The sequence below is a fragment of the Oncorhynchus masou genome, chromosome 21 (assembly GCF_036934945.1).
Source record: "Oncorhynchus masou masou isolate Uvic2021 chromosome 21, UVic_Omas_1.1, whole genome shotgun sequence".
In the NCBI taxonomy this organism is placed as follows: Eukaryota; Metazoa; Chordata; class Actinopteri; order Salmoniformes; family Salmonidae; genus Oncorhynchus; species Oncorhynchus masou.
The window spans coordinates 11897254-12185611 of NC_088232.1; positions in this window are offsets into that span (position 1 = coordinate 11897254).

Sequence of the window (288358 nt, forward strand, 5' to 3'; positions counted from 1 at the left end):
CAGAATTCAGGTGATCTATGTGTTTTAAGATTGTGAGCTGGAAAGTGGGCTGGAGAGTGAGTTGTGTTCAGGTGATCTATGTGTTTTGAGAGTGTGAGCTGGAAGCAGACGTTACATCCGTTTTGTGCATTCAATCAAGTCAGATCCCACTTTAGAACAATCCAAATAAATATATTTAGAAATTATATTCATGGATGTGACAAGATGTACAGTTGAAGTCAGAGGTTTCATACACCTAGGTTGGAGTCATTAAAACTTGTTTTTCAACCACTCCACAAACTATAGTTTTGGCAAATCTGTTATGTCATACACAAAGTAGATGCCCTAAGTCATTTTTTCTAACAATTGTTTTCAGATTATTTCACTTATAATTGACTGTATCACAATTCCAGTGGGTCAGACGTTTAAACAGCTTGGAAAATTCCAGAAAATGATGTCATGGCTTTAGAAGCTTCTGATCATTTGAGTAATTTGAGTCAATTGGAGGTGTACCTGTGGATGTATTTCAAGGCCTACCTTGAACATCTCAAGACATCAGTCAGGAAGTTAATAAAGCTTGGTCGCAAATGGGTCTTCCAAACGTACATTGAGCCCAAGCTTACTTCCATAGTTGTGGCAAAATGGCTTAAGGACAACAAAGTCAAAGTATTGGAGTGGCCATCACAAAGCCCTGACCTCAATCCTATAGAAAATTTGTGGGCTGAACTGAAAAAGTGTGTGCGAGCAAGGAAGCCTGTCTCAGTTACACCAGCTCTGTCAGGAGGAATGGGCCAAAATTCACCCAACTTATTGTGGGAAGCTTGTGGAAGGCTACCTGAAACGTTTGACCCAAGTTAAACAATTTAAAGGCAATGCTACCAAATACTAATTGAGTGTATGTAAACTTCTGACCTACTGGGAATGTGATGAAAGAAATAAAAGCTGAAATAAATTCATTAATTCTCTCTACTATTATTCTGATATTTCACATTCTTAAAATAAAGAGGTTATCCTAACTGACCTAAGACAGGGAATTTTGACTAGGATTAAACGTCAGGAATTCTGAAAAACTGAGTTGAAATGTACTTGGCTAAGGTGTATGTAAACTTCCGACTTCAACTATAAGTGAATGTCATAAAGCTAAACCTCCCAGTAGCGGCGCACAGATGTCATCTCATGTTTAATTGAATGTTTGTAAGCAAAACTCACCAAATAATGGATGGTTAGAGACGTAGCATCGAACGAGCTATTCTCTGATCTTGAAAAAGCTAACCCTTGTGTAGTCTTAACATTCTGGATACTCCCCTTATCCTAACTGTAAAACAATTACCCACCTTCACTAAACCCCTGAAATATAGCAGCTTAAATTCATTTTAAACCCCAAATCTATTTTGCATGAAGAATCAACCTGTCATTCATCAAACTTTGATTATCTGGGTTTTCCCCTCTTCATGATGCAGAAAGTCTGCATTTAATCAGTGGACACCACTCATTTTTATTACAACACACCTGTCATAATTGTTGACTAAAGTAGAGGTTTATTATTATTACTAAAGGTACTGCATAGGTGTAAACACTTTTTTGCAAGAGATAGCACTTGTATAGCCTAAAAGTAGTTAATCTTATTGAAGGGAAACAACAGTCTTGAACCTTTCTGGCAACATAGTGATTCTTATACTGTACAATGTAGAATTCAACTACAAAATGCTAGTCTTCTCCAAAAAAACAAACAGACATTGCCCCCACCCACAAGGTGTATAAACAATAAGAAAATAAGAGATACAAAACAAAAATGTGAGGAACATAATTCAATCAACTAATTAGCACATATAGGACAGTATGCAAGTGTGTGCATGGACTTTGCAGATGTATTTTTCACATGTGCAGCATATAGTATTTGTTTTAGTCCTTCTTTGGGGGTAGAATTGGCATCTCCTGTTGCCTGCCACAGCTGCAGCCTCAGGTGGACCAGGACAAGATTCAGCCCCTGAAAAGCTTTCACAAGTGATGCAGAGGCTGCTGTGTGAGGGAGGTGCTCCCTTCTTTGAAGGTGTGGGTTTTCAAGTGCCTTTCCCAGCTGCTCCAGGAACACCCTCCTCTTGTTCCGCTTATCATGCTTACAGGTAGGTTTGATCTTGTTCCATATCACGAAGACATTGTATGAGGACACATAAATGATGTTATGGAAGATGACCAGGGGCCAGTGGGCAGTCATCCGCCTGCAGCTGTAAGTTCCAATCACCTTGTCCAGGTTGTCCATGCCTCCTTTATTGTGGTTGTAGTCCAGGATGATGGCGGGCTTCCTTTTCCTCACGGTCACTGATATCAGCCATTTTGTGCAGTGTGCTCAGGAGGACCACATTCTTGTTCCTCTTTTTTGAGTCACGGTTATCAAATTGTAGCATTCTTGAGAAAGTGTGAAAGACTTTCAGTGGCATCGTGGCACTGTCAGCATCCCAGAGACAGCCTTGCCTTGGGACCTATACACACCAGCTAAGATTAGCAGTCCTATGTAGGCACGCAGGTCAATCTCATCCATCCTTTTCCAGTTGTCTCCATATCTACAGAAACCCTCAATTTGTCATCTCCAGGATGATTTTTTCGATGGCTGGTGTGATGAACATGTAGAATATTGAGGCAATGTCCTGTGCATGGGCAACTGTCTTGTGGGGCTGGGATCATCTGTCATGAACCGGTCCGAAGTCCGTAACAAAAAGGGAGACAATGTTGTCATGACGTTGCACTCTTTGGGTACAGCATGCCCCATCCCTCTCTCCCTGCCTCCCCCTTTCCTCCTTCAACTAGGCTGCTGTGGTCAGAGAGAGATCGTAAATTCATGAGGATCTCCTCATGGCCACACAGTATAGAGATAGAGTGAAGGTTCATAGAGAACAAAGGAATTTCTTCCACCTCACAGAACTCGAGGTCCGAACGAATTTCATGTTCCGGAGAAAGTATAAAAGATCGATGAAGAATCCAGCTAGGAACTGGTCCGTTTGTTACAACTTGGGGAAGCTCATGGTAGCCGGTGTGGCCACATTACCATAATACTGTTTGTATAATAGCCTCAGATATGAGGTTGACATCTAATCGTTGTATAAGATGAATGAGTGAGTATGATATGATGATAGTGGGTCATATGATTGAGTGAAGTCTGGCCCAGGGGTGTGAAGGTGAACGGAAAGGCACTGGAGTAACGAATCGCCCTTGCTGACTCTGCCTGGCCGGTTCCCCTCTTTCCACTGGGATTCTCTGCCTCTAACCCTATTACAGGGGCTGAGTCACTGGCTTACTGGTGCTCTTTCATGCCGTCCCTAGGAGGGGTGCATTACTTGAATGGGTTGAGTCACAGATGTGATCTTCCTGTCTGGGTTGGCGCCGCCCCCCTTGGGTTGTGCTGTGGTGGAGATCTTTGTGGGCTATACTCTGCCTTGTCTCAGGATAGTAAATTGGTGGTTGAAGATATCCTTCTAGTGGTGTGGGGGCTGTGCTTTGGCAAAGTGGGTGGGGTTATATCCTTCCTGTTTGACCTTGTCCGGGGGTATCATTGGATGGAGCCACAGTGTCTCCTGACCCCTCCTGTCTCAGCCTCCAGTATTTATGCTGCAGTAGTATATGTGTTGGGGGCTAGGGTCAGTTTGTTATATCTGGAGTACTTCTCCTTTCTCATCCGGTGTCCTTTGTGAATGTAAGTATGCTCTCTCTAATTCTCTCTTTCTTTCTCTCTCTCTTGGAGGACCCGAGCCCTAGGACTATGCCTCAGGACTACCTGGCATGATGACTCCTTGCTGTCCCCAGTCCACCTGGCCGTGCTGCTGCTCCAGTTTCAACTGTTCTGCCTGCGGCTATGGAATCCTGACCTGTTCACTGGACATGCTGGTCATTTATGAACATTTGAAAATCTTGGCCATGTTCTGTTATAATCTTCACCCGGCACAGCCAGAAGAGGACTGGCCACCCCTCATAGCCTGGTTCCTCTTTAGGTTTCTTCCTAGGTTTTGGCCTTTCTAGGGAGTTGTTCCTAGCCAACGTGCTTCAACACCTGCATTGCTTGCTGTTTGGGGCTTTCGGCTGGGTTTCTGTACAGCACTTTTGAGATATCAGCTGATGTACGAAGGGCTATGTAAATAAATTTGATTTGATACTGTTTACACAATTTTACAATGTGATTTTGGACTGTTTAATGAAGGAAAACTCAAAAGGGGAATTGCAATTAACTAAATCAGAGGACCGCCCCTGAGCCCAGTTAGGGTCAGGCATCCTGGAACAGCCCTTTTCTGCAATTCAGAATAAAACCCAACTTTGAGAAATTATCACCAGACCATGTTTCTCTCAATCACGGGAGTACAACGGTTGTAGACCATTGCTGAATCTTTTAACCATACCACATGGTTAAACTCGAAGACTATCGATACCGACAGAATAAGAACAAGTCTTTGATATTAATTACTAGTTTGCAGCTAGGAATTCGGTATCATTGATCGCGAAGAACGACAACCGCCGAAACAGCCATTCTATAACGAATGAAGGAATGTCACTCTCAACAAGCCACTCTAACTACAACCGAGAGAGAGAGAGAGAGAGACGGACAATTCTACAAAAGAAACAAACTTTTCACCAGCGATCAAGACGACACACTGAGCGTAAATATACAGTGGAGAGAACAAGTATTTGATACACTGCCGATTTTGCAGGTTTTCCTACTTACAAAGCATGTAGAGGTCTGTAATTTTTATCATAGGTACACTTCAACTGTGAGAGACGGAATGTAAAACAAATATCCAGAAAATCACATTGTATGATTTTTAAGTAATTAATTTGCATTTTATTGCATGACATAATTATTTGATACATCAGAAAAGCAGAACTTAATATTTGGTACAGAAACCTTTGTTTGCAATTACAGAGATCACACGTTTCCTGTAGTTCTTGACCAGGTTTACACACACTGCAGCAGGGATTTTGGCCCACTCCTCCATACAGACCTTCTGCAGATCCTTCAGGTTTCGGGGCTGTCGCTGGGCAATATGGAATTTCAGCTCCCTCCAAAGAATTTCTATTGGGTTCAGGTCTGGAGACTGGCTAGGCCACTTGAGGACCTTGAGATGCTTCTTGCAGAGCCACTCCTTAGTTGCCCTGGCTGTGTGTTTCGGGTCATTTTCATGCTGGAATACCCAGCCACGACCCATCTTCACAGCTCTTACTGAGGGAAGGAGGTTGTTGGCCAAGATCTCACGATACATGGCCCCATCCATCCTCCCCTCAATACAGTGCAGTCGTCCTGTCCCCTTTGCAGAAAAGCATCCCCAAAGAATGATGTTTCCACCTCCATGCTTCACGGATGGGATGGTGTTCTTAGGGTTGTACTCATCCTTCTTCCTCCATTCACGGCGAGTGGAGTATAGACCAAAAAGCTCTATTTTTGTCTCATCAGACTACATGACCTTCTCCCATTCCTCCTCTGGATCATCCAGATGGACATTGGCAAACTTCAGACGGGTCTGGACATGCGCTGGCTTGAGCAGGGGGACCTTGGGTGCGCTGCAGGAGTTTAATCCATGACGGCGTAGTGTGTTACTAATGGTTTTCTTTGAGACTGTGGTCCCAGCTCTCTTCAGGTCATTGACCAGGTCCTTGTAGTTCTGGGCTGATCCCTCACCTTCCTCGTCATCATTGATGCCTCACGAGGTGAGATATTGCATGGAACCCCAGACTGAGGGTGATTGACCGTCATCTTGAACTTCTTCCATTTTCGAATAATTGCGCCAACAGTTGTTGCCTTCTCACCAAGCTGCTTGCCTATTGTCCTGTAGCCCATCCCAGCCTTGTGCAGGTCTACAATTGTATCCCTGATGCCCCTACACAGCTCTCGGGTCTTCGCCATTTGTGGAGAGGTTGGAGTCTGTTTGATTGAGTGTTGTGGACAGGTGTCTTTTATACAAGTAATGAGTTCAAACAGGTGCAGTTAATACAGGTAATGAGTGGAGAACAGGAGGGCTTCTTACTGGTTGGTAGGTGATCAAATACTTATGTCATGCAATAAAATGTAAATTAATTACTTAAAAATCATACAATGTGATTTTTTTTGATTCCGTCTCTCACAGTTGAAGTGTACATATGAAAAAAATTACAGACCTCTACATGCTTTGTAAGTAGGAAAACCTGCAAAATCGGCAGTGTATCAAATACTTGTTCTCCCCACTGTATATATTGATTGCAATTGTTCCCGAATGAGTGAGCGTTCATGTGCAAAGGATTAGCATTTCAATTGTTATAATTATCACTCTGTAGTGACTTATTAGTCGACCCCCACTTCCCCTTTTGTCTAACAAGCCGCCATGCCGGTTTAGCCCACTAGGGCACATTCTATCATTTCTTTTAACCATATTTACTGTTTGTTTATGCATTTCTGTGAAATGCTTAATTAGTAATAAATAAATGATTTAAGACAATTGATCTATGGATGACTCATAGTGAAGACTGGGTTCGTGCAGTCCAATAATTTGGGATGTTTGGAATGAGACTAAAGTGAGGTAAAGTAAATAATTAATTAATCAGAAGACTATGTATCAGATAAGAAAATATCTGAAAGGTTATATTAGGAAATTATAACCTTGTAATCTGAATATTTTCCTTGGTACCCCAACTTCCTAGTTAATTACAGTTACATGATTAATCAATTTGATCACGTAATACTAATTACAGAGAATCTTTGATAAAAACTAAAAGTTTAATGATGGGAAGGGAATCTCCAGTGCACTCTTCCAATGGTTAGCACATGTGACTAATAAATAGAAACCTTCATTCAGGAGGAAAACTATTAGAATCATTAACAATGATCACACCACTTATGACTGGTTCAATACTTAGAGTACTTCCGTCGTGAGGTTAGCTCCTCCGTAGATAACATAGCTATGAAATAGACTTCATACCTATCACCACTACAATAATGGAAGACACAGTGACTTGAAGTAAAAACTACTACAGACTCCCTCGACGCCAATTCTGACTGACCTCCAGGCATTGACCTGAAAATTACCTGACTATGTCAGACTCATTCTGAACAAGTTGTAATCTGCCGGGATACTTGGTTTTCTTCCCTTGACATGCGCGCTTGTGTAAGCATAAACGCACATGCACAACGGAACATCCAACTAGGATTTATGCTAGGATCACTTAAGGGTCCAAGCAAAATACCAGCTTTAGTAAAGTTGAACATTTATTTCTAGGCCTTTGACTCTACAGCACTCACCAGTTTTCTTCCCAGAAGTCCATAGGTCATCCCTGTAGACTGCCCAAAACTAGTGCCTTACAGCTGTAAACTTATCATATAGTTATCAATTTAGGTTAGTGCCTAAGCAACACACCAAGTAGGAAAACCGTAGATATGGCATTAGAGACAATGCCATGATAGTCAGTTTGCCAGAACATTGGACGTATATAGAATACAGTCCAATTAGATTTTTTTTGTGTGAGAACAATATTTTGTATATCTTTTGTTCATGCTTTCATTCCTTTTCAGTTCAGTTCCTTTGACACTTAGGAAGTGATACAAACAAAGTCCCCATACAACTATCACTTAGTGCCAAAACGCCACTCATTGGGGAATGAATGTAATTATATATATATATATATATTAATATTTTTAACTAGGCAAGTCAGTTAAGAACAAATTCTTATTTTCAATGACAGCCTAGGATAACTACCTGTTCAGGGGTAGAACGACAGATTTTGTACCTTGTCAGCTCGGGGGTTTGAATATGCAACCTTCCGGTTACTAGTCCAAAGCTCTAACCACTAGGCTACCCTGCTGCCCCACACATGAGTGTGTGTGCTTTGTTAATACCTGCCTAAGTTACTGCCCAGATCGTCCAGTCTGGACGATGACCAGACTACGGGTCCGGAACGGCGACCCCAAATCCAGACACCCACAGCCCATCCTTGTGGCGGCATGCTCTGCTGTCAGAGAGCCTACCAAGGTAAACCACCGGGGGGGGGGGGGGGTGGTCCGCAATGGTGATCACCAACCAGGACATCCCCTGGCCCTCCCTGGGGTACTTTGCAGCTTCCAGGGAACTTACCAAGGTACATCACCAGAAGGGGCCACAACGGCGATCACCAACCGGACATCAACTGCCATCCTTGTGGTGGACTTTCAGAGAAGCCTACCAAGTGCAACCACCAGAGGGGACTGCAACGATGATCTACAAACAGGACGCCACGTGTTCATGATTTTATGTTGATTTGTAACTTGCACAACAAACAAGATCCAAACCTCCAGGGGGGGTGGTATGTCATGACGTTGCCCTCTTTGGGTACAGCAAGCCCCACCCCCCTCTCCCTGCCTCCCCCTTTCCTCCTTCAACTAGGCTGCTGTAGTCAGAGAGAGGTCGTAAATTCCTGAGGATCTCCTCATGGCCACACAGTATAGAGATAGAGTGAAGTTTCATAGAGAACAAAATAATTTCTTCCACCTCACAGAACTCGAGGTCCGAACAAATGTCATGTTCTGGAGAAAGTATAAAAGATCGGTGAAGAATCCAGCTACAAACTGGTCCGTTTGTTACAACTTGGGGAAGCTTGTGGGAGACGACGGTTTGGCCACATTACCATAAAGCTGTTTATATAATAGCCTCAGATATGAGGTTTACATCTAATTGTTGTATTAGATGAATGAGTGAGTATGATACCGTTTACACAATTTTACAATGTGATTTTGGACTGTTTAATGAAGGAAAACTCAAAAAGGGAATTGGAGTTAACTAAATCAGAGGACCGCCCCCGAGCCCAGTTTGGGTAAGGCATCCTGGGACAGCCCTGTTCTACAATTCAGAATAAAACCCAACATTGAGAAATTATCAACAGACCATGGTGATCACATGAGTACAAAGGTTGTAGACCCTTGCTGGTTGTAGGTTGTAGACCATCTTTTAACCAAACCACGTGGTTAAACTCTTATACTATCGATACCGACAGAATAGGAACAAGTCATTGATATTAATTACTAGTCTGCAGCTAGGGATTTGGTATCATTGAACGCGAAGAACGACAACCGCCGAAAAATCCATTCTATAACGAATGAAGGAATGTCACTCTGAACAATCCACTCTAACCACAACCGAGAGAGAGAGGGAGAGAGATGGACAATTCTACAAAAGAAACAAACTTTTCACCAGTGATCAAGATGACACACTGAGCGTAAATATATATATATATATATATATATATCACGCCATCCCTTCACATGGTTTAGGAATAAGTAAAGACACATTCACATATGAAGACAATGTTCCATTCCTGTCCTCTTCTCTTTCTGATATTCTGCATAGCACCAGGGACATGTGAAAGACAAGCCTGACTTCTCCCCTCTCTGGGCCCCAGGTGACTGAGCCCCAGCTGAGGGAAGAAGTGCAACTGCCAACACCAGAGTCGGAAGGGATGCATTCTAAAAACAATCATATCATATAAGCATATTATGCAGACAAGACGTCTTAATGATCTATGTTACCTGACTAATTCTGATTCTTCCTCCACAGAACTTTGCAATTGTTCCCGAATGAGTGAGCGTTCATGTGCAAAGGATTAACATTCCAATTGTTATAATTATCACTCTGTAGTGACTTCTTAGTCGACCCCCATTTCCCCTTCTGTCTAACAAGCCGCCATGCCGGTTTAGCCCACTAGGGCACATTCTCCTATAATGCCCCGACATCCGAGTTAATTACAGTTACATGATTAATCAATTTGATCGCATAATACTAATTACAGAGAATCTTTGATAAAAACTAAAAGTTTAATGATAGGAAGGGAATCTCCAGTGCACTCTTCCAATGGTTTAATGATAGTAAAGACACGACAATGTGGAGATATATTTATTTAACTGAAGTTGGTTTGGTTTGGTCAGGGTGTGATTTTGGGTGGGCATTCTATGTTCTTTATTTCTTTTTTTCTGGCACAGTGTGGTTCCCAATCAGAGGCAGCTGTCTATCGTTGTCTCTGATTAGGGATCATACTTAGGCAGCCCTTTCCCTCCTTCTGTGTGGAATCTTGTTCTTGGTTTGTGTGCAGGTAGTTTGCACAACGAAGCTGTTCGGTCGTTGTTTTCTTTATTGTTTTGTCTTCACTTCATTAATAAATTATGTGGAACTCAAAGAACGCTATGCATTGGTCTCATCCTTCCGACAACACCCGTTACAGTAAGTGAGTGGTTGCATGCATAGATGTGATAATGAGGGGTGTTTGAAAGGTGCCAAAGCAAACTGCCACAAAAATGCCACAACCAAAAATCCAACAGTGTGGAGAGAATCTCCTCAATGAATGTGGGAAAGGTGTATTTATTCCAGGACACCCAAAAACCCAGGTGTGTCCCATTTCGCAGACGACCCTCCCGGCTCCGCCCACCGACATCCTATTAAGGAAAACAAGAGCAAAGACAAATAATTCGGCAGACAGAGTGGGAGGATCGTTACACATCCTTACAACATGTTGTGCTGCCATCCTTCCCTGGTTGTCATATGGTGACAAGGACCATGTTATTTTGCTGTTCTTTGACAAAAATGTCTCTCTTTCAGCTTGGGGAATTTCTTCATCTGAAGATGATGCATTGTGCTCTGTGTTGTATTCTTCACCATCTTCTTCTTCAGATTCCTCGTCCTCTTCTAAATCATTGTTCTCTTGTTCCTCCTGGACATCTGAAACAAATCAGATCTACGACCTGTTGGGCACTGAAACGTGCACTCATGACTTCAGAAAAGAGAGAATTGTGGGTACTGTCATCTGCAGCACCTTTTATAGCATCAGACTGCATTCCCAATTAGTAAACAATGGTTTCAAGAAATGTTTATTTTGTCTGAAATAGTTTTTATTTTGTCTGTGTACTTGAGTCGTGTGGGGTCGTGGAGGGGAGATGCTGCACATGCACTAGAAAGTTTCAGTTTTGTCTGAGTTCAGTCAGTAGCACACAATCTCAATTTATCATTTGTGTGTGTGTGTGTGTGTGTTTGTGGTGTGTAAATCATTTAATATATTATTATAACTGCCGGGTCAAAAATGACCCTAAGACAATCTTTGTACCCTGGTGGTGAACAGCTTTCATGGAAATTCTGAACAAAGGCAACGTTTCACTTTCTCTAATGTTGGGGTCACTCTAGGAAAAGTCATACAATTTCAAAAAAATAATATATAATTTAGGGGGTTTTCTCTGCTGTTAAACATTGTGGCGGGTAATTTTTGACCCCTAAGACAACACGAGGGTTCAATTAGTGACTCCTGCCTAAAGGGGGTGTACAGTAGTACCTCCTTTAAGAGTTGCGAGCTTACACCGCGGGACTTAGAGGTACCCAGTGTCATGGCTTCATTGCTCCAGACCACCAAAAAGGGGAGTTAGAGCACTCTTTATGCATTTGGTTCCCAAGATTTTTATATGACCAATCATATCGAGTGGTTCCAATGACGAATTTGACACAAGCCGTCTCTGGTGACTTTTTTCAGCAAAGATGGCTAACAAAACATTATCGTGGAAGCAAATTTAATTATAACGTCATAACGAGTCAAGCAAAAAAAATTACAATTTAGTGGAATATAGTTAGTTAATGACAAACTGTCGTGCATAAATGTTTGTCGTAAAGTTAATTTACGAAAATCGCTATTTAGCAAGTTTTTCCCCAGTCATATCCAATACCAGGTGTATCAAAGTCCATTCTATTGAATGATGTATTACAATTACACACTTCAACAGTGTTTACGACTCCTGCTCCTGGGACATCAATGATTACACTTTGTAACTATGCAATAGACTAGAAACATGATTTCAGTAAAGGCTGATTTGTAATTCAAATATACAAAATAAAAAACAGTACATCCTGCCTGAACGCCCACAAGCGAGCCACTCAGCCGGAGAATGATGCATGAAAGAGAGTGAGGAACGAGATGGGAAAAACAATCCAGGCTATTTGCTCTGAGACCGGCATAATAATGTAATGAAAAAAGTAGGGAGCAGGTTTCAAACCCTCAACATTCTAGCCCGAAGTCCAGCACGCTATCGGCTGTGCCTAAATGTAATAATTGAGGTTGGGGCCAATTGTGGCTAAAAACACTTTATCAATTGAATCTTTAACAAGTGGAAAGGGGAAAAGTATTTTTAATAGTTTTCACAAACGTAGCAGGCTGTGACAACGTTTCTAGGATAGGCTATTAACCATTACTAAAGAATTGTCCAATTGCTGAGGGAGGTGTGAACCCCCCCAACTTGCAACAAATCATTTGTACCTATCTTTCCACATCTACCTACACACATATCTACCTACACACGGTTAATGTTCTGATAAATAGGAACTCAGGAAAAAAAAGACACAGCCCTTTTTTAGGATGCTTCCAGGATGCTAATTCTTAAAATCCAAATATCTTCACAGATCTTCATTGTAAAGGGTTTAAACACTGTTTCCCATGCTTGTTCAATGAACCATAAACAATTAATGAACATGCACCTGTGGACCGGTCGATAAGACACTAACAGCTTACAGATGGTAGGCAATTAAGGTCACAGTTATGAAAACTTAGGACACTAAAGAGGCCTTTCTACTGACTCTGAAAAATAACAAAATAAAGATGCCCAGGGTTCCTCGTCATCTATGTGAATGTATCTTAGGCCTACTGCAAGGGGGTATGAGGACAGCAGATGTGGCCAGGGCAATAAATTGCAATATCCGTACTGTGAGATGTCTAAGACAGGGCTACAGGGAGACAGGATGGACACCTGCAGTGGCAAGGATGATCAGCTGTAACAACACCTGCACAGGATCAGTGCATCCAAACATCACACCTGCAGGACAGGTACAGGATGGCAGCAACAACTTCCCGAATTACACCAGGAATGCACCATCCCTCCATCAGTGCTCAGACTGTCTGCAATAGGCTGAGAGAGGCTGGACTGAGGGCTTGTAGGCCTGTTGTAAGGCCGGTCCTCACCAGGCATCACCCGCAACAACGTTGCCTATTGGCCCAAACCCACCGTCGCTGCACCATACACGACTAGCAAAAAGTGCTCTTCACTGACGAGTCGTGGTTTTGTCTCACCAGGGGTAATCGTCAGATTCACATTTATCGCCCAAGGAATGGGCATTACACCGAGGCCTGTACTCTGGAGCGGGATAGATTTGGAGGTGGAGGGTCCGTCATGGTCTGGGGCGGTGTGTCACAGCATCATTGGACTGAGCTTGTTATCATTGCAGGAAATCTCAATGCTGTGCGTTACAGGGAAGACCTCGTCCTCCCTCATGTGGTACCCTGCCTGCAGGCTCATCCTGACATGACCCTCCAGCATGACAATGCCACCAGCCATACTGCTCGTTCTGTGTGTGATTTCATACAAGACAGGAATGTCAGTTTTCTGCCATGGCCAGCGAAGAGCCCGGATCTCAATCCCATTGAGCATGTCTGGGCCATGTTGGATCGGAGGGTGAGGGCTAGGGCCATTCCCACCAGAAATGTCTGGGAACTTGCAGGTGCCTTGGTGAAAGATTGGGGTAACATCTCACAGCAAAAATTGGCAAATCTGGTGCAGTCCATGAGGAGTAGATGCACTGCAGTACTTAATGCAGCTGGTGGCCACACCAGATACTGACTGTTACTTTTGATTTTGACCCCCCTTTGTTCAGGGACACATTATTCCATTTATGTTAGTCATATATGTGTGGAACTTGTCCAGTTTATGTCTCAGTTGTTGAATCTTGTTATGCTCATACAAATATTTGCACGTTAAGTTTATTTTTTGCTGAGTTTATATTGGTCATGGCTCCCGAGTGGTGCAGCGGTTTAAGGCACTGTATCTAAGTGCAAAAGGCTTTAATACAGTCCCTGGTTAGAATTCAGGCTGTTTCACATCTGACCGTGATTGTGAGTACCATAGGGCGGCGCACAATTGGCCCAGCATCATCTGGGTTTGTTCTTAACTGACTTGCCTAGTTAAATAAAGGTTCAATTTAAAAAACAACTGGCAGCAAACACAGCACAATCAATAGGAGGTGAACAGTGGCTGGTGCTAAAAATATAGCTGTCACGGATGTTGTCGGAAGGAGACCAAAGTGCAGCGTGGTGAGCGTACATTGTATTTTATTTTAAAATGTCACCAACACAACAACAAACGAAAGAAACACCCGGGAAGCTTACAGGGCTAAGTGCCACAAACTAAGTTTGTGGGTTTTTTCCAAGATGGCATAGCAGTTCAGACGTCTTTTGTCCTCGTCTTGTCGTGTCCCGTATATATATATATTTACAACTTTTTTCACATACCTTTTACATATTTTTTAATTTTCCATAAACTCATCTTCAAAACGCTCTCCTGCAACCTGCCCTACCAATTTATATTTCTAAAAAAAGTATTATTTACCTCAAATCTGTAATCCTCCAAGAAGCTAGCCAGAAGCTAGCCAGGAGCTAGCCAGAAGCTAGCCAGAAGCTAATCCAGAAGCTAATCAGAAGCTAGTTAGCTTCTTTACTGGCTAATCGTTAGTATTCAGCTAACCATGGTTTGTGGTCATCAGCTATCCTTTAGCTCGAAAATCTATCGCCAGTTCGGAACGGATCATACCGGACCAATTTTTCTCTCCATGTCCCTGGATTTCAACCGCTAACTCTGGACATTCATACCTGGATCTCACAGCTAGCTAACTGCTATCCGTGTGACTATCGGCTTTCGGCGATTCCGGAGCAAACATCAATTATTCCGGAGCTAGCCAGCTGAAGAGTTCCATCAATCACTCTTGGGCTACAATCACCTATCCGGACCCGTTTTACTGCCTACGCGGAGCCCCACCGGGCCTTCACAACTGGACTGCCGACGTTATCTACTCTAAGGAGTTATCCGGCTGGCTCCTCCGTCGCGACGTTACCTGAACGCCCATCTGCGGCCCGCTAACCGCTAGCTGTCTTATCGGCTGCTATCTGAATAGACAATCGGACAATTTATTTATTTATTTTGATTATTATTATTTTATTTTTTTGTTCTTGGGCCTCTATAACTATATCTACTGTTTTTTGTTGTTGTTGTGTGATTTGGATTAATCCCCTCTACCACACGTAACCCCACTAATCTACTGACGGAATGCAAGAGGTGGCTAATAACAGACCTCCATCCTATGCTAGCTTGCTACCGATGGCCTGGCTAGCTGTCTAAATCGCCGTGACCCCCCAACCAACCTCTCTACTCACTGGACCCTTTTGATCACTCGACAAAGCATGCCTCTCCTTAATGTCAATATGACTTGTCCATTGCTGTTCTGGTTAGTGTTTATTGGCTTATTTCACTGTAGAGCCTCTGGTCCTACTCACTATACCTTATCCAACCTATTAGTTCCACCACCCACACATGCAATGACATCTCCTGGTTTCAATGATGTTTCTAGAGACAATATCTCTATCTTCATCACTCAATACCTAGGTTTACCTCCACTATATTCACATCCTACCATACCTTGGTCTGTACATTATACCTTGATGCTATTTTATCACCCCCAGAAACCTCCTTTTACTCTCTGTTCCAGACGTTCTAGTCGAAAAATTCTTATTGCTTTTAGCCGTACCCTTATTCTACTCCTCCTCTGTTCCTCTGGGGATGTAGAGGTGAATCCAGGCCCTGCAGTGCCTAGCTCCACTCCTATTCCCCAGGGGCTCTCTTTTGACGACGTCTGTAACCGTAATAGCCTTGGTTTCATGCATATTAACATTAGAAGCATCCTCCCTAAGTTTGTTCTATTCACTGCTTTAGCACACTCTGCCAACCCGGATGTTCTAGCTGTGTCTGAATCCTGGCTTAGGAAGACCACCAAAAATTCTGAAATTTTAATCCCAAACTACATTTTCAGACAAGATAGACCTGCCAAAGGGGGCGGTGTTGCATTCTACTGCAAAGATAGCCTGCAGAGTTCTGTCCTACTATCCAGGTCTGTACCCAAACAATTTGAACTTCTACTTTTAAAAATCCGCCTCTCTAAAAACAAGTCTCTCACCGTTGCCGCCTGCTATAGACCACCCTCTGCCCCCAGCTGTGCTCTGGACACCATATGTGAACTGATTGCCCCCCATCTATCTTCAGAGCTCGTGCTGCTAGGCAACCTAAACTGGAACATGCTTAACACCCCAGCCATCCTACAATCTAAACTTGATGCCCTCAATCTCACACAAATTATCAATGAACCTACCAGGTACCTCCCCAAAGCCTTAAACACGGGCACCCTCATAGATATCATCCTAACGAACTTGCCCTCTAAATACACCTCTGCTGTCTTCAACCAAGATCTCAGCGATCACTGCCTCATTGCCTGCATCCGTAATGGGTCAGCGGTCAAACGACCTCCACTCATCACTGTCAAACGCTCCCTGAAACACTTCAGCGAGCAGGCCTTTCTAATCGACCTGGCCGGGGTATCCTGGAAGGATATTGATCTCATCCTATCAGTAGAGGATGCCTGGATATTTTTTTTAGATGCCTTCCTGACCATCTTAAATAAATATGCCCCATTCAAGAAATTTAGAACCAGGAACAGATATAGCCCTTGGTTCTCCCCAGACCTGACTGCCCTTAACCAACACAAAAACATCCTATCCTTCTGCATTAGCATCGAACAGCCCCCGTGATATGCAGCTGTTCAGGGAAGCTTGAAACCATTATACACAGGCAGTTAGAAAAGCTAAGGCTAGCTTTTTCAAGCAGAAATTTGCTTCCTGCAACACTAACTCAAAAAAGTTCTGGGATACTGTAAAGTGCGTGGAGAATAAGAACACCTCCTCCCAGCTGCCCACTGCACTGAAGATAGGAAACACTGTCACCACTGATAAATCCACCATAATTGAGAATTTCATAAGCATTTTTCTACGGCTGGCCATGCTTTCCACCTGGCTACTCCTACCCCGGTCAACAGCACTGCACCCCCCACAGCAACTCGCCCAAGCCTTCCCCATTTCTCCTTCTCCCAAATCCGTTCAGCTGATGTTCTGAAAGAGCTGCAAAATCTGGACCCCTACAAATCAGCCGGGCTAGACAATCTGGACCCTTTCTTTCTAAAATTATCTGCCCAAAATTGTTTCCACCCCTATTACTAGCTTGTTCAACCTCTCTTTCGTGTCGTCTGGGATTTCCAAAGATTAGAAAGCAGCTGCGGTCACCCCCCTCTTCAAAGGGGGACACACTCTTGACCCAAACTGCTACAGATCTATATCTATCAACAAACAGATTACAGACCATTTCGAATCTCAACATACCTTCTCTGCTATGCAATCTGGTTTCAGAGCTGGTCATGGGTGCACCTCAGCCACGCTCAAGGTCCTAAACGATATCTTAACCGCCATCGATAAGAAACATTACTGTGCAGCGGTATTCATTGATCTGGCCAAGGCTTTCGACTCTGTCAATCACCGCATCTTCATCGGCAGACTCGACAGCCTTGGTTTCTCAAATGATTGCCTCGCCTGGTTCACCAACTACTTCTCTGATAGAGTTCAGTGTGTCAAATCGGAGGGTCTGCTGTCCGGACCTCTGCCAGTCTCTATGGGGGTGCCACAGGGTTAAATTCTTGGACCGACTCTCTTCTCTGTATACATCAATGAGGACGCTCTTGCTGCTGGTGAGTCTCTGATTCACCTCTACGCAGACGACACCATTCTGTATACTTCTGGCCCTTCTTTGGACACTGTGTTAACAACCCTCCAGGCAAGCTTCAATGCCATACAACTCTCCTTCCGTGGCCTCCAATTGCTCTTAAATTAAAAAAAACTAAATGCATGCTCTTCAACCGATCGCTACCTGCACCTGCCCGCCTGTCCAACATCACTACTCTGGACGCCTCTGACTTAGAATACGTGGACAACTACAAATACTTAGGTGTCTGGTTAGACTGTAAACTCTCCTTCCAGACCCATATCAAACATCTCCAATCCAAAGTTAAATCTAGAATTGGCTTCCTATTTCGCAACAAAGCATCCTTCACTCATGCTGCCAAACATACCCTTGTAAAACTGACCATCCTACCAATCCTCGACTTTGGCGATGTCATTTACAAAATAGCCTCCAATACCCTACTCAACAAATTGGATGCAGTCTATCACAGTGCAATCCGTTTTGTCAGCAAAGCTCCATATACTACCCACCACTGCGACCTGTACACTCTCGTTGGCTGGGCCTCGCTTCATACTCGTCGCCAAACCCACTGGCTCCATGTCATCTACAAGTCCCTGCTAGGTAAAGTCCCCCCTTATCTCAGCTCGCTGGTCACCATAGCATCTCCCACCTGTAGCACACGCTCCAGCAGGTATATCTCTCTAGTCACCCCTAAAACCAATTATTTCCTTGGCCGCCTCTCCTTCCAGTTCTCTGCTGCCAATGACTGGAACGAACTACAAAAATCTCTGAAACTGGAAACACTTATCTCCCTCACTAGCTTTAAGCACCAACTGTCAGAGCAGCTCACAGATTATGGCACCTGTACATAGCCCACCCATAATTTAGCCCAAACAAGTACTTCTTTCCCTACTGTATTTTATTTATTTATTCATTTTGCTCTTTTGCACCCCATTATTTTTATTTCTACTTTGCACATTCTTCCATTGCAAATCTACCATTCCAGTGTTTTACTTGCTATTTTGTATTTACTTTGCCACCATGGCCTTTTTTTGCCTTTACCTCCCTTATCTCACCTCATTTGCTCACATCGTATATAGACTTGTTTATACTATATTTTTGACTGTATGTTTGTTTTACTCCATGTGTAACTCTGTGTCGTTGTATATGTCGAACTGCTTTGCTTTATCTTGGCCAGGTCGCAATTGTAAATGAGAACTTGTTCTCAACTTGCCTACCTGGTTAAATAAAGGTGAAATAAAATAAATAAACAAATAAATAAAAAGTTAACTACCCACACTGAAGGAGGGGAAAAAGGGCTACCTAAGTATGATTTCCAATCAGAGACAACGATAGACAGCTGTCCCTGATTGAGAACCATACCCGGCCAAAACATAGAAATAAAGAAACATAGAAAACAAAACAGAATGTCCACCCCACATCACACCCTGACCTAACCAATAAGAGAAATAAAACGGCTCTCTAATGTCAGGGCGTGACAATACCACTCCCCCCCCCCCAAGGTGCGGACCCCGGCCACAAAACCTGAACCTATAGGGGAGGGTCTGGATGGGCATCTATCCGCGGTGGCGACTCTGGTGCGGGATGTAGACCCCGCTCCACCTCTGGCTCACCCCACTTTGGTGGCGCCTCTGGTGTGGGGACCCTCGCCGCCGACCCCGGACCGGGGCACCCTCGTTGCGGGCCTGTGACCGGGCACCCTCATTGCAGGCCCCGGACCGGGAATCCTCGCTGCGGGCCCCGCACTGGAGGCCGTCGCTGGAGGCTCCGGACTGGAGGCCGTCGTTGGAGGATTCTTGCCATGGATCATCACTGGAGGCTTCTTGCCATGGATCATCGCTGGAGGCTTCTTGCCATGGATCATCCTTGGAGGCTTCGTGCCGTGTATCATCACTGGAGGCTTCTTGTCATGGATCATCACTGGACTGGAGAGACACACAGGAGGCCTGGCTCCGGGAGCGGGCACAGGATACACTGGGCCGTGGAGGCGCACTGGGGGTCTCGAGCATAGAGCCTGCACAACCTGTCCTGGCCGGATGGTGTCTTTGGCCCGGCACGTGCAGGGCGGAGGCACAGGACGCACTGGGCTGTGTAGACGCACCGGAGACACAGTGCGCAGAGCCGGCATAGGATATCCTGGGCCGTAGAGACGTACTGGCGGCCAGATGCGCTGAGCCGGCACCCTCCGACCTTGCTGGATGTCCACTCTAGCCCGGCCGATACGGGGAGCTGGAAGGTAGCGCACCAGGCTGTGAACGCGTACTGGAGACACCGTGCGCTCCACCACATAACACGGTGCCTGACCAGTACGACGCTCGCCACGGTAAGCACGGGGAGTTGGCTCAGGTCTCCAACCTGAGTCAGCCAAACTCCCCGTGTGCTCCCTCCCAAAATATTTTGGGGCTGCCTCTGGTGCCTGCTCCGTTGCCGTGACTCCCGGTAGCAAAGTCATGACTCCCTCGCTACTTCAGCCTGTTTCCTTTTCAGGGTCTTGTCCCCTGCCATAACCTCCTCCCATGTCCAAGATGTCTTCCATTCTCTCTTCTCCCGGGCCCAGGATCCCTGCTCCTCCTGGCCACGCTGCTTGGTCCTTTGGTGTTGGGTAGTTCTGTCACGGCCGTTGTCGGAAGGAATCCAAAGTGCAGCATGGTGAGCGTACATTTTCCTTTATTTTAAAATGTTGCAAACAAAACAACAAACGAAAGAAACACCCGTGAAGCTTACAGTGCTAAGTGCCACAAACAAAGTTATCTACCCACACTAAAAGGATGGAAAAAGGGCTACCTAAGTATGATTCCCAATCAGAGACAACGATAGACAGATGTCCCTGAATGAGTACCATACCCGGACAAAACATAGAAATAAAGCAACATAGAAAACAAAACATAGAATGCCCACCCCACATCACACCCTGACCTAACCAAATGGAGAAATAAAACGTCTCTCTAAGGTCAGGGCGTGACAATAGCTAACTTGCTATGCAAGTGTTGCATACCAACGGATGGAGAAAACCTACACCAGTCGAGCAATTCATTTTAACAATAATCCTCACTTTAATTTGACTTTACAAACAACAAGAGGGCTTAATTCGGGTCTATTTCGTCGGAGCCTAGACCTATATAAAATAGCCTACCTCAGCCAGTTAAGTTATGAGGCTTAACAGCCTATTAGAAATAGGATTTATTTTTAATAGGCCTTCTTACAATTGCAACTGGTCAAAAATGTAGCATCCTACATAAAACAATAATTTAAAGAAAAGAAGTCTGCACGTTCGAACTAAAACAAAGTAAATAATAATTAAAAGCTCACATTTGTAAATCCCAAATTACTAAAAGTAATTGGAAAGGTAGATACAAATGATGTGTGACATGGTGGTTATAATAAAGAATCCATCATGCAAATGTTTCCTATTAGCAGGGCAATAGACTTTTTATAGCCCAGCTACTGTTGTGAAAATCCCTCAACTTGCAATATATTCTATGCTTAAGTACTCTAAAGTGTTACATTATTAACTCAAAACAGCATTTCTTCATCTTTATGCTTTCATTGATCTTCTTCATTTTTTTTCTGTAGCAATTTTGAGCAAATTGAAACTACAGAACAGTACAAAAAAAGCAAACACACATAGCTAATGTTCTGAGTTAATTTTTTAAACTATATATATATATAAATAACATTTCTTATCGAGCCTTTCCATAAGTCCACACAAGTTTCTTTAACTGTCTTCTGAATGTGATTAGAGCGATGTTAATGTTGTGCCATGATGCTCGCAGATTACAGATGGCCTTTGCCAATCGCTCATCATCTTCATTCATCAGTGAGTCAAGGGCTTGAATAGTCATTGACTCACTCACGTGTTGAAAATGGTGAGGAACGAGATGGAGTCACAATCTATTCTATGTGAGCTCTGGAACTCCACCTCCGGCAGGCAGAGTCAACATACGTGGCGGGTTTGTCAGGTCGTCGGTTCACCCTGACCTTTCCATTCCTCTTCTGACAACAGAATTTGACCAACTGCTCACCAGGCACAGCAAGGGCAGCCCAGACCGTTCTGCTGTTCTGCTATTCCAAGGATGTGTAAACGAAGAGAGATACCACGAGTGGGCACAGAATACAAAGCCTTCCCGCCATGGATCTCTATTTCAGCCACGTTTCGCGCTGCTCCGAGACAAGCATGGAGAAATGAAAATGTTCAAATATTCCATGATATTCTTAAAGATACGTGTTGACTGAATATAAGCAAGTGATGTCTGCTAAATAATCAAGTTAGGTTTCTCCAGAAATAAACTGGCTTTATTTACAAATTAGTGAGAATGTCCCAACCCATGTTCAAGAATTGCCTTTTTCTCGCTCACTCTAGGTTAAATGTGTCAGGATTTGGCCAGGGTTGTTCCGGGTTTTGGTCAGTAGATGTCCCCATTGTGCTTTTTGTCCCTATGTTTTTCCCTTGATCCCCATTATTATTTGCACCTGTGTCTCATTTCCCCTGATTGTATTTAAACCCTTTGTTTCCCTCAGTTCTGTGCTCTGTGTTTGTATGTTAGCACCCTGCCCTAGTGTTCTGTGTGCTCTTGTTGATTCTGGGTGAAGTTCTTGTGGTATTCTGTTTTTTGTTTTTGTTTATTTTTGGTGAGTTTCTTTTGAGGTCTTTTTGTGTTTTTCCTACCACCTTTTGGATTTACAATTTTTTGTATTTTAGGATTTTTTCTTTATTAAATACACCGTCTTAAGTACTGCTGTGTCTGCCTCATCTTCTGGGTTCTGCCGTCTATTCGTGGCTCAGTTGGTTAAGTGACTGTTTCTCACTCCGGAGACCCAGGTTCGAAACCGGGTCCTGACAGAAACACAGAGCCAAAAATGAACCCAGAGGCAGCCAGTTCCCAGGACCTTTTGCCACGCTGTCCCACCACCAGGAGACTGTCCAACGCCACGAAGCCGCCCTGGTTCAGCAAGAGGCCTTAATGGCTAGACATTCTCATCTTCTGTCGGAGATGCTGACTTCCATTAAGCAAATATCTGATCGACTTACCCCGGCAACAGTTTCCGTCCCAGTACCTCAGGTTCACGTACCCATGGCAGTTAACCCCTGGCTGAACCTCGTCTTCCACCTCCCCAACGGTTCTCAGGTGATCCAAGTGCTTGTAAAGGCTTTCTCACTCAATGTTCTCTCTCCTTTGAGCTGCAACCCTCGTCGTTTCCCACCGACCGGTCTAAGATCGCATATATCATTACCCTGCTGTCGGAAAAAGCCCTGGCCTGGGCTACTGCTGTGTGGGATGCCCATAGTTCCTGCTGTGCCAGCTACTCTGCCTTTGCTGAGGAATTCAAACGAGTGTTTCAAGGCCCAAGCAGTGGTTCTGACTCAGCCAAACAGCTCCTGACTCTCCATCAAGGTTGGCGCAGCGTGACGGACTATGCCATCCAGTTCCGCACGGTGGCAGCAGCGAGTGGCTGGAACAACGAGGCGCTCACGGTGTGCTTTCTGAAAGGCCTTTCCGACACTATCCAAGATGAACTGGCCACTCGGGAACCACCGGACAATCTCGAGTCCCTGATCAAGTTGGCCTCACGCATTGACCAGCGTCTGAGAGAGAGAACTCAACCGTAGACCTCTAGCCCCTATCAGTCCCAGCTCCGAGTCCCCACCTTTATCATCGCTGGCTCCACCGGAACCCATGCAGATTGGACGCATCTCCCAGGCTGAGAGAGACCGCCGGATGAGGGAGCGACGCTGTCTATATTGCGGCAAACCGGGCCATTTCCGTTCCCACGTGTCCCGGGCTCCAGGGAAACGCTCTGTCCCGTACAGACCGGGGGAACTGTAACGGGAAACATAACCTCCTCCCATCCGTCCAACTCCCGTCTGCTCATTCCAGTCACCCTCTCCTGGGACAACCACAAGCTTCACCTTCAAGCCTTGGTAGACTCTGGAGCCGCAGGTAACTTCATGGATGGTGTCTGGGCGAAGGAGAATGGCGTTCCCTCTGAACCTCTAAGTGACCCCATGAGGGTTACTACATTGGATGGAAGCCCTTTGGGATCTGGACTTGTCACTCATGTCACTACCTCCTTGAGACTTTCAGTTTCACAACACCAGGAATTGATGAACTTTCATTTGATCTCCTGTTCCGAGTTCCCTCTCGTCCTTGGATACCCCTGGCTTCACAGCCATAACCCTCACATCGACTGGTCTGTGGGCACTATCAAGCAGTGGGGTCCTACGTGCCAAGCTACTTGTATTTTCCAGAATTCCCCGAGTTCTACTCCCGAGTCTTTAGAATCCATCGACCTGACCCGAGTTCCCGAGTGTTACCATGACCTCAAACTGGTGTTTAGCAAACAGAGGGCCACCATGCTACCACCCCATAGATCTTACGATTGCCCCATCGACCTGTTTCCGGGCACTTGCCCCCCAGGGGTCGGATCTTTTCCCTATCTCCACCCGAACGAGCTGCTATGGATACCTACATCAAGGACTCTCTGGAAGCAGGCCTCATGCGTCCATCAACCTCCCCGGCGGGAGCAGGGTTTTTCTTTGTGGCCAAGAAAGATGGTGGATTACGTCCTTGCATCGACTACCGGGGACTCAATGACATAACCGTCCGTAACCGTTACCCGCTACCCCTTATGGCCACAGCCTTCGAGCTGCTCCAGGAAGCAGTTGTTTTCACTAAGCTTGACCTGCGGAACGCATACCATCTTGTGCGGATCAGACCTGGTGACGAGTGGAAGACCGCTTTCAACACGCCTACTGGTCACTATGAATACTTGGTGATGCCCTTCGGCCTGACCAACGCCCCAGCGGTGTTCCAAGCGCTCATAAACGATGTGCTTAGGGATATGCTTAACATATTTGTGTTCGTTTACTTGGATGACATCCTCATCTTTTCGAGCTCCCTTCAAGAACACACTAAGCATGTCAGACAAGTACTCAAACGCCTCCTGGACAGCCATCTGTACGTTAAGCCGGAAAAATGTGAATTCCATTCATCCCGAGTACAATTCCTGGGATTTGTAGTGGAACCCGGTCGAGTCCAAATGGACCCTAGGAAGGTAGGGGCGGTAGCGGATTGGCCCACCCCCAAATCCGTTAAGGATGTTCAGCGTTTCCTGGGCTTCACAAACTTTTACCGCAAGTTCATCAAGAACTTCAGTTTGGTGGCAGCTCCTCTCTCAGCTTTAACCAAAGGTGGCAATGCAAGGTTTGTGTGGGGAAGAGAAGCTGAGACGGCCTTCCAAGGACTCAAGCAGCGCGTCCTCTCTGCTCCCATCCTGATACTACCGACTACGGATGAACCATTTGTGGTGGAGGTAGACGCATCAGAGGTTGGTGTTGGAGCTGTCCTGTCTCAGAGGGGTGAAGACAAGAAGCTTCATCCGTGCGCTTTCTTCTCACACCGGCTTACCCCGACTGAGAGGAACTACGATGTGGGGGATCGTGAACTCCTAGCGGTTAAGATGGCATTGAAGGAATGGAGACACTGGCTCGAGGGGGCTTCTCACCCGTTTCAAGTGCTTACGGACCACAAAAATCTGGAGTATATCCAGCAGGCGAAGCGATTGAACTCTAGACAAGCTAGATGGTCTCTTTTCTTCAATCGATTCCAGTTTATCCTCACCTATCGACCCGGGTCGAAGAATCTCAAACCGGATGCCCTGTCCCGAGTCTACGCTCCTGCCATTCGAGATGACACGGACATGCCTGTCCTTCCTGCTGCTAAGATTGTGGCTCCGATCTCGTGGCAAGTTGAGGATACCGTGAGACGTGCTCAAGCTAGCGAACCGGACCCTAAAGGAGGCCCTGCCAATCGGTTGTTTGTCCCCAAGGCAGTGAGGACTCAGGTCCTTCTGTGGGGGCACTCCTCTCGCCTCACCTGTCATCCGGGCGTAGGTCGCACCTTGGAGTTCATCCAGCGTAAGTTCTGGTGGCCTACCATAAGAGAAGACGTTGCCACTTTCGTCAATGCCTGCCCCATGTGCTGCCAGGGCAAATCTTCTCACCTCCGCCCTCAAGGACTCCTTCACCCTTTACCTGTTCCCCACAGACCCTGGTCCCATATCTCATTGGACTTTATTACTGGACTTCCTCCATCCCATGGCAATACTACTATCCTAGTCATAATCGACAGGTTTTCAAAGGCGGCCAGGTTCGTCCCTCTGACTAAGTTACCTTCTGCCAAGGAAACGGCTGAGTTGGTAATTAATCATGTGTTCCGAGTCTTCGGCATTCCTCAAGATGTGGTTTCTGACAGAGGTCCCCAGTTCGCCTCAAGGTTTTGGAAGGCCTTCTGCCAACTCATGGGGGCTTCTGCCAGTCTATCTTCAGGGTACCATCCGGAGTCCAACGGCCAAACAGAGAGGATGAATCAAGAGCTGGAAACCACCCTCCGATGTATGACTCGTGACAACCCGTCCACATGGTCATCCTTTATTGTTTGGGCCGAATACGCGCACAACACCTTGCGCTCCTCCTCCACTGGTATGTCCCCGCACGAGTGTCAGTTTGGCTATGCTCCTCCATTGTTCCCGGACCAGGAGGCAGAAGTCAGAGTGCCTTCAGCCTTGAGGTTCGTCAGACGCTGTCGGCTTATGTGGAGGAAGACCCGTCTTAATCTGATGCGTTCCTCACAGAGGTATCAACAACAAGCCAACAGACGTCGCCGTCCCGGGCCTACCCTGCGCCCCGGCCAGAGAGTCTGGCTTTCCACAAGAGACTTACCTCTACGGGTGGAGTCTCGCAAGCTGTCCCAAAAATACATCGGTCCCTTCAAGGTTGCCAGGAGAGTTAACCCAGTTTCTTATCGCCTACACTTACCCAGATCCCTTAAGATTAATCCCACATTTCATGTGTCATTGTTAAAACCTGTTGTTTTTTCTCCCCTTGTCCCGGCAGACAGACCTCCCCTCCGCCTCGTGTCATTGGAGGCCAGCCGGCTTATACCGTCCACCGGATACTGGATTCCCGCCGGGTGCAGCGGTCCTGGCAGTATCTGGTGGACTGGGAAGGCTACGGTCCTGAGGAGCGCTCCTGGGTTCCTGCCAAAGACATCCTGGACCCTGACCTCATTCGTCAGTTCAGGGTCCTCCACCCTGAGAGAGCTGGTAGGAACGTCAGGAGCCGTTCCTAGGGGGATTCTGTCAGGATTTGGCCAGGGTTGTTCCGGGTTTTGGTCAGTAGATGTCCCCATTGTGCTTTTTGTCCCTATGTTTTTCCCTTGATCCCCATTATTATTTGCACCTGTGTCTCATTTCCCCTGATTGTATTTAAACCCTTTGTTTCCCTCAGTTCTGTGCTCTGTGTTTGTATGTTAGCACCCTGCCCTAGTGTTCTGTGTGCTCTTGTCGATTCCGGGTGAAGTTCTTGTGGTATTCTGTTTTTTGTTTTTGTTTATTTTTGGTGAGTTTCTTTTGAGGTCTTTTTGTGTTTTTCCTACCACCTTTTGGATTTACCATTTTTTGTATTTTAGGATTTTTTCTTTATTAAATACACCGTCTTAAGTACTGCTGTGTCTGCCTCATCTTCTGGGTTCTGCCGTCTATTCGTGGCTCAGTTGGTTAAGTGACTGTTTCTCACTCCGGAGACCCAGGTTCGAAACCGGGTCCTGACAAAATGAAAACGAAATCTCCAAAATATTGTTACTTTTTAAACAAAGTGAGTATTATTATTTATTAATTTAGAATTATATGTGAGAATATCTGAAAATATCTCATGGGGAAATCCTCCAATCCTCTAAATTTAACTATTGGCAGAGAGTCACATTTGTATTTATTTTTTAGATATACTGTTAGAAATGGTGTAGGTCTTATTTATTTAAAGAGCATATTGAAGTTCGAAGAAAAAGTCTCAACTGTTTTAGCAACGTGTTGCACTGCTCTGAGACAAGCATGGGGACTGGTCTTGGTAAATCAATTAGATTTTTATTTTCACTTCATCTCCGTTTGGGTATTGGTTAGACAAGAATTAGAAACTTAGGGTGCAGAAATGTTATGCTCTTAGTGTAAGCTTTATTTACAAATTCTTATTTACTAGGACAGCCAACTCCTTCCTCCCGTTGTACAGCGCCATATTTTTCATTCCCATCCTAACGGAAACTCTAATGGTTTTGTTTTTTGTTTCTCTCTGAATAGAAACACTATAATTGTTATGTACTTGAGTGAAGACCCAAAAGCGGTTTTAACAGAAAACAGAGTTCTTTAATGAAAAACAGGAATGGCATAAATCCTCTTCCAACGTAGTCAATGGAACAAAAGAACGTAGAATAATGCAGGATGCACCTGCCAGGCAGACTCCGACAGGATAGGACAAGGTGGAAGCAAACGGGACGACAGCTTGCTTCTGGCATCAAAAACACAAACAAGAATCAGACACTGAAAGTAGCAGGAACAGAGAGAGAAATAGAGACCTAATCAGAGGGGGAAGAGAGAACAGGTGGGAAGGAGTGAATGAGCTAGTTAGGGGAGATGTAGAACAGCTGAAGAATGAGAGACAGAGAAGGTAACCTAAAAAGACCAGCAGAGAGAGACAGAGTGAAGAGAAAGGACAGGAACAGACATAACAAGACATGACAGTACCCCCCCACTCACCGAGCGCCTCCTGGCGCACTCGAGGAGGAACCCTGGCGGCAACGGAGGAAATCATCGATCAGCGAACGGTCCAGCACGTCCCGAGAGGGAACCCAACTCCTCTCCTCAGGACCGTACCCCTCCCAATCCACTAGGTACTGATGACCACGGCCCCGAGGGCGCATGTCCAAAATCTTACGAACCCTGTAGATGGGTGCGCCCTCGACAAGGATGGGGGGAGGGACGAGCGGGGGCGCGAAGAACGGGCTTAACACAGGAGACATGGAAGACCGGGTGAACGCGACGAAGATAGCGCGGGAAGAAGTCGCACTGCGACAGGATTAATGACCTGAGAAATACGGAACGGACCAATGAACCGCGGGGCCAACTTGCGAGAAGCTGTCTTAAGGGGAAGGTTCTGAGTGGAGAGCCATACTCTCTGACCGCAACAATATCTAGGACTCTTGGTCCTACGCTTATTAGCGGCCCTCACAGTCTGCGCCCTATTACGGCAAAGTGCCGACCTGACCCCCTTCCAGGTGCGCTCGCAACGCTGGACAAAAGCCTGAGCGGAGGGGACGCAGGACTCGGCGAGCTGAGATGAAAACAGCGGAGGCTGGTACCCGAGGCTACTCTGAAAAGGAGATAGACCGGTAGCAGACGAGGGAAGCGAGTTGTGGGCGTACTCTGCCCAGGGGAGCTGTTCTGACCAAGACGCAGGGTTACGAAAAGAAAGACTGCGTAAAATGCGACCAACAGTCTGATTGGCCCGTTCGGCTTGACCGTTAGACTGGGGATGAAAGCCGGACGAGAGACTGACGGAAGCCCCAATCAAACGGCAAAACTCCCTCCAAAATTGAGACGTGAACTGCGGGCCTCTGTCGGAAACGACGTCAGACGGAAGGCCATGAATTCGGAAAACATTCTCGATAATGATCTGAGCCGTCTCCTTAGCAGAAGGGAGCTTAGCGAGAGGAATGAAATGAGCCGCCTTAGAGAATCTATCGACAACCGTAAGAATAACTGTCTTCCCCGCTGATGAAGGCAGTCCGGTGATAAAATCTAAAGCGATGTGAGACCACGGTCGAGAGGGAATGGGAAGCGGTCTGAGACGGCCGGCAGGAGGAGAGTTCCCAGATTTAGTCTGCGCGCAGACCGAACAAAGCGGCGACAAATCGACGCGCGTCACGTTCCCGAGTGGGCCACCAGAAACGCTGGCGAATGGAAGCGAGCGTACCCCGAACGCCGGGGTGGCCGGCTAACTTGGCAGAGTGGGCCCACTGAAGAACGGCCGGACGAGTAGGAACGGGAACGAACAGAAGGTTCCTAGGACAAGCTCGCGGCGACGGAGTGCGAGCGAGTGCTTGCTTTACCTGCCTCTCAATTCCCCAGACAGTCAACCCGACAACACGCCCGTCAGGGAGAATCCCCTCGGGGTCGTTGGAGACCTCAGAAGAACTGAAGAGACGAGATAAAGCATCAGGCTTGGTGTTCTTTGAGCCCGGACGATAAGAAATAACAAACTCGAAACGAGCGAAAAACAGAGCCCAACGAGCCTGACGCGCATTAAGTCGTTTGGCTGAACGGATGTACTCAAGGTTCCTATGGTCAGTCCAAACGACAAAAGGAACGGTCGCCCCCTCCAACCACTGTCGCCATTCGCCTAGGGCTAAGCGGATGGCGAGCAGTTCGCGATTACCAACATCATAGTTACGTTCTGACGGCGATAAGCGATGAGAGAAAAATGCGCAAGGATGGACCTTGCCGTCAGAGAGAGCGCTGAGAAAGAATGGCTCCCACGCCCACCTCTGACGCGTCAACCTCAACAACAAACTGACTAGAGATGTCAGGTGTAACAAGAATAGGTGCGGATGTAAAACGATTCTTAAGAAGATCAAAAGCTCCCTGGGCGGAAACGGACCACTTAAAGCACGTCTTAACAGAAGTAAGGGATTTCACCCCGTAGTGGACAAAAATGAATGGCAAGTTATTGGCATAGGCCAAACCATGCACACATTGGCCAATACCACCCAAAGCGGCGTTGATTCATGCAAAGTTTACTGCTATTGCCATATGGGTATTGCCAGTTGTAACACTTCAAAAATCCAACAGGTGGCGATTGCACTCCACCATGGTTTTTCATATTGGTATTGGACTCCAAGTCAACATCCAAAAGCCAAATTTTGAAAAAACGAATTTTTTGAAAAAAACGTATCACCCCTTAAAAAAGTGCTTTCTGGACCGTTTTTCGAAATTCTTTCGCTTTTTTTGACAATTACACATGTATAAGAACTGTATGAAAATACTTTTGTCCAATTTTATTAACATAATTTTTTAAATTTTTTTACTTGCGCATATTGCATATGTTTTGTCCATTTGCAATATGATTTCATAGGAAGTCAGAAGTCAAAAGTCAAAAATTCTTAAATTTCATAAAAAACTTCACACACCCCTAAAAAGTGCTTTCTGGACCGTTTTTCGAAATTTTTTCGCATTTTGTGTCAGTTACACACGTATAAGAACTGTATCAACATACTTTAGTCATATTTTATTATCATAATTTTTTTTTTTTTTTTTTTTTTGCGCATATTGCATGTGTTTTGTCCATCTGCAATATGATTTCATAGGAAGTCAGAAGTCAAAAGTCAAAAATTATTAAATTTCATAAAAAACTTCACACACCCCTAAAAAAGTGCTTTCTGGACCGTTTTTCGAATTTTTTTTCGAATTTTGTGTCAGTTACACACGTATAAGAACTGTATCAACATACTTTAGTCATATTTTATTATTATAATGTTTTTTTTTTTTTTTGCTTGTGCATAAGGCATATGTTTTGTGGGGGCCAAATGTCATAAGAAATTTGACATGCTCAAAAATCCTTCAGAAATGCAAAATTGACTGGCCTGATGAACTCGGGATGGCCGGGCAGTGATTGTTGTTCCTTTCAATCACTCGTGGTGTTGATTTCATCATGTCCATTTGTTTATGTTTTCTCACTTTTGCAAAGTCACTGTGCATTTGCCATATGGTTAACTGGGCATTCACCATCACCAATTTGTCATGCCATAAAAATCATGCAGGAATGCCAAATTGACTGGCCCGATGAACTCGGGATGGCTGGGCAGTGATTCTGGTACCTCTCCATCGCTCGTTTGGGTTGATTTCAGAATGTCCATTTGGTGATTTTTCTCACTCTTTCAAAGTCACTGTGCATTTGCCATATGGTTAACTGGGCAGTCACCATCACCAATTTGTCATGCTATAAAAATCATGCAGGAATGCCAAATTGACTGGCCCGATGACATAGGGATGTCTGGGCAGTGATACTGGTACCTCTCCATCGCTCGTTTGGGTTGATTTCAGAATGTCGCTTTTGGTGATGGTACCTCACTGTTAAAACATATTGCAAATGTTCCTTACTTTTGCAAAGTCACTGAAAATTTTTGCAGGAATGCCAAATTGACTGGCCCGATGACCTCGGGATGGCTTGGCAGTGATTCTGGTACCTCTCCATCACTCGTTTGGGTTGATTTCAGAATGTCCATTTGGTCATGTTTTCTCACTTTTGCAAAGTCACTGTGCATTTGCCATATGGTTAACTGGGCAGTCACCATCACCAATTTGTCATGCCATAAAAATCATGCAGGAATGCCAAATTGACTGGCCCGATGACATAGGGATGTCTGGGCAGTGATACTGGTACCTCTCCATCACTCGTTTGGGTTGATTTCAGAATGTCGCTTTTGGTGATGGTACCTCACTGTTAAAACATATTGCAAATGTTCCTTACTTTTGCAAAGTCACTGAAAATTTTTGCAGGAATGCCAAATTGACTGGCCCGATGACCTCGGGATGGCTTGGCAGTGATTATGGTACCTCTCCATCACTCGTTTGGGTTGATTTCAGAATGTCCATTTGGTCATGTTTTCTCACTTTTGCAAAGTCACTGTGCATTTGCCATATGGTTAACTGGGCAGTCACCATCACCAATTTGTCATGCCATAAAAATCATGCAGGAATGCCAAATTGACTGGCCCGATGACCTCGGGATGGCTGGGCAGTGATACTGGTACCTCTCCATGGCTCGTTTGGGTTGATTTCAGAATGTCGCTTTTGGTGATGGTACCTCACTGTTAAAATATATTGCAAATGTTCCTTACTTTTGCAAAGTCACTGAAAATTTGTGCAGGAATGCCAAATTGACTGGCCCGATGAACTCGGGATGGCTTGGCAGTGATTCTGGTACCTCTCCATCACTCGTTAGGGTCGATTCCAGAATGTCCATTTGGTGATTTTTCTCACTCTTTCAAAGTCACTGTGCATTTGCCATATGGTTAACTGGGCAGTCACCATTACCAATTTGTCATGCTATAAAAATCACGCAGGAATGCCAAATTGACTGGCCCGATGACCTCGGGATGGCTGGGCAGTGATACTGGTACCTCTCCATGGCTCTTTTGGGTTGATTTCAGAATGTCGCTTTTGGTGATGGTACCTCACTGTTAAAACATATTGCAAATGTTCCTTACTTTTGCAAAGTCACTGAAAATTTGTGCAGGAATGCCAAATTGACTGGCCCGATGAACTCGGGATGGCTTGGCAGTGATTCTGGTACCTCTCCATCACTCGTTAGGGTTGATTTCAGAATGTCGCTTTTGGTGATGGTACCTCACCGCTTAAACATATTGCTAATGGACAAGAGTCACCTGCAAGTCACCGTCCATCAGTCAATTTGATATCATTCTGACACCAAACGGATACAAACTGACACCAAACCCACTTTTCCCAACTCATTTAGGAGCCAAGTATAACATACTTCAGAGCTGGCCCAAAATTCACAAGGCCTTCGGTACAAAACATTAAAAAACCATAAAACACATAGTTACTTTCTAGCTGCGGGGCCAGTTCGGACATTATGTGTAGTCCTATGTGAGGCGACCCCGAATCCCGAGTTTCGGCCCGATAGGACATTTGGTGTCCGAGTAAAAGCCTAATTGGTGCTGAAAATCCACTTTTTTCAATGCCTTGCTACGGGGTCCTTGAATGAGCTATCGGACCGAGATGTTGGGTTCTGTCTCTATGGGCCGAGACGGTCACAATGCACCTAGTCTTGTGTTTCTGGGACATTTCTAAATGTCGCCATTTTCGTAATGGTCAAAATGAATTGAAGTCATTGCAAATGTTCAACGCTGTTTCTCGGTCCGAGAACCTCCTAGAGCGCCGTAACTCACCACGCACTATCTACCTGAGGTCTAGAACAGGATTCTAAAGTTTCGGAACTCTAGGTCTGACGGTTCTTTTTTAGCTCGAACAAAGCTAACTATTGGAGACACTGTCAGTCTCTACACACCCCAATACGTCCCTCCATCCAAGTTGTGTATCTGTGTGATTTATTTTTCCTTTGAATTTTTATGGGAAAAATGACTGATTTACAGTTCATGGGGGTTGTCTAATCACACATATGAAGTTTTGGACAGATCTGATTTTTTTAACCCTTCCAAACAGCCCCTGAGACACCAATTATGGCACTTCCGGTTGGCACAGGAAGCTATAAATACACACATGTCTTGACTGACATAGAAACCTAGGGAATCCTGAGTTTTAAGTCTTTAAGTTGAGAATTGACTGATCTACACAGGGTTGAATAATGCAGAGGCCTCGGCACCTTTCGAGGTGATGTACATCCAAATACCTTTTGGGTCAATTTAACCACTTCCGGTTGCTCCAGGAAGCTTAGAATCGACACAGGTAGACCTCATAGTGGTCTGATGGAATGTCATAGAAGACAGGTTCATACAGCATTCATAACCCATAAAGACCCCAGGTTGTATTTAGGGGAGCAGGCAATGTATTCCTATGGGGAGAGAAGTCAATGCACACTGTTTTTTTGTAAACACCTTCTTTTAACTGTGAAAGGTTAATGCCACACAGTCAAGGTTAGGCTTGCACAGATCAGGAGGACCTTAGGAACAGTCCTGTGTTTGAATTGTCCTTCTAAACCTAACGGTTCCGCCGCTGTCACCCAAAATCCAATGACATTGTGGTGCAGGCATCATTGTGGGCCTATTTTTCTCATGGTCGCTGCGCTCAGACCGAGCGAGCTACGGTCAAGAGGGGCACCTCGTTGGACTCGGCACGGCCTTGGGATTATGTTTATGCCATTGCCTGCTCTCTGTGTCTTTAAACACCACGCTTTGTCACTCCATCCTTGCTGTGTGTGTGTGTGAGAGCTTTTCTTTGACATCTGTTGGGAAAAATGACTGATTTACAGTTCATGGGGGTTGTCTAATCACACATATGAAGTTTTGGACAGATCTGATTTTTTTAACCCTTCCAAACAGCCCCTGAGTCACCAATTATGGCACTTCCGGTTGGCACAGGAAGCTATAAATACACACATGTCTTGACTGACATAGAAACCTAGGGAATCCTGAGTTTTAAGTCTTTAAGTTGAGAATTGACTGATCTACACAGGGTTGAATAATGCAGAGGCCTCGGCACCTTTCGAGGTGATGTACATCCAAATACCTTTTGGGTCAATTTAACCACTTCCGGTTGCTCCAGGAAGCTTAGAATCGACACAGGTAGACCTCATAGTGGTCTGATGGAATGTCATAGAAGACAGGTTCATACAGCATTCATAACCCATAAAGACCCCAGGTTGTATTTAGGGGAGCAGGCAATGTATTCCTATGGGGAGAGAAGTCAATGCACACTGTTTTTTTGTAAACACCTTCTTTTAACTGTGAAAGGTTAATGCCACACAGTCAAGGTTAGGCTTGCACAGATCGGGAGGACCTTAGGAACAGTCCTGTGTTTGAATTGTCCTTCTAAACCTAACGGTTCCGCCGCTGTCACCCAAAATCAAATGACATTGTGGTGCAGGCTTCATTGTGGGCCTATTTTTCTCATGGTCGCTGCGCTCAGACCGAGTGAGCTACGGTCAAGCGGGGCACCTCGTTGGACTCGGCCCTGCCTTGGGATTATGTTTATGCCATTGCCTGCTCTCTGTGTCTTTAAACACCACGCTTTGTCACTCCATCCTTGCTGTGTGTGTGTGTGTGAGAGCTTTTCTTTGACATCTGTTGGGAAAAATGACTGATTTACAGTTCATGGGGGTTGTCTAATCACACATATGAAGTTTTGGACAGATCTGATTTTTTTAACCCTTCCAAACAGCCCCTGAGACACCAATTATGGCACTTCCGGTTGGCACAGGAAGCTATAAATAAACTCATATCCTCATTGGGGTATGCCTTTACAGAATCCTGAGTTTTAAGTCTTTACGTTAAGAACTGAGTTATTTACGGAGGGTTTAGTGAGTGTGTGTTATTTCAGAAAATCATAGAAAATCACAGAAATGTCGCAGAGCTCCGCAGCACATTTTAAAAATACTCGTATGAACACCCTGCAACTGGATCTGTAACCGTTGAAAAAAAAAAAACACCTATATCTGAACATCACGATCTGGTCAACGTACGATTTCTCGTAAATGACGATAGATAAATGGCCGATTTTTTTTTTATTGACACCGGAGGCTCCTTGACTTTGACGTGAAGTGAAAAAATCTTTTCTCTATTTTCATTTTGGACCTTTAATCCCAGAAATATGGCCATAACTCAAAAACCGTTGAGGCCTAGACGCCATCTTGTTCGGGGCCATCTTCCCATAATGCCAAACCTACGCTCACCAAGTTTCGGCTTCGAAATATTTTCGGTTTCCGAGATATGGCACGTCGTGATTCGTGATGTTTTGTCCAATAGCAATATGATTGCTTATGCCCTCTTGTGGGATATTTCGGCATTGCGCAAAAATGGGCTAAAATTTGTTTATTTTATTAAACGAAAACCGAATGTCCGACAAAGTTCATTTGATGACTTCCCGGTAGGTCTGGCCCTACCGCTCGGCCCGACGCCGTCCCCGAATTTCTAAAATGTTTTCGGACGTCTAGTAAGGGACCGTACAGTTCCAATAGGGACTTTCTCACTAACTATACGGTGATTGTCGAAATGTTCCCTTAAGGTATGTAAGGGCTGTGAGGGGAGCTGCCACCTGACCGAAATTACGGATGAAACGACGATAGAAATTAGCGAAGCCCAGAAAGCGCTGCAGCTCGACGCGTGACTTAGGAACGGGCCAATCAATGACAGCCTGGACCTTAGCGGGATCCATCTTAATGCCCTCAGCGGAAATAACGGAACCGAGAAAAGGGACAGAGGCGGCATGAAAAGTGCACTTCTCAGCCTTCACATAAAGACAGTTCTCCAAAAGGCGCTGGAGGACGCGTCGCACGTGCTGAACATGAATCGAGAGAGACGGTGAAAAAATCAGGATATCGTCCATGTAAACGAAAACAAAAATGTTCAGCATGTCTCTCAGGACGTCGTTAACTAGTGCCTGAAAGACAGCTGGAGCGTTAACGAGGCCGAAAGGAAGAACCCGGTATTCAAAGTGCCCTAACGGAGTGTTAAACGCCGTCTTCCACTCGTCCCCCTCCCTGATGCGCACGAGATGGTAGGCGTTACGAAGGTCCAATTTGGTGAAAAACCTGGCTCCCTGCAGGATCTCGAAGGCTGAAGACATAAGAGGAAGCGGATAACGATTCTTAACTGTTATGTCATTCAGCCCTCGATAATCCACGCATGGGCGCAGGGACCCGTCCTTCTTCTGAACAAAAAAAAACCCCGCTCCGGCGGGAGAGGAGGAGGAGACTATGGTACCGGCGTCGAGCGAAACCGACAAATAATCCTCGAGAGCCTTACGTTCGGGAGCCGACAGAGAGTATAATCTACCCCGGGGGAGTAGTTCCCGGAAGGAGATCAATACTACAGTCATACGACCGGTGTGGAGGGAGAGAAGTGGCCTTGGAACGACTGAACACCGTGCGCAGATCGTGATACTCCTCCGGCACCCCTGTCAAATCGCCAGGCTCCTCCTGTGAAGAAGAGACAGAGGAAACAGGAGGGATAGCAGACATTAAACAGGTCACATGACAAGAAACATTCCAGGATAGGATAGTATTACTAGACCAATTAATAGAAGGGTTATGGCGCACTAGCCAGGGATGACCCAAAACAACAGGTGTAAAAGGTGAACGAAAAATTAGAAAAGAAATGGTTTCGCTATGATTACCAGAGACAGTGAGGGTTAAAGGCAGCATCTCACGCTGAATCTTGGGGAGAGAACTACCATCTAAAGCGAACAAGGCCGTGGGCTCCCTAACTGTCTGAGAGGAATGTCATGTTCCCGAGCCCAGGTCTCGTCCATAAAACAGCCCTCCGCCCCAGAGTCTATCAAGGCACTGCAGGAAGCAGATGAACCGGGCCAGCGGAGATGGACCGGAAAGGTAGTGCGTGATCCAGAAGGAGAGGCCTGAGTAGTTGCGCTCACCAGTAGCCCTCCTCTTACTGATGAGCTCTGGCTTTTACTGGACATGAGGTGACAAAATGACCAGCGGAGCCGCAGTAGAGACAGAGGCGATTGGTGATTCTCCGTTCCTTCTCCTTGGCCGAGATGCGGATACCCCCCAGCTGCATAGGCTCAGCATCCGAGCCGGCGGAGGAGGGTGGCAGTGATGCGGCAGGTGGCAGTGATGTGGAGAGGGGAGCAACAGAGAATGCGAGCTCCTTTCCACGAGCTCGGCGACGAAGATCAAACCGTCGCTCTATGCGAATAGCGAGAGCTATTAAGGAGTCCAGACAGGAAGGAACCTCCCGGGAGAGGATCTCATCCTTAACCTCGACGAGGAGACCCTCCAGAAAACGAGCGAGCAAAGCCGGCTTGTTCCAGTCACTAGAGGCAGCGAGAGTGCGAAACTCAATAGAATAATCCGTTATGGATCGATTCCCCTGACATAGGGAAGACAGGGCCCTGGAAGCCTCCTCCCCAAAAACAGAACGGTCAAAAACCCGTATCATCTCCTCCTTAAAGTCCTGAAACTGGTTAATACACTCAGCCCTCGCCTCCCAGATTGCCGTGCCCCACTCACGCGCCCGTCCGGTAAGGAGAGAAATGACGTAGGCGATGCGGGCTGCGCTCCTGGAGTAAGTGTTGGGCTGGAGAGAGAACACCACATCACACTGAGTGAGGAATGAGCGGCACTCAGTGGGCTCCCCAGAGTAACACGGCGGGTTGTTGATCCTGGGCTCCGGAGACTCGGAAACCCTGGAAGTGGGCGGTGGATCGAGGTGGAGTTGGTGAACCTGTCTTGTGAGGTCGGAGACTTGGACGGCCAGGGTCTCAACGGCATGTCGAGCAGCAGACAATTCCTCCTCGTGTCTGCCTAGCATCGCTCCCTGGATCTCGACGGCGGAGTGAAAAGGGTCCGGAGCCGCTGGGTCCATTCTTGGTCTGATTCTTCTGTTATGTACTTGAGTGAAGACCCAAAAGCGGTTTTAACAGAAAACAGAGTTCTTTAATGAAAAACAGGAATGGCATAAATCCTCTTCCAACGTAGTCAATGGAACAAAAGAACGTAGAATAATGCAGGATGCACCTGCCAGGCAGACTCCGACAGGATAGGACAAGGTGGAAGCAAACGGGACGACAGCTTGCTTCTGGCATCAAAAACACAAACAAGAATCAGACACTGAAAGTAGCAGGAACAGAGAGAGAAATAGAGACCTAATCAGAGGGGGAAGAGAGAACAGGTGGGAAGGAGTGAATGAGCTAGTTAGGGGAGATGTAGAACAGCTGAAGAATGAGAGACAGAGAAGGTAACCTAAAAAGACCAGCAGAGAGAGACAGAGTGAAGAGAAAGGACAGGAACAGACATAACAAGACATGACAATAATATTAATCAAATTAATTAAGCCAAATTCCTTCAAATCAATCCCATATACTATGTTATTACATAAAAGGTTTTAAATTCTCTGGTAATGCCAATATGGAAGACTATCAAATGCTTCTAAAAGATGGCCTTTTGGTGGTCAAACTAGCTATAACTTGCATTAACAGAAAAATATTGCTGACAAATAGATAACGTTCCATAGAATGCCGCAGCAGCCCGCAAGGTATGCCACAGTATGACTCAACTTTTAAAGGAGGAACCACTGTAGCCTGTCTTTTATAGACTATGAAGAAAAACAACAGCTGAGTGATTGTTTTAACCTACCTTTACATGTTATGTTTCTAATGCAAATGAGCTTTTAATTAAGCAAATTACAGTATGTATGTTTGTAATTTATATGTGTAATTTATATTAAAACCTCAATTGATCATCGACTATGGGGCTGGGCCCTCTTGTTATTTTCTGTAACTGTACTGTAACTGTCGGAAATGGATGGAAAATGTTGCCTTAGTAAAAAATCAACTTTCCTTCCTGCATCATTTAGTTAAATTTAGCTAAATTCCTTTTCATGGTTTTTCATATAGGATTTAAGGAAGCAACATACTGATTACTTGTTATTGCTATGCAGGAACACATGCACTCACACAAACACACACACACACACACACACACACACACACACACACACACACACACACACACACACACACACACACACACACACACACACACACACACACACACACACACACAGGTAATAGGCCCATGCTTTAAATTTCTCTCTGTTCCTAACACTCGAAGGCAGCTGCGGAGGTCAATAATGGATGATGTTTTGGACATGTGGTAGTGCAACACATGAGCCTATCCTAGCGCTTAACTACCAGACTGTGTCTGTGTGCATTCGCATGTGTGGTTTTCCTCACTACAGAAGCACCTGGAGTCAATCGACCCCAGGTTTAAATGGACACATTAATTATCTAGACTAGTATCTAGGCTAGACACGGTACACGGTAATTCGCCCAAACCGCGTGTTTACAGGAGCTTGAAACAAATGTTTGGTTTTCCTGGGTCTTTAAACTCTCCTATTGTTTATAGGTAATGAAAAGTGGGTTATGTACCACATTGGACCCTTTCCACTACATAGTGCATACAGTGCCATACAGACATTTTATTTATTTAACTAGGCAAGTCAGTTATTAAGAATACATTCTTATTTACAATGGCAGCCTATCCCAGCCAAACCCTTTGCTAAACCGGACGATGCTGGGCCAATTGTGCGCCGCCTTATGGGACTCCCGATCACGGCCAGTTGTGATACATCCCGGGATCGAACCAGGGTCTGTCGTGATGCGTCTAGCACTGCAATGCAGTTCCCTAGACCGCTGCGCCACTCGACATTCTCGCTTTGATGTGGGAACAGTGGCCTTGTAATTATCTAGACCTAATATTCATGACTATTGATCTCTACCTGCAGCCTCTGACTGAATACAAAACACAGAAACAAAATCTGCTGCTTCTTTGCCCCTTGTCTGACCGAAGCCAAAATGGCCACTGGCTGAAAATTGGCTACACAATGGGATAATTATAGAATCTTGCATTTAAACGTTGATGATGTTGACCAATCAACATTCAATCACAGGAAAGATTGTCCCAAACAGTGAACAGTGTCTGAATACACTTAAGCCGTCACATTTAATTGGTAGTACCAAAGTCAATGATCAGTATCATTAAGCCTACTGTAGCATACGGTCTTTAACATTGAGGGTGCTGAGAAGACTGTTAATGGAGAGTAATAAAAGGCTGATAATCTCTGTCCCGCGCTTGCTTTCTCAACTCAGCCTGTACTCATTAACTTGCAAGACGTAGAAATGTATTTTTAATTTTTTTAAATTTCACCTTTATTTAACCAGGTAGGCTAGTTGAGAACCAGTTCTCATTTACAACTGCGACCTGGCCAAGATAAAGCATAGCAGTGTGAACAGACAACAACACAGACTTACACATGGAGTAAACATTAAACAAGTCAATAACACAGTAGAAAGAAAAATAGAGTCCATATACATTGTGTGCAAAAGGCGTGAGGAGGTAGGCAGATAATTACAATTTTGCAGATTAACACGGGAGTGGTAAATGATCAGATGGTCATGTGCAGGTAGAGATACTGGTGTGCAAAAGAGAAGAAAAGTAAATCAATATAAACAGTATGGGGATGAGGTAGGTACATTGGGTGGGCTATTTACAGATAGCAGATGTTTGAAGTTGGTGAGGGAGATAAAAGTCTCCAACTTCAGCGATTTTTGCAATTCGTTCCAGTCACAGGCAGCAGAGAACTGGAAGGAAAGGTGGCCAAATGAGGTGTTGGGTTTAGGGATGATCAGTGAGATACACCTGTTGGAGCGGGTGCTACGGGTGGGTGTTGCCTTCGTGACCAGTGAACTGAGATAAGGTGGAGCTTTACCTAGCATGGACTTGTAGATGACCTGGAGCCAGTGGGTCTGGCGACGAATATGTAGCGAGGGCCAGCCGACTAGAGCATACAGGTCGCAGTGGTGGGTGGTATAAGGTGCTTTAGTAACAAAACGGTTGGGACTGTGATAAACTGCATCCAGTTAGCTGAGTAGAGTATTGGAAGCTATTTTGTAGATGACATCGCCGAAGTCGAGGATCGGTAGGATAGTCAGTTTTACTAGGGTAAGTTTGGAGGCCTGAGTGAAGGAATAGAAAGCCGACTCTTGATTTCATTTTAGATTGGAGATGTTTGATATGAGTGGGTTGGCGCCCCCCCTTGGGTTATGCCGTGGCGGAGATCTTTGTGGGCTATACTCCAGTATTTATGCTGCAGTAGTTTATGTGTTGGGGGGCTAGGGTCAGTTTGTTATATCTGGAGTACTTCTCCTGTCCTATCCGGTGTCCTATGTGAATTTATGTATGCTCTCTCTAATTCTCTCTTTCTTTCTCTCTCTCAGAGGACCTGAGCCCTAGGACCATGCCTCGGGACTACCTGACATGATGACTCCTTGCTGTCCCCAGTCCACCTGGCCGTGCTGCTGCTCCAGTTTCAACTGTTCTGCCTGGGATTATTATTATTTGACCATGCTGGTCATTTATCGACATTTGAACATCTTGGCCATGTTCTGTTATAATCTCCACCCGGCACAGCCAGAAGAGGACTGGCCAACCCACATAGCCTGGTTCCTCTCTAGGTTTCTTCCTAGGTTTTGGCCTTTCTAGGGAGTTTTTCCTAGCCACCGTGCTTCTACACCTGCATTGCTTGCTGTTTGAGGTTTTAGGATGGGTTTCTGTACAGCACTTTGAGATATCAGCTGATTTACGAAGGGCTATATCAATACATTTGATTTGATTTGATTTTTGATTTGATGAGTCTGGAAGGAGAGTTTACAGTCTAGCCAGACACCTAGGTACTTATAGATGTCCACATATTCTAGGTTGGAACCATCCAGGGTGGTGATGCTAGTCGGGCGTGCAGGTGCAAGCAGCAAACGTTTAAAAAGCATGCATTTGGTTTTACTAGCGTTTAAGAGCAGTTGGCCACGGAAAGAGTGTTGTATGGTATTGAAGCTCGTTTGGAGGTTAGATAGCACAGTGTCCAAGGAAGGGCCAGAAGTATACAGAATGGTGTCATCTGCGTTGAGGTGGATCAGGGAATCGCCCGCAGCAAGAGCAACATCATTGATATATATACAGAGAAAAGAGTCAGCCCGAGAATTGAACCCTGTGGCACCCCCATAGAGACCGCCAGAGGACCAGACAACATGCCCTCCGATTTGACACACTGAACTCTGTCTGCAAAGTAGTTGGTGACCCTGGCAAGGCAGTCATTGGAAAACCCGAGGCTACTGAGTCTGCCGATAAGAATATGGTGATTGACAGAGTCGAAAGCCATGGCCAGGTCGATGAAGATGGCTGCACAGTACTGTCTTTTATCGATGCCGGTTATGATATCGTTTAGTACCTTGAGCGTGGCTGAGGTGCACCCGTGACCAGCTCGGAAACCAGATTGCACAGCGGAGAAGGTACAGTGGGATTCGAGATGGTCAGTGTTCTGTTTGTTGACTTGGCTTTCGAAGACCTTAGATAGGCAGGGCAGGATGGATATAGGTCTGTAACAGTTTGGGTCCAGGGTGTCTCCCCCTTTGAAAACGGGGATGACTGCGACAGCTTTCCAATCCTTGGGGATCTCAGACGATAAGAAAGAGAGGTTGAACAGGCTGGTAATAGGGGTTGCGACATTGGCAGCGGATAGTTTCAGAAATAGAGGGTCCAGATTGTCAAGCCCAGCTGATTTGTATGGGTCCAGGTTTTGCAGCTCTTTCAGAACATCTGCTACCTGGATTTGGGTAAAGGAGAAGCTGGGGAGGCTTGGGCGAATAGCTGCGGGGGGGGGCTGTTGGCCGAGGTTGGAGTAGCCAGGAGAAAGGCATGGTCAGCCGTAGAGAAATGGTTGTTGAAGTTTTCGATAATCATGGATTTATCGGTGGTGGCCGTGTTACCTAGCCTCAGTGCAGTGGGCAGCTGGGAGGAGGTGCTCTTGTTCTCCATGGACTTTACAGTGTCCCAGAACGTTTTGGAGCTAGAGCTACAGGATGCAAATTTCTGCTTGAAGAAGCTGGCCTTTGCTTACCTGACTGACTGCGTGTATTGGTTCCTGACTTCCCTGAACAGTTGCATATCGCGGGGACTATTCGATGCTATTGCAGTCCGCCACAGGATGTTTTTGTGCTGGTCGAGGGCAGTCAGGTCTGGAGTGAACCAAGGGCTATATCTGTTCTTAGTTCTGCATTTTTTGAACGGAGCATGCTCATCTAAGATGGTGAGGAAGTTACTTTTAAAGAATGACCAGGCATCCTCAACTGACGGGATGAGGTCAATATCCTTCCAGGATACCCGGGCCAGGTCGATTAGAAAGGCCTGCTCGCAGAAGTGTTTTAGGGAGCGTTTGACAGTGATGAGGAGTGGTTGTTTGACTGCGGATCCATAGCGGATACAGGCAATGAGGCAGTGATCGCTGAGATCCTGGTTGAAGACAGCGGAGGTGTATTTGGAGGGCCAGTTGGTCAGGATAACGTCTATGAGGGTGCCCTTATTTACAGATTTAGGGTTGTACCTGGTGGGTTCCTTAATGATTTGTGTGAGATTGAGGGCATCTAGCTTAGATTTTAGGACTGCAGGAGTGTTAAGCATATCCCAGTTTAGGTCACCTAACAGAACAAACTCTGAAGCTAGATGGGGGGCGATCAATTCACAAATGGTGTCCAGGGCACAGCTTGGAGCTGAGGGGGGTCGGTAGCAGGCGGCAACAGTGAGAGACTTATTTCTGGAGAGAGTAATTTTTAAAATTAGTAGTTTGAACTGTTTGGGTATGGACCTGGAAAGTATGACATTACTTTGCAGGCTATCTCTGCAGTAGACTGCAACTCCTCCCCCGTTGGCAGTTCTATCTTGATGGAAAATGTTATAGTTGGGTATGGAAATCTCAGAATTGTTGGTGGCCTTCCTTAGCCAGGATTCAGACACGGCAAGGACATCAGGGTTGGCAGAGTGTGCTAAAGCAGTGAGTAAAACAAACTTAGGGAGGAGGCTTCTGATGTTGACATGCATGAAACCAAGGCTTTTTCGATCACAGAAGTCAACAAATGAGGGTGCCTGGGGACATGTAGGGCCTGGGTTTACCTCCACATCACCCGCGGAACAGAGGAGGAGTAGTATGAGGGTGCGGCTAAAGGCTATCAAAACTGGTCGCCTTGAGCGTTGGGGACAAAGAATAAAAGGAGCAGATTTCTGGGCATGGTAGAATATATTCAGGGCATATTGCGCAGACAGGGGTATGGTGGGGTGTGGGTACAGCGGAGGTAAGCCCAGGCTTTGGGTGATGATAAGATAGGTTGTATCTCTGGACATGCTGGTTGTAATGTGTGAGGTCACCGCATGTGTGGGAAGTGGGACAAAGGAGGTATCAGAGGTATGAAGAGTGGAACTAGGGGCTCCATTGTAAACTAAAACAATGATAACTAATCTGAACAACAGTATACAAGGCATATTGACATTTAATAGAGACATACAGCGAGGCATACAGTAATTGCAGGTGTTGATTGGGAGAGCTAGCTAAAACAACAGGTGAGACAACAACAGCTAATCAGCTAGCACAACAACATCAGGTAAAATGGCGATGACTAGGCAGAGAGGGTCGGATTAACTACACACAGAGCCTGAGAGGGCAGCTGGGGCCAACAGATAAAACATAAACAAACAGAATGGAGTACCGTGATTAATGGACAGTCCAGCAGGTATCAGCTATGTAGCCAAGTGATCGCAGTGTCCAGCAGGCATCAGCTATGTAGCCAAGTGATCACAGCGTCCAGGGGGCAGCAGTAGATGGGACAGAGAAGCCGCCACTAAGCTAGCGACACAGCGTTCAAAGTTAGTAGCCCGGGGGTGGTAGGGGGGGTCTGCTCAGGGTTGGCAGGGAGATGTGCCTGCTAGCAGGGAGATGTGCCTGGCTCACGGCTAACTGGTGCTAGCTTCGTGGCAGTGGCATTAGCCAAGGTCCAGAGTTTACAGCAAGGATCCGGTGGAGTATTGGGCTCTAGCCGTGTATGAGTGGGGTTCCGGTGAACCGGGAGGTGGGCCTCAGGGATAGCTTCGGTACTGGGTGCAAGCTAGCTGTGAAGATCAGAAGTAGTTGTCCAGGGATTTACGGCAGGAATGGCGTTGTTGTGGAGAGACAGTTCGATACTGGTAGACTGGCGAGTATTATCAAGTTTAAAAAACAGGGCTGGTTGTGCAGAAGGTAAAAGCTGCTAGCAGTGGCTAACAATGACTAAATAGCTTGTAGCTAATTAGCTGGTTAGCTTCTGGAGGTTCTTGAATGTGTTCTAAAATTAAAAATAATAGCGATTCCGTATCACATTGGGTGAGGCAGGTTACCGGAAGGTATAATCGAAATTAAAAATCGAAAAGAGATTGAAAATAAATATGGGTCCAGTGAGTGGTTGGGCTGGCTGGGGACACGGCGATTCAGACAGTTAGCAGGCCTGTGCTAACAAGCTAACAGTTAGTAGGAAATACAGAGCAACAGAGTGAGAAACCTGCACAATGGAGTGTGTGTGTGTGTGTGTGTGTGTGTGTGTGTGTGTGTGTGTGTGTGTGTGTGTGTGTGTGTGTGTGTGTGTGTGTGTGTGTGTGTGTGTGTGTGTGTGTGTGTGTGTGTGTGTGTGTGTGTGTGTAATATCATTATTGATCTCCGAGAGAGAGAGGTCCTCGTGGTTAGCCCTGGTGGCCAAGTTTGACTCACATGAAAAGACGTGTGGCACTGATCTAGACATGTGCAACTGTTTAGAGAGAACTAGAAGCAGCTGATTGGCCGTCAGTCATATGCCTGTAATGATGGTGACCTTTGTCACAGTTGTTGTTGTTGTCCACTGGCTTTGAGTCCAAGTTAATTGACCTGGGTCTGCATGTGTCACGTCAACCTTTTGGATACGCAGACAAATGACACATTGAGTTTTTTCTTCCTATTTTGGAGTGTAGCTGACCAAATTCATAGTTGCGTGTTTGGGGGTTTGAGCTACATAACCATGCCAATATCCCCCAAAACTGGCAGTGTTTTGGATTGACCTAGATATCCGAATAGAATCCGATTCCATGGCATGCTTGTGTCCAATGGGGAAATAGACTGACAAATGAATAAAAGATTCTCTATGTTGGAGCACATGAGAGAATGAAAAATATGCTGTGAAGGCGGACCAGCACTCTAGAAAATATATTTGGGATGTTTTTTTTGGCAGTGAAAATCATCTCGTTTCGAACTCGCACGGGCAAGGCTTTTAGCATATCCATAGCTGCAACAGACAAGGGCTTTATATCATCCTGGAGATGAGTTCACCAGGGTAAATAGATGTGTGGCTCAGTTGGTAGGCGACTGAAAACATCAGTGTCATGGGTACGATTTCCTCTGGGGCCACCAATAAGAACATGTATGCACTTGTTGTAACTCGTTTTGGATAAAAAAGCATTTGCTAAATGACATGTATAATACTGTTGTTTTGTTTGCCTATTTGCCCACTGTCTCCCATACAAAGCGAAAGGATACAGTGTTTGGAGTGTTGACTGTTGTTCGTTTTGAGCAGTTCTCCCACTTAATTGGCCCATTAGTTAACAAGCTATTTATCCCACCACTGGAGTTCTCAATGTAACTGTGCAATAAATTCTGTGAAGACACAATTCCTTCATTTGGCTTTCTGTTGAAATCAGTCTTGATTGTGGAGTAATTTGGAGCATTTTAACTAGACTGCTTATTTCCCTCAGAGATTTTTGCTGCCACACAAGCAAAGACTGGATGAAAACATGGCCTCTACATCCATTACAGGTTTGGAGGGGGGTGGGGACATGTTTTATTTGTTGTTTTCCATGTACAATGTAAAACACTAAATAATGCATGCAGAGCAGAATTAGGATGATTCGCGCTAATTACCAACATCCAGAAAATAGCAATTAAACTCTACAACCACCTAAAAGGAAGTGATTTTCAAACCTTCCATAACAAAGCCCTCATCTACAGATAGATTAACCTAGAGAAGAGTCCCCTCAGCTAGCTGGTACTGGGACTCTGTTCAGAAACACAAACAGAGCCTCAGGACAACAACCCAACCAAATCATGACAAAACAAAAAAACTACGTGACACATTGGGAAGAATCAACAAAAAAACAGAGAACTGGAATGTCATTTGGCACTAGACAGAGAGTACACAGTGGCAGAATACCTGACCACTGTGACTGACCCAAAATTAAGAATAGCTTTGACAGAAGCTAAGAATAGCTATGTACAGACTCAGTGACCATGGCCTTGCTATTGAGACAGGCCGCCGTGGGCAGACCTGGCTCTCAAAAGAAGCAAGGCTACGTGCAGACTGCCCACAAAAGGAGGTGGAAACTCAGCTGCGCTTCCTTACCTCCTGCCAAATGTTTGACCATATTAGAGACACATATTTCCCTCCGATTACACAGACCCACAAAGAATTTGAAAACAAATCCAATCTTTACCACAAGAAAAGGGCAGCCAGTGAAGCATCAACACCATTGGAAATACAACCAATATTTATCTGTTTATTTATTTTTCCTTTCATGCTTCAACTAGTTTCACATTGTTACAACACTGTACATAGCCAATAATATAACATCTGAAACGTCTATATTATTTCCCCCCACCCTTTTGTTTATTGTCTATTTGACTTGCTTTTGCAATGTAAACATGTTTCCCATGTCAATAAATCCCTTCGAATTAAATTGAATTCAATTGAATTAAATTGAGAGAGAGAGAGAAACACGCATGTGAATTAACACTGATAAAGCCAGAGTTCGTAGGTCAATGGTAGATTAGATGAAGGGTCCAGCACTCGGCGGGGACGCTTGATAGTTTGCGACAGGAAGGTGAGTGGAAATTGGGGGAGTTGTTGTTGAGCAGGTGGCAGATTATTAACCCCTGACGCCACCACCTCCATCCCCTTCTGGTAAACCATACAGTTACACTCCTCCCTCGCTCCACGCCGCCACGCTAGCGTTCTTAATTGCCGTCTTCTGTCATCTTCTGGGAGAGTAATTGACTTGCAACACAGGGGTGGTCGTGGGTATAAAGCAACAATAACACTGGGCTGCCTCGCCGTCACCTTTGGTATCACAGGCTTGACATGCAGCGTAGCTGTATGCTCCCCGACGTTACGGCCGTGACAGCGGAATCATACAGCATATTTAACACAGAGAGTAGTTCATTCTACGGTACCGTAGCGCTGTCATGAGTGAAGCTTCAAAAGACTCTGGTTCTGCTGGTGGATATGTTTTAGCTGCTGTGTTTTTGTACTGTATCGCGAGAGGTGTATTATTGTCATAAGATAAAACTTAAGGTTACTTGTGTAACCCCGGTTCTCTGACGTCGTTCTCCGTAGTGATGTACCGCAACAAGTATTTGAAAGAGAACTAGGTGTGTTCATTGATGCTTCCTCTGGTTTCTGAGGTCAGGGTTAATGGAAGTGACCTTTCCTTGTGCTGTGCATGGAATATGTGAGTTACAAAAAAAATATATAGATATACTGAAACAGTGTTTGACTCATGAGATGGAGCATAGAGGTCGGCCTACAATATCATTTGAGCTCACGTGAGTTCCGCCTTGTTATGCAAGCACTTCGACCCTTTGGAAAAGCTCCATATAAATCAAAACAATTACTAAAATATAAATCCAATCAATTATTTTAGAGGAACATTATAGCAGACCCATATTTGTATATATTTTTTATTTCACCTTTATTTAACCAGGTAAGCTAGTTGAGAACAAGTGTTACACATGGAAGAAACAAGCGTACAGTCAATAACACAATAGAAAAAAAATAAAGTCTGTATACGGTGTGTGCAAATGGCATGAGGAGGTAAGGCAATAAATAGGCCAAAGTAGCGAAGTAATTACAATTTAGCAGATTAACACTGGAGTGATAGATGAGCAGATGGTGATGTGCAAGTAGAAATACTGGTGTGCAAAAGAGCAGAAAAGTAAATAAAAACAATATGGGGATGAGGTAGGTAGATTAAATAGCCCACCCAGATGGGCAATGTACAGCTGCAGCGATCAGTTAGCTGATGTTTAAAGTTAGTGAGGGAAATATAAGTCTCTGGCTTCAGCGATTTTTGCAATTCGTTTTGCAATTCGTTTTTGCATATGTGTACAACACTAAGGTCTGCATCCCAAATGGCACCCTATTCCCACCACAAGGCACTACTTTGGACCAGAGTCCTATAGCCCTGATCAAAAATCGTGCACTATAATAGGGAATGGGGTGCCCCATTTGGGACACAACATAGTGTACCAGTATGTGAGTTATTGGGTTATTGCGGTACAGGGAGTAGCATTCGTCTTCTGCACCACAGGATCTTCAGACCCCGCCTATTGTGACCACTGTTCGCTCTCAGTCTACATTAGGATGCAAAGAACAGCATATTGAGGATAAAAGTGTATATTAACCTCATACCTCACATGCAGGGATGAGATGAAGACGCAATGCCCTGTATGACAACACTTGTGGATCCTATCTGATGTTTGCGGTAATGGCCCACATGAGCAGTGGTGCATGGCAATGAGTAGGATATGCTTGTAGGACAGGGAAAGGGAAAAACAAATATGAATTGAATTGTTTATATGGAGTGAAACTTTCGAGAGAAAAAAAGCTATTTGAAAAAGACAATTACCACTCGAATCTCAAAGCAATCAAGAGACCCTTTTATCATTTTCCAAAGATTCAATTTCTCCGCATGACAGAAAATAAATAAACACATTATGCATGCAATCGTATCAAAAAGATTTTTGGAAATATTGAATGCATGTGTGTGCATGGTTCTGTGATCTTTTTTTCCAAACGAGAGGAGGCCTCTTCGCCGTTGTGAATGAACCACACGATCCACATAAGGTGGAGCATTGCACACAAAAGAATCCATTCAACAAACAGAGTCAATAAAGAGACAATTAAGACTTCATTACTAAACTGGTAATGTGGGCAGGTTGATACAAAACACCATTGTAATATGACGCAAACCACCAAATCAGTATAGTGTGTGTTGTATTTCAGGTGGTTGATTCAAACCACGATTTCAGTAATCCATAATCAATTTATTTCCGGCAGTTGATTCAAACCACCATTTTAAGTATATACTGTATGTATTTATTAAAGGCTGCCGATTCAGATCACCATTTCAGTATAGTGTATGTGAATTCATTTCAGACCACCATTTCAGTATAGTGCATGTGAATTCATTTCAGACCACCATTTCAGTATAGTGTATGTGAATTAATTTCAGACCACCATTTCAGTATAGTGTATGCGAATTCATTTCAGACCACCATTTCAGTATAGTGTATGTGAATTAATTTCAGACCACCATTTCAGTATAGTGTATGTGAATTCATTTCAGACCACCATTTCAGTATAGTGTATGTGAATTCATTTCAGACCACCATTTCAGTATAGTGTATGTGAATTCATTTCAGACCACCATTTCAGTATAGTGTATGTGAATTCATTTCAGACCACCATTTCAGTATAGTGTATGTGAATTAATTTCAGACCACCATTTCAGTATAGTGCATGTGAATTCATTTCAGACCACCATTTCAGTATAGTGTATGTGAATTCATTTCAGACCACCATTTCAGTATAGTGTATGTGAATTCATTTCAGACCACCATTTCAGTATAGTGTATGTGAAGTCATTTCAGACCACCATTCAGTATAGTGTATGTGAAGTCATTTCAGACCACCATTTCAGTACTGGATTATGTATTTACTTCATCCTTTATTCATCTGTGTTTTCAGGTTTAGGCCTGGACAATTCAGCAGACCATGATATTTCCTTAACTAAATGTCAGAGAGCCATTCAGGCATGAAATGTCCAACTAATTCAGGACATGGGGAAGGTGAGTGGTAAGAAAACAAAAAACAGGACCCAGCCATACATTGTTTTCAGTGTGGTGCAATTCATCAAACGGAAAAGGTGGCGAACAAATTGTGAGGGAAAAACAAATGGACGGCGCTCAGAGAGAGAGAGAGCTCCAATTGATTTTGCAACAAAAGTGTATTTAAAATCTTTCTCCACCTGAATGAGAAATCGTAGGGCGATCATTCCCGAGAACAAAAATCCATACTATACATCGTGTTGCTATGGGGGTGTGAGAAAATGATTGTCTAGCTGCCACAATGCTGGGGAAAACACGATCCTTTAAATATATAATGACAACTATTTGGACACACATAACTTGTCATTGCACTAGAAAAGCGTAAAATTGTCAAATGTTACTTTTTCAATCTGTATTTAGGTAATAGTAAGTCTGTCTAATTCACGAAGATCTCTCACATTAATGCTTTAAAAGATTTTTCAGACAAAGGTTAATCTGTCTTTAAAAGACGGCGGAACAAATGGGAATTACCGTTCATTGTCTGTCTTCTTAATAAAAAAAACAAATCACTTTTAATCGAACACACTTATTAAGAAGTTTCACTTCTGGAGACGGTTGCATAGCAGTGCAGTGGTGCCTAAGTAAGTCTGAATATGCATGCACAAATTAACGCCAACATTCATTTGAACTCAACCTGGGTTTAGATTTTCATAAAACTACTTGGAATTTATTTGCAAATAAAAGTAATATGTAGGAAATAATTAGGCTTTTTATCTACAACAATACTCAGAATCCACTCTTGGTGATGAGCTACTGACACAGAGTTAATCATTTGAAATAGTTTTGTTGAAATCTGTCAAATCTAGCCATGATTACCACCTTTTTTTTCTTATCACCTGCATCACTAATATCACCTGTGGTTCTATTGACCAGAAGCTTGATGTGATGTCACAGTCAAGAAAGGCGTTGACAAAAAGATGGAAAGAAACGAGGAACTAGGGGTAGAAAAGATGTGTTACGATGGCAACTGTTGACGAATGACAGTTTTATAGCATCAAGTCAATAAACACAAATCCTTTAACGTTAAGCGTTGTGCTATTCATAATAGTAAATGTAATGTAGTTATGATAGGAGTCAATCTAAGAAGTAAAACGAATACTGAAAGTGAAATACATGAGATTTAAAAGACGGGAAGACAGCGGGACTCAACGGATGGCAGGAGAATGTGTGTGCGCATGTGCGTACGTGCTTGAGTGTTAGTGTGCAGCAGTAATCACTCTGATCTTGTGTGGGCAGAGTGATATTTATTTGTCTTCTATTCCTCAATGATGAATAGTTTTCTGATCTCAAATCAAATCAAACTTGATTTGTCACATGCGCCGAATACAAGTGTAGACCTTACCGTGAAATGCTTACTTACAAGCCCTTAACCAAATAAACACAACAACATAACAATAACGAGGCTATTTACAGGGGGTACCGGTAACGAGTCAGTGTACGGGGGTACAGGTTAGTTGAGGTAATTTGTACTTGTAAGTAGAGGTGAAGTGACTATACATAGATAATAAACAGCGCGTAGCAGCAGTGTAAAAACAAATGGGGGGTCAATGTAATAATCTGGTGGCCATTTGATTAATTGTTCAGCGGTCACATGGCTTGGGGGTAAAGTCTATTGGTCCTAGACTTGGTGCTCCGGTACCGTTTGACCTGCGGTAGCAGAGAAAACAGTCTATGACTTGGGTGACTGGAGTCTCTGACAATTTTATTGGCTTTCCTCTCACACCGCCTATAGGTCCTGGATGGCAGGACACCAGCTCTGATGCTCGTCGGATGTGGCAGGGCTTGCAAACTCTTCGAGGCAAGCAACACTGAAACATACATGAGAGCATCAGCTGTTCCGGATGACGGTATGATCACGCTCACTGCAGCCAATGCGAGAAAGAGCTTTAAACAGTTCAACATTCACAAGGCTGATGGGCCAGACGGATTACCAGGACATGTGCTCAGAGCATGCGCTGACCAACTGGCAAGTGTCTTCACTGACATTGTCAACCTGTCCCTGACTGAGTCTATCAAACCAACATGTTTCAAGCAGACCACCATAGTCCCTGTGCCCAAGAACACTAAGGTAATCTGTCTAAATGACTACCGACCCTTAGCACTCACATCTGTAGCCATGAAATGCTTTGAAAGGCTAGTCATGGCTCATATTGACACCATTATCCCAGAAAGCCTAGACCCACTCCAATTTGCATACCGCCCAACAGATCCACAGATGATGCCATCTCAATTGTACTCCACACTGACCTTTCCCATCTGGACAAAAGGAACACCTATGTGAGAATGTTATTTATTGACTACAGCTCAGAGTTCAACACCATAGTGCCCTCAAAGCTCATCACTAAGCTAAGGACCCTGGGACTAAATACCTCCCTCTGCAACTGGATCCTGGACTTCCTGACGGGCCACCTCCAGGTTGTAAGGGTAGGTAACAACACATATGCCATGCTGATCCTCAACACGGGGGCCCCTCAGGGGTGTGTGCTCCGTCCTGTACTCCCTGTTCAATCATGACTGCATGGCCAGGCACGACTCCAACACCATTAAGTTTGTCGATGACACCACAGTGGTAGGCCTGATCATCGACAACGATGAGACATCCTATAGGGAGGAGGTCAGAGACCTGGCCATGTGGTGCCAGGATAACAACCTCTCCCTCAATGTGATCAAGACAAATGAGATGACTGTGGACTACGGGAAAAGGAGGACCGAGCACACCCCCATCCTCATCGACGGGCTGTAGTGGAGCAGGTTGAGAGCTTCAACTTCCTTGGTGTCATCACCAACAAACTATCATGGTCCAAACACACCAAGACAGTCGTGAAGAGGGCCTATTCCCCCTCAGGAGACTGAAAAGATTTGGCATTGGTCCTCAGATCCTTAAAAAGTATTACAGCTGCACCATCGGGAGCATCCAGACTGGTTGCATCACAGCCTCCGACCGCAAGTCACTACAGAGGTAGTGAACAGTTAATCAAATGGCTACCCAGACTATTTGCATTGACCCCCCCCCCCCGCCCCGCACATTTACGCTGCTGCTACTCTGTTTGTTATGTATGCATAGTCACTTTAACTATACCTACATGTACATATTATCTCGACTAACCGGTACCCCTGTATATAGCCTCGCTACTGTTATTTTACTGCTGCTCTTTAATTATTAAAAAAAATGTATTACTTAAGTTTTATTTTTCTTAACTGCATTGCTGGTTAAGGGCTTGTAAGTAGGCATTTCACTGTTGTATTCGGACATACAATTTGATTTTGTTTTGTTAGCAACCAATGGCTAGAAATGTCTTACTGGGGATGATTTACTTCAAGTTTTTTTGTCATTACTGTATCATTTAATGTAACAAATCAAACATTAAACCTCAAACAATTCATGGTAATTCATGCTAACCTCGTAAACAATTCATTTAGGCTGAGTCCTGGGTCTGTAGTGATGCCTCTAGCACTGAACTGCAGTGCCTTAGACCACTGCGCCACTCGGGAGCCCTGTATAGCACTTTGTGACATCTCCTGACAGGTGTTGCATATCAAGAAGCTGGTTAAAGTGCATGATCATAACACAGGTGCACCTTAGCTGGGGATAATAAAAGTCCACTCTAAAATGTGCAGTTTTTGTCACACAACACAATGCTACAGATGTCTCAAGTTCTGAGGGAGCATACAATTGGCATGGTGACTGCAGATTTGTCCACCAGAGCTGTTGCCAGAGAATTGAATGTTAATTTATCTACCATAATCCGCCTCCAATGTAATTTTAGAGAATTTAGAAGTACGTCCAACTGGCCTCACAACTGCAGGCCGTGTGTATGGGGTCGTGTGGGCGAGCGGTTTGCCGATGTCAATGTTGTGAACAGAGTGCCCCCCTGGTGGCGGTGGGGTTATGGTATGGGCAGGCATAACTATTTCAGCGATGGACAACGAACACAATTGCATTTTATCGATGGCAATTAGAATGCACAGAGATTCCGTGATGAGATCCTGAGGCCCATTGTGAGGCCTATTTTGTATATATATTTTTTAAAGGTGTCTGTGACCAACAGATGCGTATCTGTATTCCCAGTCATGTGAAATCCATAGATTTAGGGCCAAATTAATTCCTTTCAATTGACTGATTTCCTCATATGAACTGTAATGGTAAAAATTATTGAAACTGTTGCGTTTTATATTTTTGTTCAGTGTAGTATTTGAACCCTGGTCTAATACTATTATTCGTCACTGAGTATTCTGTAGACTTCATCCAGAACGAATAGCAAGTAGCGATGGATGGCTTAGCTAACAGACGGTGTGTAAGAATGATCCGAGTTTGATTAACTCTGCAAATATTCCATTAGGGACAGGGCAGTTCGTAATGGTGTGTACTTGAATATCAGACAAGTGCACGCATGCACACACACACTCACGACTGCCAGAGGGATGGATGAAGTTAGTATTGTTCCCATTAATTCTGTCACTATTAAATTGAAAATTAACTTTGTTCAAAGGATGTGAGTAAATCGGGTCGCGATTCTGTGCTTACCCTGATATACGACAGTGAGAGGATTGAACCGTTGTGTTCTTCTGTCACCCCAAGGCTTTTACTGGGCACTTTAAAGTTCACACCGTGCATGTCTATGCAAAATCAACATTTCCATCCCAATGACCTTGCAAAAAGACTTCTGTGGATTACAGAGACTGGTGTCTGGTGGAACAAGGGACACTCATCATACCCACATGAAAAACAGTAATACTATTACTATTATACTATAATATTGAAACTGAGGCTGTGTCCCAAAAGACATCCTATTCCCTACATAGTGCATTACTTTTGACCTGGGGCCACAGTAAAAATAAGTGTTCTACACTTAGGGTGCCATTTGGGACATGTTTAATCCTCCTAATTAGACTGAGTGGATAGGCTGACATTGAACATGAGAATCAAATCTCCGTCACACTTTGCATTACAGTGCCCGTGTTACTGGTATATGAATATCCACAATTTAATAAGAGCACTGTAATTCAAAGTCTTACCCAAATATCAAACTGTTAAGCCAAAAATGTCTCAACAAAGGTCAAAAGTACAAAATGAAAACTGGAAAGTTTGCAAAAATAAGAGTCAACCTAGAAGATTTGCTTGAATACAAAAACATAAACACACACATACACACACATAAACACCGCTGAGCCAAATTCACAAATCTTTCACTTGCCAACACTACAGAATGTCTGTGTATAATTTGAAAGCTAAATCATTTACGATTACATTAAACAATTGAAAACTGTAATAAGAAAAAAGTTCCCTCCATCCTTGAAACAAAAATGGTAAGAAAATAACCTGCCACCCATAATTTAAGGCACATCTCTTTCTCTGCAATTTCACGTTCAAGGTTTTTAAAAATCTTTAATTCTACTCATGGCACATTAAAGGGACTCAGATAACTGAAAGCACTGCTCTTTGTTATTGCATGTAGTGGATGTGTTGTGGTGGAGGCTTGGGTGCCATTCAGCTCTTAAAACAAAGGTCAACAATGCTAGATGTGTATGATTTTCCCACAGGGGAATGCGAAGGCTATCATATCGGGCCTCCATTTCCTTTCCAGTCTGTGTTTTGGTTCAATTTGATTAAGTACAAAGAGGTGGATTTAACTAAGCTATGGATTTGTTACTCTCCTTTAGGAAGTCTAGACCTAACAAACTGTCCTACTTCTGATACAAATGTCACCCCATACAGAGCGGTATTACGAGGACACGCACAGCCGGCTGAATTAATTTTGCCATATTTGCTGACCTTATTGGGTGAAGACAAGAAACACTTATTGAAGACAAGCAGTTCCTACTTGTGGCAGAGACCGAGAGCGATAGAGAGAAACAGAGGAGGGAGATCCAGAGAGAGAGAGAGAGAGAGGTACAGAGAGAAAGAGAGGGAGGGAGACAAAGATTGAGGCCACAGCAGCTGCTGTGAGACTGCTTATTAGGACTGACCCTCTAAATCTAATACGGAGGAGTCCACGTAGCTCGTTACATTGTCGTTTTAATAAACCTGTCAATTCCCGGAATTGTATGGGTGACCCTTTATTTATGCATGTCTGTTCAAATGGCATCCCGGGAGACTTGCTTATTTCTTTCTGCTTGCGGTATCAAACGGGTCAGAGCACTTAATCAGTCGCCTGTATCATAACCCACCATCTACACTTAATTATTGAACAGTGTAAACAAATTACAGTGTTCAATCTGAGATTGTCGAAATGCACTGGGGAGAGTTACTTGGTAACCAGAAGTCCATTTTCGACAGGGGCTTATTTAGGGGGAAAAACTGGCAGGTACATAGAGGTACTGCATTATTCTTGACACAAAAACAATTCTTGATGTATTTAATGAACTGTCTTTTCCTAAGCGTAAAGGCACTGTTATCTAACAAGGGCTTTACATAACATTTAGAAAAATGAAATGGCCAAACAATATTGGAAAATCTTGTGACACAAATCAAGGAGGAGGCTATTGATTGTACATTTTAAAGTGTTGTTGAAATAATTATTATTTATTTACCTTTATTTTACTAGGCAAGTCAGTTAAGAACAAATTCTTATTTTCAATGACGGCCTAGGAACAGTGGGTTAACTGCCTGTTCAGGGGCAGAACGACAGATTTGTACCTTGTCAGCTCGGGGATTTGAACTTGCAACCTTTCGGTTACTCGTCCAACGCTCTAACCACTAGGCTACCCTGCCGCCCCAGGGTGGCATAATACAATGTACAAGACATTAACACAATGTACAAGACATTAACACCTTCCTACGATTGAGTTCCACAGGGATGCTGGCCCATGTTGACTCCAATGCTCCCCACTGTTGTTTCAAGTTGCCTTGGATGTCCTTTTGGGTGGGGATCCTGCTTTGTTTTGGTTTCTACTGCTGATTGCCTCTTTAACTCGTCTCCTCCCCTTCATCACTGAGTTGAAGTGGATTTAACAAGTGACATCAATAAGGGATCAGAGCTTTCACCTGGATTCACCTGGTCAGTCTATGTCATGGAAAGAGCAGGTGTTCATTTACATTTATATTTACATTTAAGTCATTTAGCAGACGCTCTTATCCAGAGCGACTTACAAATTGGTGAATTCACCTTCTGACATCAGTGGAACAGCCACTTTACAATAGTGCATCTAAATCATTTAAGGGGGGGGGGGGTGAGAAGGATTGTTGTACACCCAGTGTATGTCTAATAGTAGCGTCTAGGTTTGAAACTGTGATGGTGAGGACTTTGGTGAGCAAGAACTCGAATCTAAAGAGAAAGAGATACATTTCACCTTGTCTCACCTCTGATGCTTCGTGATTACAGACTCTGGAATGATGCAGGTTGACGTTTATTGTCGTGAGTTTTGTCCTGGAGGTATAACTGAACCATTTCCCCTTAGATAGGACGGCTGCAACATATTATATTGTAGAAATTCATGCATTTTTTGGGGGCTTTTTGGTCTTAAGGTTAGATAGGCATTAGGGTTAGCAGTGTGGTTAAGGTTAGCATTAGGTTTCAAATCAGATTGTATTGCTTTGTGGCCGGGCCAGCTAGTACTCTGCAACGCTGCCTCCAGAACAAAATTCATGACGAAAAACGCTAATCTGTCGAAAGGATTGGAACTGAGAACCTTACTGACAACAACAGTGAGAGTACGGGAGTCATTATACAGAATGGGACATTCATACTGGACAATTCACTCCTCAAATAGCTCATTTTTTAAAATCATGTTTTCAATGAACCATGGCTTTTTTAAAGACCTTGCCAGCTCTATTCAGAACTCACAATTGTCTGATCAAGAGTAATGGGTGAATTTGAAGGCTGTTGCCAATCTTGGCCATCTCTACATTTGACAAAATATCTTAGCCAAGGGAAAACAATTGAGCTCTTTGTTCACAGGTCTTCAAATGGGAGCTTGTGATTTAGTTCCAAGAACACCATCTATGATGGGCACCTTAAATTCTACAAAAGAAATCTGGTTGAAATACATGCTCTCTGAGACTGCTGTCAATGTTCCTTGTAAATCTAAATAAGTGGTCCAAAGAAATCAAACACCCAATGTGAGGAGGTATGCTTGTCATACAATTGCAAATGAATGCTATAATTCAAGAACAATCGGGGTACGGGAAACGAGGCATATTGCAAATGAATGCTATAATTCGAGAACAATCGGGGTACGGGAAACGAGGCATATTGCAAATGGCAAATAATACGGGGCATGTTCCACTGTAATAACCTTGAGGCCTGAGTGATGAGCGACATGTGATGTTAATGACGTGGTAATTGCCATTCTGTATGCACAGAAGGCTTTCTGCGGGCAAAGCAACGTTGTAATGCAGAGAGCAAGCAACGAGGGCAAAACAAAACGCCTTTTTTTAAAGAGCAAATCGCAATGGATTACCAAAGAAGGTGTATAGAACCCTTTTTATCTATTAGTGTCTCTGTTTTCCGTTCAAGTCAAAACCTGCCAAAACACAAACTAGAAATTGGACCTTTTCCTGCAGTTTCAAGAAGTAAGACCAATTATGTAACAGATCAATTGACACCATTTTCCAACTTACTCAACAAGTATGTCAAGTAGTTCAACGATTAGCACCTCCCACAGAGAAATCGAGACAAGGGACTGAAGAACGTTATCAGCGATTGCATTACCAGCAAACAAGCCAGGGGGTGCTACAGTACAGTACTGACCCTTGTCGCCCTACCATGAGTCAAGTGGCCAACATATCCATCATTTAGTAGATGCATTGTCCTCCACAACTCGTGACATTCCGCGAGACGACGTGAACTAATTTGCTAAATTGAAAAATGATCCTCATCCATGGTACTGAAATGAATCTGATCTTTATTAATCACACGTGCTGTACCAGCGTGCCACCGATAAGACAAATGGCTATAACCCACGCCAAAAGAGTGACTATCAGGACATAGAAAGGGAGATGGTTGTTGCATATTTTTTCTTGTGTACAGTACGGTCAATTAATACCCAACTTGGCACCGATTCATCACAGTTCTGTTGAGACGAGTGTGCAGGTGTTAACTAATGTTGATGAATATTCGTCCACTTCTCTTCCCAGGGTATTGAGATCATGCTACCAACTCTGCAACGGAAGCTTCTTTTTGAATGACATTGCTATTAATTCAACTTGACTTTTGCGTGCCTCTTTATCGATCGCAATTCAATGTCCACACCACCGTGAATGGAGTCATTTGTTTTGTGTATGTGACTCATATTTCATATTTTATTAAGGGGTATCCCATTCCTAGATATCAAACATATGTAGACATATGTTTCCAATGTCAATAAATCCCCTTGAATTGAGTGAGTGAGTGAGTGAGTGAGTGAGTGAGTGAGTGAGTGAGTGAGTGAGTGAGGGAGGGAGGGATGTGGGAGAGACAGACAGACAGACAGACAGACAGACAGACAGACAGACAGACAGACAGCCTGACAGACAGACAGACAGGCAACGACGGGGGAGAGAAACAGACGAATAAGGGGGAGAGAAACAGATGAATAGGGGGGAGAAACACAGACAGACAGACAGATAGGGGAGTGAAACAAATGAAGACGGGGGGAGAGATAAACAGACAGACAAATGAAGAAGGGGGAGAGATAAACAGACAGACAGACGAAGAAGGGGGGAGAGATAAACAGACAGACAGACGAAGAAAGGGGGAGAGATAAACAGACAGACAGATGAAGACCGGGGGGAGATAAACAGACAGACAAATGAAGACGGGGGGAGAGATAAACAGACAGACAGACGAAGAAAGGGGGAGAGATAGACAGATGAAGACCGGGGGAGATAAACAGACAGACAGATGAAGAAGGGGAGAGAGATAAACAGACAGACAGACGAAGAAGGGGAGAGATAGACAGATGAAGACCGGGGGGAGATAAACAGACAGACAGATGAAGAAGGGGGGAGATAAACAGACAGACAGATGAAGATTGGGAAGGGGGCGATAGGCAGACACAGACAGACAGACAGACAGACAGACAGACAGACAGACAGACAGACAGACAGACAGACAGACAAAGACGAGGAGAGAGATAAACAGACAGCAGGGAAATAATAAAATAATGATGATGATGATGACATTATGCCTGGAAGGCATGGGAAACATATGTTTACATTGCCAAAGCTATAGCAGTAAAATAACAATAGAAAGTGAACAGTGAATACAGACCTGCCGTGCGGGGAGGCAGATGTTATTTCACTTTTGTTTATCCAAAGCTCCTTGAATTGAGTGAGTGAGGTGAGGGAGAGACAGACAGACGGACGGACGGACGGACGGACGGACGTACAGACAGACAGACAGACAGACAGACAGACAGACAGACAGACAGACAGACAGACAGACAGACAGACAGATAAAGACGGGAGAGAGACCAACAGACGGACAAATACGGGGAAAGATAAACAAACAGACAGACAGACAGACAAAGACTAGTAAGAGACAGACATACATACATACAGACAAAGGTAGACAGACAAAGATGGGGAGAGACAGACAGACAGACAGACAGACAGACAGACAGACAGACAGACAGACAGACAGACAGACAGACAGACAGACAGACAATGACGGGGGAGAGAAACAGACAGACAGACAAAGCCTGGGGTGAGACAGAGACAGACAGACAAGGACGGGGGAAGAGAGACAAAGACGGGGGAGAGACAGACAGACTGACAGACAGACAGACAGACAGACAGACAAAGAAGGGGGGACAGACAGACAGACAGACAGACAGACAGACAGACAGACAAAGAAGGGGGAGATAGACAGACAGACAAAGACGAGGGAGAGAGAGACAGACAGACATACAAAGACGGAGGGAGAGACAGACAGACAAAGACGGGGGAGAGACAGACATACAGACAAAGACGGGGGAGAGACAGACAGACCGACAGACAAAGAAGGGGGAGATAGACAGACAGACAAAGACGAGGGAGAGAGAGACAGACAGACATACAAAGACGGAGGGAGAGACAGACGGACAAAGACGGGGGAGAGACAGACATACAGACAAAGACGGGGGAGAGACAGACAGACCGACAGACCGACAGACAGACAGACAGACAGACAGACAGACAGACAAAGAAGGGGGAGATAGACAGACAGACAAAGACGAGGGAGAGAGAGACAGACAGACATACAAAGACGGAGGGAGAGACAGACAGACAGACAAAGACTGGGGAGAGACAGACAGACATACAAAGACGGAGGGAGAGACAGACAAAGACTGGGGAGAGACATACAGACAAAGACGGGGGAGAGACAGACAGACAGACAGACAAAGACTGGGGAGGGACAGACAGACATACTGACAAAGACGGGGGATAGACAGACAGACAGACAAACAGACAATGACGGGGGAGAGACAGACAGACAAACAGACAATGACAGGGGAGAGAAACAGACAGACATACAAAGACGGGGTGAGACAGAGACTGACAGACAAGGACGGGGGAAGAGAGACAAAGATGGAGGGAGAGACAGACAGAGAGACAAAGACGGGGGGAGAGACAGACAGAGAGACAAAGACGGGGGGACAGACAGAAAGGCAAAGACGGGGAGAGATAGACAGACAACGATGGGGGGAGAGATAGACAGACAGACAGACAAAGATGGGGGAGAGATAGACAGACAACGATGGGGGGAGAGATAGACAGACAGACAGACAAAGATGGGGGAGAGATAGACAAATAGACAGATAAAGACGGGGTTGAGGCAGACAGACAGTAAAAGACGGGGGCGAGACATACAGACAAAGACGAGTAAGAGACAGACAGACAGACAGACAGACAGACAGACAGACAGACAGACAGACAGACAGACAGACAGACAGACAGACAGACAGACAGACAGACAATGACGGGGGAGAGACAGAGACAGACAGACAAGGACGGGGGAGCGATAGGCAGACAGACAGACAGACAGACAGACAGACAAAGACGAGGAGAGAGATAAACAGACAGCAGGGAAATAATAAAATAATGATGATAATGATGACATTATGCCTGGAAGGCATGGGAAACATATGTTTACATTGCCAAAGCTATAACAGTAAAATAACAATAGAAAGTGAACAGTGAATACAGACCTGCCGTGCGGGGAGGCAGATGTTATTTCACTTTTGTTTATCCAAAGCTCCTTGAATTGAGTGAGTGAGGTGAGGGAGAGACAGACAGATGGACGGACGGACGGACGGACGGACGGACGGACGGACGGACGGACGGACGGACAGACAGACAGACAGACAGATAAAGACGGGAGAGAGACCAACAGACGGACAAATACGGGGAAAGATAAACAAACAGACAGACAGACAGACAAAGACTAGTAAGAGACAGACATACATACATACAGACAAAGGTAGACAGACAAAGATGGGGAGAGACAGACAGACAGACAGACAGACAGACAGACAGACAGACAATGACGGGGGAGAGAAACAGACAGACAGACAAAGCCTGGGGTGAGACAGAGACAGACAGACAAGGACGGGGGAAGAGAGACAAAGACGGGGGAGAGACAGACAGACTGACAGACAGACAGACAGACAGACAGACAGACAAAGAAGGGGGACAGACAGACAGACAGACAGACAGACAGACAGACAGACAGACAGACAGACAGACAAAGAAGGGGGAGATAGACAGACAGACAAAGACGAGGGAGAGAGAGACAGACAGACATACAAAGACGGAGGGAGAGACAGACAGACAAAGACGGGGGAGAGACAGACATACAGACAAAGACGGGGGAGAGACAGACAGACCGACAGACAAAGAAGGGGGAGATAGACAGACAGACAAAGACAAGGGAGAGAGAGACAGACAGACATACAAAGACGGAGGGAGAGACAGACGGACAAAGACGGGGGAGAGACAGACATACAGACAAAGACGGGGGAGAGACAGACAGACCGACAGACAGACAGACAGACAGACAGACAGACAGACAGACAAAGAAGGGGGAGATAGACAGACAGACAAAGAAGGGGGAGATAGACAGACAGACAAAGACGAGGGAGAGAGAGACAGACAGACATACAAAGACGGAGGGAGAGACAGACAGACAGACAAAGACTGGGGAGAGACAGACAGACATACAAAGACGGAGGGAGAGACAGACAAAGACTGGGGAGAGACATACAGACAAAGACAGGGGAGAGACAGACAGACAGACAGACAGACAGACAGACAGACAAAGACTGGGGAGAGACAGAAAGACAAAGACTGGGGAGGGACAGACAGACATACTGACAAAGACGGGGGATAGACAGACAGACAAACAGACAATGACGGGGGAGAGACAGACAGACAAACAAACAGACAATGACAGGGGAGAGAAACAGACAGACATACAAAGACGGGGTGAGACAGAGACTGACAGACAAGGACGGGGGAAGAGAGACAAAGATGGAGGGAGAGACAGACAGAGAGACAAAGACGGGGGGAGAGACAGACAGAGAGACAAAGACGGGGGGACAGACAGAAAGGCAAAGACGGGGAGAGATAGACAGACAACGATGGGGGGAGAGATAGACAGACAACGATGGGGGGAGAGATAGACAGACAGACAGACAAAGATGGGGGAGAGATAGACAAATAGACAGATAAAGACGGGGTTGAGACAGACAGACAAAGACGAGTAAGAGACAGACAGACAGACAGACAGACAGACAGACAGACAGACAGACAATGACGGGGGAGAGACAGAGACAGACAGACAAGGACGGGGGAGCGATAGGCAGACAGACAGACAGACAGACAGACAGACAGACAGACAAAGACGAGGAGAGAGATAAACAGACAGCAGGGAAATAATAAAATAATGATGATAATGATGACATTATGCCTGGAAGGCATGGGAAACATATGTTTACATTGCCAAAGCTATAACAGTAAAATAACAATAGAAAGTGAACAGTGAATACAGACCTGCCGTGCGGGGAGGCAGATGTTATTTCACTTTTGTTTATCCAAAGCTCCTTGAATTGAGTGAGTGAGGTGAGGGAGAGACAGACAGACAGACAGACAGACAGACAGACAGACAGACAGACAGACAGACAGACAGACAGACAGACAGATAAAGACGGGGGAGAGACAAACAGACGGACAAATACGGGGAAAGATAAACAAACAGACAGACAGACAGACAGACAGACAGACAGACAGACAGACAGACAGACAGACAGACAGACAGACAGACAGACAGACAGACAGACAGACAGATAAAGACGGGGGAGAGACAAACAGACGGACAAATACGGGGAAAGATAAACAAACAGACAGACAGACAGACAGACAGACAGACCTACAAAGACGAGTAAGAGACAGACATACATACAGACAAAGGTAGACAGACAAAGATGGGGAGAGACAGACAGACATACTGACAAAGACGGGGGAGAGACAGACAGAGACAGACAGACAGACAGACAGAAAGACAGACAGACAGACAGACAGACAAAGACTGGTGAGAGACAGAAAGACAAAGACTGGGGAGAGACAGAAAGACAAAGACGGGGGAGGGACAGACAGACAAATAGACAGACAAAGACGAGGAGAGAGATAAACAGACAGCAGGGAAATAATAAAATAATGATGATAATGAGGGGAGAGATAAACAGACAGATAGACAGACAAGGATGGGGGAGAGACAGACAGACAGATGGACAAATACGGGGGAAAGATAAACAGACAGACAGACAGAAAAAAACGGGGAGAGACAGACAGACAAGGATGAGTAAGAGACAGACAGACAGACAAAGAAGGGGGAGAGACAGAGACAGACAGACAAGGACGGGGGAAGAGAGACAAAGATGGGGGGAGAGACAGACAGACAGACAATGCTGTAGACAACAACAATCAGTGAGTCTGCTGAAAGATTAGTCTGTCTCAGCTCAGACAGAGCAGCACACTCCCACCTCCAACACTGGCAGGCTCCCCGGGGGCCCAGTGAGGGCATGGCTCAGCTAAACCTAGCCACATTCAGCTCGTTGAGAGGAGAGGCTAATAGGGAGCTCTGGGTAGAAATCCAGAGCCCCGGTTCACAGGGGCTGACTCTGCCAACTTACAGACAGTACTGCAGACCACACTCCTATCAGATTTCTTGTTCTCGAGTTGCTCCCCCACTTGTCCAATCAGTAATTGAGTGGCCATTGCACTCATCAATCACTTATCCCTTCAGTTGTTGATTTTATGAAAGGTTTACCAGAAAGTGCCCATTGTTGCCAATTAAATAATTATTACCACCTAATTGTCTGGTAAGTAGTAATGGAAACAGCACCGTAAAATAAAGTCAAGATATTGCTCTTGTGTTAGTGCATGTCTACTCAAAAGCTCAAAGCTGTGTGTTAACAGTGTATAATAAAGACGAGCACCAAGACAGAGGGCCATGACTTCCCTTCCCCTTTCCGCCTTAGCAGGATAATATAAAGAGGTCAATTATTCATTGGCACGCTGTGTGAAATCGTACATTTAGAAGCTATTAAAAATGCTATTTACATGAACTGCCCTTCAAAAAATTGTAACAGCCTGTATGAGAGGATTGATTCGATTCTGAGTCAGATGTAGCCCTGGTTCGTTGGTCGATACGTGAATATGCTTTCTGGGGAGTGCGTATGAAGCCGTTTTGGGCTAGCGAATGTGACCGTCATGATTGTATCTTTATGCATGTGGATGGTAAAATGCCATGTGCCGCTTGTCTCCCACCTGTTTTGAATTTGGCCCGTTCGAGTTTAAGCTCGCTCAATCATGCACTTTGGTTTGCGGGATAATGCCGGGTTGGATTAGTACGGGGGGGGGCGTATGATAATAATCTAACATAGACTTCTTCATTCGGTCACTTAGAGCACTGCTCTGTGGTTCTGTGGTGCAGTGAGCTAAGCTCAAATAACATCCGTGTGCTCGTTGCTGGTGTGGTTGCGGATAAGTGTTTTTAAGATGTGTCGAGCGACAATACTTGGCACCGCTGAGCCACATGTACCCTCTGGAGTCTGGAGAGCAGTTTTATTTTGTCCCTTCGGGAGGTATCAGGTGGAAACCTAATGGAGGAATCCAAAAATGAATCTCTCTTCTGACAGTGACTATGCAGTACAAGATTTGCGTGATGACTAATACAGCTTGTCCTATTTTGCTGACATAGGACCATATAAGGAGTTTAGGGATACAGTGCATTTTCTGGGCAACTGTTAACTTCAGTTTAGTTATTAGTATGGAACTTAGACCTGACGACGACCTTAATGTCAAAACATTTCACAATTGAAAAGTATTTCTTTAATCAACTTCAGTTTAGTTCCCACTAACACTTTCACTCACATTTTATTGTTCTCATCTCTCTATAGAAAAGTAGTCAGACAATCAAAGCTTCCGACATCTTCACAGGCACCTAAACACCTCCGCCTTTCCCCCCCTTTTCTTTACAGAGCCTATCACGTCTCTTAATCCAATGCTGTCCAGTTTTTGCTGAGTCGGCCATTTATAAAACCTCTGACAGTGTGAAACGTTATACACCTGTTTACCTCCCTATCACTTCACTGGGGTGAGCCTGGGATCTGCTGTCCCTCTGGGTTTTTCTGAAAGCAAAGCAAGTCTTTCCGAGGTGTGCTCATTTGTTTTGTTTACCCCGGCCAGACTGGCCTGGCGGTCGCTGAAGGCGGCAAAGCCCATTTTAATGTATTTCTCTGCTCAAGATTGACGAGTCAGCACCCGACGGAGGCTGTGGAGTTATATCTGGAGCGTGCCAAGTGCCAACTACAATCATCGGTGTAATCCATGATCGCCCTTTTACTTTCATGCCTGGACGATACATCGCTGTGTGTCGCGCAGTGTGTCGGGGATTCTCAGGACGTTGTGAAATTCCTTAGCTCTGCTGTTCTGGTAGACATGACTGAGACTTTGAGACCTATTCTGTAGTTAGCGCACTACTTTTGAAAAGGGCCCACTGCTCTGTGGTTCTGTGGTGCAGGTGAGCTGAGCTCAGATCACATCAGTGTGCTCGTTGCTGGTGTGGTTGCGGATAAGTTTAAAGACGTGTCTCGCGACAATACTTGTCACCGCTGAACCAGATGTAGAACTGGAGAACAGTATATTTTTGCTCTTGGGAAGGTATCAAGGGAAGTGTGAATGAAGGAATCCAAACAATAATCTCTCTTCCGACTTTGACGATGCAGTACAAGATTGGCGCGACGACTAATGCTTACACAGCGTGTACTGTCAATCAAAACAACTGACATCAGTTCTGATGGACATGAGTTGGGAGTTAATCAAGTCACTGTAACAAATGCCAATTACTTCTAGAGATAGACTATCAAGATCTTACTAAAGCAAAGGGCAACGATGACCAAAAGCGATTATTCAGAAGGACTGTAGATCATAGATTAAGACCATTTCTCTGGAACTTCTGGAGGAAGGACGCGTTAATAAGAGATGGAAATGACAACACAGAGAACCAGCATCTCACTCTCCCTGTACGAAGAAAGGAATTCAAAAATAACTCTGTCTACTTTAGGAGAGACAAATCAGGGAGGGGGGAAACACAGTTTTGTACCTCAAAGAGCAATCCCATCATTTGTGAAAGCTTGATTAGGCAATTAGGATGCTTCCATGGGCATTAATCTGAACCAGCGTTGCCGCCGTGACTAACTGCCCCAGCTAAGAGAGTTGGGGGGGGGATTTCGCAATGGCTCACTCTGCTCTGGGGTTTATTGTAGCAAAAATAATTAAGCAGATAATTGAATATTTCCATTCTACTGCCAGCAGCGCTAAGGCAATGTTGTCTTTAACTGATTGAATCTCTTTAAAATTGCTACCTCGATTGAAAACAATGCGCACTGCACCAGACACTAGTACAACAGATTTAGGAAGCAGATGGGCGAGGCCTTGCTCCTGGCGAGGGGAGGCCCCCTCCTTTTCCCCAGGAGCAATGTCCTCATCAAGCGCTCAATCTATCGGTCCACCTCTTAATCACTGTTTCAGTGCCTTTAGTGGCTTTAGGCCTATGGTGCTTCCCTTACAGCTCGGGTTGACTTTAGCTCAAGGCTTTGTTGACCTTTGCTGGTGTTGTTAGTAGTCCTCAAGACCATAGGGTTTGGATGTACTATTCCAACTGCATTCATTCATCTGCAGTACCAGGCAGTATTTGGTTGACATTATCTAAATGTGTGAGCGCTACACATGCGATGGAAGACCGGCAAAGAGCCAGAATCACACCACTGGAAGGCAGTGTGACACAACAACAGCTTTTGCTGAATGACAAAGGGAGGATGTGAAATGAACTGGTTGTCATTCGATGAAGAGATGAATCATTCCAAAACACGGCAGAGGCTTTTTTATGGAACTCCCGGCAACTGTGTGATGTTTGATTTGTGTCACACAGGCAGAGCAGAACACTTAGCTACAATACATTGAGGCGGGCGTAAGCTAAACAAGTTTCTGTACGCTGCTCACAGTTTGCCAAATGCATAACAAGTGGCCCCAAAATTATTATTAATCGTTAGAAGCTCAAGATTTGTTTCTCATTATAAACAATCTGTTCAGCTGCTGGCAATTGACTTGGGGGAGCAGAGATGGAGGGAGGGGGAGGGTAATTAGAAAAAGTGATCAATCCGAGCGTTGTCCTCTTTGCGGAAGGAGAGAGAGAGAAGGAGGGAGAGCGAAAGAAAGCTCAGAAGAGCATTGATTCAGCTACAATCATGCCTGAAATCACGACTGTGAGGACAGAAATGTTCTCATTATGGTGGATTAGAATGGGCTGTGTGCCAGCCGGAGTCCGTTTAATGGCCAGCGTTCTACAGTTGGCATTAGACACCCATCCGATATATGCACAACGAAAACATTTGCAAGGCAGATTATTCTCTAATAAAGATACATTTGCGCAGATGGGGTGTATTGCATTATTTTCTTTCTCTCTTCCTAATAACCTATTTGGATCCTCGGAACAAACATTTGACACACACGAGCAATCTGGGGAATCTATCCAACCCGCGGCTGCAGAACGAGGGTTATGTGGTTAGCATCAGTGGCGGCAAGCAGTAGCAACAGTGTTGAATTGTAATTGTTTCGAAGGGTATGGGATTGAACGGTTGTCATGGCAATGTGCATCAGTCCAAGAGAGAGCGGGGAGAGAGAAGAGAGAGAGAGCCCAGGCGAGAATTGATTCAGCTACAATCATGCCTGAAATCACAACTGTGAGGACAGAAAATGTCTCATTATGGTGGATTAGAATGGGCTGTGTGCCAGCCAGAGTCCGTTTAATGGCCAGCGTTCTACAGTTGGCACAAGACAGCGATCCGATATATGCACAACGAAAACATTTGCAAGGCAGATTATTCTCGAATAAAGATACATTTGCACAGATGGGGTTTATGGCATTATGTTTCTGTCTCTCTTCCTAAAAACCTATTTGGATCCTCGGGAAGACCATGTGACACGCGAGCAATTTGGGAAATCTATCCAACCCGCGGCTGCAGAACGAGGGTTATGTGGTTATCGGCGGCGGCGAACAGTAGCAACAGTGTTGAATTCTAATTGTTTTGAAGGGTATGGGATTGAATGGTTGTCATGGCAATGTGCATAAATCCAAGAGAGGGAGGGAGAGGGAAAAAGAGAGAGAGAGATGTCTCCCTCTGTTGCCTGCTTGCTGTGATCTGAATGTTGAGTTCTCAATCTGTGTTCAGGATGTGCTATCATTGATGTTTGAGCAAATGCTTTAAACCAAGGCCACAACAATAATAATACTAGAGCATACAAAGCATATTTGCTCCTGCATATAGTAAAGGTATCTAAGGATTAAGGAAAGGATCTGAACAGTTATTGCTATATTTAAACATGACAAGAGCGTCTGCTAAATGGCGTGAATGTATTGCTGAGCATTGCTTACCACAACGTGTCTTATGAAAATCAATATGGTTGAAAATAAAGCTCGTCGTGGTCACATTATGAAATCACACATACATACAGGTAACTGTCAATATAAAGGAAACGCCAACATAATGTCTCCAAGAGACATTTCATAATTTGGTGTTTTGTTGATGGTGTTGGAAAACACTTATCTCAGGCACCACACCAGAATATCCCATAAGTGTTCAATGGATTTAGTGAATCGCACGCACGCACACACACACACTTTAAACAGCCTATGCTCCTTTAAGACCCCACTATCAAAGTCACTGAGATCTCTTCTTCTTGCCATGTTAGTCAAAGTAATGGACAACTGGGGATTTCTATACATGGCCCCTAAGCATGATGGGAAGTTTTAAATGCTTCATTAATTCAGGGACCACACTTGTTTTCGAAGCACCTACTTTAAATATACTTTGTATCCCTCATTTACCCGTGCTGCCATTATTTTACCTGTATGTTCTATCAATGTTCAATCATCGGGAACATTGTTCTGATAAAGACCATTGATGGAGTCCGCAACAAGTATTGGTATGTATGTGTACATATACTCTGATGACTTGGACCAGGCATAGCCTATGCTGCTGCGTTGATTTGTCCACCATGTGGCAGTGGCCGTGCATCAGCATTGTAAAGCTCTACAGGGTCAAATGGTACTCAATTCCCCATGTAGTGCACTACTTTTGACCAGGGGCTCTGGTCAAAAGCAGTGCACTATATAGGGAATAGGGTGCCATTTGGGAGACAAGCTGAAAGTATGGAGGAAAAGTCCCTCAGCACAATCCCAGTCTAAAATTGCAGACCTGATTATCTATCGATTTTCACCGCCACTTCCCCATTATAGGTATATCTGTGACAAATGTGCCGTGTTCGTTTTTCCAGTTTATGGCAGTTTACTAAGTCGCCTGTCCACCTCGCTTATTCCAAAGCTCCATGCTCGCCAGGATAGTATACAAACACTAAGTCGGTGCTGTAGCGATGTGTCGTTTGAATGTCATATGTTGAAGATTGTTGAATTGAGCTTAACCAACTTTAGGTTTTCTCCCTAAAATACTTTCTATGCCTCCAAGACAATGGGTCATAAAAGTGTCTCCTCACAGCATGTGGCTTCGCAAGACTAGAAAAAGCACATTACCCCTCTCCTAAACCTCTCTTACCCTTGTCCTCTCTGCCACGCTCTGGACCCTTCTCAAGGAGGGTGTCACGCCCTGGTCGAAGTATATTGTGTTTGTCTGCATTAATTTGGTCAGGCCAGGGTGTGACATGGGTTTTTTGTGGTGTGTTTTGTCTTGGGGGTGTCTAGCATAGTCTATGGCTGCCTTAGGCGGTTCTCAATCAGAGTCAGGTGATTATCGTTGTCTCTGATTGGGAACCATGTTTAGGCAGCCATATTCTTTGAGTATTTCGTGGGTGATTGTTCCTGTCTCTGTGTTTGTTTGCACCAGATAGGCTCGGTCACTTTGGATTTTCTTTTTTTCCTTGTTTTGGAAGAGAAGAGAACGAGCGCCATTCTCCTTGCGGAGATGGTGCAAAATACATCAACATGGTCAGTCCCTGGGATTGGGCTGGCCAACACGATTCGGTTTTCTTGGAAGGAAAAGGAGTTGGAGCCTTTAGGACGAGAATCTTTTGGAAGGATAATATTGATGGGGATTCTAAAGCTGACGGTGAAGGACGTGTTTTGTTTCCAAGGCAACTCGTTGGAGGGAGCATACGACGTCGCGCTATATACAGAAGAAAAACACAATGATATCCTGAGAAGGGCAAGAGCAGTGGGAGGTGAGAGGCCGATGTGCCACTACGAAATATCAAGCCTGGTGAAGAATAACTTTCGGGTTGTAACTGTCAACATTTACAACCCTTACGTTAAGGACGATGAGGTGAGGGCTTTTCTGGGGAGATACATGGATAACGTTTCCTCAGCTAGGCACCTCAAAGACTCCCTTGGGTTTTGGAATGGGAGAAGAGGCTTCCAGGCCCTCCTCATGGAGGACCCAAAGGGACATGGTGGCTACCTTCATCCTCCTGCTATGTTCTCCCTTGGGGCTGACAGGGGGACGTTGTTTTATGCACGTCAGCCCCCATTTTGCAGGCACTGTATGGCCTACGGACACATTTTTGCCTCGTGCAGCATGAGAAAATGCAGATTTTGTGGATCTGAGGACCACGAGGCGAGGGATTGTGACAAGCCTAAGACATGCCATGGGTGTGGCTCGTCAGCACACCTGTGGCGGGGGTGCCCGGCCCGTCAGAGGTCATATGTGTCTGCGGCTGGGGGGGGGAGCAGGAGCGGGGATGGGGGAAGAAGAGGAGGGGAAGGAAGCACGCCTCATGACAAGAGTACAAGTCCAGAGGGGAAGGCCACAAAGAAGGAAGAGGAGCAAGAAGCGGTGGATGGAAGAGAGAAGGAAACAGAAGGCACTGGAGTAGGAGAACCAGGAAAAGCGGCGGAAGAAGGCAACCGAGTGGAGGAGCATGAGAGAGAAGAAAGCGAGGGAGGAGTGGTGGAGAAGGAGACGGTGGAAGAGCAAGTGGACTGGGGGGAAAGTGACATGGTGGAAGAGATGAGGTGTATGGTGGAGGAGCTGGCGGGGGGGAGGGTGGTATCTCTCCACTGCCGCCATCACCAAAGAAGAGAATGAAGAGGAGGGTGCGATTGGCCGACAGTGAGGGGGAGGGGATGGCCAAGAGAGTGATGGGGGTGGGAGAAACCTCTGGGTTGCTGCTGGTTTCCCCAGGCTCTCAACTTCATTTGGGTGGGGACACACCTAACAAGACTCAGGACTGGGTACAGGAGGAGGTGGGGAGTTTTTTGTTTGGCGACTCAGCCTCCCCAATTTTTTTCCAAACCAGCTTGAACACTGCGGAGGGGGAGGATTGTGGGGGTAGACCCAGGGTGCAGGGCACCCCGGAGCCAAACACTATTCCTGCTTCCTGGGATGGTGTGATGGAGGAAGAGGGGGGGGGATGTCGGGATTACGGATGGTGTTCTCACCGGTAGATATGGAGCATGGGAGCATCGGGTGAGTCTCCTGTTTTTTTTTTCTGTCTGTGTTTAGAATTTGAGTGTATTACATGTTTTATTTTTTCATGGAGTCTAATTTTACTTTTGTTAGTTTAAATGTAAGGGGTTTAAGAGATATTGTTAAGAGGAGGGCGGTTTTTAGTTATTTGGAGGGTGTGGGGTTTGATTTTTGTTTTTTACAGGAGGTTCACCTGAGGGAGGGGATGTTAGTAGATTTAAGAGGGAGTGGGACAAGGGGGAGTCGGTTTGGGGTGTAGGGGGGGTGCACTCATCGGGGGTAGGGATTTTGTGTGGGCACAGGGAGGTAAAAGTGGAGGATTCTTTTGTGGTAATGCAGGGGAGGGTTATAGGGGTGGATGTCACGATAAGGGATTGTAAATTTAGATTAGTGGTGGTGTATGGGCCACAGGTGGTGGCAGACAGGAGGGAGATGGTGGACTGTCTGACGCCCCTGTGTGTCACAAATAGGAAATTAGTGATAGGGGGGATTTTAATACAGATTTAGGAAGAGGGGGGGATAGCAGTGCAGGCGCCATCGCCAGGCTAATGGCTTGCCATGGTCTGGTAGATGGTGGTATGCACACTACTCCGAAAATGGACGGTCCTACATGGCGTAACTCCAGGGGGGTTGAGCGGAGGCTCGATTATATTTTTGTACCCAGGTCTTTGGGTAAGTTGTCTGGGTGGCTGTTGCCTGTTTTCTTTTCGGATCACGACGGGGTGCTCCTGCAGGTGGGGTCCCCAGTCTGCCTCTTTGGTAAGGGGTACTGGAAGCTAGATCGGGATGTGCTGGAGGAGCAGGCTTTTGTTGACGGGTTTTATGGTTTCTTTAGGAGGCTTGAGGGCCTCCGGTCCATGTGCGAGGGGGTGTTAGAGTGGTGGGAATTAGTTAAGGTGAGGATTAGGGCTTTTATAATAGGGTATTGCAAGAGGAAAAAAAGGGAGGAGAGGAGGGAGGTGGATCATATCCAAAGGTTAATTGAACTCGAATACGAGGCAGGCAACCTCGGCGGGTCGTTTGACTGGGAGAGATCCGCAACCCTAAAGGCGCAGCTCGGGGAGTTGCAGGAGCGGAAGGCTCGAGCTTTCCTGGAGCGTGCGCATAGTGGCTTTCTAGAACATAATGAGACTTGTTCTGCTATGTTCTTTAAGTTGGTTAGGGCAAGACAGAGTAGGAAGGTAATGCATGGTGTTAGGGAAGAAAATGGCAGTATAGTTAGAGAACCAGAGGATATGGTCAGGGTGACAACTGATCAATAGATGTAGAGCAGGGAAATGTGTTTTTAGAACACTTGTCCAGGCGGTTGCCGGAGGACATTAGAGAAGAGATGGAGGCCCAGATCTCACTAGAAGAGGTTGAGAGCGCTCTTAGGAGGATGGGAAAAGGGAAGGTGCCTGGGATGGATGGGCTGCCGGCTGAGTTTTATCTCAAGTTTTGGGGTATACTTGGACCAGTGGTCCTCAAAGTCTTGAAGGCCATCCTTGAGACGGGGGTCCCGGGGGGATCAATGGCTGTTGGTGTGCTGTCACTTTTATATAAGAAGGGGGAAGTAACAGACCTTGGCAACTGGCGGCCGTTGACCATGCTGTGTGTAGATTACAAGCTACTTGCAAAGGTTTTAGCAGACCGGTTGCGCACAGCCCTTCCCTACGTCGTTCATGAGGATCAGACGTGCGGGGTAGAAGGCCGCTCTATTAGATGGAACCTACAGTTAATCAGGGACTCCATCGCTTGGGTTGAAGATAGAGGACTGCCTTTTATGGTAGCAGCGCTAGATCAGGCGAAAGCCTTCGATCGCGTGAATAGATCCTTTTTATTCAGAGTGTTAGGTCGATTAGGATTTGGGGAGAAGTTTATAGGATGGATTCGTACATTATATGTCGGAGCGGGGTGCCGAGTTAGTGTAAATAGTCACTTGGGTGACGTTTTTGACCTCTCGTCTGGGGTCAGGCAGAGGTGCCCACTCTCGGCTCTCCTCTTCGTTCTGTACATGGAGCCTCTGGGGGCTGCCATTAGGGCAGACACAGGGGTGGAAGGTTTGTTGATCCCTGGAAGTGGTGGGCTGCGTGTTAAGATGACGCAGTACGCCGACGACACTTCCTTGCTGCTGTGCAAGGACTCGTGCCTGACAAGGTCCCTTGCCATCTTTGGGGCTTTCACCCGAGCGTCGGGAGCAGTTCTGAACCATGCAAAGTCTTCCGTCAAGTTTTTTGGAAGATGGCGCGGTAGAACGGATGTGCCTGGGGGGTTATCTCTCTGTGAGGGGGCCCTGAGGAATCTCGGGGTCCATTTTGAGACCTCCGGCTCAGCGACGCTAACCTGGAACATGCGTATCGCAGTGTTACAGAAGAAGCTAGCAATGTGGAAGGCTAGGTATTTGTTTTTTGTGGGCAAAGTCCTGGTCCTAAAGGTGGATGTGTTGCCGTCCCTTTTGTATTTGGTGTACATCTACCCATTGCCGGCTTGTCTGAGGAGGCCTCTAGTGAGGCTTGTGTTTCAGTTCATGTGGAGTGGCAGGTGCGAGTGGGTCGCCAGGGCACGCATGATCTGTCCCATCGGGGAGGGAGGTAGGGGGGTACCACATTTCCCCCTCAAGCTGGACACAATTTTTGTCTCTTTCTTGTTAACGGAGCTTGCTCATCCAGTGATACACCCGTCCGGTTACCTCCTGCGGGTGTTCTTCTCGTATCAGGCGAGAAGCGTAATGGTGTGGTCTAACACGGGTCCTCGGGCGGAACAGCTGCCGTGGCACTTTGGTCATGCGGCCAAGTGGCTGCGTGCGCACCCTGAGGTTGAAGTTGCCCGAGTAGGTTTAGATCACAGGCATCTATACGAGGAGGTCAGAAAGGCAGGGAGTCCGGCGCCTGTAGTGGGCATCTCGGAAGTGGTCTGGGAGGGAGTGCAGGCGCGGGGTCTGGACAACAGGCTCAAGGACCTGAATTGGCTGAGCCTCCATAAGTGCTTGCCGGTACGTTCCATCATGTACCGGTATAGTTTGGTGCAATCCCCCACCTGTCCAAGATCCTCTTGTGGCAGGGAGGAGACTGTGCACCATGTCTTTTGGGACTGTGCCTTTGCCGGAGTAGTATGGGCTAGGGCACGGGTGTTGTTAGGTTTGGTAAGGGGGGATTTTGTATTGACGTGGGCCAGGTTAGAGAGAGGTGTAGGGAGAGTGAGAGGGACGGATAGGGACAGGTTTCTGCTCTGGCTTCTCATGAGTCTCTTTAAACGGGGGCTGTGGGAAGCCAGGCAGAACATGGTGAAGACAGGGAGAGATTGGGGGGTGGAAGGGATAGTGAGGAGGGTGGAAGGAGATTTGAGGGGGAGGATGAAGTGGGAGGAGATGAAGTGGGGGCAGCATGCTGCTCGGGAGAGGTGGAAGGGGGGTTTAGGGCTGGGTGTCATTTAGATTTGTAAGGGGATAGATTAGGGATGGGGAGATAGGGAAAGGTATTTTGTAGGGGGACTGGGAGGGAAGATGCTCCCCTGAGGTTTTGTTTGGGGTTTATGTTTAGTTAAATTAAAATACCATTATTGGAGTATGTATGAAAATTATGAGTTGTAAAGAATGAATGGTATTGAAGGTAATAAATTATTTTTTATAAAAATAAAAAAATAGGCTGTATAGGTTTTCACGTTCCGTTTGTTGTTTTTGTATTGTTCGTGTTTTTTTCATCGTCATTAAACATGTCTCAAAAATACCACGCTGCATTTTGGTCCGCTTCTCCTTCACCAGACGAGAACCGTTACAGAGGGAGAGGAATCTCCATCTTCAGCAGGCCGAGCACAGGGACCTTCGCTTTCATGTCTAGAACAAATGTAAACTGGTAAGTTAAGGAAATTAGTGCCTTTTAGGGAATCAGTACCTGCTTCAGTACCTACAAGTATGTCAGCAGAGGCTGGTGGGAGGAGCTATAGGAGGACGGGCTAATTGTAATGGTTAGAATGGAATTAATGGAATGGTACCAAACAGATGAAAACAACAACATGTTTGGCTCCATTTCAATGATTCCATTCCAGGCACTACAATGAGTTCATCCTTCTATACCTCCTCCCACCAACCTCCTCTGATGTACACTAACATTCAAAAGTTTTGGGTCACTTAGAAATGTCCTTGTTTTTGAAAAAAGCTAATTTTTTGTTCATTAAAATAACATCAAATTGATCAGAAATACAGTGTAGACATTGTTAATGTTGTAAATGACTATTGTAGCTGGAAACGACTGATTTTTTAAAATGGAATATCTACATAGGCGTACAGAGGCCTATTATAAGCAACCATCACTTCTGTGTTCCAATGTGTTAGCTAATCCAAGTGTATAATTTTAAAAGGCTAATTGGTCATTAGAAAACTCTTTCGCAATTATGTTAGCACAGCTGAAAACTGTTGTGTGATTAAAGAAGCAATAAAACTTGCCTTTTTAGACTAGTTAAGTATCTGGAGTATCAGCATTTGTAGGTTCGATTACAGGCTCAAAATGGCCAGAAATAAAAGCCTTTCTTCTGAAACTCGTCAGTCTATTCTTGTTTGGCTATGGCTTTAAGAAAGGGCGATACTTGAAACAAAGTTACATTTTCAATTAGTCGAAAATGAGAAGTTGTAATCTGTATACATTTTTGAACAAAGGATGTGTCTTTCTTAATAATCTACCACCTGGGTTCTGTTTCAGTAGTAATGAAATCAGACCTTCTTGTTGAGTACCTGAACGTCTACAATTTTTATAGAAGTAATTAAAACATGCTGGTAATGGATCTTTCAGAATATCAAAAAAGGATAAACCTCTACTGGTATTGGTGGCATGTGGATTATTGCATTGGTTTTGCTCTGTTCGCTCGCTGTGGCACTGGTTTTCTGGGTTGTATTCAATAGGGCTTACTATAGCAGCAGAAAACAAAAGTTTCTTATTGGACAAGTTCCGGTAGTCCCTCCCTGTTTGTCCTTTTTCTTCTGCTTGGTGCTTGTGAATACGACCCCCGGTGTTTTAATGTTTTCAGAGCAGGCTGATCGGAGGGGAGGAACACAACCTGACATGACCGGGGCTCAATGATATACAGTGCAGGCCTCATGTTATGACAACAGTGGCCTGTGGATTACTGTATTTGTAGTGTTGGGTTGTCCATCTACGGGGTGAGAACGAAGCAGATTCTCCGTCCCATGTGAGTCTTTGGCGAGACATGGTGAGCTCCCAGATATCTCTCTGTGACATTCGTCACCTGTGGATCACCACCGCTCTGGGAATGCCTTGCTCGATGGTATCTCCACCCCGGTCCGACACATGATCTCGACAACTAATCTTGCCCTCGCTATCATCGAAAAAGGAGGGAGGGGAGCACTGAGAGAAGGAGGAGAGCGAGAGGGGGCATTTGGGAGACAGGGAGAGAGAGATATGGACGTCGGGAGCTTTTTTTACTTCTCCCATGATTGAAAGCTAATGTGGGAAGGTGGAGGATGGATAATGGAGGGGGAAGATATTGTACACTGGGGGTGGGCTCCCCAGGGGACGAGGATCTTAATGATGTCAGCAGGGCCGCAATATCTCTGTTGGGGATGCAGTGACTTACGGCAGGGTAGCCTAGTGGTTAGAGCATTGGACTAGTAACCGGAAGGTTGCAAGTTCAAACCCCCGAGCTGACAAGGTACAAATCTGTCATTCTTCCCCTGAACAGGCAGTTAACCCACTGTTCCTAGGCTGTCACTGAAAATAAGAATTTGTTCTTAACTGACTTGCCTGGTTAAATAAAGGTAAAATAAATAATTGCGCCCTAAACGGCACCATATTACCATTGTAGTGCACTACTTTTGACCAGGGCCAATAGGGCTCTGCCAAAAGTAGTGCAGTATACAGAAAGTAGGGTGCCATTTGGGACACAGCCTGTGTTACGACATTATGTTTTACTATACATCGGTGGATGTGTGTCCATGTTTTGCTGGACTACTGCTACTGTCCTTATTGCATGTCCTCTACCTTATGAAACTCCCCATCCCGGATCCGGGATCGTGACTAAAGCCTCAGGCTCATTAGCATAACGCAACGTTAACGATTTCTGAAAATCGCAAATAAAATTAAAATAATGCGTTTGCTCTCAAGCTTAGCCTTTTCTTAACAACACTGTCATCTCAGATTTTCAAAATATGCTTTTGAACCATAGAAATTGACTAATTTGTGTAAGAGTATGCAAAGCTAGCATAGCATTTTGTGGAGCATGTAGCACGCAACATTTTCACAAAAACCAGATAACCAAATAAATAAAATCATTTACCTTTGAAGAGCTTCTGATGTTTTCAATGAGGAGAGTCTCAGTCACATACCAAATGCGCAGTGTTTCCTGAAAGCGTCTGTGTGTAGGAGAAATCGTTCCGTTTTCTACATTGCGTCTGGCTACCGAAACGAACCGAAAATGCAGTCACCTACAACGTGAAACTTTTTCCGGATTAACAACATAATATCGACCGAAACATGGCAAACGTTGTTTGGAATCAATCCTCAAGGTGTTTTTTCACATATCTCTTCATTGACATGCAGTTCGTGGAAGCTTGCTTTCCTCTCTGTATCCCATGGAAAAATACTGGCAGGTGACTTTTGCGCACCAATTTCGGCGCAGGACACCGGGCGGACACGTGGTAAATGTGGTCTGTTATGGTCAATCTTCCAATGATCTGCCTACAAATACGTCACAATGCTGCAGACACCTTGGGGAAACGACAGAAAGGGTAGACTTACTCCTCTCGCGTTCACAGCCATATAAGGAGACCATGGAATACAGAGCCTCAAAAATCCTTGTCATTTCCTGGATGCCATCTCATCTTGGTTTTGCCTGAAGCTCACGTTTTAGGGCACGCACAGAGAAGATCTTTGTATTTCTGGACACGTCAGAGTGTTTTCTTTCGAACGGTAGCAATTATATGCATAGTCGAGCATCTTTTTGTGACAAAATATCTTGTTTAAAACGGGAACGTTTTTCATCCAAAAATGAAATTGCGCCCCCAGAGCATCAACAGGTTTTAACGTTCAATGAGTGCTAAAATATATATTTTTGAAATGTATCATGCACTGTGAGTTATTTACTTGTCTATCAGACATCTACTATAATCCATTATCATGCAGTATCATAGACTGTGAAGATATTTTGAAGGTTGAATCCAGATTAAGAACATTATGACACGCCCGCTGCACAGTGCTTTCGGAAAGTATTCAGATCCCTTCAGTTTTTCCACATTTTGTTACGTCACAATATTATTCTAAAATTGATTAAATAAAAGTGTGTCCTGATCAATCTGCACAGAATAAGCCCTAATGACAAAGCAAAAACAGGTTTTTAGAAAGTTTTGCAAATGCATAAAAAAATAAAAATAAAAACAGATACCTCACAACCAGGATTTTGTCTTATGTAGCAGAATTGGAAATTGCTATTTTTTTTATTTTTACATTGGATAAAAGCAGAGACTCAGAGCTACAAAATGGTACATCATACACAGCATTTTTGAGGAACAATGGGGACACTAATTCTGCTTTGAAGGTTGATACACTTGTAAACGCCGAGAGGTATTGACATGTTGAATGCACCGAGCTGTCTGTCGAAACTACTGGTGCACAGCTTGGACACCCGTGCATACTGTCGTGGGAATTTCCTGTATTACTAAGTGAAAGGAGAGTATACAAACCACACACAAGTTAGAGTTATACTTAAAATTTATATTTTAATAATATGAGCTTCACCATAGCCCTTGACTCTCAGATCAATTCAGTGTCTATAAATGAATTTTGAGAGTACTTACAAAAGAATACTTCATCTTTTTTAGCCAAGATACACCCCTCTTAACACAATGACGAACCACAGATCTTAGAAACTTCACAAAGGGCCTTTTACTTGAAAGAGGAGTATCCCATAGCCAGATAGTATTAGCTATAAATTACCGTTCAGTTTGCTCTCTAAGACAAGGTTCTACCTCTCGTTCTTGGTACTTCCTATTACCAAAACATTACCTTATCCAATGGCATATATCAATTGTCAATTCTAGATACTCCCATCTCAAATACAACCCACCCCTGGACAAGCTCATATACTATATATATATATACTATGAAAGATAAGTTTCAACATCAGAGGGGACATACAATGGTTCCAGACACTGCCGTACTCCTCCCCCCAATGGGAAAGGAGGGAGTGACTGGAGTACAGACATTGTGGAGCCCTACACAAGGTTTAACAGATATTCACATATGAAGACAATTCTGACCTCTCCCCTCGCTGGGCCCCAAGTGACTTTCCCACATACGTAACCATATTATGAAAATAAATAAAACATCTTATTTATCAATGTTACCTAACTAATTCTGATTCAGCTACGTCAATACCCCACAAGACATGCCACAAGAGGTCTCTTCACAGTCCCCAAGTTCAGAACAGACTACAGGAGGCACACAGTACTACATAGAGCTATGACGACTTGGAACTCTATTCTACATCAAGTATCTGACGCAAGTAGTAAAATTAGATTTAAAAAATAGATAAAAACACACCTTATGGAACAGTGGGGACTGTGAAGCAACACAAACATTGGCACAGACACATACACACACATGATAACATACGTACTATACATACACATGGATTTAGTACTGTAGATATGTGGTGGTGGTGGAGTAGGGGCCTGAGGGCACACAGTGTGTTGTGAAATCTGTGATGTATTGTAATGTTTTAAAATGGTATAAACCAACTTAATTTTGCTGGACACCAGGGAGAGAAGCTGCCAAAGCAGCTAATGGGGATCCATAATAAACACAACATACAAATACAAACTCACTTTTGTGAAAAAGGCCTTTGAATGTTTTGGTACCTAGTGGAGAGCTTTCCTTTGTCTACACCCATTCAGTATTGTTGACACCTGCTGAAGCTAGGCCCACCCATCTCTTTAAGGATTCACATGTGAGTTCATGTGCTAAACAGTGAGTAGTGTAGTGAAGATTAAGACTAAAAGTGGTAGTAGCCTACAATAAGGAAAAATTCCAGGTCAAGTCCAGGTAAACAGATCAAAATATTGAATAAATATTAGTTAACGCTTACCCAGACACTTGTCTAAATTGATGGGTCATGTAAAAGAAAAGCTATAACCCACAGCCACATCCAGTGGTGGAAAATTACTAAATTGTCATACTTGAATAAAAGTATAAATCCTTTCAAATTCCTTATATTAAACCATACGGCACAATTTCTTTCTCTTTTTATTTTAATTGATGGTTATCCAGGGGCACACTCCAACGCTCAGACATAATTTACAAACAAAGCATTTGTGTTTACTGAGTCTGCCAGATCAGATGCAGTAGGGATGTTCCCTTGATAAGTGTGCGTATTTGTCAATTTTCCTGCCAAAATGTAACGAGTACTTTTGGGTGTCAGGGAAAATGTATGGAGTAAAAAGTACATTATTTATTTCGGAATTCAGTGAAGTAAAAGTAAAAGTTGCCAAAAATATAAATAGTAAAGTAATGTACCGTTACCCCCCAAAAAAATGTAAGTAGTACTTTTGACCATTGCCCAAATGCCTTCACAGCAGTAAATTAGCATACTTTATATACTGTTACACACACACTTATCACATAGTATTCCATGCATAATTTAAGGCCATGCAACATAAGTTGAAACCTGAGTGAGGTGCACATGTACAGTACATAAATAGATGCATGTGCCATATATGTATGTGGTGGACACTTGATACGGTGACATGATATTGTTGTTGTATGTCACAAAATCATGTTACGACTACACATATCAATATTCACCGATCATGTCGAATCCCACCGTACCTTCTCCGCTATGCAATCTGGTTTCTGAGCTGGTCACGGGTGTACCTCAGCCACGCTCAAGGTCATAAACGATATCATAACCGCCTTCAATAAGAGGCAATACTGTGCAGCTATATTCCTCAACCTGGCCAAGGCTTTCGACTCTGTCAATCACCATATTCTTATCGGCAGACTCAACCGCCTTGGTTTCTAAATTACTGCCTCGCCTGGTTTACCAGAGTTCAGTGTGTCAAATCAGAGGGACTGTTGTCCGGACCTCTGGCAGTCTCTATGGGGGTGCCACAGGCCAACTCTTTTCTCTGTATACATCAATGATGTCGCCCTTGCTGCTGGTGATTCACTGATCCATCTCTAACGTAGATGACAGCACTCTGTATACTCCTGGCCCTTCATTGGACACTGTGTTAACTAACCTCCAGACGAGCGTCAATGCCATACAACTCTCCTTCCGTGGCCTCCAACTGCTCTTAAATGCAAGTAAAACTAAATGCTCTTCAACCGATCGCTGCCCACACCTGCCCGCCCATCCAGCATCACTACACTGAATGGTTCTGACTTAGAATATGTGGACAACTAAAATACCTAGATGTCTGCCTAGACTGTAAACTCTCCTTCCAGACTCACATTAAATATCTCCAATCCAAAATTAAATCTAGAATTGGCTTCCTATTCCGCAACAAAGCCTCCTTCACTCATGCTGCCAAACATACCCTCGTAAAATTGACCATTATACCGATCCTTGACTTCGGCGATGTCATTTACAAAATAGCCTCCAACACTCCACTCAGCAAACTGGATGTAGTCTATCACAGTGCCATCCATTTTGTCACCAAAGCCCCATATGCTACCCACCACTGTGACCGGTATGCTCTCGTTGGCTGGCTCTCGCTACATATTTGTCGCCAAACCCACTGAGTCCATTTCACTGGTCACCCCCAAAGCCAACACTTCCTTTGGCCGCCTTTCCTTCCAGTTCTCTGCTGCCAATGACTGGAACAATCTGCAAAAATCTCCCTCTCTAACTTTAAGCACCAGCTGTCAGAGCAGCTCACAGATCACTGCACCTGTACATAGCCCATCTGTAAATAGCCCATCCAACTGCCTCATCCCCATACTGTTATTTATTTTGCTCCTTTGCACTCCAGTATCTCTACTTGCACACTCATCTGCACATCTATCACTCCAGTGTTTAATTGCTATATTGTAACTATTTTGCCTCTATGGCCTATTTATTGCCTTACCTCCCTTACCCTACCTCATTTGCACACACTGTATATAGACTTTTTCTATTGTATTATTGACTGTATGTTTATTTACTCCATGTGTATCTCTGTGTTGTTGTTTGTGTCACACTGCTTTGCTTTATCTTAGCCAGGTCGTAGTTGTAAATGAGAACTTGTTCTCAACTAGCCAACCTGGTTAAATATGGGTGAAATAAATGTATTTATTTTATATATCAATATTTTGCTAAGTCTTGCTAAGTGGATGGGTCTCTACAGAAGGTGCAAACAGAACAGCCAAATGGATACTTGTCTAGATGTGTACAGGCAGACCATCTTAGGTAGTTGTTGTGGAATTGTTAGATGACTTGTTAGATATTACTGCACTGTCAGAACTAGAAGCACAAGAATTTTGCTACCCTCGCAATAACATCTGCTAACCATGTGTACGTGAACAACAAAATGTGATAGGAAGGATGTCAGTGTTGCGCAGCAGCTGAAACTTGGTCCTGACAGTCTGAACGCTCCTTGGTGACAACAACAACACCAGGCTCCAGAGCATCGAGCATTGAAGCTGTAGAACAGGGAATAACAAAAAAATCAGAAGACATTACAACCCTGCACAACATCAATTCACCTCCCAAGTTTAGATAAGAAGAATAACCTCATACAATGCAATGTAAATGATTTTCACCTGAAGTGCTGGTACTGCTTGATCTGTGGCAGCGGCCTGAAGTACGGAGTCAGGTGTTGTTGCCAGCCATAGCTTTCCATCAGCACCGTAACATCCTCCAGTCTAACCAGCTGTGAGATGTTGACCCCTGTCACAGTGATGTGCTTCACGACACCAGCAACCTCAGACAAAGTGTTCACTCTGGTCTTTCTGAAGCGCTGCTTGATAAGCACGAAGCATCAGACGGGGGCAAACTTGGTGTGGCCTGTGATCAGGAAGTGAAGGTCCTGACTGTGGTGGAGCTTGTGAATGGTCTGCCAGGCACAATACCAGTGCACAAACCTGTTCTTGTTTTGGCCACTGCAGTTATAACAATTCAGGTCCGCACTGTTTCCCCAACTCCGTAGTTCGTGAAGAAATGGTGCATGCAATTGATGACTGCGCTGCTGCCTTTGCTTGCTTGGGCCTGCTCTCTTTTTGATGGGAGGCATTAGACCATTCTCCCTGTATGACTGGTGGAGGAGAGTCAGGCATGTTCTTCTAAGGCTGAAAGACAAATTCCAGATATACATTTCAAAAAGATTTCAAAAAGGCTTTACGGCGAAAGCCCACCATGTGATTATCTGAGGACAGCGCCCCCCATAACAAAGCATGAAAAACATATTTCAACCAGGCAGGTGCACCACGAAAGTCAGAAATAGCGAAATAATAAATGCCTTATCTTTGATGATCTTCCTCTGTTGGCACTCCAAAAGGTCCCAGATACATCACAAATGGTCCTTTTGTTTGATAATGTCCCTCTTTATATCCATAAAAACTCAGTTTTATCTGGCACTCTTCAGTCAATAATTCATCCAGTTTCCCTCCATCAAAATGAATCCCAAACTTTACTAATAAACTTTTCCAAACCAGTCAAACAACATTTATAATCAAACCTTAGGTACCCTAATATGTAAATAAACGATAAAACCATGTCCAGCCCACTCGTTATCTCAGCCAATCATGGCTAGCAGGAAGGTTTCTCACTTTTTCTTTTGTCTAAACTAACTAGGCTCTTAATTTAACAACTTTTTTCATATTTACAGATGGCAGAAATGTGTGTTATTAAGGCACATGAAAGTTCACATGATCGAGAAGGCATTTTCTGCCCTAAAACAAATTTTGTTCAAACGGCTCTCCTGTGAAGTCGTGACTTGCGACATAGGCCTAGTTTCCTGAATCGGGTCACATTTATAGAAGTATTCAAACCCTTTGCTATGAGACTCAAAATGTATAATCTCATGTGCATCCTGTTTCCATTGATCATCCTTAAAATGTTTCTACTACTTGATTGGAGTCAACCTGTGGTAAATTCAAAAACAATTGTCCCACAGTTGACAGTGCATGTCAGTGCGAAAACAAAGCCATGGCACCATCACCTATGGTGAAGCATGGTTGTGGCAGCATTATGTTGTGGGGATGTTGTTCAGGGGCAGGGACTGGGAGACTAGTCAGGATCGAGGGAAAGATGAACCGAGCAAAGTACATAGAGATCCTTGATGAAAACCTGCTCCAGAGCACTCATGACCTCAGACTGGGGCGAAGCTTCACCTTCCAACCGGAAAACGACTCTAAGCACACAGCCAAGACAACGCAGGAGTGGCTTCGGGACAAGTCTCAGAATGTCCTTGAGTGGCCCAGCTAGAGCCTGGACTTGAACCCAGTTGAACATCTCTGGAGAGACCTGAAAATAGCCACGCAGCAACCCTCCCTATCCAACCTGAAAGAGCTTGCTTGAGAGGCTGTGCAGAGAAGAGTGGGAGAAGCTCCTTAAATACAGCTGTGCTGAGCTTGTAGCTTCATATCCAAGGAGACTTGAGGCTTTAATCGCTGCCAATGGTGCTTCAACAATGTACAGACTAAAGGGTCTGAATACTTATGTAAATGTGATATTTCCATTTTATTTTGAATACATTTGCAAAAATATCTAATATCTGTTTTTGCTTTGTCTTTATGGGTTATTGTGTGTAGATTGATGAGGGGAAAAAACAATTTAATCCATTTTATAATAAGCCTGTAACGTAACGTAACTGAATACTTTGTGAATGCACTGTATATTTATGTTATGTGCCTCATAGACATTGTGCTATTTGCGTCACATTGACACTACAGTGCCTTGCGAAAGTATTCGGCCCCCTTGAACTTTGCGACCTTTTGCCACATTTCAGGCTTCAAACATAAAGATATAAAACTGTATTTTTGTGTGAAGAATCAACAACCAGTGGGACACAATCATGAAGTGGAACGACATTTATTGGATATTTCAAACTTTTTTAACAAATCAAAACTGAAAAATTGGGCGTGCAAAATTATTCAGCCCCTTTACTTTCAGTGCAGCAAACTCTCTCCAGAAGTTCAGTGAGGATCTCTGAATGATCCAATGTTGACCTAAATGACTAATGATGATAAATACAATTCACCTGTGTGTAATCAAGTCTCCTTATAAATGCACCTGCACTGTGATAGTCTCAGAGGTCCGTTAAAAGCGCAGAGAGCATCATGAAGAACAAGGAACACACCAGGCAGGTCCGAGATACTGTTGTGAAGAAGTTTAAAGCCGGATTTGGATACAAAAAAAATTCCCAAGCTTTAAACATCCCAAGGAGCACTGTGCAAGCGATAATATTGAAATGGAAGGAGTATCAGACCACTGCAAATCTACCAAGACCTGGCCATCCCTCTAAACTTTCAGCTCATACAAGGAGAAGACTGATCAGAGATGCAGCCAAGAGGCCCATGATCACTCTGGATGAACTGAAGAGATCTACAGCTGAGGTGGGAGACTCTGTCCATAGGACAACAATCAGTCGTATATTGCACAAATCTGGCCTTTATGGAAGAGTGGTAAGAAGAAAGCCATTTCTTAAAGATATCCATAAAAAGTGTCGTTCAAAGTTTGCCACAAGCCACCTGCGAGACACACCAAACATGTGGAAGAAGGTGCTCTGGTCAGATGAAACCAAAATTGAACATTTTGGCAACAATGCAAAACATTATGTTTGGCGTAAAAGTAACACAGCTCATCACTCTGAACACACCATCTCCACTGTCAAACATGGTGGTGGCAGCATCATGGTTTGGGCCTGCTTTTCTTCAGCAGGGACAGGGAAGATGGTTAAAATTGATGGGAAGATGGATGGAGCCAAATACAGGACCATTCTGGAAGAAAACCTTATGGAGTCTGCAAAAGACCTGAGACTGGGACGGAGACTTGTCTTCCAACAAGACAATGATCCAAAACATAAAGCAAAATCTACAATGGAATGGTTAAAAAATAAACATATCCAGGTGTTAGAATGGCCAAGTCAAAGTCCAGACCTGAATCCAATCGAATCTGTGGAAAGAACTTAAAACTGCTGTTCACAAATGCTCTTCATCCAACCTCACTGAGCTCAAGCTGTTTTGCAAGGAGGAATGGGAAACATTTTCAGTCTCTCGATGTGCAAAACTGATAGAGACATACCCCAAGCGACTTACAGCTGTAATCGCAGCAAAAGGTGGCGCTACAAAGTATTAACTTAAGGGGGCTGAATAATTTTAATAATAATAATAATAATAATAATTTTGCACGCCCAATTTTTCAGTTTTTGATGTTTAAAAAAGTTTGAAATATCCAATAAATGTCGTTCCACTTCATGATTGTGTCCCACTTGTTGTTGATTCTTCACAAAAAAATACAGTTTTATATCTTTATGTTTGAAGCCTGAAATGTGGCAAAAGGTCGCAAAGTTCAAGGGGGCCGAATACTTTCGCAAGGCACTGTACATAAGGATATCATATAGGCTGTTTGACTGACAGTTTGTTATATTGTCACGCCCTGACCCTAGATTGCTTTGTATGGTAATATTTTTAGTTTGGACAGGGTGTAACGTGGGTGGGTAATCTATGTTGTAGGTCTAGGTTTTCTGTTTCTATGTGTTTGGCCTGGTATGGTTCTCAATCAGAGGTAGCTGTCTATCGTTGTCTCTGAATGAGAGCCATACTTAGGTAGCCTGTTTTCCCATTTTGAGTTGTGGGTGATTATTTTCCGTTTCAGAGTTTTCACCATATGGGACTGTTTCGGTTTTCCTTTATTCTCTGGTTTGTTTGTATTCAGTGTTCAGTTTATTAAAGGCATCATGAACACGTACCACGCTGTGCTTTGGTCTACTCCTTCTTCCACCAACGAAAATCGTTACATATATCCTCTCTCCAAGGTGCCATTTAAAAGCACTCCTGCGTCGCAGAGATGACAGAAACATTCAATAGAAATGTGCCCAGTCAAGACAGCTCGCCTTTTTACCGTACAAGGACATCATGAATAAGACACAGCTATTTTTGATTAATTGAGGAGAGAGAATACATTTTTGGAGAAAATAGTGATGAGTTCTATTGAGTTAATCTCTAAACGCTAAACCCAAGGCCAATGTCCTATTTAGGCAGCCGGCAGAGTTTCTGTATTTCGACAGAGCCCTGTTTGGATTGCTTAGCTGATAAAATATCTCAAACTAAACCCAACATCTATGGCTTTCGCGTGGACACACAGAGAGCAATGATAGATATGTGATGTCATGCGCATGTGTACTCTTGTTTTTGGTTCTTTGTCTACAATCCTCCACCCCACAATGCCTTGAGGGTGTTTTACAGTTTCCCACCATGGGCATCCAAAGAACAAAGAAACCAGGCATAATTATAGTTTGACTCCATAACGACTTTCCCTTTGAGTGAGTTTATTGCCTTAGAGTACAATTTCATTGATATGCTGATTAGGACATTTGCACTTGAAAGTTGGTACAGAGTTTTTTTGCCCTTCTACGTTGATGCTTCATCAATTGATGACTGAGTGATCAAGCTTGTCTTCGCCTCCACCGTTTCTCTTGTCTTTTGGAGGCTGGATCTCTCATTGCCCCAAACAGGGCCCTTCTTCTCTCCTCTCTTTGTCTGTCCTCCTGTCTTTCTGTCCTTCCTCTCTGTCTTTTCTCTACCCCCCCCTCTCTCTCTCTCTCTCTCTCTCTCTCTTACTGTCTCCCAGATTATCTCACTTCTTCCTTCCTCCCTTCTGTCCATTCTCTCTCAGCTTTACTGTGACTGAAAAGGTACTTGGCGTTGTCTTTGAAATATTAACTTCACATTTGACGCGATAAGATCACATTCGGCTCCTCATCCGCATACCAATACGCCCCTTCCTCTGGTATCATCACAACTGGGCGGACACTTCTGTCGTGAACCTGTCACACACAATGTTGTCAAATCACGTCAATGCCACATCGGCTCTAAGTGTACCGGGTAGGGGGGGGGGGTTGGGAGAAGAGCGTGTCGGGCCTGTCGGCTTCACTGCACCTGATCATGTAATTTATGCAAGAGTCAAATACCTCGACTTCATTTCACACGCTTTTGCTTCTCCGTCCCTCCTCCGATGGGTTGCTTGTTGGAAATTGCAGTCTTAATGGGAACGCTCAGCCGCAATTATCATGCACAATTGATTCAATCAGGGGAAAATATTACATTGAAAATGAAATACTGCGTACTCTCCTGGCCGGGTCCAGCTCCATAATATAATTATCTCAGAGTTGCAGTGTCCTTAGGTTTGGGCCAGGTTGGGTGAATAGGCCATTATTCAAACTATTGTTTTGCTAGATATGCAGACAGTATAAAATAAAAAATAATGGTTGACGTGACTAATAGGAAGGCTTTTCATACAGGTTGACATTTATTGTCATGAGTCTTGTCCTGGAGGCAGAACTAGAGCCATTTCCCCATTGATCTATTGTAGCACTTCATAGAAAACAAAAATAATCTTTTTGGTCTTAATTTAAGGTTAGTGTTTGGCATTAGAGTTAGCAGTGTGATTAAAGTTGGGTAAATGTGGCTGTGCCAGCTAGTGACCACTCTGCAGAGCGGCCACCAGAACAAGATTCATGATGAAAAAGACTAACCTGCAATATCCATAGGCCTACATAATGTAGAAATGAAATATCATTGAGGTTTGGTATTGTGTCTCTACTGGTTTGAACCAGGCACAATATTAGTTTAGGCCTAGTAGTATACAATTTGTATTTTCCTGTTTTAGGCCTGTTGGCAAAAAAGTAAATGCTCACAACTCAACATACAGAACAGTCTCTACCAAGACGATCAATTGGTCAAGCGGGAAGGAACAATATCCTTGGAACTTCCATTTCCCTCCAAATCCCCTTAATGAGTCGATTACAAAATATTTGACTCATGTTTAATTGCTTTCCCTCCCTTTTTCCGTTCCTTCCTAATTTTGGGTGGGGCTGTTGTGTGGTACGGTGAGTGGCGGTGGCGTGGTGAAGGTCTCACACCGACTGAGCTGGAACTGCCTGGGAGACACACAGTCTCCATTGAAGCCGGCATGGCTCAGATCCAGCGTGGGAAGATATCAAAGGAGGCCTGGCTCCTGCAGCAGCTCTGCAGCAGGGGAGGAGAGATAAAGAACTGCAGCAACCCAACTGGGCCGTACAACCAGTGTGCAATAAATAAAGGTGTGCATCCCAAATGGAAACACATTCCCTTTGTAGTTCAATACTTTTGACCAGGACCTATAGGGGAATATATAGGAAATAGGGTGCCATTTGGGAAACACCCTACGTCTGTAGGATGACGTTACGGACACTTTTGAATCTTTTTTTTGCCTGATGGTTAAAGAGGTTGGAAAGCGTCCTGGGTTTTTATGACATGTCTGGTCAGCTAACAAAGAAGGGTCCGTTTCAGCTTCAGGCTCTGGGCTTTTTGGCTAAGGGGCCAAGTTAGGCAAAACACATAAATGGGGCATTTTTGGTCAGGCTGATATGCTCAGTCTGCTCAGACAGCTAGTGCTGTGTGGAAGGTTAGCGCAAACCTATCATCAAGCTGTTATTTCTCCTGTATAGAGTAGGTGCTCCGCTGTGGGACCTGGTGCGTCATCCACCAACCGCATCATCATCCTGCATTATGGGAAAGAATGGAGCTCCTCTCACAAAGTGAGGGCATTATCATTCTTTAAGAGTACAACTCACCTGTCATGCCCAATTCATCATTACCTTGGCGCTGGGTTTCCAAGTGCCTCGGTGCATGCAGCGATTTATCAAGACCGTGAAGTACCCTTTTTAAACTGAAAGCAGGGGGTGTATAGAGTGGGGGGGGGATAGTTTTTTTAGATAACACATTGTTGGACACCGTTCTTGTTGGACCAATGTATTTGATCGTTTTGTTCGCCATCCCCTATGGGATTCGATATAAATCCACAGTGGGTTTTAATATAGGGTCAACGACTTAGGTTCTTCAGCCTGAATGTCGACTGGAATTGATTCGGCCCTGGGGTACTAGCCCATATAACCCTGGCTAACCTGCTGTCGGGCTGCTAGCGAGGGGATACGATTAAACCGCGTTCAAACGGCCACCGTCGATCAGCCCCACAGGAGGTCATTTCATTTTAATTGTAGGTAACAATGAGGCTACAGCTCCTGCACTCTCTGCTAGTCCCCCTGACAAGGGTTAGAGCCTACAGTTGGGGTAATAGTAATGTCATATGGCATCACAGTTGAACAAAAGATCAAGAGGAAATCATTGTAATCTAATAATCATAAAATGTAGGATATGGCTATTTTAAATATACACTGAGTGTACACAACATTAGGAACCTCTTCCTAATATTGAGTTGCACTCCTTTTTGCCCTCAGAACAGCCTCAATTCGCCAGGGCATGGACTCTAGGCGTCGAAAGCGGTCCATAGTGATGCGGGCCTGTCACGGCCGTCAAAAGAAGTGGACCAAAGTGCAGTGTTGGGAGCGTACATTATCTTTTTATTCAAAATGTCGCCAACAAAAGAAAGCAACAGCCGTGAAGCTTACAGGACATTAGTGCCACAAACAAAGTTAACTACCCACGCTGAAGGAGGGGAAAAAGGGCTACCTAAGTATGATTTCCAATAAGAGACAACGATAGACAGCTGTCCCTGATTAAGAACCATACCCGGCCAAAACATAGAAATAAAGAAACATAGAAAACAAAACATAGAATGCCCACCCCACATCACACCCTGATCTAACCAAATAGAGAAATAAAACGGCTCTCTAAGGTCAGGGCGTGACATGGCCGTGTTGACTCCATGCTTCCCACAGATGTGTCAAGTTGGCTGGATGTCCTTTGGGTGGTGGACCATTCTTGATGCACACGGGAAACTGTTGAGTTTGAATAACCCAGCAGCGTTGCGGTTCTTGACACACTCAAAACGGTGCGCCTTGCACCTACTACCGGATCCAGTTCAAAGACATGTTACATGTTTTGTCTTGCCTATTCACCCTCTGATACACGTACACAATCCATGTTCCAATTGTCTCAGGGCTTAAAAATCCTTCTTCAACTTGTCTCCTCCCCTTCATCTACAGTGGTTGAACTGGATTTAACCGGTGACAGCAATACGGGATCATAGCTTTCAACTGAAATCACCTGGTCAGTCTATGTCATGGAAATAGTTCCTAATGATTTGTACACTCAGTGTATGTATGGGTAGTCATATTATATTATATGAACAGCAACTCAAGTTGACATGACGAGTTGGTTGATCCACTAATAGTACACTAAATCTACTAACTGAACTACAGAACTGCACTGGTGCAAGGCCTCACTTCCCTTTGGCTAGTTCGACAGTAATATGCAATATACAATCAAAATGCTAATTGTAATGGCGTGTGGATTTCAATGTTTCTTATAGCATAATCCCCTTCTTAATTAGGCCAAAAGCTTCAGGTATTGCCCACGTACCGCTCTCTCTAGTCTCTCTTGCTACTGCTCATTTGCTAGACGATATACTCACGACACCATGCTGGAGAACTTTTATATAGGTCAGCATCATGAGCCAATCTTACTGATACTTCTCTTCAGCGGCCCAGAGGGGGCAAATGCTTTTTTAGTCAGTCAGATTCTTCATAAGCCATGTCAAAAACATGGCATTTACCTCTAACATGTATAGTACAGCCAACACAACAATGTAAGACATTAAAACCACAATGTACTTAAAAACATAGGACCATAATATGACATATAAGACCATAATAACAAAGACCATAACACCAAGGACTATCACAGCAAAGACTACAAAGGACCATAACAGCAAAGACTCCAAAGGATCATAACAGCAAAGACTACAAAGGACGGTAAACAGCAACGGACACAAAGGATCATAAAAACAAAGATGATAACACCAAAGACCGCAAAGGACCATGAAAACAAAGATGATAACACCAAAGACTGCAAAGGACCATAAAAACAAAGATGATAACACCAAAGACCGCAAAGGACCATAAAAACAAAGATGATAACACCAAAGACCGCAAAGGACCATAAAAACAAAGATGATAACACCAAGGACCACAACAACAAAGTCCACAGAAACAGAGCTACAGGACCCTTTATATTAACACAGGTTTCTTTGAGACATAGCATTGTCTGATTCAATTGTCCTTGTACTGTACAGACGGAGGCAGACAGAGGAGTGGGCGAGTCTGGAGGTCAGTCGCAGACTAGGCGAGATGGACATGTTTCATCTGTCCGGAACGCTAAAATGTATCACTCCCTCTCTTTTCTATCGCTCATCCACTCACTTCCTTTCTCTCTCTCTTATTCTCTCTTCTTCACTCTCTAGGACTGTTTGCGAGTCTCTTCACTGTTTCCAGTCTTTCTTGCCATCTCTCTCTTGCATCATCAACCTGCCTCTTTCTTTCTTTCTTTCTTTCTTTCTTTCTTTCTTTCTTTCTTTCTTTCTTTCTTTCTTTCTTTCTTTCTTTCTTTCTTTCTTTCTTTCTTTCTTTCTTTCTTTCTTTCTTTCTTTCTTTCTTTCTTGGCATCGTAGTGTTCTCCCTTTCCCTGTCTAAGCGTTCATGTATAATACATTAGAGCATGGCTGAGCATAAATTGAGTCAATAGTGCTACTGTTGGTTAATCCACTATCGGCCATGCTCTATCTTGCCTGGTCTGCAGAAAAGAGCCAAAACAAAACTATCCCAATCAGTGTAATAGCCTGAGCTAACTCAAAACAGTAATAATCTCTTCGTATCTGCTCTAATCAGTGGAGTGTTAAACAAATTTACCCATCTTATACAGGAAGATAGACAGAAAGGCCTTGTCGGGTTGAATCTCAGTTACGCACATCGCAGCTAACATAATCATAGCTCACATTTATACAGTTGGCACTCCCTGCTTCAAACAAAAGCACTTAGGGAAGAGAAAAGATGAACGTGAAGCTCTCGTTTTCAGAGAAAGACCTAATAGGACATTTCAGAGAAGGTACAGGGCGTGACCTCTGGGGTGCTGTGTAAATGGTTGCAGGGGAGGTGGGGTGGGCACTTTGTAGTTAAAATAGCGCGATGGTGGCGGCTCTGAGCGAAACTCATTAAGATAATGTTGCCCAACTTCCATAACTGAAATGTCAATAACGGTTTTAATTAACTCGGCTTCCTAAAATGGCACTGGACCAAAAGGGGCTTTGTGTAGAATCTCATAGAAAGAAAACAAAAGTTTTGCGAGTCAGCCAAGCATGTCAGGTTGCCCTAGATAAAAAAAAACATAGTTCGCCCTCCCCTCCTGTCAGAGTACCTTCCCCATGGTGAGTAACTACACTTACATTTTTACACAACTTCCACTGCTGTGCGACTGTCCAAATATGGACAGCGTACAAACATATTACTTCTACACAGGCATCCACAGGTTAAGTGCTTCAGCATGGTCTTGAACCCAATGTTTCTCCTGGGCCACCGAGGCTTTGCGCTATGCACAACCTATGCATCTCCAAGGATCTTACTAATTAATGAGAGTGCTATACTGAGGGACCTGGAGGGTAGGTAGGTTGCAACAGCACAGTGCTTCAACCTGACTGACACAGACATATGCAGCTGAAAATAGCTGAGAATGTGTGGGGAAAAGAGAGTCTTGCAACCGTATATCTTAGTTAAATCAATTAACTGTTTGAAACCCAACAGCGACAGTGTTTTTTACCAAACAGTAGACACTGTTTTAAACAGGTGCAGCTTAAAATTGTCTGTGTGAAAAAATGCAATAATCTGCGTATATACAGTTGAAGTCGATAAGTTTACATAGACCTTAGCCAAATACATTTAAACTCAGTGTTTCACAATTCCTGACATTTAATCCTCATAAAGATTCCCTGTCTTAGGTCACTTTATTTTAAGAATGTGTCACGAGTCCGACCGAGGGTGGTTCCCTTTCCCGGGTGGGTGGCGCTCGGCGGTCGTCGTCACCGGCCTATTAGCTGCCACCGATTGTCTTTCCTCCCCCTCCTTGTATGTTTAGTGGTAGCACCTGTTTATGTTTAATTAGTTTGTCTTTATTAGACAGCCGGCCCGCCTGGTTGTTGTGCGGGATTATTTCAATGTAACCTTCGGCTCTGTTGTAGAGGTACGTGTTAGTTCTTGGTCGTGTATTTTTCATTGTACATTTTGATTCCCTGTGTTTGGGAACGTACCTATTGTAAGCACCCTGTGGTGCGTTGGTGCTATTAAAGACGCACAGCATTGAACTCTCTGTCTCCTGCTTTTTACTCCACACCCACGACACCCGGAGCATTACAGAATCCCGCACCTAATAATTGAATGGAGTCAGCAGGAGCAACAGCCAACCCTTTCCCATTGATGGAGGAACGGGTTCTCCACCACACCACCATTCTCCATCGTATCGGATATGCGATGGATCAAGTGATGGAGAGAATGGACCGATGGGAGAGGAGTGGTCTCCTCTCTCCACCTTCGGCACCCACTGTTCCGGACTCCCCATCTCCCGACTCCAACACCCTCCGTCTGACGCTACCGAGGGCTTATGATGGAGCGGCGGCGGGTTGCCAGGGGTTTCTGCTTCAGCTGGAGCTATACCTGGCCACCGTCAGACCTACTCCCTCAGGAGCAGAGAGGGTGAGTGTCCTCATCTCCTGCCTCACGGGTCGTGCTCGGGAGTGGGCGAACGCAGTCTGGAATGGCCCAGACTCAGCGCGGGAGCACTACCCAGAGTTTTCCCGCCGCTTCCGTGCCGTGTTTGATCACCCTCTAGACGGCCGAGCGGTGGGAGAACGACTATTTCATCTCAGGCAGAAGAGGAGGAGCGCCCAGGATTACGCGCTGGTTCCGGACCTTGGCAGCAGGATCCGGGTGGAACGACAGGGCCCTTATCGACCACTACTGGTGTAGTCTCCGAGAGGACGTCCACCGGGAGTTAGCGTTTCGGGACACCACTCTGTCACTGGATCAGCTGATTGACTGGACTCCATTCGACTGGATAATCTGCTGGCTGCTCGCGGGCGTTCAGAGAGGGTCCTGTGCGTTCCACCACCCAGCCCCTCCGCTCCCATTCCGATGGATTTGGGAGGGGCTGCGCCGAGGGGTACCGGAGGAGGAGGCTCCCTCTGCACCAGCTGTGGTCGGAGAGGACACACGTCTGATCGGTGCTGGGGGGGTCCGTCTGGGAGTAGAGATGGCAGGCGGAACGCTTCTCGGTCACCCCAGGTGAGTCAGCATCAAACTCACCCAGAACCCCTTGTTGGCCACATGTTTGTCTTAACTTTTTTCTTTGACTTTTTTCCCTCTTCCCAGCATAGGGCACTAGTCGATTCAGGCGCAGCTGGGAACTTTATGGATCGCGGACTCGCCCTTAAGTTAGGGGTTCCGCTGGTGCCGATAGATTCTCCTTTCCCCCTGCACTCCCTAGATAGCCGGCCATTAGGGTCAGGGGTGGTCAGGGAGACCACGGTCCCGCTGGACATGGTGACGCAGGGGAATCATAGGGAGCGAATCAGCTTCTTTATTATTGATTCGCCTGCGTTTCCAGTGGTGCTGGGGACTCCCTGGCTGGCCCGGCACAATCCTAAAATTTCGTGGAGACAGGGGGTTCTCCAGGGGTGGTCAGAGGAGTGTTCTGGAAGGTGTTTGGGAGTTTCCATCGGTGCCACGTCAGTGGAGAGTCCAGACCAGGGTTCCACGGTGTGCATTCCCCTCGAGTGTGCCGATTTGGCAATCGCTTTCAGTAAAGTGAAAGCGACTAAATTACCACCTTATCGACCGGGAAGGGATTGTAGGATAGATCTCCAGGTAGACGCTGCGCTTCCCAAGAGTCACGTGTACCCGCTGTCCCAGGATGAGACGTTGGCAATGGAGACATATGTCCCGGAGTCGCTGGGACAGGGGTACATTCGGCCCTCCATTTCACCCGTCTCCTCGAGTTTCTTTTTTGTGAGGAAAAAGGAGGGAGGCTTGCGTCCGTGTATCGATTATAGAGGTCTAAACGCCATCACAGTGGGGTATAGTTACCCGCTACCTCTCATCGCTACGGCGGTGGAATCGTTTCACGGAGCGCAGTTCTTCACAAAACTGGATCTCAGGAGCGCGTATAGTCTGGTGCGTATTCGGAAGGGAGACGAGTGGAAAACAGCATTTAGTACCACATCAGGCCACTATGAGTACCTCGTCATGCCGTATGGGTTAAAGAATGCTCCAGCCGTTTTCCAATCCTTTGTAGATGAGATTCTCAGGGACCTGTGCGGGCAGGGAGTGGTTGTTTACATCGATAACATTCTTATCTACTCGGCCACTCACACCGCGCATGTGTCTCTGGTGCGCAAGGTGCTTGGTAGACTGCTGGAGCATGACCTATACGTCAAGGAAATGCGTGTTCTCTAAACGAGCCGTTTCTTTTCTGGGATATCGCATTTCCACCTCGGGGGTAGTGATGGAGGGCGACCGCATTAGGGCCGTGCGTAATTGGCCGACTCCGACCACGGTAAAGGAGGTGCAGCGGTTTTTGGGTTTTGCCAACTACTACCGAAGGTTTATCCGGGGTTTTGGCTAGATAGCGGCTCCCATCACCTCACTGGGGGGCCCGGTGCGGTTGCAGTGGTCAGCAGAGGCGGACGGAGCATTCAACAAGTTGAAGGCGTTGTTCACTGATGCGCCCGTGTTGGCGCATCCGGACCCCTCTCTAGCATTCATAGTGGAGTTGCACGCGTCCGAGGCTGGGGTGGGTGCCGTGCTATCACAGCTCTCGGGTACGCCACCAAAACTCCGCCCCTGCGCTTTCTTCTCAAGGAAGCTCAGCCCAGCGGAGCGTAACTATGATGTGGGGGACCGGGAGTTGTTGGCGGTGGTTAGAGCTCTGAAGGTGTGGAGACACTGGCTTGAGGGGGCTAAGCACTCCTTTCTCATCTGGACCGACCACCAGAATCTGGAGTACATTCGGGCAGCTAGGAGACTTAACCCACGTCAGGCAAGGTGGGCCATATTCTTCACCCGGTTCCGGTTTACTTTGCCTTATAGACCGGGCTCCCAGAACGTAAAGGCTGACGCACTGTCCCGCCTCTACGACACGGAGGAGGGGTCCACCGAACCTACTCCCATCCTTCCCGCCTCAAAGCTGGTAGCACCAGTGGTATGGGAGGTGGACTCGGACATCGAGCGGGCGGGCGTTACGGGCTGAACCCACGCCTCCTCAGTGTCCAGCGGGGCGAAGGTATGTGCCGCTTGGTGTTCGGGACAAACTGATTCGGTGGGCTCACGTCCTACCCTCCTCGGGTCACCCTGGGGTGACGAGGACAGTGGGGAGCCTTCAGGGGAGGTATTGGTGGCCTACGTTGGCTAAGGATTTTAAGGGTTATGTCTCCTCCTGTTCAGTGTGCGCTCAGAGTAAGGCTCCTAGGCACCTTCCTAGAGGGAAGTTACAACCCCTCCCCGTTCCACAGCGGCCACGGTCACATCTGTCCATAGATTTCCTGACCGATCTTCCGCCGTCTCAGGGGAACACCACGGTTCTAGTGATTGTGGACCGGTTCTCTAAGTCCTGCCGTCTCCTCCCGTTGCCCGGGATATCCCTACAGCCCTACAGACTGCGGAGGCGTTATTCACCCATGTCTTTCGGCACTACGGGGTGCCGGAGGACATCGTTTCTGATTGGGGCCCCCAATTCACGTCTCGGGTATGGAGAGCGTTCATGGAACGCTTGGGGGTCTCTGTCAGCCTGACCTCCGGTTATCACCCCGAGAGTAATGGGCAGGTGGAGAGAGTGAACCAGGAGGTGGGTAGGTTTCTGCGGTCGTATTGCCAGGATCGGCCAGGGGAGTGGGCACGATACATTCCCTGGGCTGAAATGGCTCAGAACTCACTACACCACTCCTCTACTAACGTGTCCCCTTTTCAGTGTGTGTTGGGGTACCAGCCGGTCCTGGCACCATGGCATCCGAGCCAGACCGAGGCTCCTGCGGTGGAGGAATGGGTACAGCGCTCCAAGGAGACCTGGAGGGCCGTCCAGGAATCTCTACGACAAGCGAGTGGACGGCAGAAGAGGAGTGCTGACCGCCACCGCAGTGAGGCCCCCGTGTTTGTGAGGCCCCCGGGTCTGGCTCTCAACCCGAAACCTACCTCTCCGCTTGCCCTGCCGGAAGCTGGGTCCGCAGTGTGTAGGGCCCTTTAAAGTCCTGAGGAGAATAAACGAGGTGTGTAATCGATTACAACTCCCTTCCTATTATCGTATTAACCCCTCGTTTCATGTGTCTCTCCTCAGGCCGGTGGTAGCTGGTCCCCTGCAGGACAGTGAGGTGCCGGAGGTCCCTCCCCCCCCTCTGGACATCGAGGGTCCCCGGCGTACACGATCCGAGCCATTCTGGACTCAAGACGCCGGGTGAGGGGCCTGCAGTACCTCGTGGACTGGGAGGGGTACGGTCCGGAGGAGAGGTGCTGGGTACCGGTGGGGGACATCTTGGATCCATCCATGTTGAGGGATTTCCATCGCCTCCATCCGGATCGCCCTGCACCTCGTCCTCCGGGGCGACCTCGAGGCCGGTGTCGGCGCGCTGCGGTAGCCGCGCGTCAGGAGGGGGGTACTGCAACGAGTCCGACCGAGGGTGGTTCCCTTTCCCGGGCGGTTGGCACTCGGCGGTCGTCGTCACCGGCCTATTAGCTGCCACTGATTGTCTTTCCTCCCCCTCCTTGTATGTTTAGTGGTAGCACCTGTTTATGTTTAATTAGTTTGTCTTTATTAGACAGCCGGCCCGCCTGGTTGTTGTGCGGGATTATTTCAATGTAACCTTCGGCTCTGTTGTAGAGGTACGTGTTAGTACTTGGTCGTGTATTTTTCGTTGTACATTTTGATTCCCTGTGTTTGGGAACGTACCTATTGTGAGCACCCTGTGGTGCGTTGGTGCTATTAAAGACGCACAGCATTGAACTCTCTGTCTCCTGCTTTTGACTCCACACCCACGACACCCGGAGCATTACAGAATGCGAAATGTCAGAATAATAGTAGATAATGATTTATTTCAGCTTTTATTTCCTTCATCACATTCCCAGTGGGTCAGAAGTTTACAATTAGTATTGCCTTTAAATTGTTTAACTTGGGTCAAACGTTTCGGGTAGCCTTCCACAAGCTTCACACAATAAGTTGTAAATTTTGGCCAATTCCTCCTGACAGAGAAAATTTTCTATAGGATTGAGGTCGGGGCTCTGTGATGGCCACTTCAATACCTTGACTTTTTTGTCTTTAAGCCATTTTGCCACAACTTTGGAAGTATGCTTGGGGTCATTTTCCATTTGGAAGACGTTGCCTCAATATATCCACATAATTTTTGTTCCTCATGATGCCATCTATTTTGTGAATTGCACCAGTCCCACCTGCAGCAAAGCACCCCCACAACATGATACTGCCACCCCCATGCTTCACGGTTGGGATGGTGTTCTTTGGCTTGCAAGCCTCCCCCTTTTTCCTCCAAAATTTAACGATGGGAATTATGGCCTAACAGTTCTATTTATGTTTCATCAGACCAGAGAACATTTCATCATAGAGTACGATCTTTGTCCCCATATATCCATGTGGATATAGATACTTTTGTACCATTTTCCTCCAGCATCCTCAAAGGGTCCTTTGCTGTTGTTCTGTGATTGATTTGCACTTTTCGCACCAAAGTACGTTCATCTCTAGGAGACCGAACGTGTCTCCTTCCTGAGCGGTATGACAGCTGTGTGGTCCCATGGTTTTTATACTTGGGTACTATTGTTTGTGCAGGTGAACGTGGTACCTTCAGATGTTTGGAAATTCCCAAGGATGAACCAGACTTTTGGAGGCCTTGGCTGATTGGCTGATTTATTTTGATTTTCCCATGATGTCAAGCAAAGAGGCACTGAGTTTGAAGGTAGGCCTTGAAATACATCCACAGGTACACCTCAAATGATGTCAATTAGCCTTTCAAAAGCTTCTAAAGCCATGACATAATTTTCTGGAATTGTCCAAGCAGTCAACTTAGTGTATGTAAACTTCTGACTCACTGGAATTGTGATAGAGTGAATTATAAGTGAAATAATTTGTCTGTAAACAATTGTTGGAAAAATGACTTGTGTCATGCACAAAGTAGATGTCCTAACCGACTTGCCAAAACTATAGTTTGTTAACAAGAAATGTGTGGAGTGGTTGAAAAACAAGTTTCAATGACTCCAACCTAAATGTAGGTAAACTTCCGACTTCAACTGTATAGTCACCTCCAAAAGTTTTGGCACCCTTGATAAAGATGAGCAAAAATGACTGCATTTATGTATTTATAAGAATGCTGTAAGTACAAAAAATGTTTGCTCAGTGGAAATGAATATCCAACTAGTCAGTGACAATTATGTGGAGTTTGTGACAACAACTATTTGAGCTTATTACAGTATTGTAGACACTATGTCTTGGAATGACCTATGATCTATGTAGAAGAACCCCTTAACTTTTAACAACTCTGGTGTGGCGTCTGAGCATCATAGAGTAAAACACATGTACATGGTCATTTAGAAATGTACTCGTTTTTGTCCATTAAAATAACATCAAATTGATCAGAAATACAGTCGAGACATTGTTAATGTTGTAAATTACTATTGTAGCTGGAAACAGCTGATTTTTTATGGAATATCTACATAGGTGTACAGAGGCCTATTATCAGCAACCATCACTTCTGTGTTCCAATGGCAGATTGTGTTAGCTAATCCAATTGAATCATTTTAAAAGGCTAATTGATCATTAGAAAACCCTTTTGCAATTATGTTAGCACAGCTGAAAACTGGAGCATCAGTATATGTGGGTTCGATTACAGGCTCAAAATGTTTAGAAACAAAAATGTTCTTCTGAAATTTGTCAGTCTATTCTTGTTCTGAGAAATGAAGGCTATTCCATGCAAGAAATTGCCAAGAAAATAAAAGATTAAGATGAGTAAAAGAACACAGACACTGGACAGGGGAACTCTGCCTAGAAGGCCAGCATCCCATAAAATCACAAATCCATCGCCATATTTTAGGTATGTGGTTCCTTTCTGAATCTGCATCCTTCTTTTGACACCAAACCCACCACTGTCGTGCATAAGCAAAGAGCAAAATGTTTGTCTCATCTGACCAGTTTCAAACCAAGTGCCAATGTCGTTTAGCAACCCCAGGTGTTTACATTTGTTGGTTGGTCTCCCAGACCATCTGTGCATGAGGAAGATAAGCTTTCTTAGTAGAAGAACCAAGTGTAACTTGCCTGGCCTGCACAAAGTTCTGACCCCAACTTCATCAAACACCTTTAGGGATGAATTGGAACGCCGACAGCGAGACAGGCCTAATCGCCCAACATCAGTGCCCAACCTCACTAATGCTCATGTCTGAGTGGAAGCAAGTCAAGTGTCCACACACTTTGGGTCATGTAGTGTAGATATCACAATGTTATTAACTGATTCACAGCGACACTGATTGTTTTTGACCATCCAGGGGCCTTGATCTGTGTAACACCAAAATGCTGTTGATTCCTAATGGGAAGAAGAGGTGGAACCAGTGATTTCCCACCATCTCTTTCTCCCCTGGATGGAACATATAGAGTAATAAGCCTGCAACTACAATTATTATTTATTTTTTAAAAGCTGCGTGTGTTTTATCGAGACATCCCAGGGGGGGCGGGAGGGGGATAAGCAAAAGCATTGGTGGAGAAAACACTGTCACTGACAGAGAGAACAAACCGGAGAAGAAACAGATGACGCACAGGCGTTGTGACAGATCGCTCCAGGTGATCTCATTGGTTTATCCTCGCTCACTTGCTTGAACTCCCGTCTAGGGCAGACCAAAGCAGCTGCCAGCGACTGCAGTATAAGGTTGGCATCTGAAGATCTTAAGGAGAAATCGATACCCCCCACCCACCCACACCAAAAAACAGAAGAGAAGCAGTCCCATTAGAGTGAACCTCATTTGTAGGGCAACGGTAAGCAACACAATGACCTAATGATGTTAGAGGTGTGTACTAAAATACATTTATTCACTCCACGCTCAGGAGAGAGAGAGAGAGAGAGAGAGAGAGAGAGAGAGAGAGAGAGAGAGAGAGTGTTTCACCTGGCCCTAATAGCGAGCTCGCAGAGATACATAACTTTCCACTGTCACTTCCCATTTGATCTGACAGGGCATACATTACGAGACTCCTGCCCCCGCGCTCCGCCTTGCCTTCCCACCCCGCGCTCCGCCTTGCCTTCCCACCGACACAAAAACGGATGACATATTGCACAAACAGTCCAAGGTAGCTGACAAACGAGAAGCTGCACATTTCCATTTTTCAGTGCGCCTCCAGACCAGCTCTTTGGGTCTTTAAGTTAAACCAAGTTAAACTTAAACCAAGTGGAAAATGAACAGCGTTCGCGTGTCGCTGGTGTGGCAGAGGCCAGCTATGTCGTGTGTGTGTGTCTTTGTGTGTGTGCGTGCATGTATTTGCTTGTGTGCAATTGTGTCCATGGATGGGCATGCATGTATGTGTAATCTGCATTATATTGTATGTGTGTTCTCTGCAGGCCTGAGGCTGAGAACTGTGTGAGCAGGATGGTCGTGTATGGAGACTCATATGCCTGGTCCACTAAGTGAGAAGAGGTGCTACCCTTATAACAGAGATTTCCAAACTCGGTCCTGGGCCCCACCACAGGTCAACGTTTTGGTTTTTGTCCTAGCACAAAACATCTGATTCAAATAATTAAAGCTTGATGATGAGTTGGTTATTTAAATGAGCTGTGTAGTGCTCGGGCAAAAACCAAAACGTGCACCCGAGTTTAGGAAACCCTACCCTATGAATACAGCCTGGGAGTGGGAGTAGCTGATTGATTCCCTATATAGTGCACTACTTTTTACCAGGTTCCACGTTTTTCTGGTGGAAAATAGTGCACAATGTGGGGAATAGGGTCCCATTTGGGAGACAGCCTGAGGGTACAGTGAGGGTCACAGCTATGGCGGCTCGGATGGAGTGGTTGCCATGCATAGGTATTTTGTCATATTCATATAACAACTCAATGCTTCTATACAATATATTTGACTTCTGTTAAACATTTAAAAGTATTAGCAATTAAGCATATCTAAATAATATAGAGTAGGCTTTACAGGTATTTTGGACATTGATTATTTTTTATTGTCAGTGGCAAATATGGAGACATTGTCATCTGTATGCTATTCAATAACATGCTGAGCATCGCAAAATAAATGTAGAAATCCATATTATTCAGTTATTGCGCCAACGAGCATCTGCGATGCCAAGAGCTATTTCTATTTCTGACGCAGATCGTGCTGAAAGTCCTGCCTCTCCCACCTCCTCATTGGTTTACAGAAGCAGGTACCCACGTGCCATCTCCTCATTGGTTATACCCACGTGGGTGATTGAAAGACGAACTGTTTTGCTGGTCGTCGTGGTAATACTATGAAAGTTTCGATGCCAATCATCAAGTTCAAAGATGAAAAAGCCTGGAAGGAGGAGAGATGACTAGAAAAAAGTTGGTTGGCCGTTTAATGTGTGGATTCATTGTCGGAGTAGAGGACCTTGTGCACTTCAGGTAAAATAACGACTCAATGTTTATATCCCAGGACAAATTAGCTAGCAAGTGCAAGCTTACTAGCTACATTTCCATACATGTTTATTGCTTCTCAACCTGTCCCCAAATGAATGGCATTGGTTCAGAGCTTGTTTTGATATTTTAACCTGCGTGCCGTGATCGAGTTTGGTGTGGGGGGGCAAAATAAATGTATGCTCGATAGCGCCCAATGGCGCACGCGCGCAGCCAGTTTGGGTTCCGTGTAAGGGTCTTGACAGGGGTTCAAGTCAATCCTTTAGTCTCATGTCTGTGTGTGTGTTAACCTTCATTTCTTGTCTGAATTCTTCTTAAAACTCTCGCTGCTCACCTCGTGTTTGGGCATGCTGACCGAGGGCGCTGGATGAATATAGAAATACGCGAGCAAACCGCGGCGGAAAAAGAGATGTCACGACCCGGTAAATAGCGTTGTAAAGAAGGGGGGGAAGAGAGGGCATGACACAAAGGGGGCTAGACGTAAAGAAAAGACATCCTGAGCCGTTTGGGAAGGCAGAGAAGGGAAAAGAAATGTTATCCCTGTGAGGCAAAGCGACTTAATGGAACTTCTCTTATCGGCACCGATGCAGAGTCCCCGCTGCTCCCTCGGTTTCACTTTGATGTGGGACAAGAGAGAGGGAACAGAGAGAGAGAGAGAAAGAGAGGGGGGAGCACTCTGAAGACTACCTCACACACACTTTGGTATGCTATACGACAATGCATCAGAGCTCCCGATATGGATTTCCAAATGCGGATACATTCTGGATATATTGTTAGTGCCGCCAACTCCTCCCTGTACACTGCTATTCAAATAGGGCCATTTCGATATCAAATCAGTTTCCATATGCTGCCCCTAGATACTGCCAAACGCTGTACCGTTGAGAGCGAATACGGCTTAGATTATATTTTTTCAAGGAGTAATGTGAGAAAAGAGGTTGCTGGGTTTCTGGTTGCTTTTCTGGAGAGCTGAGAAGCGGCTCCTCCAACTCCAGACTGCCATCTGGCAAAGGAAGGCATGAAGTGCACTCAGCCAAAGACAGCATTAATAAGTCATTTTTAAAGGCTGAATCCGCAATATTCAGGGCTCTGGTCAAAAGTAGTGGGCTAGGATATATTGTAGGAAATAGGGTGCCATTTCAGACACACTTGTTTGTAATAACAATGCATACAATATCTGTTCTAATGGCACAATCTGCAATTTCTGGGTGCTGGTCAAAAGTAATGCACTAGATCATAGGGGAAAAGGTGCTACTGACACACAGATACACACTCTTGTCTCTGCTTATAATCAAAATGCATAATAATAATTATTATAATTATTTAAAACAAGGTTAAAAGTTACACCAATAGGTCTAAAAACGTGAAAACACTCCTTACTTCATCCTTGCATTCTCCCAAACATGTGTCTCCACCACACTTTTATCCACCTGCATCTAAATCAGCAGGCCAAGGGCTTTACTTAACACCATTATTCTAACCCTTGCCTGTCCAAACACACATGAAACAATTACACAATAGAATAGACTGAACGGGATGAAATTATTAGATAGAATTCAATAATTTTTAGAGTTTGTAACTGGATTAACAAAGCAGGTACCTGAATTCATACATCGAAACAAACATTCAGTATATACAATTATAATATTGGGAAAAATGTCTCTGTGATTGAGAAGTGAGGATCTCCTCTAACATGCTAATCGCAATCACTCGTTCGAGGTCCTCGGGGGCTGCCTATCCAACTGCTCGATAAGTGGCTCGTTTATTAAGGCACACAAGGGCCCCAATCGAGGCTTCAGCTCGGCTGTCTTCTCCTTCCCATTTTCCCCTTTTCCAGAGTGGCCGGCCGGTGCTGAAGAGAGACACTGTTGCTCGTCTTCCCAGAGGCCCCAAGGTGTGTTTCCCGTCTCGTCAATAATGAATAATACATGGGGTCTTAATCAAACAAACACAAATGAGGATCACTTGCCAATCAGTGTCAGATGACTGGTCCAAGGTGTTGCCTGACTCGAGAGGCCTGGACTTGTTGTGCTTGTCTCCATCTGCCTTCAAATGTTTCCTGTTTCTGGTTTGTGCCTCTCGCTTTCTTTTATCATCCCTACATCCCTCCCTTCCACTCTCCTTCCTGACTCACCCCAAACTGTTGTTGTGCCTCAGGAACACGTCTTTTATGCCTTGGCTGCTCCTTCCATTAAAGATGACCTTCCTCTTTAGCGGTCCATTTTGGGCCATAGGGTCTACAGTGGATTTTCTGAAAAAGTATCTCAAAGTATTTGAAAGAGTGGAAAATACTATTTGAAGCCAGGTATGCATGCCAGAACCCATCCAGACTAAAGGTCTGACACCACATACTGACTAAAGTGGTATCAATGAAGGCTTGATCAATAATCAAATCATGAAAAATAAGCATGCTATTGATTTGAAATACACTATGAAACATTTTCTGCTCATTAGCTAAGCACATAGATACCAACTAGACCCAGGGGAGATGACTAGAAGTTAATATTGTTCATTTCTCCAATTGGCAAGTATCTCAAATATTTGCATGACATATTTCCAATAATCAGATTCTATCAAGTATATTAAAAAGTAGCATGTCAACGCATGTGACAGACAGATGGACAGACAGACAAACAGACGTTTACATTTGAGTCATTTAGCAGACGCTCTTAACCAGAGCGACTTGCAGGACAGACAGACAGAAGCAGTCTTGGTCTTGGGAGGTTCTCTCCCTCTCTGGCACTCTATTCACTAATCACAGCACTCATTACAGGTTCCAGCCCTGTCTCCTATGTCAGCAGCTAGTTTGACAGGGGGGTAATTGCTCTCAACCCTCTGCATCACTCCTGCTGTGCGTCTGAAATGGGTGCTATTCCCTACATAGTGCACTTATTTTGAAAAGGAAACTGGTCACAAATAGTGAAATATATATATATATATATATATATATATATATACAGTGGGGCAAAAAAGTATTTAGTCAGCCACCAATTGTGTAAGTTGTCCCACTTAAAAAGATGAGAGAGGTCTGTAATTTTCATCATAGGTACACTTCAACTATGACAGACAAAATGAGGGAAAAAAAATCCAGAAAATCACATTGTAGGATTTTTTTATAAATTTATTTGCCAATTATGGTGGAAAATAAGTATTTGGTCAATAACAAAAGTTTATCTCAATACTTTGTTATATACCCTTTGTTGGCAATGACAGAGGTCAAACGTTTTCTGTAAGTCTTCACAAGATTTTCACACACTGTTGCTGGTATTTTGGCCCATTCCTCCATGCAGATCTCCTCTAGAGCAGTGATGTTTTGGGGCTGTTGCTGGGCAACACGGACTTTCATCTCCCTCCAAAGATGTTCTATGGGGTTGAGATCTGGAGACTGGCTAGGCCACTCCAGGATCTTGAAATGCTTCTTACGAAGCCACTCCTCCGTTGCCCGGCTGGTGTGTTTGGGATCATTGTCATGCTGAAAGACCCAGCCACGTTTCATCTTCAATGCCCTTGCTGATGGAGGGAGGTTTTCACTCAAAATCTCACGATACATGGCCCCATTCATTCTTCCTTTACACGGATCAGTCGTCCTGGTCCCTTTGCAGAAAAACAGCCCCAAGCATGATGTTTCCACCACCATGGTTCATAGTAGGTATGGTGTTCTTTGGATGCAACTCCCCATTCTTTGTCCTCCAAACACGACGAGTTGAGTTTATACCAAAAAGTTATATTTTGGTTTCATCTGACCATAAGACATTCTCCCAATCTTCTTCTGGATCATCCAAATGCTCTCTAGCAAACTTCGGACGGGCCTGGACATGTACTGGCTTAAGCAGGGGGGCACGTCTGGCACTGCAGGATTTGAGTCCCTGGCGGCGTAGTGTGTTACTGATGGTAGGCTTTGTTACTTTGGTCCCAGCTCTCTGCAGGTCATTCACTAGGTGAACCCCCCGTGTGGTTCTGGGATTTTTGCTCACCATTCTTGTGATCATTTTGACCCCTCTGGGTGAGATCTTGCATGGAGCCCCAGATAGAGGGAGATTATCAGTGGTCTTGTCTTCCATTTCCTAATAATTGCTCCCAAAGTTGATTTCTTCCGGTGGAAATTATAGGCAATTAGCAAGACACCCCCAATAAAGGAGTGGTTCTGCAGGTGGTGACCACAGACCACTTCTCAGTTCCTATGCTTCCTGGCTGATGTTTTGGTCACTTTTGAATGTTGGCGGTGCTTTCACTCTAGTGGTAGCATGAGACGGAGTCTACAACTCACACAAGTGGCTCAGGTAGTGCAGCTCATCCAGGATGGCACATCAATGCGAGCTTTGGCAAGAAGGTTTGCTGTGTCTGTCAGCGTAGTGTCCAGAGCATGGAGGCGCTACCAGGAGACAGGCCAGTACATCAGGAGACGTGGAGGAGGCCGTAGGAGGGCAACAACCCAGCAGCAGGACCGCTACCTCCGCCTTTATGTAAGGAGGAGCAGGAGGAGCACTGCCAGAGCCCTGCAAAAAGGCCTCTAGCAGGCCACAAATGTGCATGTGTCTGCTCAAACGGTCAGAAACAGACACCATGAGAGTGGTATGAGGGCCCGACGTCCACAGGTGGGGGTTGTGCTTACAGCCCAACACCGTGCAGGACGTTTGGCATTTGCCAGAGAACACCAAGATTGGCAAATTCGCCACTGGCGCCTTGTGCTCTTCACAGATGAAAGCAGGTTCACACTGAGCACATGTGACAGATGTGACAGAGTCTGGAGACGCCGTGGAGAACGTTCTGATGCCTGCAACATCCTCCAGCTTGACCTGTTTGGCAGTGGGTCAGTCATGGTGTGGGGTGGCATTTCTTTTGGGGGCCGCACAGCCCTCCATGTGCTCGCCAGAGGTAGCCTGACTGCCATTAGGTACCGAGATGAGATCCCAGACCCCTTGTGAGACCATATGCTGGTGCGGTTGGCCCTGAGTTCCTCCTAATGCAAGACAATGCTAGACCTCATGTGGCTGGAGTGTGTCAGCAGTTCCTGTAAGAGGAAGGCATTGACTGGCCCGCCCATTCCCCAGACTTGAATCCAATTGAGCACATCTGGGACATCATGTCTCGCTCCATCCACCAACGCCACATTGCACCACAGACTGTCCAGGAGTTGGCGGATGCTTTAGTCCAGGTCTGGGAGGAGATCCCTCAGGAGACCATCTGCCACCTCATCAGGAGCATGCCCAGGCATTGTAGGTAGGTCATACAGGCACTTGGAGGCCACAGACACTACTGAGCCTCATTTTGACTTGTTTTAAGGACATTACATCAAAGTTGGATCAGCCTGTGGTGTGGTTTTCCACTTTAATTTTGTGGGTGACTCCAAATACAGACCTCCATGGGTTGATACATTTGATTTCCATTGATAATTTTTGTGTGATTCTGTTGTCAGCACATTCAACTATGTAAAGAAAAAAGTATTTCACATGAATATTTCATTCATTCAGATCTAGGATGTGTTATTTTAGTGTTCCCTTTATTTTTTGAGCAGTGTATATTAGGGAATACGTTGCCATTTTTGACACAACCCCTGGTTTTGTTATATCCAGTTTCATCATATCAGTTTGTTCTTCTGTGAGTCCCTGGGTACAGCTACTGCTCAGTAAATACAGTGTGTGCTGGTGTACAGTGAGATAGACAGATGTTTTAAACAGCCTATTATACACACCGTACATGTGGTTCACATAGAGGACAACGTGGCAAAACATACATATGGTTGTTTGCAGAGAGGCAGACTTAGATGTCTGAGACACTGGATAAAACAGTATGTAGTTTGTCATCATTAAATGGCCTCTTTTCTGAACCGTTAGCTGTGTGAGAGACAGAGAGACCCACACCGCTGTCGGCAAGACAGCTGCCCATTGGATAATTACTGGCTTATGAAGTTATGTTTTTCTGACTTAATGCTACACCGTTAAGGCCTATAATTTTTTGGGAGTGCTAGTGTTGGGGGAGAAGACACCAGCTATCAGATTGGTGGTGTTGTTGTCAATGGACTATAATGCGAGAGATGTGTCAAATTGTGCCACAGCTCATCTCTGGTAGTGTTTGTGTTTGAGTGTGTTTGTCTTTTTTGCGGGCTGTTCATGTATTAGAATCAACGTAGGCCATTACTGCTGAAAGGGCGAAAGACACTGATCCTTAACTATTGACCCGCTTGGCCTTAATACACAGTCAATATCAATTAGAGATAAAGAAAAATTCAGGACAAATCCTAATTGGATTGACTTTAAATCAGACAAAACATATTGCAAAGTAAAACATTTTATAAGTTGTTTTTAATTTCGCATGCATAATATTGTAAAGCAAATGTAATCGTATGGAAGCGCAGCGGTTTACCAATAAGGTGAAATGACTCCTTGATGCAATCAGAATTATAAGAATAATGAGTTTGAAAGTTATAGATTGAACATATTTGAATGAATGCATATGAGCCCTGGTCAAAAGTAGTGCATTAAATAGGGAATAGGGTGCCATTTGGGACATAGCCCATCTATCCCACGGTCTGTTTCCCAAATGGCACCCTATTCCAAATTTAGCGCACTCCTTTTGACCAGGGGGATAGTGTAGCATAGGCTGCTTTGTACCGTGGATAGTGTAGCACATTTCATTAGGACACATCAAATTAAATATGGTTGCCGTGGTTAATGGTTGCAGAATGCTAATTTGATGGGCACAAAATATCCATGTGACACCTGGAATATTATCCATAGGCATATTATCCTACCATGAAGTGAAAATTAAACCTCTCATTCTCTTTGAGTTGACAGAGCAGTAGTGTTTCTAACAGACCTGACTTCAAATAGGTTAGGTTCTTTTGTTTTTTCTAAATACTTTAGCTGTGCTAAATAATGATTGCCTACCATAATGGTACCAATGGAACAGTCCCAATAGTGTAAACTCCGCCCACATGGCACTCCAGACAGAATTAAACAAGTGATAAAGGGGTTTGAAAGAAAAACCCAGAGCCCAAAAATATTGATAAAGCGCAGAGCTGTCAACTCTGAGCTGTCAGCTCTCACACATTGCCCATGACACATGCATTTGACCCTCTTCTCACACTCTCATGGCACACCTCTAAAATCTCACGCATTTAAAAGTATGTCTAATTAGTCCGTGTTAACTTTTCCCAACTGCTCCAAATCGTTTGTGAAATAGGAGCATCTGCGCCTGCAATTTAACATCACGAGGGGAACTGTGAACTGTTGCACGTTGAAAGCATATGATTGGTCTAGTTATGTAAGGGATTCAAAAGGGATAGAAACGCCATTTTGGACACAAAACCAAAAAAGATTTGAGTGGCGCTGAACGGAGAGCAAGCGTTCTCCATTGAGTTTTATACAACTGTAAAAAGAGGAGCGCGGTTTTATGTTCAATGTTGCCAACAAAAATGAGTGTGCTGTGTTACTCCTGTCCCTATTGCAGAATGCAGTAAAAGTTGATTCAATCCACACTTGCATTCGTCCCCTCATTTGTTGATTGACATTTAGGCTGCAAGAACAAAAATGGCAGCAGACAGAGACCTACAGTATGTTTTGGTAGGGTTGTTCGGAGGGGTGACCTGATTTGTAACAATGAAAATAATTTTGTGAACCCAAAAGTGTACGTTTGATTCTAGAGGGGAGTCAATACATTTAAACATTATTTGGTTAGGGTGGAGGGATAAATAGATTAATGTCATCTTGTCTTCAGGAGATGTTATTATTTATTTACTTTGGAGGGTCTGATTAGTGGAACAATTCTCATTCTTTACAATAGGCTAAACTATATTGTAATTAGTGTGCATGTCAGCAAGAACACTACTGTTATTCCCCACACCTTTAAAATTATTCCACTTCTTCACAATTTTGTCACCTTCCTCACATATTTGAAATCCGATATGCCTACTTTGAAAAGGAATTATATGAGACTCTGAGCACTAGGACCATGCCTCAGGACAACCTGGCCTGATGACTCCTGGCTGTCCTACGTCCACCTGGTCGTGCTACTGCTCCAGTTTCAACTGTTCTGCCTACGGCTATGGAACCCAACCTTTTCACTAGACATGCTACCTTGTCCCGGACCTGCTGTTTTTGACTATCTCTCTCCAATGCACCTGCTGCCTCGACCTCTGAATGATCCTGCTGGTCATCAATGAAGGTTTGAACATCTGGAAGAACAACCTAGCCTTAATGGCCATGTACCATCTCCACCCAACACAGTCAGAAGAGGACTAGCCACACCTCAGAGCCTGGTTCCTCTCATGGTTTCTTCCTAGGTTCTTGCCTTTCTATGGAGTTTTTCCTAGCTTCCACATCTGCATTGCTTGCTGTTTGGTGTTTTATGCAGGGTCCCTGTATAGCACTTTGTGACATCTGTTGACGTAAAAAGGGCTTTATAAAAACAAAAAATATTGATTGATATCTATTTTTTGCAGCCATTCATGGACAGCTCTGAATAAGTCATACAAATAAGTATAAGAGATGAAATGCTCCATGAATCAAAAATCATTTTTGACTCACAACTCATAAACGCATCATATGTAGAGTAAGATGATTGAAGGGATCTTCAACTAGTATGCATAAACCAAATGCGCATTGGATTTATTACATTTTTCTTGAAGGTTGGATGTTCATAGTTTTAAAAAACATTTTCAAACACCCAGCACTTGGGAAACATAGATCAGGGGTGGCCATCCCTCCTGGAGAGCAAGCAGGATTTTCTTCCAGACCTATTTTAAAGAGAGTTCACCCAAGTTGCAAAATCCAAAATGTTCTTACCTTGAAAGCATTATATGGACAAGGAGACTGCAATCTATGATTTGGTTACCTACTGCCATGATTTAGATCAGTATTTCCTGTGCAGAGCCTTGGTATAGTGAGGGTGGCGGGTAGCCTAGTGGTTAGAGCCAGTAACCAAAAGGTTGCTGGATTGAATCCCAGAGCTGACAAGGTAAAAACTTGTCATTCAGCCGCTAAACAAAGCTCTTAACCAATTGTTTCCCGGTATACTGTCATTCTAAATAATAATTTGTTCTTAACTGACATGCCTAGTTAAATTTAAAGAAATAGTGGTAACATGTGTTACATACTTTTCACCTAAGAACAGGGATCAATCCCTGCTTTCAACCTTCCCATTTGCCTGTCTCATTTAAGTACTGTCTGAACAAAGTGTCAAAACACCTAAATAAATATGTCATAAGATTTTGATTGTTCATTTAATGTTACAAGCATCCTGGAAACACCTGTCCTGTGGTTTTTATTATTTTAATTTCCCACCCTGGTATGATGCCTTTTCTGTTGAAGCAGCATCCATGCCATTTATCATTTTAATGCAAAATACATAGAATTGCAGAAAATGAGCTTTTTAAACAGTACAAATTTCCTACCGTCCTACCGTGCCAGCAATGCAATTCAAATAGCAAATCTCACTCCAAGCTTTCTTCAAAAGTTGGCAGCCCTGGAAGCGTCCCAGAGTAGGAATGCTGACGTAGGATCAGCTTTTCCTTTGAGACCATAATGAACACGATTATATAGACTGGGGTGGCCTGCTCCTAGATCATACTGTATTTCTAAGTGCTGACAGACGTGCAACCAGCATGCAACTAGCAGTCTAGTTCTGACTAACAGCAGCCCTCTACTGAGTAAAAGGGATCTATTACTGGATATGATAACTGCCATTTTTATTTAACTAGGCAAGTCAGTTAAGAACAAATTAAGTCGCTCTGGATAAGAGCGTCTGCCAAATGACTTAAATGTAATGTAATGTAAATGTATTTTCAATGATGGCCTAGGAACAGTGGGTTAACTGCCTGTTCAGGGGCAGAATGACAGATTGGTACCTTATCAGCTCAGGGATTTGAACCTGCAACCTACTGGTTACTAGTCCAATGCTCTAACCACTATGCCCCAGCCCCAGTAGGCCCCATTGATCCATTCGCCAAGTTCCCACAGACACCATGGAAGGAGAAGTGAGAAACCCGGGAAAGCCAACGTTGGGCTCTCTCAAACCAACCCGGTTTCAAATACTATTTGAAAATCTTTCAAGTACTTTGAACGTTCGCTTGAGCCTATCTGGAGTGCCAGGCGGGCGGGGTTAGGCGTTTTGCGACTATTCTATTGGTGCCACAGTGCCAGACAAGCTCAATCAAGCCCAGCTGAAGTATCTGCAATGATCTCAAGAGTATTGTAACCCAGTTCTGCTCTCAACAGGGTTGGTTACCGAGCGCTCCCCCGAGTATGATGAATTGCGGTACAGTAGGTTTGTGTCATCATTTAACCTGATCCAGCGCGTCAGTGGGCCACTCCACCGGTGCTGCATTAAGATGATAAATGGCATGGATGCTGCTTCAACAGAAAAGGTTGTTATTGCATCTCTCTCTCTCTCTCTCTCTCGCTCTCTCTCGCTCTCTCTCTCGCTCTCGCTCTCTCTCTCGCTCTCTCTCTCTCGCTCTCTCTCTCTCTCAGATCGGCACAGTAGTAAGGCACTGACTGCTGTATGTTATTGTTTAATTTGGACAAGTTAGGGGAGTGAAAGGGTAGGTCACAAAAAATGCCAAGAGGAGTACATAGCTTTTGAATTAAAGCATTGGGAAACACCACACCCATTCTAACAGTAGTCAGATTTTAAGCAGCGCCAACAACAGCGAGGTATGTATTTACAACTCTCCCAATGGTGGTCTACAGACTCCCTGCCGCACACACATCAAGAAAATAGCCTTCACGCTTACTCAGCATCAAACACCCGGCGCATCCTATTTCGTAGAAAGGGCCTTTTGATATGGCAGGGTGGTTGCTATTGATCGCCTGACTCGTTGCCACCTGACTCGATGAAAAAACAACCAGATTTAGACTGCCGTGGCACATTGAGGCTTCTCATCGAGGCTGCTCGGTGGCAGAGCTCAGCTCCTGCACAGCACAGAGGAGAATCCCAATACATGATGCATGATGCAAGCTGGATGGCGGAAGGAAGCGGGGCACCGGCAGGAAGAGGAGAGGGGACATGGCCTCGAGGTGCAACAGGCCTCTCTGTTGGAACCCATTTAGAATCCCATGCAGGCAGCACAAGCCAACAGAGAGAGAGAGAGAGAGAGAGAGAGAGAGGGCAAAGAACAACAACAAAGATAATTGAGACAGAGAGAGGAGATAATACAAAAGCGTGAAGAAAACTGGACATAAATGGCATAAGAAACCTTGTATAACTAAGATAATTGGATGTGTCAGGTATTCAATTATGTACTGTGCCTTAAGAAAGTATTCAAACCCCTTGACTTTTTCCACATTTTGTTATGTTACAAAGTGGGATTAAAATGGATCTCATTGTCATTTTTGTCGACGATCTACACAAAATTCTCTGTAATGTCAAAGTGGAAGACAAACATTTTTTTATTAATGTAAAATAAAACACATATTTTGATTAGATAAGTTTTCATCTCCCTGAGTCAATACATGTTTGATTCACCTTTGGCCAGTTTTTCTGGGTAAATCTCTAAGAGCTTTGTAAACCTGGATTGTACAATATTTGTCCATTATTCTTTTAAAAAATTCTTCAAGCTTTGTCAAGTTGGTTGTTGATCATTGATAGACAGTCATTTTCAAGCCAATTTAAGTCAAAACTGCAACTCAGCAATATTCGATGTCATCTTGGTAAGTAACTCCAGTGTATATTTGGCCTTGCGGTTATTGGATTTGTCTCCCATACTGAACCATGTTTTCCTTTAGGACTCTCCCTGTGCTTAGCTCTATTCCTTTTATTTTTATCCTAAACAAACTCCCCAGTCCTTGCCGATGACAAGCATACCCATAACATGATGCAGCCACCACCATGCTTGAAATATGAAGAGTGGTACTCAGTTATGTGTTGTGTTGGATTTGCCCCAAAAATAATGCTTTACTTTAGTGCCTTATTGCAAACATGATGCATGTTTTGGAACATTTTTATTCTGTACAGGGTGAAATCCTTGAGCAGTTTCCTTCCTCTCTGTCAACTGAGTTAGGCAGGACTCCTGTATATGTGTACTGACTGGGTGTATTGACACAACATCCAAAGTGTAATTAATGACTTCAACATGCTCATAGAGATATTCAATGTCTGGTATGTTTTATACCTATCTACTAATAGGTTTCCTTCTTTGCAAGGCATTGGAAAACCTCCCTAGTCTTTGTTGTTGAATCTGTGCTTGAAATTCACTGTTTGACTGAGGGACCTTACAGATAATTGTATGTGTGGGGTATAGAAAGAGACTAGTCATTCAAAAATGATGTTAAACACCATTATTGCACACAGTTCGTCCATGTATCTTATTATCTGACTTCAGATGTTTTGTAGGCTTGCCATAACAAAGCAATTGAACACTTATTGACTCAGCTTCATTTTTTATTAATTTGTAAAAAAATTAAACAAAAACACTATTCGTCTAAAAACACTATTCGACTTTGACATTATGGGGTGTTGTGTAGATCAGTGACACGGAATATAAATGTAATAACTGTTAAATTCAGGCTGTAACACAACAAAATGTGGAAAAAGTATTGTGTGAATACTTTTTGTGTGAGATTAGTAGGCGAACAGCCTCCAGTGATGATGAGGTCAAGCATATTGCCTGCCTTGTGAGTGGGAGGTAACTGCGAAAGGGTCAAAACACCATTTGTTAAGATTTACTGTTCTCATCAACATAAAAATATACCATGAATGAATATTGAAGTAACACATTCAAATGAACAAGTATTTACTTCATAGGTGATGGAAACATGATCTCATTTTTAAAATTTTAAACAGGAAAGGTTTCAATGTTTCAACTGTCCAGTTCAGTTCATCCCGTTTTATGGTATCAATTCCCAAACCGTGGATTTCAAGGTTAGCGCAAAATCATTGTATACAATTAACCCTTTGACGCGTACGATCACATATTTGTGATCATTGTTGAGTGGTGATCAACTAAGATGTTTAGACTTGCAGAGATATATTAGACTAAAACCTGATATTTGGGGTGGCAATTTATGAACATTTATTGACAATTAGGAGATGGCAATGAAGGGCACATCTCAGCATTGATTTTGGTTAATAATAAGTGTTTACTTCGGGCACAGGATGGGACAGCCTCACCAATTAGGGTCCCCTTCCCTCGCCGCCTCTGTGATTAACTGGCGACGCAGTAATTATATGGGAGGAGCCTGTCAATACTCATTGCGAGGCTTTACGCGCTCCAAAATCAACCGCACGGCACGCAGGGTGTGTGTGTGTGTGTGTGTGTGTGTGCGGAGGGAGATCTCAGTGAGATAGCAAACAGTACGTGCTACTTAGATCTATTGGCATAGATAAGTACTGACTAACACATATCCTGCAATATCAATAGAGATAGACATGATCTTCCTGGTTAAATAAATGCTTGCGCTGTAACGCAGAGTTTAACCACAATATGTAAGTAATGTATTTTTATTATTTAACCTTTATTTAGGTAGGGATTCCCAAGGGAGTCCTGCATGACAAGACCTGCAGATATTACAGTTAGAGACACACATACTTCAAATCAAGGTGGGAGCATAGGAAACAAAACAAATACAAAAAAACAAGGGCCTTTCTCCAACAGTTTGTACAGACCGAAAGGCACCAAAATGCCTCCAACCGTAGGATATTATGAAGATTGTCCTATAAGTGAAACTAAAAGCCGCTTTACTTAAATCTGTAGTGACAGATTGCTAATAATGGCGCCGGAGCAGAAGGCAGATGTTTTACGTTCCCCCAACCGATTGTGTTATTTTGTTTGTTTATCTGCGTTTTATGTAACTTATTTTTGTACTATTTTTTGTACATAATGTTGCCACTACCTTCTCTTATGACCGAAAATAATTTCTAGACATCAGGACTGTCATTACTCAGCAGAAAACCATTTGTTCTTTCACGACTCTGGCGAGCCTGAAGCGGAGGATATATACGGCTCACTCGGGGACAGGCCCCAACCCCAGTGATCTGCGTGAAGAGGAGGAGGAGAAAGAAAGGCCAGAGGGCGGGCTGCCTTCTGAGAAGTAGAAGGCGATCGAATAAACCCCCAATCCCCTCAATTTTGCTCACAAACAAGCAATCTTTGGACAATAAAATGGACGAGTTATTGGGAAGATTAAACTACCAACTGGACATTAAAAACTGTAACATTTTAAGCTTCACGGAGTCGTGGCTGAACGACGACAATATCAACATACAGCTGGATGGTTATACAATGTACCGGCAGGATAGAACAGAGGCGTCTAGTAAGACAAGGGGGGGCGGTCTATGTATTTTTTTAAACAACAGCTGGAATACGATATCTAAGGAAGTCTCGAGCCATTGCTCACCTGAGGTAGAGTTTCTCATGATAAGCTGCAGACCACATTACCTACCGAGAGAGTTTTCATCTATAATCTTTGTAGCTGTTTTACATACCACCACAGTCAGAGGCTGGCACCAAGATAGCATTAAATGAGCTGTATTCTGCCATAAGCAAACAAGAAAACGCTCAAAAAGTGCTGCTCTCCTAGTAGCAGGGGACTTTAATGCAGGGAAACTTAAATCCGTTTTACCTCATTTCTATCAACATGTTAAATGTGCAACCTGAAAGCTGACTAGCTGACGTGGCTCACCATATCTCGCCTTCAGGGCCTGGAGAGCTGCAGTGTATGGTGTTGCGGAGTGCATAAAGGATTGGGCCAGCCTGTATGCACTGGGAAACCGCAAATGATCCATTAGTACTTGGTATTTGTAGCGTTCTGACAGATGACTGTGAATACCCAGTAGGCTCTCCAATGCCATTTCCAAAAGGACAAATTCACTCTCCTTTCCGTTTTCAAAGTATGGCAGTTTGGGTCTGGGAATTCCATAGGCTGAGGCTACTAGAAGTTCCATAATGTTGGCTCCCTCTTCTGGTTGCGTGAAGGATAAACCCGGGACTTCTGATGAGCCCACTGTGGCCTTATTGGGCCGGTCCCCTACTGTCCCAGACCCTCAATTTGTGGCAGCCGGAATTGGGCGAGAGCCCTCTGACCTGTTGTTTGAGGACTGGCCTGGCCCTGGACGAAAGGAACGATTTGCCTTGGTTGGTAATTGGCGGAAAGGCAAAGGAGTGATGCTTTGTCCAGATGGAGGAATGCTAACTTGTGTCACTGGCATAGAGGGCGTTGGCGGAGCGGTCTGTCTCCCGTGCTCCGTGTTGGCTGTTGACCCCGGAGCCTCCGTGGACTGTGTGCCATGCTGTACCAGAGGGGCAGATTGGGAAAGAAAGGCAGGCAGTTCAGGTCCATGTGGAGGGGTGGTCACGTCAACTCCCTGTTCGTTCCTCTCCAGGAAGGATGAGACCATCCGTGCCTCCTCCAATTCCCTTCTGGCTTGACGGTGCCGTCGCTGCTGTGCCAGGTCCTCGGCAATGAATTCCCTTTCCCGTAGAGCTCTACGGGCCTGCACATCCAATTGGTGACATCGTTCGTCAGCCTGTCGTTCCTCCTCAATCTGACGCTCAATTTCCTCCAAAGCTAATAGTTTCATCCTCTCTTGTAGGACAGCGGTCTGTGCATCGCTGAGGGCTAGTGAATGGCAGCTGCCATGGCCACTTCCAAAGGGGTATCCACTGGTCGCGTTCCCACTCTGTCTAGATTGCTTCGACGATTTCCCATTAGTTAAGGGGTGAGCGGAGCCTGCCTTTGGAAGCTGGTTGACCTGTGCAGTGGGAGTTACCTCCTCCATAGGTTCTTCATGTAGTCCACTTTCCTGCTCCAAAGCAGTTTCCGGTCCTTGGCTCAGAGGGGATGGTTGATGCCTGAAATGTATAGTTGATCCATCAACACTTTGAGCTCTGGTGGGCTTGCCCTTTGATGTCGGAAACTCAACCACATAATCCTTAAGATAGCCAGGTGCTTGCCTGGTTCTTCTGGTGCTGCTGGTGGTTGAGGATGAAGCCTTTGTTGCTTTAGGCTTAGCTCCTGGATATTTCCTTTGTTCCAAGACCTTTCCCTCAGCTGCTCTCTCCTCCTCTCTTCTTCCTTCCAGTGGAGACAATTCTTCCCTCTCCGCCTCCATTTCCTTTCCACCTGTCTTTGGTTCAGTCATCATCCTGCTCAAAGGACCATTGAAAGATTAGTGGAATCTGTGTGGGTAGCTGGACAGGTAGGATGACTGACAGTGAAGGTGAACAGGTGGTCACGTGTCAGGTGACAGGAATGGATGAGACTGAGGCAGGAATTCCTTTAACCATAAAGTGGTATATTTACTGAGTAGGCTGTGCTGCATCACAAAGGAAACAAATAACATGTATTTTATGCTACTTCTTTTACTACTTCTATGCTCGCTACGAAGCAAATAACACTGAAACCTGCATGAGAGCACCAGCTGTACTGTAAGACTGTGTGATCACGCTCTCCACAGATGATGTGAGTAAGACCTTTAGACAGGTCAACATTTACAAAGCCGCAGGGCCAGACGGATTACCAGGATGTGTACTGCGAACATGCGCTGACCAACTAGCAAGTGTCTTCACTGACATTTTCAAACTCTCCCTGTTCGAGTCTGTAATACCAACATGTTTCAAGCAGACCACCATAGTGCCTGTGCCCAAGAACACTAAGTTAACTTGCCTAAATGACTACCGATCCTTAGCACTCACGCCTGTAGCCATGAAGTGCTTTGAAAGGCTGGTCATGGCTCACATCAACACCATCATCCCAGAAACCCTAGACCCACTCCAATTTTCATATCGCCCAAACAGATCCACAGATGATGCAATCTCTATTGCACTCCCCACTGAGCTTTCACACCAGGACAAAAGGAACACCTATGTGAGAATGCTATTCATTGACTACAGCGCAGCGTTCAACACCATAGTGCCCTCAAAACTCATCAATAAGCTAAGGACCCTGGGACTAAACAACTCCCTCTGCAACTGGATCCCGGACCTCCACACGGGCCGCCCCCAGGTGGTAAGTGCAGGTAACAACACATCTGCCACGCTGATCCTCAACACAGTGCCCCTCAGAGGTACGTGCTCAGCCCCCTCCCTGTTCACTAGTGACTGCACAGCCAGGCACGACTCCAACACCATCATTACATTTGCTGATGACACAACAGTTGGAAGCCTGATCACCGACAACAACAAGACAGCCTATAGGGAGGAGGTCAGAGACCTGGCCGTGTGGTGCCAGGACAATAACTTCTCCCTCAATGAGATCAAGACAAAGGAGATGATTGTGGACTACAGGAAAAGGAGGACCAAGCACGCCCCATTCTCATCGACGGGGCTGCAGTGGAGCAGGTTGAGAGCTTCAAGTTACTTGGTGTCCACATCACTAACAAACTATCATGGTCCAAGCACACCATGACAGTCATGAAGCGGGCAGGACAAAACCTATTCCCACTCAGGAGACAAAGGATTTGGAATGGGTCCTCAGATCCTCAAAAGGTTCTACAGCTGCACCATTGAGAGCATCCTGACTGGTTGCATCACTGTCTGGTATGGAAAGTACTCTACCTCCATGCCATAAGACTCCTGTACATCTAGTCAGATGGCTACCCAGACTATTCACATTGCTGCCCCCCCCCCCCCCTCTCCACACCACTGCCACTCTCTGTTGTCATCTATGCATAGTCACTTTAATTAACTCTACCTACATGTACATACTACCTCAACTAACCGGTGCCCCCACATTGATTCTGTACCGGCACCACGCTGTCTATATTGTTATTTTTTACTGCTCCTCTTTCATTACTTGTTACTTTTATCTCTTATTCTTATCTGTATTTTTTTAAACTGCACTGTCGGTCAGGGGCTCGTAAGTAAGTATTTCATTGTAAGGTGTATTACCTGTTGTATTCGGCGCATGTGACTAATACAATTTGGTTTGATTTGATTTGACAGACGGAATGTTTAACCTGAAAATGATATCTTATTTAGAGCTGTACATTACTGTAAGACACCAAACACACTATGTTATGACAGAAATCCAAAGAAATGCCGTGTTGAATTACAGTGAGAAGACAAAGATGCATCAAGTCACCTTAGTTATCAATATCTGAATAAAAAAAAGCTTAACGACCCACAACCCAAAGTTGACTTTTTGGTGTGGCCATTTCCTGAACATAAGCCTCCTTGCTCTCTTGCTGTGTACTCTGTAAGAAGCGAGCGAGAACAACCAAAAAGAGGCCAAATGGAAAAATGCTTTCTAATTGTGCTTCTGGTGCATTAGTTGTGACAGAACTGCTTGCGCCGGTGAATTTCTCCTTGAGATCCTTCTCACTTCGTGTATGAGCCACTAAAGAGGATACTCTGCACGGATTACCATGTACCCACTAAGAGGGCCACTTCAAAGAAAAGCTTTGATCATGGCATATAATGGTATTTTGCCCTAAAAAAAGTGATTATGTTCATGTTTTTCATTTCACCCATACACTGAGTGTGAACCATACATTGAGTCATATAGCCTACTGAGTATAATGAGGTTGTTTTTTGCTGAAATGTAACGCGAGGCTACCCCTTTAAAGCTCACTGTAACACAAAGCACATTTGCCATTTACCAGTGGCATATTTCCACACAGCCCATATACTAAGCCACCCTAAAATCAGGTAAAATGGCAATTACACACAGTAATAACATAATAAGCACCAATAGAAAATATGTGTGCCAGAAAGGACACGTCATGTTCTAGAAAGTGCCAGGTTAAAAACTAGAGGGACAGGTAGAGTGCTACATTTATGCTACCTGTAGAATTTTTTTGCGAAAATGGACACTGTAATGCGTGTATATGGGAGGCGAAGTCAAGTGCAGGAGAGCGGAGTATAATAAACAGGCGCACTTTAATACCGGTTACTAAATGACAGCACATAACACATACAAGTGCCAAAAACACGGTCTAAAACAAAAGTGCAACGCCTGACAATCGTCCACGTAACAAATAACAATCACTCACAAATACCACATGGGGAACAGTGAACAGTAATTAACAAGTGATTGGTGATTGAAGCTGGGTGTGATAACACAAAGACAGAACAAATGGAAAATGTTCTGCTAGAAAGCCGGTGACGTCGACCGCCGAACGCCGCCCGAACAAGAAGAGAGACCGACTTTGGCGGAAGTCGTGACAGACATGGACATGTGATTCATATCATTTCACTTGTGACTTTTGAGCACTCCTGAAACCCTTAAAATGCTCACTAAGCATGTCAGTATAACATGCAACGAATATCAATACACTCAACTGCATATCTTCGGGTACTCTTTCTCCCTTAAAATACACACAGTGTATATTCATTACAGAAACCGTTTACCATTTTAGAACCATACGGAAACAAAGTTTCTACTGGAAAAATACAGGTAGGTAACTCCCCGTTTGGTTCCGTTTTCTGCCGTTTAAGAAATGTTTTGCAACAGAATCGGCGGAATGAATACACCCCAAGTATGTCAGCATGATATGTTACGAACGAAGAGCAATCAACTGTAACTACACAACCCTGGCATAGAAAATGCGTTAACTAAAGCTCATCATTGTCTTTCACCATCACCATGCATTACATTACATTACATGCCAAACATATAGGGCTGTGTACGCGTCAAACGAGTGCACCTCGGATGGCAAAAGATTAATGGGTGTCTCGGATTGCGACTGGATTGCAACAACTTGCCTTTAACTGTGGGTGTGGTAGGAGTCATCACTCCTGAATATACATCTAATTCTCCATTCAGGCCACGCTTTGCAGCCCCAGCTCAGACATGGGTTCAAATAGCATTTGTTTTCTTTCAAAGACATTGAGAGTTTGATTGAGTGTACCTTAAGTGCCAGGTTGGCGGGTTATTAACATCAGGACTAGTCCATTGTTTTCATCTGTGTCGACCAAGCTCAATTCAGCACAGCTAAAATACTTAGGGGACCAAAACAAATTCTTATTGAACACAGCTCTGCTGTCTTGCGCCGGGTGACCCAAAACCAGTGCTGAAATCATCTGCCGTCGTTGACTCATGTGGCAAGACCTAGCACTGGAAATAGCCGCGGGGGTGAACATCCCAACTGCGAGTGCTTGAGAGCTTATCGAGGGGCTGATTGTGACGGGCTGTGCTAACTGTGCTAACCATCCACCATACTGACACTCAACTCTTCAGTCCTGGCCGCCTGACAGAAGGCAAAAGTGACGATGGAGGGGAGATGATGTGTGTAAAAGAAAAGGGGACATTACAGTCTATCCCACATGTTGAGCCTGCCGGGTACTACAATGGACTTATACTTTTGTTGCCACGGGGCAGAGAGAATATATGTGCAGTTTAACAGCTAATTTCCTGCAATTCTACACATTTTGCCATGACTTATGCCATGTTAATGATATTTGAGTGGCTAGCAAAATCTAAATGGGGGGCCACCTGTAGGTCAGGGCCCCTCGGCACGTATCCTGTGTGCCCGGTCGCTATTCGGCCATGATTAGTGGCCGAATAGCGTTTAGATAGCTGGCTAGACTATTTAAAAAATATATATGTATTTCACCTTTATTTAAGCAGGTAGGCTAGTTGAGAACAAGTTCTCATTTACAACTGCGACCTGGCCAAGATAAAGCATAGCAGTGTGAACAGACAACAACACAGTGTTACACATGGAGTAAACAATTAACAAGTCAATAAAGCAGTAGAAAAAAAGAAAAGAAAAAAAGGAGGAAAAAGAGTCTATATACATTGTGTGCAAAAGGCATCAGGAGGTAGGCAAATAATTAAAATTTTGCAGATTAACACTGGAGTGATAAATGATCAGATGGTCATGTACAGGTAGAGATACTGGTGTGCAAAAGAGCAGACAAGTAAATAAATATAAACAGTATGGGGATGAGGTATGTAAATTGGGTGGGCTATTTACCGATGGACTATGTACAGCTGCAGCGATTGGTTAGCTGCTCAGATAGCAGATGTTTGAAGTTTGTGAGGGAGATAAAGGTCTCCAACTTCAGCGATTTTTGCAATTTGTTCCAGTCACAGGCAGCAAGGAACTGGAAGGAAAGGCGACCAATTGAGGTGCCGGGTTTAGGGATGATCAGTGAGATACACCTGCTGGTGGGTGTTGCCTTCGTGACCAGTGAACTGAGATAAGACGGAGCTTTACCTAGCATGGACTTGTAGATGACCTGGAGCCAGTGGGTCTGGCGACGAATATGTAGCGAGGGCCAGCCAACTAGAGCATACAGGTCGCAGTGGTGGGTGGTATAAGGTGCTTTAGTAACAAAACGGATGGCACTGTGATAAACTGCATCCAGTTTGCTCAGTAGAGTATTGGAAGCTATTTTGTTGATGACATCGCCGAAGTCGAGGATCAGTAGGATAGTCAGTTTTACTAGGGTAAGTTTGGCGGCGTGAGTGAAGGAGGCTTTGTTTTGCAGAATAGAAAGCTGACTCTAGATTTGATTTTAGATTGGAGATGTTTGATATGAGTCTGGAAGGAGAGTTTACAGTCTAGCCAGACACCTAGGTACTTATAGATGTCCACATATTCTAGGTCGGAACCATCCAGAGTGGTGATGCTAGTCGGGCGTGTGGGTGCAGGCAGTGAACGGTTGAAAAGCATGCATTTGGTTTTACTAGCGTTTAAGAGCAGTTGGAGGCCACGGAAGGAGTGTTGTATGGCATTGAAGCTCGTTTGGAGGTTAGATAGCACAGTGTCCAAGGAAGGGCCAGAAGTATACAGAATGGTCTCGTCTGCGTAGAGGTGGATCAGGGAATCGCCCGCAGCAAGAGCAACATCATTGATATATACAGAGAAAAGAGTCGGCCCGAGAATTGAACCCTGTGGCACCCCCATAGAGACTGCCAGAGGACCGGACAACATGCCCTCCGATTTGACACACTGTACTCTGTCTGCAAAGTAGTTGGTGAACCATGCAAGGCAGTCATTAGAAAAACCGAGGCTACTGAGTCTGCCGATAAGAATATGGCGAAAGCCTTGGCCAGGTCGATGAAGACAGCTGCACAGTAGTGTCTTTTATCGATGGCGGTTATGATATCTGTTATGATACTATCTTATCAATCTTAAAATTGTTAGCTGACAGGGCTAATTGAGTGCCTGTAAATGACTGACATGAGACACATTGCTTGTGTATTGTATTATTTTAACTTGCAACAGTAAGTTGAGACCCCAAATGAGTTCCTAAAAAAATTTTTTTTTAAGTTTTCATTTTGTTTTGGTCTGGGGCCCCCTAACGGCCTGGGGCCCTAAGCAACTGCTTATGTCGCTTATGCCTGGAGCCGGCCCTTATAAAACATCAAATGGATGAAAAAGGGATGTGTTCAGTAATGCATATTGTACAGGTGTAGGATCTTAATTTGATCATCCTGCCGTAGGAGAACTTTCCTGCAACACATGACATTTTAAAGTTGTAGTGTGTTTGAGGCTTAAAAAGGCTTCTGAAATGTATAATTTCCACTTGATTTTCCCTTATGAAAAATGTATCAATCCCTACACAAATTTCCAATCATTATAATCCACATACAATTTCACATTTCCTGCTGTAGCAAACTGACTCAAAATAAGATACTATACCTGTAAGTGTCATATGTGTCAACACTCTCACTCGGGGTGTAAAAACAAAACGCAGTAAATTTAAAATACACCGTAAAACAAACACATTGTCTATCAGGTTCATCGCAACAACCGCCATATACTGCTACTACGCCACATGATTCATCGTTATTGCCATTTTACAAAACACTACATCAATGACATTTCTCTTTAGTTTTTCATATAAAACCAATCCAAGACTCAGCTGTTTCAGCAGGGGGACAATTGTTTGAAATGTCACTCCCATTAGAGAACCTCCATGCTTCTGGGCGACTTTTGACAGTTTGATAGCCGAGAGAGGTCATTCAGAGGCAGAGAAGTGAGAGTGAATCTTGCTATTGTGGAGTCGGGATAAAAAATGGCACTTTTGACAGCTCAGACAGGTGCCTGTTAGAGCAGGGAGAGAGGCAGACATTGCTCTGCCACATGGAAATGTGGTATCATGCATCAAAGAGTTATTCATTCGACAAAGGACTCGTTGGAACATGGAGTCTGAGGCAAGGTGGACGAGACCTCTTCTAATTTTTTAGAATGGGCACGCGGCAGGGGAACACAGTGTACCATGCTTTTTGAAACCAATAGACCTCCCATCCTCCCTTCTCTCCCATGAAAGGCTGATCTCGCTCAATCTAGTCACTGACAGGCTGCTCTAACTTCACATGTGCTCGGGTTATTTCTCAACTGGCACCCTATTCAACTATATACAGTGTCTTCAGGAAGCATTCATTCCCCCTGAAGAAAATGTAATCTAATATACATAAGTACTGCCACCCCTTTGCTATGACACACCAAACTGAGCTCAGGCACATCCAATTTCCTTTGATCTTCCTTGATGTTACTACAACTTCATTGGAGTCCACCTGTGGCCAATTAAATTGTTTATGTATGAAACATACCTGTCCCACACTTGACAGTGCATGTCAGAGCAGAAACTATACCATGAAGTGCAAGGAACCGGCCGTAGATTTCTGAGATAGAATTGTGATGAGGCATATATCTGGGAAAGGTTTTTAAACAATATCTGGAGTGTTGAAAGTTTCCAAGAGCACAGTTGTCTCCATTATTGGGAAATGTAAAAATATGGAACTACCCAGACTCTGCCTAGAGCTGGCCGTCCGACCAAACTGAGCAACCAGGCAAGACGGACCTTGGTCAGGTAGGTGCCCAAGAAGCCAATGACCACTGACAGAACTACAGAGTTCCTTGGCTGAGATGGAAAAACCTGCCGGAAGGACAACAGTCTCTATAGCACTTCACCAATCTGGGCTTTATGAGAGAGTGGCTCGCCGAAAGCCACTCCTGACAAAAAGGCATATGATAGTAAGGCTGGAGTTTGCAAAAAGGCACGGGAAAGACAAAGGTCAAATATAAAATAATATACAAATAACATGTGAAAGTCCTTGAGACGCCCAACCAAAGCCCAGACTTGAATCTCATTGAAAATATGTGGAAAGACTTTGCTGTTCACCACCAATCAACATCCAACTTAACAGAGCTTGACAAAATCTGCAAAGAAGAATGGGAGAAAATCCCCAAATCCAAATGTGTAAAGCTGATGCAGACATACCCAAGACAACACAAAGCTGTCATTGTCAACAAAGGTGCTTCTTCAAAGTACTGAGTCAGGAGTGTGAATACTTATGTAAATTAAATATCTCAGTATAAAATGTTCTATAATTTTGCTAACATTTCTGCAAACATGTTTTCACTTTGTCATTATGAGGTATTGTGTGTAGATGGGTGAGAATTAAAAAAAATATTTAATCCATTTTAAATCCAGGCTGTAACAACATGTGGAATAAGTCAAGGGGTATGAATACTTTCTGAAGGCACTACACTTGACCAGGTTCCACAAGAGTCTTGTCAAATGTAGTTCACTATATAGTAAATAGGGTTCTACTTTGGACGCAGCCTCTGACTGTAGTTCTACAACCACTGAAGACCATTGAAGACATAGCATGGTTAAAAAGCCAAACTGTTAAACTGTTACAGTGTGAAAGCCAGCTATAGTAACCTTATTGGTAGCAAGCTAGTTAATTGGTTTGCTATTGCTGGCGCACCAGGCAATTCAAAACAGACTTTCACATGACTGGGGTTTCTTCTTCAAATGGTATTTTTACAGCACCAAAATGTGTTTCTCAATTTATTTGATCGACTGCAAAAAGTTACCTGGAAGAAACAAGAGTGAAACTCAACTTTGCTTTTCAAAACAGCGTCCAAACAGCCCAGAATCAATCTATTTCCAGCCTCATTCGGAAAACCAGTAACCCGTTTTATTGAATACCACGGTCCTTTACAGTGGCGACCCGTCATTTAGGGCAGAGCTCCACCTGTTTGGACCCCACACTTGTTTTGCTTGACATTTTGGCATTAATACGTGTCACATATCAGTTTTCAAACAATGTAAAAGAACATGTAATTGAGTTAATAAAGCTGCATACAAACATGGTCTCTTTTTTGCTTTCTTGAGTAAGGCAGCTCAAAAATGCAGGTGTAGTTCAGTGCTGTCTGTGGTGGTGGGGCTAGCCTGATTGGCTCAATTCCTGTCACTCATGGGACAGTACGTCATCCCCAAATCTAAGGTTAGAGCTTGAAAATGTTATCCCCTTGGGTTCTGCCATAAAGTTATATTAGAAGTGCCCATCCAAGAAGGCTGAAGGTCGTTGGCCACAGATAGAATGACATCAAATCACGTTATATCTGTAGATTTTATTGTACTGATCATGTCAACATCATACATTCATTTAGCTAGCAAGCTAGCAGTTGTCACCATGAATCAAGTCGACAATCAAATCCTTTTCAAACCTTGTCATATGAAGAGAAATTAGAGATAAAACGTCTCGGTGCTCATCGGCCATTGGACATAAACATTTCACAACAAGTTGGAAATCGCAAATTCAACTAGGAGTTGTTTTGGAAGGAATCAGTGGGTTCATGACAACTGGGAACTCGTGAAAAAATGAGCTATAACTGGGAAAATACGTTTTGAACGGTCATTCAACTTGGAATTGTAAATCCGGCATCTTTCTCTTTAATGACAACATTTGCTCATGACAGACTGCCGTGCCACTTTCCTGTTCAAGCACATCACAACAATGTGAGTCCCAAAATGTCTCACCCTAATAAGTTGGTCTATTTTCACCAAGGTGGTATTGTAAACACATTGTTCGTGGCCGGTGTGTGCTTGTTTGCCTCTGGCCTGTTTTAGAGAAACGTAATCATTGAATTTTGTAAGAGCTTTCATTGTCTGTTTATAATGTGAGAAAGGCTCATGTTCTGAATTCTGACGCTGTACATTTCAAAAGTGATGATTGTATTGACTACGTCCGTCGCCTCTCGCTCATTGTCTTAATCGAAATTACGGATTGCCTCTTATGCGCTTGTTGTCCCCTTATGCCTAAGTTTGTACATCTCAATTGTCAGTCGAAACCACATTTGTTTAAGCAAGTCGGCCATGTCAGCTATGTTTTTTTTTTAAAGCAGTAAATGAAGCTGAATGAACTGTAGCAGTGTTAAGGTGCTGGGACTGCTGTTGGGACTCTGCTGTTGGGACAGCTTTATGTAGGCCCTAACAGTTTGTGGGTATTGTTTGTCAAAGTTATAGTGCAATTAATGTATTGTTTAGTGTTGTGTTGTGGCTTTGCTGGCATGCATCCCACAGTTTTTTGTAATGCCCCACCTAGATGTACATGCTAAAATCACCAGTTGTCCTTTATATCCTACTGCACCATCACCATCAAGACTCCACGTTTTCCTAGGGAGGAAGTATGCCAAAGAATTGACAGACAGACTTGTACAACTTCCTCGCAATGCTAAAGCATGCATCTGTAATTTCTGTGGGCTTAGTTCTTATTTAATATTCTCTGAGGCTCTCTATCCGTTTCTCCAACCAGCCATGTATCCAATTACGACCCAAGCCTCTCCAAAGCCAGGTAGGGCTTTCAGTCTCTCCCTGAAGGCATCCAGGTACTTAGCACCTTGTAAGCTCACTGCTATCAGGCAGACTGACATCAGAAAAAGGAATGGTGACATGCTCTTGCACAATAAAGGGAAGGGACAAGCTGTGTGTTTTGTGGGTCTCTGTGTGTGCATGTGTGCATTGCAAAGATGTGTGTCATATGACCAATAAAGAGTGAATAGCAGACCAGTTATTAACCTAATAACCACATCATAATTTTACCATCATACTGTAGTGTAGTTAAAGCTATCACAGGCAACATCACAATTCTAAGTACCGCTAATATGTGGTTTCATAAATCACTACGAGTATGAGAGATTACACTCTGTGAGAAAATGTGAATGTCAGTGCTGTTATTGTTTACATGTGTTATATACTGTATGTGCACTACCTTTCAAAAGTTTGGGGTCACTTAGAAATGTCCTTGTTTTTGAAAGAAAAGCATATTTTTTGTCCATTAAAATAACATCAACGTAATCAGAAATACAGTTTAGACATTGTTCATTTTGTAAATGACTATTTTAGCTGGAAACGGCTGATTTCAATAGAACATCTACACAAACATACAGAGGCCCATTATCAGCAACCATCACTCCTGTGTTCCAATGGCATGTTGTGTTAGCTAATCCAAGTTTATAATTTTAAAAGGATAATTGATCATTAGAAAAATCTCTTTTGCAATTATGTTAGCACAGCTGAAAACTGTTGTCCTGATTAAAGAAGCAATAAACTGGCCTTCTTTAGACTAGTTGAGTATCTGGAGCATCAATATTTGTGGGTTCGATTACAGGCTCAAAATGGCCAGAAGCAGTTTTATTGCTTCTTTTAATCAGGACAACAGTTTTCAGCTGTGCTAACATAATTGCAAAAGAGATTTTTCTAATGATCAATTATCCTTTTAAAATTATAAACTTGGATTAGCTAACACAACATGCCATTGGAACACAGGAGTGATGGTTGCTGATAATGGGCCTCTGTACGCCTATGTAGATATTCCATAAAAAAATAAGTAATTTACAACGTTAACAATGACTACACTGTATTTCTGATCAATTTGATGTTATTTTAATTGACAAAAAATTGTGTTTTCTTTAAAAAACAAGGACATTACTAAGTGACCCCAAACTTTTGAACTGTAATGTATGTGAGATATAATATTCCGTCATATGCAAATTTAACAGGCAATATAAAGATTGTTATTTTTTAAATGTGTCATGTATGTGGGCCACATGTCAAGGACAATTATGTCGTAAGTACATGTGGCAAACAATACAGCTTATTGAATTGAATGTGCTAGTGCAGAGCCATGTATTTAGAGAGTTGGGACATTAAAATTTCTGCATTACGATTTCATGGCAGCCATGTTAGCTAACAATGTCATCTAACAATGTCATCTAACAATGAGTTACATGCGGAATACTTAAACAATGTAATGTAACTGAAAGTCTAGAATTTGAACATATTCAACATTTACAAAATTTGGCCCAACTCACTAAATATAAGGCTCTGGGCTAGTGTTGGAGAAATGAGTCATCATTATTCCTGATTGGATCTTGATCTGATGAGCCACAATCAGCTTCTCTCATCTCTCTGGCTCCACTTGACAAGAAGAGAGTTCAAGAGGTCAACAGCCAGAGAAATCTCACTGCTTCTCATATATTCCTTGGTATGACACACTACAGACAACAGTGAGTCAAGAGTGAGAACACAGTTCAAGAGACCATTCAGATCCCCACAGCCCAAGCAATCTTACTGATTCTTATGGCACTTATTGTGTAACACACACAATAGACGAGAGTAGGTGGAGGAGAGATCAATCACCGCTGTTGGCACGCAATGTCACTTCCTGGGTCGAGGTGCGATGCGGTTAATTGGTAGGATGGGGGTTTTCTGGGGTGGGGTCTGAAATGAGGGGACAAATAAAGTGAAGACTTTTATTCCAAATCCCCCCAAATAATCTGTCACACATGAAAAATGATAACATGTATAAAGAAATGTAGCCGTCCAAGTCAAAGAACAACACGACACATGGTTGTGTTAATCAAGGATCACCTCTGAAGTGACAAACTCAGAAAAATCCTTAGTAAATTGCACAAACTGACCTCTGAACATAGCTTGAAACTGGACTTTTTCGAGCTGCTGCCGAGAGTAGGGGATAAAAGTGTTTTAGCCGCCTCGCCTTCAGTAGCGGCAATTACAGGGACCAGCCATCCACTTATCAAGCCACCTGCTCATTTTATGTCCAGAAGTCACCTATTTATATGGAAATGAGTCTGACTCGGACTGATTTTTTCCCTGCCATGTTCGTGGCCTGGTGCCCGTGTGACAATCTGGGCACAAGGCCTGTGTCATTTTCAGTCTGGATAGCCCTGTGTTAACCTCTGCTCTATTCATAGTCCCTAGAGTCTTTCTCTCTGCATTGTTAGTATCGATAGCAACTTTTGCCCCGGCTGGATGTTAGGGTTGCATGTCACTCTTAGATGTTCTCTGTCCTTTTCAGTCTCTCTCTCTCTCCCTCCCTCTCTTGGTCTCGGGTCTCTCTTGATTTCTCTGGTCTCCACTCTAAAAGGAATACCATTATGTACTATGACTTCAAGGTCGTACTCATGTGCCTAAGCTTTTGTCTTTTGTTTCTTTTTTGAGGTTTAGAAAGGGGATCATTAGCGTGAGTGCCCTGGTGGTGGTGGTCTTGGATCATGGACGGAGCTAACGGGTCGTAATTGTCCAGGTCAACTTAGAATGGACAGTCTGGTTAGGCGGTGAAAAGGCTGTGGCACATACATGTATTGCATCTTTGTGGGTTGAGTGAGGGCCATCAAGAACAGTATTTCTGAGTATTTCGATGTATTTCCTGCTTCGACCACCACCACAACCCACCACAATATCGTGACCTAACGTCAAGGGTCAACTAACGTCAAGGGTCAAATTAGAGGGAAATTGAGTTTTGACAAGTTGTTTTGAAGGCCCAAAACAAGCTGACGGAAATTGATTGAGAGATTGAGAGAGTACCCAAATTTTGGGACAGTTCTAATCTACCACATATGAAAATTCCGCTTGAACCTACTAGTATTTGTTTTCTTTCAAATACTTAGCTGTGCTTCATTGAGACTGTCTGGCAAACTGGAACCAACAGAATAGTCTCACATGTTTAACAAACCATGTACATCTGGCACTCCACGGAGGCTTAAAGTATCTGAAAGAAACAAATACCATCTAGACCTTGGTCTACCTTAAATCAAATACAATTTTATTTGTCACATGCTTCGTAAAGAACAGGTGTGGACTAACTGCAACAATGCAGAGAGAAAGCAAACAGAGAAATAGTAGAAAAGTAAAACATGTATTAATAAAAGTAATAACAGATACACAGTGAGTAATGATGACTTGGCTATATGCAAAGGCTACCAATACCGAGTCGATGTGCAGGGGTACGAGGTAATTGAGGTAGATACGTTCATATAGGTAGGGATAAAGTGACAGATACTAAACAGTAGCAGCAGCTTACAGTACAAGTCAAAAGTTTGGACACACCTACTCATTCATGAGTTTTTCTTTATTTTGACTATTTTCTACATTGCAGAATAATAGTGAAGACATCAAAACTATGAAATAACACATATGGAGTCATGTAGTAATCAAAAAAGTGTTAAACAAATCCAAATATATTTTAGGTTCTTAAAAATAGCCACCATTTGCCTTGATGACAGCTTTGCACACTCTGGGCATTCTCTCAGCCAGCTTCACCTGGACTGCTTTTCCAACAGTTGTGAAGGAGTTCTCACATATGCTGAGCACTTGTTGGATGATTTTCCTTCACTCCACGGTCCAACTCATCTCAAACCATCTCAATTGGGTTGAGGTTGGGTGATTGTGGAGAACAGGTCATCTGATGCAGCACTCCATCACTCTCCTTCTTGGTCAAAAAGCCCTTACACAGCCTAGAGGTGTGTTGGATCATTGTCCAGTTGAAAAACAAATGATAGTCCCATTAAGCACAAAGCAGATGGGATGTGTATCGCTGCAGAATGCTGTGGTAGCCATGCTGGTTAACCTGTGCCTTCAATTCTAAATAAATCACTGACAGTGTCATCAGCAAATCACCCCCACACCATCACACCTCCTCCCCCATGCTTCACGGAGGGGACCACACATGCAGAGATCATCAGTTCACCTACTCTGCGTCTCACACAAGGACAGTGGTTGGAACCAAAAATCTAATATTTGGAGTCATCAGACCAAAGCACAGATTTCCACCGGTCTTGGCAAGTCTCTTCTTCTTATTGATGTCCTTTAGTAGTGGTTTCTTTGCAGCAATTCGACCATGAAGGCCTGATTCACACAGTCTCCTCTGAATAGTTGATTTAGTTACTTGTTACTAGTTACTTGAACCCTGTGAAGCATTTATTTGGGCTACAATCTGAGGTGCAGTAAACTCTAATGAACTTATCCTCTGCAGAAGAGGTAACTCTGGGATTTACTTTCCCGTGGCTGTCCTCATGAGAGCCAGTTCCATCATAGCGCTTGATGGTTTGCAACTGCACTTGAAGAAACCTTCAAAGTTCTTGAAATTTTCCAGATTGACAGACTTTCCTGTCTTAAAGTGATGCTGGACTGTGGTTTCTCTTTGCTTATTTGAGCTGTTCTTGACATAATATGGACTTGGTCTTTTACCAAATAGGGCTATCTTCTGTATACCACCTCTACCTTGTCACAACACAACTGATTGGCTCAAACGCATTAAGGAAAGAAATTCCACAAATGAGCTTTAACAAAGGCTCACCTGTTAATTGAAATCCATTCCAGGTGACTACCTCATGAAGCTGGCTGAGAGAATGCCAAGTGTGTGCAAAGCTATCATCAAGGCAAAGGGTGGCTACTTTGAAGAATCTCAAATATAAAATATATTTAGATTTGTTTAACACTTTTTTGCTTACTATATGATTCCATGTTTGTCATTTCATAGTGTTGATGTCTTCACTATTATTCTGCAATGCAGGAAATAGTACAAATAAAGAAAAACCCTGGAAAGAGTAGATGTGTCCAAACTTTTGACTGGTACTGTATGTACTGAAAAAGTTAGTGCAAAAAGGGTCAACGGAAATAGGCTGGGTAGCTATTTGAAACGATGCCTTTCCTTATAGAAACAGTTATGTGTCTGTGAGGGATGTTTTGAATAGATTCTGTGATTCACATTTGATGCCATCCCACAACTGATGCCACAGTGCTTTTAAAAGCATTTCATTCCATTGACATACAGTATACAGAATCCATTGTCATATCTCTGTCAAAAAGCTAATTCTGTTTAAAGTGCACATGATGAAATTCAGACATAGAAAACTCTGAATTGACAGAAATATGAAAGGTGCTGAGTACATGTTAAGGGAATTTTTATCAATGATGACTAATTATGTATACATTTCAATCAGGACTGACTAGTCCAAATGCTATTATGTACTGTACATGTATGAATTTTCTCTCTTGCTCCCATTCCCAATTGTATATAATATAGTCAGGAGTTTAGAACAGTGCCTTGGTAGAAATGGATGAACTATCTCCAGATGGCAGGGACGGACTATCTCCAGACTGTCTAGAATGCTATCTACATGGACTGACCTTGGCTACAGGCGAGGAGGGAAGGCTCGAGAACTATAGGGACTCTCTACCAGTGTCAAGAAGAGATAGATAATTTAGAAAATGCTGACGTCATTTTCAGTTTATAACCTGTGGAAAAATGTGTATGTACCCAGTACTCTCTTGAATTAAACGCTGTTACCTGACTTTTAAGACCGGGGCTCTGTCCATTCTTATAATATATATATATATCCCATTTAGCAGACGCTTTTGTCCAAAGCGACTTACAAGTTGGCTGGGGCCACTACTTTTACATATGGGTGGCCCCAGAGGGAATCGAACCCACGACGCTTGGCGTTGCAAGCGCCATGCTCTACCGACTGAGCCACACAGGACCCATAAAATATATAGGGTCTTACAAACCCTTAAATGCATTGACAGAGTATTTAATTCTGATTGGGAAATAAAACAGTGGAATTTGGAATTCCTTCAACAGTCCAGCATGCATCTCTGCTTCTATAAGAACAATACTTCATTGTCCATTTTCTGAGAACCGAGAAATTAAATGTGTCTTTTTCAACCCAAAACCAGAAGGCACATCACCCGGAGGGGTTAAAAGCACAGGATCAGCCACAGGGTCAGCCTCCCTGGTACATTTAAGTGCCTTGCTCAAGGACACAACAGGCAGGAGATAGCATCTTGGATACTAAACTCCCCTCAGATTTTGATCGTCCGACCTGGGATTCGAACAGCCTTTGTAACCTCTACCATCCTCCGCTAAGAGAGACAAACCTGAAATGAATACTTCCTTCTCGTGACCCTCTCACTTCTTCACACCAGAAGAGAAATTATTTTGTGTAGCTATATAAATAAACAATTTGATGGTAATAAATCAGGCTTTTCCCCGAAGCGGACATATTTCACCGAGGCGAGCTGCCTTTTCACCAGTTTGATGAAGAGCGTTATTAATTGTCAAAGCATTGCAAAATTAAAAGAGCAATGGATGGTTTAATTGAAAAGGAGGATGAAATTGTTGTTGGAAACCGTTTTCATTTCATCAGAGAAAATGCATCCCGAATGGTACCATAATCCCTGTATAGTGCACTACTTTTGAACAGAGCCATATGGGTCCTGGTCAAAGGTAGTGAAAAATGTAGGGTATAGGGTTCCATGTGGGATGGAACCAGAGGGAGGGGTGAAGCTGAGGAATTAATTGCGGGGAGAAAAATTGCTGCTGCATTGGGGCTCTGAGCTGGGGATGGAAGGGAAGGATAAAAGGGGCTGAGAGTGGAGGAGGGGGTCAGCCCTGATTAATGCAAGGGAGAAACAGAACTCTCTCTCTCTCTCTCTCTCTCTCTAACAAATATTTGCAGAAGGAAACATAGACACTAGTAATCATATACAGTAACATATCCGTTATAGATGTTTTGCTAAGCAAAATAGAAACACTAGGCCATCCATACTAGATCATAAAGACACATGGAGTAGGCTGATCATTGAATGATCTTCAAGATCTGCTCATTAACAGTAGACTTAGCGAGACGACGTTGCATGCAAACACGCAGCGCGTCTTGATCCTGCGTCTCCCACGCTGTAACAACACGAAGCGAAACGTGTGCACATGCGCAGATATTCTGTGACTGTGAGAGCAAAGTCTTGCATCGCGCTATATCTCAATATCTGCTGTGCTGCTTGTTGCTGCATTCTCGAATCTGGCTTCAATAGATCATCATGTGCATCGGTCATAAGATGTCAGGGGCGGCGGGTCCACTCTGTTGCATTTGCATGGTATTTTCTATAGGACTACCACCACCTTTTTTTCTGTAGGAAAGGTATGTAGGGTGAAACACCTTTTTAATAAGTTAAACTGGGCCTCTATTTAGACTCTAGTAGGTTGTTTAAAAAAAAGTGTGTTCGATCTGCCTGCAAGGAGACCCTCAGCTCCACTAAAACCAATGGCAACTGGGTGCTGTTTCGATAGATTGTTAAATAAAAGTTATAACTAGTTGGTTGTAATATCCTAACCTCTATGATTGACACAACGGTTACGGATGACAACAGAGTGACTCGTTCCAAAAGAGATGCCAGCTGTTTGCACAGTGTAAACATAAACAACAACAAAAAACAGAGCGACCGTCGAGTGTATATCGAGGCACTCAAAGAAACACATTTTCCCTTTAACAGCCAATTAATAAGGATATACAGTAAACCCTCAAAGCGATGTTTCACAGAGTATACGTCAAAATACTGCACTACGACTATTTCTGAAGCGGGCTGACCAATTAAATACAGAGATATCACCTCGTGCCCTTCACTTATAACTGTCGTTGGGAAGCCGGCGGTAGGAACATCAAACGTTTCAATCTCGCCTGCGTGATTGATGGCTGGTAGTTTGGGCTGCCCAGAATTGCCGTCCTCACCTCGGTTAGAAATATGGCCCACCTCAGCAAAATCTAATTGTGCCGCGCTCTGCGCTTCATCAAACCATTAAGTTATTGGCTTGATTAAGGTTATTAGAGATGTGAGCTAAGGGGGAGGGCAAAATGTTCTTGGAGCTCTGAGTGAGAGAGGGGTTCAAATATGCTTGTGTCGCCCGGGCTGGGCCGGGAGTAAATGTTAATTTCTTGAAATTAGCAAGGGAAAAAAGGTGTTCCATGCTCGAACAGTAGATCAGTGCTACTTCAACTTAATCAAATGATGCATAAGAGGTCCTCTGTAGCTCAGTTGGAAAAGCATAGTGCATGCTATGCCAGAATAGCAGGTTTGATTCCTGAGACCACCCATACTTAAAATGAATACACATGACTGTAAGTCACTTTGGATAAAAGTGTTGTCTAAATGGCATATTTATTAGTTTTATATATTTTTTTATTTTATTTCAACCCAGAAGCCAGCCGCACCAATGTGTTGAAATGAAACTCTGTTCAACTGATGACTGAAGTCAGCCTGCAGGGGCCCGGCCCAGCACAAGGAGTTGCTAGACCCCGATGAGCCATGTAAAGTCCCCCCGGCCAAACCCTCCCCAAACCCGGACGACACCGGGCCAATCCTATGGGATTCCTGGTCACGGTTGGTTAAGACACATCAAATCTAATCAAATAACATTTTATTGGTCACATACATATATTTAGCAGATGTTATTGCGAGTGTAGCCAAATGCTTGTGTTCCTAGCTCCAACAGTGCAGTAGTATATAACAATTCACAACAATACACAAATCTAAAAGTAAAAGAATGGAATTAAGAAATATATAAACATGAGAACGAGCAATGTGGGAGTGGCATTGACTAAAATACAGTAGAATAGAATACAGTATATACACATGAGATGAGAAATGCAGTATGTAAACATTATTGAAGTGGCCAGTGATTCCATGTCTATGTATATAGGGCATATAGGGCAACAGAATCTGCACTCTATGGGGCAGGATTGAGTAACCTGGTGGTAGCCTGCTAGTGATGGCTATTTAACAGTCTGATGGCCTTGAGATAGAAGCTGTTTTTTAGTCTCTCGGTCCCTGCTTTGATGCAACTGTACTGACCTCGCCTTCTGGGTGATAGCGGGGTGAACAGGCAGTGGTTGATGTCCGCAGGGGGGGGGGGGGGATTATGGCCTGCATGGGGGAATTGAGTGCCGCATGTAATATGTTGTGTATCACGCGATGTACTCAGTGGTTGTAATTCGAAGAACATTAAGGAAACAAGGAAAGTGCTTCATATGCGACTGCACTTTACCGCACATGGCAAATTCTTCTATTATAAGGATGGGAAAATCAATGGTGGAATGATTGCTACCGGTATGTGAGCAGCTTAGTCTATCCCACTTCACTCCCCATCTCCTAGTGTAAAGTACCGCAGTACAAAAGCATACTAGTACACATAATAGCACAATATCACTGTAGATGATCTGGGATAATGGGTGTTAATCTTGGTGAGCCGTTTACCTATCCATTATACCACAATGCCAGCCTACCTCTCTACACACTTACTGTACAGTGCAACATAATGACGTCTGGCACAGGACAACCACACAATTAAATAGAACATGAGTAATATACATGTACAGCTGAAGTGGGAAGTTTACATCTTAGCCAAAAACATTTAAACTCAGTTTTACACAATTCCTGACATTTATTCCTAGTAAAAATTCCCTGTCTTAGGTCAGTTAGGATCACCACTTTATTTTAAGAATGTGAAATGTCAGAATAATGAGAATGGTTTATTTCAGCTTTTATTTCTTTCATCACATTCCCAGTGGGTCAGAAGTTTACATACATTCAATTAGTATTTGGTATCATTGCCTTTAAATTGTTTAACTTGGGTCAAACCTTTTGGGCCCATTCCTCCTGACAGAGCTGGTATTGCTGAGTTAGGTTTGTAGGCCTCCTTTGCCTCCTTTGCCTATCAGAAGCTTCTAAAGCCATAACATCATTTTCTGGAATCCAAGCTGTTCAACTTACTGTATGTAAACTTCTGACCCACTGGAATTGTGATACAGTGAATTAAAAGTGAAGTAATCTGTTGGAAACAATTGTTGGAAACATTACTTGTGTCATGCACAAAGTAGATGTCCTAACATACTTGACAAAACTATAGTTTGTTAACAAGAAATTTGTGGAGAGGTTGAAAAACGAGTTATAATGACTCCAACCTAAGTGTATGTAAACTTCCCACTTTATCTCTATATGGACAACATCGACTACGTCCAAAATGGCACCATATTCCCTATATAGTGCATTACTTCGATGGGCTCTGGTCAAAAGTTTTGCACTTCTATTCCATCCAATTGAATGGGGGAGAGGTCATTTGGAAAGGAGGGGTCATTTGAGCTACTGTTATTGGCTCCCTAAGATGTCTGTCAATTAAATGGAGCCACGTTTGCCCAGGAGACCAGCATCAGTTCAGGGGTTTGTTCTGAGCTCTCTCAAGGACACTTTTTATTGCTATTGATGAGAATATTAATCAAACGTCAGCAAGGTTAACCAAGGCCAATTAATTAATTGATTTATAATTTTCTGTCAGCGGGGGAGGCGGAGAGGCCCATGTAAGGGGTATATGGGTTATACTCTGACATTGTCCTGTCGTTCCAAAGCAAGCGTGATGTAGATTGACAGGCAATTAAGAGGCCGAGGGAGATTGATGGTTTCCACATTGCGGGAATGTCGAAACAGGACAGCCGAGCTGAATGCCGCAGTAGCCAACCTGGTCTGTGCAGGAAAGTTGAAAGGGGGAAATGTGATAGAGAGACGTCTCTCGGATGCAACTTCTTCTTCTTCCTCTATTCTTTATAAGAGTTGAAAATGAACCAACTTGGAATAGACAGTAACTTGTTTACCGAAACAGCCCAAGGGAAACGTTGTGTGTGTGGTCTGTTCAACCATAGAAATCTAATTCGTTATAATTCTAAGGTTTTACCATTGAATACAGTAGTATTGTCATTCTTCGTAACGTGAAAATGTCAAGGACTGGAAGACAATAGTTGTCTTTAAAGGGATAATCCACTTAAAAACTATTTTGGTATTCGTTTCATTAGTCCACTGTTGATTACAGTCCCAAAATGTTTGCATGTCAGCAGATATTGGAATTTTAAGAAGCAAACCATTGTCATACAAAACATTTTGGGTCTGTATCAACAGTGGACTAATTAACAAAATTAACAAAACATTTCTTTTGTGGATTTTCCCTTAAAGTACAAGTACAAGGACACTAGTCTGTCACAGGGCCTTATCCTCAATCCGAGGCATCGGTTCCCATTCGCACTGTGTAAACAAACTTTGTAAACTGAAAGTCTTCTTTACTTGTATACAAACCAATACGAATACAATGCAATGTTCTTACCATTAAGTACTCTTGAATAACTTCAACTGTGCTGAATAACATACTCAACAACTCTGTGTGCACTGGGTTAGGCTATTGAGCAGAAATGTTTTGTGCAAGCATAGAAACAGAAACTAAATCAAATTTAAAAAAATTGTGCTATAAGTTATTCAGGGCTAATTATAGAGTGCAAGCTATACTTTGTCCACTTTGAATGTATAGTGCTTTGTGATGTCATATTCCCTAGCTATTTCAAAAACTGCACATGTGAAGTAGGCTCATACAGTGATGTATGGCTGAGTCTCAAATGGCACTCTATTCCCTATATAGTGGTCCCTGGTCAAAAGTAGTGCACTGAATAGGGAATAGGGTGCCATTAGGGATGAAACCTATGTGCCAGCTTGCACTGGCACTGGCTGTGTCTGTGGGTGGTACATTGTGTGCACCTCCTTCTGGTCTCAAAGTCAATGGCCTGGCAACATTGCATTATATATTACATGACTCATGTGCCGTACCGTGACTATCAATGAAATGACTGAAATAAGGACAGAGACAGGTAATTACAGCGACGGTGTTGACGATGCCGGTGACGGTAATGATAACGGCGATGTTGATACAAGCTGTGTCGATGATAACAAGTTAAAAAGGACAGCGATGACTAAAAGTGCCGTGCCACACGTAACCAAGTTGTCTCAGCAAGCACACACCGCGACGACGATTACGATGTTAACAACAACAACAAAAAGTTCAAGCCTGGCTAATGTCAACTGTGTTACAACGTCTCTCAAGGAGAGGAAAGACCCTTGTCATTCCTGTTGGTATTCCCTGAACGGCTGGGAAATTAGACTGTCTTATCTGCAACGAGTGATCTTTTTTTAAATTCGGGCATCAACACCGTCCCCGGGGAGTGCACCTTGGGTAATTACCAAAGAAGATGCACTAGCACTCCTGGTGGAGATGAAGGATCACAATGGGCATGCTTCTGGGCAATTATGCCTTTGTAGCACATGCAATTAAGTGAAGAAATATAATGTAGCAAATTAATGATGATTGATGGGGCTAATTTGAATGGACGGATTAAGTGCAGTGTTTTAATGTGCTCATATTTCACCTTTTTTTGATGGTAGAGGGACAGTGTGAAGGTCCCCTCTCGTTGGGAGACCGTCTTTTTCTGGTGGGTGATACCTGGGATGGCAAATTTGGAGGGAAGAGGAGAGAAATATTACAGGTGAGAATGCTGGGTTTTGAGATAATATGCTGTAACCCAGGATTATAGCATGCTGTCACTATACACAGTGTACAAAACATCCTAATATTGAGCCCTCAGAACAGCCTCAGTTCATTGGGGCATGGACTCTACAAGGTGTCTAAAGCGTTCCACAGGGATGCTGGCCCATGTTGACTCCAATGCTTCCCACAGTTGTGTCAAGTTGGCTGAATGTCCTTTGGGTGCTGGACCATTCTTCCTGGACACAGGAAACTAATGAGTATGAAAAACCCAGCAGCATTGCAGTTCTTGACCAACTCAAACCAGATGGCTTTCACCCTCTGAATGGCACACATACACAAACCACATCTCCATTGTCTCAAGGCTTAAACTTCCTTCTTTAACCTGTTTGCTCTCCTTCATCCACACTGATTGAAGTGGATTCAACAAGTGACATCAATAAGGGATCATAGCTTTCACCTAGATGCACCTGGTCCGTCTATGTCATGGAATGAGAGTTCCTAATGTGCTGTACACTCAGTGTATGTACAGTATGATCCACAGACCTTGAGATAAGTGCGATTCAAGACTTTGCTCTCACTCGGTCACAGAATATCTGCTCATGTGCACACGTCCGCCTAGTGTTGTTACAACGTGGGAGCGACAGGACCAATACGCATGTGTTTGCATGCAGCGTCATCTCACTGAGTCTACTGTTAATGATGGGGAAAACGCTGATCGTGGAGATTATTTCATAAATCCGCCTACTCTATGCATCCTGAGGATCTAGTGATAATGGCCTAGCGTTTCTGTTCTGCTTACCAAAACAGATCGGCGTCCAAAGCATCTGAAACGGCAGGTATCAGCATTGTTGCGGAAATGTTATATGATTACTAGTGTCTATGTTTCCTTTTCACTATGCAAATATTTGTTCCAGCATTAGTGAATCCCAGCCAGAGGGAGAGAGAATAGATGGGGAGAGAGAGAGAGAGAGAGAGAATAGATGGAGAGAGAGAGAGAATAGATGGAGAGTGAGAGAGAGAGGAATAGATGGAAAGAGTGAGAGACAGAGAAAAGGAGTGAGGGCGAAATAAATAGAAGGGGAACAGAATAATGGAGAGGGAGAGAAAGAAAGAAAGAGAGAGGGGAGAGAGAGAGAGATTTGCACAGCAGCGGTGGTGGTGTAAGTGTGTCCTTGGAGACCTGCAGCGCTGCAGTAAAACCACTAAGGGCACTAACCTACATTACGGGCGATCTGAACCGTTTAACCTCTGGGCCTTTAATAGAGCCCAGTGATATGGAAGGAAAACAGCTATTTAAGAAGGAGCTGTGTTCCGTTTCAGTCACTAAGTGCCAGGTAGCGGTGTTTTGGGGTCAAAGGTAAAAGGTGGAAGGTCAGCATGGGCAGCTGTAGAAGGTTGAAGGAGGCGGTCACATGGAGGCAATTGAATGGTGATTGGAAGGGGACACCCCTGACCTGCATATCACCTTAATGAATGCAACACATGTGAGTTGACCTTGTCAAGCCAGCTCGTGAACACTAAATAAGTGGGCTGTGTAATCGGATTACATTATTTATGGGTGACCCGTTTAAAGTAGTTCTCCCTAGTCCCACTGGTCCATGATGTGTTAGTATTCTGCTTGCATACAGTACAGATCAATGTATCCACTAGAGACTGCCTAAAGAAATGTAGCATGGTTTTTGGTCGCAGGTCCAGAATTGCAACATTTACCTGGAGCTAACTCTGCAAATAGCACTGCTGGCTGATTCGATATATAATAATACCTTTAGAGAAATGTTTATCTTTAATTTACAATCTGTAGAAGCTACTGTATGGTAATAGAAAGATTCAGAACTTTGGGTGAAACATCACAGCACAGTTAAAAATGCATGGTGATTAGAAATCAAACTGGATGTCCATCAGAGATAAATGGGAGGGGTTGAGGGTAGCTGAAGGATGGGATTAACAACAAACAAACAACTGTTGTAAAATACATTGTGTCTGTAAAATGTATATAGTATGTATACGCTGGAAGTAGAAGCCTAAATGTTGTTGTTCATTAGTTTACTCCAATTAGGGGATGGGGTGGTAGGATTAGGGAAACATAATAAAGGAAATATATCTATATATATTTTTTTAAAGATATATGGGGGATTGGAAATGATGTTTGTTTTTATAAAAATAGGCGCTCTTTAAAGTTTGAGAAGATTAAAGTGGGTGTATTTAAATTGACAAGAAATGGCAATGCTTACACGTTTTGGCTTGGATGCCTCCATCACAATGCTTTTCTCTGAAGCTTATGGATACAATTACTACCTTTAACTGAAGTGGCCTACCTTTCAGCGTTGTGTGATGTGGTGTTTCACCATCCACTTGTCCCACTAGCCTAGTAATAATGCTCTTGCATGGGGGAGACATAACACAAACATACACACTATGTAACACACATACAAACAGATACAAGCTAGACACATACAGTTGAGTAGCTCATTAGAGTCTGAGCACTATGAAAGTAGTGTCCTAAATAGGGAATAGGGTGCCATTTGGGATGCAGATGAGAGGGAGAGGCCGGTCTACTAACTGGGCCTCGAAGGCTACAAGCCAAACTAGTACTAACCTGGAAATCTCATTAATGGTTCATTTAAGATGCCGGATTAACTGCGTTATAAATGAATGTACATTTAATTGCAAGTCATTATCAAAAAAACGGTTGATGAAGCGCTGCGTCTGTGAGCCTGTGTGACAGGGTGCATCAGGAGAAGCCCCAGAGCGCAACAGAAGGGTCAAAGATTGTCTAGGAGAAGACGACCTTTACTGAAACATCTCTGCTTTCAGACCCTCCCTCATTCTATTCCCCCAACCATTTCTCACTCTCCCGGGCTGACAGGGGGCATTAGCAACACATTCATTGCACAAACACGCACGAGCAGAGTGCGAGGCGGAGAAATAGAATGGATGAGTTGTGATTATTTGTGAGACAAGGGAAACTGTATGTATGGTGATTGTGTGGGTACGTGCGCGTGTGCATGTTCGCAAGTGATCGCATGCATTTGTGTCTTATTTAGCAGGGATGCATACACAACCATGTACGGCACTCTAGCTGGTTGTTGGTAGCTATACTCCCCCCTTATGGAAGTTATGGCATTAGGGATATAGAAGGTGTGAGTATGAATTGTTATTCACATCAGGTCATCTCCCTGGCGTCTGCCACTCACTCAGCCTGGTTGCTCAGGGCTACAGTCTAGTTCTGCAGGGTCAGCACATCTTATAAGCGGATGGATGCTGACATGATGATTTCAAGCAGACGGACAGACGGACAGAGACAGACACGCAAATGGATGAGATGACACACGCGCACGCTCACCCTTTCTGGTCTAAAATACAGTTTCCTTTTTAGCAGCACAATGGACAAACAAGCTTTTTCTTTACTTTTGCAAAGGCAGTTGTCGACACAGTGACGAGAGGATCTCTTTGTGTCTTGGATGATGCAAAGTGATGGTTCTACAGTAATAGGATTCTGTCTTCACCCACGGGCCTCAATATTGGCATGGTGAAATACATTGGTAGAATTGCAGACTTCAGACTTGATTACATCCTGTGTCTGAGTTTAAATGTGTTCCTGAAGGATACAAACAGGAACCTGTCAAATCTTAGCTTCGACAACATCTATCATCAAACAACAGTCACCAAAACAAAAAGTCCCCAGAATTATGTTCTACCCAATCATCGTAGCCTATTGTAAGTAATTTATGTGGAGTTGGCATTGAAACTCCTATCCTACACCAGGAGTCAATTCCACTCAGTCAATTCAGGAAGTAGGTCTGCACTGAAATGCAAATGACAGGGACATTTAAATGTGAGTTAGCTTCCTGAATTGAAATGGAATCGACCCCAACCCAGTCCTGAACATTTGCTTACAAGCTTTTGTTTTTCACTCCAGCTTTCAAGGTGTCTCGCTCGGGCCTCAACAGAGCAGTTTCATCAACTAACTGTGGCACCTGGGAAGCACTTGTCCACGTAGCCTTCTGTTTCTCAAGCTGTCTGCCCTGCTCTCCAGCAATGGCATGCAAGTGAATTGCCAGGACTTACTTGCAATACAGTGGAAAATAAACAAATATTTGTTTGCGCGCCAGCCAGCAGGGTTTATGCCCACTGTTTCACAACATTTTACTACCAGCTGGGAGGTTTGACCTTCTAAAAATATAAATCCAGGCTATGGATGGCTCATGAATATGGAGAGTTGAGTTTATCCCAATACTAGTAGTAGCTGCTGCTAATTCTGAAATGCCCCTCAGCGGTATCTCAGATAAATATTAGAAAGCGTGTTGTTAACCCTTTACAGTCGTGGGAATTGGCCTATATGGATAGGGCTAAATTGAAATACATAAGCATGGTAGCAATTGAAATGGAACAGTTTGGAGATTATGGGAAAATTATTAGACCAAGTTGAGGACAAAGCAGTTCACATGGAAAATTTGAGTATCATGTACTAGCCTAAATCTATCGATGTTACATTGAACTGGATGAATGGAATATGAATGACAGTCATCCAACATGCTGTAATAGAAATAAGGTCATGCTCATGAACAACAAAAAATAATCCTCCCTCATCTTAGACAGCACCGACTGCCACTGGAGAGAATGCTGTCAACGTTGATGCTCACACAGTCCTAAAAGTCATGAGTCATTAGTCTGTGTCATCCCCACGATGCAACCTCATCACACACACACACACACACACACACACACACACACACACACACACACACACACACACACACACACACACACACACACACACACACACACACACACACACACACACACAGATACTGTGTGGTTTGACCAAGCTACAAACCAGCTTCACCTAGTGTTATGTCAATGTTTACCCCTCATCAAATTGCTAGTACTCCAAGGAACACATGTGGTTCATTACATCAATATATATGAAACGGTTTTCCATATTTATTTCAAAGCCCCATTTTGCTGAGTGGTGAATCTAAACACACAGGACAGGGGTTCATTGGCAAGATCCCTTTTTGCATTCCATGTCGCTTCAACCTGGGGCGGGGATGGAGCTGGGATGGCACTTAATGCTGTAATGGACCCAGGTTTGATTCTGTTGAACCAGCCAACGGTAATAAGGAGGCTAGGGAGGTACTTACATGAGATTGTTTTAAAAGTAGGTGCTATTGGCCCCAGTCAAAAGTAGTTCACTATATAAGGAATAGGATGTCATTTGGGACGCAATCTAGACTATACCTACAAATTCACTCAGACACAAGTGGATGAATCTAACCTGGTCCCAGATCTGTTTGTGCTGTCTTGCAAGGTTGACCCCCCCCCCAAAAAAAGTAGATTTGCCAAAAATAATTGTTATTAACGCAGAACCTTTGGACGTCTCATTAAGCAAGGTTGAGGCACTGTAAGACTCACTGTTTAACATAGTCCAGCGAGGGGTGTCTTTATACCCTGCCACCTTGTCAGTACCGAGTCGTACAGTGCTGTTGTTAAGTATGCTATGGTTGTCAGTTTCATTTGCGTGCCGAGTTCATAGTCATAACCGGACTCCCCTTTAACAGCTTGAGGTTGTCAGACCATGACAGAGAAAACACCCAATAGATTGTGCTTGGTTATGATGAGTGATGCTTCCGAGAGAGGAAAGCCGTGAGCAAGGGACTGGGGGAGAGGGGGGGGGGGGGGTGGAGGGTGTTAGTGTGTGTGTGTGTGTGTGTGTGTGTGTGTGTGTGTGTGTGTGTGTGTGTGTGTGTGTGTGTGTGTGTGTGTGTGTCTGTGCGTGTGTGTGTCTGTGCGTGTGTGTCTGTGCGTGTGTGTGTCTGTGCGTGTGTGTGTGTGTGTGTGTGTGTGAGAGAGAGCGAGAGAGAGAAAGAGAAAGAGGCAGAAGAGGTGAGAGAGAGGGAGAGAGAGGCGAGAGAGAAGTAGAGCGTGAGAGCAACAGAAAGGCATCCTCTCTCTTACTTTAACAGTCTACCCACACAACCAGCCCAGATGGCTATGGTATGAGTCACTGAGGACTAGAGTCTGAATTCAATCATTTGTCACCTTGAGATGCTAAACAGCCAGGTAAACACAGGGCCAGGGATGTGCTCACTGCTTTTTCAGCGATCCTCGCTCAGATTACAGTACATTATTGGTTTAGCAGCAGTCCTTATGATGAGGCTGTACATGGATTACATTTGACATGATGCCGCAATCAACCCCAAGAAGCATACTGATGGGTGGATACTCAAGAAAGATGCCTATTTCTCAAGGACACAGCAATCTTCTGGACAGAAAATGTCCCTTGTCCCTTATATTTTTCCTCACCTCCGTTTCCAATATCACGAAAACAACTAAAGTATTTGAATATATTGTGCACCCACCCACATGGTAATAGACAAAAGTTCCATGGTGAAAACGGATGCATCATCAAGCTGAAAAATGATCACATGCTGTTTTCTTGTTGTTGCTTTTGTAGATTAGATAAATGAGTAGATTTGTGCAGAGCTACAATATTTTTCAGGCATTTTGAATCTCAAAAGGCTATTTCCCTCACCCTATTTCCCTCAAATGTTGTTAGAAAATTTGAGAGAAAAAAAAACCCTCCAACATGTGTGATGGCACATTCCACTAGCAGGCCAGCAGGGAGAACCAGGCTGTGTCTCAAATCACATTACTTTTGACGAGAACCCAACCTTATATTAACCGTGGCAAACCTTGATGGGATATACAATTTTGCAGGACACCTAAAACGTCCCTATGAATTTATTTGGTCATGATCTCCATCTCACCTAAGCCATACTGCAAATAATCTATTTTATGTTTAAAAAGTATATTATAATAATTATATATTATTTTCAGTTAGTTCCTTACTCATGATGGTTGATTTGTGTGTAACCCTTTAACCCCTTACACTCGTGGGAATTAGCCGATATGGATAGGGCTGTATATAAATCTTTTTTACAGAAGAAATATGGAAAGAATATGCAAAACAATGGAAGCAATTAAAGGGAACAATTTGGATTATGGGAAAGTTATTAGACTAAAGGTCACAACAGTTCACCTGACAAGACGGAATTCCAAATGTTACACTGTTGATTTCATTTGCATTTTACATTTACTGTACTTTTGTTAAAAACAAAATCTGAAAATACTCTGGATACATTCAGTAACATAATAAAAATATTCCTGGAAAAGGTGTCCATTATAAATTGCAATCTGGGTCAGGTTGGGCATAATTTGAAATCTTATTCTATTGCCAACATGACTAGCTAAATTATAAAATACGATTTTACAGTGTTAGGCTTTCACTAGGCGATTCAGAAGCCGAACATAATTTTAGTGTGCATAGAATGGAGTCATAAGTGCATTCAGATGCGTGGTCCATGGCAAATGTTTAAATTCTATTCAGGACAATCCAGGGTATAAAGCCATGTCATATTGTTTTGTACATCAAACATAGTGATCCTAAACCACATATGTCAGAGTCAAGGCCCGCGGGCCACATCCGGCCCGCGAGAAGGTTTTTTACGGCCCCTGGGATGATCTTGATTTATTATTAGAACCGGCCCGCAGACCGCAGCAAGCCGGCAGCCCGCAGATCTTTTACACGCACCAATACTACATTTCCCACAATGCAACGGTGACGCACCGAGCAGTAGGCTGCTTCATTTCAATATTTATTGGCACAGCAGTCGTCAGCATCACAGTAAAATTAACTTTCAGATACCCATCAAAAATGGCAAAACGGAAGGTGGACACTGAGAACCGGGGTTTCAAACAAGGTGGGAGTCGGAGTATATGTTCACGGAGGTAGCTGGAAAACCTGTGTGTCTTCTGTGTGGAGAAAGTGTGGCGGTACTGAAAGAGTATAATCTGAGACGACATTATGAAACGAAACACGCGGACAAAAACAAGAATATGGACATGGAACAAAGGCTACAAAAGGCAGAGGAATTAAAACGAGGCCTCAAATCTCGACAGGCTCTGTTCAAAAAGCCAAATCACAAGGCCAGGCTGCTGTCAAGGCCAGTTTTATTTTGGCAGAAGAGATCGCTAAATCAGCCCGGCCATTTACGGAGGGGGATTTCATCAAAAACTGCATGATTAAAGTTTGTGACGAAGTTTGCCCAGAAAAAAGGCAACTCTTTTTAAATGTGAGTCTGAGCAGAAACACCATTGCCGAGAGAGTAGACCAGTTGTCCATCAATCTAAAAGAGCAGCTTGTGAAAAAGGGAAAAGATTTCATTGCATATTCCTTGGCTGTGGATGAGAGCACCGACATTTCTGACATTGCCCAGTTGTCAATTTTCATCCGCGGAGTGGACTCCAGCCTAAGCGTGACAGAGGAGTTTTTGGCTTTACGTCCTATGCATGGCACAACTACGGGGCATGATTTGTATGAAGAGGTGTCAAGATGTGTAAATGAGATGGAGCTGCCTTGGGAAAAACTCGTGGGTTTGACAACCGACGGAGCACCTGCGATGTGTGGACACAGGAGCGGACTGGTGGCGAAGATACGGGAAAAGATGCAAGAGGAAAACGCGACAGGTGAGCTGACAGCTTATCATTGTATCATACACCAGGAAGCGTTGTGCGGTAAAGCCTTGAAAATGGAGCATGTAATGAGCATCATCACGCGCACAGTTAACTTTATCAGAGCCAAAGGTTTGAATCACCGCCAGTTCAAGGCATTTCTGACGGAGTTAGAAACGGAGCATGGTGATTTGCCTTATCACACAGAGGTGCGATGGCTAAGCCAGGGAAAGGTGCTTCAAAGATGTTTCGAGCTTCGTGAGGAGATTTGTCTGTTCTTGGACAGCAAAGGGAAAGACACAACACAACTCCGAGACGAAATGTTTCTGTGTGAAATGGCTTTTCTGTGTGACATTACGAGTCATCTGAATGCAATGAACTTGCAGCTGCAGGGTCGGGATCATGTCATCTCTGATATGTACAGTACAGTGAAGGCATTTAAAACCAAACTGACTCTGTGGGAGACGCAGATGCGGAAAGAAAATTTGAGCCACTTTCCCAGCTGCCAGACCATGAAAGAGAAGCTCTCTACCAGTGCGTTCCCGAGCGCACAGTTGGCTGATAAAATAGGTATGCTTGCCGCTGACTTTCGACGCCGATTTGCTGACTTTGAAGCACAAAAAAGCAGGTTGGAACTGCTCGGTAACCCATTTGCTGTTGACGTGGAAAGCTCACCACCAAACCTCCAAATGGAGTTGATTGACCTCCAATGCAATGATGCACTGAGGGCAAAATATGCGGCAGTGGGTGCTGCGGAGTTCGCCCGTTTCCTCCCCGACACAATGCCCCAGCTGCGCATCCAGGCTGCTCAAACGTTGTCTATGTTTGGCAGCACATACCTGTGTGAACAACTTTTTCTTTGATGAACCTGAACAAAACATCACACAGAAGTCGACTTACTGCTGAACACCTCCACTCAATTCTGAGGATTTCCTCAGCTCAGAGCCTTACCCCGAACATTGATGAACTTGTGGAAAAGATGGGACACCACCAAGTATCACCCTCAACCTCAAACAAGTGAACATTACTGTGCAATCACATATTTAGAGTTTTTACTCAGTTCAAGTTTAAAAGTTAAAGTTTAATATTTGTTTTCACTGCATGTTACTTCTCCTTAAACAAAGTGTTGTTTTTGATTAATAGATTTTTGCACTTTATTTTATTGTATTTCAATCCAATTATATTTTAAAAATATTTCAGTTGAGTGGATGATAGAAAATTGCTATTATTGTTTTTTTCTTTGAAGTAAATTTAGCCCACTTTTGCTAAAATAGAAAATATAGGCTACTGATGGTGCCTTGAATACCGGTTTCTTTCATTTAATGTTCATGTTATGGGGATTTTTATATAAAGGAAATTTGTCTTTTGTGTCTGTTGAAAATTAAAGATTACTGACAGAGCCATAAGAAAATATTGCTTTATTTATCTGATCATATTGGAATATATTTGTTAGGTTTTCAGTAGGTTCAATTAGGTTCACTAGACTATATGCGTCATTTAAAAAATTTTCAATGAACATTCGAACAGTCCGGCCCTCGGCTTGTAGCTAAATTTTTTATTTGGCCCTCCGTCCATTTGACTTTGACACCCCTGTCCTAAACATTGACACAGTGTATGATATAAGATTTATGATATAGAAATGTGACTAGGGTGGGCATTCTATGTTCTTTTTTCTTTGTTTTTGTATTTCTTTGTTTTTGGCCGGGTATGGTTCTCAATCAGGGACAGCTGTCTATTGTTGTCTCTGATTGGGAACCATACTTAGGTAGCTCTTGCCCACATGTGTTTTGTGGGTAGTTGTTTTCTGTATTGTTAGCTTCCTTAGAGAACTGTTCCTTAGAGAACTGTTCGTTTCCCTCTTTGTTATTTTTTGTTCTATTAAATATCATGAACATGTCTCACGCTGCACTTTGGTCCAGTCATTCACAGGAAGAGGAGTGTTACAGAACTACCCACCACCAAAAGACCAAGCAGCGTGGCCAGGAGAGGCAGCCCCAATCATTTTTTGGGGGGTGGCACACGGGACTGTAGGCGGAGCCGAGGATGGAACCAGAGCCAGTCGGGGTGAAATTGGAGGTGAGCGAAGGGAGCGAAACAGAGGCAGTGAGGGAGTTGATGGGGAGATTGGAGGAGAGAGCTATGAGAGAGCTGCTGTGTTGGTGCATGAAGCACAACATTCGCCCGATGGAGATTGTCTTTAAATTGATGTCATCTGAGTCAGCTCTCCATACTCGTCCTGAGGTGCGTGCTAGCCGTCTGGTGAAGACTGTGCCAGCCCCACGCACCAGGCCTCCTGTGCGCAGGGTGGCGCAATGGTTAAGGGCGCTGTACTGCAGCGCCAGCTGTGCCACCAGAGACTCTGGGTTCGCGCACAGGCTCCGTCGCAACCGGCTTCAACCAGGAGGTCCGTGGGGTGACACACAATTGGCCCAGCGTCGTCCGGGTTAGGGAGGGCTCGGCTCGGCCCAGCGACTCCTGTGGCGGGCCAGGCGCAGTGCACGCTAACCAAGGTTGCCAGGTGCACTGTGTTTCCTCCGACACATTGGTGCGGCTGGCTTCCCGGTTGGATGCGCACTGTGTTGGGAAACAGTGTGGCTTGGTTGGGTTGTGTATCGAAGGACGCATGACTTTCAACCTTCATCTCTCCCGAGCCCGTAGGGGAGTTGTAGCGATGAGACAAGATAGTAGCTACTAAAAACAATTGGATACAATGAAAAAGGGGTAAAAAAAGGAAGTACCAATCAAAGGTTTGGACACCCCCTCAAAGTGCAAATAGTTAGGATTGATTTGCAAGGAAGGTGGATCTTTTGGAATATGAAAGGGGATGAAGAAGAGATTTGGCTCATTAATCTATATGGTCCAAATCAGGATGATCCATACTTCTTCAAAAATATTAAATCATTATGGTAGGAGACTATAACACAATGTTAAGTACTTCAATGGACCGTAAAGGAAATCACTCGACAAACTATCACCGTGCCCTTAAGGAAATCACAAATATTATGGACACATTAGAAATAGTGGATATTTGGAGACTAAAAAAATCCAACCTAGTGAGATACAGTGGCTTGCAAAAGTATTCACCCCTCTTGGCATTTTTCCGATTTTGTTTTCTTACAACTTGGAATTAAAATGTGTATCATTTTATTTACACAACATGCCTACCACTTTGAAGATTCTAAATATTTTTTATTGTGAAACAAACAAGAAATAAGACAAATGAAAACTTGAGCGTACAGTGAGCGAAAAAAGTATTTGATCCCCTGCCCACTGACAAAGAAATGATTAGTCTATCATTTTAATGGTAGGTTTATTTGAACAGTGAGAGACAGAATAACAACAAAACAATCCAGAAAAACGCATGTCAAAAATGTTGACATTTGATTTAAAATTGATTTACATTTTAATGAGGGAAATAAGTATTTGACCCCTCTGCAAAACATGACTTACTACTTGGTGGCAAAACCCTTGTTGGCAATCACAGAGGTCAGACATTTCATGTAGTTGGCCACCAGGTTTGCACACATCTCAGGAGGGATTTTGTCCCACTCCACTTTGCAGATCTTCTCCAAGTCATTAAGGTTTCGAGGCTGATGGTTGGCAACTCGAACCTTCAGCTCCCTCCACTAATTTTTATGGGATTAAGGTCTGGAGACTGGCTAGGCCACTCCAGGACCTAATGTGCTTCTTCTTGAGCCACTCCTTTGTTGCCTTGGCGGTGTGTTATGGGTCATTGTCATGCTGGAATACCCATCCGTGACCTATTTTCAATGTCCTGGCTGAGGGAAGGAGGTTCTCACCCAAGATTTAACGGTACATGCGGTGAAGTTGTCCTGTCCCCTTAGCAGAAAAACACCCCCAAAGCATAATGTTTACACCTCCATGTTTGATGGTGGGGATGGTGTTTTTGGGGTCATAGGCAGCATTCCTCCTCCTCCAAACACGGTGAGTTGAGTTGATGCCAAAGAGCTCCATTTTGGTCTCATCTGACCACAACACTTTCACCCAGTTGTCCTCTGAATCATTCATATGTTCATTGGCAAACTTCAGACGGGCATGTATATGTGCTTTCTTGAGCAGGGGGACCTTGAGGGCACTGCAGGATTTCAGTCCTTCACGGCGTGGTGTGTTACCAATTGTTTTCTTGGTTACTATGGTCCCAGCTGCTTCGAGATCATTGACAAGATCCTCCCGTGTATAACTGTTTGGCCATTATGACCATCATTATGTTTGGAGGAAAAAGGGGGAGGCTTGCAAGCCGAAGAAGAACACCATCCCAACCGTGAAGCATGGGGGTGGCAGCATCATGTTGCGTGGGTGCTTTGCTGCAGGAGTGACTGGTGCACTTCACAAAATAGATTGCATCATGAGAGAGTAAAATTATGTGGATATATTGAAGCAACATCTCAAGACATCAGTCAGGAAGTTAAAGCTTGGAGTATGTAAACTTCTGACTTCAACTGTATATATATTGAGATCATGTGACAGTTCATGTGAAACTTCGATTTCACACAGGTGGACTTTATTTAACTAATATGTGACTTCTGCAGATAATTGATTGTGGCAGATCTTGTTGAGGGGCTTCATAGCAAAAGGGTGAATACTTTTGCACACACCACTTTTCCATTTTTTTTTTTTTGAAACAAGTCATTTTTTCCATTTCACTTCACCAATTTAAACTTTTTTGTGTATGCCCATTACATTAAATCTAAATACAAATACATTTTAATTACAGGTTGTATTGCTACAAAATAGGAAAAACACCAAGGGGGATGAATATCTTCGCACGGCACTGTATACATTGAGACTTAATAAAGCTTGTCATCTTGACTAGTTTCTTGTCTCTTTCTCTCTTTCATCAAAGGTTAAAAAAAGTTTAAATAGGAGACAACAGGAGTTCGGATCATCATCTACTTGGCTTTCACATAATTCTTATAGAATTTCCACGTGGACAGGGATTTTGGAAATGTAATCAAAGTTTACTGGAGGACAACTTATTTTTAACTAAGACAAAATAATTTATAACTGAATTTTTCCAATAGAATATAGGAACAGCAAATCCACTTATTGTTTGGGATACTTTTAAATGTCACGTTTGGACCTTTATTTCCGTTGTTTTGTATTAATTATTTAGTATGGTCAGGGCGTGAGTTGGGGTGGGCAGTCTGTTTGTTTTTCTATGATTTTGGGATTTGTATGTTTCGGCCTAGTATGGTTCTCAGTCAGAGGCAGGTGTCATTAGTTGTCTCTGATTGAGAATCATACTTAGGTAGCCTGGGTTTCACTGTTTGTTTGTGGGTGATTGTCTATGTTGATTGCTTGTGTCAGCACAGTTCTCTTTTAGCTTCACAGTCGTTATTTCGTTTATTGTTTTTGTATAGTGTGTTTCAGTGTTCAGTGTTTTCTTTATTAAAATTCTAGATGAACACAAACCACGCCGCATATTGGTCCTCCGATCCCTCTCGCCTCTCCTCTTCAAATGAAGAGGAGGAAGACCGTGACAAATGTACCTTCAGAGGTCATTCAATTCAATATTCATCAATAATAAAAAAGCAGTTTCTGGCTATAGAGACAAGACTAACAAGGGAAATACATGAACTATTAGTACAGGTATGTAGCAATAAGGGAAAACAAAATGAACTTGAGGAACTTATTCAAGAACGATCTAATGTAATCTATGTAAAAAATAAAGCAAACTGGATGGAATTTTGAGAAAAATGCGCAAAATTCTTTCTGAATCTGCCACACAGGAACGCTAGAAGGTCTGATTTCACTATTTTTAAAACAAGACCCAGATGGCAAATATAAAGAACCAGTCTATGTAAAAAACTGGAGGCTCCTTACAATTCAATATTGTGATGCAAAAATTCTAGCGAAATGCAAAGCACTCAGAAATTAAGCACCAGCTGTTAGAACAGCTCACAGATCACTGCGCCTGTACATAGCTCATCTGTAAATAGCACATCCAATCTACCTCATCCACATACTGTATTTATTTATTTATCTTGCTCCTTTGCACCCCAGTATCTCAACTTGCACATTCATCCTCTGCACATCTACCATTCCAGTATTTAATTGCTATATTGTAATTACTTTGCCACCATGGCCTATTTATTGCCTTACCTCTTATATCCTACCTCATTTGCACATGCTGTATATAAATTTTCCTACTGTATTATTGATGGTATGTTTGTTTATTCCATGTATAACTCTGTATTGTTGTATGTGTCGCACTGCTTTCCTTTATCTTGGCCAGGTCGCAGTTGCAAATGAGAACTTGTTCTCAACTTGCATACCTGGTTAAATAAAGGTGAAAAAAAAATTCAAGACTTCTTGCTTTTCAGCTAAAATGTATTATATGGAATTCTTACCACCAACAAAATGTTGAATATTTGGGGCATAAATTCATCGAAGCTCTGCAGATATTGATGTGATGATACAGAATCAATAGACCATTTATTTTGGTATTGCCCTCGGGTAGCCTGTTTCTGGTCTCAGGTTCAGGAATGGCTGAAAATGCATGACATTGATCTAAAATCGACCCTAGAAATAGTACTGTTAGGAGATCTGGAGAGGCCGGGTCAGTCAATTACTAATATACCAATACTCTTAGTAAAAGTATTTATCTTCAACTCGCAATCTATCGATTATATTTGATTAGATAGATTGAATTTGTACTATAAACATTACAGCATAGTTGAAAGATCTATGTTGTGTAGAAATCCGAAGAGGGTGGCCAGGAGAGATAGATGGGATGGGATGAGAGAAGCTGAGGGTTGGGATGTGGAATTGGAGACAAGTGGGAGTGGAGTTGCTGGGCAGGAGATAGAATGATGGTCAAAGATAAAGTCTAAAAAAAAGTAATATGTTTGAATGACAATGGGGGGCAGTGTTTTTTTCAGCTAATGCCAGTTTGCCTGAGGCTGATGCCGTGCACGTGTTTGTACACATGCATATACACACACTCTCATTCAAATACACACATACATGGGCACACACATATGTAAATAGTGCCAGATATGCACTCAAACATATAGAGTTGGCCATACTCTTATGATTTTAGTTGTTCTTGATGTCTATAGTTTTTTTTTGCATTGTTGTTTCTGTTCCTATTTTCTCCTTAGTTCATTTTCTTGGTTGTTGGTGCATTTGGGGGAATTCTTGGGGGTGGGGAATGGAATTTATTTTATTTTTTATTATTATAAAAACAATTATTGGGGGGGGGTGACTGAAGGAGGGTCTCGGATGGTTGAGGGACAGCTATGGGGAACTGTGGGGGATCTTGGAGGGTTCGCGTCCCCGTTTTTGGGGGTGGGGTCTTGAGGGACATCTGTTGACGTGCCCTTGAGCAGGGTGTTGACCCTGGATGCTTCAGGGAGGTGGATGTTATTCGTTCTGAATGGGAGTCTGTTGGAAGTCTGGTTTGGTGTAGTTGTTGAGCGGCTTCACTGCAAGTATATTGTATGTTTTGGATATTCAACATTTTAAAAAGTACATGTTTTTTTTTTAAAGCTGCGGGGCCAGAAAGATTACCAGGATGTGTACTTAATTAAAGCATGCACAGACCAACTGGCAACTGTCTTCACTGACATTTTCAACATGTCCCAGACCGAATCTGTAATACCTACATGTTTCAAACAGACCACCATAGTCCCTGTGACCAAGAAAGTGAAGGTAACCTGCCGGTACGTCGGTAGTCATGAATTGCTTTGAAAGGCTGTTAATGGCTTACATCAACACCATCATGCAGGAAACCCTAGACCCACTCCAATTTGCATACCGCCCCAACATATCTGCAATCTCAATCGAACTCCACACTGCCCTTTTCCACCTTGACAAAAGGAACACCTATGTGAGAATGATGTTCATTGACTACAGGTCAGTGTTCAACCCCATAGTGCCCTCAAAGCTCATCACTAAGCTATGGACCCTGGGACTAAACACCTCCCTCTAATGCATCCTGGACTTCCTAATGGGCCGCCCCCAAATGGTAAGGGTTGTCAACAACACATCTGCCACGCTGATCTTCAACACTGGATCACCTCATGGGTGTATGCTTAGTCCACTCCTGTACTCCCTGTTCACCCATGACTGTGTGGCCAAACATGACTCCAACACCATCATTAAGTTTGGTCACGACACAACCGTGGTAGGCCTGATCACAGACAATGATGAGACAGTCTCTAGGGAGGAGGTCAGAGACCTGGCAGTCTGGTGCCAGGACAACAACCTCTCCCTCAATGTGAGCAAAAAAAAAGGAGATGATCATGGACAATCGGAAAAGGAGGGCCGAACAGGCCCACATTATCATTGACGGGGCTGTGGAGCGCGTCGAGAGCTTCAAGTTCCTTGGTGTCCATATTATCAACAAACTATCATGGTCCAAACACCCCAAGACAGTTGTGAAGAGGGCATGGCAACACCTTTTCCCCATCAGGAGACTGAAAAGTTTTGGCATGGGTCCCCAGATCCTCAAAAATGTCTACAACCTCACCTTCGGGAGCATCACTGCCTGGTATGGCAAGTGCTCGGCATCTGACCGTAAGGCGCTACAGAAGTTAGTGCGAACGGCCCAGTACATCACTGGGGCCAAGCTTCCTGACATCCAGGACCTATATTACGAGGCAGTGCCAGAGGAAGGCCAAAAAAATGGTCAAAGACTCCAGTCACCAAAGTCATAGACTGTTCTATCTGCTACCACACGGCAAACGGTACCAGAGTGCTAAGTCTAGGTCCAAAAGGCTCCTTAACAGCATCTACCCCCAAGTCATAAGACTGCTGAACAATTAATCAAAAGGCGTGCCTGGAAATGAACACCCCACCCTTTTTTTACACTGCTGCTAATCACTGTTTATTATCTATGCATAGTCACTTTACAAATTACGTTGACTAAACTGTACCCCCTCACATTGACTCAGTACCAGTACCCCCTGTGTATAGCCTCGATATGGTTGTCATTTTCTTGTGTTACTTTAGATTTTTTTACTTTAGTTTATTTAGTAAATATTTTATAACTCTATTTCTTGAACTGCATTGTTGGTTAAGGGCTTGTAAGTAAGCATTTCACAGGAAGGTCCACTACACCTGTTGTATTCGGAGCATGGAGCAAATAAAATTCTCTTTGACCAATAGGCTTGCTAAGTACTAGAGTATTTAGTCAACAAGCAACTACGCTCCTTTCTATACAGTTGAAGTCGGAAGTTTACATACACCTTAGCCAAATAAATTTAAACTCAGTTTCACAATTCCTGACATTTAATCCTTGTAAAAAATCCCTGTCTTTGGTCAGTTAGAATCACAACTTTATTTTAAGAATGTGAAATGTCAGAAAAATAGTAGAGAGAATGATTTATTTCAGCTTTTATTTATTTCATCACATTCCCAGTGGGTCAGAAGTTTACATACACTCAATTAGTGTGATTCTGTAACGACTCTCCTCTTCTTCTGATGAGGAGTAAGAGAGGTCGGACCAATGTGCAGCGTGGTAAGTGTCCATTTTCGTTTATTAAACTGAACACTAAAGAATACAAAATCACAAAGTGAATGATACAAACGAAAACCGAAACAGTCCTGAAATGTGAAACAAACATTACAACAGGAAACAATCACCCACAACTCAAAAGTGAAACCAGGCTACCTAAGTATGGTTCTCAATCAGGGACAACTATTGACAGCTGCCTCTGATTGAGAACCATACCAGGCAAAACACAGAAATCCCAAAACATAGAAAAAGGAACATAGACAACCCCACCCAACTCACGCCCTGACCATCCTAAAACAAAGACATAACAACAGAACTAAGGTCAGAACGTGACACACATATTCTGTACAGGATTGAGGTCAGGGCTTTGTGATGGCCACTCCAAACCTTGACTTTGTTGTCCTTAAGCCATTTTGCCTTTCAGGTTATGTCAATATAGGACTCGTTTTACTGTGAATATAGATACTCTTCTGGAAAATGTTGATTACAAAGTTATAATTTTCCGAATGTAACTTTTCAGTTATTTTAAAATCTGATCAATTTGTCTCACTTCATTAGTCCCATTCCAAACATCATAAAATACTTGGGTAAATTAAATGTAAACTCATATTTTCTCATTTAGAAGGTTAACGTGACATTAATCTTTTCACAAATAAACTCAGCAAAAAAAGAAACGTCCCTGTCTTTCAAAGACAATTCGTAAATTCAAAGACAATTCGTAAAAATACAAAAAACTTCACAGATCTTCATTGTAAAGGGTTTAAACATTGTTTCCCATGCTTATTCAACGAACCATAAACAATTAATGAACATGCACCTGTGGAACGGTCGTTAAGACACTAACAGCTTACAGATGGTAGGCAATTAAAGTCACAGTTATGAAAACTTAGGACACTAAAGAGGCCTTTTTACTGATTCTGAAAAACACCAAAAGAAATATTCCCAGGGTTCCTACTCATCTGTGTAAATGTGCCTTAGGCATGCTGCAGCGTGGCATGAGGACTGCAGATGTGGCCAGGGCAATAAGTTGCAATGTCTGTACTGTGAGACGCCTAAGACAGCGCTACAGACAGGATGGACAGCTGATCGTCCTCGCAGTGGCAGACCATGTGTAACAACACCTGCACAGGGTTGGTACATCTGAACATCACAACTGCAGGACAGGTACAGGATGGCAACAACAACTGCCCGAGTTACACCAGGAATGTGCAATCCCTCCATCAGTGCTCAGACTGTCTGCAATAGGTTGAGAGAGGCTGGACTGAGGGCTTGTAGGTATGTTGTAAGGCAGTTCCTCACCAGACACCACCAGCAACAACGTCACCTATGGGCACAAACCCACAACCGCTGGACCAGACAGGAATGGCAAAAAGTGCTCTTCACTGACGAGTCGCAGTTTTGTCTCACCAGGGATGATGGTCGGATTAGTTTATCGTCAAAGGAATGAGCGTTACACCGAGGATCGTACTCTGGAGCGGGATTGATTTGGAGGAGGAAGGTCCGTCAGTCTGTGTCACAGCATCATGGGACTGAGCTTGTTGTGATTGCAGGCAATCTCAATGCTATTGGATTGTTGGATTGGCGGGTGAGGGCTAGGGCCATTCCCACCAGAAATGTCCGGGAACTTGCAGGTGCCTTGGTGGAATAGTGGGGTAACATCTCACAGCAAGGACTGGCAAATCTGGTGTAGACCATGAGGAGGAGATGCACTGCAGTACTTAATGCAGCTGGTGGCCACACCAGATACTGACTGTTACCTTTTGACCCCCCCTTTGTTCAGGGACGCATTATTCTATTTCTGTTAGTCACATGTCTGTGGTACTTGTTCAGTTTATGTCTCAGTTGTTGAGTCTTATGTTCATACAAATATTTACACATGTTAAGTTTTCTGAAAATAAACGCAGTTGACAGTGAGAGGACGTTTCTTGTTTTTGCTGAGTTTATTTTTGTTTCATCAGACCATAGGACATTTCTCTAAAAAGTATGAACTTTGTCCCCGTATGCAATTGCAAACAGTAGTCTGTCTTTTTTACGGCTTCTTCCTTGCTGAGCAGCCTTTCAGGTCATGTCGATATAGGACTCGTTTTACTGTGGATATAGATACTTTTGTACCTGTTTCCTTCAGCATCTTTACAAGGTCCTTTACTGTTGTTCTGGGATTGATTTGCACTTTTCACACCAAAGTACGTTCATTTCTAGGAGACAGATAGTCTCTCCTTCCTGAGTGGCTACGTGGTCCCATGGTGTTTATACTTGCGTACTATTGTTTGTACAGATGAACATGGTACCTTCAGGCGTTTGGAAATTGCTCCCAAGGATGAACCAGACTTGTGGAGGTCTACAATTTTTTTCTGAGTTCTTGGCTGATTTCTTTTGATTTTCCCATGATGTCAAAGCAAAGAGGCACTGAGTTTGAAGATAGGCCTTGAAATACATCCACAGGTACATCTCTGATTGACTCAAAAGATGTCAATTAGCCTATCAGAAGCTTCTAAGGCCATGGCATCATTTTCTAGGAATTTGCCAAGCTGTTTAATAAAAGGCACAGTCAATTTAGCGTATGTAAACTTCTGACCCACTGGAATTGAGATATAATTCACTGTAAGTGGAATAATCTGTCTGTAAACAATTGCTGGAAAAATGACTTGTGTCATGCACCTTTGACTATTGGTTGTTCTAACAGGCACTTTAGTATTGCCAGCCTAATCTCGGGAGTTGAAAAGCTTGAAGTCATAAACAGCGCTGTGAACCAAGCATTGCTAAGAGCTGCTGGCAAACGCAGTAAAGTTTGAATGAATGCTTACGAGCCTGCTGCCGCCTACCACCGCTCAGCCAGACTGCTCTATCAAATCATAGACTTAATTATAATATAATAAACACAGAAATACGAGCCGTTGGGCATTATTTTGATCAAATTCGGAAACAATAATTTCGAAAACAAATAGTTTATTCTGTCAGTGAAATACGGAGCCGTTCTGTATTTTAATGAACGGGCGGCAACCCTAAGTCTAAATATTGCTGTTACATTGCACAACCTTCAATGTTATGTCATAATTATGCAAAATTCTGGCAAATTATTTCGCAGCGAGCCAGGTGGCCCAAACTGTTGCATATACCCTAACTCTGCCTGCAATGAACACAAGAGAAGTGACACATTTTCCCTTGTTAATATTGCATGCTAACATGAATTTTCTTTAACTAAATATCAGGTTTAAAAATAAATACTTCTGTGAATTGATTTTAAGAACTGCATTGATGTTTATGGTTAGGTACATTTGTGCAACGATTGTGCTTTCTTCACAAATGTGATTTTGTTAAATCATCCCCCGTTTGGCGAAGTTGGCTGTCTGTGTTAGGAAGAAGTGGTCTTCACACAGTTCGCAACGTGTGTGGCCCAAACTGCTGCATATACCCTAACTCTGTTGCACAGAACGCAAGAGAAGTGACTGTAACGGCTTTCTTCCTGGGAAGGAGAGGCGGACCAAAATGCAGCGTAGCTAGAGTTCATGTTTTTTAATAAGAAAACTAAACATGAACAGAACACAAAACAATAAATGTGGCAAAACCGAAACAGTCCTAACTGGTGCAGAAAACACAAAGACAGGAAAAAAAAACACCCACAAAACCCAACACAAAACAGGCTACCTAAATATGGTCCCCAATCAGAGACAATGACTAACACCTGCCTCTGATTTAGAACCATATCAGGCCAAACATAGAAATAGACAAACTAGACACACAACATAGAATGGCCACCCAGCTCACGTCCTGACCAACACTAAAACAAGAAAAACACATAAGAACAGCTCTGGACAGGCGGGAGACTCTGCTAGCGCTGGAGAGGAGGAAGGCTCCGCCAGCGCTGGACAGGCGAGGCGCACTATAGGCCTGGTGCATGGTGCCAGCACTGGTGGTACTTGGCCGAGGACACGCACCTCAGGGCGAGTGCGGGGAGCTGCCACCGGAGGGCTGATGCGTGGAGGTGGTACTGGATAGACCGGACCGTGCAGGCGCACTGGAGCTCTTGAGCACCGAGCCTGCCCAACCTTACCTGGTTGAATGCTCCCGGTCACCCTGCCAGTGCAGCGAGGTGGAATAGCCCGCACTGGGCTGTGCAGGCGAACCGGGGACACCAAGGCCCAAGGAGACGCACTGGAGACCAGATGCGTCGAGCCGGCTTCATGACACCTGGCTCGATGCCCACTCTAGCCCGGCCGATACGAGGAGCTGGTATGTACCGCACCGGGCTATGCACCTGCACTGGGGATACCATGCGCTCCACAGTATAACACGGTGCCTGCCAGGTCTCCCTTGCCCTTCGGTAAGCACAGGAAGTTGGCGCAGATCTCCTACCTGGCTTCGCCACACTTCCTGTGTGCCACCCCCCAAGAAAGTTTTGGGGCTGACTCTCGGGCTTCCATCCCCGCCTCCGTGCTGCCTCCTCATACCAGCGCCTCTCCACCTTCGCTGCCTCCAGCTCTTCTTTGGGGCGGCGATATTCTCCTGGCTGTGTCCAGGGTCCTTTCCTGTCTAGGATCTCCTCCCAAGTCCATTTTTCCAAATAGTTCTGCCTCTCTTGCTGTTGCTGCTGCCTCTCCTGCTGTTGCTGCTTTTTACCACGCCGCTTGGTCCTGTAACGGCTTTCTTCCTGGGAAGGAGAGGCGGACCAAAACGCAGCGTGGTTAGAGTTCATGTTTTTTTAATGAGAAAACTAAACATGAACAGAATGCAAAACAATAAACGTGGCAAAACCGAAACAGTCCTAACTGATGCAGAAAACACAAAGACAGGAAACAACCACCCACAAAACAGGCTACCTAAATATGGTCCCCAATCAGAGACAATGACTAACACCTGCCTCTGATTGAGAACCATATCAGGCCAAACATAGAAATAGACAAACTAGACACACAACATAGAATGCCCACTCAGCTCACGTCCTGACCAACACTAAAACAAGAAAAACACACAAGAACTATGGTCAGAACGTGACAGTGACACAATTTCCCTAGTTAAAAGAAATTCATGTTAGCAGGCAATATTAACTAAAAAATATATATATATATATACTTGTGTATTGATTTGAAGAAAGGTGTTGATGCTTATGGTTAGGTATACATTGGTGCAATGACAGTGCTTTTTTCACGAATGTGCTTGTTAAATCACCCGTTTGGCGAAGTAGGCAGTGATTCAATGATAAATTAACAGGCACCGCATTGATTATATGCAATGCAGGACAAGCTAGTCAAAACTAGTAATATCATCAACCATGTGTAGTTAACTAGTGATTATGTTAAGATTGATTGTTTTTGATAAGATAAGTTTAATGCTAGCGAGCACCTTACCTTGGCTCCTTGCTGCACTCGCATAACAGGTAGTCAGCCTGTCACGCAGTCTTCTCGCGGAGTGCAATGTAATCGGCCATAATCAGTGTCCAAAAAGGCCGATTACCGATTGTTATGAAAACTTGAAATCGGTCGACCTCTAGTCAAAACCCATAGAGAGCTGTAAAGCGGAGACCCTGAGCTTTGACATCATGTATAGTATGTTACTACGTTCCAATTTAGACACAAAAGTGTCCATCTCTGCCATTTTCAATCCATATACAGTGGGGCAAAAAAGTATTTAGTCAGCCACCAATTGTGCAAGTTCTCCCACTTAAGATGAGAGAGGCCTGTAATTTTCATCATTAGTACACTTCAACCATGACAGACAAAATGAGAAAAATAAATCCAGAAAATCACATTGTAGGATTTTTAATTAATTTATTTGCCAATTATGGTGGAAAATAAGTATTTGGTCAATAACAAAAGTTTCTCAATACTTTATTAAATGCCGTTGTTGGCAATGACAGAGGTCAAACGTTTTCTGTAAGTCTTCACAAGGTTTTCACACAATGATGCTGATATTTTGACCCATTCCTCCATGCAGATCTCCTCTAGAGCAGTGATGTTTTGGGGCTGTTGCTGGTCAACACTGACTTTCAACTCCCTCCAAAGATTTTCTATGGGGTTGAGATCTGGAGACTGGCTAGGCCACTCCAGGACCTTGAAATGCTTCTTACGAAGCCACTCCTTCGTGGCCCGGGCGGTGTGTTTGGGATCATTGTCATGCTGAAAGAGCCAGCCACGTTCAATGCCCTTGCTGATATATTTAACATTTAACATTTAAGTCATTTAGCAGACGCTCTTATCCAGAGCGACTTACAAATTGGTGAATTCACCTTCTGACATCCAGTGGAGCAGCCACTTTACAATAGTGCATCTAAATCATTTAAGGGGGGGTGAGAAGGATTACTTATCCTATCCTAGGTATTCCTTGAAGAGGTGGGGTTTCAGGTGTCTCCGGAAGGTGGTGATTGACTCCGCTGTCCTGGCGTCGTGAGGGAGTTTGTTCCACCATTGGGGGGCCAGAGCAGCGAACAGTTTTGACTGGGCTGAGCGGGAACTGTACTTCCTCAGTGGTAGGGAGGCGAGCAGGCCAGAGGTGGATGAACGCAGTGCCCTTGTTTGGGTCCTGGTAGGAGCGACCTGTCAGGTAGGACGCAATCCAAGCGTGGGCCGCGCCGGAGATGCCCAACTCGGAGAGGGTGGAGAGGAGGATCTGATGGTTCACAGTATCGAAGGCAGCCGATAGGTCTAGAAGGATGAGAGCAGAGGAGAGAGAGTTAGCTTTAGCAGTGCGGAGCGCCTCCGTGATACAGAGAAGAGCAGTCTCAGTTGAATGACTAGTCTTGAAACCTGACTGATTTGGATCAAGAAGGTCATTCTGAGAGAGATAGCGGGAGAGCTGGCCAAGGACGGCACGTTCAAGAGTTTTGGAGAGAAAAGAAAGAAGGGATACTGGTCTGTAGTTGTTGACATCGGAGGGATCGAGTGTAGGTTTTTTCAGAAGGGTGCAACTCTCGCTCTCTTGAAGACGGAAGGGACGTAGCCAGCGGTCAGGGATGAGTTGATGAGCGAGGTGAGGTAAGGGAGAAGGTCTCCGGAAATGGTCTGGAGAAGAGAGGAGGGGATAGGGTCAAGCGGGCAGGTTGTTGGGCGGCCGGCCGTCACAAGAAGCGAGATTTCATCTGGAGAGAGAGGGAGAAAGAGGTCAGAGCACAGGGTAGGGCAGTGTGAGCAGAACCAGCGGTGTCGTTTGACTTAGCAAACGAGGATCGGATGTCGTCGACCTTCTTTTCAAAATGGTTGACGAAGTCATCTGCAGAGAGGGAGGAGGGGGGAGGAGGATTCAGGAGGGAGGAGAAGGTGGCAAAGAGCTTCCTAGGGTTAGAGGCAGATGCTTGGAATTTAGTGGTAGAAAGTGGCTTTAGCAGCAGAGACAGAGGAGGAAAATGTAGAGAGGAGGGAGTGAAAGGATGCCAGGTCCGCAGGGAGGCGAGTTTTCCTCCATTTCCGCTCAGCTGCCCGGAGCTCTGTTCTGATGGAAGGAGGTTTTCACTCAAAATCTCACGACACATGGCCCCATTCATTCTTTCCTTTACATGGATCTGTCTTCCTGGTCCCTTTGCAGACAAACAGCCGCAAAGCATGATGTTTCCACCCCCATGCTTCACAGTAGGTATGGTGTTCTTTGGATGCAACTCAGCATTCTTTGTCCTTCAAACACGACGAGTTGGGTTTTTACCAAAAAGTTATATTTTGGTTTCATCTGACCATATGACATTCTCCCAATCTTCTTCTGGATCATCCACATGCCCTCTAGCAAACTTCAGACGGGCCTGGACATGTACTGGCTTAAGCAGGGGGACACGTTTGTCACTGCAGGATTTGAGTCCCTGGCGGCGTAGTGTGTTACTGATGGTAGCCTTTGTTACTTTGGTCCCAGCTCTCTGCAGGTCATTCACTAGGTCCCCCATGTGGTTCTGGGATTTTTGCTCACCGTTCTTGTGATCATTTTGACCCCACGGGTGAGATCTTGCGTGGAGCCCCAGATCGAGGGAGATTATCAGTGGTCTTGTATGTCTTCCATTTCCTAATAATTGCTCCCACAGTTGATTTCTTCAAACCAAGCTGCTTACCTATTGAAGATTCAGTCTTCCCAGCCTGGTGCAGTTCTACAATTTTGTTTCTGGTGTCCTTTGACAGTTTAGAGTGTGACTGTTTGAGGTTGTGGACAGGTGTCTTTTATACTGATAACAAGTTCAAACAGGTGCCATTAATACAGGTAACGAGTGGAGGACAGAGGAGCCTCTTAAAGAAGAAGTTACAGGTCTGTGAGAGACAGAAATCTTGCTTGTTTATAGGTGACCAAATACTTATTTTCCACCATAATTTGCAAATTAATTCATTAAAACTCCTACGTGATTTTCAGGATTTCTTTTCTCAGTTTGTGCATCTGCCATAGTTGAAGTGTACCTATGAAAATTAGGCCCCTCATCTTTTTAAGTGGGAGAACTTGCACAATTGGTGGCTGACTAAATACTTTTTTGCCCCACTGTACAGGTAAGGGTGTAAAGAGCTACTAGTGTCTCGTGAATATATGGCAGAAATATTTCTTCTTTGCTCCAGTATTAATTCAGAATGGTTTGGGCTACAGACGAGTGGTTTTGTGCACTGTAAAGTTGCAACCACGGACACAAAGCCATGCTATATTTGTTTCTATTACAGAGGATGTGGTGTAGCTCAGCCAAGAGCCATATATTGAGAAATGCGTGTCCCTCAAATGATACAAATGTAACAACAGACAGAGCGCACTGGACGTGAAACAACGATCCAGGTGTAACCATGTGCCATGTAATGTATTTAATGCACTAGTGCTCCCAAGTCAATATCTCATGTGCATTCCACAAGTCATGTGTCTAAAAAAAAATCAAGCCCTATGGCCTCTGGTTAAAAGCGGTGCACTACCTATTACGGGTGCCTTTGGGAGTTGCAGCCCTGGAAGTCAAGGTTTAGGTCTGGGGAAGTGGTTGCAAGGTAATCAGTTTGTGCATCTGCCAGTATGTGGTGGGGGTCATCATGCATCGGGTGGCACGGGCCAAAGTTCTGTTTACTCATTAACACTAATTGAGGCAATCTGTACATTCTTTTTTTACACCTGCATGTTTATCTGGCACGCCGGCAAGGGGGCGCCAGGTCAATTGCCGGGGTAGGAGATTTTTGGTTAACCATCAGCCAGCTGGAGAGAAAGGGGAAACTAAGTGATGTCAGGCTCTCATCCTGTGGGATACCTCGCAGCTAGATGCAACATCCTGGCATTCGCCATTCCTTTTTGGATGAGGAGAAAAAAACTGCTTTAACTCTTGCTCAAATTTTAAATGTAATTTGAGGACAAAACGTTTTGTCTCTAACTGGCTTGGGTACTCTGTTTGCTCTTAATAAACAACCTTGACGTTAATTAAAGGTTCAATTACATCCGGACCACCTTATCATATTTCTTTACCAACACTCCAGACACAACAGAGGCTGCCCTTCTTATATTAAGACAAATAACCCGCTACTCATAGACAGTGCTAACCCCGCCAGGTGAGCCCCCTGAGCTAAGTCCTAGACATTAGCCAGGGGAGCTAAAGCAAGTCTTCAGGCCTCAGACAAGGTCGCTCATCACACCAGAATAGTTGACAGATCCACCTCTGTTACATTGGAACACAGCCTTAAGCCTAAGGAGCAATACAGCTAACATACAGATACTTCACCAAGCCTCATTAGACTGTGAAAAATAAGCCTCATCACCTTATTTTGTCAGTCCTTCTCTGTTTGTCATGCCATCGCGGCCTGTGACATATGCTTAGTGGCAACACTATTTGTCCCCATAGCCTGATGAGTTCAGTCATTGTCACTGTAGGAGCTACTGGTAGACAGTGCAACTTCCTGTGGCTAAGTGTACTCATTTACACTAGCCTGCTGTAAATGGCTCATTCTTTAAAGAGGACACGCACTTGGCTTGTGCTTGGGCTCTTTGCTGTGCCACGGTAATCATTCAAACAGCATGCACAGCCTGTTCTCTAGAATAAACATGTGACTGGTGGACCTTAGCAGATAACCTTGTGAGTAGCGCATTATATAGGGAATGAGGTGCCATTTGGGACACAACCCTAGTAAAATTCTGACCACAAAAAAGAGTTTATATGGCCATGCCAGATTGTACTCAGATTGGCTGGAAATATGAACATTCACATGGTTGATATAGAGGTTGCATTTATCCCTTTTTTTCAGCCAGTTATAGAATAACCCTTTTCAATGAGCACATTGTAACAAGTCTCCATGGCCTTCCAGTTTTTATCCATTCGAGTCCACCAGCACATTGTTTTTGCATCTTATTCTGTTATGGCCAGGTAAGCTCTACGCAATTGAAAGTATGCCTATTCACTATACTGAACAAAAATATAAACGCAACATGTAAAGTATTGGTCCCATGTTTCATAAGGTGAAATAAAAAATTCCAGACATTTTTCATACTCACAAAACGCTGATTTCTCTCAAATGTTGTGCACAATTGTTTACATCCCTTTTAAGTGAGCATTTCTCCTTTGACAAGACATCCATCCACCAGACAGGTGTGGCATATCAAGAAGCTGATTAAACAGCATGATCATTACACAGGTGCACCCTGTGCTGGGGACAATGAAAGGCCACTCTAAAATGTGCTGTTTTGTCATACAACACAATGCCACAGAGCGAGCAATTGGCATGCTGACTGCAGAACTGAATCTAATGTTACATTCTCTACCATAAGCCGCCTCTAACAACGTTTTAGAGAATTTGGAAACCACATGTAACCACGCCAGCCCAGGACCTCCACATCTGACTTCTTCACTTGCGGAATTGTCTGAGACCGCACACACAGACAGCTGATGAAACTGTGGGTTTGCACAACTGAAGAATTTCTGCACAAAATGTCAAAAACCGTCTAAGGGAAGTTCATCTGCATGCTCTTCATCCTTACCAGGGTCTTGACCTGACTGCAGTTCAGTGTCGTAACCAACTTCTGTGGGCAAACGTTCACCTTCGATGGCCACTGGCACGCTGGAGAAGTGTGCTCTTCACAGATGAATCTCGGTTTCAACTGTACCGGGCAGATGGCAGATGGCGTCATGTGGGCGAGCGTTTTTCTGATGTAAACGTTGTGAACAGAGTGCCCCATGGTGGCGGTGGGCTTATGCTATGGGCAGGCATAAGCTATGAACTACAAACACAATTGCACTTTATATACTGTGACGAGATCCTGAGGCCCATTGTCATGCCATTCGTCCACCGCAATCACCTCATGTTTCAGCAGGATAATGCACGGACCCATTTCACAAGGATCTCTACACAATTCCTGGTAGCTGAAAATGTCCCAGTTCTTCCACGGCCTGCATACTCACAAGACATGTCAACCATTGAGCATGTCTGCGATGCCCTAGATCAACGTGTACAACATGGTTTGAGTTCACATCAATATACAGCAACTTTGCAAAGCCATTGAAGAGGAGTGGAACAGCATTTCACAGGCCACAATCAACAGCCTGATCAACTCTATGCTAAGTAATGTGTCGCGCTGCATGAGGCAAATAGTGGTCACACCAGATACTGACTGGTTTCCTGATCCACGCCTCTACCTTTTTTTAGAGTATCTGTGACCAACAGATGCATATCTTTATTCCCAGTCAATGAGAAATCCATAGATTAGAGCCTAATTCATTTATTTCAATTGAATGATTTCCGTATATGAACTGTAACTCAATAAAATCTTTGCAAGTTGTTTTTAGATTTTTTGTTCAGTGTAGAATAAACTAAAAGAAACAGAGTGCCCCATGGTGGCTTCTTGAGTCATTCAAATTGGTGTTATAAAACCTCTTACTCTATGCACACGTCAACATTTCCTCTCCATAGCAACTTCAATTCCATGTTCTACAAACGGGATAATGTTTCCCCACATGCACGGTCCATGACATGATAGACTCAGAGAGAGAGAGCATCAATAAAAAGCCAGTGGAATAAATTAAGGGATTAGACGAGAGAGAGAGAGAGAGAGAGAGACAGAGAAATCAATCGGCTGTCTTCCTGGTCAACTGGGACTTTTTTTTGTTTAACTTAGCATACAAAACGCACGTTAATTAACGTGACACAATTCGCCGTGATCTCCCGGCTAATTGCTTTTCTTTTCGGGTCATGCAATCAGACTCACCACGCGAAATCTGTGGGAAAACATCATGGTGCCAGCCCTGTAATTGCCTGCTCCTTTCTCCAAAGATACTGTAAAGAGCGAGAGAGAGAAAGAGAGGGGGATCATTTGAACATTTTCCCAATTGGTGTCTCAATATAAATGGGCAGCATCAGATCAGACAAGGCTTTTTGGACCACAACAAAAGGGTTAGCACAAAGACAATGGAGAAGAGCCATCTTAAACAAATGCAAGCAATATCTTGATTGCTTTGATTTGGAGCAACAGGGTAGTTCAATTACACAGAAGGTGCATGTTGTTTATCCTCTGTAGCTCAGTTAGTAGAGCATGGCACTTCCAGTGGGTTCGATTACCGGGACCACCTGTACATAAAATGTATGCATGCATGACTGTAAGTTATCTTGGATAAAGTATGGGTGTGCTGATCTCATATCAGTTTTATCACACACAGTGAGAAGGTTAGACACACAAATCTCATACCCCCCAAGACAAGCTAACCTCTCACCATTACAATAACAGGGGAGGTTAGCATTTTGGATGGACTGGATGGATGGATTTTGGTGTCCAACTTTCTCACTCATCATTATTTACGATTCATTCAGGAGTTTTTTTTCTAAACGCTTCACCCAATATGGATGGAATATCTTTAAATTAAAGCTGACAGTCTGCACTTTAACCTCATAGTCATTGTATCATTTCAAATCCAAAGTGCTGGAGTACAGAGCCAAAATAATCAAAGAAATGTGTCACTGTCCCAATACTTTTGGAGCTCACTGTATTGTTTCACTTTCTAAGGGGGCAAAACTTCTCTCCCGACACTTATGCCACAACATTTATACAATCAAAATAAACTATCTACATTTGTAATTTTATTTTCTAAGGATCTGTCGCTCAGAAAACATGCTTGGGCGAGAAGAATGGGTTTGGATCATGACATAAGGACAGATGTCGTCAGCAGTGGAATAAATATACGGACGTAGAAAGTAGACCTACAAAACAATGCTAATTAGACAGACAAAAACAAACAGATGGCCTCAGCAAAGTGTACAGAAAAAAAACTACAGTGAACAGCAATGACTAGCAATGGATTCTGATTCGTACATGATGTTTGGAGAAGGGGAGACTTGTGCCCTGAGACGAGTGACTGGTAGGAGTGAATGAAACAGCCATGTGTGTCAGTCTGGGGAAATGAGAGCAGACGGAGAGTGGCTTGTTCTAATCCAGTCGTTACAGCAGGCTCAACCAGTTTCTTTACAGACAGGAGAGCTAGACAATAGTTGTTTGGAGCACACAGCGTTTCATATTGTTGAAAATGATTTGTTTCCATTTCACAGATAATTATAAAAAATGACTTGTGTCATAATCGTATTTGCAAAATTCTCCATATCCATTAAGATGACTTGTTTTGTCCAAGTACTCGACACACCCCTTGGATAAAATCTAAAGGCTAAATGGCATATATCATCATATTATTAATGCTGCATTTAGACAAGGGACGCAAATACCGTCAAACTAGTCGGCATAGCGGGACAAGAAAGCAAAGCAGACAGTGACGGCAAAAGCAAGCCAGCACGAAGGTATGCATTGCTATGGTGATTTCAGGAAACAAAAGTAATCAAATCAACATCCGGTAGAAAACAATGAATGAATGTTCACACACACACACATTTAGTTAAGAGGGCTGAGCATAATGTGCCGCCACACATTTTCAGAGTTCTGCGGTGCATATCATCATCTTTTTAACATGGAGTTGTGTGCTAAAGATCAACTTCATAGTTACTTAACATGCGTTACAGCTACTTACATCATTTGGGTCTATTGGCAATTTATCGACGTCATAACATTTGAAGAGAGGGCAAGAGAAAGAGAGGGCATTTTGTATTGTGTTAGAGTATGCACGAGTTCCAACCCGAGGGATGGATTCAAGAAACAGAAGGAAAGGAATGATAGAGTAGGATAGAGGAGGAGGAGTAGAAGAAGAGAAGTTATAGGTTAGTGTCTTTCGCACTAAAGGCCGCGATGAAGCAAGCCAAGGTCAGAGCTGGAGCCGAGGCTGAGTGAGAAACATTTTTGGGTTTACCTTGTCAACACCCACAACTATAAATAAAAAATGACTGAGTAAGCACCCAATTCAAGAGGAAACACAGGCGGAAAAGTGTTGGAAAGTTGGAGAGGAGGAGAGTGTTGGAAAGTTGCTGCTTACTTACTGGACAAACTTGCGATGTTACTACAATGTTTCCGAATGTTTTTGCAATGTTATACTTTACATCCACTGTGATGCACATTCAATTGTTACTATGTTGATGAAAGTCAACAACTGCAGGTATAACATGGTTGGTGCTATGTCCAAGAACTGTGTTGTGAAGATTAATAACACCAGTTGTTTTATTTTAGACAGACTTCTCAATTTATTTTTTACTCTCTTCCTTTAAGTTAAATGCAAAAAAAAGGTTGTCTAATTGTGTGACATCTTTAATCCAGATTGAAATGTTGAAATTTGTTCTCATCGTCACCGCTGCAGTGCTACAAAACGTCACGTCAGAATCCCGTTGTGGTGGTCTTTGATCTTGGTTTGGAAGAGCTCAAAAGGAGTGTTCTTTTAAACTGGGCCGGTCCGGGCTTAGCTTTTAATCTCTGGTTATCGTAGGTGGACTAATAATCAGGACACGAGAGGAGAGTAATCTGGCCAGTATGACACACAAAGAGATCCTCATCAACCAGTTCTCTTCTGAGAGATGATAAAGGTCACTTTGGTGATTGTGGGTGATCTGATTGATCTCAACAAGGTCAGATGGTTTTAGATTGTTTGGCTTCAAAACATCCCCTCACGGGTTACACAATCCATGGAGCGATACGTAACTGAAAAGTATTGAATAGTTGATATTGTTCCAAAACAGCTTCCAAATCAGTATCCCATATGCAACCTTATGCAACCTCGAATAAAGCACTGAACCCCTACAACTGTTCCAGGGCTGCTTTACAACATCTGAACTTCTGCATCTAACCCCTAGAGGTGTGTCTCTGGGGGCTGGGTTGTAAGAAAAAAAAATACATTATCATTGGTCCTATCTTCTCTATGCTCTTGTATGAGGCATAGTTTAACAACTGAGCTAGTATTTTATAAGTCGGACAAGAAAGCAGGCAGGCGTAGAGGTGGTGTGGCTGAACAATCATCACAATCCTCATCATGTGACATGACTACAATTTAATGCTACTAGCATAACCTAACCTAACAACCTAACATAAAAAAACACTGCGATGATCAGGTCGACCCAGCCCAATGGTTTCCCTGTGGACTAACACCAGATCATAGAATGACATAATTACCGCCTAATACTAACATCACATCATTTAACAGCCAAACATAACATCAATGGCACTGTCAGGACAACCCAGAGCATGCGGTTCCCTGTGAATGTACTTCAGTCACATAGGTGACTCTCTGGGGACTTGCTACAGAGGATTAGGTTTTATATATATTTATAGAGTTAATTAATAAATCACGCTAATTATTCTAGGTCACCTGGATTGGAACATGTGATGCAGTTATGTTGATCAAATTGACAGTACTGAGAAAGCAGGGTAATATTAACTAGGAACCTGACGGAAGTCAATGTGCCGAAAAGAGCGACTTAAAGTAGTGCATTCATCTAAAAATAGGTAGAGGAGACAACATATCACAATCGTAGCAAGTACATCTTCCCTCAAAGTAATGGGGGTGGGAGGGCAGTTCCTCTTGCTGCTCCATAGGAAAGCACCAGGGTCTTAAAGATGATGTGTGCCTCGACTGGAAGCCAGTGGAGTGTGCAGAGGAGTGGGGTGACATGGGAGAACTTGGGAAGGTTGAACACCAGGCATGCTGTGTCATTCTGGATAAGTTGAGGGAGTTTGATGACAAAAGCGGGGAGCTCAGCCAACAGAGAGTTACAGTAGTCCAGACAGGAGATGACAAGTGCCTGGATTAGTACCTGCACCACTTCCTGTGTGAGGATAGGTCGCACTCTACAGATGTTGTAGAGCATGAACCTGCAGGAGCGAGTCACTGATTTGATGTTTGCAGAGAACAACAGGGTGTTGTCCAGGGTCATGCCAAAGTTCTACCTGAACTTGTCCAATAAGAAACTTGTTTCCATTTTCCGTTGCAAAACATTTTGCTGCGGTGTGCACTGATGAATACGATCCTGGTGCAGGGCCTACGTGTGTGCAGTGAATGTCTGTGGCTTGGGTCCTTTGGTAACAACTTCATAGCTCATAAGACATTATACATGTGCTTATATTGCACTGTAAAGTCCTTTTCCAAAATTGTGCAGTGTTTAATGTGTGTATTTGGGAATAGTTGATTAGAACAGTGGAACGAGGAGGGCCTCGGAAAAGCGCACATCTTGTTATCGTGAATCCAAAGAATCCAGTCACACTGCAAGGTAACAGCCGTTCTCTGACAGACAGTGAAGTCACCAGCTAAAGTCTCTGATCTCCCAATCCGCATCTCTATCAGGAGTTTGAACTCATCCGACATCCAGGACACTTCACCCAAAATATGATGTTTTCAGTCAGACTTTTTTTTTTGAGTAATGAGAATAAAGTACAGGCCCGTGCAAGTCCATTCACGGCAGCGTCGTATCGATCTCCATAGAGATCAGCTAAAGCAATTTTAAGCGTATGATTATGAGAGCTACTCCTCAGTATTATAAGCACTGCATGAACTTTCAGTCCACAAAGGATACATTTAGTTCCGTGTCTATTTTCTAAGCCAGACACCAAGTCCCGCACGGTTTTGATCAAACGTAGTGCACTATACAGGGAATAGGGTAACATAAAACAGGCCTTATTGTGGAACGAGCTAGAGAAGACGGTTCAAAACAGAATGTGATGGAGAGGAGTCCTCAATAGCCTATGCTCCCTGAGGAGCGGATGGGCCTAAGTAAAGAATAAGGTAAAAATGTCCATGCACCTACTGCGCTGCTGCATCTGCGTTGAATATAGAATGCATTTCTGCTTTGTTGACGTGGCCTACAAAATCTAGACGGGGCCTACTTTATCAAATAAAACAATAGAAAAAGAGAAGGTGAACATTTTCTCTCTGCATTTATCAAGGAATGCACTTCAGTCTGTCTTTTCACGTGGAAAGGGAAAAGGTGATAGTTCATTGTCATTTTTTCCCCCTATGTACTGTCAGGTGAGAATGCTTGCACTCCAAATGGCACCCTGTTCCTTACATAGTGCACTACTTAATGCACTTTGTAGGGAACAGGGTGCCATTTGAGACACGGCCTATGTTTCCCCCAAACACCTATGGGATATGAGACCAGGGGAACAAGAGCAGACTGTGGCTTACTACGTGATGAACAACGTTCCACGGAGAGAAGCACGGGGTAACCTTTAAAAACATACACCTCTGCTGAATCTTGAATTTGTACACTGGCTGCACAGGGCGTCTAGCAGGGCAAGTTCTGGGCAGCTTGACTGACGTGTTTTTCAAATGTCTATGTTTTTTATATCTACTTCATAGATCTCGGTGGTCAAAACTGAGGAAAATAGATCCAGCAGTATTTTTGTTAGTTATTTGTTCTTCTTCCAACTACAAAAATAGTCTTCAAATGATATAGCTACATCCTAAATAGCACCATATTACTTTATAGTATACTATTTTTGACCAGGGCTCATAGGGACAAGAAAGGGAGTGAGTGAGTAATCCTTATTTTTTTTACATACAGATCTGCCTAGTTGCAACTCATAAAATAAATTAACTTAGCTCCTACAGTACATTCCTTTTCCCTCTTCCTTTTTCAGTTTAGTAAATAGAAAAGATGATGTGTAACAATGTTCAGGTAACCTTAGAAAAATTGGCTAATTATCAATGTCAATGTTTTTAATTTATTTTAAAAGTAACCCAATTACTCTTACTCTGAGTACTTTTTAAATTAGCTACTTTTTACTTTTACTTAAGTCATGTTGCCAGGGGTAGGCCGTCATTGTAAATAAGAATTTGTTCTTAACTGACTTGCCTAGTTAAATAAAGGTTTAATAAATTAAATAATAACTTTTATTATTAAATGAACTTTTATTTTATTCTCATTAACTTATTAGGGATAGGGGAATAGTTGATTTAGTTCATTTTAAATGAATTGCGTGCCCATAGTGAACTGCCTCCTACTCTGTGCCAGATGTTAATATATGCATATTATTATTACTATTGGGTAGAACACACCCTGAAGTTTCTAAAACTGTTTGAATTATGTCTGTGAGTATAACAGAACTCATATGGCAGGCAAAAACCTGAGAAGAAATCCAAACAGTTAGTGGGAAATCTGAGGTTGGTCGATTTTCAACCCAGCCCCTATTAAATACACAGTGGGATATTGGTTATGTTGCACTTCTTAAGGCTTCCACTAGATGTCAACTGTCTTTAGAAACTTGAATGAGGCTTCTACTGTGATGTGGAGCCGGATGGGAGCTGTTTGAGTCAGTGGTCTGGCAGAGAGCCAGGTCCTGGTCACGTGCATTTCACATGATAGCGACCTGCGTTCCAGGGCTTTTCTAGAGACATTGGAATTCTCCGGTTGGAACGTTATTGAAGATTTATGATAACAACATCCTAAAGATAGATTCTATACTTAGTTTGAAATATTTCTAGGACCTGTATATAACATTTTGAGGTTTTCGTCTGGCTGGACCTGTACGAGCGTTTGGATTTCTGTACTAAACGCGATAACACAAGTAAATAATGGACATTATCCAACAAAACAAATATTTATTGTGAAACTAGGATTCCTGGGAGTGCATTCTGATTGAAATCATCAAAGGTAAGGGAATATTTATAATGTTATTTCTGATTTCGGTTGACTCCAACATGACGGATAATTTTTTTGTTTTTCTGAGCGCCGTCTCAGATTATTGCGTGGTTTGCTTTTTCCGTAAAGTTTTTTTGAAATCTGACCCAGCGGTTGCATTAAGGAGAGGTATATCTATATGTCCATGTCTAACAATTGTATTTATTGACATTGAAATTAGTATTTCTGTTAAATAATGTGGCTCTCTGCAATATCACCGGATGTGTTTGGAACTAGCGAACGTAACGCGCCACTGTATACTGAGATCGTTTTATATAAATATGAACTTTATCAAACAAAACATACATGTATTGTGTAACATGACGTCTTATGAGTGTCATCTGATGAAGATCATCATAGGTTAGTGATTCATTTTATCACTATTTGTGCTTTTTGTGACTCCTCTCTTTGGCTGGAAAAATGTCAGAATTTTTCTGTGAGTTGGTGGTGACCTAACATAATTGTTTGTGGTGCTTTCGCTGTAAAGCCTTTTTGAAATCGGACACAGTGGCTGGATTAACAACAAGACTATCTTTAAAACGGTATAAAATACATGTATGTTTGAGGAATTTTAATTATGAGATTTCTATTCTTTTGAATTTGGCGCCCTGCACTTTCACTGGCTGTTGTCATATCAATCCCGTTAACGGGATTGCAGCCCTAGAAAAAATCTTCATCCAGTGCGAGCTGAGTAATCACTGTCCTGATAACCAGAAGCTCTTTTCGGTCATAAGAGACGGTGGCAGAAACATTGGGTAAAAAATTTACAAATAATGCAAAAACACACACAATAGCACAATTGGTTAGGAGACTGTAAAACGGCAGCCATCTCCTCTGGCGCCAGTGAGGTTCGCGTCTGGCTCTCTACCGTATCTCACCTTAATTTCGTGTCTCCCTTCACAGGCCGGCGGTTACTGTTCCCCTGGCTGATGCTGTCCCCCATGACACCCCTCGTTCCCCACTGGACGTCGATGGAGCTCCCACCTATGCCGTCAGATCCCTACTGGACTCCCGACGTTGTGGTGGTCGGCTCCAGTACCTGGTGGCCTGGGAGGGGTATGGTCCATAGGAGCTGTGTTGGGTTCCGGTGGAGGACATTCTGGATCTCAACATCATCCGTGATTTCCATCTCCAGCTCCTCGTTCTCGGTTCCATCCCTCTGTCCGGGGTGTTGCGGCTGGAGCCGCGCGTCAGGGGGAGGGTACTGTCACGTCTACTCCCGCTTCTCCCCTGCCGCGTTCGATGTTGCCAGTTTACTAACCACCGGTTCTGGGAATCATCATTACGTGCACCTGGCTTTCATCATTACACGCACCTGATCGTCATCATCAAGCACACCTGTTCTCCATTACCTCACTCATTACCTCCCCTTTATCTGGCACTCCCTTAGGTTCCTTCCCCAGGCAGTATTGTTTCTATTTGTTCATGTCTCGGCGCTACTCCTACGTTGTATTGGCCCATGTTCATTGTTATATTAGACTTACCTCCTGCACCTGCTTCTCGACTTCCAGCGTGTACACCTTTACAAAATATTTTATTCGAAGTGGATAGAATGTCCTCGTTATTTTAATTAACTTTAGTGAGATGAATGAGCAATAAAGGCAAACAAAAATGTGGTTTCTCAGTAGGTTTAATTAGCTAAATGTAGGAAGGAATGCCCCAGTATAGATCTAGGAGTCTCTGCCAAACTTTAAACAATGACAGAGTTGAGTGAGGTCTAAACTGTGCCTTCATAGCTTACATTGGAAGATGCACTCCTGTGTGCCAGTAGGAGTAGGGTGAAGTTGCCCCTAGACACTGATCTTGAGTCTGTTTTGCAATTCCCCCACTCATGGTTAAGATTGGGGGAGGGGGAGATTATCCTAGATCTGTACCTAGTGGAAACTTCCACTTATGAGAGTGTGCCCATAAGGTTAAGTGGTAACATTCCCTACAGCAAGGACATATTACAGGTTTAAGGTTCAAACCCCACTTCTGCCTTTCTTTCCCTCCTCCTGGCCTGCTACCCCATTTTATTCCACAGTGTCTGAATAAAGTGGAATTCCGCTCTTAAATGAAAATGAAAAAAGAACATGCACTCCAATGTCTGAATATTGGCTGATTTGGGCCTACTTACTACATTGGACATCCAGTAAAAATCATCAAATACTCCCACGCATGCACACGTAATCAAACCAAATCGTACATAAACCTATCTATCTACAACTGACTGACATGGGCCTAGTACAAGGAGTACAGTACCAAGACTCTTTCTTCCAGTACATGAGACAGTATTCGTCCCAAATGGCACCCTATTCCTATATAGTGCACTTCTTTTGACCAGGATCTATAGGGTCCTGGTCAAATGTAGTACACTGTATAAGGAATAGGGGGCTATTTGGGACATAACCATGGAGATGGCACTGGGACACTTAGGGAATTGATTGAATCCCTCGAGGACTCTTGAGAGGATCACAGTGAAGCGCACTCAAGCGTTGGCACATTGCATCAGTGAGGTGGTGGAGGGAAAAAAAGAACAGAAACATGTCTCCAAGAACAGAAAAAGAGAGAGAGAACCTTGAGTACCATGCAACGGCTAATGCTCAAGATGATTGGAAAGCATGACCTGGTCACTAATCAAATAATCAAAAATTCTATCTCATCCCTCTCACTGTTTACTTCCATTGTGAAATAGCAATAATCATTAGAGATATTGCCATATCCAATAAAGGTTATCCGTAAAACAATATCAACGCAGATGCCAAGATGGGTGGTTTGTGATTGCCTTAGTATGCTATGTTTATGATGTGTTTAAATGTGTGGAAAGTATACTTTGTGATAGTTAAATGTGAACTGTTACCAAATATTGTGGTGAGGACAGAGATGCTGAACATACTGAACATGCTGAACATCAATGACGTCAAACATCAAACCTGTGTAATCTGTGGTACCCAAAACCAAGCAACAAAGTTCTGATATCTTCTTGAAACTGCAGAAACATCCCCACTAGGACCACCTATACAAACTGCACACATATTGTAACTGTAAGTCTCTTTGGATAAAAGCATCTGGTAAATGGCATATATTACAAAGGAAGAAAAGGTCAAATTGCTGCATATTTGCACACCTTTTAACATGTAGCAGTATGACAACAGCTTGAAGGCTCCCTGTGTTACACACACTACGATAGCCGTTTGACATGCTAATTATGACAAACAGCTTGCTGTCGTGCTGGAGACGTTCCTTTCTGAGTGAAAACTCATATAACTGAGCCTGAGAGGAGACGGCGGGAGTTTTCAGTTTTGACGCATTCACAGTATTGTCTCAGTCTCGCCAACAATGTTCCTGTCATATCAATTCATTATCAAGGAAGGGAGAGAAGGAAAGAGAGAAAAAGAGAGTTAGGTAGAGTGAAAGAGAGTGTGACGGGGGGACGAGGACGTGTGTCTACATTGGATGTTCCTTTTAAACCAATCAATCTTCTTTGTAATTTCCAAGGTCACTGCCACAGTTAATATTCCCACTAATTTGGATGAAAACACAAACAAGTGTGTCATCTCATTCAGCCATGGCAGAAGTTGTGCGATGATCAGTCAAACAGATGGCTAGCTAGCCAGCGGATTCTTTTCCCCTTCCAAGCATCTTCGGGCAAATGGAGTAAAATAAAAACATCTCATGGAGAACGGGAGGACTAACTGACACATCTCTTTCCCCAAGAGTCAAGAAGAACTACTGAATATAAGATCAGCGTCAACTCACCATCAGTACGACCAAGAATATGACTTTTGCGAAGCGGATCCTGTGTTCTGCCTCTCACCCAGGACAACGGAATGGATCCCAGCCGGCGACCCAAAAAAAATGACTCCGTAAAAGAGGGAAACGAGGCACCCTTAAGTTAATACTTTGTAGCGCCACCTTTTGCTGCGATTACAGCTGTAAGTCGCTTGGGTAAGTCTCTATCAGTTTTGCACATCGAGAGACTGAAATGTTTTCACATTCCTCCTTGCAAAACAGCTCGAGCTCAGTGAGGTTGAATGGAGAGCATTTGTGAACAGCAGTTTTCAGTTCTTTCCACAGAATCTCGATTGGATTCAGGTCTGGACTTTGACTTGGCCATTCTAACACCTGGATATGTTTATTTTTGAACCATTCCATTGTAGATTTTGCTTTATGTTTTGGATCATTGTCTTGTTGGAAGACAAATCTCCGTCCCAGTCTCAGGTCTTTTGCAGACTCCATCAGGTTTTCTTCCAGAATGGTCCTGTATTTGGCTCCATCCATCTTCCCATCAATTTTAACCATCTTCCCTGTCCCTGCTGAAGAAAAGCAGGCCCAAACCAATGATGCTGCCACCACCATGTTTGACAGTGGGGATGGTGTGTTCAAGATGATGAGCTGTGTTGCTTTTTCGCCAAACATAACGTTTTGCATTGTTGCCAAAAAGTTCAATTTTGGTTTCATCTGACCAGAGCACCTTCTTCCACATGTTTGGTGTGTCTCCCAGGTGGCTTGTGGCAAACTTTAAACATCACTTTTTATGGATATCTTTAAGAAATGGCTTTCTTCTTGCCAATCTTCCATAAAGGCCAGATTTGTGCAATATACGACTGATTGTTGTCCTATGGACAGAGTCTCCCACCTCAGCTGTAGATCTCTGCAGTTCATCCAGAGTGATCATGGGCCTCTTGGCTGCATCTCCGATCAGCCTTCTCCTTGTATGAGCTGAAAGTTTAGAGGGACGGCCAGGTCTTGGTAGATTTGCAGTGGTCTGATACTCCTTCCATTTCAATATTATCGCTTGCACAGTGCTCCTTGGGATGTTTAAAGCTTGGGAAATCTTTTTGTATCCAAATCCGGCTTTAAACTTCTTCACAACAGTATCTCGGACCTGCCTGGTGTGTTCCTTGTTCTTCATGATGCTCTCTGCGCTTTTAACGGACCTCTGAGACTATCACAGTGCAGGTGCATTTATACGGAGACTTGATTACACACAGGTGGATTGTATTTATCATCATTAGTCATTTAGGTCAACATTGGATCATTCAGAGATCCTCACTGAACTTCTGGAGAGAGTTTGCTGCACTGAAAGTAAAGGGGCTGAATAATTTTGCGCGCCCAATTTTTCAGGTTTTGATTTGTTAAAAAAGTTTGAAATATCCAATAAATGTTGTTCCACTTCATGATTGTGTCCCACTTGTAGTTGATTCTTCACAAAAAAATACAGTTTTATATCTTTATGTTTGAAGCCTGACATGTGGCAAAAGGTCGCAAAGTTCAAGGGGGCCGAATACTTTTGCAAGGCACTGTACAGGAACTCAAATCCTTCTGTTCACCTGATTTAGAATTCCTCACAATCAAATGTCGACTGCATTATCTACCAAGAGAATTCTCTTCGATTATAATCACAGCCGTATATATTCCCCATCGATGGCTCTGAACCAACTTTATTTGACTCTTTGCAAACTGGAATCCATACATCCTGAGGCTGCATTCATTGTAGCTGGGGATTTTAACAAGGCTAATCTGAAAACAAGACTCCCTAAATTGTGTCAGAATATCGATTGCGCAACCAGGGCTGGCAAAACCTTGGATCATTGTTATTCTAACTTCCGCGACGCATATAAGGCCCTGCCCCGCCCTCCTTTCGGAAAAGCTGAACAAGACTCCATTTTGCTGATCCCTGCCTACAGACAGAAACTAAAACAAGAAGATCCCACGCTGAGGTCTGTCCAACGCTGGTCCGACCAAGCTGATTCCACACTCCAAGACTGCTTCCATCACGTGGACTGGGATATGTTTCGTTTTGCATCAGACAACAACATTGACGAATACGCTGATTTGGTGTGCGAGTTCATTAGAACGTGCGTTGAAGATGTCGTTCCCATAGCAACGATTAAAACATTCCCAAACCAGAAACCGTGGATTGATGGCAGCATTCGCGTGAAACTGAAAGCGCGAACCACTGCTTTTAATCAGGGCAAGGTGACTGGTAACATGACCGAATACAAACAGTAAAGCTATTCCCTCCGCAAGGCTATCAAACAAGCTAAGTGTCAGTATAGAGACAAAGTTGAATCTCAATTCAACGGCTCAGACACAAGAGGTATGTGGCAGGGTCTACAGTCAATCAGGGACTACAAAAAGAAAACCAGCCCAGTCACAGACCAGGATGTCTTGCTCCCAGGCAGACTAAATATTTTTTTTGCCCGCTTTGAGGACAATACAGTGCCACTGACACGGCATGCAACGAAAACATGCGGACTCTCCTTCACTGCAGCCGAGGTGAGTAAAACATTTAAACGTGTTAACCCTCGCAAGGCTGCAGGCCCAGACGGCATCCCCAGCCGCGCCCAAAGAGCATGCGCAGACCAGCTGGCTGGTGTGTTTACGGACATATTCAATCAATCCCTATACCAGTCTGCTGTTCCCACATGCTTCAAGAGGGCCACCATTGTTCCTGTTCCCAAGAAAGCTAAGGTAACTGAGCTAAATGACTACCGCCCCGTAGCACTCACTTCCGTCATCATGAAGTGCTTTGAGAGACTAGTCGAGGACCATATCACCTCCACCCTACCTGACACCCTAGACCCACTCCAATTTGCTTACCGCCCAAATAGGTCCACAGACGATGCAATCTCAACCACACTGCCCTAACCCATCTGGACAAGAGGAATACCTATGTGAGAATGCTGTTCATCGACTACAGCTCGGCATTTAACACCATAGTACCCTCCAAGCTCGTCATCAAGCTCGAGACCCTGGGTCTCGATCCCGCCCTGTGCAACTGGGTACTGGACTTCCTGACGGGCCGCCCCCAAGTGGTGAGGGTAGGCAACAACATCTCCACCCCGCTGATCCTCAACACTGGGGCCCCACAAGGGTGCGTTCTGAGCCCTCTCCTGTACTCCCTGTTCACCCACGACTGCGTGTCCACGCACGCCTCCAACTCAATCATCAAGTTTGCGGACAACACAACAGTGGTAGGCTTGATTACCAACAACGACGAGACGGCCTACAGGGAGGAGGTGAGGGCCCTCGGAGTGTGGTGTCAGGAAAATAACCTCACACTCAACGTCAACAAAACTAAGGAGATGATTGTGGACTTCAGGAAACAGCAGAGGGAACACCCCCCTATCCACATCGATGGAGCAGTAGTGGAGAGGGTAGTAAGTTTTAAGTTCCTCGGCATACACATCACAGACAAACTGAATTGGTCCACTCACACAGACAGCATCGTGAAGAAGGCGCAGCAGCGCCTCTTCAACCTCAGGAGGCTGAAGAAATTCGGCTTGTCACCAAAAGCACTCACAAACTTCTACAGATGCACAATCGAGAGCATCCTGGCGGGCTGTATCACCGCCTGGTACGGCAACTGCTCCACCCACAACCGTAAGGCTCTCCAGAGGGTAGTGAGATCTGCACAACGCATCACCGGGGGCAAACTACCAGCTTTCCAGGACACCTACACCACCCGATGTTACAGGAAGGCCATAAAGATCATCAAGGACAACAACCACCGGAGCCACTGCCTGTTCACCCCGCTATCATCCAGAAGGCGAGGTCAGTACAGTTGCATCAAAGCTGGGACCGAGAGACTGAAAAACAGCTTCTATCTCAAGGCCATCAGACTGTTAAACAGCAACCACTAACATTGAGTGGCTGCTGCCAACACACTGACTCAACTCCAGCCACTTTAATAATGGGAATTGATGGGAAATTATGTAAAATATATCACTAGCCACTTTAAACAATGCTACCTAATATAATGTTTACATACCCTACATTATTCATCTCATATGTATACGTACATACTGTACTCTATATCATCTACTGCATCTTTATGTAATACATGTATCACTAGCCACTTTAACTATGCCACTTTGTTTACATACTCATCTCATATGTATATACTGTACTCGATACCATCTACTGTATCTTGCCTATGCTGCTCTGTACCATCACTCATTCATATACAGTGCCTTGCGAAAGTATTCGGCCCACTTAAACTTTGCGACCTTTTGCCACATTTCAGGCTTCAAACATAAAGATATAAAACTGTATTTTTTGTGAAGAATCAACAACAAGTGGGACACAATCATGAAGTGGAACGACATTTATTGGATATTTCAAACGTTATTAACAAATCAAAAACTGAAAAATTGGGCGTGCAAAATTATTCAGCCCCCTTAAGTTAATACTTTGTAGCGCCACCTTTTGCTGCGATTACAGCTGTAAGTCGCTTGGGGTATGTCTCTATCAGTTTTGCACATCGAGAGACTGAAATATTTTCACATTCCTCCTTGCAAAACAGCTCGAGCTCAGTGAGGTTGAATGGAGAGCATTTGTGAACAGCAGTTTTCAGTTCTTTCCACAGAATCTCGATTGGATTCAGGTCTGGACTTTGACTTGGCCATTCTAACACCTGGATATGTTTATTTTTGAACCATTCCATTGTAGATTTTGCTTTATGTTTTGGATCATTGTCTTGTTGGAAGACAAATCTCCGTCCCAGTCTCAGGTCTTTTGCAGACTCCATCAGGTTTTCTTCCAGAATGGTCCTGTATTTGGCTCCATCCATCTTCCCATCAATTTTAACCATCTTCCCTGTCCCTGCTGAAGAAAAGCAGGCCCAAACCATGATGCTGCCACCACCATGTTTGACAGTGGAGATGGTGTGTTCAGGGTGATGAGCTGTGTTGCTTTTACGCCAAACATAACGTTTTGCATTGTTGCCAAAAAGTTCAATTTTGGTTTCATCTGACCAGAGCATTCATCTGTCTGTGAGTATAACAGAACTCATATGGCAGTCAAAAACCTTAGAAGAATCCAAACCGGAATTGGGAAATCTGAGGTTTGTAGTTTTTCAACTCATTGCCTATCGAATATACAGTGTCTATGGGGTCAAAATGCACTTCCTAAGGCTTCCACTAGATGTCAATAGTCTTTAGAACCTTGTTTGATGCTTCTACTGTGAAGGAGGGGGAATAGGAGCTGAATGAGTCAGGGGTCTGTCAGAGTGGTATGAGCTGGTCATGCGCATTCACGTGAGAGTTAGCTTGCGCTCCATTGCATTTCTGAAGACAAGGGAATTCTCCGGTTGGAACATTATTATATTATGATAAAAACATCCTAAAGATTGATTCTCTACATCATTTGACATGTTTCTACGAACTGTAATATGACTTTTCTTCTGAACTTTCGCCTGGACCTGCCCGCGCATCCTGAGTTTAGATTTGTGAACTGAACGCGCTAACAAAAAGAGGTATTTGGACGTAAATGATGGACTTTATCGAACAAATCAAACATTTATTGTGGAACTGGGATTCCTGGGAGTGCATTATGATGAAGATCATCAAAGGTAAGTGAATATTTATAACGCTATTTCTGATTTCTGTTGATTCCAACATGGCGGATATCTGTATGGCTTGATTTGTTGTCTGAGCGCCGTTTTTTTTAAATCTGACACAGCGGATGCATTAAGGAGAGTGTTTATCTCTAATTCTGTGCATAACACTTGTATCTTATATTAAGGTTTATGATGAATATTTCTGTAAATTCATGTGGCTCTTTGCAAAATCACCGGATGTTTTGGAAGCAAAACATTACTGAACGTAACGCGGCAATGTAAACTGAGATTATTTTATATAAATATGCACTTTATCAAACAAAACATACATGTATTGTGTAACATGAAGTCCTATGAGTGTCATCTGATGAAGATCATCAAAGGTTAGTGAATCATTTTATCTCTATTTCTGCTTTTTGTGCTCCTCTCATTGGCTGGAAAATGTCTGTGTGTGTTTTTGTGACTAGGCTCTGACATAATGATATGTCGTGCTTTCGCTGTAAAGCCTATTTGAAATCGGACACGATTGGTAGATTAACAAGAAGTGTATCTTTATTTTGGTGTATTGCACTTGGAAATGTATGAAAGTTACATAATTCTAAAAAATATTTAAGAATTTCGCACACTGCCTTTTCTGCGGAATTTTGTCGAGGGGTTCTGCTAGCGGAACCATAAACCATAAGATTAACACCTGTGAAAACCTGCTGTCAGCGCTTCCACCAAATCAGAGCCTGCTATAAATCTAAGACGAGTGAGACTCGGGAGACGGGGTTGTTGTTTGGCGTATGACTACTGTGTCCAAATTAGGACAGCATCACATGTCTGAAGAAGCTGTGCCAGCCATGTGATGCTTTCCTAATATGGACAACGTACTCCTAACTATATTGTATATAACTCACTCACACAATATCTCTGCTCTTTGCCATCTCTCACCTCTCTCTGGCGCTACCGCTTTGTCTCATTAGTCATATAATTTGACTGTGTTTCCGGGCCTGACTTTTACTCTTGCAACTCTTTGCCCAATTACTCTGTCAAGGCTCTGCCAGGCAGGGAACAGCCTTGACGTCTGAACTTTGACCCACTGCCTGCTCAGCACTGCCTGGTCACGTTGGCATCTGGGCTGGACGCACCTCCACCCCCACCTGCCAAACGCACACGCCACAAGACAGAGAGCCTCTCTCTTGGAGGAAAATTACAGTCTTCAGCAACCTGAGTCTGACTCAAATGTCAGCAATTCACTTGTTCATGAAGGGGAGGGGAGTGAAATGTCAAGTTACGCTTTTTAAAACGAATTGCCTTCAGTGTCTTTCAAGACATGGGAGTCTTTGGTAACTGATTAAAGGAGGAGGCTGAATGCGTTTCCACCTCCGCCTTCCCCACTCACTTGCCTGATGAGCAGATGGGTATTAATAAACTAAGGAGGGAAAATATGCAGAATGGTCTAAGAAAACTGTGTAAAAGAAAGTTGTATTACTACATTACATCTGGTGCCCAGTGCCCACGCACTGCCCTATATGGTATGATCATCTTTGCTACTCTGTTGTCTTCTTGTTTCCTAGGCTGTGCTACAAGCTACAAATCAAGTAATGATCATTTTGAGCTGCCCATGGTTTTATTCTCATTACGAACACGTGCAAAATGGTTGAAAATATGTCGTGAATATGATAGCCCAATAGACGGGTTGGTTGTTTAGTAACAAAACCGACACGAGTGCAACTATGGGGCAAAACAGACAGGGTTAGTTTACAGTGCATTTGGAAATTACTCAGACCCCTTGACTCTTTACACATTTTGTAACATTACAGCCTTACTCTAAAAAGGATTAAATACATGTTTTCCTCATTAGTCTACGCACAATACCCCATAATGACAAAGCAAAAAATTGTTTTTAGAAATGTTTGTGAATGTTTTTTTTTAAACCTGAAATATTGCATTAACATAAGTATTCAGACCCTTTACTCAGTACTTTGTTGAAGCACCTTTGGCTGAGATTACAGCCACGAGTCTTCTTGGATACAAGCTTGGCACAGCTACAAGCTTGGCACAAGCTTGGCACACCTATATTTGGGGAGCTTCCCCCATCCTTTTCTACAAATCCTCTCAAGCTCTGTCAGGTTGGATGGGGAGGGACGCTGCACAGCTTTTCTCATGTATTTACAGAGATATTTGATGGGGTTCAAGTCTGGGTTCTGGATGGCCCACTCAAGGACATTCAGAGAATTGTCCCAAAGCCACTCCAGCATTGTCTTGGTTGTGTGCTTAGGGTCGCTTGGAATTCAGACCAAATTCACTACCATAAGGCCCCGATTGGTGGTTGTCCTTCTGGAAGTTTATCCCATCTCCACAGAGGAACACTGGAGCTCTGTCAGAGTGACCATCGGGTTCTTGGTCACCTCCCTGACCAAAGCCCTTCTCCCCTGATTGCTCAGTTTGGCCAGGTGGCTAGCTCGAGGAAGAGTATTGGTGGTTCCACTGTGTTCTTGGGAACCTTCAATGCTGCAGACATTTGTTGGTACCCTTCCCCAGATCTGTGACTCGACACAATCCTGTCTTGGAGCTCTACAGACAATGCCTTCGACCTCATGGCTTGGTTTTTGCTCTGACATATACTGTGGGACCTTAAATAGACAGGTGTGTGCTTTTCCAAATCATGTCCAATCAATTGAATTTACCACAGGTGGACTCCAATCAATTCGTACTAACATCTCAAGGATGATCAATGGAAACGTCTATAATTTAGCCCAAACTACTACCTCCCCCCCCCCTACTGTAATTATTTATTTATTTAGCTCCTTTGCACCCCATTATTTCTATCTTGCACATTCTTCCACTGCAAATCTACCATTCCAGTGTTTTACTTGCTATATTGTATTTACTTTGCCACCTTGGCCTTTTTTGACTTTACCTCCCTTATCTCACCTCATTTGCTCACAATGTATATAGACTTATTTTTCTACTGTATTATTGACTGTATATCCTTTGTTTCTCTGGCGATGTAGAGGTGAATCCAGGCCCTGCAGTGCCTAGCTCCACTTCTATTCCCCAGGCTCTCGCTTTTGATGACTTCTGTAACCGTAATAGCCTTGGTTTCATGCATGATAATATTAGAAGCCTTCTCCCTTAGTTTGTTCGATTCACTGCTTTAGCACACTCTGCCAACCCAGATGTTCTAGCTGTGTCTGAATCCTGGCTTAGGAAGACCACCAAAAATTCGGAAATTTTAATCGCAAACTACAACATTTTCAGACAAGATAGAACTGCCAAAGGGGGCGGTGTTGCAATCTACTGCAAAGATAGCCTGCAGAGTTCTGTCCTACTATCCAGGTCTGTACCCAAACAATTTGAACTTCTACTCTTAAAAATCCACCTCTCTAAAAACAAGTCTCTTACCGTTGCCGCCTGCTATAGACCACCCTCTGCCCCCAGCTGTGCTCTAGACACCATATGTGAACTGATTGTCCCCCATCTATCTTCAGAGCTCATGCTGCTAGGCGACCTAAACTGGAACATGCTTAACACCCCAGCCATCCTACAATCTAAGCTTGATGCCCTCAATCTCACATAAATTATCAATGAACCTACCAGGTACCTCCCCAAAGCCTTAAACACGGGCACCCTCATAGATATCATCCTAACCAACTTGCCCTCTAAATACACCTCTGCTGTCTTCAACCAAGATCTCAGCGATCACTGCCTCATTGCCTGCATCCGTAATGGGTCAGCGGTCAAACGACCTCCACTCATCACTGTCAAACGCTCCCTGAAACACTTCAGCGAACAGACCCTTCTAATCGACCTGGCCGGGGTATCCTGGAAGGATATTGATCTCATCCCGTCAGTAGAGGATGCCTGGATATTTTTTTAAGTGCCTTCCTAACCATCTTAAATAAGCATGCCCCATTCAAGAAATTTAGAACCAGGAACAGATATAGCCCTTGGTTCTCCCCAGACCTGACTGCCCTTAACCAACACAAAAACATCCTATGGCGTTCTGCATTAGCATCGAAAAGCCCCCGTGATATGCAGCTGTTCAGGGAAGCTAGAAACCATTATACACAGGCAGTTAGAAGAGCCAAGGCTATTTTTTTCAAGCAGAAATTTGCTTCCTGCATCACTACCTCAAAAAAGTTCAGGGACACTGTAAAGTCCATGGAGAATAAGAACACCTCCTCCCAGCTTCCCACTGCACTGAAGATAGGAAACACTGTCACCACTGATAAATCCACCATAATTGAGAATTTCAATAAGCATTTTTCTACGGCTGGCCATGCTTTCCACCTGGCTACTCCTACCCCGGTCAACGGCACTGCACCACCCACAGCAACTCGCCCAAGCCTTCCCCATTTCTCCTTCTCCCAAATCCGTTCAGCTGATGTTCTGAAAGAGCTGCAAAATCTGGACCCCTACAAATCAGCCGGGCTAGACAATCTGGACACTTTCTTTCTAAAATTATCTGCCGAAATTGTTGCCAACCCTATTACTAGCCTGTTCAACCTCTCTTTCGTGTCGTCTAAGATTCCCAAAGATTGGAAAGCAGCCGCGGTCATCCCCCTCTTCAAAGGGGGGGACACTCTCGACCCAAACTGTTACAGACCTATATCTATTCTACCATGCCTTTCTAAGGTCTTCGAAAGCCAAGTCAACAAACAGATTACCGACCATTTCGAATCTCACCATACCTTCTCTGCTATGCAATCTGGTTTCAGAGCTGGTCATGGGTGCACCTCAGCCACGCTAAAAGTCTTAAACGATATCTTACCCGCCATCGATAAGAAACATTACTATGTAGCCATATTCATTGATCTGGCCAAGGCTTTCGACTCTGTCAATCACCACATCCTCATCGGCAGACTCGACAGCCTTGGTTTCTCAAATGATTGCCTCGCCTGGTTCACCAACTACTTGTCTGATAGAGTTCAGTGTGTCAAATCGGAGGGTCTGCTGTCCGGACCTCTGGCAGTCTCTATGGGGGTGCCACAGGGTTCAATTCTTGGACCGACTCTCTTCTCTGTATACATTAATGATGTCGCTCTTGCTGCTGGTGAGTCTCTGATCCACCTCCACGCAGACGACACCATTCTGTATACTTCTGGCCCTTCTTTGGACACTGTGTTAACAACCCTCCAGGCAAGCTTCAATGCCATACAACTCTCCTTCCGTGGCCTCCAATTGCTCTCAAATACAAGTAAAACTAAATGCATGCTTCAACCGATCGCTACCTGCACCTGCCCGCCTGTCCAACATCACTACTCTGGACGGCTCTGACTTAGAATACATGGCCAACTACAAATACTTAGGTGTCTGGTTAGACTGTAAACTCTCCTTCCAGACCCATATCAAACATCTCCAATCCAAAGTTAAATCTAGAATTGGCTTCCATTTTCGCAACAAAGCATCCTTCACTCATGCTGCCAAACATACCCTTGTAAAACTGTCCATCCTACCAATCCTCAACTTCGGCGATGTCATTTACAAAATAGCCTCCAATACCCTACTCAACAAATTGGATGCAGTCTATCACAGTGCAATCCGTTTTGTCACCAAAGCCCCATATGCTACCCACCATTGCGACCTGTACGCTCTCGTCTCCTCGCTTCATACTCGTCGCCAAACCCACTGGCTCCATGTCATCTACAAGACCCTGCAAGGTAAAGTCCCCCCTTATCTCAGCTCGCTGGTCACCATAGCATCTCCCACCTGTAGCACACACTCCAGCAGGTATATCTCTCTAGTCACCCCCAAAACCAATTCTTTCTTTGGCCGCCTCTCCTTCCAGTTCTCTGCTGCCAATGACTGGAACGAACTACAAAAATCTCTGAAACTGGAAACACTTATCTCCCTCACTAGCTTTAAGCACCAACTGTCAGAACAGCTCACAGATTACTGCACCTATACATAGCCCACCTATAATTTAGCCCAAACAACTACCTTTTTCCCCACTGTATTTAATGTATTTATTTATTTATTTATTTTGCTCCTTTGCACCCCATTATTTTTATTTCTACTTTGCACATTCTTCCACTGCAAATCTACCATTCCAGTGTTTTACTTGCTATTTTGTATTTACTTTGCCACCATGGCCTTTTTTTGGCTTTACCTCCCTTATCTAACCTCATTTGCTCACATCAGACTTGTTTATACTGTATTATTGACTGTATGTTTGTTTTACTCCATGTGTAACTGTGTCGTTGTTTGTGTCGAACTGCTTTGCTTTATCTTGGCCAGGTCGCAATTTTAAATGAGAACTTGTTCTCAACTTGCCTACCTGGTTAACTAAAGGTGAAATAAAATAAATAAAATAAAAATGTTTGTTTTACTCCATCTGTGCTGTTGTATGTGTCAAACTGCTTTGCTTTATCTTGGCCAGGTCGCAATTGTAAATGAGAACTTTTTCTCAACTTGCCTACCTGGTTAACTAAAGGTGAAATAAAATAAATAAAATAAAAATGTTTGTTTTACTCCATCTGTGCTGTTGTATGTGTCAAACTGCTTTGCTTTATCTTGGCCGGGTCGCAATTGTAAATGAGAACTTTTTCTCAACTTGCCTACCTGGTTAAATAAAGGTTAAATTAATTAATTAATTAATTTAAAAAACAGGATGCCCCTGATCTCAATTTCGAGTCTCATAGCAAAGGGTCTAAATACTAGCACTTGCCTCTTAAATACATTGGTACAGTTGTTGGTTAGCTAGCTAGCAAATATTAGCCATATTAGCTATATTTACATGAAATCACTCAAATACCTGAAAACAAGACATGGTATCAAAAAACAAGATGAAACGAGCGGAAACGAGCCACTTGCGATTCCCCACATGGCATTTTGTAATTCTTGCTAGCAATCTGGCCATCCAGAATCACAACATGCTGACTTATGCCCCATGAAAGCATAGAACAACCCTTCATTACAATGTAAAATGTTCTTTGTCCTGACTCATAGGTGAATGTGGAAATACAGTACATGACCAAAAGTATGTGGACACCTGCTCGTCGAACATCTCAATACAATCATGCTCATTAATATAGAGTTGGTCCCCCCTTTGCAGCTGTAACAGCCTCCACTCTTCTGGGAAGGCTTTCCACTAGATGTTGTAACATTGCTGCGGGGACTTGTTTCCATTCAGCCCTGAGAGCATTAGTGAGGTCAGGCACTGATATTGGGCGATTAGTCGGCATTCGAGTTCATCCCAATGGCTGTGTGACTGTGTGCTCGATTTTATACCTCTGTCTGCTACGGGTGTGGCTGAAATAGCCAAATCCATTAATTTGAAGGGGTGTCCACATACTTTTGCATAAGTAGCGCATGTTATAGGTTTCACCAATTTGGTGCCTTTTTAAAATTCTAACTTAGTCAAAAATAACTTTGGATTTCACATAATTTTAACATTTTGTCATAAACAGCACGTTCAACTTCATTTAAAACTAGTTTTCCCATCTCCATATAACATATAAACTACAGTAAGTGCCTATTAAGTGCCAAACAAAGTAACAGGGTTGACCGGAACATGAGGACGTGAGGAATGTGACATGGGAAATGGAAGCTTCGTGTGTGCAACAGGGAGTGGCAATTGAAGGCAAGCATTACAAGAACATCGAAATTGTTAAAAAACATTTCTAGCCTGTCTATGTGTAACAGGGTTGACATGTCAATTTTTTTACCACAAAACACCAGAAAATGGCCTGAGTAGATCCCGCTCACCTGCACCACGATTAGACTATTAGATGTTGAATATTTCTTTCAAATTGTTTTTCTAAAAAGGGTATTATTAAAACGAGAGTTCAGTTCATGTAACAGGGTTGACCTTGAAATTAAGGACAGACGTAAATTAAATCACATGAAATACATAATAATCTTCAGAAGTGTTTTTGCTAAAGCAACGAAGTAACTAGGGCTTTACAATGGTGGAAATCCCCCCCCCCCCAAACAAAATGGGGTTAAGTGGGTTAAAATCTTCATAAAAGGGTGCACAGAGGGACATGTCAAGATGCTGAATTTTGGCACTTTAGCAAGTCTTTATTGAATTCTCCATGTGTTGGAGATGAAAGGGCACATTTAGTATAACAGACTTTTAAAATACAATACTGGTGCACAGAATATGCATAAAATATCAAAGGGGACACAAAGGCCAATATTTTTGTAGAACCACCCAGGTCACATTTATCATTTATGTGTTACATTAGATCAAGGACCCTTTGGAAAAGTACACTGAACAAAAATATCAATAAAACATGCAAAAATGTCAAAGATTTTACTGAGTTTACAAATCATATAAGGAAATCAGTCAATTGAAATAAATTAATTAGGCCTTAAATCTATGGATTTTGCATGACTGGGAATACAGTTACAATGCCTTGCGAAAGTAGTCATCCCCCTTGGCATTTTTCCTATCATATTTTCTTACAACCTGGAATTAAAATAGATTTTTTTTGGGGGGGGGGGTGTTGTATCATTTGATTTATACAACATACCTACCACCTTGAAGATGCAAAAAAAATTGAATGTGAAACAAACAAGAAATGAGACAAAAGAAACTGAAAACTTGAGTGTGCATAACTCTTTACCCCCCAAAGTCAATACTTTGTAGAGTCACCTTTTGCAGAAATTACAGCTGCAAGTCTCTTGGAGTATGTCTCTATAAGCTTGGCACATCTAGCCACTGGGATCTTTGCCCATTCTTCAAGGCAAAATTACAATCTTTAAGTCATACCACATACCACAGATACCACATACCACAGATTCTCAATTGGATTGAGGTCTGGGTTTTGACTAGGCCATTCCAAGACATTTACATGTTTTCCCCTTAACCACTCGAGTGTTGCTTTAGCAGTATGCTTAGGGTCATTGTCCTGCTGGAAGGTGAACCTCCCTCCCAGTCTCAAATCTCTGGAAGACTGAAACAGATTTCCCTCAAGAATTTACCTGTATTTAGCATCATCCATCATTCCTTAAATTCTGACCAGTTTCCCAGTCCCTGCCGATGAAAAACATCCCCACAACATGATGCTGCCACCACCATGCTTCACTGTGGGGACGGTATTCTCGGGGTGATGAGAGGTGTTGTGTTTGTGCCAGACATAGTGTTTCCCTTGATGGCCATAAAGCTCTATTTTAGTCTATTCTGACCAGAGTACCTTCTTCCATATGTTTGGGAGTCTCCCACAAACCTTTTGGCGAACACCAAACATGTTTTCTTATTGTTTTCTTTAAGCAATGGCTTTTTTCTGGCCACTCTTCCGTAAAGCCCAGCTCTGTGGAGTGTATGGCTTAAACTGGTCCTATGGACTAATCTCCGCTCTGGAGCTTTGCAGCTCCTTAAGGGTTATCTTTGGTCTCTTTGTTGCCACTCACTTTTTTAGAGTTCAGCCCAGTCCTGCTGAGAACATCAGCGAAAAACATCACACAAGTGGTTAGCCTGCAGAGGTACATATAAATGGCAAAGTAGAGAAATACTGGGTCTATTTGCCATTTGTGGTAATAATGTTGATGTCTTAATGCCCTCCTTGCCTGGTCCGTGAGTTTTGGTGGGCAGCCCTCTCTTGGCAGGTTTGTTGTGGTGCCATATTCTTTCCATTTTTTAATAAAGGATTTAATGGTGCTCCATGGGATGTTCAATGTTTTTTGGGGGGAGCTCCTTGGTCTTCATGGTGCCGCTTGCTTGGTGGTTCCCCTTGCTTAGTGGTGTTGCAGACAGGGGCCTTTCTGAACAGGTGTTTATATATAGTGAGATCATGTGACAGATCATGTGACACTTAGATTACACACAGGTGGACTTTATTTAACTAATTATGTGATTTCTGAAGGTAATTGGTTGCACCCGGTCTTATTTAGGGGCTTCATAGAAAAAGAGGTGAATGCATATGCACGCATCACTTTTCCGGGGGATTTCTCACATTTTTTTAAACAAGTTACTTTTTTAATTTCACTTCACCAATTTGGACTTTTTTATGTATGTCCATTACATGAAATCCAATTAAAAATCAATTTAAATTACAGGTTGTAATGCAACAAAATAGGAAAAACGTCAAGGGGGATGAATACTTTTGCAAGGCACTGTATGCCTCTGTTGGTTACAGATATTAAAGTTTTAAAAAGTAGGAGCGTGGATCAGGAAACCAGTCAACATCTGGTGTGACCACCATTTGCCACATGCAGTGCGACACATCTGCTTCACAAAAAGTTGATCAGGCTGTTGATTGTGGCCTGTGGAATGTTGCCTCCAACTCCTCTCCAATGGCTGTGCAAGGTTGCAGGATATTGGCGGGAACTGGAACACGCTGTCGTACACGTCGATTCATATCCCAAATGGGTGATATGTCTGGTGAGTATGCAGACCATGGAAGAACTGGGCAATTTTCAGCATCCAGGAATTGTGTACAGATCCTTGCTACATGGGGCTGTGCATTATCATGCTGAAACATAAGGTGATGGCGGCGCATGTATGGCACAACAATGGGCCTCGGGATCTTGTCATGGTATCTGTGCATTTAAATTGCCATTGACAAAATGCAATTTTGTTCGTTATCCATAGCTTATGCCTGCCTATACCAGAACCCCACAATGGGTTATTCTGTTCACAACGTTGACATCAGCAAACTGCTCGCCCACACGACCCAATACACGCTGTCGGCCGTCTGCCTGCTACAGTTGAAACTGATTCGTGAAGAGCATTGAAGATGAGCATCTGCCCATTGAAATCAGTTACGATGACGAATTGCATTCAGGTCAAGACCCTGGTGAGTACAACGAGCACGCAAATGAGCTTCCCTGAGACGGTTTCTGACAGTTTGTGCACACATTCTTCGGTTGTTTAAAACATCTTAGAGATCGGGCTACTTTTTTCAACATTCTGTTAAAAATCGCGCAACATTTCAACGTCCTGCTACTCATGCCAGGAATATAGTATATGCATATGATTAGTATGTGTGCATAGAAAACACTCTGAAGTTTCTAGAACTGGTTCAATGGTGTCTGTGACTATAACAGAACGAGATCCGTGGTTAAAATCGCCAGAAAACCTGGTCACTAAATCGACGGAGAAAAAATCCGCCAGTCCATGTATTGTCTATTGGAAGGAAAAATACTTAAGGCTGAGAATACAGTTCCTATAGCTTCCACACGATGTCGCCAGTGTTGTGATTTCGATTCAACTAAATCGTTGGTCATCTGAGTAATAGCCACATCCGGTTGTCAAGTCCACAGCTGTAAACAATGGAACCGGAAAAGTTGGCTACGTTTCCCAAACTTGTGCCTATGGAATACAGATCGCTCCGTGATCAATTTGATCGTTTAGTAATACCTAAAATTGGATTACAGAAGTAGTTTGAAGTGTTTTGTCAAAGTTTATAGGCAACTTTTTTCATTTTAAAAAATAACGTTGCGTTTAAAAAATGTGTTTTTCCTGGATCTGACGGTCTTCATAAATGGACATTTTGGGTACACAAGGACCGATTTAATCGAAAAAAAAGACCCAATTGTGATGTTTATGGGACATATAGGAGTGCCAACAAAGAATCTCGTCAAAGGTAATGAATGTTTTATATTTTATTGCTGCGTTTTGTGTAGCGCCGGCTACGCTAATTCCTTTGTTTATGTCCCCTTCTGGTATTTCGGGGTGTTGCGAGTGTAGCTTGAATTGAGTACCCTGCATGTGAATTTTAATGAACGTTTGAGTTTTAACGAGTGCTATTAGCATTTGGCGTAGCGCATTTGCATTTACTGTTGGCAGGGGGTGCGGTTGCGTCCCGGGTGGGCCAGAGAGGTTAAACCCACAGTTCCATCAGCTGTCCGGGTGTCTGGTCTCAGATGATCCAGCAGGTGAAGAAGCCGGATGTGGAGGTCCTGGGCTGGCGTGGTTACACGTGGTATGTAAAAGGAAGTTGGAGGCGGCTTATGGTAGAGAAATGAATTAAAGTCTCTGGCAACAGCTCTGGTGGACATTCCTGAAGTCAGCATGCCAATTGCATGCTTCCTCAACTTGAGACATCTGTGGCATTGTGTTGTGTGACAAAACTGCACATTTTGGAGTGGTATTTTATTTCCCCCAGCACAAGGTGCAATGAACATGCATTTGCATTTTAGTCATTTAGCAGAAGCTCTCATCCAGAGCATCTTACAGTAGTGAATGCATACATATTCATACTGGTCCCCCATGGGAATCAGACCCACAACGCTGGCATTGCAAGTACCATGCTCTACAAAGTATGCCACAAAGGTTTCATCTGCTTCTTGATATACCACACCTGTCAGGTGGATGGATTATCTTGGCAAAGGAGAAAGGCTCACTAACAAGGATGTAAACAAATTTGTGCACAAAATTTGAGAGAAATAAGCTTTGTGCCTGTGGAACATATCTGGCGTCTTTTATTTCAGCTCATTGAACATGGGATCAACACTTTACATGTTGCGTTTATATTTTTGTTCTGTGTACATACTGTACGTAGTCAACTAATAAGCAAAACACAAATTTAGATTTACATGAGTCTTTTTCCAGTGAGAAAAACAGGTTGAAATTCTGTTTTTACAGCATCAAAACTAGCTGGAAATTTCAATTCAACCAGTTGCACACTGGGTTCTAACTTAAAAGAAGATACACTCCAGTCTGTATCTAGCCTGAGTGAGTTCTAAATTAACCTGTCTAGGACTGGGGAAGCCCGTTCCGCTAGCGGAACCCCTCGCCATCAGCCAATGAAATTGCAGGACGCCAAATACAAATCAACAGAAATCTTATAAATCAAATTTCTCAAACATACAAGTATTAGGCTCCATTTTAAAGATAGAATTCTCGTTAATCCAGCCACAGTGTCTGATTTCAAAAATGCTTTATAGCAAAAGCTCCACAAACGATTATGATAGGTCACCACCAACTTACAGAAAAACCCAGCCATTTTTCAAGCCAAAGAGAGGAGTCAAAAAAAGCACAAATATAGATCAAATTAATCATGAACCTTTGATGATCTTCATCAGATGACACTCATAGGACTTCATGCTTCACAATACATGTATGTTTTGTTCGGTAAAGTTCATATTTATATCCAGAAATCTTATTTTACATTGGCGTGTTACGTTCATTAGTTCCAAAACATGCAGTGATATTGCAGAGAGCTACATGAATTCACAGAAATACTCAAAACTATTATGCATGGAACTTTAGATACACTTCTCCTTAATGCAACCACTATGTCAGATTTCATAAAAACTTTACGGAAAAAGCATAATCTGAGAACGGCGCTCAGAGCCCAAACCAGCCGGAGAAATATTGTCAACATTATTCATAAATATCATTATAAATATTCACTTACCTTTGATGATCTTCATCAGAATGCACTCCCAGGAATCACAGTTCCACAATAACTGCTTGTTTTGTTCGATAATGTCCATCATTTATGTCCATTTATGTCCAACAGCTTCTTTTGTTAGGGCGTTTGGTAAACAAATCCAAAAGCGCGATCTTGTCCATTCGGACGAAACGTTCACAAAGTTATGTTACAGGTCGAAGAAACTTGTCAAACTAAGTATAGAATCAATCTTTAGGATGTTTATCATAAAAGTTCAATAATGTTCCAACCCGGAGAATTCCATTGTCTGTAGAAAAGCAATGGAACAAGTCACACGCGGGTGACTGAGAAGTGAAAGTGAAAGCGGGTGACTGAGAACGAGGCTGTAGGCAGACCCCTTGGTCAAACAGCTCCCATCCGGCCCCCCTTCACATGAGCAGCCTGAAACAACGTTCTAAAGACTGTTGACATCTAAAAACCCAACCCGGCATTCCTTAGGAAGTGCAAAATATCCGATTTCCCATTGTGTATTCGATAGGAGTGAGTTCAAAAACTACAAACCTCAGATTTCCCACTTCTTGTATGGATTTTTACTCTGGTTTTTGCCTGCCATATGGGTTCTGTTATACTCATAGACATCATTCAAACAGTTTTACAAACGTCAGAGTGTTTTCTATCCAATACTACTAATAATATGCATATATTAGCATCTGGGACTGAGTAGGAGGAAGTTCACTCTGGGCAGGCTATTCATCCAAAAGTGAAAATGCTGCCCCCTGTCCCAAACAAGTGCCCCAAGAAAGTCGAACACAGATTCTATGTATTTAAAACCCAGTGTTGATGACGCCATAACAACTTCCATTCAGTTTTGCTCGAGGAACAGGAGCTCCTTTCAGGCCCGACACTTCTCACGCCTCATTGAGGAATCTCACATGGAGCTGTTGGCTTTAATGTACGCTGAATTAATGTACATGCCATTGATTTGATGCGTTTAAGAGTGCATTTTTACTTACAGCCCTCCAAGTGTGTCTCATGAGCAAAGGAAGAAACACTTAGAGAGATGTGCTTAAACAGCACTGCTGCTGTTTTCATAGCTTCAGGATGGGAAATAACCCATTTAAGAGCAGCAGGTATATTGTGCTACCATTACATTGTCATAGCACACATAGTCATAACTTCGACTGTAGGAGAATCTAATAAACTTACAGCAGGGTGCTGTTTCTGTCCTTAAACCATTTATTTCATACACTTGATCATGCAGACAGTGATGAGACCTACACTAGGCCTGCATGTGTCGCGATACGAAACCTTCAGCCCCGCCCCTTGGCCGGCAGCGGGGTGCTAGAGGTGGATTGGTGCCCTGTCCAATCCGTTCCCTGGATTGGACAGGGCACTATAGATACTTCAGGTTATCTCGGTATAACCAGGACCGCTCGCGTAGCCCTGCCTCTCTTTCTATATCGATACGTTGTCCGCGTTAGAGAGGTCTTTTGCCTTGTCACTCTCAACGGTCTAGCTATAGCTGGGATGTGTGAACCCCACGTTTATCCTCTGGACTCTTTGTTTCACCACTAATTGATCCTTGAGTTGTTATTAAGCACTAGTCCTACCAGTCTCTATATGATTTCCCTGTGGTTGAGTATTTCCCATCTGTGATGTATCTAGTTTAAAGTGTGAAAACCTTTAGTCAACTTAGTCTCACTACTCTGCCCGTCGGCTATGTATCGCTTGGATAATAAAACTTAAATAGATCGATAAGACAATTAATGAATCACTACTGGACACACCTTCCTCTTTGTCTTTTAATGGTAACTAATTTTGTCTTAGAGTATTGATCTCTGTTTCCAGTGTCCCGGTAGCGGGGAGTTGTTATCTCCCTTGCCGTTAACTGTCTTGGGAGGGCGTTCTACTCGAGACAAAATAAGACTACCGTTTATTTTTGGAAACACTCTGTTTTTTGTCTTTTACAATTAAACACGCTTCAAAATACACAATTTGTTACTCGGTCACACACAGCGTTAATCAAAAACACGCAAATGCCTTAATGCTCTACAATGCCTGGTACAATGATAACACTTATCTCTAATAAAATATAATATTTCAACTTAATTACCTTTAAAAGATGACAGGGAGACCCATGAGATCAGGAGCGGTGTTTCAATCGGTCAGAGTTCTGAGAATTTAGTTTATCCCTCTCTCCTATGAGGAATTGTTGGTTCAACTAAATTTCGAGATTCAAGTTAGACTGAGTACTCTAACCTGCCCTCAGGTTGGATAGTATTGTCAAATAACCTGAAACCGTGATTCCAGGGCAAGGCACTGTGTTACAACAGCACACGTGTCACTGGGTCAGTCGGAGACAGAGTCGATTCGAACAATTATACAACCGTTCTCAGCAGGTGATAATTCTGCCGTTGATCTACCGCAGTGTCTGGGGCAAGCAACCCGGCCGGTGCTACAGTGTTCCTCTGTCAATTAAGACTTTGGCACAACGGTACACTCGGTCCAAACGTATACTGCACACAGGGTCAACTGGTCGATAGGTAAACGGACTCTTACCCTGGTATCCAGCAAGTTAGAATCTTTGAGTAATTTGAGTCAGGTGGCAATTACCCAAAGTCAAATGGTTGTCTAAATCAATTCAGAATTCAAGAAGTCAGCGCCAAAGAAATGGCAAGTGTCTCTTTATATACCTTTTGATTCTCTCACTCAAGGTCACGTGAGTGTCCTCCCCTCTACAAACTTGGCTGCTTTACCACACATTAACAACAGTTCATATATGGGCATCCGTTTTTGACAGTGCCCTTGCTCTTATAACAGTACATATATGGGCATCCATTCATGACAGTGCCCTTACTCTATCAGCAATGAGTCTAACAGCTGTCCCCATTCAGAGGTGTCACTTGAGGGAGAGGGTGGTTCTTCCTCACACCAGTCTTGTTCAGTAGTTGGTTGGCTTGAGTCATCTTCTGGTGGCTTTGCCCAATCCGGTATTTCAGTAGGCGGAGTCATCTCTGTCTCTACCATTGGTGGGTCAGGCAGGGGAATAGGACCAGGAAGTAGATCCATTTGGCGTTTCACTACACATGTTAACCTGAATCTTGGCCTCATTCATTCTAAAAACAATAAGACCTGTTCAGAGTTGAGATAAGTGGACTTAAGTCATAAAATTGGTCGTTCAATGCACCATATGATACTGTAGCGTTCTACGTATCACAGTGAGTGTTAAAAACCCACCCCGGCATTCCCAAAATGGGCTGCTTTTAAAGTGCTGAAGAACGTGGAGAACGGCCCAGCTAATTAGTTAGTGAAACAGTATGGTGCCGACTCTCTCGTGTTTACCCCGTGCGAATGTGAAGACAATGCCAATTTGATGCCGCGCCGCTGCAACAGAGCCGCAACACAAATACCACTCACATTCATATGCAAGTGATTGCTTTCTTTTTTCCCGTCTCATCTCTCCTTTTCCGTCTCTATAGATCAACTGATTTGTTTTTCTTGAAAATGGATGTGGTTCATTGATGAGGTAATTAATTAGAGATTCATGGGACTTTTGGCTGATAAAGCCTCTCTCTCTCCTGAGCTTAGCAGAGGATTACATTTTTTTTGACGTGTGGGAGGCGAGATTGACACAGATCTATCCTGACTGTTTTTTTCCTCCATCTTCGTGCCTGATTGGTTCAATGCTGAGGGAGATGCTACATATGCTACATGACCTCTGACTCATGATGTCACATAATCCCAACAGGATACCGACAGGATGTAAATACAGGGAGCGAGAGAAATGGCCTTAATTCTGATCCGAGTTAACTGTATAATAGGAACCTCTTCATTCTTGTCACATAAGCAGTAGGGCTGTGATGATACCAGTATTTTCCAAGGCAAAATTGAAAACAAAAAAACTTGCTTTATGTAAAATATTCCGTTCTATAGTTTGGAAAACAAATACATATGACCGTGGACGACAACGTAATGATGTTTGTTTCCAACATTCAAACCGTTTTCCGAAGGAAGTTAATTTTTTATGGCTGCAGGGGCAGTATCGAGTAGCTTGGATGAAAAGGTGCCGATTGTAAACGGCCAGCTCCTCAGTCTCAGTTGCTAATATATGCATATTATTATTAGTATTGGATAGAAAACACAGAAGTTTCTAAAACTGTTTGAAATGTGTCTGTGAGTATAACAGAACTCATATTGCAGGCAAAAACCTGAGAAATTCCACTTCCTGTTTGTATTTTTTCTGGGGGTGGCAGATTTTCAACCAAGCTCTCATTGAAATTACAGCGAGATAAGGATACGTTTTCACTTCCTACGCCTTCCACTAGATGTCAACAGTCAATAGAACTTTGTCTGATGACTCTAATGTGAAGGGTGGTCGAATGAGACAGGAAATAGTCACCACTGCCACGAGTTGACCATGCTTTCATCATACGCGTTCACAGGGGAAGGACCTGCGTTCCACCGGCCATCTGAAGTCATTCTAATTCTCCGGTTGGAACATTATTCAAGATATATGTAAACAACATTCGAAAGATTGATTCAGTACATAATTTGACATGTTTCTACTGACTGTTACGGAACTTTTGGACATTTCGTCACGTTATAGTGGACGCGCTTTGTGACTTTGGAATTGTTTACCAAACGCGCTAACCAAAGTAGCTAATTGGACATAAATAAAGGACATTTTCAAACAAATCAAGCATTTATTGTGGACCTGGCATTCCTAGGACTGCATTCTGATGAAGTTCAACAAAGGTAAGGAAACATTTATCATGTATTTTCTGGTTTCTGCTGACTCCAACATGGAGGCTAATTTGGCTACTTTTCTGAGCTCCTTTTCAGATTATTGCATGGGTTGCTTTTTGCGTAAACCTTTTTTGAAATCTGACACAGCGGTTGCATTAAGGAGAGGTATATCTATAATTCCATGTGTATAACTTGTATTATCATCTACATTTATGATGAGTATTTCTGTTGAAACGATGTGGCTATGCAAAATCACTTGATGTTTTTGGAACTAGTATCCAATACGCCAATGTAAACTCAGATTTTTTTAATATAAATATTAATTTTTTCAAACAAAACATGCATGTATTGTGTAACATGAAGTCCTATGAGTGTCGTCTGATGAAGATAATTCAAGGTTAGTGAATCATTTTATCTCTATTTCTGCTGTTTGTGAATGCTATATTTCGCTGGAAAATGGCTGTGCTTATTGTGGTTTGGTGGAGACCTAACATAATCGTTTGTAGTGCTTTTGCTGAAAAGCATATTTGAAATCTGACACTTTGGTGGGATTAACAACAAGAATAACTTTAAAATGATATAAGACACATGTATGTTTTAGGAATTGTAATTATGAGATTTCTGTGGTTTGAATTTGGCGCCCTCTATTTTCACTGGTCGTTGTCATATCGATCCTGTTAACGGGATTGCAGCCATAACAAGTTAAATCCGGTTTGTGTTTTGTTTCCTTGCTACGAGTATCGCAATACTGGTATTGTCCCAGCCTAAGCAGTGCCTTTTTCCTTTTCCCACTCACAGAAATGAAGAACGTGTGTGTCGAGTGCGTGTGTTAGCATGTGTCTGTACCTGTGTGTCTCTTCACAGTCCACGTTGTTCCATAAGGTGTATTTGTATCTGTTTTTTAAAAGTGATTATACTGCTTGCATCAGTTAACCTGATGTGGAATAGAGTTCCATGTAGTCATTGCTCTATGTAGTACTGTGCGCCTCCCATAGTCTGTTCTTGACTTGGAGATTATGAAGAGCCCTCTGGTGGCATGTCTTGTGGGGTATGCATGGGTGTCCGAGATGTGTGCTAGTAGTTTAAACAGACAGCTCGGTACATTCATGTTGTCAACACTTCTTCCAAGAACAATTACCGATGAAGTCAATCTCTCCTCCATTTTCAGTCATGAGAGATTGACATGCATATTATTAATGTTAGCCTTCTGTGTGCATTTAAGAGCCAGCCATGCTGCCCTGTTCTGAGTCAACTGTAATTTTCCTAAATCTCTCTTTGTGGCACCTGACCACACGACTGAACAGTAGTCCAGGTGCGACAAAAGTAGGGCTTGTCGGACCTGCATTGTTGATAGTGTTGTTGAGAAGACAGAGCAGTGCGTTATTATGGACAAACCTCTTCCCATATTAGATACTGTTGTATGAACATGTTTTGACCATGAACGTTTACAATCCAGGGTTACTCCAAGCAGTTTAGTCACCTAAGCTTGCTCAATGTCCACATTATTCATTACAATATTTAGTTGAGGTTTAGGGTTTCGTGAATGATTTGTCACAAATACAATGCTTTTAGTTTTTTAAATATGTAGGACTAACTTATTCCTTGCCAGCCATTTTGAAACTGCCTCTCTTTGTTAAGTGTTGCAGTCATTTCAGTTGCTGTAGTAGCTGACATGCATAGTGTTGAGTCATCCGCATACATAGACACAGCAGCTTTACTCAAAGCGAGTGGCATGTCATTAGTAAAGACAGAAAAAAAACTAGGGGTCTAGGCCGCTGCCCTGGGGAATTCTTGATTCTACCTGGATTATGTTGGAGAGGCTCCCATTAAAGAACACCCTCTGTGTTTTGTTAGACAGGTAACTATTTAGCCACAATATAGCAAGGGGTGTAAAGGCAAAACACATACAGTATGTTTTTCCAGCAGCAGACTATGATCGACAATGTCAAAAGCCGCACTAAAATCTAACAAGACAGCTCCCACAATCTTTTATCATCAATTTCTCTCAGCTAACCATCAGCCATTTGTAAAAGTGCTGTGCATTAACAGCATGCTGAAAGTCTGTTGTCAATTTGTTTACTGTAAAATATATATATTTTTTTATTTAAACTTTATTTATACAGGGTTTTCTCATTGAGATAACATCTCTTTTTCGTGAGAGACCTGGTCCAATAGCAGCAGGAGGAACAACGTGTCAGACAAAAGAACTTAGATACAATAACACAACATTAAACAATACTATAGACACACATACAGTACATTTACATTTACATTTAAGTCATTTAGCAGACGCTCTTATCCAGAGCGACTTACAAATTGGTGAATTCACCTTCTGACATCCAGTGGAACAGCCACTTTACAATAGTGCATCTAAATCATTAGGGGGGTGGGGGGGGGTGAGAAGGATTACTTATCCTATCCTAGGTATTCCTTGAAGAGGTGGGGTTTCAGGTGTCTCCGGAAGGTGGTGATTGACTCCGCTGTCCTGGCGTCGTGAGGGAGTTTGTTCCACCATTGGGGGGCCAGAGCAGCGAACAGTTTTGACTGGGCTGAGCGGGAACTGTACTTCCTCAATGGCAGGGAGGCGAGCAGGCCAGAGGAGGATGAACGCAGTGCCCTTGCTTGGGTGTAGGGCCTGATCAGAGCCTGGAGGTACTGCGGTGCCGTTCCCCTCACAGCTCCGTAGGCAAGCACCATGGTCTTGTAGCGGATGCGAGCTTCAACTGGAAGCCAGTGGAGAGAGCGGAGGAGCGGGGTGACGTGAGAGAACTTGGGAAGGTTGAACACCAGACGGGCTGCGGCGTTCTGGATGAGTTGTAGGGGTTTAATGGCACAGGCAGGGAGCCCAGCCAACAGCGAGTTGCAGTAATCCAGACGGGAGATGACAAGTGCCTGGATTAGGACCTGCGCCGCTTCCTGGGTGAGGCAGGGTCGTACTCTGCGGATGTTGTAGAGCATGAACCTACAGGAACGGGCCACCGCCATGATGTTGGTTGAGAACGACAGGGTGTTGTCCAGGATCACGCCAAGGTTCTTAGCGCTCTGGGAGGAGGACACAGTGGAGTTGTCAACCGTGATGGCGAGATCATGGAACGGGCAGTCCTTCCCCGGGAGGAAGAGCAGCTCCGTCTTGCCGAGGTTCAGCTTGAGGTGGTGATCCGTCATCCACACTGATATGTCTGCCAGACATGCAGAGATGCGATTCGCCACCTGGTCATCAGAAGGGGGAAAGGAGAAGATTAATTGTGTGTCGTCTGCATAGCAATGATAGGAGAGACCATGTGAGGTTATGACAGAGCCAAGTGACTTGGTGTATAGCGAGAATAGGAGAGGGCCTAGAACAGAGCCCTGGGGGACACCAGTGGTGAGAGCGCGTGGCGAGGAGACAGATTCTCGCCACGCCACCTGGTAGGAGCGACCTGTCAGGTAGGACGCAATCCAAGCGTGGGCCGCGCCGGAGATGCCCAACTCGGAGAGGGTGGAGAGGAGGATCTGATGGTTCACAGTATCGAAGGCAGCCGATAGGTCTAGAAGGATGAGAGCAGAGGAGAGAGAGTTAGCTTTAGCAGTGCGGAGCGCCTCCGTGATGCAGAGAAGAGCAGTCTCAGTTGAATGACTAGTCTTGAAACCTGACTGATTTGGATCAAGAAGGTCATTCTGAGAGAGATAGAGGGAGAGCTGGCCAAGGACGGCACGTTCAAGAGTTTTGGAGAGAAAAGAAAGAAGGGATACTGGTCTGTAGTTGTTGACATCGGAGGGATCGAGTGTAGGTTTCTTCAGAAGGGGTGCAACTCTCGCTCTCTTGAAGACGGAAGGGACGTAGCCAGCGGTCAGGGATGAGTTGATGAGCGAGGTGAGGTAAGGGAGAAGGTCCCCGGAAATGGTCTGGAGGAGAGAGGAGGGGATAGGGTCGAGCGGGCAGGTTGTTGGGCGGCCGGCCGTCACAAGAAGCGAGATTTCATCTGGAGAGAGAGGGGAGAAAGAGGTCAGAGCACAGGGTAGGGCAGTGTGAGCAGAACCAGCGGTGTCGTTTGACTTAGCAAACGAGGATCGGATGTCGTCGACCTTCTTTTCAAAATGGTTGACGAAGTCATCTGCAGAGAGGGAGGAGGGGGGGAGGGGGAGGAGGATTCAGAAGGGAGGAGAAGGTGGCAAAGAGCTTCCTAGGGTTAGAGGCAGATGCTTGGAATTTAGAGTGGTAGAAAGTGGCTTTAGCAGCAGAGACAGAGGAGGAAAATGTAGAGAGGAGGGAGTGAAAGGATGCCAGGTCCGCAGGGAGGCGGGTTTTCCTCCATTTCCGCTCGGCTGCCCGGAGCTCTGTTCTGTGAGCTCGCAATGAGTCATCGAGCCACGGAGCGGGAGGGGAGGACCGAGCCGGCCTGGAGGATAGGGGACATAGAGAGTCAAAGGATGCAGAAAGGGAAGAGAGGAGGGTTGAGGAGGCAGAGTCAGGAGAAAGGTTGGAGAAGGTATGAGCAGAGGGAAGAGATGAAAGGATGGAAGAGGAAAGAGTAGCGGGGGAGAGAGAGCGAAGGTTGGGACGGCGCGATACCATCCGAGTAGGGGCAGTGTGGGAAGTGTTGGATGAGAGCGAGAGGGAAAAGGATACAAGGTAGTGGTCGGAGACTTGGAGGGGAGTTGCAGTGAGGTTAGTGGAAGAACAGCATCTAGTAAAGATGAGGTCGAGCGTATTGCCTGCCTTGTGAGTAGGGGGGAAGGTGAGAGGGTGAGGTCAAAAGAGGAGAGGAGTGGAAAGAAGGAGGCAGAGAGGAATGAGTCAAAGGTAGACGTGGGGAGGTTAAAGTCGCCCAGGACTGTGAGAGGTGAGCCGTCCTCAGGAAAGGAGCTTATCAAGGCATCAAGCTCATTGATGAACTCTCCGAGGGAACCTGGAGGGCGATAAATGATAAGAATGTTAAGCTTGAAAGGGCTGGTAACTGTGACAGCATGGAATTCAAAGGAGGCGATAGATAGATGGGTAAGGGGAGAGAGAGAGAATGACCACTTGGGAGAGATGAGGATCCCGGTGCCACCACCCCGCTGACCAGAAGCTCTCGGGGTGTGCGAGAACACGTGGGTGGACGAAGAGAGAGCAGTAGGAGTAGCAGTGTTATCTGTGGTGATCCATGTTTCCGTCAGTGCCAGGAAGTCGAGGGACTGGAGGGAGGCATAGGCTGAGATGAACTCTGCCTTGTTGGCCGCAGATCGGCAGTTCCAGAGGCTACCGGAGACCAGGAACTCCACGTGGGTCGTGCGCGCTGGGACCACCAGATTAGGGTGGCCGCGGCCACGCGGTGTGGAGCGTTTGTATGGTCTGTGCAGAGAGGAGAGAACAGGGATAGATAGACACATAGTTAACAGGGTACAGAAGAGGCTACGCTAATGCAAAGGAGATTGGAATGACAAGTGGACTACACGTCTCGAATGTTCAGAAAGTTAAGCTTACGTAGCAAGAATCTTATTGACTAAAATGATTGAAATGAAACAGTACTGCTGGAGTAGGCTAGCTGGTAGTGGCTGCGATGTTGACACTACACTAATCAAGTCGTTCCGTCGAGTGTAATAGTTTCTACAGTGCTGCTATTCGGGGCTAGCTGGCTAGCTAGCAAGGTTGATTGCGTTCCGTTACTTAAAAGAACGACAATAGCTGGCTGGCTAACCTAGAAAATCGCTCTAGGCTACACAATTGTCTTAGATACAAAGACGGCTATGTATCTAGCTAGCTACGATCAAACAAAACAAACCGTTGTACTGTAATAGTTACTACGGTGCTGCTATTCAAACAGTAGAAGAACGACAATAGCTGGCCAGCTAACCTAGAAAGCTAACCTAGAAAATCGCTCTAGACTACACAATTGTCTTAGATACAAAGACGGCTATGTAGCTGGCTAGCTACGATCAAACAAATCAAACCGTTGTACTGTAATGAAGTGAAATGAAAATGTGATACTACCTGTGGAACGACGCGGAATGTTGACCGGGTAGTTGGAGTTCAATTCGGTAGAGGTTGGCTAGCTGTTGGCTAGCTAGCTAGCAGCATTTCCTACGTTAAGGACGACAAATAGCTGGCTAGCTAACCTCGGTAAATTAAGATAATCACTCTAAGTCTACACACTCTAAACTGCACAATTATCTTGGATACGAAGACAACTATGTAGCTAGCTGACACTACGCTAATCGAGTCGTTCAGTTGAGTGTAATAGTTACTACAGTGCTAGTGGACAGTGGATGTTAGCTAGCTGCTTAGCTGCTTAGCTAGCTGCTTAGCTAGCTGCTGGGCAGATACGTTAGGACGACGAAATACGATAATTATGCAATTGTCGTTGAAACAGGGACGGCTATGTAGCTGGCTAAGAAGAAATTGCTAAGATTAGACAAATCAAACCGTTGTACTATAACGAAATGTAATGAAAAGTTATAAAAAGTTATACTACCTGCGGACCGAAGTGTAGATGCGGCCGCTCGCTCCAACCGGAACATTAACACTAACATTAACACACTAACATTAACACATTAGTACTGTACAACAATTACATATTATGTAAAAAACATTAACACACTAACATTAACACATTAGTACTGTACAACAATTACATATTATGTAAAAAAAACACGAATGTCTTGACTAAAAAACAGCTGTCCTAAAGACAATTACACTCTTCTATGATATTGACATCAATCAGGTGTTTAAACTCCACCAACAAGACTAGATCATCACGTTTTTAAATGCACTGGAGGGAATTCCAGGACCACGGAGCTGAGTAACTAAAACTATTTCTACCATGACCTGTTCTAATTTGTGGTACTATTAAAAGCAAATGAGAATGGGACCGTAATTGTTATTTATTTACTGACCTGATTAAAAAAGAACAGAGATGAAATGGCATTTTACCCAGTGTGACCTTATAAATCAGTGGATATCAGTGTTTAAGCCAACGCAAGGTCAATCACGACAAGCCAACAGTGCTGTAGAGATCACAATGCTGTGTTAGACATTTTTTTGTGATGAACCTGGGTCGATATCATACACTGAATCAAGTGCTCTCAGGGTAGTGGTTGAGGCCTGGATATACAGTGGGGCAAAAAAGTATTTAGTCAGCCACCAATTGTGCAAGTTCTCCCACTTAAAAAGATGAGAGAGGCCTGTCATTTTCATCATAGGGACAGTTCAACTATGACAGACAAAATGAGAAAAAAAATCCAGAAAATCACATTGTAGGATTTTTAATGAATTTATTTGCAAATTATGGTGGAAAATAAGTACTTGGTCACCTACAAACAAGCAAGATTTCTGGCTCTCACAGAAACTTCTTATTTAAGAGGCTCCTCTGTCCTCCACTCGTTACCTGTATTAATGGCACCTGTTTGAACTTGTTATCAGTATAAAAGACACCTGTCCACAACCTCAAACAGTCACACTCCAAACTCCACTATGGCCTCTCTCATCTTTTTAAGTGGGAGAACTTGCACAATTGGTGGCTGACTAAATACTTTTTTGCCCCATTGTATATAACATCACTAAAATCTAAAACCACCAGTAATGTAAATCATACCAGCTCCATCCTGGCCTCAAAAGAAAAACAAGCATTGTGCCAGAAATAAAAACATATTCTCAGCTTGAGCTTCCTTATCAAGTTCTCCACATGCACAGTGAATCTCAGCTTGTCATCAACCCACACATCCAAATATTTGTACACTTTGACTTGCTCTATAGTATGACCAGCCAATGTAGCAATGACATGATTAGTAACATGCCTGGTATTTGAAAATACCATGCATTTTGCTTTACCTGAATTCAGAAACAGCTTTAAATCATACAGATTCTGTTGTATGATGTTACATGCTCTTTGGGCATTTTCAAAAGCTAAAAATAAACTACTGCCACTTGAATAAAGAACAGTACCATCTGCATAAAAATTAACATCCGCTGTTTGAATATGATCCCCAATGTTGTTGATATACAAAATGAACAACAGTGGGCCCAAAACAGAACCTTTCGGAACCCCTGAGTACAACTTTTTGGACTCAGATAACACAACCATCCGCCATTATACATTGTGTGCGATTTGATAGGTAATTTATAAACCAATCTAGAGTATGACCAGTAATTCCACAACATTTTAACCTTTGCAGTAACACAGTATGGTCCACGGAGTCAAATGCCTTCGACAAATCAATGAAGACAGACACACAATGTAACTTATTGTCAAGAGCATTTAAAACCTTCAATGTTGCTGAAATAGTGCTGTGGCCAGAACTAAAACCTGATTGCATTCCATGTAAGATGTTGTTTTCTTGGAGGTAGGCCTTCAGCATTTTATCTGGTCAAACACAATTTTTTTCCAAAAGTTTATTTTTGGAGGGTTGGTAACATGCTTTTTGAGCCAGTAAAGGGGGCTTTACTATTCCTGGGTAGCGGAATGACATTTGCTACCCTCCATGCCTGAGGGAACACACTTTCTAGCAGGCTTAGACTGACGATATGGCAAATAGGAGTGGCAATTAACGTCCGCTATTATTCTCAGTAATTTTCCATCCAAGTTTTCAGACCCTGGTGGCTTGTCATTGTTGATAGACAACAATCATTTTTTCACCTCTCCACACTCACTTTACAGAATTCTAAATTACAATGCTTGTCTTTCATAATTTGGTCAGTTATACTTGGATGTGGAGTGTTAGCATTTGTTGTTGGCAAGTCATACCTAAGTTTGCTAATCTTGCCAATGAAAAAAATTGTAGTAGTTGGCAATATTTTTTTTGGTTTTGTAATGAATGAGCCATGGAATTGAGTTTTCCTTTTTGTTGAACATTTCATTTAAGGTGCTCCAAAGCTTTTTAGCATAATTCTTTATATAATTTATATTTGTTTCATAGTATAGTTCCTTCTTTGTATTCAGTTTAGCCTCATGATTTCTCAATTTGCAGAACATTTGCCAATCGGTTGTGCAGCCAGACTTATTTGTCATTCCTTTTGCCTTGTACCTCTCAACCATACCATTTTTCAAGTCCTCATCAATCCACGGGAATTTAACAGTTTTTACAGTCATTATCTTAATGGGTGTGTTAGGTTCTAAAAAAACAGAGTAAAAACTCACAGGCGCTTAGTAAAGCTCAAATCAAATTTATTCACCCACTGGGTCATACAGTACAGCTGCATAAGACAAATACATATTCACACAAGCCCTAGTATTTAATCCTTTCTCCTATGCTGAGTCTCCTCCTTACACCCCTGAACAGCCAATTCATATCTGTTGCAAGACAGAACTTTAGTGATATCTGTTCTTCCTCACTTCATCTGACCTGACCTCGGCCCCAAATTCCTCCCTCACTACTCCCCATAGGATCCCCGATTTCTAACAATAAAATATTCTGACAGAATGTAAAAGCTCTTACATTCCCCTCTCTCCCTCAGTGACATGAATAAGGATACTTCATATTTTCAAGTTTAGAACTCAGAACCCATCAGGTGCATGCTTATTAGCAACTGGAACAAGCTATTTCATAAATGTGTCAAGTGCATTGTCTGGTTGCTCCACATTACACACCACATACCAACAAATATTCTTTACATCATCGACATAGGAATCACTAAAAACTTATTGTATGACCTCTTAATAAACACTATATTAGGCCCAGCATTTGGAACTTTGGTTTTCTTAGATATGGCTTCTATATTGTGATCACTACATCCGATGTATTTGGATACTGCATTAAAGTGAATTTCGGCAGCATTGGTAAAGATGTGATCAATACATGTTGACCCGGGGTGGCAGGGTAGCCTAGTGGTTAGAGTATTGGACTAGTAACCGAAAGGTTGCAAGTTCAAATCCCCGAGCTGACAAGGTACAAATCTGTCTTCTGCCCCTGAACAGGCAGTTAACCCACTGTTCCTAGGCCGTCATTGAAAATAAGAATTTGTTCTTAACTGACTTGCCTTGTAAAATAAAAATAAAAATGTAATTCCTGTGATGTTTGTAACTGGTAGGTTGACTGATCACTTCTTACAGTTTGAAACGTTTTCTTGAGTGGGCAGCTTGATGAAACTAGTCAATATTCAAATCACCCAGAATTTCACACATTTTGTCTGTTAGCACTTGGTGGTCTATAGCAACTTCCCACAAGAATGGTCTTTAGCTGAGGCAGATGAACCTGTAGCCATATTACTTCAACAGTATTTCACTTCTTAAGGATAGGGGGCAGCATTTCCACTTTTGGATAAATAGCGTGCACAATTTCAACTTCCTGCTAATCATATGCCAGGAATATATTATATGCATATGATTAGTAGGTGTGGATAGAAAACACTCTGAAGTTTCTAAAATTGGTTCAATCATGTCTGTGACTATAACATAAATTATGTAGCAGGCAAAACCCTGAGGAAAAACTGTTCAGATTATTAATATTTTTCCTCTGACCGTTCCCTCAGTTGTCTTTGCCAAGGGAAATTTGATAGCGACCATTTTACAGTTCCTACGACTTCCACAGGATGTCACCAGTCTTTGGAATTGGGTTGGAGTTAATCATTGGTGCAACGAAGAAGAGGCACATTGTCACGCTTTGGTCTTAGTATTTTGTGTTTTTGTTAATTAGTTGGTCAGGCCAGGGTGTGACATGGGTTTATGTTGTTGTATTTCATAGTGGGGTTTTGTAGTATTTGGGATTGCGGCTGAGTAGGGGTGTTGTATAGGCTTGGCTGCCTGAGGCGGTTCTCGTTGTCTCTGATTGGGAACCGTATTTAGGTAGCCAGGGTTTCACTTTGTATTTCGTGGGTGATTGTTCCTGTCTCTGTGTTAGTGTTCACCAGATAGGCTGTAATAGGTTTCACGTTCCGTTTTGTTGTTTTGTATTTATTAGTTATTTCATGTATAGTTCCGTTATTTGTTTCATTAAAAACATGAGTAACCAACACGCTGCATTTCGGTCCGACTCTCTTTCGACAAACGAAGAACGTCGTTACACACATCCTGGAACAACGTTACACTGTTGATAGTTACGCAAGAGCGAAAATGGTGCATGTTTTGTTTACTTGCTCTATTGAATACAGATTGCCCCGTCTACAATTTGATCGATTATTAACAATTAAAAATACCTAAAGTTGTATTACAAAAGTAGTTTATAGTTCATAGGCAACTTTTGAAATATTTTATAGTGACGTTGTGTTTTGGAAAGCTGTTTTTTTCCAGATCAAACCTGCTTTATAAATGGACATTTTGGGTATACATGGACGGAATTAATTGAAAAAAAGGACCAATTTCGATGTTTATGGGACATATTGGAGTGCCAGCAAAGAAGCTCGTCAAAGGTAATGCATGTTTTATATTTTATTTCAGCGGTTTGTGTAGTGCCTGCTACGCTAGTTATTTTGTTTACAACTGGTTCAGGTGGGTGCATGCTATCAGATAATAGCATCTCATGCTTTTGCCGAAAAGCATTTTTAAAATCTGACATGTTGGCTGGATTCACATCGAGTGTAGATTTAATTGAGTACCCTGCATGTGTGATTTAATGAAAGTTTGAGTTTTATCGCGTTTTATTTGAATTTGGCGCTGTGCATTTCCCGAGGCTATTGGCCACTTGAGACGCTAGCGTCTCACTATCCCCAAGAGGTTAAAATGCTTTTCTCTAAGCTTCACAGGAATGTGATTCTAAATATAGACTGCAATAATGCCCCCATTGGCATTTCTGTCTTTTATGTAGATGTTATAGCCATGTATTGTTACCACTGTATAATCAAAAGGTATTATCTAAGTGAGTTACAGAGATAGTCAGAATATGAATGTTATCTATTACTAGCAAGTTATTGATTTCATGAACCTTGATTCTTAGGCTCCATATTTCTAATGTGGGCTATTTTTGAGCACTTTTCTTGTTTTTATTGCTTTATTGGGAAGCATATCAGAAGTATACATGCCAATGTTATTTATATTTTAGCAGGGTGAGCTGCACACAGTGGACTTCCTACTAGGGCACAACATTTCAGTGTAAACAGTATAACTGGTTCATATGCACATGATTACAGCATACAATAGCTGTAGAATCAACAGAGGCATTCAGGACAGTAAGAGGAACATACATTAAGTTACTTACACTACATTGTGCTTGCCAACACCCCTGGGACAATGTACATTTGCAGCAGCACTATGACAACTCAGCGACACAATGCTAGGGATTATCTGAGCTGGACTTGGGTCATTGATTCAACGCAGCCTTGAAATGCATGGACAGAGCAAGCAGCCAAGATGATTTGGATTAGTTCTCAGTTCATCGCTCAGACAGAAATAAATCTCTCTCTCTCATCATGATTAATTACTCATGATGTGATAACATATAGGAACTCAAGTCCTTTTGTTCACCCGACCTAGAATACTTCACAATCAAATGCCGACCGTATTACCTCCCAAGAGAATTCTCTTCAGTTATAGTCAGAGCCGTATATATCCCCCCTCAAGCCAATACCATGACAGCCCTCAAAGTACTTCACTGGACTTTATACAAACTGGAAACCACATATCCTGAGGCCGCATTTATTGTAGCTGGGGATTTTAACAATGCAAATTTGAGAAAAACTCTACCGAATTTCTATCAACACCTTGATTGTAGCACTCACGCTGCTAAAACATTCGACCACTGCTACTCCAACTTGTGGGATGCCTACAAGGCCCTCCCCGCCCTCCATTTGGCAAATCTGATCCCAACTCCATTTTGCTACTCCCTTCCTATAAGCAGCAACTCAAATAGGAAGTACCCGTGCTAAGGACTGTTCAACGCTGGTCTGACCAATCAGAATCCACGCATCAAGATTGTTTTGATCACGCGGACTGAGATATATTCCGGGTAGCCTCCGAGAACAACATAGATGAATACACTGATGCGGTGCCTGAGTTTATCAGGAAGTGTATAGGAGATGTTGTACCCACTGTGACAATTAAAACCTACCCTAACAAGAAAGGGTGGATAGATGGCACGTGCAAAACTGAAAGCGTGAACCATCTCATTTAACCATGGCAAGGTGACTGGGCATATGGCTAAATACAAACAGTGTAGTTATTCCCTCTGTAAGGCAATCAAACAGGCAAAACATCAGTATAGAGAAAAAGTGGATTCGCAATTCAATGTGGCAGGGTCAATCACAGACTACAAAGGGAAAACCAGCCATGTTGCAGAACCCACGCCTTTCTTCAGGACAAGCTAAACACCTTCTTCACCCACTTTGAGGATTACACAGTGCCATCGACACGGCCCGCTACCAAGGACTATTGGCTCTCCTTCTCCGTGGCCAACGTGAGTAACACATTTAAGTGTGTTAACTGGCGCAAGGCTGACGGCCCAGACGGCATCCCTAGGCGCATCATCAGAGCATGAGTACCAGCTGGCTGGGGTGTTTGCGGACATATTCAATTTCTCCCTATCCCAGTATGCTGTCCCCACATGCTTCAAGATGTCCACCATTGTTCCTGTATAGAAGAAGACACAGGTAACTGAACTAAATGACTATCGCCTCGTAGCACTCACTTCTATCATCATGTGCTTTGAGAGACTAGTCAAGGATGACATCACCTCTACCTTACCTGACACCCTAGACCAGAGGTGGGCAAACTTTTTGACTCACGGGCCACAATGGGTTCTAAAATTTGACAGAGGGGCCGGGCCAGGAGCATTTGGAGGGAGTGTTTGGGCCGGATATACTAAAGCATTAAATGTAGTGTGTGCAAACCTCATAGCACAGTAAGAACACTACAACCCAATTTATTAACTGTCTTTCAAATGTGAAAAATAGCCCTTATCAGTTAATAAATTTGTCTCAAGGAATATGCAAGATATGGCATTTACATACTATTTCGGGGATACTGGGAGGAGGAAATGTAAATAGATTAAAATAACATACGCACTGTGATTTATCAAGATTGCGTCTGTTTTTAATAAGTTTCAATCGAAGGTGCAAAGTTAAAGAAATCAACATTTATTGAAAAATGGAATCACTTTCAACATTCAAAACATATTATTACACAACGAAATACTCAAGCTCAATAATATCTACTTGTGTTAAACTCCGCAAAATCATGGATGGATTGTCCTGACCGCGCGCTCTACAAACTCGCCACGGACGCCCTCGCCTTCACGCGCAAACAGTACACGTGTATCGTTGCCAAGCACACAGACATAGGCTGTATTAAATATCAGCTGAAAATTTAAATTTAAATTAAGAGCAATGTGCTGCGTGTTAATTAAGCTACTGTACCGCTGCTGTGCGTAAATGCGCATTGCTCTTAATTAAAAGACGCACTTCCAAACTTTCCAACTCACCATTTCAGTGGGAACAGTGTTGTTGGTCTCCCTTTTTTGCCAGTGCATCAGTCTGGAGTTAGTTTTGTTGTGGCAATTCTCAGGACAGATCTGAGGTGTTGGTCAGTTAACTTGGATCTGTGATGGGCTTTGTTGATTTTCATGACGCTAAACGTCTGCTCACACACGTAGGTCGAGCCAAACAACACCAGCATCTTCTGCGAGGTTTGGAAACGCGGTCTCGTTAAGTGAAGTTAAGTGAAGCGTAAAAGCGTAAAGTGAAGCGTAAAAGTCATTCAGTTTAAGAGACTTGAACTTCTCCTTTGAGACGGAGTCAGACTGAAGATCGATCAGTTCCAATTGCAGCTCCTGCGGTGCTGATTCGGGGTCTTGTGACAGGGGACAGGACACCAGTTGAAGTGACTTGTCAATTTTTTCAAAATCACAGAACCGACGGCAAAATTCTCTGTGCAGATCGTCCAGTGATTTGCAATATTTCTTCGCATTTCGGGCGGCCTCTTTCTGCACGGCTAGTGTGGGGAAATGTGCGAAAGATTTGTTTGACATTTGCCTGGAGAATAAAACCAGCTTGGATTTGAAGGCTCTCACATTTGTGTACATGTCGTGCGCAAACTGATCTTTCCCCTGTAGCTTCACGTTCAGCTCATTCATGTGTGAAAATATGTCCACAGCAAACGCAAAGTCACAAAGCCAGTTTGTGTCGCTCAGCTCGGGGAATTCTTCGGATTTCCCCATTAAATTAAAAAATGAGCGAATCTCGTCTTTGAGCTCCCAGACTCGTTGAAACACTTTCCCCAAACTTAACCAGCGGACGCGAGAGTGGTAAAGTAGGTCCTGGTGATCCGCATTAGTTTCTTCCAGGAACGTAATGAACTGATGATGATTAAGTCCCCTTGCTCGTATGAAGTTAACAAGTTTTACAACTGGATCCACGACGTGATTAAGCTGCAATACAGACTTACACAGAGACTCCTGATGAATGATGCAGTGAAGTAAAATAACATCCTGGTCAGGGTTTTCTTCTTTCACTTTATCCTGGATTCTTTTCAGCAGCCCGATGTTTTTTCCAGTTAAATTTGGCGATCCATCCGTGGTGACATTGGCAAGTTTACTCCAAGGTAGCTTCATTCTCTCGATGACAGCAGACACCTGTTCATATAAGTCCTTTCCTCGCATTTTCCCTTTCAGTGATTCCATGCTCAAAAGCTCCTCCATTATCTCAAAACTGTCGTTAATCCCTCGGATAAAAATTAGGAGCTGAGCAGTGTCTTTTATGTCGTTACTTTCATCCAGTGCTAGTGAATATAACTTAAAGGACTCCGCCTTTTTGTTTAACTCGCTGACTATATCTTCGTCAATCAGTTCCACGCGGCGAGTCACTGTCCTGCGTGCTAAACTGATTTTTTCAAACTTGGCTTTGCTCTCCGGACACAAGAGACCTGCTGTCTCTACCATGCACTCTTTCAAAAACTCGCCTTCGGAGAAAGGCTTGCTAGCCTTTGCTAATTTGAATGCCAGCAAATAAATTGCCTTGGTACTTGACTCTTGAATTGCAGTTTGTCGGTGAAAAAAGTTCTGTTGACTCTGTAAATTAGCTGCCAACCTCTGAGCAGTAGCCGCCCGTTCTTGTGTTGACTGCTTGCTAGCAGTTTGCATGCTTCGTGGCAAAGTGACGGCTGATATTGTACTCTTTGAAAACCGCAACAGCTTCTTGGCATATCAGACATACAGCCGTTGATCGGACTTCAGTGAAGAAGTATTTTGTTGTCCACTCCTTATTAAACACTCGGCATTCGCTGTCCACCTTCCTTCTCTTTGGTCCGCTCATTTTCACAGAAGGGCTTAATGGTGACGTGAAACGAAGTGAAAATTAAAGTGAAATAAAGAGAAATACGCGCCACTCCAACAACGGTCAATGTGTTTTGAGTGCGCCATCTATTGGGGAAACGTGGGCATTGCAGGGAAAGGGGAAAAAAGGAGGTTTTTACTATAATTTGGACAAGTTCGGCGGGCCGGATTAAAAAGCCAAACGGGCCGTATGTGGCCCGCGGGCCGTAGTTTGCCCATGTCTGCCCTAGACCCATTTCAATTTTCTTACCGCCCCAATAAATCCACAGACGATACAATCGCCATCGCACTGCACACTGCCCTACCCCATCTGAACAAGAGGAATACCTACGTAAGAATGCTGTTCATTGGCTACAGCTCAGCATTCAACTCCAAGCTCATCATTAAGCTTGAGGCCCTGGGTCTGAACCCCGCCCTGTACAACTGGGTCCTGGACTTCCTGACGGGCCACCCCCAGGTGGTGAAGGTAGGAAACGACACCTCCACTTCACTGATCCTCAACACAGGGGACCCACAAGGGTGTGTGCTCAGCCCCATCGTGTACTCCCTGTTCACCCATGACTGCATGGCAGAAATTTGACTTGGTAGCTAAAACCCTCACAAATCTTTACAGATGCACAATTGAAAGCATCCTGTCGGGCTGTTTCATCGCCTGGTGCAGTCTGCCCAACGTATCACCGGGAGCAGACTGCCTGCCCTCCAGGACACCTACAGTACCCGATGTGACAGGAAGGCGACAAGATCATCAAGGACAACAACCACCTGAGCCACTGCCTGTTCACCTTGCTATCATCCAGAAGGCAAGGTCAGTACAGGTACATTAAAGCTGGGACCGAGAGACTGAAAAAAAGCTTCTATCACTAGCACCTTAGAGGCTGCTGCCCTATATACATAGACGTGGAATCTCTGGCCACTTTAATAATGGAACACGAATCACTTTAATGTGTGAAATTTACATATTTCAAAAAAAATATTTTTGAATGTCGCTCACTGCTTTTTCAGCGGAATGTTGTCGAGGGGTTCCGCGAACGGAACGCCTGCGCTAGAAAGGTTAATAGGATTGTAAAGGCAGCTAAAGTCCGACAGGAAATTAAGAGCTAAGATTAAGATAACTTTATTGCACACAAGGCCCAACCGGAATTTGACTTCCGCTTTTAACCCAACGCCAAGACACACATACACTGTTGTTGTTTTTTAGGTGTGGGGGATTGCCACACTGGGCTCCCGGGGAGCTGTTGTTGTGGGGGGTTAAGCGCCTTGCTCAAGAACACAACGGGCAGGCAATGGCATCTAGGTGTTTTCCCTTTGGATCGGGCATTCTAACAGGCAACCGGCCAGTTGCTGTCTCACCCCTCTAACAGCTAGGGTAACTGACACCCTACCCAGTAATATCCTGTACAGTACAAGTTGATCAGCTCAGGAGTTATCTGGCTAACTCATTGATCATGCTAGGCGACGTGCGCCTAGCCTCTACTGAGCCAGTATGGACATTTTCTGGAGACATTAACATACCAATGGTTAACTGTTGACGCTTTTCCCTATCATATGGAACTGTTTATGGGATTCAAAGTGTTTTGATTCTGCTTTTCCTAAGTCCTTAGTGTCAGCTGAACACTTCAGCTACACTACACTCGTCACCATCAACGTGCCGTCAATGTGACATTCTACCTGCTACACAGAAACTAACCAAAATCAAATTTATTTCAATTCACGAGGACAGAATGAACTTGCGTGTCAACCATTGTTAATTGAACCTCTGCAAATCTTGAACTTGGACGCTGCCACTGGACGCTACGAGCAGCAGTCCAGCAGCTTTCATTGATTTCAAAGGAAGCATTCCCTCAATAGCTGTTGTCAATGTCGTACGCCCGATGGCTGTTAGCTATGGAAGCGCAATTTCACATAGGGGTAACACCGGTGCTGCAGTGGAAAAGCCCTACAAGAAGCATGTACCGTAATTCTCCTGTTGTGGATCTTGATGTAGCCTCGATTGAAGATGACAATGATTGCGGCTGTCTTGGCCTCGTGCTCGACAGTAAGTGAAATTACACAGCGGGCTGGTTATGAGATCTATCCTCTCTGATCCAAGCCAGCGCTCTGTTTTACACTCTTTGACGTTTCAAAAGCCCCACAAATCACATTGGTTTAAAGCTAACACAAATATACAGAAATGATGAAGAGAGACAGAAGGAAAAAGAAGGAAAAACATCTTCCGGTGAATTATATTGTAATATCTTTTTCATTAGTCCACGTTTGATACAATAACAAAAATGTTTGCATGTCAGCAGTCAAGTTTTCAGTATACATGCAATCAAAAACTTGATTGCTGACATGCAAAACATTTTGGGACTGTATCAACAGTGAGCGAATGTAAAAAAAAACACCCAAAGATTTTTGAGTGGATTATTCCAACTTTGAACAGCTCAAGTTTGGCTCAGAGAGGCGAGGGCAGACATAAAGAAAAAGATAAATTAGCATAGTGTCAGGCATAGTTTCAGCTATAGAGAGTATTCTGACATGTAGTCAGTCAGTCAAATCAGGACTTAAGCAGAGGAAAGAGGGGGACCCCTTCAGTCAGCCCCTGCCACCTCTATGACAGATTTTCACATGGTCAATGTACTGGAGTGGGCCTCTCAATGGTGGAGGACGTTGGAAGATAGATATGGTACTGCACACGTTTCTCTTAATCTGCTCTAGGAATACTCAAATAAGAGAAGCTGGTGGAATTGGAACCCAGCCTCTGGAACTTTTGTCCTTCACTTCGACTTTCCTAGGCGGGAGGACGGGAGGAGCACGTTCAAAATACAAATGAATGCATTCTTAAGGAAGGCGTGGGAAGTTTTTTGTAGAAGCACTTCATTCTGATTCAGATGTGTCCTTTGTGACTCTGTCTCAATTCGGACACCATACTCTCCCCATATTCTCAGCATATACTGAATGGGATATGGGGGTATTTGCTCAGAGAAACACTTGCTTATTTATAAAGTCCAAATTGCTGTGTCTGAATGTGACTCTTTGTAAAGGCGCCTTGCCATTCTGTTTGAATGTCTTCCCAGAGCCAGTAAATAAGACATTCAAAAGCACTGTATATGTCAAGTTGTTGAACCCCACTACCATTCGGACTGGGCTCTTTGTCATCATTATGCAAATGCCCCAGGAGGATTTAAAGCGGTCAGCCATGCGAACAGCTCCCATCGTGGACGAATAAAACATCCTGTAACCTTTCAGCATTACAATAATCTCCCTCAAAGGTTTCCTCTGCTGTGTTATCATAAGTAAACCGTCCTCTCGCTGCACTGTCAATATCATGCTAAGAGCATTGAGATCAGCGATAGAGAGGGAACACAGAATGCTGTGTCAGCTTAGTTCTGTCGAAGCATCTGAAGCGTCTGGTTTTTCTGCACTAAACAATATGTTGGATCACAACAGCCCATAGGTTTTACCCACAGTCCATTGATACAGTGTCCATATTAGGACAGACTCAGAGTCACGAGGAGTTGGTGCAAGTTAGTCAGACGTGTCAGCATCACAAAGGCTGTACATTGAGGAGGGGAATTATTCTGCCTTCCTGGGCAGTATACGGTATGTCTGCCTGGCTTTTAAACAACGATGATCTTTAATTGAATGGAAAGGCGCCTTCATCCTTGGTTTTGTATCTCTGAGTCAAATTGTCATGTTCATTTCATTCATGTCAAAATGAATGTAGCTGATATATTCATGATATTTATCGTTGAGAATTGGCCTTTGTGAAGTCAAACAAAGAGAATGTTGAAGATTCTTGGCCAAGCATTAATTTATTTCATTGTAACAGTCTTTGCAAAGGTATACTGTACTAAAATGAGAATAGTGAGAGATCTCTCCTGAAGCAGATGCCTTCTATGGAACAGAGGTTCTTTGTCACAGCCAATGTATTCACAACAGGGAATCGGAACACCAAATACCTCTAGGTTTTTCTGCAGAGGGGCCAACGTGACTGAGGTCTCTCTCTTAGTGTAAGGCAGGTATGGCACACAATGGAAGCTATATCACAGTGAATGCCTTTCACAACAGGGAATCGGTCTGTTTGGGGCTCTAGGATTTTACTGCAGAGCGGCCAAAATGGCTCAAGTCTATTTCTCAGTGTGAGGCAGGTATGGCACACAATTGACGCTATGTCACAGTGATTCTTCCATTCAGGGGACTTTGTTCCCCCTGACTTATCTTAAGCGAACCAGCTGTGAACTTTGACAAAGGATCAGATGGTCACATTGGGCCCTCTAGGTTTTCGGGGGTATATCTTTTAAAATAATTCCGCCGCTTGAAAAGCCATGTGTCAGAATCCTTGTCAGTTGAATGCCCCAGCCTCGCTTCAGGATTTTTTTGGGAGGGAAATGGAGGGTGGAGGGTGAAAAGGCGAGATTGTGGTTAAAAATTTAAGTTTGCCGCAAGGGGTTTCAGTATGACAATCTGTGACAGCTATTAAGAGTTTGCATAGCCTGACATAATATGTAGCCAATGAAGGGAGTAATTTGCCAGCTATTCACTGTTGAAAAGAGTTAGCAGCATTTCCCTCTTTGCCAAGCAGATGATCTGAATGGGTGACGACAAGTGTCTTTCTCTGCCTTGACTAACCATGACCTGATGATCTGAAGAGCCCTGTAACTATTAATCCACTTCAAACTAATAGGTATTTTCACAATAGGCTGGTGGTGCAATTTATGCAGTCATTTCAAACCTGAACAATAACAGTAGCATTTCTGAGTCAGTTTTCACAGTTTTCTTAAGTACTCTCTTTTGTTTTGTCTGCGTACTCCCAGTCCAACAAAGACGAATGGCAACAAACTACAAAGTTGCATTATCATTATCAAACCCACAGTTGCACCAAAACACAACAAGAATGAACAATCATTGGCAATGTCGTCCCCCACCGATCCCCCACCCATCATATGAGATACAGTACCAGTCAAACGTTTGGACATACCTACTCATTCAAGGGTTTTTCTTTATTTTTACTATTTTCTACATTATAGAAAAGTAGTGAAGACATCAAAACTATGAAATAACACATATGGAATCATGTAGTAACCAAAAAAGTGTTAAACAAATCCAAATATATTTGTTTAACACTTTTTCAAAATTTGTTTAACACTTTTTTGGTTACTACATGATTCCATATGTGTTGAGAGAGGGAATGGTTGATTGTTGGTTTGTTTTGTAACTTTAGATGAATGGAGTCTGGGCCATAATGACTCAAACTAATGCTGAAGTACTGTGACAGATTTTTGCGTTCCCTGATTATGTGGTGTTTGTGCTCTGAGAGTAGTCGTTAGTCATTCGTCTCTCTAGCTCACTGCATGGAAGCTGGGCTGTTTCCCACCAAATCACAGAGAGAGAAAGAGAGCAAGAAAGAGAGAGAGCGAGAGAGGAAAGAGGGGGAGGACAGAGAGAGATGGCGGATGGGGAGAGAGAGAGAAAGAGAGGAAGATATAGAGGGGGATGTCTTTGGACAAGTAGGACTTTATACAACTTATCATCAGCCATTTGTCATATTGTAGGCCTAAATATTTTTCACAAGGATAATAACACATGACATTGATGTGGTGCTACTGACGTCGTCTTTATCCCCCAAATTGGGAACCATAAACTACCACTCTGTAAATGCTAGGACAGTCACAATATGGAACTGTAGCCTTTTCACCACAGTGGACAGCAACATAGTCCTCTTCAGAACCAGGGACAGCTCCAAGCAGACCACTGTGCTACCAAAGTTGTTCACTCGCACACTGTTCAATCTCACTTTGTATGCACGTCACAAGTTAGCTGCTGTGAACTACATCTCCCCAAAAGCCTTCTACCCTCATATCACCCTTCAATTGCCCCTTTCCACTCTCTCTCTCTCACTCCAATTATCTTTCCTCAGTCTCCTTTGTTCTTGCTCTCCTATTTTGTTCCCTCTCTCCTCTCTCTATCCTGCCCTTGCTCCAGACTCATTGGCATCCTGCCATGCAGAAACTTGGCATGGTCCTATCCAATTTGGTGTCCTGCTAAGATAGATATGTTTGCTTTTTTCGCGGCTGACAGCCCGCCTTGCCTCAAAATACATTTGCAATACAGCAGAACTTGATTCACCCCCCCCCCCCCCGAAGCCGGCGGCTGGCATTGCAATACCACTACACCAATGTGGCCTGGCATATCTTCTTCCCAGTCAAACAAAATAATGTCCCGCCATCAACCATGACCTGTATTATTAGGACAAGATTAGATGAAAATGGACAGGCTACATTGCTCGCTTACAATGATTCTGCTTTGTAGAAACACAAAGCATGAAGTAATATCCCAGAGATAGACTTCTCACATTCTTTCACATTCTTTGTCGCCCACCTTGACTAAACCAGTGACACTTTTACACGGTCATAACCATTCATATGTCATAACAGCTTTACATAACTTGTCATAAGCTGTCATAATATGTTCATAACACTGTCACATATTTAGACCTGTTGTGACATGTGTCGCATTTATTTTATGGCTGGTTATGACACCGACGTAAGAGTGTAAAAACCCACTAAACCAACCACGGTAGTTATTTTATGGCTGGTTATGACACCGACGTGAGAGTGTAAAAACCCACTAAACCAACCACGGTAGTTATTTTATGGCTGGTTATGACACCGACGTGAGAGTGTAAAAACCCACTAAACCAACCACGGTAGTTATTTTATGGCTGGTTATGACACCGACGTGAGAGTGTAAAAACCCACTAAACCAACCACGGTAGTTATTTTATGGCTGGTTATGACACCGACGTGAGAGTGTAAAAACCCACTAAACCAACCACGGTAGTTATTTTATGGCTGGTTATGACACCGACGTGAGAGTGTAAAAACCCACTAAACCAACCACGGTAGTTATTTTATGGCTGGTTATGACACCGACGTGAGAGTGTAAAAACCCACTAAACCAACCACGGTAGTTATTTTATGGATGGTTATGGCAGTGACGTAAGAGTGTAAAAACCCACAAAAACCTAACACACAAGACAAACCATTCCATTACACCATAGCCTACATGTCAACAGTATGTTTATGTTGTATTCCTTTATTTTTATTGACCAAATTAAATTGTAATTGCGCACACATTGATGTCAGACATGCACCTACCCCAATGCTCTGTTGCTGATGACTGGGATGAATACAGGAGCAGATTTCAAGAGCAGGACAAGACACCCTCTTTTTGACTGATGACTGATATAAGGGCTTGACAGATAGGCTTATATGAGTCTGATGGTCATAATGGTTTGTGACAGTGTCATAAAGTGTATTTTCTACAAGTTATTTCAAATATGACATCAGAGACCCTTGCCCAGGCGATCCAGCCCAGGTCCTTCTGTTAGCATTTTATACAGCCATTATTCAGCAGATAACAAATCTGATGGTTTTTCCATCATGTGCAGCTACTATCCTCACATCGTCATTGATCTATTATTTACCAGTGTTCATGAGTGATGGGTTGGAAATATTACCTTTCATTAGACTAGAGACTACATTAGTCAAGTAGCTCATTGTGAATTGATGTTCTCAAAGCACAAAGGGTTCCTCGAAGAGAAATGTATTTTTCTGCTGCCAAATGGTGCAGATTGATTCATGGAAACGGGCTTTTTGACGTAGCGTGTGCATGAAATTATGTGAGTTGAGTCACCTGTATGTTCGACAATCTGATGGAAGGCATGTGGCGAAACAACAGCCGTTTGAAGAGGGCCATTTACTGAATAAGCAACTGGACTAAAAACCACAATCAACAACACGCTGAGAAACAACGTTTCCCTCTGCTTCAAAATGCCATTCATCTGAGTTGCGTTCATTATATGATGCCTGAAAATAATAGTAATAATGCTGTTTTAATACCGAAAAGCTTATTGTTTCAGGCCATACCGTAGATTAAACCTGAAAATGGACTGGTGGCGTCTTAAGTTTTCTTTTTTTCCATGCGTGATCCCTACTTGTGACTTCCATCATCTTGTGTGTGCCGGTAATGAGAGGGTGGAAAGACAGTTGGGCTGACACGGGGTCACCTAGCAACTAAGGGTGTTGACCCCCACGTGTCAACAACAATGGGTTTGTTGTTTGTTTATCTGGGCTGTTGCAAGTAGTGCCTATGGCAACATATGTGCAATTATATCTCATTACTGCTACCCGAGACCTGCACTGTCCACCCCCGCCCTGGTGCCTGCCCACGCTAGGATATATACACACACACCAAGGTTCAGCACACTCACAAACATACAGAGAGACCTGTAGGCTAAATGTACAATTTGTCCGGAACCAGATTCATTTTTTTCTCTCACATATATAATTATATACATACTTAAGAGAGCACGCACAGGCACACACTACCAGACAGGCACAATGGTAAAACCATACTTCTGACATACAGGTGTAGCCAATCCCCAAAAAAGGCACGGAAAAAAGTTTGTATGAGAAAAATGCCCACTCACACACTCCAATATGAAGAAACACTAAATAAGCTGGCAAAAACAAGCTTATGTTGAGAACAGAAACTCAACTCAAACACATGCACAGTTAAGGTGCACATGTATACAAAGACCTAATTAAGTGAACAAAGTGAGGGAAAACAAGTTTAGGGTATACTCAACAGGCTTCCCTGACCTTAGCTCTCTACAAACATTTTACCATTAAGGTTTTAAAGAACCTAATAATTGCTCATACAACTAACGCAGAGAGGAGCCGTTTTTCTTTGTCTTTTATCCGTTTAATAGCAAGTTTCAGCACCTTAAGAAACACAATTTTTCTTTGTTGTCAGGAAATAAATGTAAAACGATTAATGACGAATTTCCCGTTTGTTCCTCCTTGAGAGGAAGTTTGTCAAAAACAAATTGGCTATCAATTAATCTACGTCTTTCCACACTCATTTATGATTCCATTGGCCCTTAATATTATTCTAATTCACATAGGCTTCTCTTATAACTCAAGATGACTAAAGATAGGTCTGTTGATCGTAGATGTAACATGATAACCTGATTTGCAGTTCCACTTTAATCAGATTAAGATCTGGGTATTACATCAGCTTCAATTATCGGCCAGAATGTCATCCGTTTCATAATCTTTCAACTTGAAATAGGAATAATTGTGATTAGTTGGATGCAGTGCGTGACCAATAATATCAATCAGCCGTTAGCCATTCGTAACTGTGTTACCTGTCAGGTACGGTAACCGTTAGTAAGGTCTATTTGTTAAATGTTTCTATTATCCTCAATTTAAATTGTACATTTTAATAATATATTTTTAGTCTGTGATGGACCTCAGGGAGATTAGCTGATGTCATGGTGTCAGCTGATGGGGATCCTAATAACATTAAAATTCAAATTAGACAGACTCACTGTACATGTTGAGATGTTACATTGTGTGGTCAACTTAGGAAGTTAATAGACATTTTGTTCATGAACTGAGAAATCGTCAAAGAAATCAATGAGGCCCCTTTCAATTGAAGAATCCAATTTCAATTGTTGTGTTCGGGCACAAATCCTGGCCGGATGGCACACAACAACTCATCATCCCACTCGCAGTCACACTGGTGGCTTTAGTTACTGCCTGGATATTCACAGCAGAAATGAGGTCCTTCTGACATCGTCAGAAGTACCCTTCGTCAGGCAGAAGTACCCTCCATTGTATCTCTGCGTCGGTAGTCTACTCATGCAACTCCAGCATGCGCTGCGGTGTCAGAGAGCGCTACCTTTAGCCATGCACATGATAATCATCTATTTCTTTTAGGCTTCCATTTCCCACAATTTGTCGAGCATATAGCACGATCCATACATATTTGTCAGCCTTTTTTTCCCCTCCAGGGGTCTATATCCACCGGCTATGGAATAAAAATAATGTTGTGCACCAGGCAAATGCAATATTCAAATTGTGCATCGGTTAACATGCCTTGCCTGGCTCTGTTGTTCTCAATGGGCTATTTCCCCCACCCCCCCCCCCCAGATGTAGTGATGAAAAATTGGTCTAGCCGTGCTCCGTGTGCTTCCCAAAGACCTAGGCAGGTCGCAGCTTGAAAGATACCGGCTGAACAATTAACTTTCTGTTGTCTTTTTAATATTTAATGGAGGGAATTGGACACAAATGCATGGGTAACGTAAACAAATTCGCATCTTGCAGGAGGATCTGTGTGTGCGTGTGTCCTTGCAAGCATGCGGGCGAGCGTGTGTAGGTCTATTCCTCATGCGTCATGTGTGTTTGTGTTCAGGCTGTGCATGGAGACAAGGACCAAGGAGAAAGCTGAGCAAACACATCCAGGTTACAATATTGCAGTGTACACCAGAAAAATGATCAAATACAAAAGAGCAGCCATCATCCAAGAAAGCATTGTTTGATTGTTAGTAGATCAAGCTGCCGCTGTGATGATGGAGTTCTTTGGAGTGGTCAGTTCATTGTCGCTTGCCAAAATCGCAGGTTACAGGATTGCTGTGTGTGCCGATCAATGTAATGTCGCTGCCATATTGATAGGTGATTTCCTATGGAGAGCAGAACCATTTTGTATCAAACTAATACAATTAAAGATCTAATAAGCAGCAATCCCTCTGCCATTTCCTGGTTGTTAAAATCCTGATAGTTTGCCTAATTTCAATTTATGTGACAAAACAAGCAGTCGTTTGTGTAGAGAATCATTGTACCATCTAAACCGCTGTGAAATACATTTTCTTTAACCAATATTTTTTTTTTTAGCTGTTTGAAGCTGGTGGACAAAACCCGAAACATGCAAAATTGAAACTTAAGAACAGGGAAGGATAGAAATAGCACACTTAGAACTGTCACGCCTTGGTCTTAGTATTTTGTGTTTTAGTTAATTAGTTGGTCAGGCCAGGGTGTGACATGGGTTTATTGTTTGTTGTATTTAGTGGGGTTTTTTAGTTATTGGGATTGTAGCTGATTAGGGGTGTGTGTTTCATAGGTTTGGCTGCCTGAGGCGGTTCTCAATCAGAGTCAGGTGATTCTCGTTGTCTCTGATTGGGAACCGTATTTAGGTAGCCTGGGTTTCGCTTTGTATTTCGTGGGTGAATGTTCCTGTCTCTGTATTAGTTTCACCAGTCAGGCTGTAATAGGTTTCACGTTCCGTTTTGTTGTTTTGTATTTATTCGTTATTTCATGTATAGTTTCATTATTTGTTTTCACTTATAAACATGAGTAACAAACACGCTGCATTTCGGTCCGACTCTCTTTCGACAAACGAAGAACTTCGTTACAGAATCACCCACCACACACGGACCGAGCAGCGTGTCAACAGGCAGGAGCAGCCCAAAGAGGAGCAGCCCAAAGAGGAGCCGCGTATTAAGGATTTCTGGACATGGGAGGAAATCCTTGACGGGAGAGGACCCTGGGCTAAACCAGGGGAGTGTAGCCGCCCAAAGGTGTAGCAGGCGAAGAGGAAACAGGAGCTGGAAGGAAAAGGACACTGGGCTCAGCCTGGTGAATATCACCGCCCTAAGGAGGAACTAGAAGCGGCTGAAGCGGAGAGGCGCTGGTATGAGGAGGCAGCACGGCGACGTGGATGGAAACAGGAGCAGCCCAGAATGAAGTACAGTATGGATATTACGACGTGGGAAGAAATAGACAGGTGGGCGGCCGACCCAGAGAGAGTGCTGGAGCCCGCCTGGGATTCGCTGGAGCAGTGCGAAGAGGGCTATAGGAGAATGGAGTCGGAAAAAAAGACACGGCGGCGCAGAGCGAAGCCCCAAAAATTTCTTGGGGGGGGGGGGCTCAGAGGGGGAGTGGCTGAGTCAGGAGACAGACCTGAGCCAACTCTCCCTGTTAATCGTGAAGAGCCAAGGAGGAGACCAGAATCGGTGTTGGAGGTGAGCGAAGCAGAGACTGTGAAGGAGTTAATGGGAAATTGGAGGAGAAATTAATGAGGGAGTTGCTAGTTTGGTGCTTTAGGTACAATATTCGTCCGACGGAGCGTGTCGGGGATTTAATGGCACCTGGGTCAGCGCTCCATACTAGTCCTGAGGTGCGTGTTAGTCGGCTGGTGAAAAATGTGCCAGCCTCACGCACTAAGCCTCCTGTGTACCTACCTAGCCTTGCACGTCCTGTGCCAGTCCTGCTCTCAGGCTCTCCAGTACACCTTCACGGTCCAGTCCATCCTGTGCCACCTTCACACACTAGTCCTCCGATGGTAGCTCCCCGCACCAGGCTTCCTGTGCCTGTCCTCTATCCAGTACCACCTCCACACCCCAGCCCTCCGGTAGTAGTTCCCCGCACTAGGCTTCCTGTGCGTGTTCTCGGCCAAATACCAACAGTGCCAGCACCACGCATCAGGCCTTCAGTGCGCCTCGCCTGTTCAGCGCAGCCTTCGCTTTCTCCCTCTCCTGCGCTGTCGGAGTCTCCTGCCTGTTCAGCGGTTCTAGAGCCTTCCTCCTCTACAGCGCTGCCGGAGCCTCCTGCCTGTATGGAGCAGCTAGAGCTGCCAGTTTGCATGGAGCAGCCAGAGCTGTCAGTCTGCTTAGAGCAGCCAGAGCTGTCAGTCTACATGGAGCAGCCAGAGCTGCCAGTTTGCATGGAGCAGCCAGAGCTGTCAGTCTGCATTGAGCAGCCAGAGCTGTCAGTCTGCATGGGGCAGCCAGAGCTGTCAGTCTGCTTAGAGCAGCCAGAGCTGTCAGTCTGCATGGAGCAGCTTGAGCTGCCAGTCTACATGGAGCATCCAGTGTTGCCAGCCTGCATGGAGCAGCTAGAGCTGCCAGTCTGCATGGGGCAGCCAGAGCTGTCAGTCTGCTTGGAGCAGCCAGAGTTTCCAGTCTGCATGGAGTTGCCTGTCTGCATGGAGTTGCCAGTCTGCATGGAGCTGCCAGTCTGCAAGGAGCTGCCAGTCTGCATGGAGCAGCTAGAGCTGCCAGTCTGCAAGGAGCTGCCAATCTGCAAGGAGCTGCCAGTCTGCATGGAGCAGCTAGAGCTGCCAGTCTGCAAGGAGCTGCCAGTCTGCATGAAGCAGCCAGAGCTGCCAGTCTGCAAGGAGCTGCCAGTCTGCATGGAGCAGCCAGAGCTGCCAGTCTGCCTGGAGCAGCTAGAGCTGCCAGTCTGCAAGGAGCTGCCAGTCAGCCAGACTCTTCCAGATCCGCCAGTCAGCCAGACTCTTCCAAATCCGCCAGTCAGCCAGACTCTTCCAGATCCGCCAGTCAGCCAGACTCTTCCAGATCCGCCAGTCAGCCAGACTCTTCCAGATCCGCCAGACAGCCAGACTCTTCCAGATCCGCCAGACAGCCAGACTCTTCCAGATCCGCCAGACAGCCAGACTCTTCCAGATCCGCCAGTCAGCCAGACTCTTCCAGATCCGCCAGTCAGCCAGACTCTTCCAGATCCGCCAGTCAGCCAGACTCTTCCAGATCCGCCAGTCAGCCAGACTCTTCCAGATCCGCCAGTCAGCCAGACTCTTCCAGATCCGCCAGTCAGCCAGACTCTTCCAGATCCGCCAGTCAGCCAGACTCTTCCAGATCCGCCAGTCAGCCAGACTCTTCCAGATCCGCCAGTCAGCCAGACTCTTCCAGATCCGCCAGTCAGCCAGACTCTTCCAGATCTGCAGTCAACCAGACTCTTCCAGATCTGCCAGTCAACCAGACTCTTCCAGATCTGCCAGTCAGCCAGACTCTTCCAGATCTGCCAGTCAGCCAGACTCTTCCAGATCTGCCAGTCAACCAGACGCTTCCAGATCTGCCAGTCAACCAGACTCTTCCAGATCTGCCAGTCAACCAGACTCTTCCAGATCTGCCAGTCAACCAGACTCTTCCAGATCCGCCAGTCAGCCAGGATCTGCCAGTCAGCCAGAATCCGCCAGTCGGCCAGGATCTGCCAGTCAGCCAGGATCCGCCAGTCAGCCAGGATCTGCCAGATCTGCTAGTCAGCCAGGATCCGCCAGTCGGCCAGGATCTGCCAGTCAGCCAGGATCCGCCAGTCAGCCAGGATCCGCCAGTCAGCCAGGATCTGCCAGATCTGCTAGTCAGCCAGGATCCGCCAGTCGGCCAGGATCTGCCAGTCAGCCAGGATCTGCCAGATCTGCTAGTCAGCCAGGATCTGCCAGTCGGCCAGGATCTGCCAGTCAGCCAGGATCCGCCAGTCAGCCAGGATCAGCCAGTCAGCCAGGATCCGCCGGTCAGCCAGGATCCGCCAGTCAGCCAGGATCTGCCAGATCTGATAGTCAGCCAGGATCCGGCAGTCAACCAGGATCTGCCGGATTCAACTGCCTGGCTGGGCTTCATCTCGGTACTGGGTTCTTCTCAGTGCCGGGCTGCCCCTCAGTCCCGAGCTGCCCCTCAGTCCCGAGCTGCCCCTCAGGCACGAGCTGCTCCTCTGTTATGTAGGTTTCTGGGTGAGGACTATTCGGCCATGGTCGGCGACGAGGGTGGATCATCCCAGGACGCGAAGGGGAGGAACAATGACATTTATGAAGTGGGGTCCACGTCCGGAGCCGGAACCGCCACCATGGACAGACGCCCACCCGGACCCTCCCTATGGTTTTGAGGTGCGTTCGGGAGTCCGCACCTTAGGGGGGGGTTCTGTCACGCCTTGGTCTTAATATTTTGTGGTTTAGTTAATTAGTTGGTCAGGCCAGGGTGTGACATGGGTTTATTGTTTGTTGTATTTAGTGGGGGTTTTTAGTTATTGGGATTGTAGCTGATTGGGGGTGTGTGTTTCATAGGTTTGGCTGCCTGAGGCGGTTCTCAATCAGAGTCAGGTGATTCTCGTTGTCTCTGATTGGGAACCGTATTTAGGTAGCCTGGGTTTCGCTTTGTATTTCGTGGGTGATTGTTCCTGTCTCTGTGTTAGTTTCACCAGTCAGGCTGTAATAGGTTTCACGTTCCGTTTTGTTGTTTTGTATTTATTCGTTATTTCATGTATAGTTTCGTTATTTGTTTTCACTAATAAACATGAGTAACAAACACGCTGCATTTCGGTCCGACTCTCTTTCGACAAACGAAGAACGTCGTTACAAGAACAGATATACCGCCTCTTAGACTTTCTTTCAATGAGAATGACAGATCTATAACTCACATTTGTATGCAAATTTGGTCAGGTCGCCCAAAAAGTTACATATTGCAGCTTTAAGCAATAAAGCCAGAGGGGGAGTGTTGCGTTGAGTCATGACTAAGAACAGCCCTTAGTGCACTATATATATACAAGTATGTGGGCACACCCTCAAATAAGTGAATTTCTCTATTTCAGCCACACTCGTTGCTGCTAGGTGTATAAAATCGAGCACACAGCCATGTAATCTCCACAGACAAACATTGATAGTAGAATGGCCTCACTGAAGAGCTCAGTAACTTTCGTCGTGGCACAGTCATAGGATGCCAACATTTCAAAGGGCTGAAGGGTGTAAACACGTACAAATCATCTGTCCTCGGTTGCAACACTCACTACAGAACTGCCTCTGGAAGCAACGTCTACACAAGTACTCTTTGTCGGGAGCTTAATGAAATGGGTTTCCATGCCAAGCAGCCACACACAAGCCTAAGATCACCTTGCACAATGCCAAGTGTCAGCTGGAGTGGTGTAACGCTCGCAGCCATTGGATTCTGGAGCAGTGGAAAGGCGTTCTCTGGAGTGATGAATCACCATCTGTCAGTCCGATGGACAATTCTGGGTTTGGTGGATGCCAGGAGAACGCTACTTGCCTGAATGCTGTTTTTCATTTCGGCTAGGCCCCTTAGTTCCAGTGAAGGGAAATCTTAATGCTACAGCATACAATGACATTCCAGACTATTTTGTGCTTCCAACTTTGTGGCAACAGTTTGGGGAAGGCCCTTTGCTGTTTCAGCATGACAATGCCCCGTGGTCAAAGGGAGATCCACACAGAAATGGTTTGTCGTGATCGGTGTGGAAGAACTTGACTTGCCTGCACAGAGCCTAATCCACTTGTGGATTGCCCAGTAGCCCCATACCTCATTGCATTGTGGGACTTCTCTGGTGCACATTCCTGGCTTGTAGATGGGAAAAATAAGTAATTTACTGTAAATCTATCATAGGATCTCTATAGGGACACTGGGGAAAGGGGGTGTCGGACATCAAGCTGAAAGCTAAAGGACAACAAGCACATGCTACATATCCTCATGATGTTTGATGTCTGACGATGTGGAAAATCATAGAAAAGACTGAAGAAAAGAAGAGAAGAAGCTACATTGCAATGTTTGTTCTAAGCGATTTACAGTATAATATCTTTGCTGTTTTGTTTCACATACATTTTTATAGCATGGTGTTTATGGCTAACCAGTCTAAATGTATTCAAATCAAAATATCTTGACCTCATGGGTGTTAGTGATACTCTTGAAACTGGGATGCTTTCTTTGAAAAGACTGGTTCCTCAATTTAATTGGCTTGGTACCATCTACCGCTAAGTGTCTGAAATTAGACCAAGAGATTGATACTGTTAAGCCTAATTGATGGTAATTTGTCACTCAATTCATTGATATGGGGGACTGGAAGGACTAACCAAATAAACAGCCCACTCTCAAGTAATTGCATAATTTGTGTGCTAATCTGGAGCTCTCTAATTGTTCTGGAGGGCACAGATGAGCAGAACCAAGCTGAGTTTTGTTCCATCACTATAAACATCATTAGGGAGTTAAGCTAACAAAATAGAACAGTTGCAGCAAACAAATCAATTCTCTGTCAGATGTGTTCTGTCTTTAACAATGTATGAGTTGTTGTTTGATAAAGAACTGTCTGGAATCGTAATGTTTCCCAAGAATCAGAATGTGGAGGTACAGGATGAAGTGGCCAAATTGTTGATCGGTGAAGGTTTCAAAATTCCAGTCACTTTACCCCAAAAATACCAGGTTTTCTAGAAATCCAGGAAGGAAGATTTCGGGAATCAGGCAAGAATAAGCAGGAAATCCAGGAATTCCCCGACCAGGATTTGTAGAAAACCTGGGCATTTTTGGGGTAAGTTACCAGAATTAAGTGATTGATTGGTGAAAGACAACTCACCTGTGATGAACGATGACTGTTTCCATAACCAACATGCAGCAACACATGAAACATGGTCCATGCCTACATTTCCATTAAACTCCCGTCACACAACCAACATACTGGAAGTACAAGTGGACAGCGTATACACCAGGGTTGAGTTCAGTAGGGAAGAGAACATTTTAAAGGCGAGTGAAATGATACACAATTGGAAAGTTTGTCTATCCCATCAGCCACTCAGCCACTGAAAATATAAGTGTTTTCTAACAAGACTGGTTCAGAGTGACTGAGGGTTGTTTTGTGTGACAGAGAGGAGGAAGACACAGAGACAAAGAGGCTTAGGAAGACACAGAGACAGACAGACAGAGAACAAGAGAGAAAGACAGAGAGAATGAGATAGAAAGAACGAGGGAGAGAGAGAGAACGGGAGAGAAATACAGAGAGAACGAGAGAGAAAGAATGAGTGTACTGTTAATTTGTATTGTTTATTTCACTTTTGTGTATTATCTACTTCACTTGGTTTGGCAATGTTAACATACAGTGGGGAGAACAAGTATTTGATAACCTGCAAAATCGGCAGTGTTGCCTATTAAGAAAGCATGTAGAGGTCTGTGATTTTTATCATAGGTACACTTCAACTGTGAGAGACGGAATCTAAAACAAAAATCCAGAAAATCACATTGTATGATTTTTAAGTCGTTAATTTGCATTTTATTGCATGACATAAGTATTTGATCACATACCAACCAGTAAGAATTCCGGCTCTCACAGACCTGTTAGTTTTTCTTTAAGAAGCCCTCCTGTTCTCCACTCAGTACCTATATTAACTGCATCTGTTTGAACTTGTTACCTGTATAAAAGACACCTGTCCACACACCCAATCAAACAGAATCCAACCGCTCCACAATGGCCAAGACCAGAGAGCTGTGCAAGGACATCAGGGATAAAAATTGTAGACCTGCACAAAGCTGGGATGGGCTACAGGACAATAGGCAAGCAGCTTGGTGAGAAGGCAACACCTGTTGGCGCAATTATTAGAAAATGGAAGAAGTTCAAGATGACGGTCAATCACCCTCGGTCTGGGGCTCCATGCAAGATCTCACCTCATGGGGCATCAATGATCATGAGGAAGGTGAGGGATCAGCCCAGGACTACACGGCAGGACCTGGTCAATGACCTGAAGAGAGCTGGGACCACAGTCTCAAAGAAAACCATTAGTAACACACTACGCAGTCATAGATTAAAATCCTGCAGCGCACGCAAGGTCCCCCTGCTCAAGCCAGCGCATGTCCAGGCCCATCTGAAGTTTGCCAATGACCATCTGGATGATCCAGAGCAGGAATGGGAGAAGGTCATGTGGTCTGATGAGACAAAAATATAGCTTTTTGGTCTAAACTCCACTCGCTGTGTTTGGAAGATGAAGATGGATGAGTACAACCCCAAGAACACCATCCCAACCGTGAAGCATGGAGGTGGACACATCATTCTTTGGTGATGCTTTTCTGTAAAGGGGACAGGACGACTGCACCGTATTGAGGGGAGGATGGATGGGGACATGTATCGCGAGATCTTGACCAACAACCTCCTTCCCTCAGTAAGAGCATTGAAGATGGGTCATGGCTGGGTCTTCCAGCATGACAACGACCCGAAACACACAGCCAGGGCAACTAAGGAATGGCTCCCTAAGAAGCATCTCAAGGTCCTGGAGTGGCCTAGCTAGTCTCCAGACCTACACCCAATAGAAAATCTTTGGATGGAGCTGAAAGTCCGTATTGCCCAGCGACAGCCCCGAAACCAGAAGGATCTGGAGATGGTCTGTATGGAGGAGTGGGCCAAAATCCCTGCTGCAGTGTGTGCAAACCTGGTCAAGAACTACAGGAAATGTATGATCTCTGTAATTGCAAACAAAGGTTTCTGTACCAAATATTAAGTTCTGCTTTTCTGATGTATCAAATACTTATGTCATGCAATAAAATGCTAATTAATTACTTAAAAATCATACAATGTGATTTTCTAGATTTTTGTTTTAGATTCCGTCTCTCCCAGTTGAAGTGTACCTATGATAAAAAATTACAGACCTCTACATGTTTTGTAAGTGGGAAAACCTGCAAAATCGGCAGTGTATCAAATACTTGTTCGTCCCACTCTATGTTTCCTATGCCAATAAAGCCCTTGAATTAAATTGATAGACAGAGAGAACAAGAGATAGACAGAGAGAACAAGAGAGATAGACAGAGAGAATGAGAGAGAACTAGAGAGATAGAGAGAAGGAGAGATAGACAGAGAGAACGAGACAGACAAACAAAAAGAGAGAGAGAGCGCTAGCTGGGCGTTAAGCCTCAGAGACAAGCCTCTTTATCAGCCAGCTGACCAGATCCAGCCAGACACATAGTAGAACCCAGGCCCTGTCCATTTCCTGTCATCTCAGGCAGCCCAGGACGGCCTAACAACCAGGCGGAGTGACGGCTGATTGGGGAGACACGCTAAGCATGGGGGAGGACAGTGTTTTTTTTTTGTTGTTACACAGAACAGAGATCCCTTCACATTGTTTTTTGTTGTGACCTTTCTAAACCACTGAGGAGTTAATTACGAAAGCACAACAAAAATAACGTGAAGGGATCTCTTTTCTGTGCGAAAACAGAAAGAAACTGTTGGAAATGCCCAGCTCGAGTGAACAGATGAAAGCTCATTTGAATGCAGGAGTGTATATTTATTTAAAAACGCTCCAGCGCGAAACATTGGCAATCTGTCAGGTATGGTAATTAGAATAATTTTACACTGTGGCGCTTTTTATACAGACCCCAAAATGGAAAGGATATCGAGCCCAGAGCTCTCATTCTACACACAATGGCTGGGTGACACTTCTCCAACACAACAGAGGTAGGGGAGGAATTTTTTGATGAGATTAACTTTATTATCCTAACATAGAGAATCCATGTTTGACCGAAGCACAATTACACACACAACCCATTACTGTCCCAGAGACAACACGGCTTGGGGCAGTTAGACTCAATGCAAGGGAGACTGCTTTTCTTCTGCTAAGGTTCTATTGTTCTACTTCTGCTAATAAAACCACAGTGTTGGAGACTGACCCTTCTGGTGGAATGACAACTAGGTCCCAGCCAGCCAACCAGGCAGGCAAAGAGAACTGACTCCGATGCTTCCCACAGTTGTGTCAAGTTGGCTGGATGTTCTTTGGGTGACAGACCATTCTTGATACACACGAGAAAATGTTGAGGGTGAAAAACCCAGCAGGATTGCAATTCCTTGACACAAACCGGTGCGCCTGGCACCTACTACCATAATCTGTTCAAAGGCACATACATATTTTGTCTTGCCCATTCACCCTCTGAATGGCACACATACACAATTTGTGTCTCAATTGTCTCAAGGCTTGAAAATTAGTCTTTAACCTGTCTCCTCCCCTTCATCTACACTGATTGAAGTGGATTTACATCAATAAGGGATCATAGCTTTCATCTGGATTCACCTGGTCACTCTATGTCATGGAAAGAGCAGGTGTATTTAATGTTTTGTCCACTCAGTGTATGTCACTGTGCTTCTATATTCTATATATTCTACATATATTATTGGGGCGCACACAAATTTCTGCAAGCCATCTAGCAACACATTTCTGGGTAAGCTACTGTCAGGAGGACAGACATGGGCTTGCCGTCACATGCCAAGGGAATCATAAAGATGATGGGAATGACCTTTGCACCCTGGTGCTTATCTATTGGCATGCTGGTAAGGACAAAGAGGGATAGATGGTGGTACCAGTCTGTGTCATGGAACATGGAACACACAGAGGGCACCATGAGCGTTGATGTGATTTGTTAGGACGCCATTGCTAAAAAGCCCCCCTCCCGTGAGGCCTGTCTTACGCGCTGGTCAATATTTGACCCTCTGATCATCGTGTGACATATGAACTTTGCAGGATTTTTCATTGCGAGTTGAATGCAGTGCTTCAACAGGGCCAGTTCTACTGCTCGAGAGAAGTAGTACCGACATCTTTTATAGAATAACATAAGCTCTAAAATATCATGAGCGCTGGGACCTAAATGTAGAGAGTATCGCCACCCAAAGAGTAAAGCGTATCGCCGCTTCAAGCACAGGCTTCATCCGAACATACACACAAGCAGGCCTACCAACTTTCCAAATGACGTTAAAACATTCAGAATGCTTAGTGACCATGATAAAAGCTGAGCATATCTTTGATCCAGATTAGGTCTTGATCCTAGAGTACTAGGCATATGCTGTGTTCCTGTATAGCCTAATAGCTGACCTTTTAGCAAAGATGAAAACATGGAAAAATGGCAGATGAAAGGAGAAGAAAGGACATGCCTTACATAAATGACAACATAACTAGTGCATATCTGCCTTTGCCCTCTGTACTGCTAGCTAACGTTCAATTGCTGGAAAATAAATGGGACAAAGTGAAAGCATGTATATCCTACCAATGGGACATTAAAAAAAAGGAATATTTTATGTTTCACCGAGACGCGGCTGAACGACGACATTAATAACATACAGCTAGTTATACACTCTATCGGTAGGATAGAACAGCAGCCTCTGGTAAGACACGGGGCGGGGGCCTATGCATATTTGTAAACAACAGCTGGTGCACGATATCTAAGGAAGTTTCGAGGTTTTGCTCGCCTTAGGTAGAGTATCTCATGATAAGCTGTAGACAACACTATCTACCTAGAGAGTTTCGGCCTATAAAAAAGTGGTCAGATGAAGCAGATGCTAAACTGCAGGACTGTTTTGCCAGCACAGACTGGAATATGTTCCATGATTCTTCCGATGGCATTGGGGAGTACACCACATCAGTCATTGGCTTCATCAGTAAGTGCATTGATGACGTCGTCCCCACAGTGACCGTACGTACATACCCCAACCAGAAGCCATGGATTACAGGCAACATCCGCACTGAGCTAAAGGGTAGAGCTGCCACTTTCAAGGAGTTGAGTTTATTGAGTTGAGTTTATTTTATTTTTACAGGGACAGTGCACATTAATCAACATTTCAGTAAAAGTGCAGGTTTTAGCCAGCCGGCTAATTTTCAACTTCAGTCCCTGGGCAGGTTATAAGAGTGGGACTCTAACCCTGGAAGCTTATAAGAAATCCCGCTATGCCCTCCGATGAACCATCAGACAGGCAAAGCATCAATACAGGTCAAAGAGCAAATCGTACTACAACGGCTCCGACGCTCGTCGGATGTGGCAGGACTTGCATACTATTACAGACTACAAAGGGATGCACAGCTGAGAGCTGCCCAGTGACACGAGCCTACCAGATGTCCAAGACAGACAGACAGATATACATACAGTGGGGCAAAAAAGTATTTAGTCAGCCACCAATTGTGTAATTTTTCCCACTTAAAAAGATGAGAGAGGCCTGTAATTTTCATCATAGGTACACTTCAACTATGACAGACAAAATGAGAAAAAAATCCAGAAAATAACATTGTAGGATTTTTTTATGAATTTATTAGCCAATTATGGTGGGAAATAAGTATTTGGTCACCTACAAACATGCAAGATTTCTCGCTCTCACAGACCTGTAACTTCAACTTTAAGAGGCGACTCTGTCCTCCACTCGTTACCTCTTTTAATGGCACCTGTTTGAACTTGTTATCAGTATAAAAGACACCTGTCTTTTGTGGTCTGTTTGTGTTTGTGAACAGAGCCCCTTGACAGCAACACAAATAGACCTAAGAAATCATGAAAAAACTACAATGGAAAGGATTTAAACATATTTGACTATGTACAGACTCAGTGAGCATAGCCTTGCTATTGAGAAAGGCTGCCAAAGGCAGACCTGGCTCTCAAGAGAATAATGAATATTTCCCTCAGATTACACAGACACACACATAATTTTAAAATAAATCAAATTTGGATCAACTCCCATATATATTAAGTGAAATATCACAGTGTGCAATTACAGCAGCAAGATTTGTGACCTGTTGCCACAATAAAAGGGCAACCAGTGAAGAACCAACACCATTGTAAATAAAACCTATTTTTATGTTTTTTTTATTTTCATATCATTTGCACATCTTTACAACACTGTATATATACATAATATGACATTTGACATTTCTTTTGGAACATTTGTAAGTGTAATGTTTACTATACAAAAATTATTGTTTGCTCTCTATGTCACTTGCTTTGGCAATGTAAACATATGTTTCCCATGCCAATAATGCCCTTGAATTGAAAAGAGAGAGAGAGAGAGAGAGAGAGAGAGAGAGAGAGAGAGAGAGAGAGAGAGAGAAGAAATAATAGGTATCAAACCAGAGACAGGAAAGCGAGAGAGACACACTGCAGAGGGAGAAACCCAGAGTGCGGTAGCACCACCCAGTGGTGTCAGAGTTCCATGCAGGAAGAGAGGGCCTACTGCTATAGTGTCTGCCTGTTAGTCCTGAGCAACAGTGCTACTGTATGTGCATGGCTAGTAAGGGAGGACGTGCTTGGAGTGGCTAGACACATGGGGAGGAGTCAGCAACATTTTCACAAAGTTCAGGAGGGTCCTGTTCAGAATGGTGCAACACTTACACAACATGAAGATAGAAATGTATTGTGTAGAACAGATAGGATTGTCTCTCAAGTAAAATAGGGAATCATATTGGATCTATTTGTTCTACATGCGGCGTTCTGTTTCACCTCTGACTTCCAAATCAACTCCCAGCCCCTACGTCCTTATAGGAACTTGTGTAGATCTGCGAGGTTTGAAGAAATTTAATGATAACAAAAGGACTAATAGAGTAATAATAGTAAAATAATAATTATAATAGCTTAATCTTTCCTTCTTAAAATATTTGCCAAATTGCATATCCAATCACTTCAGATATACAGGTGTGCCGAGTGGCTAGGGCCAAAGGGGTTAGGGCCTAGGGGTGGATTTGGAATTCAGAAGTGAGATCCTTCAAGAGCATCAACCCAGGCATGATCACATCTACTATAACAGGGTTGTGTTTAGTCGATAAGAAACAGAAGACTCCAAAACGCAAAACGGGGACATACTATCCATCAGTGTTATCTACCTGTCCAATTAGACTTGTGTTTTCATTTTCCATTTCAAAATGCTTTAAAACACCACCATGAGAAAAAGTACGGTCCCAAATACTTATTCAGTTTCTCCTCCTGTGACGAAGTATAATAAAGGCATTACGGTATTTTCAGTCAAACCCTCTGTGGAAATGTTTCCCTTTCAAGTCGCCTCGATCCTCCCCTTTCTTCACCCATTAAAGAGACTTTGAAAAGAAAGCTGTACTTCCCAGCAGAAGCAAAATACTTTAATCAGTATCTTTTTTAAAGACGCTTTTTGTTCCATAGGGCCATATTCTTCTCTTTCTTCCCACTCCCTAAATGCAGAGTAAATCACAGCCTCAGAGTCACACCGTCTGCCACAGCCAAAACCCCCCACAGTTTAGAAGTACTGCAACCTACTTCTCTGCAGTAAAAACGACTGAACCCAGACTACAAGTTCAGTTCTGTATTTCTCTCACAGTATGAGATGTCTGGAGCTCTCACCCAGGTGATTAAGAGTATCATGTCTACTGTTTAGTTGTGGGTCTGTACCTGAATCACATATCACATTCTGAGTGTACTGGATTTGGCAGTTGGAGTGGTGAGTAACCTTACCTGAGACATGAAGATATGCATAGCACATAAACGGTATACACACACACGTATATATATATATACATACAGTATATCACAAAAATGAGTACACCCCTCACATTTTTGTAAATATTTGAGTATATCTTTTCATGTGACCACACTGAAGAAATGACACTTTGCTACAATGTAAAGTAGAGTGTACAGCTTGTATAACAGTGTAAATTTGCTGTCCCCTTAAAGTAACTCAACACACAGCAAATTAATGTCTAAACCGCTGGCAACAAAAGTGAGTACACACCTAAGTGAAAATGTCCAAATTGGGCCCAATTAGCCATTTTCCCTCCCAGGTGTCATGTGACTCGTTAGTGTTACAAGGTCACAGGTGTGAATGGGGAGCAGGTGTGTTAAATTTGGTGTCATCGCTCTCACACTCCCTCATACTGACTGTTCACTGGAAGTTCAACATGGCACCTCATGGCAAAGAACTCTCTGAGGATCTGAAAAAATAATTGTTGCTCTACATAAAGATGGCCTGGGCTATAAGAAGATTGCCAAGACCCTGAAACTGAGCTGCAGCACGGTGGCCAAGACCATACAGCGGTTTAACTGGACAGGTTCCACTCAGAACAGGCCTCGCCATGGGTGACCAAAGAAGTTGAGTGCACGTATTCAGCGTCATATCCAGAGGTTGTCTTTGGGAAATAGACGAATGAGTGCTGCCAGCATTGCTGCAGAGGTTGAAGGGGTGGGGGGTCAGCCTGTCAGTGCTCAGATCATATGCCGTACACTGCATCAAATAGGTCTGCATGGCTGTCGTCCCAGAAGGAAGCCTCTTCTAAAGATGATGCACAAGAAAGCCCGCAAACAGTTTGCTGAAGACAAGCAGACTAAGGACATGGATTACTGGAACCATGTCCTATGGTCTGATGAGACCAAGATAAACTTTTTCAGATGGTGTCAAGCGTGTGTGGCGGCAACCAGGTGAGGAGTACAAAGACAAGCATGGTGGTGGGAGTGTCATGGTCTGGGGCTGCATGAGTTCATGAGCTACAGTTCATTGAGGGAACCATGAATGCCAACATGTACTGTGACATACTGAAGCAGAGAATGATCCCCTCCCTTTCTGAGACTGGGCCGTAGGGCAGTATTCCAACATAATAACGACCCCAAACACACCTCCAAGACGACCACTGCCTTGCTAAAGAAGCTGAGGGTAAAGGTGATGGACTGGCCAAGCATGTCTCCAGAACTAAACCCTATTGAGCATCTGTGGGGCATCCTCAAACGGAAGGTGGAGGAGTGCAAGGTCTCTAACATCCACCAGCTCCGTGATGTCGTCATGGAGGAGTGGAAGAGGACTCCAGTGGCAACCTGTGAAGCTCTGCTTAACTCCATACCCAAGAGGGTTAAGGCAGTGCTGGAAAATGATGGCGGCCACAGAAAATATTGACACTTTGGGCACAATTTGGACATTTTCACTTTGGTGTGTACTCACTTTTGTTGCCAGCGGTTTAGAGATTAATGGCTGTGTGTTGAGTTATTTTGAGGGGACAGCAAATTTACACTGTTATACAAGCTGTACACTCACTACTTTACATTGTAGCAAAGTGTCATTTCTTCAGTGTTGTCACATGAAAAGATATACTCAAATATTTACAAAAATATGAGGGGTGTACTTACTTTTGTGATACGCTGTACATACATACATACACATATACACACATACTCAGCAAAAAAAGAAACTTTTATCAGGACCTTGTCTTTCAAAGACAATTTGTCAAGTCGATATAACTTCACAGATCTTCATTGTAAAGGGTTTAAACACTGTTTCCCATGCTTGTTCAACGAACCGTAAACAATTAATGAACATGCACCTGTGGAACGGTTGTTAAGACACTAACAGCTTTCAGACGGTAGGCAAATAAGGTCACAAACTTAGGACACTAAAGAGGCCTTTCTACTGACTCTGAAAAACACCAAAAGAAAGATGCCCAGGGTCCCAGCTCATCTGCTTGAACGTGCCTTAGGCATGCTGCAAGGAGGCATGAGGACTGCAGTTGTGGCCAGGGCAATAAATTGCAATGTCCGTACTGTGAGACGCGTAAGACAGCGCTACAGGGCGACAGGATGGACAGCTGATCGTCCTCGCAGCGCAGACCACGTGTAACAACACCTGCACAGGATCGGTACATCCAAACATCATACCTGCGGGACAGGTACAGGATGGCAACAACAACGTCCCAAGTTACACCAGGAACGCACAATTGCTCCATCAGTGCTCAGACTATATATACACACACTGAACAAAAAATATAATTGCAACATGTAAAGTGTTGGTCCCATGTTTCATGAGCTAAAATAGAAAATCACAGAAATGTTTCCATCGGCACCAAGTTTATTTCTCTCAAATGCTATGCAAAATTTGTTAATATCCCTGTTAGTGAGCACTTCTCCTTTTCCAAGATAATACATCCACCTAACAGGTGTGACATATCAAGAAGCTGATTAAACATAATGATCATTACACAGGTGCACCTTGTGCTGGGGACAATAAAAGGCCACTTTAAAATGTGCAGTTTTGTCACACAAGACATTGCCACAGATGTCTCAAGCGCACATGACAGTCCACTTGGAGTTTGCCAAACGGCATCCTCCCTCCCCCTGAGACAATCCTGCAGGTGAGGAAGGTGGATGTGGAGGTTCTGGGCTGGCGTGTTTTTTTGGGGGGCATCTGTACCTTACTTTACTATCTATCTATTTATATTTTTGATTACTTTTACTTTTATTCCAATACATTCCTAAAGAAAATCACAAACTTTTTACTTCATACATTTTCCCTGACACCCAAAAGTACTAGTTGGAACATTGTTGCGGGGACTTGTTTCCATTCAGCCATAAGAGCATTAGTGAGATCGGGCACTGATGTTGGGCGATTAGGCCTGGCTCGCAGTCGGCTTTCAAATTCATCCAAAATGTGTTTGATGGGGTTGTTGAGGTCAGGGCTCTGTGCAGGCCAGTAAAGTTCTTCCACACCGATCTCGACATACCATTTCTGTATGGACCTCGCTTTGTGCACGGGGGCATTGTCATGCTGAAACAGGAAAGGGCCTTCCCCAAACTGTTACCACAAAGTTGGAAGCATAGAATCGTCTAGAATGTCATTGTATGCTGTAGCATTAATATTTCTCTTCACTGGAACTAATGGGCCTAGCCTAAACCATGAAAAACAGCCCCGGACCATTATTCCTCCTCTACCAAACTGTACAGTTGGCACTATGCATTCGGGCAAGTAGCGTTCTCCTAGCATCCGCAAAACCCAGATTCATCCATCGGACTGCCATAATGTGAAGCATGATTCATCACTCCAGAGAACATGTTTCCTCTACTCCAGAGTCCAATGGCAGTGAGCTTTACACCACTCCAGCCAACGCTTGGTATTGCACATGGTAATCTTAGGCTTGTGTGTGGCTGCTCGGCCATGGAAACTCATTTCATGAAGCTTCCGTCAAACAGTTATTGCACTGACATTGCTTCCAAAGGCAGTTTCGAACTCTGTAGTGTATGTTGCTACTGAGGACAGACGAAATTTGACAAACTGCCTTGTTGGAAAGGTGGCATCCTATGACAGTGCCACGTTGAAAGTCATTGAGCTCTTCAGTAAGGCCTTTCTACTGCCATGTTGGTCAACAGGTGTGGCTGAAATAGCCAAATCACTCATTTGAAAGGGGTATCCACATACTTTTGTTTATATAGTATAGAGCAGTGGTTCCCAAACGTTTTATACTCCCGTACCCCTTCAAACATTCAACCTCCAGCTGCGTACCCCCTCTAGCACCAGGGTCAGCGCACTCCCAAATGTTGTTTCTTGCCATCATTGTAAACCTGCCACACACACACTATACAATACATTTATTAAACATAAGAATGAGTGTGAGTTTTTGAAACAACCCGGCTCGTGGGAAGTGACAAAGGGCTCTTATAGGACCAGGGCACAAATAATAATATTATAATAATCAAGGATTTTTCTCTTTATTTAGCCATCGTACAAATAAAACCTTATTTGATAATCAAAAATGGTGAATAACTCAGCACATGTTAATGAGAAGGGTGTGCTTGAAAGGACGCATGTAACTCTGCAATGTTGGGTTGTATTGGTGAGAGTCTCAGTCTTAAATCATTTTTAACTCACAGTCTGTGCCTGTATTTAGTTTTCATGCTAGTGAAGGCCGAGAGGTACGTAGTTGCCAAGGACATCAGTATCTTAATAGTGGGATTTGCCAAGACAAGAATCTCTGAGGGCAGCCCTATCCAGAAATCTGGCAGTGGCTTCTGATTAAATTACATTTTCACAGAAACACTTGTTGCAATTTCGATGAGGCTCTCTTGTTCACATATCGTTAAGTAGACTGGAGGCAGGGCATGAAAGGAATAATGAATCCAGTTGTTTGTGTCGTCCATTTCGGGAAGGTACCTGTGTAATTGTGCACCCAGCTCACTCAGCTGCTACGCTATATCACATTTGACATTGCCGTAAGCTTGAGTTCATTTATACACAAAAAAAATCATACAATGTATAGACCTGTGTGTTGTAATTGTTAATGCAGACAGAAAGATCTCCAACTTGTTAATCATAGCCTCAATTTTATCCAACACATTGAGTATAGTTGCAGAGAGTCCCTGGAATCCTAGATTCAGATCATTCAGGCGAGAAAAAACATCACCCAGATAGGCCAGTCGTGTGAGAAACTCGTCATCATGCAAGCGGTCAGACAAGTGAAAATTATGGTCAGTAAAGAAAACTTTAAGCTTGTCTCTCAATTCAAAATAACGTGTCAATACTTTACCCCTTGATAACCAGTGCACTTCTGTATTTGTAAAAGTGTTACATGGTCGCTGTCCATATCATTGCATAATTCAGAAAAAAACAGTTCAGGGGCCTTGCTTTAACAAAGTTAACCATTTTCACTGTAGTGTCCAAAATGTATTCCAAGCTGTCAGGCATTCCCTTGGCAGCAAGAGCCTCTCAGTGGATGCTGCAGTGTACCCAAGTGGCGTCGGGAGCAGCTGCTTGCACGCGCGTTACCACTCCACTATGTCTCCCTGTCATGGCTTTTGCACCATCAATACAGATCCCAACATGAGCAGCAGCCTCATACGGACCGTTATTGGAAATCCCGCGAGAGAGTAATGGTTAATGTGATGTTAATTATTTGACTAGGCTACCTGTATTTGACATTGTGTTGTTATTTCGCTGAACACTAGATGGTTTCCTGTGAAAGCATTCATAATCTGTAGGCTATTGGCTAGTCAACAACATTGTCATGGAATCATAAAGTAATATCCCATAATTTGTTCCTACTGCATACAAAACAAGGTAATGGGCCACAGGGCATAGTGGACCAACCCTACTCTGTGATTGGTTCTGTGAGCCAACCCAAAGCACTGTTCCTCAGATGGCTCTGTTGGTCTGGACAACAACATTTTGGTATATATTTGATGGGTAAATATAAAGGGCATAAGGTTAACCTGGGTCACATTGCGAAAACATTTTCTCTAAAAGTAGCAGATATGCTTGTGAGGGGGAAAAAAATGCTTTTTTTCAATAATCATTTTAAAGAATTTTGCCAACCCATTAACATAGATTGCATTCCATGATTATTCTATGGGGGGAAAAAACATAATTGTATCAACAGTGACTACTCAGAACACGAGCATACGCTCTGGCTAATAAAGAATACTCTACAGGGCTTATACCTGTGTGCAAAAGAAAGTCATCAGAAAAGCAACTGTGAAATTTTCCCATCGTGTCCTTGGTAGAGAAAGAAGGCAGCAGAGAGAAGTGAAAGTGGGAGAAACAGCTCGATGCTAGCTGACAAAATTAGAAAAGAAAAGCTATTTCTACTATTTCAAGTTTGATGACACAATCGAGATGAAATCAGGTGTAGTGGTGTCATCTTTCTCCATTTTGTCAACGTGATAGTGTAATTATCAAGAGAGGGTCACTCACACACCCAGCTTGTGGTGTTCACAACTAACCGAGAGGAGAATGAATTGATTGAAGTGAGATACTGGAGCCTTATAACTCATTTGGGTCCGGTCTCTTAAAGGATGTGAAGTAATATGTCTGCCGTAACATTGAATGAACCCAATTATAAAGACTAAGACTAAACTAAGAGGTTTCGTTGAATCTTTGGTCCCCAAATTGTAGCCAAAGATGGCATGGCTAGATGGAAAAATTCCTGACAAATCCCTGTACGTCTGTGTTGGCCCACTGAGCTAAAGCATAAGCATTAACTCTGAAGGCTAATGCAAGTTGTCAGGACTCAAGTAAGTTTCACTGTGTTTCTATTCTTTGGTACATTTATCATATTGTGTTGTCATGACTGTGCCATGCTGTCAATGTGATGGGTGTCTGTCCAGATTATTATCAATGTAAGTTAATCTCAACTGTATGGGTGATTTAAAGCTATTTTGCTATTTGTTTAGTGCTTTAACCTCTTACACTTATGGTGGCGCTATTTCATTTTTGGAAGAAAAACGTTACCGTTTTAAACAAGATATTTTGTCACAAAAAGATGCTCGACTATGCATATAATTGCTACTGTTCGAAAGAAAACACTCTGACGTGTCCAGAAATACAAATATCTTCTCTGTGCGTGCCCTTTAACGTGAGCTTCAGGCAAAACCAAGATGACTTGGCATCCAGGAAATGACAAGGATTTTTGAGGCTCTGTCTTTCATGATCTCCTTATATGGCTGTGAACGCAAGAGGAATGAGTCTGCCCTTTCTGTCGTTTCCCCAAGGTGTCTGCAGCATTGTGACGTATTTGTAGGCAGATCGTTGGAAGATTGACCATAAGAGACCACATTTACCACGTGTCCGCCCGGTGTCCTGCGCCGAAATTGGTGCGCAAAAGTCACCTGCCAGTATTTTTCCATGGGAGAAAAGAGAGAAAGCAAGCTTCCATGAACTGCATGTCAATGAAGAGATATGTGAAAAAACACCTTGAGGATTGATTCCAAACAACGTTTGCCATGTTTCGGTCGATATTATGTAGTTAATCCGGAAAAAGTTTCACGTTGTAGGTGACTGCATTTTCGGTTCGTTTCGGTAGCCAGGCGCAATGTAGAAAACGGAACGATTTCTCCTACACACAGACGCTTTCAGGAAACACTGCGCATTTGGTATGTGGCTGGGAGTCTCCTCATTGAAAACATCAGAAGCTCTTCAAAGGTAAATGATTTTATTTATTTGGTTATCTGGCTTTTGTGAAAATGTTGCGTGCTACATGCTACACAAAATGCTATGCTAGCTTTGCATACTCTTACACAAATTAGTCAATTTCTATGGTTCAAAAGCATATTTTGAAAATCTGAGATGACAGTGTTGTTAAGAAAAGGCTAAGCTTGAGAGCAAACGCATTATTTTAATTTTATTTGCGATTTTCAGAAATCGTTAACGTTGCGTTATGCTAATGAGCCTGAGGCTTAGTCACAATCCCGGATCCGGGATGGGGAGTTTCAAGAGGTTAAAGGTGAATTGGTTGTAATATGAAACGAAGAAAAGAGAAAATATACAAATGCAACCAGAGAAATATACACTGCTCAAAAAAATAAAGGGAACACTTCTGTGAAATCAAACTGTCCACTTAGGAAGCAACACTGATTGACAATAAATTTCACATGCTGTTGTGCAAATGGAATAGACAACAAGTGGATATTATAGGCAATTAGCAAGACATCCCCCAATAAAGGAGTGGTTCTGCATTTGGTGACCACAGACCAATTCTCAGTTCCTATGCTTCCTGGCTGATGTTTTAGTCACTTTTGAATGCTGGCGGTGCTTTCACTCTAGTAGTAGCATGAGACGGAGTCTACAACCCACACAAGTGGCTCAGGTAGTGCAGCTCATCCAGGATGACACATCAATGCGAGCTGTGGCAAGAAGGTTTGCTGTGTCTGTCAGCGTAGTAGGCGCAACCAGGAGACAGGCCAGTACATCAGGAGACATGGAGGAGGCCATAGGAGGGCAACAACTCAGCAGCAGGACCGCTACCTCCGCCTTTGTGCAAGGAGGAGCAGGAGGAACACTGCCAGAGCCCTGCAAAATTACCTCCAGCAGGCCACAAATGTGCATGTGAACAGACTCCATGAGGGTGGTATGAGGGCCCGACGTCCACAGGTGGGGGTTGTGCTTACAGCCCAACACCGTGCAGGACGTTTGGCATTTGCCAGAGAACACCAAGATTGGAAAATTCGCCACTGGCGCCCTGTGCTCTTCACAGATGAAAGCAGGTTCACACTGAGCACCTGTGACAGACGTGACAGAGTCTGGAGATGCCGTAGAGAACATTCTGCTGCCTGCAACATCCTCCAGCATGACCGGTTTGGCGGTGGGTCAGTCATGGTGTGGGGTGGCATTTCTTTGGGGGGCCGCACAGCCCTCCATGTACTCGCCAGAGGTAGCCTGACTGCCATTAGGTACCGAGATGAGATCCTCAGACCCCTTGTCAGACCATATGCTGGTGCGGTTGGCCCTGGGTTCCTTCTAATGCAAGACAATGCTAGACCTCATGTGGCTGGAGTGTGTCAGCAGTTCCTGCAAGAGGAAGGCATTGATGCTATGGACTGGCCGGCCCGTTCCCCAGACCTGAATCCAATTGAGCACATCTGGGAAATCATGTCTCGCTCCATCCAACAACGCCATGTTGCACCACAGACTGTCCAGGAGTTGTAGGGAGGTCACACAGGCACACGGAGGCCACAGACACTTCTGAGCCTCATTTTGACTTGTTTTAAGGACATTACATCAAAGTTGGATCAGCCTGTAGTTTGGTTTTCCACTTTAATTTTGAGTGTGACTCCAAATCCAGACCTCCATGGGTTGATAAATTTGATTTTGATTGAAAATTTTTGTGTGATTTTGTTGTCAGCACATTCAACTATGTAAAGAAAAAAGTATTTAATAAGAATATTTCATTCATTCAGATCTAGGATGTGTTATTTTAGTGTTCCCTTTATTTTTTTGAGCAGTGTATATTTTTATTTTGTGATTCGCTGCCTCTCCAAGGTCTTATAATGGATTTCTTAACCCTGCTGTTGATGCTCTCCCTCCCTCAGCAGCAATATGTGGGTCACAAAGCTATTTCTATTATTTAGCTGAATGAAGCGTGAAAACACGATAAACTTTAATATTTAACGGTACAACAAAAAACTTTGTATGATCTCTTCTCCCCCCTTCCCTCCCTAAAAGCTTTTATTGTTTGGAAGGGGGGGAAGAAAATAATTTCATATGTATTATTTTCACTATGAATGAATTGGAGATGAATGGGAAGTCTTGAATTTGCTCAACTTTTTCCAACCCCAATCTACATGCACTGCAAAGCTTTTGTTGAAATCAATTATGATAATCCCCAATGTTGGCACACATGTTCGTATCCCAATGCGTTTGGAGAAAATGAATCAAGTCGCTGCCTGCCTGCAACAAAGCCAATTCCCTTCCTAGCTGTGTTGCTTTGATATTCATTGTATAGGGAGAGCGCCTCGAGTACACTTGACTATCTCAAACCACAACTAAAGAAGAAAGGCTCAGATGTAACTTCGACCTCCAAAGCGATGATCAAAACCTCATGGTCGCTTATGGGTCAAACTCACTCTCGAGTACAAGTTTTAACAACACCCAAGGCTACTAAAGTAGGCTGCAGCTCAAACAATCTGTTATAAGAGTACTTCAGGGCACTTTATGTACTGTAAGTACCATTATGAACCCCAAAATGGATGATCAAAATGATGGTCGTCCTGATATTATGTTATGTCAACACTCAAGGCCACTAAAGTAGGCCACCATTACCACTTAAGGACCATTGTGAACCCAAGAATACCTCTAAATAACATTACACTTTCATTTGGTGATCTTGAGCATTGTGCTCAGACCGATCACAGGTACTTAACATGCCCATCTCAGCCAGAGAGAAAAGAAAATAAGAGAAATAATAATTTCTATTTGAGAGAGATTTCATAGCTGGAACTGAATGGTTGAGCAACAGAGGGTCAGTGTCTGTAAGTGGCTTTTTGGAAGGAATTAGGTGGGCCTACTACATATCAACTGGCCAAAACACTCATCAGCAATCCTAAGACTCCCTGGCAAAATGTCACCCTATTCCATATAGTGCACTACTTTTGAATAGGGTCCATGGGAGTGCAGTCTATAGGGGATAGGATGCCATTTGGAACACATTTGGACTCTGATCTGACGAAGACCAGTCAGTGACTCATTATTCCCAAAACACAATACTGTTCGAAATACTTCAGAAATGCATACTTCCTTCCTACCTTCCTTGAAGTAATCATAGAGCTGAATTGTTTGGATTTGTGAAAGTAATATGGTGGGTCACCTTGCTTACACCTATCCAACAACTTTAACATCAAGGAAGGAAGGAAGGAAGGAAGGAAGGAAGGAAGGAAGGAAGGAAGGAAGGAAGGAAGGAAGGAAGGAAGGAAGGAAGGATTAAGTATTTCAACAGGGCCCAAGATTTATGAACATTGTATTTAAAGTTTGGGATTCTGTGTTTTTATATGTATTGTTATTTTTGTAATTATTTTTTTACTCAGCCACACACCTATCCAATCACTTACACCTTAAGGAAACACAGAAGGAAGGATACATTTCTATAGGCTTCAAACAGGGCCCAAGTCACAGCCACACACATGTCCTTTCCACTGTGCTTCTAGTTTGTCATCTTCTCTATCAGTCTCTTGAGGTTCTGTGTCTTCCTATTTTATAGAGCAGCACCACCGCCCTCCCAGTACAATAAACTGTTTATTACTACGTCCCTAATCTGGAGGAGCACAGCTGCCATGGATACTCTGTCACTGAGCTGGGGAAAGATGAGGGCTTTGTCCATTTACAAGCTAGATACTTTACAGGTGGTGTAGGTTGAGGAAATCCTCGGGACAGAAGTACTGAAGGAGGGATACAGACTGCCAGGCTCATATAAAGGGGTGCCAAAATGAAATTACATGCTACTCTAATATTTTCATGAAGGCATCATAAATCAATCAGGTATGATATGTTACAACACCATGCAATATAATACTTTGTACATTCTTATGGATATACATTTTGTGAGTCCAGCGTTTTTTGTACATTACAATACCCAGAATCCAACAACAACATATACAGCCTCATACGAGGAATGTGACACACAATTTGACACCAAAGAGAAAGCACGAGTTGAAAATGTGTCACTGTGACATGAGGAATGCTTTTAAATTATCCAGAATGTGAGTGAACACAGCGTGAGATATTGTTGTTAAAAGGACTGCTCTCCTAGTCCATGGCCTAAAACAGATGCATGGAACGGCAACAGATGCATGCAAACAGACTCACTGTACTGTAGCATGGCGCAAACGTTTCCTTAATTTATCTCTGAATGATTTCCCTCTGAAGTTGTGCCAATTTACCTTTGTGAACAGATGCAGACAGAAATGCAGTACAGGTAATATATTGTAACAGCAGCTGACTGGTACTGTGATTAGCAATTGAAGTAAAACAACCTTTCCGTGTTACATTAGTACATAGTTAAACTATTCCTGGGCAGAGAATGCAATGGTTCAGCTAAGCTAACTAAAGTCTGGAGCACCAACACTAACAACAACAAGGCCATAGTTCTATTGGACTTAACATCTATGGTGGCAATAAAAAGTAAATACCTGGATTTCTGCATAAATTGGCCATAAAAGTTGATCTGATCTTCATCTAGGTCACAACAATAATCAAATAATCTGCTTAAACAATTATACATTTTCATGTATTTATTGAACACACCGTGTAAACATTCACAGTGCAGTGTGGGAAAAGTATGTGAACCCTTGGATTTAATAACTGTTTGACCCTCCTTTGGCAGCAATAACCCCAACCATATGTTTTCTGTAGTTGTGGATCAGACCTGCACAACGGTCAGGAGGAATTTTGGACCATTCCACTTTACCAAAACTGTTTCAGTTCAGCAATATTCTTGGGATGTCTGATGTGAACTGCTCTCGAGGTCATGCCACAGCATCTCAATCGGGTTGAGGTCAGGACTGGGCCACTGTTTTGGGTCATTGTCCTGTTGTCACGTTCTGACCTTAGTTCTGTTGTTATGTCTTTGTTTTAGTATGGTCAGGGCATGAGTTGGGTGGGTTGTCTATGTTCCTTTTTCTATGTTTTGGGATTTCTGTGTTCGACCTGGTATGGTTCTCAATCAGAGGCAGATGTCAATCGTTGTCCCTGATTGAGAACCATACTTAGGTAGCCTGGTTTCACTTTTGAGTTGTGGGTGATTGTATCCTGTGTTAGTGTTTTCACCATACGGGACTGTTTCGGTTGTTTGTACTTTTGTTCAGTTGATTTATTAAATATATCATTATGGACACTTACCACGCTGCACATTAGTCTGATCCTTGCTACTCCTCCTGAAGAAGAGGAATTCCATTACACCTGTTACATCACTCTACTTCTGTTGTGCTTCAATTGGCGGACAGATAGCCTAACATTCTTCTGCAAAATGTCTTGATAAACTTGGGAATTCATTTTTCTGCCGATCAGCAAGCTATCCAGGCCCTGAGGCAGCAAAGCAGCCCTAAACCATGATGCTTCCTCCACCATAGTTTACAGTTGGGATGAGGTTTTGAAGTTGGTGTGCTGTGCCTTTTTTTCTCCACACATAGTGTTGTGTGTTCCTTCTAAACAACTCAACTGTAGTTTAATCTGTCCACAGAATATTTTGCCAGTAGCGCTGTAGAACATCGAGGTTCACTTTTGCAAACTTCAGACATGCAGCAATGTTTTTTTTTGGCTTCTTCCATGGTGTCCTCCCATGAACACCCTTTTTGTTCAGTGTTTTACGTATCGTAGACTCGTCAACAGAGATGTTAGCATGTTCCAGAGATTTCTGTAAGTCTTTAGCTGACACTCTAGGATTCTTCTTAACCTCATTGAGCATTCTGCGCTGTGCTCTTGCAGTCATCTTTGCAGGACAGCCACTCCTAGGGAGAGTAGCAACAGTGCTGAACCTTTACCATTTATAGACTATTTATATAACTGTGGACTGATGAACATCAAGGCTTTTAGAGATACTTTTCTAACCCTTTCCAACTTTATGCAAGTCAACAATTCTTAGTCGTAGGTCTTCTGAAATCTCTTTTGTTCGAGGCATGGTTCACATCAGGCAATGCTTCATCCTTTGCACCCCATTATTTTTATTTCTACTTTGCACATTCTTCCATTGCAAATCTACCATTTCAGTGTTTTACTTGCTATATTGTATTTACTTCGCCACCATGGCCTTTTTTTGCCTTTACCTCCCTTTTCTCACCTCATTTGCTCACATCGTATATAGACTTGTTTATACTGTATTATTGACTGTATGTTTGTTTTGCTCCATGTGTAACTCTGTGTCATTGTATGTGTCGAACTGCTTTGCTTTATCTTGGCCAGGTCGCAATTGTAAATGAGAACTTGTTCTCAACTTGCCTACCTGGTTAAATAAAGGTGAAATAAATAAATAAATGTGAATAGCAAACTCAAATTTTGTGAGTGTTTTTTTACAGAGCAAGGCACCTCTAACCAACATCTCCAATTTTGTCTTATTGATTGGACTCCAGGTTAGCTGACTGATGGCCTAACCAGTGTACAATTTTTGACCTAGTGGACTATATAGGGAATGGGGTGCCATTTGGGACGCACAAAATTCTCCTGCGGGAAGACTTTGCATGTAGACCGAAGAACCTGCCAGGACTGAATGGGATGCATGAGATAATGAGAATCATCTGCTGGAACTGAATAGGATGCATGAGATAATGAGAATCATTAGATACGGTTTCAGGGTTTTCATCACTGGTTATTTGGACATATCAGGATTTAGCAAAGACGGTGCTAAAACTGCTTTCCTGTGCCCACACAGATCGGAAGGTGGGGCTTTGGCTGAGAGTTTCCTTTTGTGAGGCTGGAGACTTTGTTTTTGCTGTAACTCAATTTCGAACACTTATAAAGACAGACATTAATCACGCAGCTGGCCAAAATTACTTACGATTTTACTTTACTGTTTTAAACATGATCAGTTGTTCCAGCAGCTCACCTTCCAGCAGCAAAATAATTCCTTGGAGAAGGCTTGGTTGGCTCTCCCCTTCTAGTCATAGTTCTTCTTGATATGTTAAAGGGGGGCTGAACTAACTAGTTCCGCATGTGCTGTTCTGCTGCTCATGAAAGAATACAGGATTTGGGTCTTGGGTGTTGTCACGACTTCCGCCGAAGTCGGTCCCTCTCCTTGTTCGGTACGACGTTCAGCTGTCGATGTCACCGGCTTTCTAGCCACCGCCGATCCACTTTTCATTTTCCATTGTTCTGTATTATCACACCTGGCTTCACTCAATCAATCACTTGTTTATTATTTAACCCTCTGTTCCCCATGTGGTATTTGTGAGTGAATGGTTATTGTATTCTCGGTCCGTCATTGTGTGCTCGTGATGTTACTTTGTACATTTGTCTATTTGAGTAAAAGTATGTTGATTACTCATATTTGCCTGACTCTCTACACCAGGACCCTTACAGGGGTGTGGTTTACTGTGTGTGTGTTATGTTGTTTGTCCCTCTTGAGTCACGAAAGCAACATTTCACCCTCAAAATAGTCTGAATTTTCTTAGATAAATCAAGAAATCGAATTCATTCTGAAGGTTTTGGCCGGGGAGGTCTTATTCGCGCCAAAGTGGTTTGGTGCAGTATTTCTGAAGTAAAAAAATGTGCATGAAAACTAGAAGTGCACAGCAGACAGCATCGAGTCAGCTGCTGCTGTTCTCAGGACTGATTTCTGAGAGCATGTCTACCTACAACTTCAGCAAGCTGTCAAACTATTGTCACAATAAAGCTCAATCTCCATGCTGTTAATCAGTGCCCAAAATCACGAGCTAGTTCCATCTCTGTGTTTGTCAGTGAAGCTAGCTAGTAGCTAGCAGGCATATGTAGCAGGCAGGCCACATTAGTTAAATCAGCTTATCAAGTCTTTGACGAGTGGCAAAGTGCTTCAATGCCGTTCTACTACCAGAGTGTGTGACTGTCTGGCAGTGTTTCATAGCGAATCATGTTACAGAACAGGTCGGACACACAATGCTCCTAAATCCTTTTTGAATTTCTGAATATTGACAAGTGCAAGCAAACACAACAGAAAATGATGTAATAGGAAACTGCCACCAGTGTAGCGCAGCAAATTGTCAGTAGCACCATTAATCTAATGATCACCGTTGGACCCTTGTGGGAATTCTATCAAATTCTTGTTTCAGACTGTGAGGGTGTGTGTGAGTGTGTGTGTGTCTGTCATGTTATGTTGGTTTTTGAGGTCTTGTCTGGTTGGAGCTCTACTGTATTACTCCCTATTTGACAACCAAGGTTGACAGCACCCTATTCTCTATAGCAGGGTTGACCAACTTGCGGCCCGAGGGCCGAATTTGTCCCGCATATGATTTTATTTGGCCCCCCAAGTTTTCTGAGTGATAAAACTACTGTAAAAACTACAGAAAATCATCTCCAAGTGATTTTCATTTTGGAAATCTGTTCCAAAGTATTCACACACATAATAACGAGATATACTGTATATGATCGTATACAAATGTAAGCAAGGTTTGATTATGATTATGTTTTAGTGAAACATATTTGTTGGCTTCTTGCTGTACATTTTAGTCTACAATATATTTGTAATTATGTTCCGGCCCCCTGACCATCTGCTCAACAACAACAAAAATTGGCCTGCGACTGAATGTGGTTGATGCACTGTGTAGGAAATAGCATGGCATTTTGGATGCATCCCAATTTGGTTGCACTACCATTATGTTGTTGAGGTGACCTAATTTATTGTTGTGATCAAGTGTATCGCAGTCAATCAATGTTTCCAGCACCCAAAACACTGGCAGACTCAAGCGATCACTATCCAACGCATCAGCAAGTTGCCACTCGATAAAGGGCTTAGGGGCCAAGTGTGGGCAGGTCTGTCTGTCTGAATGTTCTGCTGTAGGATTATATAAGGGTCGGAAACCTTCCCAGAAATTTCCAGAAATTTTTCATGGGAGGTTAAGCCCAGGAATTTGGGGAATTTTAAAAGTTAGCTTATAACAGTGAACATTTTGTGTGCAATACACATAATGCAATTCTAGGTCTTGTGGCATATTTTGGATAAACTATCCCCAATTGAATGGAATGGCAACCCTCTGCATGCACCGTGCATTCTTCCATCACATGTGCAGTGCACTCTTCCATCACATGTACAGCTGATTCTCAAGATCTTGCACACTAATAATATGCTATTGAGCCCACACTACTATAAATCTTTTTTATTATAATTTGATTGATTGATTTAACTCTTATTTACAATGATGGCCTTGGAACAGTGGGTTAACTGCCTTGTTCAGGGGCAGAACAACAGATTTTTACCTTGTCAGCTCGGGGATTCAATCTAGCAACCTTTCGGTTACTGGTCCAATGCTCTAACCACTAGGCTACCTGCCACCCCAACAATACTGGGTGGGGTGAATATATTTTAAAAGACATACATGATTTTTTGTTAACTAATAAATAGTAGCCTACAGCAAAGTGTGTTTAAATAATTTCTAACTTGTTAACCATTTTTGCTAGTTAGTTTTTGCTACCAAGTGGGTTTTAGCTTGCTTGAGCCTGCTAACTGAGGAGTGTTAATTCACCTGTTTCCATACATGTTTCATTTAAAAACATGTATCTTACAAAGGAGTTGTTTAATCTAACTGCTTAACTATTTATCTGTACATTGAATTGTATTTGGGTTTTTAACAAAAAAAATCTAATCTTTACAGGAAAATGCCACGGGCACTATCTGATGTGTGGAGACATTTCACTGCTGCTAATGTAGAAGGAAAAGCTGTGTACATTTGCAAATACTGTGCCAAATCAAAGGTAAAGAATGCAACAAAGATGCAGAATTATCTGGCCAAGTGCATAAACTTCCCTCAGCGTTCACAACAAGCAGCCTCTGACAAAAGTCCATCTACTTCTATTTGAGGTGAAAATGGTGAATCAGACACCTTATCAATAGCAACAGCTCACGGCCCTCCTGGAATCAGAAGTTTTTATTTGACTCAATGGAGGAACGTAGTCAAAGAAATGCTGATGAATGTCTTGCTCGAGTTGTGGTTAACCTCTGATCCTCACAGGCAAAAAGATATTTGGAAGATTGGAAGGGATTTGTGAATGTTCTTTGCCCAGCATACACCCCTCCAACCAGACATGCTTTATCTACTCATTTGCGGGATGCAGAGTTCAACAGAGTTCAAGTGAAGGTCAAGCAAATCATAGAGAAAGCAGACTGTAATTGCAGTAATCTCTGATGGGTGGTCGAATGTTTGTGGGAAAGGAATAATTAACTACATAATCTCCACCCTTCAACCAGTATTCTACAAAAGCACAAACACAAGGGACAACAGACACACCGGTCTCTACATTGCAGATGAGCTGAAGGCAGTCATCAATGACCTTGGACCACTGACGGTATTTGCACTAGTGACACACAATGCTGTGAACATGAAGGCTGCTTGGTCTACAGTGGAGGAGTCCTACCCTCACATCACACCCATTGCTGTGCCGTCTGCTCTTCAAGGACATCATGGCACTGAAAACAATCGATACACTCTACAAGAGAGCCAAGGTGAAGGTAGCTGAAGGGTAATCAAGTTATAGCAGCAATCTATCTCACCAAGCAAAGTGATAAGAATAAGAGCACCACATTGAAGCTGCCCAGCAACGCCCATTGAGGTGGTGTTGTCATCATGTTTCACAGTCTCCTGAATGGGAAGGAGTCTCTCCAATAATTTTCCATATCACAGTCTGCCGATATGGACAGCCCCATCAAGAGGATCCTCCTGGATGATGTATTTTGGAGAGATTGGTAAGCAGCCTGAAACCTATAGCAGTAGCCATTGCATGGATTGAGGGAGACAATGCTATCCTGCCTGATGTTCAGACTCTGCTTGCAGATGGAAGAGAAGAAATCCATACTGCCCTGCTCACTTCACTGTTGCTCTAAGCAGAGGAAACTGCAGTTCTGAAATATTTAAAAAAGCAATGAAGACTTCCGCCTGATGCCCATACACGTACATGTTGGACCCCAGGTATGCTGGCAAGAGCATCCTGTTTGGTGTAGAGATCAACAAGGCCTATTGTGTCATCACTACCATGTCTTGGTTCTTGGCAGTCTGGCGAAGTACACTTCCAAGCAAGGGCTTTGGGATGGAGATGCAATGTGGCAGTCGTGCCAACATATCTCATCAGCCACCTGGTGGAAGGGACTTTGTGGATTTGAGGCTCTTTCCCCTGTTGCCTCCATCATCCTCCAAATCCGACCAACATCAGCCGCCTCAGAGCGCAACTGGTCCTTGTTTGGGAACACACACACCAAAGCACGCAACAGGCTGACCAATACAATGGTTGAAAAATGGGTGGACATCCGGGCAAATTTGAGGCTTTAAGAACCTGACAATGAACCATCCTCAACAAGGGTAGAAAATGACAGTGAAGATGAGGCCTTAGAGTCTGATGTTCAGAAGTGGACATTGAGGAGGTCCAGGGAGAAGACATGGAAGCCTGAGAGGAAGACAACCAAAGCTTTAGTTTCTAGACTATCATTTTACAGATGTATGTTGAAAACGTTTTTGGGAGATGTGATGGATCATTGGGGATCATTCAATATTCCCTTCCTTTCGCAGTTCAGTGAAATCATCCCATGTGAAGAGTCAACTCATTTAATTAAAGTTCATTTCGTAACAAAATAGTTTTTTTCTATTGGAAGGATTTCATCATTTGCAATTATGTCTAATTATGATAAGGTAAAAGGTTTATATTTCTGTCTCCATATGATATGGTAAATATATCCAAAGCAAATAACATCTACATTTAAATGGTATTAATATTAATTTGCATATATTTCCATTCATTCCCATATATTCCGGTTAATTCCTACGTAAAGTTTCCACTTCTGAATATTCCCCAAAATGTGCAACCCTATTCTGCTGTACTATTGGATAGAGCGCAATCAGTGCAGCTGTTTCTTCGTGCATGACAATTTTCCCTAGGTGATACCATCCCATGTTAAGTGTGAAAGTGGGCATGATCAAAATTTAACTTTATGACCAACATTATGCTCTTTACACTTTGTAGTACATTTTTACAATGGAATCATTTGGACTAATATTGATGCAACATAGGCCGTTTCCAACCAGGTAAATCATTTTTTAAGCTCTATGGCCAGTAAAACATTAGTTTATATATAACAACATATGGATATAACTATTAGAATGGACATGCCCATCAAGTCAACGGTCTGTTATGGGCGAGGGGCTTGGTCACTTCTATTAATGTCACGCCTTGGTCTTAGTATTTTGTGTTTTAGTTAATTAGTTGGTCAGGCCAGGGTGTGACATGGGTTTATTGTTTGTTGTAATTCTTAGTGGGGTTTTTAGTTATTGGGATTGTGGCTGATTAGGGGTGTGTGTTGCATAGGTTTGGCTGCCTGAGGCGGTTCTCAATCAGAGTCAGGTGATTCTCGTTGTCTCTGATTGGGAACCGTATTTAGGTAGCCTGGGTTTCACTTTGTACTTCGTGGGTGATTGTTCCTGTCTCTGTGTTAGTATTCGCCAGACAGGCTGTATAGGTTTTTCACGTTCCGTTTATTGTTTTTGTTATTTCATGTATCGTCATTTGTTCTATTAAAAACATGAGTAACCAACACGCTGCATTTCGGTCCGACTCTCTTTCGACAAACGAAGAACGCCGTGACAATTAATTCTATTTCTGTGTGTGCAATTTTATAGTAAAGCTCTGTGTTCTCTCAATGTTGTTGCTATGCAAACCATAACAGATAATGTAATCATAGACAATTCTCTATGTGTGTAATTCGGTTTTGTTTTTCTCAGAGAGAGCCCAAGGCCACAATTTGTGGATAGTGCGTATATCAGGGACAAAGTTGATGCAAGGTTACTAGCTTGTGAATCTGTTGGCTTGCTGAGTTTCCAAGTTGCTCTGAAAAATATACCATCCTAGTCAAAATGAGACACAAGACTCTTTCTTTGAAATAATTATGTGAATTAATTCTGCCCTCTTTTCATTTTAGATCTGTGTCAATTTCAGGTAAACTGACTACTGTACTCACATACAGTCTCTCTCTGAAGTTTGACATCACAAGAACACAATGCCCTGACACCGGTTAACTTATCCTGTTCTCTCAAAAAATATATTTAGTTGTTGTAGACACCTGAAAAGGCGTATCAGGGAGTGGGGGAAAAAACAGCTAGAAAATAAAAAACAGCTTCCTTACCCATCTGCCCCCCCCCCCCCCATTTATTCGGACTCTAATTCATTCAAATGCATTCATTTCACACCGCAGCCCTGAGATTTGAAAAATGTCCATTCCACTTTGAAATGTTCACCAAGCCGCGAATACATGCACGTTTTCCTTCTCCCTCTCGCGGTGAGCAGACCAGCACCAACATTTTAAACTTTAGCATTGCTGAACCCTGCTCCACCTACGCTGCTCAACCCTTCCCCTCCCTCTTGCTCTTGATCTCTCCCTCTTTCCCTCTCTCGCTCACTCTCTCCTTCTCCTACTGTCTACTTACTTTGTCTCGCTTCCTCTCTGTGTAACAGCAGGTTTACATTTCACTTGACAACAGGCCCAGGACCTGTACAGTTGTTTTAGGTCATAATACATAATGTCATACAGCATATACCCCATATGTCAGCATATAGTTTAATATAATCGATTATGAATTATGCTGTTTGCAAATCATCAACAGAGGGCCTGTTCTGTGAGTATAGGAATCTGGAGCGTAAACAAGGATACATAGTATGTGTCCCAAATGCCAACCTACTCCCTACATATTGCATTACTATTGGTTCCTGGTCAAAAAAAAGTGCCATTTATAGAGAATATGGCGCTATTTGGGATGCCCAGCCTGTGATTACAAGCTTAGCGATATGGCTGCATGAAGTTATTAAACTGACCCTAGGACCTTCTGTGGGTTTAGATTGTATGTGACATGCTTGGGGTCACGGCAATGCAGGGCTATAGGATTGCCTCCTCTCTATCGGGGGGATCATAGGAGAGCTTTTCTGATAGGAATCACACAGGGGGTGGAATGCAGGATGTAATATCTCCTGCTGTGGCAGTGGGTTCATTTGTTACCTTTGCACTATGTTTGAGTGGTGTGTGTGTGAGTTTGTGCATGTGTGTGTGCGTGTGTGTGTGTGTGTGAAACAAGGAACCTTCTGACAAGTGGGGACATTTCGCCGGTTCCCACAAGGAAAAAGTCTATTTTAGGTTTGTTTACAATTAGAGTTAGGTTTAATTTGAGGTCTTTACCTTTATTTAACTAGGCAAGTCAGTTAAGAACAAATTCTTATTTTCAATGACAGCCTAGGAACAGTGGGTTAACTGCCTGTTCAGGGGCAGATTGACAGATTTTAACCTTGTCAGCTCAGGAATTTGATCTTGCAACCTTTTGGTTACTGGTCCAACACTCTAACCACGAGGCTACCTGCCACCCCAATGGTTAGAGGGTAGGAAAATTAGGATTTTGTCCCCAAAAGGATAGTAAAACAAACATGTGTGTGCGTGTTAGTACACACACAAAAATGGCTAAAACACTGTCATGGGGATACCTCGTGTGTGTGTGTGTTGACGGTGATGCACTGGCTCACAACAGGAAATGAGGTGACCTCAACAGCATAATGGTAGTGTACCCGAATATGTGTGCATCCAAAATGGCACGATATTTCCTACATAGTGCACTACTGTTGACCAGAGCCCACAGAGGGGTTGTACACTGTATAGAGCGGGAATATTCAACTCTTACCTTATGAGGTCTGGAGCCTGCTGGTTTTCTGTTCTACCTGATGACTAATTACAGCCACCTGGTGTCCCATGTCTATATCAATGCCTAATTAGAGGGGAACAAAGAGAGAAAGCAGTGGAATTGGCTTCGAGGTCACGAGTTGAGTTTGAGGGGTCTAGAGAATAAGGTGCTATTTTAGACACAACCTTGGTTGTCAAAAAGGGTGTTGTATAGTAAGGCTCCAACCACCTCAAAAAACAACAATGTGACCCACACAGAAACAAAAACACACACCACCTAAACAGTCTGAAACAACAAGTTTTTGATAGAATTCCCACAAGGGTCCAATGGTGATTATTAGCTTAACAGTGCTACTGACAGCTCGCCACACTACACTGGTGGTGGATTCCTGACACATAATTTCCTGTTATGTGTTTGTTTGCTCACTGGAGCGGAGGTCCTGACATTCTGATAACAGACTGACAAAGTGCCCTTGAGGGAGCTGGGGGGAAAAGAAATTGCATCAGATATTGGGCCTTATCGGGGAGAGAGTGTGTGTAAGGGAGTTGGGCGCCAGTCGCTGGGGCGGTTTGGTTCACTTTCTCACAGGAGAGAAAGATAGGGGGGACTAAAGAGATAGATAGATAGATAGATAGATAGATAGATAGATAGATAGATAGATAGATAGATAGATAGATAGATAGATAGATAGATAGATAGCAAGCAAAATGCCCGGGGCGAGAGCGAACACCATTTTCTGGGGCCTTTTTGGGAGATTAACTGTGAGGGAGTAGGGTCAGAGCAACCCACGCTTGGCAACTGCACAAGCGAGGGAGAGAAAATGAAGGGAAAACTGCAGGCAACAGATGATTCCAGCACAGTCATGACAGGCCACGTTTAGAGAGACCGTGGGGGGCGAGCTCTGAGTTTGACTTGTTAGGCCTCCGCCTCACCGATCCATCTGTCGCCACGGCTGGTCCGGGCTGGCGGTAAATTACTCTGCTTCGCTTGACTCATGCTGCCGTTTTCTCAACAGAGCACCTAGGATCTGGGAAAGGACATTTTCCCGTGTGATTTCACACGTGGCCTACATGAAAAGGTCGGTGCGGGTTTATTCTGCTACTGAACATCAACTGAACATATTACAAATGTTGGCTAATGTAATTCAGAGGAGCATGAGTGATGCGAGTGGAAAGCAGTTATAGAAGCCCATATACAGTACCTCCAGAAAGTATACATGCCCCTTTACTTATTCCACATTTTGTTGTGTTACAGCCTGAATTCAAAATATATTCAATAGATTTTTCTCTCACCTACATCTACACACAATACCCTATAATGTGAAAGTGAATACATGTTTTCAGAAATGTTTGCAAATTTAAAGAAAATGAAACAAATATCTAATTTACATAGGTTTTCACACCCCTTTTCTATGACACTATGCACACAGTTGAGCTAAGGTGCATCCAATTTCCTTTGATCATCCTTGAGATGATTGGAATCCACCTGTGGCCAATTCAATGTCCGACACGTGTGTTTCTTTCTAAATCATGTCCAAACAATTGAATTGGCCACAGGTGGATTCCAATCATAAGGTCCACAGCAGGACCTTGGTGGCACCTTAATTGGGGAAGACGGGCTTGTGGTCATGGCTACAGCGGAATAGGTGGGAATGGTATCAAATACAACAAACAAGTGTTTTACATGAGTTTGATGTCATTCCATTTGCTTCCTTTCAGCTATTATTGTGAGCCATCCTCCCCTCAGCAGCCTCCACTGATAAGATCCCACAGTTGACAGTGCATGTCAGAGCAGAAATTATACCATGAAATGCAAGAAACTGGCCATAGATCTCCGAGATTTGTGATGAGGCATATATCCGGGGGAAGTTTATAAAACAATTTCTAGACTCTAAATAGATGGCGCCGATGAATATCCTGATGTTTTACATTCTCCCAACCAATTGTGCTATTTTGTTTGATTTTTTTGCAACTAATTTTTTTAAACTTATTGTGTACACAATGTTGCTGCTACCGTTATCTTATGACCGAAAATATCTTATGACCGAGAACAGCGATTACTCACCGCGGACTTGAAGAACATTTTTCCTTTAACGAGTCCGACGAGAAGGGTATCATGCTTTCACTGGAACAGGCCAAGATCCACGCAGATCGGGCAGCCTTCTGAAAATCCGTAGGCGAGCGAGTAAACTCCCATTGCCATCCATTGTTCTTGCTAACATGCAATCATTGGAAAATAAAATTGAGGATCTACGATTAAGTTTATCCTACCAACAAGACATCAAAAACTGCAACATCTTATGTTTCACCGAAACATGGCTTAACGACGATACAGACAATATAGAGCTAGCGGGATTTTCCATGCACCGGCAGAACAGAGACGCTACCTCTGGTAAGATGAGGGGTGGGGCTGTGTGTCAAATTGTCAATAGCGATGTATAAAATTAAAGAAGTCTTGCTCTTCTGAGGTAGAGTACCTTATGATAAGCTGTAAACCACACTATCTACCAAAAGAGTTCTCATCTATATTATTCATAGCCGTCTATTTACCACCACAGAACAAAGCTGGCACTAAGCTGACCGCTCTCAACTCTATAAGGGCATAAGCAAAGAAGGAAATGCTCACCCAGAAGTGGCACTCCTAGTTTTCCGGGGACTTTAATGTCGGCCACACTTAAATCAGTTTTACCAAATTTTTACCAGCTAGACACGTGCTTCCAGACAACAAAGAAATCCTAGACCACCTTTACTCCACACACAGAGATGCATAAAAAGCTCTCCCTCGGCCTTCATTTGGCAAATCTGACCATAATTCTATCCTCCTGATTCCTGCTTACAAGCAAAAACTAAAGCAAGAAGTACCAGTGACTCGCTCAACATGGAAGTGGTCAGACATGGATGCTACACTACAGGACTGTTTTGCTAGCACAGAGTGGAATATGTTCCGGGATTCGTCCATTGGCATTGAGGAGTACACCACCTCAGTCATCAGCATTATCAGTAAGTGCATCGACGACGTCGTCCCCACAGTGACCGTATGTACATATCCCAACCAGAAGCCATGGATTTACAGGCAACATCCGCATCTAGCTAAAGGTTAGAGATGCCGCTTTCAAGGAGTGGGAGACTAATTTGAAAGCTTATAACAAATCCCGCTATGCCCTCAGACGAACCATCAAACAAGCAAAGCGTCAAAACAGGATTAAGATTGAATCCTACTACACCAGCTTTGATGCTCGTCGGATGTGGCAGGGCCTGAAAACTATTACGGATTACAAAGAGAAACCCAGATGCGAGCTGCCCAGTGACGCAAGCCTACCAGACAAGCTAAATACCTTTCATGTGAGCTTCGAGGCAATCAACACTAAAGCATGCACTAGAGCACCAGCTGTTCTGGATGACTGTTCACATCGGCCTTTAAACAGGTCAACATTCACAAAGCTGCTGGGCCAGATGGATCACCAGGACGTGTACTCAAAGCATGTGCGGACCAACTGACAAGTGTCTTCACTGACACTTTCAACCTCTCCTTGCCCAAGTCTGTAATACCTAAATGTTTCAATCAATAAGTAAGTAAGTAAAGAAATAAAAACAACTGTAAAAAAGACAGTGAAAAATAACAGTAACAAGGCTATAAAAGTATCGAGGCTACATACAGACACCGGTAAGTTGGGCTGATTGATGCAGTATGTACATGTAGATATGGTTACATGTAGATATGGGTCTATGGTTTCCTCCCAATTTGCATACCACCCCAACAGATCCACAGATGACACAATCTCAATCTCAATCGCACTCCACACTACCCTTTCTCACCTAGACAAAATTAACACCTACAGTTGAAGTCGGAAGTTTATATACACCTTAGACAAATATACATTTAAACTCAGTTTTTCACAATTCCTGACATTTAATCCTAGTAAAAATTCCCTGTCTTAGACCAGTTAGGATCACCACTTTATTTTAAGAATGTGAAATGTCAGAATAATAGTATAGAGAATGATTTATTTCAGCCTTTCTTTCATCACATTCCCAGTGGGTCAGAAGTTTACATACACTCAATTAGTATTTGGTAGCATTGCCTTCAAATTGTTTAACTTGGGTCAAACGTTTTTGGGTAGCCTTCCACACGCATCCACACAATAAGTTGGGTGAATTTTGGCCCATTCCTCCTGACAGAGCTGGTGTAACTGAGTCAGGTTTGTAGGCCTCCTTGCTCACACACGCTTTTTCAGTTCTTCCCACAAATTTTCTATGGGATTGATTTCAGGGCTTTGTGATGGCCACTCCAATACCTTGACTTTGTTGTCCTTAAGCCATTTTGCCACAACTTTGGAAGTATGCTTGGGGTCATTGTCCATTTGGAAGACCCATTTGCGACCAATCTTTAACTTCCTGACTGATGTCCTGAGATGTTGCTTCAATATATTCATACAATTTTCCTGCCTCCTGCAGCAAAGCACCCCCACTACATGATGATGCCACCCTCGTGCTTCCCGTTTGGGATGGTGTCCTTTGGCTTGCAAGCCTCCCCCTTCTTCCTTCAAACACAACGATGGTCATTATGGCCAAACAGTCCTACTTTTTGTTTCATCAGAGCAGAGGACTTTTCTCCAAAAAGTATGTTCTTTGTCCCCATGTGGAGTTGCAAACTGTAGTCTGGCTTTTTATGGCGGTTTGGAGCAGTGGGATCTTCCTTGCTGAGCGGCCATTCAGGTTATGTCAATATAGGAGTCGTTTTACTGTGGATATAGATTATTTTGTACCTGTTTCCTCTAGCATCTTCACTAGGTCCATTGCTGTTGTTATGCGATTGATTTGCACTTTTCGCACCAAAGTACGTTCATCTCTAGGAGACAGAACGCGTCTCCGTCCTGAGCGGTATTATGGCTGCGTGGTCCCATGGTGTTTATACTTGCGTACTGTTGTTTGCACAGATGAACGTGGTACCTTCAGGTGTTTGGAAATTGCTCCCAAGGATGAACCAGACTTTCTGAGGTCTTGGCTGATTTCTTTTGATTTTCCCATGATATCAAGCAAAGAGACACTGAGTTTGAAGGTAGGCCTTGAAATACATCTACAGGTACACCTCAAATGATGAAAATTAGCCTATCAGAAGTTTCTAATGGCACAACATCATTCTATGGAATTTTCCAAGATGTTTAAAGGCACATTTTAAGTGAAATAATCTGTCAGTAAACAACTGTTGGAAAAATTACTTGTGTCATGCACAAAGTAGATGTCCTAACCGAGGTATCAAAACTATACTTTGTTAACAAGAAATTTGTGGAGTGGTTGAAAAACAAATTTGAATGACTCCAACCTAATTGTATGTAAACTTCTGACTACAACTGTATGTGAGAATGTTGTTCATTGACTACAGCTCAGCATTCAACACCATAGTGCCCATGAAGCTCATCACTAAGCTATGGACTCTGGGACTAAACACCTTCCTCTGCAACTGGATCCTGGACTTCCTGTCGGGCCGACGCCACGTGGTAAGAGTAGGCAACAATACGTCTACCACGGTGTGTACTTAGTCCCCTCCTGTATTCCCTGTTCACCCACGACTGTGTGGCCAAACACGACTCCAACACCATCATTTTTCTGACGATACAACAGTGGTAGGCTTGACACCAACACCGACAACGATGAAACAGCCTATAGGGAGGAGGTCAGAGAACTGGCAGTGTGGTGCCAGGACAACAACCTATCCCTCAATGTGAGCTACGAAGGAGCTTTGGTGTCCACATCCCCAACAAACTATCATTGTCCAATCATACCAATACAGTTGTGAAGAGGGCACGACAAAACCTTTTGTCCATCAGGAGATGGGAAAGAATTGGCATGGTTCCCCAGATCCTCAAAAGGTTCTACAGCTGCACCATCGAGAGCATCCTGACCAGTTATATCACCGCCTGGTATGGCAACTGCTCGGCATCTGACCGTAAGGCGCTACAGAGGGTAGTTCGAACGTCTCAGTACATCACTGGGGCCTGTCATCCAGGACCTATACAATAGGCGATGTCAGAGGAAAGCCCATAAAATTGTCAGACTCCAGTCACCCAAATTATAGGCTGTTTTTTCTGCTACCGCATGGCAAGCAGAACAATTAATAAAATCGCCACCAGACAATTTACATTGACCCCAATATTATCTATGCATAGTCACTTCACCCCCACCTGCATGTACAAATGACCTCAACTAACCTGTACACCCGCACACTGACTCGGTACCGGTGCCCCCTGTATATAGCTTCGTTATTGTTATTCTTATTGTGTTACTTTTTATTTTAGTCTACTTGGTAAATATTTTCTTAACTCTTCTTGAACTGCACTGTTGGTTAAGGGCTTGTAAGTTAGCATTTCACAGTAAAGTCTACACTTGTATTTGGCGCATTTGACAAATAATGTTTGATTTGATCTGATTTCAACGTTTCCAAGAGAACATCGGGAAATGGAAGAAATATGCAACTACCCAGGCTCTGCCTAGAGCTGGCCGTCCAACCAAACTGAGCAACCAGGCAAGAAGGACCTTGGTCATATAGGTTACCAAGAAACCAATGACCAGCCTAACAGAACTACAGTACCCGCAAAACACCCGTCTCAACATCAACAGTAAAGAGGCGACTCAGGGATGCTGGCCTCCTAGGCAGAGTTCCTCTGTCCAGTGTCTGTGTTCTTTTGCCCATCTCAATCTTTTCTTTTTATTGGCCAGTCTGAGATATGGCTTTTTGCAACTCTGCCTAGAAGGCCAGCATCCTGATGTCACCTCTTCAGTGTTGACGTTGAGACTTGTGTTTGCGGGCACTATTTAATGAAGTTGCCAGTTGAGGACTTGTGAGGCGTCTGTTTCTCAAATTAGACACTCTAATGTACTTGTCCTCTTGCTCAGTCATGCACTGGGGCCTCCCACTCTATTCTGATTAGAGCCAGTTTGCACTGTTCTGTGAAGGGAGTAGTACACAGCGTTGTACGAGATCTTCAGTTTCTTGGCAATTTCTCGCATGGAATAGCCTTCAATTCTCAAAACAAGAATAGACTGGCGAGTTTCGAAGAAAGTGCTTTGTTTCTGGCCATTTTGAGCCCTGTAATTGATCCCACATATGCTGATGCTCCAGATACACAACTAGTCTAAAGAAGGCCAGTTGTTTTGCTTCTTTAATCGGAACAACAGTTTTCAGCTGTGCTAACATTATTGCAAACGGTTATTCTAATGATCAATTAGCCTTTTAAAATGATAAACTTGGATTAGCTAACACAACGTGCCATTGGAACACAGGAGTGATGGTTGCTGATAATGGGCCTCTACGCCTATGTAGATATTCCATTTAAAAAATGTACTGTTTCCAGCTACAATAGTCATTTACAACATTAAAAATGTCTACACTGTATTTCTGATCAATTTGAAGTTATTTTAATGCACAAAATTTTTGGGCTTTTCTTTCAAAAACAAGGACATTTCTAAGTGACCCCAAACTTTTGAACGGCACTATATATATACAGTATATACAGTATCATGTTTTTTTTAACCAACACTCACACTTGCCTTTTCTTAATGGGACTGACTTTGCTGATAGCTACTTTATTGAGGATGAACTAACTGTAGTCGCTCTGGATAACAACGTCTGCTAAATGACTCAAATGTAATTGTAGAATGTGAAGCTTGTAGTAGCATCTCTATTTATATTTACAGGTTAGCCATATAGTACAATGAACACAAAGAGACGACATGATGTGTAAAAGCCCTGGAACATACATATGTCTCCATACAGTATGTATTCACATATTCTAACGTGTGCATATACATCATTGGTAAATGCTCATGAGAGATATACACTATGCGTAGTGAACAGAGAACGTCTCAACTCATTTGAAGGATAGGATCTAGAAAAGGCCAAAGTCATCATGGATCAATTCAAAGCCACGAACATGTACTCACTCACCCAAAAAGCCACTTTGTTTTGCATGGTAGAGGAGATCTGTTTGTGTTGAATGGGGGCTAAAGAACTGCACGATTCCTTTTTTTCCTGCTCTCGTGGTTGCTGAATGAGAAGCATTGTCACTATTGATAGAGAGCGTGTGTAGGTAGAGGTTTAGATATAGATCTGTGATCTTCTATGATAGCAAACGGGTGTGAAAAGACATTAGTGATGCACTGCCATCCGGCCATTACTGGATCTGGGTGTGAGTCTCTATTTGAACACTTTGCGGGTGTCGTCCAGTGTCTTCAGAAAGTATTCACACCCCTTTTGCTTTTTCCACTTCTTGATGTGTTACAGCTTGAATTTAAAATCAATTCCAAGTTGACTTTTTGTCACTGGCCTACACATAATATCCCATAGTGTCAAAGTGGAATTATGTTTCTCAAAATGTGTACAAATGAATAACAAATGAGAAGTTGAAATGTCTTGAGTCAATAAGTATTCAACCCCGTTGTTATGACAACCTTAACTAAGTTAATGAGTAAAAATGTGCTTAGCAAGTCACCTAATAAGTTGCATGGGCTCACTCTGTGTGCAATGATAGTGTTTAGCGTGATTTTTTTATGACTACCTCATCTCTCTACCCCAGACATACAATTATCTGTAAGGTCCCTCAGTCGAGCAGTGAATTTCAAACACAGATTCAACCACAAAAACCAGGAAGGTTTTCCAATGCCTCACAAAGAAGGGCACCTATTGGTAGATAAAATAACATAAAAAAACAGACATTGAATACCCCTTTGAGCTTGGTGAAGTTATTAATTACACTTTGGATGGTGTATCAATACACCCAGTCGCTACAAAGACACATGCGTCCTTTCTAACTCAGTTGATGGAGAGGAAGGAAACTGCTCAGGGATTTCACCATGAGGCCAATGGAGACTTTAAAACAGTTACAGAGTTTCGCTGGAGAAAACTGAGGATTACTCAACAACATTGTAGTTACTCCACAATACTAACCTAATTAGAGTGAAAAGAAGTAAGCTTGTACAGAATAAAATATTCCAAAACATGCATCCTGTTTGCAACAAGGCACTAAAGGAATACTGACTCAGGTGTGTGAATACTTATGTAAAGTAGATATTTATGTATTTATGTATTTTTTCACTTTTTCATTGTGATGTATTTTTGAGGAAAAAAATAAATAAATAAATGTTGAATTCAGGCTGTAACACAACAAAATGTGGAATAAGTCAAGGGGTATGAATACTTTCTGAAGGCACTGTAAATTATTATTATTATATAAATTGGTTAAATACAGTTATGAAACCGGTCCATCTCACCATGACCTCTGGATGGGATGGTGATGGGAGGAAAAGACAACACGCGTGAAAGATAGGCATGTTAAAGCAGTCCTCTGTAGCTCAGTTGATAGAGCACGGCCCTTGCCATGATAGTACTGTACTAAGATAGTGGGTTCAGTTCCTGAGAACACCTGTATGTAAAATGTATGCATGACTACAGTAAGTCTCTTTGGATAAAAGTGTCTGCTAAATGGTATACAAATATATTTCAAATCAGCAAAATCACTGAAACCTACAGTATAAAGGTTAGGTGAGGAAGAGGGTGAAACCCATCAGGTTGACTTTGCTTCAGGCCCGTTTGTCATTACTCCTAGGGACGCCGGGGCAGGAGAGGGACTTTCTCTTGGCGACGGGCGGGACAATAAGATGCAACGTTTTATTCATGGTGAAACGCCGGCATCTATATTACAGCGGTATTTCACTTCAGATCAATTGAATTAATGTGGGAATAGGAGAGAGCGAGTTTAGCTTCGCAGTGCATCTATATCAAAGCTAAAGCCTGAATCGTCCAGTGGGATGTGTTGTTGCTGTTTCTCTCCCCGAAACATCCCAATGGAAGCCATAACTTCAAAACAAACAACAGCCCACTTTGTAGGCCACTTTGTTTCTTTTAGTTTGTTTGCCTTGTTTTCCGTTGATTTATAATAGTAGTTGATGCTGGCAGAAATTCATAGTTATAAATCTAACAGTGTACACAAGTGGCCTCCCCGTTTCCCCAATGCGTTTAAGAAGGGAGGAGGGTGAGCGCCAGACGATGTGGGATAGTTTTTTACCATGCTGGTTAAATTAGAAGACTGATACTAAGCCCGTCGGCGTCGACGATGTGGGATATATTGGCTTTGTTTTATTTGTTGTTTTTTCCCTCTCGAGCAAAATCCACTTGATGTCTTCAAAAGGTAAAAGGGCCCTGTGAGGCCGGCAGCAGATTGAAAAGCACTAAGAACTGTGTAAAATGAAAGAAACTGGAAGGAAATGAAGGAACTTTATTCAATTGTTTTCCCCGTCTGTTGACTTTAGGGACTAGAGAGAGTGGGAAGTCACGTTGGTTTGGGAGTGTTGTTGAGACAGGAAGGAGGATGCCCTTAGGATGCTATTAGTCATTTACTGTTCACTGATGGGGGAAAATACTCTAGATTATGTGTACAACATACTACACACTGAACCCTCACACTTAGGTACATGATGACACACACACACACACACACACACAAAGACACACAGAGATCTCAATGGGGCACACGGGAAGACACAAAAACACACACACACACACACACATAACGGAGTTAAGAACATGCCGTAAACTTAATCCACAGAAATGCCAATGGAGCTGTTGAATGTGATCCTTTTTCTAAAGCTCAATCAGTTCGTACATTTTTAAGTGGGTGGTCAATTGTGTTGGTGAGGTAGAGGACTCTGGTTTAAGCTCAGTCAGAGGCAAGTTCAGGGAGACAGCGCTATATAAAAATCTAGCACACGGTTATAGACACACACGCCGGTGCGTTTAAAGTTTTAACAAATCGTGCTACGAAAGGGTCTTCAGAAGAAACCTGAAACCCTCTCAACAACACCGGGACTCGCCAGGGAGGGCCAAAATGAGGTCTATGTAAATCCTTTTAAAATAACACCCTTGGGTTACGACACGAGATGAATCAAAGCTGACCGAGAGCAGGTCTCACGCAGCCTGCTGAGGACACACACACACACACACACACACAAACACAGGACTACAGCCATGCCTTGCACACGTACACACACCAACACACAGCCCTGACATTTAAACACAAGGACCTAAGATTCTGCGTATGCCCAGGGGCTGTAGGAGGCTGCAGGTAGGTAATCCACATGACATTCGCAACATGTCCTGACCGCTCCTCTGTGATTCTGGGAATATGCGTGACAGCAGGTGAGGCTCTGCCGACTTCCAACGAGGCACTTTACTTCATCAGGGGCTTGGTAACTCATCAGGCTGACGTCACCACTCAAGACCTCTTAAGTGTGCTACTGGAGTACGACTGATAGGAGAGGTACAGGGATCAAACGTGCAAATGTTCATGTTTGCTGAACACATACACTAAACATGGATGTGCATACGTGGGCGTGCTCGGCGCATGTATACTAGACATCTATATGCATACGTGGGTGAGTGTGTGTGGGCATGCATACCTGCCTGCGTGAGCTTAAGTTCAAGGCTAAGTGGAAGGCTGATCTCTACCAGTTTCCAGGGTGAGAGGGTCACCTACCACCCCCAGATGAAGGTCCAAGGTGTGGGTGGGTGAGTGGAGGGGAGTTCTTTCCAACCCGCCAACCTCTCTGTCCTCACAGGGTAAAGGGCAAGAGAGGAAGGGAAAGGGAAAACCTAGTCAGAGAGAAGTGGGAGGAGAGAGAGAGATTTTGATAGAGAGAGAGGAGAGGGGTGACGTGAGGATGAGAATTGATTTATAGCAGTGCCGGGAGATGCAGGCACTCTGGCAACATAAAAAGCGTATGGCGAGGCCCTTCCCACAGCCTGGTAATTGCTGCAGGGGTCTCGACGGACCTCGCCAGAGATCTGTGAGTGGAGATCTGTGAGTGTGCACCCCAACTTTTTATTTTAGAACTCCACTCAAGTAGTCGCCAGAGGTGAGAGAGCAACACACACATTCTGGCAAACACACTCACACAAACACTAGCCCAACCTTTTTTGTTCACCCACCCAAAAGTAGGGCACTCCAACTGCCCTCCAAATGTACTACAGTGTGGAAGGTAGTCTGCTTAATAATGCCTTCTAACTCCCAGCATGCAACAGGAGAGCTTTTCTGAGACGGGATGAGATATGGCGTATATACAGTAATCCCACATGTCATGCACTTTTCACGGGCCTGTTCACCTGCTAGCGCCGTATGGAATTTCTGCTTTGATAAGAAAAAAAATCATGACATGCAAGGAGAAGTAGTAGTGGAGCTATGTTGGACTTCGATGCAACAATGCAATAAATGGAAAACATATTTCTGCAGATGTTTTATTTTTTAAATGACCTGTATTTAACTAGGCAACTCAGTTAACAACAAATTCTTATTTTACAATGACGGCCTACCCCGACCAAACCCTCCCCTAACCCGGAAGAAGCTGGGCCAATTGTGCGCCACCCTATGGGACTCTTGATCACAGCCGGTTGTGATACAGCCCGGAATCGAACAAGGGTCTATAATGACACCTCTGGCACTGAGATGCAGTGCCACAGACCGTTGCGCCACTCAAGAGCCTTATATCTCCTGATGATGAAATAGGCTAAGTGTGAAGTCAAACGTTATGTTGACTCATAGTTCATGTAATGTATGCCAAAGTCTGTACAAGTATTACAAGTGTCTACGAGCCAGAAATGTGTTAACGGTATACATGCTTTTCTGATAGAAATTATTTTGCTAGAAAATAACTAGTCCCACATCACTACTTCATTACCATACTTCCCTCTGTACTCTGGTGCTGTGATCTGTGATGTGTTGGTGATTTAAACCACAGGGCTGTTTTATGGGCCCTCTGTCTGCCTCTGACAACACTGCAATTTACTGGAGCACTCTGCAGTGTGAGGGGGCTGCAGCACGGGGCCAGATACAGCCAGAGCCAAGCCCAGGCCCAGTCGATACTGCTGACAAAGACTGGGGGTGGAGGGGGAGTGAGGGTCTATACGGCTGGAACTCGGCTCCCATCCAAAGCTATGCTACTGGGAGGTAAGTTGGCTGAATATGGTAGGAAGACACAGAAGTGTTCACACACACACACACACACACACGAACGAACACACTCACACACATACATACACACACGCGCGACGCAATAGCATTTATTTTTCTCTGCATGGTTTATACTTCTCTGTCCTCACAAAGAGAGTAGCGGTGGATCTTGACCTTTTAGCTGCGGGTGAACTCAAAGATGCAGTCGGAGGATACAGGGAAAATACTCAGCTCAAGTCGAACAGTGTATAGACCACTGCGAGCCACTTCATTAGAGAGGATGTGTCCTTTAAAAGATGCTTGTCGGAGTCCAAGAAGTTCAAGGCCAATTAAAACACCCCTAAATATATTCACGTAGACATCACGTTTCCATTTCCTATCACAGTGTTCCAAGCAAGCGTCTAAAATAGCAATTACAAAGACACAACCTCATTATTATATCTGTATCTGTGTATAGACTGGGAAAAAAAATACCAACCGTTGGGGGATACAGGCTACATGAAAAAAAAAGTTAATCATAAAAAATGGCTTTCTCCAATGGCTCAACAGAAGTCATCCTCACAGAAATCCACATTATGTACGCCTGTATTCGTTAGAAAACTCAATATAGACACTGCCAGAAGTTACAGTATGTGGAGCACAAAACACACACACACACACAGAGACATGGAGACAGAGAGAGAGAGGGAGAGACAGAGACAGAGACAGAGACAGAGGGACAGAGGGAGGGAGGGAGAGAGGGAGAGACAGAGAGAGAGACAGAGAGAGAGAGACAGAGAGAGAGAGACAGAGAGAGAGAGACAGAGAGAGAGAGACAGAGGGAGAGACAGAGACAGAGAGGGAGAGAGGGAGAGACATAGACAGAGACAGATGGACAGAGGGAGGGAGGGAGAGAGGGAGAGACAGAGAGAGAGAGAGAGAGACAGAGAGAGAGACAGAGAGAGAGAGACAGAGAGAGAGAGACAGAGGGAGAGACAGAGAGACAGAGAGACAGAGGGAGAGACAGAGAGACGGAGGGAGAGACAGAGAGACAGAGAGGGAGAGAGGGAGAGACAGACAGACAGATACAGAGGGACAGAGGGACAGAGGAAGGGAGAGAGGGAGAGACAGAGAGACAGAGGGAGAGAGGGAGAGACAGAGACATGCAAAAATCTAAGAAAGAAATTGAGAAACCTGTCCAACCAAAAACATAGAGAGTCTATGCCTTCACTATGATGAATCACTAAAACAATACAGAAATACACTACGGAAAAAGAAGGAACAGCACGTCAGAAGTCAGCTCAAAGTAATTGAAGAATCCATAGACTCAAACCACTTCTGGGAAAATTGGAAAACACTAAACAAACAACAACACGAAGAATTATCTATCCAAAATGGAGATGTATGGGTAAACCACTTCTCCAATCTTTTTGGCTCTATAACAAAGAATAAAGAGCAAAAACATATACATGATCAAATACAAATCTTAGAATCAACTATTAAAGACTACCAGAACACACTGGATTCTCCAATTACCTTGAACGAGTTACAAGACAAAATAAAAACCCTCCAACCCAAAAAGGCCTGTGGTGTTGATGGTATACTTAATGAAATTATCAAATATACAGATAACAAATTCCAATTGGCTATACTAAAACTCTTTAACATCATCCTTAGCTCTGGTATCTTCCCCAATATTTGGAACCAAAGACTGATCACCCCAATCCACAAAAGTGGAGAAATATTTTACCCCAATAACTACCGTGGAATATGCATCAACAGTAACCTTGGGAAAATCCTCTGCATTATCATTAACAGCAGACTCGTACATTTCCTCAATGAAAACAATGTACTGAGCAAATGGTAAGTTGGCTTTTTACCAAATTACCGTACAACAGACCATGTATTCACCCTGCACAGCCTAATTGACAACCAAACAAAACAAAGGCAAAGGCAAAGTCTTCTCATGCTTTGTTGATTTCAAAAAAGACTGACTCAATTTGGCATGAGGGTCTGCTATACAAATTGATGGAAAGTGGTGTTGGGGGTAAAACATACGACATTATAAAATCCATGTACACAAACAACAAGTATGCGGTTAAAATTGTCAAAAAACACACACATTTCTTCACACTGGGTCGTGGGGTGAGACAGGGATGCAGCTTAAGCCCCACCCTCTTCAACATATACATCAACGAATTGGCGTGGGCACTAGAAAAGTCTGCAGCACCCGGCCTCACCCTACTAGAATCTGAAGTCAAATGTCTACTGTTTGTTGATGATCTGGTGCTTCTGTCACCAACCAAGGAGGGCCTACAGCAGCACCTAGATCTTCTGCACAGATTCTGTCAGACTTGGGCCCTGACAGTA